This window comes from Lonchura striata, chromosome Z (assembly GCF_046129695.1).
Source record: "Lonchura striata isolate bLonStr1 chromosome Z, bLonStr1.mat, whole genome shotgun sequence".
In the NCBI taxonomy this organism is placed as follows: domain Eukaryota; kingdom Metazoa; phylum Chordata; class Aves; order Passeriformes; family Estrildidae; genus Lonchura; species Lonchura striata.
The window spans coordinates 15,116,548-15,404,905 of NC_134642.1; the positions used below are offsets into that span (position 1 = coordinate 15,116,548).

At 39.4% G+C, this 288,358-nt stretch overlaps 4 protein-coding genes across 9 annotated transcripts; 2 read left to right on the forward strand and 2 right to left on the reverse strand.

The window, feature by feature from the left end:
- The first annotated feature begins 21,071 nt into the window (after positions 1-21,071).
- ZNF366 (zinc finger protein 366) lies at positions 21,072-57,387 on the forward strand. Of its 3 annotated transcripts, XM_021531767.3 has the most exons (7): positions 21,072-21,226; positions 36,053-36,122; positions 39,376-39,501; positions 40,634-41,962; positions 43,829-44,020; positions 49,376-49,550; positions 51,471-57,387. In XM_021531767.3, exons 3-7 carry the CDS (start codon positions 39,481-39,483, stop codon positions 52,004-52,006), a joined length of 2,253 nt encoding a protein of 750 aa, XP_021387442.2. In that variant the 5' UTR covers positions 21,072-21,226; positions 36,053-36,122; positions 39,376-39,480; the 3' UTR covers positions 52,007-57,387. The 3 variants fall into 3 exon arrangements, with proteins under 3 accessions (XP_021387442.2, XP_021387443.2, XP_077646492.1); XM_021531768.3 differs by lacking the exon at positions 36,053-36,122; XM_077790366.1 differs by lacking the exons at positions 21,072-21,226; positions 36,053-36,122; positions 39,376-39,501 and having other exon boundaries at positions 40,478-41,962.
- Positions 57,388-68,373: 10,986 nt separating this feature from the next.
- Positions 68,374-100,275, reverse strand: PTCD2 (pentatricopeptide repeat domain 2). Of its 4 annotated transcripts, none has more exons than XM_077790370.1 (10): positions 99,988-100,275; positions 97,216-97,308; positions 94,832-94,961; positions 93,957-94,074; positions 92,518-92,596; positions 91,028-91,119; positions 89,429-89,542; positions 87,915-87,989; positions 87,040-87,153; positions 68,374-70,273 (listed from the first exon to the last, which is right to left on the reverse strand). In XM_077790370.1, the coding sequence occupies exons 2-10, from the start codon at positions 97,253-97,255 to the stop codon at positions 69,935-69,937; spliced, it is 1,101 nt and encodes a 366-aa protein (XP_077646496.1). In that variant the 5' UTR covers positions 97,256-97,308; positions 99,988-100,275; the 3' UTR covers positions 68,374-69,934. The 4 variants fall into 4 exon arrangements, with proteins under 4 accessions (XP_077646496.1, XP_077646494.1, XP_077646495.1 ...); XM_077790368.1 differs by lacking the exon at positions 99,988-100,275 and adding an exon at positions 99,627-99,732; XM_077790369.1 differs by lacking the exon at positions 99,988-100,275 and adding an exon at positions 98,347-98,970.
- On the forward strand, positions 99,791-138,138 carry MRPS27 (mitochondrial ribosomal protein S27). The gene is made up of 11 exons (XM_021531758.2): positions 99,791-99,894; positions 101,556-101,633; positions 107,260-107,330; positions 109,198-109,256; positions 126,078-126,192; positions 126,697-126,775; positions 128,033-128,148; positions 129,618-129,720; positions 131,831-131,973; positions 133,487-133,642; positions 137,729-138,138. The coding sequence occupies exons 1-11, from the start codon at positions 99,831-99,833 to the stop codon at positions 137,966-137,968; spliced, it is 1,224 nt and encodes a 407-aa protein (XP_021387433.2). The 5' UTR covers positions 99,791-99,830; the 3' UTR covers positions 137,969-138,138.
- A 10,254-nt stretch (positions 138,139-148,392) lies between these two features.
- MAP1B (microtubule associated protein 1B) lies at positions 148,393-220,619 on the reverse strand. The gene is made up of 7 exons (XM_021531757.3): positions 220,427-220,619; positions 215,709-215,810; positions 174,219-174,301; positions 170,465-170,605; positions 157,121-163,667; positions 154,773-155,011; positions 148,393-153,018 (listed from the first exon to the last, which is right to left on the reverse strand). Exons 1-7 carry the CDS (start codon positions 220,602-220,604, stop codon positions 152,863-152,865), a joined length of 7,446 nt encoding a protein of 2,481 aa, XP_021387432.2. The 5' UTR covers positions 220,605-220,619; the 3' UTR covers positions 148,393-152,862.
- Between the last annotated feature and the right edge of the window lie 67,739 nt (positions 220,620-288,358).

Genomic DNA, 288,358 nt, shown 5'->3' on the forward strand with positions numbered 1-288,358 from the left:
TGAATAGATCATCCCATGGTCAACAAACACTAACTCTTTCCCCTGACACCAACCTTGGAGCCATGCATTAACTTCACATAGCTGCCTAGTCCCAGCAATATTATTTATTGTTACTGGGAAAATTGAGGAACCTGTGCTCCTGATCCCTCTACCAATCATCCCAGGGCTCTGAAGTGTCTTTTTTTCCCCTTCAGACTTCTCTTTGTAATGTTGTCACTTCCAATTTGAACCATCAATGGCAGATAGTAATTAGAGGGCCTTATTAGACTGGAGAGTTCTCCAGTGATGTCCCTCATCTGAGCCCTGGGAGACAGTAGACTTCCCTGTGAGTTGAGGGTCTGCATGTTGGACTCTCTGTTCCCCTTAGAAGGGAATCTCTTATTAAAACTGCATTTCTTTTCCTCTTAACAGAGAAGATCATTATGTGGGGTGCAGTTGGTATTATTTTAGGAGGTTCCACAATTCCAGATGGACCTTCACCCACCTAATCAGCTGTCTTCTAGCTCCAGAGCCTCATACCTGTTGTGGAGGAACCTTCTTCCTGGTATGTGCCATGACCTGCTTCCAGCTTTCATCTTTAACAGACCCTTTGCTAACAGTCCTTTGACTAATTAGTCAAAGAACCCCAGTGGGATTTGGAGTCCACCTGCTTCTCCACTAAATGGAGGTTCAAGACTCCTGAGAGCCTTAAGGTTATGTCTCTGAAAACAACTGGTTCACTTGACTATTTTGTGCCCTGTTCACTTTGTTCTGTAGCTCCTAAACCTCTCCTCACGGAGAGGCATCAGGCACTCCTGGCAGCCAGTGATCTGGAGAGCTGCTGGAGAGCTGGAGACCCATCAGTGGGTCTGTCTGCAGGCCTCTGACATGGCTGGTTCAGTGGCCCTCACAGCTATATGGGACTGAGCTTCAGGGCATGTCAATACCATATCTGAGGAAGCTTAGTCGAGTATACTAAAAAGGCATACTAAGGGCTAAAAGGCTAAAAAGGGGTTGAAAGGACCTCTTTATTCTTCCTTACCAGCTACTGGATCTGTTTCCTGACTCAACTTGCTACTCAGATGGTCAGAGGGAAGGCTTTCCTCACTGCCCTGCCATGCCCTCACTGCCCTGCCATGCCCTCACTTGTGAGAACCCCAGCCTTGCTCTGGGGTCTCATGTGGTGGTGAAATTCCTCCTCCAACCTGTGCTTCCAAAGAAAAACTGCGCAGGCTCTTGCTGTTCGGTCTCAAGGCAGTTTATTGTTAGTTATCTAAAAGATTTTCGTGGGCTGTGGCTGTTTGGTCAGCGGCCCAGGCAGAGACACACACACACTGACATCCTCTCTGTCTGGTGTCTTCTTCTTCTCCCTCCCCGCCCAGGGCTGCTGCTATCTTTTATATGATATATTATGTGTTACATGTTTATAGTTTTCCCCCAATACCTACTACCTATATTACAAAGTGCTTTTCTACTCTAAACCAATCTGTGAGTGCCAAAATCACCAAGAACATGGAGGCAAGGAAGAAGGAGGAAGAACAGGATCAGCCCACTTTCCTCCATCTTAGAACTTCTGACCCCCATGTAAAAGGTAAAAACCCCCATGTACAAGTGTTAAAACCCCCCTGTACACTACCAAAAAAATTTCCCCTCTGTTTTGTAACTACTTTTACTATATTGTCTAACATTTTGTGACTGCTTGTTCCACCTCCAAAGTTGGTAACTCATTCCATGGCTCAAACTCAAAATCACAGCTGTTTCCAGCTGTCTGCCAGGGTCTAAAATGCTTCTGACCAAGGCCTGGAACCTCTAAAAATGTCTGAGAAACATTTTGAGTTCCAACACTCACTGTGCTGCCTCTGTTTGCTGCCCAATGTCTTCAGAGTCATGATGAGGCCTGGATGCTGCTGGATGGGTTCCTGAGCCTGGGAACCCCTCTGAATAGCTCTGGTACAGATCTCACTCTCTGGTTTTTCCTTCAGTCACTGCCACTTCAAAATGAAGATGTAATTGCAAAGTTTCAGTGTAGATTTGCAGTTGGATACAAATTTTCCCTGAGTACAAAGAGGACGAAGAAGACATGCGAAGTCCCCAACTTCATCTGAAGCTAATAATACAGATAATATAGATGGAAAATAGTTTTAGGCAACTCCTTTAGGAAAGATTCTTACAAGATAATAGATCTGCTTCTGGGCCACTTTTCCCCCAGACTTTTCCCAAGAACATGGCAAGCCCTTTTCCAGTGTTGTCAGGGACAAAGAGCATGAAGTATCAGATCCCAAACACCATCTCAGTGCAAAGTCCCTGCTCAGAACCCAGTCAAAGTCCACTCACCTCTTCCATTCAGCTCAAGGTCATGTCCCGCTTATAGCAATCAATCAATCTTATTAGTTTTTTCCATAATTGATATCACTAAACTGATAGATTAAAAGGCATCAGGTCAGCCTGAGTACATATACAGTAAGCTTCAGAATTCCTGTAATCTCATCTTCTAAAGTGTAATAGCTTTAGTGAAATTTTTATTCTAATTCTGTCAATTTTGGATAACTTTTCAAAGCAGTAATGTTATTTAATCAAAACGGGATAATTTCCTTTTTCAGTGTTTCCATCATATAATTTAATGTCAATCATGCAGGAGTTTAGAAGCACCTCCTGATCAAACACACAAAACAAGAATGCTTGGCAATCAGTGAAATACATGAAAATCAGTCAAATGTTCTTATCCAAAGAGTCTACTTAGATTAAAGATAGAGTGTACTACTTTTCAGGCAGAACCTATACTGATAGACTAGCCTGTAGTATCTTTGTGGTGTGGTGTGCCATCTTAAGTCTCACTAACATCAATTGTATATATGGTTGAAAGCAATAATATACACCAGAGTATTTAAATTAATGTAATGAAATACAAACCTCAGTGCAGGCAGGTGAAAATATTAAGGATCTAATTTGGCTTTCTCATCTAGTTAACTGCTCCATCACAGTGCATTTACCTATGAGCAGGAGGGTTGACTGAGTCAGGCCCTAATTTTTGCAGGTCAGATCTGTTCTTTGTATTAAAGAAAAACAGATAACCTTGAAATTATGTCTAGAAATACACTTCTTGGCTATTTTTAGCAACACAATTTAATTGTAACATTTGGCTTTCATTCCATTCTCAGTTACAATGAATAATAAGTAAGGACAACATCAGTAATGTTGCATTTACTTAATGCCGTTTGTTTAATGATTTTAAGGTCTTCATGGTCAGGAATAAATTAAGCGTTAATAAAACAGTCTGGAAGTAAGTAATTTTGTTGTATAAGGAAGAAAATGAAACATAAGGAATGACTTGAATCACCCAAGTTGAGTCAGTGCCTGACTGGGACACAGAATCTGGACGCTTGGGCTTTTGCTTTTCTTTTAACCACAAAGTACGTTTTCTGAACTTGGTCACTTGGAGTGTTTTGCATGAAAAAAATCAAATTAAAAAAACCCCAATCAAACAAGAACAACAAGCTGCAGAAAGAAAATAATGAATATGAGTCAGAGAACTTTCAGATTGTGAGAGTTTGAGAAGACCTGCCTTCTGAAGGTCTTTCTAGATACTTTTTCCAGGCAATCACAGAGAAAACCAGATGCAGCTATTCTTAAGAAAATATTACAAGACTTCCCCTGTGGTTTTCTACCTTGTTGTTCCAAAGATGTTTCTAAAGCAAATTTCATATAATTGTCAGAGGTGGTTGTCTGTAAGAGAGGGGGTGGATGGGAAGCTATGTATTCAACCACCTCCCCATACTCCTTGAAGGGGCCCCCAGCTCTACACCTTACTCAGTGCTCGACTCCAGGACATCCCTCTGGCTGCCCTGACTGTCTCAAGACCCTGGCAGGGGTCTCAAAGACCCTGGCAAGAAGTCAAAAACATCTGTGGCTTCAATTTTAGCCTGTGGAAAACTGCCAACTCTGGATGAGGAATTACAACTTGTGGGAACTCAAAATGTCTCTTAGACATTTTTAGAGGTTCCAGGCCTTGGTCAGAAGCATTTTAGACCCTGGCAGACAGCTGGAAACAGCTGTGATTTTGAGTTTGAGCCATGGAATGCGTTACCAACTTTGGAGGTGGAACAAGCAGTCACAAAATGTTAGATAATATAGTAAAAGTAGTTAGAAAACAGAGGGGAAATTTTTTTAGTATTGTACAGGGGGGTTTTAGCACATGTACAGGGGGGTTTTTACCTTTTACATGGGGGTCAGAAGTTCTAAGATGGAGGAAAGTGGGCTGATCCTGTTCTTCCTCCTTCCTTTTCCTTGTCTCCATGTTCTTGGTGATTTTGGCACTCACAGATTGGTTTAGAGTAGAAAAGCACTTTGTAATATAGGTAGTAGGTATTGGGGGAAAACTATAAACATGTAACACATAATATATCATATAAAAGATAGCAGCAGCCCTGGGCGGGGAGGGAGAAGAAGAAGACACCAGACAGAGAGGATGTCAGTGTGTGTGTGTCTCTGCCTGGGCCGCTGACCAAACAGCCACAGCCCACGAAAATCTTTTAGATAACTAACAATAAACTGCCTTGAGACCGAACAGCAAGAGCCTGCACAGTTTTTCTTTGGAAGCACAGGTTGGAGGAGGAATTTCACCACCACATGAGACCCCAGAGCAAGGCTGGGGTTCCCACAACAAGTCACAAGGGTTTTAGTAGTATGATATTTAAACTAACACAGGCTGGAAAAGTAGAATTTCAGGATTTTTAGAATGGGGTTCAAGGAGGTACAAGATGGAGGAATTTGGGCATGTCTTAGCCTTCTTCTCCTTTGTCTTGTCCTCCATGTCTTGGTGTGATGGTGGCATTTTTATATTGGTTTAAGGCAGAGATTCACAGTCTAACATAGGTGATGGGAATTGGTGAAGAAATTGTAAACATACATATGTAGTTTTGAGTATATAATGTGGAAGCCACCCAGGGCTCAAGGTCAGATGGCCATGGTAGATTTGCTAGCCAGAGCTTGGCAGGTCAGAGAAAGAATGTTTGGATAAGAAGAAATAAACAACCTTGAAAAAGCACAGTCAGAAGCATTCCAGACCTCTTCTTTGGCTGCGTTCGGGCTAGGGAAGCAAAGACTCTTTACAGTCTCTCTTGGGGTACCCTGATTTAGGAACCCCGAGGGAAATCCACGACTCAAGATGAATGAAAAATAATCCACCAGATATTTTTTTTTTTAAACCCTCAGATTTACTTTAAAATTGAACTGTAAACACTGAATGCTAAAGGATTGACTTTCAGACTTGGCCTAGTGCAGCACATATTGCAATCAATACGGTTCTTCCTCTTAGCTGCTAAGATTATGGTAATTTTGTTAATCAAGAAAAAAAGAAAGAAATATTTTCTTTAGATATTTCCTAACATTCTTATAAAAAAGAGAATAACAAAAGGGAGAAAAAGTGATAATGAAATAACAAAATGACAATGTATCTCTAACGTAGAAAGATGACATTGACATATAATTATTTACCTCTATGACTTGAACTTGAGTTACAGTGCTTTTCTCAGAGCAATAGGAAGTAATGAAACAGGTTCAATAATCAACATTAAAATGATCAGCTTCAAATCTGGCAATTCTCTGTTGGTATAAAATGTACACATGCACACCCAAGTACAGATACATATTTCCTCATGTGGCTAATTTTATACCATTCACACTTACATTTTTTGATGGATGGTTTCAGGCCTGTCATATTTTGTGATTACAGGAGACCTGATCTGAAAGATGAAGATGCTTCCCTCAGCAAGCACTGATTCTGTCACAATGGGAGTGAAATCTCAGATTTTGCGTCTGGACTATTCTCTCAATATGGGCCTGAAGAGGCTCGAAGGATCCAAGCAAGGTCAAGCAAAAGAGAACAGCAGAGAGTCATAAAGAAAAGAAGAAAAACCATAGAAGCAAAAGAAACATGGAAAAATTATCTTCTTTTCCCATTCAGCAAAATTGATGGACTACATCACTTTTCTTTTCAACATTCTTTTTCTTTTTTTTTACTACCTACATGGACTTACACTAAATACACTCCAGTAAACAGAAGTATTTGTAATCTGAAGTGCTCTCAGCAAAATAACTTTTTTTCCCATTTGCTAACTGATGTTTTCTTCTGAGACGGAGAGCATTTATTCTCGTCTACAGTTGCCTTAACTTGTTTTTGTAATTCTGAGCAGAGATTCTTTGAGCAAGGTGTTCTGTAACATCCAGGTGAGAAAGGGGAACTTAATGTTTGCCTGCCTGAAAACAATTATGGTTACTAGGACCATTACTGGGATCTGAACAGGAGCAGCAGTAGCTTCTGATTCCTCAGAGGTTGTTTTTTTTCTACCACTGCTTATCTTATGTTGTGACCTGATGGGAATGTGGCTGCCTTGGAGTGCCTGAGCTCCTTTCCCTTTTTTAATTTTTTTCATTTTTTGAGTCTCTCCATGTAGTTACATGTCCAACACTTTTATATCCAGGTACCTCCTGGGCTCACAGCCAGGTTTGGTGCTATCTCAGAAGCTTCACCACAAAGCCTGCAGACTCCTAAGATCTGCATTTGTCCTGTTTCCAGGCTGTACGCCATACACAGGCATAGGTAATGCATGCCAATGAAGTCCTACATTGTTTGTGAAATGTACAGGCTCAGGACTATATAACTTCTGATCTTGTTCAATGGAAAACATTACACTGATCTTGACCTTCTGGCTGAATGCAATGCTGCTCTAATAGCATGTCTTTCTCATTTGTATTGCTCAAGGAAATCCTGTTCTCTGTGACATTAGGTTTTATTTGTGTCATCAATCTCTAGCAGAAAGACATACAGAAGCTCTGCTTAGGATGCAAATTATTTTTTTATTATTATTAATTCTGAACATAACCACTTCATCTTTTTAATTCATTATTTTCAGAGTTCTTCTGTTCATTTTTCTGGAACTTGAGAAAACTGTATTTTTTATGTCTTATTTAATGAACTGTGGTTTGCACCATAATGGAATAGCAAATGACTGTCAGATCACAGATAATATGCCATCTGTGATGTTATACTAAGTTGTTGGGCCAAATATTCTGGTTTAAGTCAGCACAGCTTAATTTATATGAGCAGAGCCTTTCAATCAAGCTTAAATTAAAAAATCAATCCACTCAAATTATCTTTTCTTTCTTCTAATTGGCAGAGCCAAAGTGCAGATTTTAGAAGTTGTATTAAAACCTCTAGGAGTGTGAAAACGCTACAGCAAGAAAGCAAGCAAATAAATCAAACCAAACTTTTAAAAAGAAATTCACATTTACCTTAGATATTTTTTGCTGATAGATTTTTTGTGATTTTTCTGCCTCTAAATGTTAAACCATTCAGTCTGTAGCAGAATTTTTATCCTCAGCCCTCAAAATGGAAAGCATAAACTGAGGCCTTTAATTTTTCAGTGTGCTAGATTCTCAGGGACAGGCAGGGAGATTCCTGTGAACAGCAGATTGTTGAGACAACCCACAGACCTCACAACCTCTCCAATGATGGAGATATAATGTGGCCAGATTCTCACCAGATATGTGGTGACAGAAACAAAATTCTGGTAAATGTTAGAGGCACTTCCAGTCATTTGGACATGAGAGAACATAGCTTTGCAGTGCCAGCATGGGATGTTATTTGATTTGTCTCTGCTATAATATTTTCCACCCAGTCTTGAAATGTGGAGCCACGATTATTGCTATTATCAGGCACTGACAAGGGTAAGCATAATGTAAATTCTGTGACTGAACTGCCTAAGGCTTGGTGAGACAGGAACCTCACAGCCACTCAGCACAAGGGCAGTGGCACAGACAAATTAGAGAGCAGCACAGGTGTGCTCAAAACTTTCCCAAATTCTACTTTATAGCAAAATGAAAAAGATTTTAAAACCCAAGTAATACTATGGGGGTGCAGGAGAAAGCAAATTTAGGACTTTTGGAAAGACCCAACAATAAGTGCAATAGTCACAGGTATACCCATGGATTATTTAACACTCATCAGCAATAGAAGTTCTGGACTGAAGGTCCAGAAGGTGAGAACTGAAACTCCGCCATTTTTATCTTCTGAAAACAAAACATAGCTTTCACCTTGCAGTGCATCAGCACAAACAGGTCTGCTCATATTCAGCCACTCAGAAACATACTGCCAGGACTCAATGTTTGGGAAACAGGCAGCTTTGGGAAAAAAAAAAGGATGGCAAAATTTTTCCACAATGTTTGGGATGCAGAAAACCCCTGCTGGCATTCTGCCACTTTGTCTGGGAGACCGAACACAGAACTGCAGATTCTGCTGATAGCATCCTAATGTGTTAATTTTGCTGCTGCTTTGAATGTTTTTTATCATCCTCAGTCAAAGCAAGGGAAAGACAGGAGTGACCTTTTACTGTTCCCTTTGAAGCCCACAGCAGGTTTTCATTCAATGGCAAAGTGTCAGAACCTGTGCTTGACCAAACAATGTTGCGTTTTTGCAGCAGACTGTGTGTGCCTAAAAGATCTTATGTGAACTGTAGATCCCAGCCATAATCCCATGGTTGCATAAGAGTTGGCCTTGGAGCTGGTATCCTGTGCAGATGGTGTTCTTCACTTAATGTGACCCACGACAGTGAACCCTGGATGTCCTACTGATGGAAATGCCCCTTCCATTGTCTGTGGCTTTGTGCCTTCTCCTAAAGTTGTATCTTGGCCCTTCTCGGTTTTAATTTTCACACTTGCACTCACACTGGAGCATCAGGACCATCTGTACCAGAACTGTGTCAGGGCAGGGGAGGACAGATCATCAGGGGGGGTTGGTTATCTTCCTTGCTGACCCTTTGGTTCTGGTCCTGCACCAAAATGTTTCCTTGCAGGGAAAATCATAAATTATGTCCTTGGTAACAATTCCCTGCTCTGACTCTGGTGCCGCAGGCTATCTGAGGCATGTGACGCTTAAGCTGAATGCTGTAAGGAAGCAAAAGATTCTCACACTGTGTGCACCCAGAATGAGCTTTATCCTCAGAGAGAAAGGACACTGGTTATTTGACTGGAAAAATAAATTCCTGCCTGTAAACACAAACTATATGCACATCTATATGCAAAGTATGTGCATGCCCCTGTGGTTCCTCCACTTTTGTGGCAGGAGGGATCAAGGAAAAGCCTGTAAAGAAGAAAGCCTTTACAACATCCACCACCAATTTTCAAAGCAATAGTTTGGACCCATTTCCTCTGTCACTGACACAGACAAGTAGGATGGGAGCACTGGGAAACGTAGCACTCCATTTTTAAGCTCAAAAGAACTAAGAGAGTAAGACACTGAAATGAAAAAAATATATGATTTCTGCTCCCAGGAGATGCATTCTCTCCTACTAGGAAGATCAAATTTAACAAGCACAAATAAATATTTACATAACAACAAAGTGTGCTGCTTCTTACAAGACTGTAAGAAACAGCATATTATAAAAGGGATCTGTAGGCCAGAGCTGAAGTGATATTGATTTTTCTGGTGATAACCATACTCAAGCAAATAAACTACTGGGCTTTGAGAGCACATCCAAGATATGCATTATTGCTTAAGGCACTTAGATGAGATGAGAAATGAGCCTGCTGGAGCTATTCCAAATCTGAACAAGATGCAAAGTAGTAGAGTTCGCAAGACGTTTGTGTGCACAGAGCTAACAAAGACAATCAGGAAGCAGGAGGCTTTATTACGTGTTTTCACAATACATGTCATGCATATTCCTCTCTATCATGATGTGATAAACTGTTTGTATCCACAGACTCGCATACTGTAAAACAATCAGCAAAGAACTGCATTGCAAAACAGGTTGTCACTGCTGATTCTCTAAGCTTTCCATGACCTCTGTTTTGATCATATTATTGCTGTTTGTCCTTTTAAGGAACATGTGGCAATATCACAAGTATCAGGAAGAAAGAAACACCACTAAAGCAGAAGTTTAACTGCGTCAATCCTTGCTCAAAGCAGAGCAGGTGTTAAACATCTGCAGCCTGGACACTGAAGCACTGCACCTTTCCCCTTCCTCCCTGAACTTAATGCAACTTACAGTGATACCTAGTGGCCTTGTGCTCTTCTGCAGGCCATGGTCCCATGTTGTGTTTCAGATTGTTTAAAGCAAATAGAATACATGTAGAGTTTCTCTCAGCCTTTTCCTACAATTAAAAAATATCAGGTAAGAATTCGGTTTTATTTTGCTTTTTATTCAAATGTCATGCAACTTTACAATCAATTGTTAAACCTCACAAACCTCATACAGGAAAATTTGTCAAGATGAAAACAGAAGCACACAGAGGTTAAATGACCAAATGAAAAACATACTGGAAAATCCGTGGTAGGACCAAAAATGAAACAAAAAATAAAGAAGCCCTTTCTGAGCAGCCATCCTGTATTATAGAGTCTTCATCCTTAAATGCAATGCATAGAAGTGTACAACTGCTTTCATTGATGCTCTACCATTAACAATATTTTTCCATGCAGACAGGAATATAAATTTTCAATGTAGATTATTTCTGGTTTGTAACAATTGTTTCTAAAATCCTCAAGTGAGTCTCCAGTATTTTGTGCTTTGAAAGCAATATCTTCAACAGATTTTACTTTATGATCAGGAATAATTTAGTAAATTTTTTTTTCAGGTAAGATATTGGGATAGCCAGAAAAGATGACCCTCTTCTTAAGGGAAGTCTACTAAGGACAATAATTTTCTGAAATTATTGTCATGCAAGTTGAACACTAGGGGTCATATTTAGATAACCCCTGACATACTGCAGCGCACATGCAGGAGAAAAACAACCACTCACTCATCAATGACCCGTGAATTTTAAAACATTTCCAGAGGAACAGCAGTGATTTTCATAGTACACAGTGCAATAAGTGGTTTGCTGTGAAGTGCTAGGTTGAATCCTGTATTTCTGTGCTTTTGATAGCATCTGGGAAACAAAATGGGAAAGCTTACAACATACTCACAGCATCAAATGAGCCTTATCTTTCTCCCTAATAGGGACTGTCCTGTGCAGGTCTACTTGGTCTTTTCCTTTTGTATTTTTGGTACTACAATAGTTCTAGTTCAGGAAGTGGGAGGCAAAAAAAATTTTGTTGTTGTGACAAAGTGGTCTGGAGAAAGCTGCAAAGTTCATTTAGGAGTCACAATCAGAGGCAGCAGCATGGGTGTTTTTATCAATTTTACTAAGCTTTTGTATACTTACACATTTCCTGTAGTTAACTTTCACCACCAGAAAACAGACTCCAAGCAGAATGCCCTGAAGTTAGTTTTCCACCATTCCCACAGCAGTGGAAAGGCACAGGAAGGAGATACAAGCATTTATGGAAGTGAAGCCCTACCAGTGTTGAGACATAGATGTGTTCCCGTACATCAAGCAAGAGAGATGAGAGGTGGCCTGGTGCATGTTTCTGCAATCCCACTGTCCCCAGCTATGCCATGGTTCCCCAATGGTTGCAGAAGGCTTGTGTGCTCATGCTGCTATGGGTTATCATAACTCCAGGTAGACCTCCACTTGCAGCATTGTGCTGCTGCAGTTCCATGCAATGAAATGCAGATATAGAATACCAGAGTCATCTCAGGCATAACACCATCCTGCCCTCATGGCTTGCTTGTTTCCTGTGTTATAATTTACACTATATAGTTGTCCAGTCACCTTTAAAGTCCTAAGTACTGGAGTTTACAGCTTTTGCTTTTGAAGATTATTTCACAATTAAAATTATCTTGCTGTCACAAAGGTATTATTGATATCCATCCTAAAATTTCCTTTTCTTAATTTTATCTCACTATTCCTAATTAAATGCTCATGTGAAAAATTCCTTCCCACAACTAGAGACAGACTGTGGCTGATCTTTCATGCACATGCAAGCTAAATAAGAAACAAAGAACCTGAATTTCCCCTTGCCTGTAAGATAAATGCAAAACTAGCACCAAGAAAATACCTAATCAATATTCTTTCAAATTTGAAATGATGAGTGTGTTAATATACAGTTAGTTTGAACTCAGATGCTGTAGAAAACATGAAACAGAACTGAAAATAAATAAGCAGTGAGAGACAAATAGAAGGTCTAAGGTTTTTTAAAAGCCTTTACTGCTCTTTCATACTAAATATATCATGTCACAAACATGTCTTTCAATCTCTCTTTGAAAATGTATTGCCACACTTAAATATCCCCACTATTTTGTGGTGCTTCTTTTACCTGACCAGTACAACAGCTTTCTGAAGTGGTTAAGAAGTAATTCAAAAGCCTTATTTCTGATAACTTAGTAGTAACAGATTATTAATTGAAGCAAGGATTTGCACTCAGGCAAGGTGATAAAAAAATCTGCATTCAGACCTTTGACTAAAAGTCATCAGTACTTTGTACAATAATAAGAGATTACTCCATGTTTTCCTGGTTAAATTCTGATTTACCTCTATTGTGTTAACTTTCCATTTTCCTGTAGTTTCAAATTGAAAGGGCTGTTTTTTAATACGCCTTACCAAAAATGACTGCAATGTGTTTTTAGTACACAGCAACTGGTTTGGTAACACATATCTCAGACACTGAGCCTCAACACTGAGTGGAACCATGGGTGAGACACTTCAACCTCTAAATACCCTGCAGGAAATAAAAAAGTTATATTAATATATAAATCTAGTAGTGTAGACACTTTTTGTTAAAATATGTATTTGTATTCTGAAGTTTACTCTTCAGAAATCCATGTTGTTCCATATATTGTGTTTATCTCAGATTCAATGCAGAAAAGCCAGATTAGAGAACTGAGACTAAAAAGGACTAAACTAACAACCCTAAAGAAGTAAAAAGAACCTTTAAAGTATGAAATGACAAACATTTAAAATAGCTTTCTTTAAGATCTCTGGAGAGAGATCAGTCTTCAAAAATTTATTAGTTTTAGAAAGCAGAGTAAACACCAGCTACTAAAAAATTACGTTATTTTCATTCTTTTTTGCTGCTTGGAACAGAGAAGCTCCACACAACTAATTGCTGAAACATTCTTTTTCCTACATCATGCATGGCTGGATTTGTGGATTTGCTTCAACCCTAACTCATGTCAAAGAATGTTGTGTACATATCCCTCTCCCAGTTCATCTCAACAGGGTGGATTTTATCTGGGGACAGTTAGTAACATGATGCTGACCTGCTAACATGATTTCAGGGTGGATGAGGAGAACACATGTCTGGATCATGGACACTAGGGATGTGCACTTCTGTGGATTTCAGGTGGAAAGCTCTGCCAATTGGAAAGGGCCTTGTCTGGAGTAAAGCCAACCAGGCAGTGAAATTTTTATAAAAACCAAAAATCTGTTTTGTTAGAGGCCTACAGGCAACTTGTATGTAAACCAGGTGTAGTAATAGCATAATTATATATTAACATAATTTTTTTCCCTTAGGTGTGATGTGACAAGGTAAGCATGTAAGGTTGAGACTGGTAGCAGAAAGAGTCTTCTTGTGAGTTTTCACAAAGCTTAACTGGTAGTATTTTCATGCTGGTAGGTTTTATATTGTTTGTTGCTGTATATCATCATGGCCCATTTCAAATTTCATTCTTAAAAAAAGGAGTGCCCTATTAATTCTGGAAAATGTAATCTCAAAAAAGGGAAAGTTTTACAAATTGTTGGAAGTTCTGTGTTTCTCTACATCTCAACCTCAAAATTTTTAACAGTAGGATCTCCACCCCATACTACATAGAAAATTATTTATTGAGAATTTATGTTTATTTTAGCATTTTCCATTCCTGTAATCAGATAAAAACTATAAGAGGAGGATAAATATTAAACTACAGCATTTCTATCCAATATCAATAGAGCATATTTTTATCAAATGTGTGACTTTGGGACAAAATAAATACCTGATGTACTAAAATAAGGCAGATGGGGCAACTCATCAAAGGCAGGTCAGAGGCTGGAAGAATTAGCACATGACTCTTATGCTAGACTCTTAGACCCACCTCTACTTGATATGTTTTTGAATTCCAATAGGAATCACAAAAACAAAACCCTGTGCACTTAAATACTGAGTTTAGAATTTCAAATCACTAGTTAGACAACTTTTAAAACCTGGTGAGAAGATGTAGCTTAGGAACAGATTATGCAAAACACTGAAGCACAGACATTTGCTTGGACAATGAAGACAGTGACTCATCTTTGGAGTACTAGGTTCACTATTTAACTCTTCAAATCATAGTTTCCCTGATTGGAAATAGAAAAGGCCCCTACAAAGCATGGGGCTGAACATCCTCACTTCTTCTTTTTAATGAGGATCGGTGAATTCAGCACCTTGTAATAACTGGGTTATGTTTGAGGAACTACAGTCCTGTGTTTTGCTGTAATTTGCTGTAAAGCTGAGAAAATCTTCCCTCAGTAAATTGTGGTTGGAGAATTATTTGCACAGTGAAAGTAAAATTTTGATACTATAAGAACCAGGCCTATATGCTGCAGTCTTATCTAGTGTTTTATCCAAAACACATAAATAAGATGTCCTGATTGTTTGGGGAATACCCCACAAGTACATCTACACCAAATATTATTGTTCTGCTCTAGCAAAAAAGGATATAAAAGTAGGAAGTCTATTTCTATGGTCTGTCTCAAGACACATAGCAGCAAGCCAGCAAGATGGCTCAAGAAAGGGAGAACTAATGACCACTTGACTGTAGCTTTGCCTAAGGGAGTGAGAGGATGGGAGTCCCTGGCTGTTCCAGATCTCTTTGCAGCAGATGTGGAGCTGTTGATCCAAGAACTCTGCAGGACTGCCAGGTGGTCTTAGGACAAGAAGCTAAAATGACACCTCTCCCCTTTCTTCCTCATACGCTTTTCAGAAGGTGGTTGTGGCTTCACAACATGACATTTTTGTAGTAGAACCTGCTCAAGATGTTGCAGTCCTGATTTCTGCACCTTACATGCATCCTGTGCAGCAGTGCTGCCATTTCTAAGTGACCTGGCAAACAGAGATTATTCCTTTAGTTTGGGAAGGATGAATCACTGTTCCCGGTGTGCCTTCTAAGCACACATTCTCTGCACCACCTGCCCAAGGCACTGCAGGTCTGTCTTGAGCTTTCATTTCCTCTGTCAGCAGTAGCTCGTTCTTGCCCCATTGTAGCCCAGCTGGAAGAATGACTGCTAACACGGGGGAGCCTGCTCGAGAGGTCACAGACATATAGCAGGTTCTCTCATGCTCTTTCTCATATTCCAACAGGTCCCGGGGCACAGAGACATTTTAGGACTAGATGGGCAGGGAAGTGAGACAGCCATGAAAAAAGTGAGGGTTGTAGTGGATTCAATTTCTCCTTCGAGCTGTGATCAACTCCTAGGATGCTTTGTAAGACAGTTAGAGCTTATCTAAGGCAACATAAGCTCCCAAGAGATGTGTTCACACTGTCTAATTTTAGACATCTAATGTATGTGCTCGGCTAGGCTTCTGAACAATCCTGTCCCTTTCTCCATTAACTCTGTGGGAGCTCAGGCATCCAGGCTCTCCCCAGGCTCTTCTGCGTTGTCTCCTGCATTTACAAGTCCTCAGTGGTCCAAAATATTGAGAATATACATTTGAGAAGCTCCACGCTCTTGAACTCCAGCAGCAGGGGCTGCTAGCTAGTGCAGGGAGCAAAAATCCCCCAGCATTTCTTCTCCTGATGGACCAACCCCTGAGGGGGAGGGTATGAGTGGGGCTGTGTGTGTGCTTGCACCAATATGTTCTTTGTGGTATTCATCTAAAAAGACCCCTTTTACATAAATGGCCATGCCTGAGTTTCTTCTGTCTTCCAAGGGAATGGCAAAGGAACTCATGAGGCTAGGATTGTTATATCAAAGACATACAGGATGCAATAAAAAGCCTACAAAATGAACATTTTTTTGTGCTTTCCAAGAACGGATGATTCATTTATGAAGTGTTTATCTCCCATTTTATTCTTGAATAGGTTGTGATCTATCTTGCAATTGCAAAGTGCTTCAAATCTTATCCTTTAGTGACTTCATGTTGATGTGAAAATGAGATGCACCAGAGGCTGAAGACTTTTCACTTTATAGGTTCTAGAAGCAAATTGTTATTTATGACACACAGGTGATCTTCATGTGACTATCTCTCCATGTATCTGGTTCAGTGACAGCTGTTGGCAAGGAAGATAAAAAGGAACTATGTATTTCAAGAAGACATGAGAGAAGTAAAAGAAAAGAAAAGGAGAGTATCTTCATAATCAATGAGCTGTTTTTAAAAAAATATTGCATTAAAGAAGTTTCAGGACACAGAGGGCTTCTTCAGAAATATTCAGGAACCCTGCAACACTGTTGCATGGGTGGCAACTTCTCAGAAGAGATATTCTGGAGGTATGCTCATGCAGAATGATCACCAGCAGAGTTTTATCAGGGTATGCTTATGGTGCATGAACCAAAGCAAGCAGCCCTGATGGACCAAAGGTGAATATAGAGCTAAAGAAATCCTAGTAACAAGACTTCTATTGTAGTCTGAGGATTTTTCCTGTAAGTGTGGGTTTTTTTGGTTTTTTTTTTGCTTTTTTACTGTACTTTAAATCTTAACCAAATGGTTTTTTGGGTAAAACAATAGCAGTCTCAGCAAAAATGTTTTGTTAAAATAAAAAGAGTACAGTCTGAAAACAAAACCCATTTCAGCTTTTGGAAGAAGAGAGGAAACCTAAGAAATCTAAGAGATCTGCATTTCTTTCCCCCAAATTATTCTTGGCTATATATTGTAACACTCACTTTTTATTTATTGATAACAATTTTGAAGTACTGTAAGCTCATGCTTATGGTACTTCATGATAATCCACATGCTCTATCACAGTCAATTAGCTTACATTGTGACTAGTGGCTGTAGTCTTTAATACCTGTGTGGGGCCTAACACAATTATCTCCAGTTATGGGAAAGTCTTATAGAAGTCAATAAGAGCATCAAATGAATGAGGGCTTCAGGAGTGTTTGCTCTGCTGAGTATTTTGGAGAAAATAAACCTCAAAATACCAGAAAATCCAAACCCAAAATAAGGAATCAACTCAAATTCCAATCAGAACTCCCTGCTTGCCTTCCTAGAAAGTCCAGAACAAATGCTGGATTTATTTTCCCATCTAAGTAGAGGTAAACATGCAGGTAAAACTCCTGTCAAATGGCCAATTTAAGAAACCACCAAAAAACTTGGTGGATACTTTGTCAATTTCCACGTTACAGATCTTCCTTGTGACACCGAATTCAAACATAGTGTCCAAAGCCGCATTCTTGTCCACCTCTGACCTGAATAAGGCTGACAATCCTGCTCTCCTAACTTCATGCATGTTAAAAGATGAAAACACATCCTCTTAATCAGACCATCAAATATTTAAATAGCTTTTGATTGCATTGTTTTAGTAAAGGTAGTTGGATGATTGCATACAGGGTACAGGAAAAGCATGTCTTTAAAATACTGCAGCCAATGTAATTTACCAGAAATCATCTTGGCCCAGGATAAGTTCTAAAGACCACTTTAAATTATAGTAAGATATTTATTTCCAGGAACACTACTCTCTTTGACACAAATTTCCCCAAAACTATTGACATATAAGTAGTTGGTCCAGAGGTTATGGTCTGCATATGTTAATTGTTCTTTAAAGTGGTAATTGAGTGTTACCCATCTCTCAAAAGTAAGAAATATATTGATAAAACAGTAGTAAATTTATCTGTGCAAACACATACTCATGAGAATACTCTGGTCATACTACAATAATGAAAGATAGGCAGTAGCATAAAACCTTTGGAATATCTCCCAGCATTCTAATTTAATGTAATCTGAGAAACGAAATTAAATACATACCAGTGTATGCAGGTTTATTTTGTCACAACACAGTAAATTGCAAAACATTACCTAATATTGGTAACTAGAGTAATGTCCTCCACATGCTGCAGCACAGGGGTTCTTTTGGGTCAGCCTGTACCTGTCTCTGGTCCCATTAGCCTTCTGTCAGATTGTTCCTGAACACTCTGTGTGGAACATGCAATGCAGAAAATAGACCAGGAAAGCACATAAGAGAGGGATCTATGCAAAACAATTAGGTGTCCTTCAGTACTTTTGTTTCGAAATGAGAACTGTTTTTACTCAGCTGAAATATCACAGATATTTTACTGTGATATTGTAGACCAGAAGGAAGATATTAATCTTATTTTTTCACAGGCATTACTGTCCTAAAGCAATGAAGAAAGCCAGTAAATTTGCCTAGGCTTTGCCTCTGGTTTCATTTTTTCAGGATAAAGTAGGTTCTTTCCTGTTATGCTGGATAGAGTTTGAACTTGTTTATTCCATTCTTATTTTGAACATATAGGAAAATATCCCTGCTGTCATTGGAAAGAGACTGTGAAACAGAATTCATTCCTCAGTGAAGAAAAAAAGAAAAATAAAAAAGGGCCTTTACTTCACATATGCTAATCAAATTAAAGGTCTAGTCTAATCATACAGACTGGTACTTGAGGAATCTTGATCTTCAGAGTTTATCTTGACCATGAACACAGTACTGGGTTTTTTTTGTGACCAGTCCTTCCAGGACATTATGTACTGGACCCAGGAAGTATTTACACTCAACAGTGCTCATCTAACTGCATTGAGGCTGACACTCTGAATTTGTAGCAGTGCCTTCATTCTGGTAACAGTAGACTGAGAAAAGGTTAAAATAAAATAAAATAAAAAAAACAGGCAAATATTTCTTCCAGAAATGTTCTGAAAAACACACCAACTTGTCCCTTAAAACTTGGGTAAATATCATAACTTATTACTTGATTTGCATGCCTCTAAATACTAATGACTTTTTACATGCTTTTTTCCCCCCCACCATCAGTAATTGCACATTGACCTGCCATGCAAAAGACATACATTGCAAAAGACATGACCTTGCAAGGTATTTTTATGGCATCAAAGTCACAATTTTAGTGCCTTTTCCTCATTGGGTTGTGATTTTCTGGCAGCAGTTGGGAGAAATTGGCAAAAGAATAGGCCAAGTACTTCAGTGGCTGCATGCTGAGACTTAGCTGACTTGACTAAGTTCTGACCTCTTGGATGGGTGGAAGGGCTGCTGAAAATGGAACATGAGATAGAATTAAGTGCATCTCCTTCTGGCCTTGCTGAAGTAGAGGTCTCTCACAGTACTCTTTAATCAGGAATGCAGAATACCTGTTGAAGGTACTTCATAGATATTCGTGTCCATCTCCTTAGCTTTGCAGTCCTCAAGAAAAGGGAAGTAGCTATTTGAAGAAGTATAGGATAGCTGTGACAATTAAGCCCTTCACAGAGGACTGCAAAGACTATCATGTATGTTTAGAAACTTACTTAAGAATGATCCTAACTTAATTAGTATAGGTTTCTAAATATGCATCTGCATTGGGTTTTCCAATGGAGAGAAACAAAATTGCTACATAATGGCAGAGTACAGGGTCTCATTAGCCTGTTCTGCCTGGAAATTAATAAATTAAACTATCTGCAATGGCCTGGAAACTGCTACTATATTCAAGATAATGAAAAACAATTTTGAAAAAAATTACAGGTTTTGTGCTATTAGGCTGACCCTGCAGCACAACACATTACTTTTGTGGCTTTCCATGCCTTTTTTCTTTCCTTGTGCTCAGTATGCAGATGAGATCTCTTAGATTAGGACCTCCATTCCCAAGGAAGAATTAAGGAATTCACTTGCAATATATCATCTAAGTGCATTGCACACTTTTGCTATTATATGGGTTTGCCCATTTCAGAAAACCATGCTGGTGTTGGAAGGCCAGAGATCACTCATGGCACCTGCACTGCTCTGTCAAATGCTGATGTCCATTATCTAAGATTTCATTTTCTGAATATTAAGATAAAAGCCTCTTCAACCAAATAATGGCTAGATAGCTTCAGGAAATAGCACCAGGAATGAAGGAACACAGGTGCTAAAGAACTACTTGCTATGTTGGTTTAAAGCTTATCAATTCTCATTATTGTGCAATAAACAAAATAGTAATCTCTATGGGATAACATACTAATTTTTCCTTCTATTAAAAGTGGATTTACAGTAGTAATCTAAATTATTTCAGCAGCATTGATCTAGATATTGCTTCCAAAGTCTGGAGGCAGAGTATGTAGGAAAGCGCCTTTTGAAAGGGCTTTTTAAAAAAAAGTCTTTCACAAAAATCAACCTGAATTACAGCTCCATATTTCCTACTGCATTACCAGACAAATTAAAAACACAGTGCATGACAGTGCAAAGGTGTTTACTGGTGAGTATGTTAGAATGAAAAAAATTAGTGGGAAAGAAAAGAGAGCATCTAATCACTGTAAGTGATCTTCAGATGATAGATAAAGTTAGGGGGAAAGATACAAGCAAACAAAAATACAGTGGAGCGCAATGTGCTAAACTTATCCCAAGTTAACTCCGGCCAGTCTTCCAGTATCTGGTTGTCAAAATATGTTTAATGGGGAAAGAATGAAAAAACAAATTAAGTATAAAATCTGTTCTAGAACATAGTACATTGGTTCCGTTTGGTTAAATCAGTATGCCTTCTGTAATGGTATTCTTTGAGATCAATTACTCATTATTGCACTGGCAGTCAAGCTATAATCCTTGCCATTTTTCTGACCACATTCATCACCCTTCTTGTTCCCCCACAGTGTTCTATAAATAGCTAATATGCTATTTTCTTCTGATCACCGTAAACAGGGGTTTTAGGCATTTTTTTACCTATATCACCATGGAAACAAGATCTGTGTATACATCTATGATTAGTCTTTCTCTAGAGTAAAAGCCTTCATCATCTATGCAAGCTTACAGCTAATTGTTCTGCATAAGATATGGGTGTCTTATTCCTACCTACCGCTTTGGGAATTCATTTCATGTAGTTGCACATAACAGGCTGTAAAGAAGGTTTTATGAAGCCAATAATGCAGATATAATACTTGAGGAATTCCTTTTGGATTGGATATATTTATTTTTCCAAACATTTTGTTTGAGAGAAAACGAGATTGCTATCTGCTGTTTCCTTATTTTTTTGCAGGAAAGCAAAGGGTTGTTGACTTCCTCTCCCCTCCCTTCCTTCCTTCTTTCTGAAGGTACTGTACTCATCTGAAAAAAAAAAGAGAACGAAATGATTGTTCCTGTTCTCCTTCTTAAGTCATTTGAAAGATTGTCCCTGCTAGTTTTCTAAGTTTACTGCAATCTCTGCACGGGGGGAGGGAGACAGCGGGAGAGACAGATATTACAAACATCAGAGCAGGTAGTGTTTAGGGCAAGACGCCTTCCAGCTTCAACAACTGGTAAGTTAAGTAAAATGCTTTTATGTTGACTCTTTAAAAGTGAAATATATATATCTGCGTTTTTATGAAGAAAAGGCGTAAATCAGATACACATTTAACTGATAAAATAATAATAACCATATGCATTAATAAGCAGTCTATTTATGCTAGAGATACCTATAGTCTGGTTTTTAGATAGTGGTGCTATTACCATATGGTTTAACTTATGCAGATAGGAAAGTATTTTCCAATGAGGCTGATAATATTCATAATATAATCTCCTGTGAATTTTGTGTATGTAAGTCCTGCTGCGAGAATCTTGTTAAAGGCTTCACTAACTTTTTCCCAACAGTTTCAACAAGATTCACTGGGCCATTGCTAAAACACAGAGAGGAGCTGTGTCATACAGGAATCAATGTATTTCATTTTTCATCTGCCAGTACTGAATTCTGCTCCAACACACCAACCTGTGCTATATTGAGAGAAGAATTACTGGGGCTGTTTTTGTTCCCTACAAACTGTTTAGGATTACACATGTTTATCTCCACTCATCTGTGTATATGATTAGTCTAGGAACAATGACATTTAAGAGGTGGTAAGGTGGAAAAAAACAAAACAAAAGAAAAAGTTCATACTGTGCAGTACATAACAGCACTGAGACTGATCATCCACATCAGTAATAGGATGAATTCAATTGGATATCTGTTTGCAATTTTTAGACATCAATAATGTTTTTCATGTTGATCATAAACGCATCAGAATGATCAGAAATGCTATGTGAAATGAATGACTGAATGCAAGAGCATTTTTCAAATACTCCATGAGAAAAATCCCCCTCTGCACACTTTTATAGAAGCAGAATGCAGAGGTGGGGCAAGAAATAGGACAGGTGTCCATTTCTTTGCAGAAAGAGAATTTGCTCATCTTATAATTAAGTGTCTCTTCATACTGCTGCTCTCTGAATGCAGGGTCCTCTGAAGTGCAGGATGGCCAGAACTCAGACAGAGAGGCCACAAATGGTAGGCAAATGTTGCAGAGGGCTGTCAGAGAGCTCCAGCTGCCCTGCTTCCAATCCTGCTCCTGCCAGGGTACCTGGGTCCTGGGACAACCTTCTGCTCCCACCCCTCACTGAAATAACTAGTGGAAAGGACTTTCTGCCTCCCTCTATCTGGTGTTTTTCTGCAGATTTTTCTATAAGAAGGAGTGATCTAGCACAAATTCAGCCCAGTTTCTGGGTAAGTTGTAGATTCCTTTTGCTTTGGGAGCAGCCAAAGGGGGTTTTTGCCAAAGGAGATGGAAATAACTTGTTTCTTGGACTCCTTAGCTTAATGTTGCCACTCAGTCTAGTTTGGTACGAGTTAATTGTTTATTTGGTTATACTTAACTCACAAATAATTTGTTATCTGCTAATAACAAATGTGTGCCAGGTCTTGCCACATCTTCCCCTTGAGACATCTGGGTTTATTTTTATGTCACTATATACTGATTCAAATTAAAGACATGATTTGGACAGTTGTTTTGAGAGTTATATGTCAAACACCTGGAATCCTAGTTTTTACATCAAGTGAGATGTATAAAAGTCTTCCAAACAGACACAGAAAATTACATAAGCTCTGTGTTTGTGGTGGTATTTTGTTCAAACTGCAGGCTTTGTCTGGATTGCAATCACTTTTAAGTTTTTGGTCTGGTTGGTTCAAAAGTTAACTTTGCCATGTAGGTGGAAGTAAGCTGCAGCCTTTAGGTCCAGGTTTTATTTCTGAAGATGATAAACCTTTTTTTTTCCTTGATTTAGATTATATATATAATAAATCCTTTCTCTGAGACATTGTCTGAAAAACATAATATGAACACATTTATTCAAATCATATGTGAACAAAAGCAGTACATACTGTTTTAAAACCCAGCTGCCAATAATAAACACAGGGAAAGCTTTTTAAAAGGAGTGCTTAGTAATTTGACAGTAAAAAACAGACCTTGAATTTTGAATTTCATTCTTAAATTTTACCCATTAGGTTTATGTTTCTTTAAAAAATACTTCTTTGCTATCCTTTGGGGTTTATTTATTTTCACTTCGTATAATTTATTGCTAGAACCACTGTAACATGATTTAGTGCAACAGGAGCTTGTATCTTTCTTAAGGTGTCAGAAAGATGATTTTTTGGCTGACATGTTATCCCTACATCACTGAGATATTTACAGCAGAGAAAGGTATGGTCTGAGTCTGTATTGGGTACAGATTTGCTACTACTTTATGGCACAAATTAAATATTTGTGCAATGAATTTTCAGTTATTCACCCCAATGTTTGTGAGAGACTGGACTGTTAATGATTAATGACTCCACTCTTGAAATTTAAGCCAGGAATAAAAAGAGACAATTTGGGTTTATTTTGCTTAAAGCCTTACTGCTTCTACTGGTAGTAGCCATATTTGTGTATGTAACATAAATAAGTAAATGATAACTCAGTGTATGTATTTCCTCAGAGAATTATTTCAAGAAATTATTTCCATTTGATGTGTTCTCAATTATAATGAAATAAAATATAGAAGATTATTGCTTTTGGAAATAGAAAAATAAAGCTATAACAGTAATGGCAGAGAGGTTACAGAAACAATTTGTAGCCTGTAGAAATCCCAAGTTAACAGGTCTGTTTCAAAAAGCATAGAAGCTAAGAGAAGTCTTTCTGTAAATGTCATAGCCTTTTTATATTTAAGACCAGTTTCTTTAATGGTGTAAATTATTGAGACATCTTGGGTACAGAATAGTAGCAGAGTTACATTCCTAGTAATATTTTGGCATGTCTAATGTACATTTTTGGCCAGGAGATAATTTGAAGCTTTGAATCCCAAGGAGATGTTTTTGTGTTTTGTTTTTTTTTTTAATATTTTTTAAATTGTTTTTCATTCTTACAAAAGACCACATCAACTAGAGCCTTGTTTTAGGATTATCTAGGTGCAGAGCAAATAGTGGTGGCTTGAAAGACATGATGTGCATCTCACAGATAAGCAGTGTTGTGTCTTTAAGGTACTGTTCCTAATAGTGCCACAGAGATAGACAGGATTTAGAGCAGGGTAAGCACAGAGGGATGAATCGTGGAAGCAACCCAATTCAAGCCCCATACACTGAGACAGAAGAGTAAGGATTTCAGACAGAATTTACATTGTTTTGAATCTTTAAAATTGCAAAGACTCAGTGGTGCAGAAAGGTTTCTGAGTGGACTGCTCCACTCTTCTGGACATGTCAGCAGAATCTCATAAGAAACAAAAGCAGTGAAGGCTGCATAAGGTAATGGGGATTTTCTGTGGCTGTGCTGAAAGGACACAAATCAACGGTGTGTAAGACAACATCGTATTTACTAGTTGATAAAAAATGATCCATAGTTTTTGCATACCAATGCATGGTCTTCAGTACCAAGTGATCCAATCAAACTGCTCCTTCAAACCTTATAAGTGCTGTGAGATTGCTATGGATTGTTGTCAAATTATTCATTTGTTTGGTGAACTAATTTTATAACCCAGCACATTTTAAAAAATAAACCACCTATTAAAACCAAAGAGTTACTTTCTTCTTAAATTAAGTAATTTTCCATGATCTAGTTTACAATCTCAGAAGATTATATTCAGATTTTTATCCAGTGAAGAGGCCTAAATTAATCCTCAGCAATTATTTAAAACAAGCATTGAGCTGCATGCTGGATGTGAATTTTTTGTTTATATCTATCTGACAGGGACTAGTCTTTCTTTCTTGACTCCTAGAATACTAATGATCCAGTGAAAAATATTACTTAATGTTTGGTTTAAATCCTTATAAATGTAAGAACATTTTTAATTGTTTCTGTAAAACAAATGTTTTTATACATGTTACTGTGCTCTTCATCAATGAAACACAGTTTTTTCATTCTCAACCAACAATTCTTAATGTACTGTAAAAACTGTAATGTCAATGGTAGTAATTAAGCTAAGTAATCATGTAGTAAAAGAAAATAGTTTTGTGCTGTGGAGGTTATAAGAAGAAATTATATGGATAATTGTTTTATTCTTTTTACTTTCATTTCTAATTTCCTGCTTTTGATGTTAGAAAAAACCTGTTATTAATTATTTAAATGTAGGACGAAAATGCCACCCTATTTTGAATTTCTCTTCTCTTCCTTCCTCTTCTGCCATGGAAGCTAAAACCCTAGCACGTTTTCCTTATACTTTGTGGATGTGTAGGAATTAAATTGATTTAAAGGAAAACTCTTAGGTAAGAAGTGTGTTTCCTGAAAACCTATTTTTCCCTTGTCAATCTTCAAAAAAGTAAACCTGGAAGCATCCAACTTTTCATCTGCATATGCTCATTAGAAGCACTAGAATTCAGAGAACACTGAAAAATACAAAGGTGACAATCGGTTTAATTACTAAAAGTGATAAGTTAGTCTCCTACACAGATAACATCATATTTTGCTAAGAGCTTGAGGCAGGTAAAACTTATTTAAAATTGAGAGCAAGGCTGTGAGAAGGAGCACACATTTTTAGCTGTTCTCCTTGGATCATGTGGTAGTAGAAGGGATGTTAATGCACTGCAAGTAGCCATCACCCACACAGTCCTCTGGCTGCAGGTCTGATGAAGAATAGACACCACCTGATCTCCCTGCATGGAAGAACCTTGGTCTTCCCACAGTGGAGGACCAGATGTGGTGGCTCTGGGAAGGAACCATGTGGCTTTGCCCCTTCCTCTTCTGACACCAGCCTCTCTGATACTCCACAAGTGTGTTGGCTGGGAAGGACAAGATGACTTCTAGCCTTCCTTTTAATGTGCTTGTTGCTATTGCTGGTTGTGAAAGAGACACTTATACTTCAGTCTTCCCTTTTTAGGGTTGCAATGTAACTGTTAGACCCTTTTTGCAGTGATGAAAGACTTCCTGTTTTGGTGGGCTCTATGCTGGATGTGTCACTTAAAACTTTTTAAATTGGAAAGATTATGTGCTCTTACCAACATGCACGGGATCTAAATCAAAGTGAAAGGTATCCAGGATGGATGTGTCAGAATGTAGGGAGTATTTCAGGTCTAGTTGTTTCTCTGAGCTGCTTTCTAGAGCATATAGTGTTTCAGCTTTGGTGTTTCAGCCCCACATAAAAATTATTTGAGAGCATTATTTGAAAAGGCAGCCTCTGTCATACAATACTTCCAAGTTAGCATAACATTTTTCTATTAGTTTGCTATTTCTTAAAATTACTTAGAGTACATGTGTAATGAAAACAATACCAGGAGGTGGAAAGGGAAGGAATGACCTGTTTTTAGAGCATCTGTCAGCTTCTAAAAAACAGCAGAAGTTGTTTGAAGCATCTGGTAGGCACAAGCCCACCCTGGCGCAGTTTCTTAGTGCAGATGTCTGAAGCTGTGAAGATCATTGTGTGTTTGTCCAAAACCATTGCCCTGTGATAAGAATTCCAGAAAACTGTAGAGGACATCCTGGAAAGAGCCACCTGACAACAGTATGTTCATAGGTTCACCAGAAATGAAGCCCATCCAGTTACAAATGAGAAGGAAAATATTTTTATATAGAAGCACAGAGCAAGGAATCACAACAGTGTGAATACTATATCAAACAGTTTTCCTGCATAATGCTGCACTCACAATATGAAGTCACCAGGATTTCTGGAAGTCTTTTGTGTCTGTAGGCAGCGTTTTGTCAGGATATCACAGAGTCACATATATCAGAGGAATGGTGCTCACCAACTCCTCTTTCCTCTGCCAGAAAAATGGAAATCCTGATGTTTCATTCCAAATATATTAACTGATTTTTTCACATCCTGCAGAAAGATAACCCCACTTAAAATTCAGCCACGGGTAGAGGATGCAGGTAAATGGCTATCACTGGATTCTGCAGGACAGTGATCAGGACTTAGGGTTCCCCCTAATATCTTGCTGCAAGAATTTTGACTAATTTGTTTCCTGCTAAAAAACAATTAACAGGCTCCTCTGGAAGGCAGTGAATCTGGTTAGGACAGTGAGTCATGACAGAATTCACTAGGTAATGTCCCTATGCTCAGACCAGAGCCTTACCTGCTATTCCTCCTAGAAGACTGCAATAATTCCTATTAATTTTTCCATGATTTAGTATAATTAATTTTTTCCCATGTTTGTGATGTTTTATAATTATTTTTTTCCATGTTTTCCATGTTTGTTTTTTCGAGGGAAAAGGTCCTGGATAGAATGATTGGATGTGGGTCTGCAGGGATATGAGCAGGGATTGGTAGAGACAATTATATTAATACATAAGGTGATTATATTAACACATAATTAAGTATACATAATTATTAATTAATTATACATAATTATACACAATTATACATAATTAATACATAATTAATAATATACAATATATAATATATATTATATATAAAATATATAATATAATATTAATAATATATTGATAGATAATTAATATATTAATTATATTAATACTTCATTGTATGATGCTAGTTGGCCATTCTTAGTCATGCTGTAGAGTCACAGTGGTTTGATGGGGCTTTTGGTTTCCTTTTTCTTGTGATGAAAATCAGCACTGAATTAGTATCCAGAGCATCACTCATGGTGAAGGATTAGTACTAGAGTGGTTTGGAAATGTTCAGAATTTCAGGTTTAAAACTATGTTGATTTTCTTCTTACTTTATTTTTGGAAAAAAATTTGCCTATTTATTTGTGATTCTTGTCTCTGTTCCAGTATCTGCTGATGATATTTGGCTAAGTCTGAGCTGTCTGTTCCACTCAATATGCTAGTTTATTGACTTCAGTAAGACTAGCATTTTAAAACTGCTTCAGTTTAAAATAATTAACCTCAAGAATTTTCCCCCATATTGAATAGAGAAATTTGTTTTCTAATTGAGGAAAATTGTAGAAGCAATATAGAATTTGTTTTGAATTTCAGTTTTCCTGTAGTTTTGGCAACAAACTTGTGCTTATTTTTAAAACTTTCTACAAGTTAATAAAATAATTAAGAGCAAGATGCAGGCTGTGTTTTGGGGATCAGAGACAAAAATATTTTTTTGTTCAGGCAAGGAAAAAAATCAAGTTTGGCACCATAAATGAAGGGCAAAGGCAGAGAGGAAGGTATCTTAAATTACTTCTTGCAGGTACCTCATATGATCAGACAAAAATTCCATTCTGTGCTGGAACTGAAGAAGTAAACACATTTCTCTTCAAACTAATTTTTTTTTTTTTTTTTAAAGATGAACCCTCATTGAATGAAATTGTGAGATATATGTGCAAGTAATAATTTTTCTGGACAATAAATACATATTCAGCACATATTTCATATTTCAAAGTTTTAACAGAAGTTTTATGCTCTGGCAGTTTGGAAAGCAGAACTCCCTAATCACAATGAAGCTATATCAAAAGAAGTTCCTTCCAATGGCTCAGCAATTTGCCTTAAGAGATTTTTTAAACGTTGTCCTATTGATAAGATTCTTATTTTCTTCTTGTTGTGTCTCAACAAAATAAACACAGTGGTGTCCTAAGAACAACACTGATATGTCTAATTCCTTTTCTGTGTTTTCTATTGTGCTTAGGTTCAGAGGGAAATATCTAAGTCATTACTAAGCCAGCTCAATTACAAGTGAGTAATAGAGGCTAATAAGGATTAATCAGTCTTTACAGCCAAGCACTTTTCCAGCAAGAAATCTGCTCAGTCTTCAGCTGAAATAAAATGTATTCATTTTTCCTAAATGAATTGGAAGGTATTATCTGGTGATTACTTTTAATAACTAGACACTAAGATAAGTGTTTGGTAGCAGATATATCACACACACACACAAACACACATACACGCACATAAATATAGACTCACTTCTGTCACTTTGTGGTTGAAATCATCTACTTTTGGTTCTTGTAGGATATTACATGTCTTGCTTACTTACACGGTACCTACCACTTTAGCAACCTTCAGTTTCACTATGAGTTTTGAATTGTGTGAAACAAGGAATTGAGCACAAAATAAATACAAAAAGCAATGGTTCTGCTGAGGACTTATTATACTTCTTCATGTTTAAAAATATGTAACCTTTCATTAAAACTTAATCTGTTTCAGAAAATTTTACAAAATCTCTTCCATACAATCCTCTGTCCCTTTGGCCCTTTTCCAATCATGTGTGCACATTTTATTTGGTCCTTTCTTTGTTGAGGTACGTGCAATGCGTGTAAGGTGCCATTAATGCTGATGGAGGAGCCAGCTGGCTGGCTTGAAGAACCAAGCTGAAGGTGGCCCTTAGCTGCTCTTTAAGAGAGAGGAGAACAGACCATCTCTCTGGCCTCCATATAGGTGATAAGGACACTGGGATTACAGTAGGAAGGAAAGCTCAGTGTATTTCCTTTTTTAAAGGTCATGAATGCCAGTGAAAGGTTTACTTTCAAAATAAAAGCTCAAATAGGACAGCATGAAGGTTATGGAAGGGCATGCCTTTTTGATCATTCTAATTTTGGATGTTTTTCATAGCTCTATTATTTTTCTTAAAATAACAGCTCAAACCCTCTATGTTCTCTTTATAGTGTTTAATGATTGTGCATTGTAAGTGGAAAGATTATACCCAAAGTGTTCTTTAAGGACTCTACACTCTATCAAACATTGCTATTTTACTACAAAATCCTTCCTAAATTTATATTATTCATTTATTCTTTTGTTCACCCTGTCTCTTTTTATATCTGTATGGAGAGAAAAAAAACCCCTAAAGCTTCCTGGACGTTATTTGATAATTTTCCAGAGGAAAAAATATTTAACACATAGAATCTCCACAGTGCCAAAAATGTATTGTTTTAATTTGCATTGGCAGATATGGGATAGACAGGAAACAAGGATGGAGTGATAGGACTTCTATAAACAGTGATTAAAGTGACTCCACATACTTTATAAAGGCAGGGACACATCCATGGTTCCAGTCAATGACATGAAATTGCCTTATCCATGTAGCAAGAAATTTGTCTAATTGTCATCACCTCACAGCAGTCTAATCCTAAATCTTGTTCTCAGCTACACCCCAGATATTCCATACTTATTTCAGTGAAAAACAGATGATGCAAGAGAGAGAATTAAATCGGCTGCTTAGGATGAGAGTTGTTCAATTGAGCAATTAATTGAGCTGGCCAATCCATCATTAATTCCAATGCCTAGTGAGGGGAGGACCAAATTGCACTTCCACTCTGTCTGCTGGCACCATTTCAACTACACATGTTTGAAACTCTTCTACTATAAGTTCTGCAAATGTCACCATTATGGCCAACCTGATCTTGTCAGCCCTGAGCTTTGAGCAGGGTCTGAAAACTCAGGATGCCTATGCCCAAATGCTCTCAGGAACCAAATTCTCTAAGAATATTTACATGTAACTGAATAAACACTGACAACATCAAATTTGGAGAAAAATACAACAGCCATGAGAATGGAGATTGATTAATTTCCCTCCCAAGGAATTTGGACCTACATCGCTAACCTCTATGGGGGAATGCCCTGCCTAAAGCCTGAGCTGGTGGCTCTGGTCTCCTTTGGATGGAGCTGGGCCTTTAGACTAATAAAAGCACAAGTGCCAAGGGGCAGGGAGCAGGAAGTCAGATGTGATTGTTAGGGGCTGCCAACTCCAACCCTCTGGAGTTTGGACTCCTCCCAGGTGTAACTTCAGGTTACAATCTGTTTGCAGGAAGATCAGGCTGGAAAGTTGACATAATGTGCCTTCCTGTTTCTTGTATTCTTCCCAGGACCAGTGTCTTGGGTTAGCTGCACTGCTCGACAGAGCTGACATGCCTGGTTTTACATCCTCCTGTGCCTTACCAGAAGCTCTGTTTCCTCTAAGCTACACTTAGCAGGTTTTTGCAGAGGAACAGCAAAAGGCAAGATGTTGGGCCATAGCCCACCCTGCTGTGGGTAGGGATGGGGTGGGGATATGCAGACCCAGAGGTCTGCCAGCAAGCAGCTCTTCCCTCTCCCTCGCACTCCAAAGCAGCTTTGAATTCCATGTTAGTAACAGCAAATCAGGCAGATGCAGGTGCTCAGTTGAGGACATAGACTCCCTTTGCACACTTTAAGACCATATAATTTGCTGTACCTTGTAGGCTCCCATCTTGTGTAGCTGTGGTTTGAGGTGACTTTGTGTAAACAGGTAACACTTCAGAGTCTGTTGACTTTACATTAATTTCATTATGCAGGTTGTCTCTCTGTTGCTGATCATTTTAGCAAACAAAATACAGAAGTAGAGAGGGAGTGAACAACAGACAAAATACAAAAATGAAGAGGTAAGAGAAGGACTAAGAAAACTCATGAAGAGGAAGGAAAAAAAAAAAGGAAAAAAAAAGGAGAAAGAAAGATACGAAGAAGAAAAAAATAAAGATCCAAACCAGCACTCTAAACTATACTCAAAAATGACTTGGTTCATAACCTGAAATGATTAGAGGTGTACACAGAGCTAAGTACTCCTAGAGGCGTTGCCAGTAAGCCCCTAGGGTAGATGGTCTGTGGGCAACCTAGACATACTGCTCTGTCACTCTCACCACTCCTTTGTTAGCTGACAGAAGAGTAGAGAGAATGGTAACAAAGGTGTCCCTAGAATAAGGACTGAGCACACACAAAAGCAACAAGAGGGGTAGCAAACCATTTTGCTAAACTGACAACAAAGCACTCACACTGGAGAGAAGAAATACATCTGCAGCTACCTCAGTACAGTTATCTATCAATGTTTTTTGGTTTAAGTCTAATCAATGCAAATATGGAACAAAATTATGCCATAAACCCTATAAATGCATCTGATGCCACAAACAGTATGCCAGCTTTGGCAGGCTGTATGGTGAGACTGCTCCAGACTTTCAGCAGAGGAAATTTGAAAATCTTGTTTAATACTTTCAGTAATTATCAAAGTAAAAATTATCTGTAAGTTATGGAAAAGTGAATGTGTATAATTTTGATACTATTTTAAGGCATTTCCTCTACTATAATGAATACCAAAGTGACTATACTCCTGTGAAAGTGATTGTTGTATCTTGCACCCTAACAATGAATAAAAACAATGAAACAAATACAAATTACACATAAATCCAAGATGATTTTAAAGACAGTGTAGCCAAATGGGTATGTTCAACTTCTGCCTTTCTCTGTTAATATACAAAAAAAATATGCAAGTTAAAATATTAAAATTTAGGAGAAGGAAAGCCAATGCAGGGAGATTATTTCTGCTGCATGGTTTCCTGTGGGAAGACCCTTTTCTGACACCTCCCAGACAATATTAATGCAGCTATACTGGATAGGAAGCCCTTAGACCAGTAGGAATATATAAAAAGACTGAATTTCAAGCATGAAACTAGGATGATACCAAAATAGCAAATGAAGGGAAAAAATAATTTAATAAATTAGATGTCCTTGAAAGTTCATTACTTGTTGTATCTGTTTACTGGGTCATGTCAAGCCGTCAGATTTTTAATCAGCTAACTTCCTTTGATTTTCATTGAGCTTGTCTGCAAAGGTTGCCACCTGCTGACATACGTTCTATAGATGTAAGTATTTTTTTCATTTTTTGAGGTATAAATGGGTTCCTATCTCATTGGACAACAGAACCCATAAAAAATAATATGGCAAACTGTGAGAAGTGCCTTCAGATGCCATTGGAAGTCTTCCCACAGGCCTTAGTGAGGTTTGATTATGTCCTATGAAGAATTCTAAAGGTTATTAGTTTTATTTTATGAAGCATCCATTGAGAAAAAACCCCACATTTGTTGATGGAAAGAAGAAGTTTTGTCCTGAAGCCTACTACCAGCAGATTAAGGTAGTTTCCCAGGGAGAAGTGAAAAGACAGTGATCTTCTTTGTACTATCATACTAATGCAGGAAGAAAAAACCTGATCTGGTCCACTTCTCATTTTCAGTCATTCCAGATCGTGTTAATGAACAATTGCTTACTTATTTCCAATTCCAGTTCTATTAGTGACGATAATCCAAAAAGGGGAGAGGAATATTTATGGCAGTATCTTTATCTTGATAGCACTCTCCATTTAAGTAGACATATCTCTTGTAAAAGGCATGGTGCAAGAAACCTTATCTCCATAGACAATTAAGTAAATGGCTAAATCATGGACTTCTTTTGACATCTCACTTCAATGCATGTGAGACTGAGAAAACAAGTGTTTGTAGAAGTGGTGTTGAAAAGGATTTGACTAAACTCAGTAAGTATTATTCCCAGCTCAGGTTTGTTTTTCTAAAAACTTCCACTATATTTGTGTCTCATCAACATCTGCACTCATTGATTTTGGATACTTCCTGCAAATCCATATTTATTTTCACAAGGTAGTCCAAATTTCACAAGGTAGCCCAAATTTTTGTCTTCTCCCAGCTGCAAACTATAGCAGAAGAAAAGCTCTTTTCATTTAAAACATAAATAATCTTTTAGGTTAACTTCAAATATTATAGCATAGAAACTTGAAGGCTGATTTAAGTGTCATAATACATATTTAGTTATGCATGCACACAATATGCACAGTTTATATACTCAGAATTTAATTGAATTTATTAGCATATACTCCCTATGTGTTAATGGGGTCAATTTTTCAAAATGTTCTCTTGAAATGAGGATATTTATGCCTGGAGAACATGGATGGAGAGTACACCTTGCACTGGCTTCCCTAAAGAACAGGATGGTAGGTTTGACATTGATTTTAGAGAAATTCTGATGTGGGCATAGACATGTTTTATTGCCTTCTGCCTAGAAGGATTCATGCTTTCATTGAAGGCGAATAGAAGGGAAAATCGTAAGGAGGTATCAGATGTGTACTACCTGAAAATTCTTGGTTACTAGTAATGGACATTTTCACCTTAGCACAGGTGTTCTTGGCATTTTCAAAGTCTGACAAATAAATTAAAGCTGTCTAGATTCAGCAGGGAGCACTTCACTGCTGAAATTCATTCAGTATAATAAAATCCCTCAGTCAGATCCTGAGACAGATGCATTTTTTGCATAAATAGCAGATGAGAGAAAACTGTAAATAATTTGCTGCTTAATTCAACAGCTGTATAACTGAATACATTTAAAACCAAAACATATTTGGAAGAGCAGACTGAGAGCTCATTAAACCTATTACGATAATGATAATTATTGCCATCATAACAGCTGACAAGGATCAGTGATTGAAAAAAACCCCAGCTGGTTGTTCAATAAAGCTGAAGCTCACCAACTGCTCAACTACAGCTCAGGAAATATAATAGTGTGAAATTTGTCAGGAATCCTTACCACATCCAAAAGAAAGTGTTGTTAGTTTTAATTCTTTGCTTATAGATGCCCATATTTTGGGCCTCAAAAGGAGAGCAGAATTGCACTCTTACAGGGCATGGTTTCTATAGTCCTACATGTTCAATTAACCATGGAATTTCTCTTCCAGAGAACAGAAGCTGTTTGGCCAGTTTGGCCCCCTTTAGACTTACTCCACTTTGTGGGTTTCATTTTCTTCTGAAAGAGCAAACATAAAGTGCAACCTCCTAATAAAATAACCCATTAACCTTTGTCATATCTCTTTCTCATCTTATTTCTGGCTTTATGATTGTGTTTCACAGGAGAAAAATCAGAACAGTTGTAGTCAGTGTTTAAATTGGAGAAACTTTACAACCTCACATTTTTATGGCTTGTTATGGACATGTTATTAGTCTCTAGACAGAAAATACTTTTGCCCAGGAAGCAGAATCTTGATTCTACTGAATTCTTAAGAAAATTTGCTGTTGATTCCAGTACTGGATATAAACTGGAGAGTGTAACAATGTATTTCCTTGTTGAGTAAATAGCATAATTTACATACTTTCTCCAGTCCTTTGTCTTAAAAATGAGTGGACATGAGAAAGTAAATGATGATTTATGTTCTACATTAAACTCTCTTCCTCTTTCATAGAAGTTAACAAGAATATTAGCTGCTGCATAGATATTCCATTTCAGAAATTCCTCAATAACTATCTAAACTCAATCTAAATTTTCTTGTTTTGAAAGGGCAGGAAGTGTTAATTTGTAGTTCTATTCTTCAAAACACTGTATTTCCATTTACATAATGAAATAAAATTTGAGGGTGCTTGTCTTTTCTACAGAAGCTGACTTTAGTTCTGGAGTGCTCAGTTTACTGGGTGGTCTTATATGTAAGGACCAATACAGCATGGAAATTTCTGTCTCAGGGAGCTTTCAAACCAACTTTTCAAAACCTAGTAGCTTATATATTACTGATAAAAGCTAAAATTTTCAATGACCATCCAATGTTTTGAATCACTACATAGCACTAAATTTTTAATAATAAATTCTGCAGAAACAAAGAAGTTTAAAGTTCATATATAGGAAGCACAAAAGGTCCCCAGGTGATATTTGAATATAAAAGCATGTAAATAAAAATAAATATTAAAATAATTTAAATTCAAACTCCCTGGTTGAATATTAAAATGACATCTGCTATTCCTGGGCCAGGTAGAAAAAGAGTACTGTGGACCTGTACTAAAACTTTAATGTTCTCTGCTGAAGTTATTTAAAGAACAAGGGATTGTTCCCTAAGTATGTTTTGTGCTGGGATCCAACCTGTTTTCTCTTCTATGCTTGCCTCAGAACTCTTTTTTTTTTTTTTTTTTTTTTTTTTAAGAATTAAGTTCTGGACATAATTAAAATCATGCCTTCATTCAAATTAGCAAGGCTTTGCCACAAGAATGAAAATGAAAGAAGAAATAATCAATGTATATATCAAGATGGTTTCAGGGGGGAAAAAAAACAGCAAGTGACCTATGTATAGACTTCCCCTTTCCTTTTAAGTCTTCTTGTATTGGATTATACAGCATATCTCTCATTGTGCTGGTTGCTGACTATAAACACTTTCCCTTGTAGGACTGGTCCTGTGATGCCTGTAGCTGTGGCCAGTGGAATAAGCCCATATGCTCAGTGAAAGCAGTGAAAGGTTAGTAGCCCAAGGAAAATGTTTCTTCGTAGTAAATTCAAGTTGTTCTACAGCTCTGTGTTCCAGAAAAAGTGAAACTTTGCACAAAACTGTGTGTGGAAGAAGGGAGCAGCCAAGAAACAAGAGAGCAATTAGAAACAACTCACTGTCATTTCTGTGTACTTTTGCCAGCATTTCAATAATCCAACAAAAGCAGTAAATAACATAGCTGGGTCCTCAATTGCTATACATTTTCTAAAGAATTTTGTACCTTTATTGCTGGGGAAAAATGAGACAACGTTGGAAGATGTTTGGGGCACATACTTTATAGAGAAGATTTTGATCTATAAGCATTATGTTGAAATTATGTGAGTTTACTCTGCTAGAAAGGACTTATAAAAGCATTTTTTTTCTCTTGGAAAGAAGTTGAGGATTTTTCTATATTTGGGGGATTCTGTTCCCCTTCTCCCTTTTTAATTAGCCAAACCTTTGTACCCAAAAATTTTTCAAGATCTAACTGTTCCTTATTTTGACTAGTGAGCTAGGGTGACAAGGAAACATTAGGATAAATACCCAGTAGAAATTGTCTCTGATGAAACATACATATATATTGTACATACATATTGTATGCATGCACACAGACAACAGTGTCCAGTTTTGAGTACCATGTTATATGAAGGATATAAATGAAGATGGTGAAGGGCCTTGAGGGGGTGCCATATGAAGAGCAGCTTAGGTTGTTTGTACTTTTCAGCCTGGAGAAGAAGAGACTGAGGGAAGGCCTCATTGCAGTCTGTAACTTCCTCTTGAGGGCAAGAGGCAGGGCAGGTACCAATCTCTATACTCTGGTGACCAGTGACAGGAATTGAGGAAACAGCCTGATACAGAGTCAGGGGACATTTGGTTTGAATATCAAGAGTAGAGGCTTCACACAGATGGTGGTTCAGCCCTGGAAGAGACTCCCAAGGGAAGTGTCACAGCACCAAGCCTGACAGAGTTCAAGAAGCATTTGGACAACTCAGGTTGTCTCAGGTATATGGTGAAATGCTTGAGAGTGTCCTATGCAGGGCCAGGAGTTGGACTTTGATGATCCTTGTGGGTCCCTTGCAACTCAGGATATTCCATGATTACGTGAATTGATATTGTGTATATATAAGTGCACTATTTCCTGTCAGCGTGCTAACGACTGAAAGTAATACTGTGGTATAATTATGAGATACTTGTCCAAGTTGTAAGCAATTATTTTATCTTTTCCCTCTATCCAATGTGGTTTTTGAGTCATAAGTTTAGATATCCTTCAATTTTTCCTTCAGTTAGTCTTCCTTCTTTGTGAGTTGTTTTTCCTTTTGTCTAAACTTTCTTGTCTTAGAGTTTTGTCACTGAGCCTTTAGTTTCACACTTTTATCTCAAAGATAATTACTGAATCTATAGTATTAGAAGGAAACGGTCTGTTTGCAGAAAGTTTTTTAAGATGCCTTCTCTTGCCCATGGCTTAACTAGGTCACAGAGATGTGCTTTCATCTATCTTTGGAATAAGGCTTATCCAGCATGGATTTTCCTGAAATAGAAACAGGAGTTTATTTAGTGCTCCACTCACCTTCATGCTCCTAGCATTTCCAAGAATGATGTTATAAATAGAATCAACATGTCACAGATGATAGAAGGAAAATGTGTCTAGTTTTCCAACCTAACCTTTGCCTGGTTGGCTAGATACATGCACACAAACATACACATTCATGTAAGTGCACCCCTCAGGAGGGCTACAAGGATGTTGTGAATTTATGCAGAGAGAAAACTGGAGAGGCTAAAGCCCAATTCAAACTTAATCCAGCTACTCCCACAAAAAAATAACACAAAACATTTCCGTATATACATTCACATAAAAAAGGGGGCCAAGGAGAATCTTCATTCTTTGTTGGATATGGAGTAAAACGTAGTGTCAGATGGTGAAGAAAAGGCTGAGGTGCTTTGTTCCTTCTTTGCTTCAATCTTACATAGGAAGACCAGCTGTCCTCAGGGTGCTCAGGCACCTGAGCTGGAAAACAGAGACAGGGAACCAAATGAAATCCCCATATTCCAAGGGGAAATAGTCAGCAACCTGCTACGACACTTTGACATGCACAAGTCTGTGGGATTCACCCAAGGGTACCAAGGGAGCTGGTGAAAGTGCTCACTGAGCACCCTGGGATGTCTGAGGAGGTCCCAGTTAACTGGAGGTTGGCAAATATAGCTCACACCTACAACCAGGGTTGGAAGGAGGGTTATGGATCAGCTTATCCTAAGTGCCATCTCAGAGCATGTACCAAGCAGCTCAGCAGGGGATCAGGCTCAGCCAGCATGGGCTCATGAAAGGCAAGTTCTACTTCCACAACAGGAACTCCTTTTATGACTTGCTTAGTGGAAGAGGGAAAAACTATGTATTCTGTCTTCCTGGAATTCAGCAAAGCTTCTCACACCATTTCCCACAGCACTCTCCTGGAGAAACAGACACCTCATGGCTCCATGGGTGCACTGTTTCCTATGCAAAAAAATGCCAGGATGCCCTGGTTTAGAGACTGGTAGTGAATGGAGTTGCATCCAGCTGGTAGATGGCCACCAGTGCTGTATCAAGGGTCAGTACTGGGCACAGCCCTGTTTAATATCTTTATTGATGAATGTGGGGATCAAGTGTACCCTTGCTAAGTTTGTGGATTACTCCAAGCTGGGTGGGAGTGTTGATCTGTGGGAGGGCAGGAAGGCTCTGCAGAGGGATCTGCACAGGCTGGATCATGGCCAAGGCCAGTGGTGTGAGGTACAACAAGGCCAGTGCTGGTCCTGCCCCTGGGTCACAGCAGCCCCAGGCAGTGCCACAGGCTGGGGCAGAGTGGCTGCAGAGCTGCCCACAGGAAAAGGCCCTGGGGGTGCTGGTGACAGCAGCTGAGCATGAGCCAGCAGTGCCCAGGTGGCCAAGAGGGACAATGGCATCCTGGGCTGTGCCAGCAATAGGGTGGCCAGCAGGAGCAGGGCAGGGATTGTCACCTGTACTCAGCACTGGTGAGGCCACACTTTGAGCACTGTATTCAGCAGGGCCCCTCACTCCAAGAAAGATATTGAGGTGCTGGAGCAGCTCCAGAGAAGGGCAGTGGAGCTGTTGAAAGGTCTGGTTCACAAGTCCTGTAATGAGTAGCTGAGGGAGCTGGGAGCTGGAGAAAAGGAGCTTCAGGGTAACATTATCATTCTCTACAACTGCCTGAAAGGAGGTTGTAACCAGGTGGGTATTTGTCTCTTCTCCCAGGTAACAAGTGACAAGACAAGAGGAAATGGCCTCAAGTTGTTCCAGGGAAAAAAACTCTTCACAGAAAAGGTGGTCAAGAACTGAAACAGGCTGCCCACAGGAGTGATGGAGTCACCATCCCTGGAGGTATTTAAAAGATGTGCAGGTGTGGTGCTTAGGGACATGTTTTTGTGGTGGATTTGGCAATTAATGGCTGGACTTGATGATCTTAAATGTCTCTTCTAATGAAAGTTTTCTGATTCTATGACTCTACAAGGATGAGGGAAAAGGTAACAGCCTTATTTAAGATTAACCAAAATTTATAACCAATTTTTAGATGAACTGCAAGTTCAGATGAAGTGGTTTGATCAGTGGAACATAAAATTTTGCCAGGAGAAAATTATTAATCTGCCTCATCACATTGTATCATCAGGTACAGTCAGAACATTTTTAGGTGCCAGTTACTCTGGAGTCCCAGGGGTTTTGTTGACATCAGTTCTATATCTAGTTTTATAGTGGTGATTTTACCCACCTGTTTAGAAACAAACAAACAAACAAACAAAAAATCTTAGATAAAGCCTATTAAACTGAGTGTAATTTGGAGAGTTGTCAAATGTCTTTCTTCCCCCAGATCTGCCAGGCAAATATCTCTGTGATTAAAACAAAGAAAATAAATTAATCTCCTCCTTCTTATTACAATACAAAGTGCAAGCAGCCAGGAAACATGGCGCAAAACCTGATGGTACACAGTGTCCTTAGATCACTTGGCCATTGTTTTCTCTCACAGCAGCACATGTTAATGATACACAGAAGTTTAACATTTTTTGGCTTTGGCTTTTCATGTCATAACCATAATAAATGGGCATATTATTGTTTGTATTGCCATATCCTTTAGATGCACCGCCAATTTCTAGAGCCTGTTCATGCACAGCCAAGAACAGAATTTTGCCCACAAACAGATTGACTGAATAAAATTAGGCAGAAACATTGCCATACTGATTCATCTGTGAAGTAGTGTGTCACAGTACAGGATGTTTATGTTGTAAAAATGTTTTGCGGGTCAAATCTGCTGCAGGAAGACCAAAGCTTTTTTGCTTTTCACTTACCAATTTAATTCTGCTTTAAAAGGCCTTTATCCTATACAGAACTAAGAAATGCTTACTTGTATATATTTAAAAAACCCAACAACCTTCAAAACAATTAAATGGTTGACAGAATGTTAAATCCAGAAGAATATGAAGAAATAAACAGATTTGGGGTTTCTTTTGCTTATTTTAAGGAATTTGGACCACAGAGAAGAAAACTGAGTATGATGAAGAATGAAGAAACAAGTTTTAATGTGGACAATAGCAGAGCCTCTCCCTTCCCACTCTGCCTGCAGCCGCTCAGCCCCATTACAAAGCCACACAGAACAACTCAATTTGATGAAGAATTCAGAACACACCTCTCACATTTCTGCTATGGTCCTCCTCCTCTTGAAAACATGGAAACATTCCAGGGGTCCTTGGAAGGAGGGTCTCGTAAACGCAAGAGCATGCCAACAAAAATGCCTCCTCCCATCCCCCTTGAGGATTCCTCATCATCACCAGATCGACCTGAGGATCACAACGACATGGGCACTTCCAGTCTCCCCCTGGTGTTCCAACAGCCAGCGCAGCCCAAGTACAGTTCCCAGATGATTGACCTCTGCAACTTTGGTTTTCAATTCTACAGAACTCTGGAGCATTTTGGAGCCAAGCCCATTAAGCAAGAACCAGTGAAGCCGAACATGGCATGGCCCAGTAGCCCAACATTCATGCAGGCTCCTTACCCTTATTATCCTAAAGTCCACCCTGGCTTAATGTTTCCTTTCATTGTACCACCAAACTTCCATTTCAGGAGCCCTTTTCAAATGAAAAGATCTCCAGAACCACCCTTCAGGAGGGCTGAAGTAAGAGAAAGTGGTGAAAACAAACAGAAAGTGGAAAGAGTAGATGTCAACCTTCAGATAGATGACAGCTACTATGTTGATGTGGGGGGTGAGCAGAAACGCTGGCAATGTCCCATGTGTGAGAAGTCCTATACATCCAAGTACAATTTGGTCACCCATATCTTGGGTCACAGTGGCATCAAGCCACATGCTTGCACCCGGTGTGGCAAGCTTTTCAAGCAGCTGAGTCACTTGCACACGCATATGTTGACACACCAGGGCACTCGGCCACATAAGTGCCACGTATGCCACAAGGCTTTCACTCAAACCAGTCACCTTAAGAGACACATGATGCAACACAGTGACATCAAACCTTACAACTGCAGGATCTGTGGCAGGGGTTTTGCCTACCCCAGTGAGCTGAAAGCACATGAGTCTAAGCATGAGAGTGGACGAGAGAACATTTGTGTGGAGTGTGGTCTGGACTTTCCAACTCTGGCGCAGCTGAAGAGACACCTAACCACCCACCGTGGCCCCATACAGTACAATTGCACTGAGTGTGATAAGACCTTCCAGTACCCAAGTCAGCTGCAAAACCACATGATGAAGCACAAAGACATCCGCCCATACATCTGCACTGAATGTGGCATGGAGTTTGTGCAGCCCCACCACCTGAAGCAGCACTCCCTGACTCACAAGGTAAGCCAGCTCTCACCTTGCATCTGAAGGTAGTACGAGGATTATAGGCCATGAAAGATACACATAGGTAGCTACCTCCTCAGAAACGTGGTCTCTTGCCAGCAGCAGAGGCTTATGCAGAAACTCCAGCATTGCTGGCAGTTGTATCAACCAGATGTCTTTGTCAGCCTTAAGAAAGTACACTCAAACCCAACTTTGTTATAAGCAGGAATTAAATTAACCCCCCTGCATCACTTCCCCAATCTGGATTCATATCTCTCTGCTTCTTGGGTTTTTTTTTGGAATGACCTTCTGTAAAATTTTGCAGAGCTGTATAACCACTCCCCAAACCCTTAATTTTAAAAGATTTTTTTACTGAAAGTCAGTTCTGATACTTTGTTCCCTTAATTAGAAAGTGAGTGGGTTTGTAGTGGACTGTAGCAAAAAAAAATAAAAAGTATGTTATTACTCATCAGATTTTGAAGAATCATTATAGCGAGACATTTAAAAAACAAAAGAACCCTACAAAAAATTCCCCTTTGTGCATATGTTATTCAGAATGCCAGTTAATAGAAATGGACAGGCAGGATTACAATAACAGCCAATTTATACCAAGTGGCAGTTTTGCCTCTGCTGACCATGGTGACAGCAGGGTCAGCTTAGGGTACGAGAAAGCTTTGGAGCTTTTCTGAAAAGACTGCTTTCAAAAATAGGAAAAATGCAATTGTTCCATTGAAGAAGCTCTGAAATTGACTATCCACTTTTACAAAAATAAAAAGACAAGTCAAAATCTTTCACTTTAAAAAAAGTTTGCTTCCAGATTTGGATATTTTTCCTTTACATTTGAATTTTGGCTTTTATATGAAAAATATTAGAAATACAGAAAGCTACACTGCTTGAGTCTTATAGTCACATATTCTTTGAAAACCAGACAACCTCTACTTTCACATTTGCTTTTTCCTTCTACTTCATGTTTATAATTTCTGTTCTTTCTGGAGATTCCCTGGTCTTCGGATTAACCATGCAAGATTCCACTAATTGAAGACTTGGTAGTTTTTTTTATCACAGGAAATGAAATACCCCTGAGCCCTTAGAGAGCTTCTGCTTGTTTGTCCACTGCCACAGGTGGATTCACTGTGAATATAATTTATACTACTTAGCTGACTAAATGCAGCCTCATATGAGATGAAGAGACACTTGAAACTGCTGGTGATGTTCAGTTTTAGCTTTGTAATTAACCGTGAAAACCACTGACAGTAATTTCATATCTTTTTAAAGAAGACCTGTGGAAGAAGTAATTGCTCTCAGAACCTCACTAGTAAATTCTTATTACCATCAGTAAGATAAACTCTTAAGCCTTATAGTGGCAAATTCTTTGATTTTCATAGTGTGTAAATCAATCTTTAAGAAGCTGATAGACCACGTGAATGTGAGTAAGAATATTGAATTATGCAGTTGTAAATTGAGTGGATAGCATGAAAAGGAATAGAAATGTTCTATAAACCTCATATAAAATGAAATAATTCCATAATGGCCACTGAAAATCCTATCAAGAATAAGCAGGTTTTTTTCTTTGCAATAAATGTAAGATGCATAATCAATATTTTACTTAAGCAGCAGAGCAGGAGAGGGAAGCTCTGACACTGACTATGTCTGATTTATATGAAAACAGACTTCATTATTTCATTAAGCTTACATTTTGTTTTACTTCTCGGCTTGTCAGAAGCTTGTAAGAATTTGTCAGAAGAAAATACCTTGAAAAATATTAAAAGTAAAATAATTTATTATCAGCTTTGCTAATGCAGAATGAATAATTCATAAGTTCCTGTACTGTTGATTAAATTACCTAGAAAATTTTCCATCTACAGAATTTTTCTTTTCTTTCAGGGTGTGAAAGAGCACAAATGTGGAATTTGTGGACGGGAATTTACTCTGCTGGCCAACATGAAGAGACATGTCCTGATCCACACCAATATCAGAGCCTATCAATGCCATTTGTGTTTCAAGAGCTTTGTGCAAAAGCAGACTCTGAAGGCCCACATGATTGTTCACTCTGATGTCAAACCCTTTAAATGCAAGGTAAGTGCATTTGGTGGTAGAGGTATTAACCTAAAGTATATTTCTATGATATTATTATTATCTTATAATATGGTAGAATTAGAGAAACAAAACTTGCTAACACATACTACACTTGCATTCAAAAATTAACATAAACCAGTCTGATTTTCTTTCTTTATCCAGGTTTTGCTTATGTAGCACAAAATAAAGGAGATAAATACCTGTAATTTACTCCATTTCCCTTCAAGATCATTCATCATCACATAGTTTTGGTGGGTTTTTTTTGCCCTGTGATTGTTTAAGTGCCACAGACATTTGAAGACAATAAAAATATCTTACATTTGCTTAGTACAATGATCCAAACAAGTTTTAAGTGCTTAATAGCTTGAAACACTGACAAAAAGCAGAAATCAAGTCATGCACCCTGCAGAGGATCATGAAAAAGCAGCAGCCACAACTTCACACAGTGATGCTGTGTAACAGTTCAAGAAAGGAGTCAGAAAAAGCCACAGCAAAATAAAACTACGTAAGGGATTTGAATGGGTTGTGTATAATTACTGCAATTCAAGGAAGGATACCAATATGCTAACAAACCAGCTTCTGAGAGCACCTGGCCTTTCTACAATCCTATGCAAATTCCAGTTTGCCACTTTCCCCCAGCACCGGAGGCTGGCATTTCCTTTCCATCCTCACTTCTCCTCCCTCCCCATAAACCTTTAAGACTTTACTAACCCTATTTACTTTTTAATATATTTTTTATGAATTATTAATCTCTGTATTTTTAAGCAGTATTGGATGCTACTTGAGTTATTTTGCTGCCTATCTGGTTCATTACTGTAGTCATACTCTGTGAAGTCAAAGGCGGTAGATTTTTTTTCCCACTTTAATTTGTTCTAAGATGGCTGCAAATACAGAGTGGAGCATATCACCCAATTTATGCATATGTAAAGACTGATTTGGAAGTAATTTCTAGAATGTTTTCATCCTACATCCTTATGGTATTGAATATTTTCTTAAAAGAAACTTCTCTTGAAGAAGCAGAGATGGATAAAAATTTTAAATGGAATTATTTTGTCTTGAAAAAATGTACAATTTCAAAATGTCATAGGAATACATGATATTCAGTGCTAATTTTATTAAGAAAATGTCAAAAGGAATCTTTCCGACTTCATCGTTTTTCTTTTTAACTTTTTAACTTTTGTGTGTGCAGTATGTGGATCCACATGGTTTTTTGGGTACGTGCAGAATAGCTGGAAGGTTGTGTTCAGCTCAGTGTTTGATGATGATAGACTATTGAAACTTGGAGAGGGCAATATTTGGAACTAGGAAATGGAGTGTCACCATTATGTTTTCCAGACAGTAACAAAAGCTCTACAGGAACACCTGTTTTTCTTATTTTTTTACTTTTCTGTCCCCACCCAGTGTTCCAAGGAGGAAAGAAACAAGTAAGCATAGTGAATCTGTTTCTCATATGTCTGAAGGAGTATGAATCAACATCAGTGCCCTGACAGTGAAGATTGCAACAATAAGCACAGGCAGATTCAGGAATTGCTTTTTGCATTAGGAACATCCTAACACTACCTCTCTGACAAAGCTCAAGAAGGCTCTTGAAAGAAAATATTTCTAGTTGGTACTTGGAGGGTTAAGGGAATGACCAGATAGCAGCCTTTTGGCACCAAGCTCCTCCTCAGCAGAAGGAAGGATATAGCTGTATGAACAGCCTGCTTAACAATGGCTCACATGTCCCTGGGGAACCGCCTGCAAATAGATTTCATCTTGCTTTCTCTTGTACTTTTCAAAGCTTCCTGTTTTCTCACGGTCCTTTTGGACAGTTTACAGTCATTCTCCCTCTCCTTCTTTCTTTGAGGAAAGGAACACCCTTCTTATGAAAAAAAAAAAGAAGAAGAAGAAGAATGCAGGGGAAAGAGAGCACAGCAGTAGCCTTTATACTTCACCACATGCAATGGTTTTCTTTACCTTTTTCTCACAGCAAAAGAAAACATGAGCTTTCCTATGTGTCTAATCGCAGCTAAGCACATACTATCAGAAGTGAGGGAGTAGCAAATAGTTGTCCCTCCTGTTTCCTCACCCAGCTGCAGCCTGGATCTCTGATTTTCTGCTGAAGAGTGAACTTGTCTGTAGCATTTAAAGGCCCATGTTGCCTTGTTTATTTCTGTTTTGGGAAAAAACCTGAAAAATTATGAAGGTATTCTAACAACAGGTGCAACAGTACTAATTTGAATTCATAGGGAAAGGTTCCATGAAATCTACTGTTGCTTTTAGTGCTGAAGTAATCAATGTTTCAGACCTCCAATAAAGGATGCAATAGAATTTTCTTCAGTCCAGACAAATATCTGCAACAGTTGCTTTGAACACCACTTTTTTCCCCCCATCTAAGAATGTGTTTTTTTAAAAACAGGGATCAAAATCAAAGAAAATGTGTGAGAGAAGTACTTTTAGAAGAAACAAAACTGGTGACAAATCTAAAAAACGATACATCATGTCCTGGCTTACAAGGAAAAAATCTAGGGTTGAACTAATGTAGAGTATTCTAGCAAACTATACTGAAGTCCATTTCATCAGCCACTGCAACTAAGTATGTTCAGCAGACTTGCAGCTCAGGTGTTCTCTTCAAGATTTTAATTTTATTTTTTTTAAACATTTTGTCTAACATTATTTTGTTAGACAGCCTAACAGAAATTCACAAGTAAACCATGTTGTTTCTGCTATGCAAAGTTTTCTTGCATAAACTTCTCATCTCCCTCAGTGCTATGGTGCACTGGGTTCTGCTGGATCTCCTCCCATACAACTGTCTCAGGGTCATCTTTCACTCTCTTCTCACAAGCCTGTCATGTCAGAGAGAAAGAAAATCTTCTACAATCTTCTAGTTTGATCTGCAGACTCAAGCTCTTCGTTGAGCATTAGCTGTGTACACCAGCTAGATTTTAATTGCAGTCTTCCAGCATATGAGTGAGAAACCTACTTCCTTTTACCTCGGGATCATAGATAGTCATCTGAAAGGTGTCTTGTGCCTTTTTGAAATGTCCAGTAAAACAGAGATTATGCCACTGAGACCCATATCCTGAAAAACAATTTTCCTATCTGCATTTCTTTAATTTTCCTGCCACACCTCTGCACTCTAGTACCATTTCCTCATGTCCCCAGAGGAGATTTCAGGACAAGAACATGTGACATATCTCGAAGATGTGCCTGACTCTGGGAAATGGAAAACCCATCGACTTTATTCATACACAGAACTTCTGTGCTGTAAGGAACGATCCTTTAGAAAGTCCATGTCTTTTCAGTATGAAGAAAGAGAAAAAAATATTGCCTTGCCAGAAAGCAACTAAATGCTTCTCCTTGATAAATTTTAATACTCAGGACCTTATAAAGATAAGTGTTTGCATGCAGTGCTGAAGACACTCATCTACCCAACCTGATTTTCCTTGGTTACCAGTTTAGAGAAGACTTAGCTACAGGAAAGCAAGTGCTGATGATAACATATGCCAGCCACAATATGAGCAGATAACCACAAGCCTCTCAGCAAAGAGGCATTAGAGAGATACTATTGTCGACATTCTTGTAGCAAGAGTCATATTGGCATGTTACAGATTGTTCCAGTGGCTATCAAGATACAAACAGCTGCTGTTACTCTTTGCAAATTTTCTGTGCTCATTTAGTGGTCTCAGTAGATGAGAGTGTTTTCTCTCATCACTTTCTGAGTTATTTTGTGGTTCTGTCATTTCTCTAAGTGTAAATAATCCTGCATATTAACTTTGTTTGAACATGAAGAAGACCATGTTCTTTCCTCAGTGGATGGATGACCCTTGGAAACAGCTATCTTAGTTTTTAAAATTAATTATTCACTTTCAGTGGCTATTCTTTTTTTCCACCAAATATCTTATCTAACCTTTACTGCTAAATTTATTTGCTGGAGTTTTCATTTTAGTAAAATCACAGACAGAAAACCACAAATGGTACATATGCAGCTGAAGAAAATAATTTTTTGAAAAGCAAGTGGATGTTTTCAGACTCTTTCTTTTTGCAGTACTTAGCTCTAATTTTTATTTTAAAACAGTAGTCCTGCTAATTTTCGTATTCATGAACTGATTCAATTTTCCCTCAAGAGAGGGCTTAAAACACAAAGCACACAGTACTTTTTTCCCAAGGATTCTTTCACTATCTACATTTAATTCACATATTCCAAGTGATGACTTTCTGAATGTATATCTACAACTTCTGTATCAGTTTTTCTGTAATACACAAATAAGTAAATTTTGAATTCATATTCTACAAAAAAAAAATGTGGTGGAGTCCTAGTAATTTCTATTTATTAATTGTCTGCCAGATGGTTACCCTGCTAGATGAAGGTTTCAGTTTCAGTAATGGTGACTCTGGTTCATATAGTAATAAGAATAATTTTAAAAAATTAAAATCCAATGATAAAACAAGTCAGGAAAAAAAAAGTAGAATGCAAACACAGAAGTTTGCAGAGGATGGAAATAGCCACTTGCATGTGAATAAAAGTATAAATCCTGATAAGGAAAGACCAGAAGACAAGTAAGACTGGATGCCTGTAATAGTGATGTCAAACTCTCATGTCTTAAAAATACATGAGTCCAGACTACAAAAGGACTCATCTAAATAAACAACAATGAATAAACCCACCCTTATTGTTCCATCAAAGGAAAAATTGCACGATCAATGGCTTGAGCTGGCAGGAACATGCTTCAGGGAAAGCTGAGTCATTCTTGCAGCCTCATGACTGTTTAAATTGCAGCTCACCAGAGACACCGAAACACAGGAGTTGATAAACAAATGATGAAAGAATCAGGGACAAAATGGGTAAGCAAGAAATACAGAAAAACAAGGAATTGTTTTTTCTAGCTTTATGCAAAATTCCATTTAAAAAGAAGTAATATTCTGCTTGACTGTTTCATAGAAACCCTTAATTGGTTTTATTTTATAATTCTATTCCTGCCTGACATTGTAGTTGATTAAAGGCTAGATGTATAAACTACAAATGGAATGGTTCACCAGGGCAGAAACTTTTACTTTGAATCTCATTCATGTTAAGAGTCTTCCAGATTACTCCTTTAAGTCTTTCCCCTCCTTACAACAAATTGACTGCTTTTGGGGAGTCCTGGGCAATGTGTGCTGGTCACCAGTATTTAAAAATGTCAGCAGTTCAGAGTGCCTTAGATCCTCAACCATATGTTTTTGCCTGTAGAATTTTTAATGGAACTTTGAAAAACACAATGCAGCCAAAACCAGCCAGAGTTGAAGTTGAGAAGTGTAGGTCCTCTTTCCTTTAAAAATGTTGTCTTTGAAAATACTGCTTCAAATGAATAACTTTCATTTTCACCATTTTTACAGCTGTGTGGAAAGGAGTTTAACAGAATGCACAATTTAATGGGACACATGCACTTGCACTCAGATAGTAAGCCATTTAAGTGCCTCTACTGTCCCAGCAAATTCACCTTGAAGGGGAACCTAACCAGGCATATGAAAGTCAAGCATGGGGTCATGGAAAGAGGATTTCACTCTCAAGGTAATAATTTTCAGCAAGATTATTCTCTGTGAGATCTGAATATGTGTATCAGTAAAAACAAATGGGCTTTGTACTACAGATTCACAAACCTGTGCCATGGGTACAATGCTATTGCAAGAGGTAGAATCTCATAAGCCTGTGAAGTTATTATTAGCTTGATTACTATAGCATTATATGGCAGTGTCACATGACCCAAATAAATAATGAATTAATCCTAAATTGACAGAAAAATAATATCTGGAACACTTATTGTCCTTTCTCACGGCTTATTGGATTCCAGTCTGGAACGGGGATGGAATCCTCAATGGGTCTACATCCAGGAGCCTTGTTCATTCTACACTGTATTGGCATAGCTGGTGTCACATGAGGGCCACAGGTTCAAGATCCCATTTACAAGGAAGCACATGAACAGGAGGGGATATTCATCAAAGTATAAGTCTCACAGTATATGGATTTTTGACTACCAAGGGCATCCTGCAAAACATTTCCTGTCTGTCGCCTACCACATATTCTTCCTGAAGTCATCCTCATGAGTGTAAATAGATCAATGCAGTCAAAAGTAGTGGGGGAATTAGGGAGAATTTTTTGAGGGCTTGGGAATCCAGGATACATTTTTTAAGATTTTTCAGATAAATAATTCTTTACTGAACAAGATTTCTTGGCACTCTCATATATTCAAATTTTAGGGCAGCTTAGCACATGTGTAAAACACTTACCATAATGACATCTGGTGTAAAGTTTATGAAGAGCCTAATGGCTAATTAAATAAGTATTTTTCTGTAAATCTATAGCATCATGCTTGTTAGACAATTGCTCATAGTTGGAGATTGCCTAAGAGCTTTTCATTGTACAGAGATTCTGTGGCCCTTGAGGCTTATCAGATATGAGAAAATTTGTGTGGCCTGATGCCTGTTCATGAATCCTTTTAATAAATATGCCTTGCTGCAAAATAACATCTGCATAGATCCTTCAGAAACTGGATTCAATTACTGAGAGGAAAACAAAAAACAAAGAAAACGAAAGCAGGTAAAATAGTGACTTTCACACCTATTTGCTACTGGATGAAATCCTCACCTTGTATTGTCACTAGTCTTTAATGAAGCTGGCCTCTGCCTGCAGTGTCTGAATTTTTAAAATATATCCTGATGACGTTCAGAGCATATTTGAGTCCACAGATGCCTCTTGGATAATTTGTATTTCCAGCAAGAGAGAGGACAGTGACAAATACTAAGACAAACCAAATCCAGGATTAGATGCATATTCATATATACTGCTCAAAATTGCCATTTTTCAATAATGATTTCCCCAAACTGAAGCACTGTCTAGTGCATAGAGCTTTTCAATTGATTGTTTCTCAGTGGATGAAAGTGGGAAAATGAAGGAGAGTTACAGACTTCTGTAGCTGTTGTCTTTTCATTTTTAAAGTATTAACTTTGAACCACGCTGTCTATAGAACAAATAAATTCCCATGTTTTTAGTCTCTTCCACTCCTCTGAAATATAAGATACAAAATCTGGGACTTAGATTATGGTCTGTGGTGCTTTAGATCCAAGTTTTATTTTAGAAAAAGAATAGAAAGGAGGAAGAGAATAGGTTGATTGGCAAAATTCAGTTTACAAAAGGCCAGACCATTTCATTTTTCTTCCCAGCTGCATCATCCAGAGTCTGGCTGTATAAAACAATGTTTTGTGTGTCCTAACCTGGCTGTGAAGTGTATACAATAGTACTTCTTTTTGCAGCATCTCGAAGGAGATGCCATGAAATGTAAACAGTGAAGTACTTGGAGATAGCTGGATGGAAGACAAAGGTAAAAAATTAAATACAAAGACACATTAGATTTTGTTTTTTAGCCATGTATCATGTAGTAAAATTTCCTATGTATAATTTTTTCCTTTTCTCCTTCCCTCAAATCACTAAAAGGTTTTGGAAGAGGAAGGATTGCTCTGTCCCAGACAAATGTCTTGAGAAGCTTGGAACAGGAAGAGCCATTTGATCTTTCCCAGAAAAGCCAAGGGAAGGGAATCTCATTTCATTCTGATGGTGAGAGTGCCAAGGGAAGCTCATGCCAGGAAGAAGAGGAAGACAGCTGCTATGAGGCAAAGCAATACAGCCCTGCCCCGTACCATCATGATGACAGCAAGCTGTACATGGCTCAAGACCTCTCTGGCAAACCTGAGTGCATGATGAAGGACTTCAGAGAGTCCTACTGCAATGAGAAGGAAGAGGTGTTAAGTGAGGGAGGACTGGGGAAGAGAATAGGAAATTCAGACAAAGAGGAGAGATGTGGAGAGGGAGAGCTTGCAAACAACAAAGAACATCTCAGCTTTAGATCCTTTGAAAAGGCCAGACTTGGTCACTCTCTCTCTGATTACTTGTATTTCAAGCACAGGAACAAGAGTTTGAAAGAATTGCTGGAAAGAAAAATGGAAAAACAAACAATGCTTATAGGCATTTAAAATGGACATTTTGAAACAGCTGGAAAATGGTAACCAGATAGATTTTAACATGAATTGTAAGCTACTAAAGCCTGGAAGTCTGTAGTAGTATTTAGAAATAAATAAGTCAAATTATTAAAAATAATTTAGGGTAAAAAAATAATATAGGGTAACTGCAAGAATAAAGCAGCTTGAGGTCACCAAGAAAGGCAATAGATATTGAAAAATAACACTTTTATATTTATCCATTTAATGTATAACAGACAATGGGTTGGGTACAGAAGTTTACTTCCTATAATATGGGGATAGATACTTACATTCAATTTTCTACTTAGCAGAAAGCAACATACTTTAGCATCTGATTTATTATCTGACTAAATGTATATGAACACTTCTAACCATATGCCTCAAAAATATCTGAAAATACAAAGTATTTTACATTATAAACCAGAGTACTATTAAACATGGCATGCATGAAAATGCTGTCAACATTCAGAACTAACACAGTCCAAATAATTTGATTTACTTAAGTGACTCTTAGTGCAACCACTTACAATGAGAAATGTGAAACAAAATAATAAGAAAAACTAAAGTCTTGGGAGACAGTAAAGGACAGTTCTGTAAGGCTTTGAAGGGACTGGAATTTATTACAAAAGCTAGTTCTCTGGCACAAGGAATGTTAGTACTTTGCTGTGTTTCAGCCAGTACAGGAGTGTTCAGAAATTCTTGAAGTGAAATAGCATAGATTGTGTTGGCATTTTGTTCTACTGCCTGCCTAGACCAATACATGTACTGGGCAGCATCAGCATGCAGCATTCACAGTCTTGCCATAGTTACACATAACACAGTATGAGTCATTTAATTGAAAAAATAATGCAGCTTTGCCATTTATCTCTTCAGTTTATCATGACTAGTAAGGATAATTTTGGAATACACTGATCTGGTCAATTTTTGTTTCAGAAGGTAAAAATCACCCTTATAGAACAAGCAGTACCTCACAGAGAAAAACCTTCCTATTATTAAAGTCAGAAAATTTCTCTTATTAAGCATTTCTTGAGCAGTAAGCTGCAGGACTTTCAGACAAATTTCACCCATGCTGTTTTTATGGAGTCATACTCAGCTTTTCATTCTCTGATTCCCATAAGTTTATAACAAAAATGGGAAAAGCATATTCCATTAAACTTTTCATTAATTGCATGAATACTTTGAACAGCATATTAGTTCCTGTATCTTCAAGAAAGATGAAAAGCAGCCCTGCATCATCCTATTCTTACATGGAAATAAAAATCTAATTAATCATAAAATCTGTCCTATGTCCTTTGGACATCCCAGCTCAAAAGGTTAAAATCCTTATATTTGGTACATCTCCTCCAAATATTACTACCTTCTTCACTTACCTGCCAAGTTCTTGAGTTGAAATGCAGTGCAATCATGCTGTCTATATAGGGAGTTATAATTAAATATAGTTATCTACTTTTATGGCTTGCTGAGGCAAGTCATATAGCTGCAGCTTTCTGCCCCTACAAGAAAACACACCTCTCAAATTAATGATTCTCATGCCTACCAATTAGGCAGCATTCACAGGGCAAAGTCCTTACTCCTCATATAAAACTGGTTTTGTGTAGTCCAAGGCTACAGGCAGTGTTTTCCTTTTTCAAGGCTCAAACATGGTATAACATATGCAGAAGTTCATGCAGAAAAAGCTGTTGATATAAGAAAGAGTAACATCAGGTGACTCTTCTAAATTAATTCAATGTCTGATGTGCATGTTTTTAAAAATAAAATTGTTATGCCAAATTGAACTGGAAGGTAGATCACTTCAGAATTTAAAAAGTCTTTGAGGTGTATTTTAGAGGTACATGGCCATGTTTCTTCAGGGATTAACTGTTCTATCGTAAACATTCCTCTTCCTTGCTTTAGCTGTTAGGTGATGCCTACTGAAAAAGGAGCCATCTTTCTTTCAAGGAAGACATTGTGATCAAGTAAAAAAGTTAGGAAATTTTTAGAATAATGAGTGTAACTGTATTATTTCTTAGACTGTAGGGGAAAAGATCAGGTAGAAATTCAGCATGGTCTAGTAGATGGTCCCTCAGAAACGGGAGCAACTCCTTCAGTTAACTTCTTGGCACTAGCTTGTCTCTGCCAGACAAAAGCTCCCATTTGAGCATGTATACAGCCAAGAGCTGGGAGTTGCTAACTCTTAGAATTGTCTCCCTCTTGGTGGTATAGTTTCCAGCTGTGCATGGTTCAATATCACTCCACTCCACCTTTCCAGATATATTATTTCACATGATAAGAAAAACAAGCAAGGATTCAGGGATCTCTTCTCAGTTTCTAGAATGTCAATCATGCAGGTGAGTGGAATTTAGGAAGTCTTTCACTCCTGTGATGTGTAAAGCAGGAAAGTACTTCCATTGCAAAGTTTTGTTTATTAATTGGAGTGTGCTATGGGACAGACAATCCTTACCAAGAAAGAAACAAAAACATTACATATCAATTGCAGTCCAGACAAATGGAGCAAAGGAGATGTTTTCAGCAGAGTTTAGCTCCCAGCACTAATATCAAAGGATGTATTCCATCTGGGCTTCAGCAAAGCCTTTGATACTATCTCCCATGGCATTCTCCTTGAAAAGCTGGCAGCTCAAGGCTTGGGTGGATGAACTCTTCACTTGGGTAAAAATGTGTCTGTATGGCCAGGCCCAGAGAATCGAGATTAATGGAGTTAACAGCAGACAGTCACCAGTGGTGTTCCCCCAGAGTCTCTACTGGGCCCAGCCTTGTTTAATAACTTTATTGGCCATTTGGATGAGGGGGTGGGGAGCCTCCTCAGTCACTTTGCAGATGACACCAAGCTGGGTGGGAGTGCTGATCTGCTGGAGGGAAGAAGGCTCTGCAGAGGGATCTGCACAGGCTGGATCATGGCCAAGTCCAGTGGTGTGAGGTACAACAAGGCCAGTGCTGGTCCTGCCCCTGGGTCACAGCAGCCCCAGGCAGTGCCACAGGCTGGGGCAGAGTGGCTGCAGAGCTGCCCACAGGAAAAGGCCCTGGGGGTGCTGGTGACAGCAGCTGAGCATGAGCCAGCAGTGCCCAGGTGGCCAAGAGGGACAATGGCATCCTGGGCTGTGCCAGCAACAGAGTGGCCAGCAGGAGCAGGGCAGCGATTGTCCGCTGCACTCGGCACCGGTGAGGCCACACCTCAAATCCTCTTTCCAGTTTTGGGCCTTTCACTCCAAGAAAGATATTGAGGTGCTGGAGCAGCTCCAGAGAATGGCAACAAGTCAGACATCCCTGGAGTTGTTCAAGAAATAATTGGATGTAGCACTTAGTCTATCTGACCAGGTGTTGATTGGTCAAAGCTTGGACTTCATGACATTTTAAGTCTTTTCTTACCTGAATGCTCATCTGATTATGTGATTCTGCGATTGCAAAAACTATGTCTACTGGAAGCATGCAGTCCGGAATTTCCTTACTGACCTTGTAAGAGAATGTGCCAGATGTGTCCTTAGGAAAGGAAATCACTGCAGACAGTTCTGGGTTGTCAAAATGGTTAATCCAAACTCCTTCAACCACAGTCACTGCAGTCAATTTATCCACTTCTACAGGTCCAACTCTTACTGGAGCAGAAGTACTGGACAAGCACATACAGACAGCTGGAAAAAATCCCCAGAAAGGCAATAGTATTTGCAAGTAATTCATAATGTGAACTCTTTTCATTGTATTTTACTAGAAAGCAGGATATTTCTTCACAATGAGACTTTGAGATTATGTCCAGACACAAAGTCATACTAAGTAATTCTCAAACACGCAAGTCTAATTCATGTCAGAATAGTAAAGACCTATTTTAAAACTGTAAATTATCACTAAGAGAAATTACAAACAAAATTATTACTGAGGTAAGAAGACATTGCCAAGTGACCCAAGCAAAGTTGTTATGAGATGACAGTCCTCCCTGCTGTAGAACATAATGTAGATAGGTCTAAGACACTTGTTACAAAGAGGCCTCAAGGGACTAATTCAAAGTGAAATAACAGCCTTCATTGTGAAGCACCTTGCTTTTCAAACATAAGTTATTTTCACACTATTTACATTGGCACTGCTGCGGGAACAGACAGTAACAGCCTTTGCTTTTTAATAGCTTTGAAAATGTTTTATAGAAGTTTGCTCTCATAATGAAGCTATTTCCCATTTGTAATTTTCAAGGGATTAGCTTCCTTATTTTGCCTTGTGTAGAGGCTCAGAAGTCCAATAGAGACATTGCCTGTGTCCTGGACATTGGGGGATATATTTTCTTCTTTTTCTCATTCCTAATGTGAGTTTTTATCTATTGTCTTCTAGCTATGTTGTGGGGGGGAAAAAAGCCTTTATTATTCACTGTTATTTGTGTTTTCAGTTTATGGGGACATATGAAACTAAAGCCCAATCTCCACCACCTCTATATAAAAGCACATCTATACCATTTCCTCGTGTTGTTTCTGCAGCCTTCTTTCATCCTTTCAGAGAGCATTAAGTCAAATAAGAGTGGCTACAAACTCGCACAGCTGAGATGCTTTCAGAAGTCACACTGAGGAAAAGATAAATTTGCCCTGCCACAAAGAGCCTGGGCAAGTGAAGGCATGTGGTTTGTTAGGTTAGGGGCTTTTCTGATGTTACGAGTAGCAGGGAGAGTTCTGCAAGATACTTAGGAGCACAGAGTACGTGTGGAAAACCCAAAATATGGGCTAGTAAATTTTAAGGGTGAAGATAGACAATATACTTACGGAGAAAGAGAAGTTGTACATGACCTTGGAGCAAGGTGTTTTCTGTCTGGCCACAAGGATTTAGCCTTGTGAAACTGAGTTTTCCTCACTGCCAGACAGCCTTCAGTTTGTGACAGCAAAGACAGGTGCTCTGTGTTCAGAAGCTCAAAGGGTAAAATGTTTTGTGATAATACCACAATTAAAGTTTATGCTGTGCTATTTCCTGTAAAACAAATAACTGGAAAACCAAGTAATGCTACTGCACCCACCTTTTTACAGCTCTGTGTTTGTCTACTTCCTATTCTTTGATTTCTCTTTTCATATGGTGCTGCTGAACTCTGCTGTTTTGAGTGTACAGTTAAGAAGTAATATAAGTATTGTATTTATTACTCCTAGAAGTTTTAATAATTATTAACAGTTTTGAAAATGTCATGTCTGCTTAGCTGAACAAGATGTAACAGAGCTAACATTTTGTACTCCTAACAGATTTTGCAAATAATGTCTTGCATATTTATTTCATGTAGAACATTGAGTTCCTATTTAAAGCCACAGCTCATGAAGTGAACCAAATATATGTGAATCTTTAGTTTCTGGCTTCCTATCTCAATAGTAAAAGCATGTATGATGTATTATGTTAATTTAAGCAAATAAATATCTACTGGAGAAGCTGCTGTACTTTGTATTGAAATTGATATGGAGTTCTTGGCATTCTTGGTATTTTATATGACAAATGCAAGTGTTTGGTCTGACAAGGTCATTCTTCTCTGAGCACCGCTGAAGAGTGGTTCATGTAAAGGGAAGGATAAATCAATGATGGAGGACCAGTTAGAAGACAAGAGCAGAAGAGCTGCCAGGTTCTTTAAGGCAGAGAGATAATTTTATTTTTACAGACTACACAGAGGACATAAAAAATGCTCTGGAGTGATTATGGTATTTGTCAATTTGGCTTCAGACAAGCTAAAAGAGAAAGATCCTTTTCTTAGAGATTTTTTGAAGAACTACATCATGTAAAAAGAGAGGCAAAACCAACCAGATGTATTGTAAGATAGAAGTTAAGAAAATAAAAATACCATTATAGCTTAAGGAATAAGCAGAAGAGACTTAATATTACTTTTTCTAAAGAAAAGGGTCACTTTAAAATACTAATTAACCTCTTGAGTTTGTTTGTTCAAACAAGACCCTTATTGAATTGGCATCAACAGACTTCACAAAGAGCATTTCAAACTTTTTGAGCATACAGAAAGCAATGGGAATGTTGCTAATAATAATGAAGATAAATAATAACAAAGACAGTTATTCTGTTTCTAATTCTCAGAGGTATATGCCTTCAAAAATGGAAGAAGGCTTATGCAAACACCAGAAATACATCTGGAGGCTAAAAAACCCCCTCAGAACTAAGCCTTTGTTTTCTTCCCCATTTACTTTTGTTTTCCCTGATGCTTTGATAGTAGGTAACAACTACTATTAGGATTACAGACTACCTCTACCTAAGGTGAATGAGGGTATGTTGGAGAGTGACCTAGTTCAATCCCATGTGACTCAGTATAAGTGAATCTCAAAGTTTCTCCTTTGTCAGTCACAAAAATATTATTTAGAAAAATATATGTTTGATATTTTTCACAAACTTCATCTTCAACTTAGTTCAAAACTGAGCCATGTTCACTTAAGTTTTAAATTAAAATTTCAAACCATCAGAAATTAAGTAGAAGAGAAAGAGAGTCACTCAAATGCTCCTGGGGGGTGGGGGGCATTTCTGTGAAAATAGTGACATCTTGAAAGGCCCAGAGTATCTAAAGGTATGGAGACAGCCAAATGATTATATAACCTCTTGCCAAATTTGTCCCATTAATGCACTCCTAGGCTCATGTAGTGTGATACAGTTGAATGTATTTGCCCACTGGCTCCTAAAGTGAAAATCTAATCTAAAAAACACATGCAGGATGTCAGTAATTTCAGCATTTGCAAATGATGAAACACACTGGTAATGCTGCTTCTATGTATGATAATGTATGATATGATAGTGTGTGCTATATGATGAATCATATAGCATAAATTTTCCTAGTGATTTACTGTAATGAAAGTACAGCTGAACAGAAAACAGATACATTATGAATAAGTCTTCTTGTGTCCTATCATTTTGATTACCCTCTCTGAAAATATACTTTACAACTATCCCATCACAGAAATTATTTAATTTGGGTGAAGCTAGACTTTACTGAATTATTTCCTGTACTGACATATTTCTTGTAGTGGGAACATTTTATTCAAAAGATCTCTGTGAATTTACATTACTAGAGAATGTTGGCTTGTGGTTTTGAAGTTGGGATTCTCCAAACTGATTGTACTGCACTTTTGTCAGTACTTAAATACCCTTACATTTCTGAATGGAAAAGCATTGAGGAATAAATTATTCAAGACACCAAATTATTATTCAAGACACTAAAAAATTCAAGACACGAATTAACCAACTAAAAAATGGGATGTAGTAAAAGTGACAATGATGGGATTATGTGAAAGCTAGAAAGATATTTCTACCTGGTGGAGAGCTATTATGAAATTAATGGAGATAGAAACTGTCTAATAATGTCAGAGAAGGTGTCACATAAATGTCTCTTAAAGAAATACAGTTATACAAGATAAGTGGCAGATATAAACCCAGAAGAATATTTATTGAGACAAAGTGATGTGTTGTAAGGGAATTCTTCAAGTTGCTTCATTCTTCACAGAATTTCTACTACATATTGTAGGACTTTTCTAGAAACAGTAAATCAAGATTTTTCTATTTGTTTCAAAGGCCAAAATGATTTTTCAAAATCAGGTTATAAAGCTTGTTGGCAACATAAATATAATGATGACTGACAACTGTGGTACAGTCTTGCTGTGAAGAAAGTTACACTAAAATGGAAAGAGTATTGTACCTAGTACAATCTATCCTGGAGGCCTGTGAGAGCAGCACCAAGATAAGATAGATCTGATAAACATACATGCAGACACTGCCTGGAAGCTTGATCTTAATTGGATAGAAAGCATTAAAAGCAGTTCCCTAATGAGAATTTTTCTGAAAGCTACTGCATAGCAGTAGTAGCTAATCCTGCTAAAAGGATGGTATAAGACAGACTTCACATGAACAGTCAAGACTAGACACCAGCAAAACTAATTCCACTGAAATGTTTCCTACAGAAATGTCTGGGGCTGCTCATGACCACAGTGGCTCACACATGTTTGTTACCAGTGCTCTGTGGGAGGAACCACCCCCAACCAGCTGGCAGAATGGATCAAGAGGGAGCCTTGTGAAAATGTCACCCATATTACACGGCAGCTACTTAATTTTAAATATATTATCCACAAGTTAAGCAAACCTGCCTAATTTCACTCTGAAGGGGAAGAGCATGCTTGTGCTGCCTGTTTAACCCACACTCTAGTAACATGCAGCTGTAAGACAGAAATATTTTAAATAGTTTGATCATTATCACTAATGAGCATCTGATGAGGACATGCACTAGTGTTCCTGATTACAGCAGTGACATCAGTGGTCTTCCTACCTGACTTGTACTAGCAGATCCAATACCTGTACAGCATGAAACCATGCCACTGCTCATTCCTGTTGGATACTTACAGATTTATTTAGGACTTTTTTTCTAGGGCTTTAATTGTGCATTTTTAGGCTTTCATGTAGAGACAATTTTTGTGTAGATCCTATTGTGTATATAGAGAAGAGTAAAAGATCAATTGCACATTTTTGACAGATAGTGGCAAAATAGCAACATTCTTACTTTCCAGCTCTTTTTTTTAATTAAAAAAAAAAATTAATTTTCTTCTCATTTTACTTGCTCTCGTTAACTTCTTAGGCCCCTAGTGCTTAGACCACCAATCACCTTTCTACAAAGCATTCTAAGTGGTCAGGATGATCTCTGAGAACACTGCTGCAGAGCCATTTCTATCCTTTTCTTATTAAATACTTGAAAGAAAAAGGAGCAACCCAGTGTGATGTATGAGCAGACAGAATGACTGGCAAAGGTGCCCTTGTCATTTTCAAGAGACTGTGACTACAGTACAACAGTCCTTGCGACTAAGCAAAATGAAGATTTAATCAATTTTAGATTAAATTTAATAAATTTTTTATTAATTTTAAAATGTGTTTCAGGGTTTGCACTTTTCAGATTACAGAGTGAGTATGCAAGTAAGAACACAGTCAGAACATACAAATTTGCATGGAGAAGTCAAATTTCTTAATCTCACTTTTATTTTTAGATCTCATGAATTAACAGTTCAATCAGCCAGATTATATTTATAATGCATCAGTTTCCATATGTTTCAAAGATAAATAAAAACAAAAATCCCTTGGACTGACAGCAACTGTAAAATTCTGCAATCAGATTATTAAGAGTGGCTTCATCCTGTTCCTATCATCCCGAAACAACAGCTTTATAAAGCAGCACAGCAAGCAAATCTACACTTGCTTTTGCATATATGTTGGTTTGTTGTACAGTTAAAGATCTGTTTGCCAAAAATTATCTGGCACCTTCTGTGGAAGTGCCCAGGTGGAAAGGGACCTGGGGGTGCTGGTGACAGCCGACTGGACATGAGCCAGCAGTGTGCCCTGGTGGCCCAGAAGGCCAAGGGCATCCTGGCCTGTGTTAGGAATGGTGTGGCCAGCAGGAGCAGGGAGGTCATTCTCCTCCTGTACTCAGCATTGGTGAGGCCACACCTTGAGTGCTGTGTCAGTCCTGGTCCCTCAGTTTGGGAAGGACATTGAGGCACTTGAGCACATCCAGAGGAGTCAACGAGGCTGGAGAGAGGCTTGGAACACAAACCCTGTGAGGAATGGCTAAGGGAGCTGGGGGTGTTTAGCCTGGAGAAAAGGAGACTCAGAGGTGACCTTATTACTCTCTAACTCCCTGAAAGGTGGCTGTAGAGAGGTGGGGATTGGTCTCTTTATCCAGGCAGCAACTGAGAGAGCCAGAGGACACAGCCTCGAGCTGCATCAAGGGATATACAGGTTGGATACTAGGAAAAAATTTTTACAGAAAGAATGATAAAGTACTGGAAAGGCCTGTCTGGGGAGGTGGTGGAGTCACCATCCCTGGATGTATTTAAAAAAAGACTGGATGTGGCACTTAGTGCCATGGTTTAGTTGAGGTGTTAGGTCACGGGTTGGGCTTGATGATCTTGAAGGTCTCTTTCAACCTAGTGATTCTGTGATTCTGTGACTCTCTTTTCTGCAGCTCAAACACCTCAATTACAATGTTGTCTTAAGGAGAGGAGCAATTGCTTGTACATCAGAAAATTTCCTCATTGTGATTTTTTGTTTTCAAGTGTCTTCAACTTTAGACCTTAAAAACTTGTCCCAAATATCAAAAAGAGTTAGGGTAGCAGGGAAAAATAGCATAAGCATTTTAGAGGTCTACTTGATTAGTAAAATAGATAATCTTACTAATATTAAATGCCTTCCAAACTCTATAGTAAACATTCCTAAAATTTATTTTGTTTTAGAGCTGCTTTATTTTGTTAACATGAAGACAAGGGCTAGCTACTCAGCAAGTAGAAGTAGAAAGCTGCTGTATGCTGTTCAAACCTGAAAACCCTTCAAAACCATTTAATTAAATATGTAGCTTTTCAAGACTTACTTGGCATTTTATCTTTGCTGTATTGTACTTTCTCAGTTCTGACCTTCCTGCCACTTTCTGATTCAGTTACACAGGAGGATGCCTGGAGGCAAGGCTGTCATTAGAACCACATCTCCCTCGCCCTGCAGTCCTATCCTCTCCTGCATTTTGCAAGCTGGTTATGGAGCAAAACCTTTTCATCTCAGTCTTGTGGGATATAAGCCATTGCAGTCAGGTTTGTGGGAGAGATCTGAGGCTTTTCACCACTGTGACAGAGGGTCACAGTCTTCAGACACTATGGCTCCCAGGAAGAAAATGGTCAAGGTTGCCCTGTGACACACAGCAAATTTGGGATCAGCCTTGCTCTAGGGAAAAGAAAGGACTGAAAAAGTGTACAAAAGAGAACTACATCTGTATGCCATGACTACCATGAGTCAGCACTTATAATTTCTCCCATAGAGCTCAGTCTGAGTGGATGCAAGAGGTAGGGCTGATTAGACCCGCTCTGTACAGTGGCTGGAATTATTTTGTGAAAGGGGTCTTTCAGGAGAGCATGAATACACTCAGGAGTGGTCAATTAGGCTGAAAACCAGCCCCATAGCTCCATCACAGGAGAAGAATACAGTCATAACCGAGACACAACTGTGTATTTCACCTCTTCTGGCTCCTCCCTTCACTTAGCTCTATCTTCATTTTCCCAGGTCCTTCACAACTGCAGGCTACCAGCCACCCTCATAACATTTTCAGCAGCCATCTGACAAGGATATCCAGTCCTTGTGCTCCTTTTCTTATTTCACTGGTATGAGTTTCCAACATCTGTCAAGCAAACATACCACACTCTCAACTTTAGCTCCAAGCTATGGGGAAATAGCACTTCTTCCCTTCAGCCCTCCAGAATGCTTCTCTCTCCATCTTGCTGCTCTCTCAGCACGGTAACTGACTGATCTCCCTCACTGAGCGTGTGAATTCTCTTGGTTTCCATCCTGATGGAGACATTTGAACATTCTTGTCCATCTCCTCACACCTTTATTTATACTAGCATTTTTGTGTTTGACTTTACAATCTGAATAATGTCCATTTTGGGTATAAATTTAGTTGTTAATGGAGCTCTCCTTTGTGAGAGGGGGAGTAGCATCACTTGCCTCAAGTGTCATCAGCTGCGTTTTCTAGCAATCTTTTTTCCCCTTCTGCTCTATCTTCCTTGTGCTTATTCTTTCCTCTAGGCAGCTGCTACTGGCATATCCTTTTAACAAGTGGGAAGCCGTAGGCAGTTATGTTAGCCAGACTGTAAGACCAAATATAGAGCAAAACTGCATGCTGCTCCAAAGCGTGTTAAGATTCACTGTGTGAGAAAGTAAGAGTAGCTTGATATTTGTGGTGGATGGTATTGCATTGTCCATGTCTAAATACAAATTTTGATTCACTTGTCTTCAGCTGTTTTATTAATATTGCTTTTTGTAGGGTAAATTTTAAAACCATGATCTATGGGAAAGTTGAATTGATTTTCAGAACTGACTAGCTTTACTACAAGCCAAGTGTAACACATATAAGAGTAAAGAGGACTTCATGGAGACAGTTCAGCACACTTGAACAGCATCTCAGGTCTGCCTCCTGTCTTTAATGGGCAGCAGATTGGGCCTGATAGCCAGAGCAGTGGTCACCTCATCCAATGGCAATGATGATATCAACAGGAGTTGTTTGTCCTTGGGCAAGAAATGCAGGCAGAACTTACAAGACAACACAGTCCACCCCACAGCTCAGATGGAAAACAGCTTTAGCTCTCAGTTGAGGCTGCTGTATTTTCAGCCCATTGCTTCCCATGAGGAAGGGATGTACCTAAAACAGGTGCCAGTAGACCTTTCAACTTTGAATGCCTGACCAGCTGCCAGTTGTGTATTTACAATAGAAGATAAAATAAGGTTTCTGACAGCCAAACTTCCTTTGCTCTCTCTTCCTTCTTCCATGGCTGAGCAGACTGAGCTGAAAATGCTCCTGTGCTGGTGTCTGACTAGACAGCATTACCCTGGTAAAGTGTAAACCTGACCCAATTTGACTTGGCTGTTCAATTTTTAATGGCACACAGCCAACTTGCTACCAGTTGGGCTATTCATGCTGCAATAGGAAGCAATCTTCCTGACATGCAAACTTCCTTCTTCTTCTGCCTGAGCAGCAATGCAGTCAAAGATGCTGAGCTAGATAACGAACAATTTGACCCTATAAAATATGGGTCTTGACCCAAGACTTACTTCAGCTTTATTGTGCTAGCCAGCAGAAAAGACTATAATTTACCCATGGAAAGCTGGAAAAGACAAAAATGAGTTCTTGCAATAAAGAATCACTGTTACAGCTCCTAGAACAGTGCTTACTCCATATTCAGATGTAAATTTATGACCTGCAAATCCCTGGGAAAAATTGGACCATGAAAGGTGATAATCAAAACAGGATTCAATTCAAGGTGCCACTGCATAGTTTGCTTACGTTTATCTTGCTGGCTAGAAATACTAACACAGTAGGAAGGGCTTCATCACTTGTTAAATTGGTTATATGAGGTCACTTTCTTCCTATTCTTTTCTGTGCTCATGCAAACTTCTAATCCTATTAAAGAAAAGTCTACAATGGGTTTCACAAATGGGTTTCACTAGTCTTGTCACTTGAGCTGATATACCGTGTTCTTCCTGGAGGACAGCAAGTTAGAAGGAGTATCTGTTCCACCTGAGAACATCATTATATCAATATAAGCCATGTGTTTGAATAAGGGTATCTGTAGGTCTTTATCTTAAAGGGAAGGAGAAATTTGGAACACAAGCAGGAGAGAAATGAGGAGCTCTTATTCTAGTCTCCAACTGAAACAAAAAAGACCTGTTACAGTCTATACCCTAACATTTACATTTTTTTACTGTTCAGCTGAGCAACTGTCATTGATAAGAAAGACTTTCGGGAAATTAGAATAATTCAAAGTTTGTAATATCCATCTATAGGCTCTGTAGTGTGGTCTCTATTTGCCTAAGCCAGAGAGATAAGAGATCCACAACTGGAATGAAGTAGGAGTATTAATAGAAGAATAGAATACTTTTGGCAGAGTATACTTTTTGGCAGTCCCTCCAAGATACTTCATCATTGTGACCATGGTGTTTTTGAGTCAAGACCCCATGAGAATATTTTACCTCTTGCTGATAATTTCCACTAGTTTCCACCAGTATCCCAGAAAACTGAGAGGTGAATTAAGGCAAGGGACATTCACACAAAGTTGAACAGTAGGCTGTGGGTTCACATTGGCTTGAAACAGCCCAGGCCAGCACCTAGGGAGCTTCCTCAGGAATGAAGAAACTGTTAGCTAATCCCCTCAGTCACTTAACAGATGACACCAAGCTGGGTGGGAGTGCTGATCTGCGGGAGGGCAGGAAGGCTCTGCAGAGGGATCTGCACAGGCTGGATCATGGCCAAGGCCAGTGGTGTGAGGTACAACAAGGCCAGTGCTGGTCCTGCCCCTGGGTCACAGCAGCCCCAGGCAGTGCCACAGGCTGGGGCAGAGTGGCTGCAGAGCTGCCCACAGGAAAAGGCCCTGGGGGTGCTGGTGACAGCAGCTGAGCATGAGCCAGCAGTGCCCAGGTGGCCAAGAGGGACAATGGCATCCTGGGCTGTGCCAGCAACAGAGTGGCCAGCAGGAGCAGGGCAGGGATTGTCCTCCTGTTCTTGGTACTGGTGAGGCCACACCTTGAGTGCTGTGCCCGGTTTTGGGTCCCTCATAACCTGGAAATTGTTGAGATAGTGGAACATGTCCAAAGAAAGGCAAGAAAGCTGTTGAAAGGTCTGGAGCATAGTCCTGTAAAAAGTGGTTGAGGGAGTTGGGGCTGCTTAGACTGGAGAAAAGGAAGCTCTGGAGAACATTATTACTCTCTACAACTACCTGAAAGGAGGTTTTAGCTGGATGAGGATCAGTTTCTTCCAAATAATAGAATAAGAGGTACTCAGGTTGCTCCAGGGAAGATTTAGATTGGATATTATGAAAAATTTCTTCACAGAAAGTGTTGTCAAGTATAGACTAGTCTGCACAGGAAGTGGTTGAGTCACTGGCCCTGGAGGTGTTTAAAATATATGTACACAGAGTACTAAGGGGCATGTTTTAGTGGTGGACTTGGCAGTGTTATGCTTCAATGATCTTAAACATCTTTCCCAATATGCATTTCTGGAGGTGTGCTTGACATCACTGGGGAGTACTTCAGGGAGAGAAAGATACACAGTGATGTGTTCTGCTATTTATGTCAGTGCACAGCATGCACAGAGGAAAAAAACAGGTTTCATTTAGATCCTTGAATTGCCTAGTTTTCTCTGCCTAGGATAAATACTCACTTGTAACTGTGGAAAAAAAGCTGAGGACGAGAGTTTGAAAAGGCAGTGGATTTTAGAAAAGTGGTAGCTTTGAATCAACCATCAAGTACTCTGACATGTATATATCTGCTTTCAGCCAAGAGTCTTTGCATAAAACATGTTAAATCTGGAAAGTTTGCAATTTGGGGTGTGTGTCGATCTCTGTTTACAAAGAAAGTACACAGAATTCTCTCTCTTTGAATACAGTAGGGACAAGCAACAGGAGGCAGTTTCTTTGTTCAGAAAATGAAATCTGTTTTAAGCCAGCATTCTGTCCAAAATTAGAACTTTCTCTCCCATTCTGGATCTTTTCCAGGACCATCCATGCTGCTGGTACTTCCTTGGCTGGTTCTGGCTCTTTTTTGACTGCATTTTTGTTAGATTCAAGACATTCTCACACATATGCACTGTCTCAACCAGTCATCTGTGTTTGCAGAATGTCTGAAAGAAAGCTTTTTGACTGATACAGATCAGGCTTTCCTTAGAATCTTGCTGGTCCATGACTCAGATAGCAGTTTCTACTGTTTCCTCTCTTGTTAAACAAAAAAGGTATCTGAAAATTTTCGTAGTGAGATTTATATGAGAGTCTAGGAGCCAGCTATACTGAAGTTAGAGAACTACGAATATGCCAAATTATGAACCCTTATAGTTACCAATATCTTTTAGCATAGAAGTGTTGTATTTGTTAAAAGAAAACAAATTTATTACAAACAAATGCAGTAGTTTAACTGGCAGGTTGGGTATTGAGAAGATGAATATGAACTATGTACAAGTATGTATGTAAAGAGGATCATTCTTACAGATTCAGATAATTAAGTGCTACAGTACTATGTATAGGACTTGATTAAATTCCCTTTGAATACAATTAAACTAGATAAAAATGTGATTCTTAAAAAGAGTATACAACAAGGTAAAATGCAGCTTACCTTAGGTATTTTAAAATTAATTTTGTTTCACATATTTGATTGTCATCTTTTACATCTGTGAAATGAAATGTTTGCTCAGTGTAGCATTAATATATGCTGACATGCTTGAAGCAGTATGTAATAAGCATTCAGCATTGTTCTGAAAAATTACTCCAGCTGATACACAAACCAGAAGGTGTAACAATGTGACCTCTCTGCCAAAATTGCTCTTAGCAGCAATGGCTATTAGCTGAGTCAAAACCACTCCAATTTAGTAAATTCTTGGCTGCTTGGAATTGTGGCATATCCCTAGGAATATGCTCAGTCTAGGAATCAAATAGGAGAGTTAGTTAATTCATCACTAGGAAAGGGGCATGAGTAAGCAGATGTGTTGGTCCTAAAGCCAGCTGAAATAGTGTAACTGAAGAATAATTTGAAACAACTTGAGCCTTCTGAGCTCAAGCTTTTCTAGGATTCCCTTTCAGCAAATGGACGGCAGTAACTGTCTTAGTCTCCAAATCTACTCTCCTTGTTCCTTTAATTTTTGCTCAGAGACAACAGACACACAGATCACTTTCTCTGCTGGTTGTGTAAGGAGACTCTTCCTAGTGAGCACCCAACTTACCTGGATAAAGTTTTGTAGCCAATACACCAACTACTTTTTCACAAAATATTCCAGTATAATGAAAATATAAGTCACATGTTACACTGTAAAGAAAGAGCTATTGATGTTTCTATTCAGTGCCCAGAAATATCTATAAGGACAACTTACGTTACTTTTGTAATATAATTTAATGGCATCAAGTAATTTATTTTTTTTTAGAATAGATTACAAAATGCTGTCTGAAGCTTTTCTGTATTAACAATCTTTCTGACTGCAGAAATTTCTACTGAAGCCAGTAGAGCTTTGCAATAGAGAAACAGGTTGATTTGAAGTGACTTTTTTGGATAAAGTTACTCAGAAAGCAATTTTCAATTGTAGCTACTCTTGACCTTATAAAAACTTCAACTGTTCTCGAAAACTTGAAAGCTGTGATGGTTACATGTAAAGAACTGTGTTCCTTTGACTTTTCCCCTTCCTTTAAAATGTAAACCCATGACAGATCTTTCTATTTGTTTATCTTTCACAGCACAGAGCCATGCACATTTCTTGTCCTATACAAATGATTAATAATGTCATGACTTTTTAGTCACTGACTATGAAGAAAGACTGCTTCTTACCCTTTGCTTCATAATTTGGAGTCTCCCACCCCCATCCATGACACACAGGCCTGTCATTCTCTTTCACTGTCATTTCCTTCTATTTTATCTAAGTGTTTCAGGGTTTTCCCCAGGAAATTCTTTTCTATTCATTTTTAGTACTTTTAAGGGAGCAAACAAGATGAAAGCTTAAGGAAAAAAAAGTTGTCTTTCTTGACATTGTAAATATAGCTGATGTTTCCCTTTCTGTAACTATGTAGGATGCAATCTGAGAACTATTATGGTAAACAGCAAAAAGACTTAGTTTTACAGCACCACAGACACTGCTGAAACTGATTATCTTCTAAATCACCTAAAAAGCAACACAAAATCAGAGAAACAGAATAAGAGATTTCAGTGGATATATGAAACCTATTTGCTCCTTTCCAAAGCAAGTAATATAAAACATTTAATTATTTGTTGGTTCATAATAATATCTTTAAATCCAGGAATATAACTTCATTGCCTTTTTTATGGTATAAACCAGAAGTAATAATTTAATGTCGAGCTTTTCTTATGTAAGAGGCTGTTAATAAAAGTCCAGTAAAATAGTTAAGAGTAGATTCCTTTCCTCTAGCTACTTCTGTGCAATAAGGAGATAGTAAAATGTCTCTATACATGTTTTACTGGCACCAACAGCCTTGTGTAGAAAATGTACTGAACATTGTCTTCCAAAATCCCCATCTGATAAAGAAACAGCATGGTGAAAAAAGATAACCCTGTGGTAATCTGGAATTCCTTCACCTTCACTTAGATCTTCCTAAAGTATGGTAGTTAATCTAACAAGTGGGAAGAATTGAGATATGGGATTCCCCTTGTTACTATGGAAACTACCAATTGTCTGACTGACAAAGGATAATGGATTTGTTGTGTTAATGACTTCAGCATCTGAAGAGAACACAGTATTTATGGAGTTGGAGAATCACAGGATAAGTGAGGTTGGAAGGGACCTCTGGAGGCTCAAAATGGATCCAATCAAATCAGGTTGCTGAATATACCAGTTGAGTTCTGAATATCTCCCAGGGATGAAAATTCCACCATCTCTCAGGGGAATCTGTTCCAATGCAGTGGAAATTCTCCAATGAAAACATTTTATTATTCTTGTGTTCTGATTTGTTCCTGTTCCCTCCAGTCTTGCTGCTGTGCACTTAATGAAAGGTTTGGCTTCGGCACAATCCAAGATAACTTCCAGCCACTCAGCCCATTCTCTGTAGAGCTGCACCAGGGCTTCAAACTTGTCCTTGTTAAACTCTCTGAGGCGCCTGACACCTCATTTCTACAGGCTCTTGAGGATGTCAGGTTCTTCTTAGCATGCCCTCCAGCACATCTGCCATCCCCTGGCTTGGTATCGCTGGCAGGCTTTCTGCGGCTGAACTCCCGATCATCCAGGTCATTAACAGGGACGTGAAGCAGAATAGGTCTCATGTTGTTTCCCTGAGGAGAAACAGTGAGCAGACAGCACTTTGTACTCATAGTCACAAGACCCTTGAGTCCTGCAATCATGCCAAATTTCCACGTATTTGATCATCTGCCCATCCAATCTCTAGCTCACCAGCTTTGGACACTATGGGAGATCATGTCAAAAGCTTTGCAAAGTCTGGTGCAGCCATCTCATTATAGGAGTCAGTAGGTTTGGGAGCAGGGATGTTTGAGCTGCTAAAGATTCATTTTGATTTCTTGATTTTTTGCCTGTTTATTTTAATTTCTTTTCTAATTTTTACCCTCCTACTTATATGCAGTTAAAACTTGTGGTTTCAGTTGTCCACTTGACACAATACTGTCTGAAATTTCAAAAACTATGTGAAAAGGGCAAACAGAAGAACAGAAGCCCATGAAAGGAGACCTGTACTGTGTTATGGCTCCTACTAGTTGGCACAACATGCATATGAAATGTGTCTTTCAGTCAGAATGCTGTTTTTCTGTTCTGGCCAGGTTCCCTGGCTGCCTGAAACCTCTGGTAAGGGCACTATGTGCTCTCCTCTTCTGAAAAGAAAGAAACTTTTTGTACTTGCAAAACCAAGACCTGTGATAGAAGATGCTGATTAATCACTACTGATAGAAAACAGTTTGCTGAGGCACTATTCAGAAAAGAGGTCTTTAATTTCAGATAAAAAATAATAAACTTCAACCACAATGAAAGCCTTTACTGATTTCTAGGAATTCCATTATTTTGCCAAAACAAGGGTTAATTTTTCTTCATGGAAGACAGAACGTACTTGGAGAAAATATTAATTAAATAATTAACTTTTCTGCCAAAGACCAGTTTAGCCAGAAAATATTTTCAATCTGTTGGCTGAGGCTATGTGTGGTGAATCCCTAGAACCTAGCTGAACATGAAATAATGTAGTTTAAAAGTAAAGATAGAACTGATGACCCTAATGCACTCTTCCTGTAATGCCCCAAGGCACCCCTAATAAAATGTCTGCTTGCAAACCACTGTTGAAACTTTTGCTGCAGTTATCCAAATAAATATTTCAAGTACATGTTTGAATACCCAACATTAATAGTAATATTAATAACCTATAGTAATATAATTATCATAATAATACCTCATACTGTATAGTTATGAAAATGTTATTATATATTCATTATATAAATTTGATAAATTATTACTATATATTTTATATATAAAATAGACTGGTATTTAATGATACTATATTTTATATAATATAAAATAACATATAATAATTATTGCCATTGTTGTTGGTGTAAAACACATCAAACTGTGCAGAGGGTCCATTTATTTCCTTACTAATCCCTACAATGAAGGAGATAAATACAGATTTACAAAAGTTAACCTTGTTGTGTGATGTGTCCAACATCCATGTGACCTCATGGATCACTGATGGGCTCTAATAAATCTCTATTGCATTCTTTCTCAGGATGTTGTACTTACCTTCTTGAACTTTGCAGCAGAAGTATTAGAATCCTAGCTCCTATGTCATCCTTGCATGACATCAGTTCTTTCAAATCCCTTATTTACACATACCTGAGTAGTTTCCCATTTGAATTTGTGTAATCATTTTGTGCTACTCAGCTAAAAATCACTTAATTTTGCACCTGCCCCTTCCTCAGTTTAAATAATGTGCACATATTTCTCCTTCCTGCTATTGTTCTCCCATATACGAAAAGTAAGAAGATCCACTGTGGGCACCTTGTAAAGGAAATTACATTAATGTATACTGGAAAACTGCATTAATAATAAATGACATAGCATGGAGAAGTCAATGTGTCTTGGTGTCAGTTTGCCTCTTAATTGGAAAAGGATGGCTATAGACAGTACAGCTGCTTATTCTCAGGAAAACCACATTCCCTCCAATCACATAAACCAGAAATAATTTTAAGAGTACACATTCCAGAAACTTTGTTTCTAAAGTATTAGTAGAAAGTTATTGGAATGGTTAAGCTTTTTCATTGTGGAGTCTAAAGCATCTCTAGGCACCTCTGTAGCAAATGTGAGGGAGACATCAGTACCACTGTGGACAAGCTGCAGATTCTATATGACACCAGCCTTCATAGATGTTCATCCCAAATAGGTTGGAAAAAATAACATTTTCACACTATGATATAAGACCTTGGAGAGAGCATTGAGTACATAATTCCTGCAGTGATTAAACTTTTGTAACTAAGATGATGTATGAAGGTCTATTTTTAGTCCTGCTGCAGAGACAAGGTGCAAGAACAGGGAACTCTGACTTTCCAATTTTGCATTTAGTGAAGGTTAGTTTCAGTTTTGTGCACTGGAATATGTTTGTACAGCATGTGACAATTTTTCAGACATTTTAGGAGTTTTTCAAGGTACAATATTGCTCACATAATATTTAACTCCTTTCTGCTGAGAACCATGGACACCAAATCTGGGGCACCAATACAAAGCAGTATAATATGTATTCAGAATAGAAAACCCCATAATGTTTACTACATATTATGAGAGTTTTAAATTTTTTTATTTGTCATTTTGGCAATGCATGTACTGTAAGTCAAGAGAAGTAAATATATTTAACCACAAAATTCTTCTAATGGTCCTTTTTGTTGTTCTAATTGTCCTAAAATTGTTCTTTTATGTGTAGAGGTAGATGGATAAAGGTCACTATAACCTCTAGGTCATCTTTAAAAACATAACTTCTAGCATTATTCTGTATTTCCATTACTGCTTGAAACTATTCAGAAAATGCAATTTCTTTGCTAGAATAACAGTTTATCAAGTTCTTTAAAGTAAACATCTCGTGCTCTAAATCATAGAGGGCATATTTTTATTTTATCAGTGTCATAGTAAGACAAATTCTGGTTTTGTGAACAAAACTTTTACACAAGAATGTATTTCCTCAATGTTCTCTCTTCTGATAGCTGAAACTAAGGTCGTAACCCCATGAAGTTGCAAAAGCAGTAGTGGGGTTTAAGCAGACCATCTTCTAAGTACTTACAAGTCTGTTGTAGCAGGTAGATGCCTGTTCTATCAGCAAATGCAGTGCAGAATTTAGCAGGTATGTAATACAAACCAAAGGTCGTATTTACCTGCAAAGTATCCAAAACAGCAATATTTTTGTACAGCTGTTGAACAGAGAGAGAAGAACCATGTTGGAAATACCTCTTGTGGGTTGACACTGGTGCTAGACACCCACCAAAGCCACTCACTCACTCCTCTCTACAAACTGCCCAGAGGAGAGAAAATTTAATGAGGGGTTCATGGGTTGAGATAAGGACTGGGAAAGATCCCCCACCAAATACCATCACAGGCAAAACAGGCACATCTTAGAGAAATTAAGAAAATTCATTACTAAAAAAATCAGAGCAGCATAATGAGAAGTAAAATAAACCCTTAAAAACACCTTCTCCCCACCCCTCGCTCCTTCCCAGCTCTACCTCCTCCCCCAGTGGCACAGGGACACAGGGAATGGGGATTATGGTCAGTCCATGACCCACGGCTTCTCCCACTGCTCAGGGAGAGGAGTCCTTCCCCTGCTGCACTGTGGGTCCCCTCCCAAGGGAGGAGATCTCCATGGACTTCTGCATTGAGAGTCCATCCCAGGGGCAGACTGTCCTCCCCAACCTGCTGCAGCGTGGGTCACTCTTCCACGGGTGCAGTGCTCCAAGGACAGGCTGCTCCAGCCTGGAGCTGAGCCTCTCTCTCCGTGGGTCTCCCATGGAGTCACAGCCTCCCCCAGACATCCACCTACTCCAGCATGGGCTCATCCATGGGCTGCAGTTGGATCTCTGCGTTCCCCATGGATGTCCTTGGGCTGCAGGGGGAGGGCTGTCTCACCACAGGCTGCAAGGGAATCTCAGCATTTGGAACATCTCCTGCCCCTCCTTCTTCACTGACCTCAGAGTCCACAGGGTTGTTCTTCTCAAATGTTTTCACTCTGCTTTTCTTTGGCCACAATTACAACTGCACAATAACTTGTGTTTTGGTTTCTTCTTAAATATGTTATCACAGAGGCGTTACTGCCATTTCTGATTGGCCCAGCCTTGGCCAGCAGCATGTCCATCTTTGGAGCCAGCAGGGATTCGCTCTGCCAGACACGGTGGAAGCTTCTGGCAGCTTCTCACAGAAGTCACCTCTGTGGCCAAAAAACCAGGCCATTCTGCTACCAAAAACCAGGCAATTCAAACCCAATGCACCACCTAATATATGGCAAGTAATTGGATTTAGGTTAACCATGCTTTACTGGATCAATGACAAACTTGCACTTATGCTTCTAGCACATCAGAAATATTAACTCCATTCCTTCATACATCCAAACTATGTAAAGAATTAATTTTTTTTATATTCTTTCTGTATCATGCAATAGGTACAGTAAATTTTAAGTAACTATTGCCCAGATGAAACATTGTTTCCTAGTTGTTTGGAGCTTGTTTTTTTGTTTTTTTGTTGTGTTTTTTTTGTATGTTTGTTGGTTCTCTTTTGTTTGATTTGGTTTTTTTGTTGTTGTTTTTGGTTTTTTATTTTCAGGGGGGTGGGATGTCTTGTTTTGGTTTTTTTTTCACTATATGAATAGATTTTTTTCTGTGGACTATGCAGTATAACTAGCACTTGCTCTCAGGGTCCTCAGATGAAGATAGTTTCTCTTCTGTAGATACAGTTTGCCCTAGCTGGTCATTCTGTATATGGCATGCAGGATTTTGAGATATAGCTCTTTTTTCATTGCCTGAAAAGTTCTTGCATTGTTTTTCGTTCATTGTCTTGCCTTCTGCTGTTGCTGGTTCAGCATTATGGTGATATCTGTATTGCTAGGTCTGATTCCAGATGTAAATGTTTTGTAATACTGTGAGGTGATCTTACATTAATTCATTTACCATATTTCAAAATGCACATGTAACTACCTGTTCCCATGAAACAGCAAAATACTATTCTGTGGATTTGCCCACTTTCTGTCCATGCTGCTTAAATTTATAGCAATTTATATACAATCACAGTGTAAAGTTTACACAGACAAAAAGATGTTCTATGCCAAAAGAGCAGTGTCACATTCATCATTAAGAGAGGAAGTGCACGAAGCACCAGCTGGCTACATTGGAGTATGCAAGCAGAAAATTTTTTTTCCTCAGAAAGCTCTTTCGACTTACTAGTTTTCAAACATGTTAATCCATCAGTAAACTTAATGACAGTCTTGCCTTAGCTTTGCAGAAAAATACATAGATGGGCCCAGATGTAGCAAGACACCTTTACCACTGTTTTGCTGTAAGAATGGTGAATTCAGAGTGTCAGTTTAGTCTGCATGTGTAAAGGAACAAGAAACAATAAAGCAGCAGCTGCAGTTGTGAAATGCATGAAGGTAAAAGTCTCTGCCTCTTTTACATGGAAGAGCAAGAGGCACGTGCTGAGCAATAATACTGCCCCCAAAGAGAGAGGCAAATCTGTGCACAGATAAAGATCAATATGGGAGAACTGCTTCCTTGAAGGCCAGGACATACCAAAATAACCTGGCCAATGATAAGGTATGAATCTTAAAAATATAAAGGCAGCATTTACTGACTTACACAATGAGGAAAATAAAGTTTGACTAGACCAGGCCAAAATTAGGTTTGTGCAATAAATTGCAAATTGGCTGTGGATTTTTCTATGCTTCTGAATTGAATTTGTCTCTATTACCCAAAAAGGCAGTTTTAAGAAATATCTGATATTCTCAGTTTTATACTTTCATTTGTCCCCTTAAGGTCATTTAGAGAAACAGGAAGCATTTTCATGTATTAAGTTTCTGCTTATTGTTTAAACAATAGTATTTGCTGAGCTGGCCTTTTAAACACATTTACAAGGTCTAAAGACTGGATGCTTGGTGTTGGAACCTAGTGAAAAATTCTCTTACAGAAGTAATCAGAGCTGAAATGAAGCAAAGTGGCACAGAAGAATTTACACCAATGTGTCTGACTTTTGTATTTTCTTGAGTTTTTATGTAAGTCCAGGCACTTCATATATCTGAATGAAGTAATCAAAGATACTGTAAAACAAAATTAGTTCTATTTCAAAATAATGTGTGTTTTTTGAAAGTTTTCAGATTAATTATCAAGATTTCAGGATCTTTGGATTTACAAGGCATGTAGGAAAAAAATCCAAGATCACACTACTTCCCATCATCCTTACACACATATATTTCTGGCACAAGGAAGGGCTTGTGAAGTAAACCACCCTGATTAAGTACATTTAGAGTGACTTGACTGCCAAAAGCTGTTAATTAATTTCACAACAGGAAGTCACCAAGATGCCATATAACTGCCAGCCAAAACTGCCAAGAACAATTTTAAGAAAGACATCCAGTCTGAGGTGCCTCATTTCTGGGACACATTACTTTGTTCAATTTTCTGAGTTGCCAGGCAGCATAGAAAATCCATGTGAAACAGTATCTGAAATTCTGTCCCTAAATTTCCAGGGATGATCTCTCTCTCTAAAATGGAGGCAAATATCAACATATTGGCTATAAGTATGTTTTTGTCCATAAAATACATGGAGTAATCCCTTCACATGAATATTACTTCTTAGACCCTTGGTGTTTCTGGATACAAACTAAGGAATCGGGATGGCTAAATTATCTCAGGTGTTTCTAAGGAACAGATTTCAGTTCTCACATGAGTTTTTGGTTATGGTCACAGCATCATTTTGAGAATACACCTCTACTTGCACTCAGAATCAGAGAGAGATAAAGTATAGCATATATATAAAGTATAGCATAGTGGACCTGATTCAACTATTCAGCATCACAATAATTTTCAATGTGTTTCCTTTTAAATATGTAGATATTTATTGGAACCATACTGGGATATTTAATAAGATATCATGGGTGTTGGAAGAAATGGGAAACATTCTTGGCATAAATACAGACCACATGATTTGTGTAATTTGTAATTTCTTTTATTTGCCCTGATTCACTTCAGGAATTGTGACTGCAGCCAGGATAGGAAAACAGCTCTGATGAAGTAAACACAGAGTGATGTATTTTTCTTCTGCCACGGAGAAGCAGGTCTTGCTTCCTCTCCCCAACACCCCATTTTCATGGGTCTCCTTTCTGAGTGTACAAGTGTAAGAATAGAAATATTAAGAAATGAAACAGAAGAACAGAACAGTATGACTCTAACTTGCTGCTCCCAGGCTGCATAAATGTCTAGACTAATTACAGGAGCAGTCTTGCCCAAAACACGCACTAATGGCCTGACTCACTATTTGTAATGACCTTGAATATTTTAAAGACAAAAACCACACGTAAATTATTCCCTGCAGCTAATAGGAAGACTTTCAGCTTTTAAAGCATGTAGGTGAACAAAGCATTACAGCAACACCCATGATAATTGACAAATGGAACACAGTTTTAGTCCTCTTGCTAAATTATAGGGCAGGAATAGGAACAAGCACAGCACAATGGAGAAACAAAATCCTACCTGGCTTTATATATGAGCATGAGAGAAAAGAGATATACTGACATGTCACCTTGGGACTGGAGCAATCATATGACTGCTCAGACTGGGAGAGAAAGTAGCTCTTTGTTTGGACTTGAGTGAAGGAGAAGAGACAGCACAGCAAGACCAGTGTTACTTATGAGCCTCATAACATAGCCTCACACAGAAATAATCAGAGCCTTACTGGGATATTGCTTCTTATTGCTGCTATTTTGGCAGTGTGAAAAGTCTTTTCTTGGTCTGGACATTTCTAGATATGTCATCAGGATCTGGAAAAAGCTCATCAGACAAATATCACACTCCAACCCATAGGACTTAAAGGAAAAAAGTGGCTAACTATATAAGTATTCCATTAGATGACTGGCATGGGAAGTATTAACGTGGTTCAGGAAATTCAGATTATATGTACAACTCTGACTCTAAGGAAAAGATAATATAAAACAATAGTGTAAATATAAAAATAACATTAATGAAGTATATGGGACTTCAAGTTGTGTACTGTTTTTTGTAGAGATTCACCTGTAACAGAAGGTGATTGATTATATTTACCTAGCAGGTAAGAAATAGTCTGTGGGCAAAATAGGAACTGTGGTGAGTTACTTAAAATCACCTGTCAGTGCAAGAACAGCTCTTTGCTCTGCTCTCTGGAGATCACAGGATATTTTTAGGCACCTCATCTTAGGGACAAAACAGTAAAAGCTAGTTACTCTTGCAAGACCCAATTTGGAATGGTTCCCAGCCCATACTTAAAACAGCCACAGTCATTTTAGGAGTAGGCAAGAGCAGGAGCTACCTGTAATCATGTGCAAAACCAGTGAGTTAACTGAAAATACATGTTTCTTAAAGGAGTAAAAAGTGAAAGAACAAGGTTGATTTTACTGGTAAAATAGGCAGCTACATGCACATGGCTACAATTGCACAGGCAAGTCTTTTAATTTGCTTTCTCTGATGACGTTTCATGCTATTTTCTGCTGATATGTGACGGGGGGTGGGACAAGGTGACATCCAGAAATCTCTCCCATTGTAAGTTACTCTGTAGTTCAGTGATTAATTTGTTAAAAAAAGAAAAATCAACCCAAAATAGAGATGTCACTAAGATAGTTACAAAAAAACCAAAAAATCTAAAACTGTCTTTGGTAATGTAAATATTACAAGGCACCACACTTTTCCCATCATATTCTTCAAGGTAGGAAACTACTTTGTCTGGAAATACACAGAAGATAAAAATACATGACAACTCAAGGGAGAAATGCCTTGCAGTCCAACCCACTGAGCCCATGTAAAGGTACACGTGGTGTGAACTCTCAGGCCTGAAATTTGACATGCTGATGTTTTCATTTGAGTGACTGTCCATAAAGAGCTGCATTAGGGCAACAGACACTGCAGGTTCTTTCCTAAATTCAAGCATATGCTTTTCTTAGCATTTTGTAAGAAATGTTTCAAAGCTTCTATTTCCTAATGCTTACAAATATTAAACCCTTCCAAAGGGTAGTAAAAGTGCAGCAAAGCAAATTTTGTGGTCTGAATTTCCCCTGAAAGTACCTAACCACTATGGCAATTCTGTAGATGTATCATCCTTTCTCCATCACAGTTCTCTTTTTCTGTCATTCTGATATGAGAACTGATAAAGCTTCAAACATAAAGAAGAAGTTCTCAACAATGTCTCTGCCTTTTATTTCTCCTTTTTATTCCTCCCTTCCCTTTACCCCTCCCTAAGTGATAGTATTATACAGAAGGAGGATGAGAACTTTCCCAAACTATTTTGCTCATGTTTAAGCATAAACTTAGGACATATTTAATAAAGTAAAGTGCATTTGTGAACTGATTCTCTTTCCTGTTCTAATGAGTTATGCTGGACTCTGTCTCCAGTTCTGCAGCACATGGTGGCTGAAAGGACTGCAGGACCACTTTCTAACAATTAAGTCAGAAAAAAAAAAAAAAGAATTAAAATCTTGCCATCCAGAGCAAGATTCATTTACTGTCATAAAGCTGAAAGAAGTGTTAGAGCACTTATAAGTACTTATGGATGGAATAATTGCAAGGGAGTTGTTACTTGGTGTGCTGCTTTGGGCTGAGGTAGAATTAATTCTCATCTCAGTAGCTGCCATGGGGCTGTGTTTTGGATTTGTGCTGAACACAGAGTTGATAATACAGAGATGTTTTTGTTATTGCTGAGCAGAGCTTGCACAGAGCCAAGGCCTTTTCTGCTTTTGGTACTGCTACACTGGGGAGGGGATTGGGAGTGCTTGGCAGGTTGGGAGGAGACAGAGCCAGGACAGGTGACCCCAGCTGAGCAAAGGGATAATCCAGACCATGTGGCACCATGCTTAGTGTATAAAGTGGGGATAGGAAGGAGGAGTGGGGGCACATCTGGAGGTGCTGGAGTGGATACAGGGGCTGGCTGCTGTAATCAGACATCCCATTGTGATGGAATTAGCTAGACTATCATCATGACTATTTGTAGAGCACATGGTTGTCATATGATTTGGGAATTTGAACTGCTATATTCTGGTAGAAAAGAGAGGCTAGGTTTGAGTCCAGAAGTTCCATTGTAACTCATAACCCTGACATCTCAAGTCAGCATTAGGGCCAGGATAGGTAATCACCAATCTCAGAATTAAAGAGACTAAAAAGAGAACCTTTTCTGTACAATTGTGTAGAAGACAGCTCATCATGCTGTTCTGGGAATATGAAATCTTAAATTGTTTCTCACCAGACAGGATAGGCAGTAGGTCATCCAGGTGTATAACAGAACAATTCAGTTTGAAATGAACCTCCAAACAACAGCTCAGAGCAGGTCTAATCAGTCACATTTCTTAGGGCTGTGTCTGGGCTCCAGGTGAGTCTTGAAGGCCTCCAAGAATAGAGATTTTACATCCTCTTTGAGTTTACACTCTTTCAGTATTTGAACTCTGTCATGATAACTTATTTTATCACCGTACCTGACCAGAAAATCCTATGTTTCAACTTTTGGCCATTGTGCCCAATCCTACCATCATGCATGTCTAAGAAGAGTCTAGCTCCACCATCTCTCTTTCCTCTGATCAGGATACTCTAGACAAGATTCAGGGCTTCTCTAAGCCTTCCCTGTCCCACTGACCAGTAGGCCACATTCTCCTCAAACCTTCTTTTGCTGCCAATATCCCCAGAAAAGACCTTTCTTGCCAGCCTTTACATTCTTTGCTAATTTCAAGTGCAACTAAGCTTTAGTTTTCCTGACTTAATTTCTGAATGGACAGACAATGTCTTTGCATTCCTCCTCAGTAGCCTACCCTGCCTCCATCTTCCATGTGCATCTTTTTTTTGTGTTTGAGATCAGTCAGGAGCTCTGCATTCATTCTGGCCTTTTGCCAGCTTGCTTGGCTTTATACACATTGAGACAGATCATTCCAGTGCTCTGAAGATCAACCAGGTCACCCTAAACATTTCCGTTCCAGGGCAGTTTCCTACAGGAACCTGGAGGTAAGTCCCTGAACATGCCAAAACCTACATTTCTGAAGTTTTGGATCTAGATTACTCCTCTCAGGATCTTAAACTTCATATTCTTGACTCCACAAGAATCATGGTTACTACAGCAAACAATGCTGCCCTTTACACTGTCCAGCAATTATTGTGCATATATGAGTGACAGGTCCAAGAGAGCATATTCCCTTACCCATTCCTCTGTCACATGGACTACCCTCAGTATATTTCAGAAATCTCCTAGACTGATTTGTCCAGCTATGCTGTCCTTCCAACAGGGTGACTAAGGCCCAGAGAGGAACTAGTGTCTGTGACTGAGACTTTCTCCAGCTGCTTAAATAATGCTTCACCTGTGTTTGTGTATGCGTGCGCACGCGTTCAGGCAGGATGTAAGCGATAACCATCCCTGTGCTTGTCTGTCCTCTGATCCTTACCCAAAAGCTCACTATTTACTTGTCACCTGTCCCAAGGCAAAATCCACACACCTGCTTTATACAGAGCTCAACCTCTCCTCTTCGCTATCCTTACCCACCCTGTCTTTTCTGCATCCCTCCAGTGCAGCACTATAGTCATGAGAGCTATCCTACCATATCACCATAATCCTAACAAGGTCTTAGATCTACAGTTGTGCATACACAATCCTCCTGCATATTGCTTATGCTCACAGTTTTGTGTACAAGCATTCAAGATGAGTCCCAAGTTGCACTGCTTTTATAGGGAAGTGAGAGAGCCTTCCCTGTCAGGCTGTTTGACATATACAGCTGCACTTTCTCTTGTATCCTCAATTCTCTCCATGTTATGGTAACCCCTCCTGGCACACCTCATGTAAAGCCACCCTCACTAGTTTAGAAAGTTTGTTTACAAAGACCCCCTCTGTCAAGCATACCCCAACCACTTCTCTCTATGACTATGGTCACAGAAAACAAAGGCCTGTCTGTGAAACCAGCCATGCAGCCAAGCTTTGACACTCTGTCACGCTTAGTCCACTCAGACTTTTCCCTCTCTCCTGGTCAGGATCTGACAGACATCATGTGTTCCACCTGTCCTTTACCCTCCTCTTAAATGTAGCCAACCCTAATGCACTCCAGGTTGCTCTCAGCAGCATTGCAGGTGCTCTCATGGAAGATCAGCAAGGGGTAAAAATCCAAAGGATAAACAAGCCTGAGAAGCACCTCCACACATTCCAGACTGGCTGCTGGATTACTGCCCTCATCTCCACAGGAAGGAGTCTCCTTTAACTAAGAGAGGGCTTTTACCCTTCATGCAAACACAAGGTTCAGGCTGACTCTGATCCCATATATCTGATCTGTTCCTAACTCAATTTCCCTCTAATATCAGTGCTTCTGCATTTATTTTGAGTTGCTGCTTGGCACAAGAACTTTGAAGCTGACTTTATTTGATGGTACACAAGGGTACTGTACATGAGAGTTTGTAGTTAGAGCATCAGTACTTGGAAAAAAACAGCATCTCTACTTGGGGATTTGGTAAATCAGACTATCTCAGTTTTTACTGCACATGCTGCTGGAATTATTAGGAGATCCAGACAGCTGCATAAAGACTCAACCAAAGCCTCTGAAGGTCTACAGCCAGCCATCTTCAATAGCACAAGCACAGATAGGTAATAAAATAGCACTATACTCCACATGACAAAACATGGGACCAGGAGTACCAGTAGCAGTTTTAAGTCTCCCTAGTTCATCTTACTGCTTAAATTTATCATTCAGATGAAAATGAAACTACTTAAAAAGTAGTCTGCAAGTAGGCAATCAGACATTTGCTGAGTTCAAAATGATGATCGTAAGTAACAGATTAAAAGAAATAGAAGATGGTGTTGAATGGTATCTTCTTTTAAAAAATTATTCTAAGGAGAATGTGACAGTAGAAGGGCATGCAAGGAGCCACAAGAAATGTTGTTTAAAAACAAACAAACAAGTCTTTTATTTCACAATCAAAGATTTTTAAAAGGATGCAGAAGCAACCTTGTAAAAAAGCCCAAAAGAAAAAGAAAGTTGTGTATATTTAGACCTATGGATGGTAGGTCTGCCCCTTTTCTATACTGCTGCAAATGAAACAAATCTTTGCTTTGCATTATTTAACTTTGTTTCCAAGGTTCATTAAATATGTGAAGGCTCTTCTTGAGGCTTTTAAAATTCAATTAAGAAAAGGCATCCAACTTTCTCTTAAAGTTATAGCAATGTAAGAATTAATAGTTGGCACTGGTGTACAAGAAGCAACATCAACAGCCTGTCATCTAGGTCATTGATTAGAATGTCCACAGAGTACTGTTCACACTGTACGTGATTATTAACAAAGACAAGCTATTTCAATAAATATTGTAAATTTCAAAATAAGTGCTGTAAAACTCTGTTTGCAGCCATTGCCAGCCATTACAAACAATTCAAGGCAGCTTTCTGTTGCCTGGATTTTCCATTTTAAGATGGCACACGTTAAATATAGGACAAACAATTCATTCTGCCCTGGCCTTACATAAGTGACACTGCAGGCCATCCCTGGAAATAATGTTGGCAGAAGAGCATGGTCAAGAAACGCCATCTGCTGTCTCCTAGATCATTGTCCCAAAAGGCTGCTGCAGTGCAAGGACCTGCACAAAACTCATGTTCCATTTTACTGGAGGAAGAACATCTGAGTATGATAAAGAGCAATCCTTTTCCATACAAGAACACCCCAAAGAACTCTCAGATCCTCACCATAGCTACTTACAACACATAAAAAATTAAGTAGCTTCCTACAGAATCTCTTGCTGTGAAACCTAGAGAAAAAAATGCAGCAATTCACTTTGAAATGTAAATGCCCTGGGGTTTTTTTTCAGATTGTTAAAAATAAAGTTAATTGATTTTAGAATGTTAACTTCTCTTTGAGTTCAAGATTCATTGTTGATAAAAATTGAGTATCAATTCCAGTAACAATGCTCATCCTATTTTCTGAGGTTTTCTCCATGAAAGCTGTCTAGCAGTTCAGCCCTTGACATTCCAGCCACTCTAATCCAGCAAAACCCCTAAGTATTTGCTTATCTTTAGACAAATTTGGGTTCCTGATCTTGGGGGCTGGGATACCAGGATTCAACACCACCTTAGCACACCCAACTAAGCATCAGACAGAAGAGTCTTCAACACAAAAGTCAGTGTGCTTTCAATCTTGATGCATTAAAAGATGAATCCATAAATAATCACCCAAATCCAAGATTACCTAAGTAACAGACACTTGTATGACATAAATTAGACACAGTTGGAAATCAGATGCATAAATATTAACCTTCCTTATTTCTCCCAGCTTTTTTTTAATCTAAGGGAAAATGTTAGCAGTCTTCTACAACACTTCTAGAGCAACAGCCAATATTCGAATTGCAATTGTCTGAATTTTGTGTGTGTATTGTTGAACCTATCCTTTAATCTTAAATCCGTGTTTTCCTCTTCTACTGAAGTACTCTTGGTTAAGTGCCTCTCCTTTCTTTTTCAAGACAAAGACGTTATTTCTTTTAAAAAAATCAACTTAAAAATAAACCTCAAGAAAACAATAAATTCAAGAAAAAAAGTTGTCAAGAGAAAAAAAGAATGGAAAACCTCAAATATTTTCACAATTTTAATTAAAGTTATGATTACTTCAGTTGCAGGTAGGATATAGCCTTCGTTAGGAAGCTAAACAATTCTGATTAGAATGAACAAGCACACATGCACAGATCTAGGATGTAACAACTTCTTGCAATTAATACAAGTTTTAAAGTGCCAAGTTACGAAATTAAACAGAACTAACCTTATATATTTGCTGTGTAAGACTAATGTGTCGAACTGTCTTTGATGGCCTTTAAAAATGTGGCATTTATACACTTTTAACACCAAACAGTTGTCCTGATTGTACTGGCTGCCACTAGATAGTTTTTCTGTCCATACAAACAGAGTAAACTGAACAGTATTAATTCCTTTAATTTTTTTTGCCACTAATCCTTGCTACATGGCAAGTATCCATTACAAATCTCATACCAAATTTATTTGTGGAGAAAAGATTGAGAACTTCTCAAGGGTCCACATAGTATTGGAAATGTTGAAAGAATATTCAACAAAGGGAAAACTACATGTGGAATTACATACTACACAATATTACAGAAAAAGTAATAGCTGTGTTTTTAGATTAATGTATGTAGTACTTCTCATAAAAAGGGTACACAGGATTCACAGAAGTGTGATATACACTTCCTATTATTCTTCACCTACATGAAATTCCATCTACTTTGTAACAGTTTTTGTACATTTTAAATATTAAGAAGAGCCTAAGGAAAAAGTCAAACCTTTCTATCACTTCCATTTCTGAACAACACACAAATACCCACTGTCACAGCTTGTTTTTAGGATTAAAACTGAAACATGGAAGCTGCATGATCTGTATTTAAAATGAAATTTTATACAAAAACTTAAAACTGCTCACTGTGTGAAAAAGGGAAAAGGCATTTTATTTGAACCTGGATTATAAGAGATGCTATCAGCAGTTCAGTTTGGCATCAAACACTGAGCTATCCTAACAACAGATTTGACCAAAGTGGATTAGCACCTGGACAGCCCAGTTGTTTCTGATTTAAAAGCTTTGCAGTCGTCTTCTTTGAACTAGGAATCTGGAAAAGCATATCTTCCAGCGTGCACATAGTTATCTGTCCTGAAGCTTGTAGTTTTGTATAAATATTTCCTAATTTGACAGAAAGGTCAGGGCTCTCTTCCATCTTTTCCCTGACTGCAGCCAGCTACGGAATAGAAAATGACAGATTGTTACAGTTCAGTAAGTGGATTCTCATTCTACCTCCACACTAAAGAAAAGCAATAATTGGTATTTAAAAAAATAAAGTACATAGTGTAAGATAGGTGTCTAAGGCAATGACTCTTAAGATAAGGATTTTATGAAGAGTACATTATGCATCACCACAAAATGGTGGAAAGGCACTGTTTATCTATTAAAGAGAGTTTATTAGATTTAAAACTTCCTCAGAGTTGTACAATCCTATTTTCAGTCCTAGTACAGACAAACACAATTATTTTCTATTTAAATCCAGGAAACATAATTGCTTCCTGTAATCTACTTTCCAGATCAGCACAATTCTAATTATTATGATGTATATTCATAAATGGACAGGACAGTACAATTCCATAAAATTCAGACTATAGAAGACTGAGAAGTTCTGTTTGCTATAAACAAGAGTATGAGCTCAAGTGTTAGGTAAATCCCTTAAAAAATATTATTATCAACAAACTTTTGTGGAAGAGGACAGTGAAGACTAATGCTTAGTCTTCTTTTGACAGCTAAAAATTTCCCAAACAAAGTAAAAATATAACACTAACATGTGCAGTGTTTATTGCAATGACTTTACTAAACAAAATGCTGCTTAAAGAATTTCTTTTCAACACAGCAGTTAATATATTTAGACTACATTTTGAAAGGCTGGCCCTCCCCTTCTCCTAATATTTATTATTTTGCATATTAGTTATTAATTAATTACAAACCTAACAATATTGCTGCTACCAGAAACTTTATTCTCATTTCATATGAAATGAAAATAGCATGGGAGGCAAGGGATTACATCATTTAACGCTACTAGGGAAAGTGTCACCTACATTCAGATGAAATATGAACTTCTAGAATCAAGATCTGGAATAAAAAATGAAGTGAATAGCAAAGTGTTTTGTCCAAGAGTAGAGGAAGCCAGAGAGCTGCTCTGGCCTCAGAATGCATCAGAACCCAGTCAACTAGAGCAGGATGAACTCAGGCACCTGAAGTGCTGTAGGTGATCCACCAGAGTCATGGCTTAGCCCAGTACCATGAACCTTCTCTCACCACTGTATACTTACCACCTGCACAGAAAACTGAGTTCTTTTCACAAAGGGAGGAGTATCTACTTCCACCGCTGCCTCTAACGTATTTATTACTTCTTTTAGCAAACCAGATCTGAGCTGGACAAGGACCTTAAAAATAAAATAAAAACACATCACACAAATAGTTCATATCATAAGAATGCAAAATTTTAGAGAAGTGCTTGAGGAGGACATGAAGCAAAGGAGGGCAAAATACATTTCAAGATAGTGAGCCAAGAAAAATCCATCCATTGCAAAGAAAGAGATGGAATTAGCAATTTCTTCAAATGTTTGCAATTTTTTACCAGCTGGGACCTGGAAAGGAAGGGTGAGGTTTGAGGCAGAGCTTCTCTGATGGAGTTGTACTACTTACTCTGAATAAAGTGGTTTTCACCATAGTTTAGAGGTCACTTACATGGCACATTCAGACTTTCTCTCAGATTGTAGACTGCATGACTAAAGAGAATAATTCTTATATGTACATGTGTGGATATGGTGTGCAGGGATGAAGGAGGCCTGAAGTGGGCAGAGCATTTACTTGGAACTGGGTTTTTAAAATCTTTTGGAGTCAAAAAGCAAAAATCATAACTAGAAATTGTTCATGGGTCTATGCTCACAGATGTAGGATTGGTCTACTTTACATTCCCACCTATGGTAGGAAGTGATTTTAAAAAGTGAATGGACATTGCCAACAATTCAGAATGTAAGTCATCCAACTGAAAGAAATTGTCTGTTGGCTCAAAAACAAGTTCAGCAACACTACCAACACAAGCCTGTGCCAGTAAGAGGCTGGTCTGTTACTTTGCACTTGTGAGTTTATTGGCCAATGGAGCATACTCTGCAAGATTTTAATACAAGGCAAGCATACTTACTTTAAGATTATTGTATAGTTTGTTCTCTGTTCTCATTATCTGGGAACAATAAAATTTGGCTTGTGCTACATCATTCTGGGAAGGAATCATAAATAATAAAAAAATAGTCATACATGTGTCAGAAACTTGCACAATGAAAAAAGCACAACAGCCCTTCACAACTCTTCAATAAATCACAATGCAGCATCTAGAACCCCTTTACCAAGACCCACAGACACCAAACAGCACCCAGTCTGCAAAAGGAATACCCCATGCTGGAGTTCACATGTCATCTGGCTCTTTAGTACTCTTTGTCTGTCACATGTAACCACCATTGAGCATGAGATCCCCTGAAAGATGGAAGGTTTACACACATGCACAGATCAACACATGTCAGACTAATGAAATGCACCATATGTTATTGCCCAGCCCTTCTAACCTTTTGGACATACACATTTATAGTACTGTATCCATGTCATCAATTGATTTGAATAGACAGTAAATGTTACACTGGCATTTACTAGACCAAGCAATGTTACTTGGGATCAAGAAACATCTCTCTTCAGCAAGGAGTGCTGACAAAATTAATTCAGCTTAAAGAACAATTAAATGTAATGTGGAGCATTATTCCATTTGCAAAACAAGAATTTTATCATGTCATTGTACACATGAATAAATTTATTTCAATTATGCTGTTCTTCACTGTCTACATTCACACAGATAGAGCAAAAAAGATCACAGAGTGCAAAGAAACTTTTAACAAATCTACTCCATTCATCCAAATTTGTGAGTAAGATCAAATTTATAGCACTTCCAGTGTCTCTGACCTCTATTTTAACATGAAACAGAGAAGGTTCAGGACATACCCAAGCTGCATACACAAATTAATGGCAGAGAAAATCCAAACTATCTTCTAAACTTTATTCCAAACTTTATGATTTCCTAATAGTTATTCTCCTGCTCCACTTTTCACCCTGTGCTGCATCAGAGCCTCTTCATACCAGTACTTAGGCATATGAAATAAAGAAAAACCACCCTGGGCAGAAACATGTTGTGGAGACCACCTCCCCAGCATTAGTAAAGTACACATCAAAACCTTTGAGTCTGCCTCCCAAGACAAACATTTAAAAGAGATGATTGCACAAATACCTTAAATTATTTTAATTCTATTTAAAGGAAATTATCACTAAGTGGCAATACCTGCAGGACTAGATCCATGGTGACACCTAACCTGCTGGCCTAACTTTGTAATTTTTTAATGTTCTAGATGGTATTATCACAAAGTACGTGTGCATTAGACTTGAGACATACATTTAGATTTAGAAACTTTCATATTCAGTTTGTGTGAGTATTGACTATAATCCTACTATTTCAGGAGCCTAAAAGTTCCAATACTTGAAGCTATTAGAGAGTTATGCTTTCTCCATGTTAGCTTCCTTTCACTATCTGTCTATAACAAAACCAGAGAGTATCTCTCTCTCTCTCTCTCTCTCTCTGCAGAGACCCAGGCACAATCAAAATCAAAGAGACTGTACCTGCTTGAGAGCAGTTGCCATTGCAAAGCAGTATGCTCGCAGTGGTAACATGTCACCTTTTAGCTGTGCTTCTTCAAGCAGTCTCACAGAGATTTTGGAAGACTCTGGGTTGCCCTGCATGGAAATATCAGAGGAAGTTGTGCTTGTTATTTTGGTTACCTGAAAGGACTATAAGCACTTGCAATCATATCCAGAAGGTATTCAGAAGTCAACATAAAATCACAAAGGCAATATGTATCTGAACCCAACCAAGCAGATTCTGTGCAGCTCTTTTTGAGAAAAACAACATAAAAATATGATATTCAAAGTGACAGAGGTCACAGGAGGGTAAAAATAACTTCTATTATTTTAACAACTACACCTTGCCCTAACTACATGGGCTTCTGCAACAGATGAAATAGTCCCAGCAGTATCCTCAACAAAGAGACATTTTCATTTTCACTTTCAAATAATTTCTAAATCAGGAAGGAAGATTAATTTTTGTTGTTACTTTATTATAAAAGCTACATTAGCTAGTTACTGAAAATCAACATTTTCTAAGCTTTGAACATATGTTGCACATATCTTGGATCACAGCATTCTAACTGCAGGCCATGTTAAAAAAACTTGTGAACATTTTCGGAAAGAAGCTACAGCAGACCTAAAGGCAGCTTAACTCATTGGAACTGAGAATTTCAGAAAAACTATATAAACTACTGCTGAGGTACCATTTTAGGCTATAACTGAGAAACCTGAGGAAGTTCAGTCTAGTGGTATAATTTTTTTCCTGGCTAGCATCTTTATAAAGATGAGGAAATGGAAGAAGAGTTTCCAAATGAGTTTGGGAAAGGTTCACATTAAAATTTCAAATAGCACAACTTAGTCAAATCTGGAGAGGAAGATAAAAATAAAAAAGTTCTGGGATCTCACTTTGCTATGAAAGGGAAACAGTTATAAGAAAACACTCACTGACATATTCTAGTTTCTTACCATGCTCATGCTCTCTTTTTCTTCCAGCTAAACAAACAGGTAAGCTCAAGGGGCTGCCTGTTTGCCTCAAGGCATTAATTTATGCTTCTTTTCTCCATTCAGTTGTCCATTTTCATCAGGCGGGTAGGGAACAGATTACAACTCTATTCCTTGTCAAATTTGTGTAGAACCACAGAAATGGTTCAAGACTGCTTGTAGGGGGAGGGGAGAAATGGATGGGGAATGTCTGGCAAATAGAACTTATCATGTATATGCCTTAAGGAAATGAGAATATCAAAGCAATACTGAGGCTGAAGCAATTGTCTGAAGAGATGCAAACATCACAGAGAAAGAATACTCTAAGGTAATCAAAGGTAATCAAAAGCTGTACTAAATGTGTTCCTTAATGCTCATTTCCATGTAACTTTTTAGAGATTTGCTTTGTCACTTTAGTTTGTATGGGAAACAATATATGTGCATCATATCAAGCAAGATGAAGCACCTTAGGACTTAAGTATAAATACTTGCACTAGATTCAAAATCATTACATGGAAAATATGGAAACCCCCCAAAAATTCCAAGATTTAAAATCCAAAAAAAGGGAAGAGATACAGAAGGCATTTCAAACACTTTTTCATTCACAATACTTACCAGTTTATAGCATATTGCAACTGCAAGTAGATAGGTTTCTTTGTTGAAAGGTATACCTTGTTTTTTCATTTCTACCAGAACTTCCAAAGCACCTATCAAAAATACATAAGTGTTACTCACTTCATAAATTTAAGGCTGTACCTCTCATAACTGAAAAGAAGAAACAATTCAATAAGATATGAGTTCAAGAAGTTTATTTGAAAATATGAATGTAAACCGAAATCTGTTATTTGAAAAATTCAAAAAGTTTAATTCAGGGTAATTTGGATCTCTTCCAACTTAGTAAGGAGGATTTCAGTTTACACTAGCACGTGGCCTTATTCCTCAATTATTTTTACGTGAAAATCTAAAACTAAATTCTATATACTTGACAAAGCCACCCTCATTGTTCTTAACTGCCCAGAAAGCTTCCACCACTGTAGGCAAACTACAAAACATCTCCTCAATAACCCATATAGTCAGTTTCACAATGCTGAATCACAGAATTCAGAGAATCACTAAGTTGGAAGAGACCTTCATGATCATCGAGACCAACCCAGCTGTAACACCTCAACTAAACCATGGCACCGAGTGCCACATCCAGTCTTTTTTTAAACAAATCCAGGGATGGTGACTACACCATCTCTGCAGGCAAACCATTCCAATACTTTATCACCATTTCTGTAAAAAACTTTTTCCTTATATCCAACCCATATTTCCCTTGGCACAGGTTAAGACTGCGTTCTCTAGTTCAGCATTTAGGTGCTGATCTAGGTTTCTTTTACAGTGGCCCAGTAGCAACTTTTAGGACAACTGCTGGACTTAAATTTGCCAAGTGTAAAGATACCAGCTATTATGTCTTCAACAAATATCAAATAAAGGGATTTGCTTGAAAAGCTTTAAGGTGTTCTCATGGGAAGTCTTTTAAATTAGGTCAGATAATTTCTCCTCATCTTCATAAAGGGCCAAACTAATTTGAAGCATTGGACTTCTACATTGCAGTAGCCACTCTGAGAAAGGACACAAGTAGGAAGGTACTCTTCCTTGCTCTGATACAAATGCAGAATAGAGAAAAAAAATGTTGAGGAAATTAACATTCCAAAGCTATTCAGATTTTGAACACAGTAGAAAAAAAAATGCCATGGGAAATTATGAAGCAAAGAAAAGCAACAGTTCAGTGATGAAGGTTTGGGGGGAAAAGGTCTCTCGGATAACAACAGTTCTGTGGAACTTGAATGGCAAGAATTCTTGGGGAGTATGAAACAAATAGACCCTACTATTTTTATTACACACTACAATGCAACACATTCGCATGTTTGGCCATCTAAAACCATAGCAAATCAGCAATATATATATATATATAAATATATATATATATATATATATATATATATACACACACACACATATATATATATATATATTCACATACACACACCACACACACACACCACTTACAGTGAGACGCAGTTTCCCCAAAATTATTTTGCCTTAGCAAATACAGTACTTACTTTCAAAATGGCCCTTTTTAAACAACATAGTCATCAAAATATGGAATGATGTACTGTCTGAGAAAAAACCATGCAAATTCTGGAGAAGAAATAGAGCAAACATAAAAAAATCAGGGCAGTGAAGAGTCTTACTGTGCACAGCATTTAGCAGGTCTTACTACTGGAATAAGTCTAATCTTTACAAGTTCAGCATTTAACTCTCTCTGACTGTCTGTCTCTCTGTCAAATGATGTCTCAAATACCAGTGACTTGTTATAGTCAAAAGCATATTAAAATTACACAGAAATTTCCCAGAGTCCCACTATAATTTTTTTTTTTAATGACCTTTAAGTCAGTGGAAGCAGAAGTCACTGCCAATTTGCAGCTGATGAACAATATCTTTTGGAGTGAAGTACCACCACCATGAAATTTAATTAATTTTTTGCTAATCACAATATCAAATTATTAGTATAAGAGCTTGAGTGATGATGGTAAGAGTACCAGAAGAGAGAGGAATAAAATTCTAGGACACTAAACACTGTATGTTGGAAATGGACAAATAAAATATCAGAGGAATTGAGCTTCTGCAGCAGAATCTGGAGAAGTGTTACTGTACCTTGCTGTTACACCAGTTACTATGTACTGTAAGTACAGCAGTTCCTGTCTTAATGCTACAGATCTCAATTAAAAAAAACCTCAAACCATAATAGAAACTACATATGCTCTTTCTTATACACGCCTAACTTAAGAAGAGTAACAAGACTTCTCCCATTTCTGGCTAGACATATCTCATGCCTTAATGAATGAATATCAGTGAGATTTTCATTGGCTGCCAGAGATTTTTGAAGTCACAACATTATTGCACACAGTGGACCTAATTATTATCTTGCCATAATAGCGCACACAGAATTTTAGAAATGTTTGGGAGAAAGTCCTTCAGTTTCTTCAGCACTAAATGGCCAAATTCCTGAGCTGATGGTATCACACCACCTCTACAGTGTTCAGAGAGAGACTGAAGTACAGAGCAACACGGTGAACCTGTTGGTACAAGTAATCCAAGGAATTTCAGAGGACTACCACAGAAAAACGTACAAGTGCTCATTTCCAAGAATGATTTAATGCAACGCAGGAGGCAGGAAAATATGCATCAGCTGTATTCATGTACATAATTATTCTTTCATCAATACTTTTTATTCAATTTTTATTCAAATGATGCAGTAACACAGAAATAAAAGAAAGTTACCAATCAAACTAATATTTAATTTCCTTTTAATTACTGTACTAAAATTAAAAAAACCCATGCAATCTGCAAACCTACATTAATGTCATAGACATCTTTGTTACTGTAACACATCTTCAAGTCTATCAGCTCATGCAAGGCTCATGTGTAGCATACCATTACTCGTATTTGACTAATAATAAGAACAACAATATGTTTAATATATATACAGGGGAATTACCTGATCTTTGATAAGTTCTACTGCAGGTCTTTCAAGGTCTAGCTCATAACACAGCCTCATAAAGAGTGGCCCAAATTTAAAATTATGTAAGGCTCTGATTCTATTCTGTTCATGATACCTATGGGAAAGATTAAAAATTAATCACATAGGGCATGGAATTTGCCAAGGGAGAACAGCTTTAAATAGACAGCCAGATCTGTAGGCACAATGAAAGAGGCACACTTTCCTAGCTGCACCAGACAAAGATCTATAGGTAACAGGAAATCAATTTTAAGGAAAACTATTGTTTTGATCAAACAAATAAATTAATTGGTAATAAAGAATCTCTTTTATTACCAATAAAGTAGTCTTCATTGAATAAATAATAGAATGGGTCGCTGCTGTTAAAATTCTGAGCTACTTGACCTTCTATTCATGGGACAACAGCAAAGGAAGTTGCACCAGTTTCTTTTAGCAGCAGTACCTCAATGTAAAGATAAAGCATTTCATTTTCTTTATAGTCCCTATATAGTATTTGCTGGGAAAGTTTTCAATCACAAAACCTTCAGCTACTGATTGCTGGTTGCGGGCCAGTTTATAACCAGGCATGTTTTTGCTGGAATGCCCCAGAACACCTCCACCTTGCAGCTGTGGGATAATTTTTCTCTCTGGTTCACCATACTGTAGGACACCACTTTGCTCCCATAGCTTAACTCTCCTTTGACTTGAGAGTCTCTAAAGGGTTGGAACATCCAAAGTGCTTAAATAAAGATACAGCCTTAAATGAAGGGATTAACTATGCATATTAACTATGCATTAGGTCAAGACCTCAACTGCAGATACAGCCTGGGATGATCTAATAAAAGCAAAAAGATAAAGACAGAAAAGAGTGTTACCTGTAAATAATTTTTCTGGCTAGTTCCACATCAGATGAAGTCTGACATAAATGCAGCAAATTTTTTAATTCATTTCTGAGAATGATTCCATTTTTCTTTAGTTTTTCTTTAATATTTTTAAAGTATTGATCTGAAAATAAAACAGCAGTCTATAGACAATTCCATTACCTGAATTACATACTTAATACCTGAAACATGGAGACTCAATGAAGCAGAACTCTTGTTTTTTCACCAAGAAAACTGCATAAAACTTCTAACAGTCAAGCATGTTCAATATTTCCCCATGAGATCATGTCAGACTTAGAAAACCAAGGAGATGCTTAATGTGAACTTAATTTCACTATATATGTTATGGGGCATATCAGGTAATGCAAAAGTTTTAACAAGGAACAAAGTTTAGTGACATTTTATCTTCTTTTTCTAAAAGGCAAGCAAGCAAGCAAAACCATTTCCACTCAGCATTCAATTGACCACTTCTACTCAATACTGTTCAGACAGAAGACTTAAATTCCTTCACAGATGACGAACACACAAAGATTTCATACATAATCTACCTATTTCTTTAAATAGCCATAAACTTGGGAGTTGCTACCCTTCTACTCCAAAAGAGAGGGTTCTCCATCCAGCACATTTTCCTATGACAAATCAAGCAGAATGACTAGTCCTTCAGTTGGTAATTTCAGGCCTCTAACTCAGATACACACAAGATTAAAATCACACGTACCACCTAGTAGCTCTGTTCCTCTCATGGTGCTGCCAGCATCTTGGGCTGGGAAATGAACTTTTCTGCAGAGTTGCTGAGTCACTGCTCTTCCCAAGAGGTACAAAGCAGGCACCTCAGAGAACAGTGCGTACAGTTACTTAATACACATCTGTAGCAACACGCAAACACAAGTCCTTACTCAAGACTGAAGTGCAGAATTGAAGCCTGTGAAGCCAGACAAATGCATATGTACAAGTATGCACATATAATGGCTGTGATATGTTCAAAGGTGTGCCAGAATTTCAAAAACATTTGGATCTCAACTGTATTTACATTATTCTAGCTAACTGTATAACTGCTGTAGCTAATAGTATAACTATTGTAACTACTGTAAAATAATTGTAGTCAATACTTTCCTCATAACAACAATAAATAATAGTTATTATATATTCTGTATAACAGTTATTACTGCTTTTCCCTAAACTTTCTAAATCAAGTTTATTACTAACCATAATTACTTCTTTTCATCTTTGAAGTATAACATTAAATACTCAACACAGAAACCATGCACACATACAGACAAATAGGTGCTTGGAACAATGTTTTCATTAGTTTTCAAAGAATACAGTTTACGCAAAACCAGAGGGTCAACTGTGATCTATGAAGCAAAATATTTGGCTTCTACTAACCTGCTTTAGCAGAAATTATTGATCCCCAGTTCAATGTTTTTCAAGTACAGGATGAATAAACTGTGATATAATGATATCATTATCCCAGCAAAATATAATGATATTATGACTCAAAACTATACAATTTAAATACTACTTGATATAGAAAAAATGTAAGGAAGATTTTACTTCCCTCTCTGTCCCAGAAGAGGGAAGTAAAAAAGGGGTTTATACAAAGCTAGATCTGATTATTTGTCTCCCCTTAAAATCAGCAACAACCTTTGGAACAGTTGTCAGTTTCTATCACTAGCACACACACACACGATAAACCAGGAGTTTTACCTTGCTTTTCTTAAATAAGGAGGGCAGCTTCATGTTTATATTTATGTTTCTTAAAGAAAGGAATTTGTATACATTTTAAATAGCATGACAAAATCAAAGTAAAAAATCCACTGATCCTGCTCCTACATTCATTTGGAAAACATGAATTTGTTTTCCATATTCTGAGTAGCATATATCATTTGGAATCAGATGTACAAGTGAAAATGCACATTAGACAAAAAAAATTTAAAAATATGCTAACAAAATTTAGGGAGCAGAATTAAAAAAATTACAGTGAGAGCCCTTTTATGGATAGTAAGGTAACTATTTAGCTCTGTGTTAACTTTCTGTGTCATATGAGAAGCAAGCTTTGTAGACTGAAATGCTTTTTTTTTTTTATTAGACTAGCTAATAAAGTTGGAAAAGTGAGCGTACAAACATTTCAGGTCTTGTGTAAACACCTCACATACATGAAAGCTTCTCAACATGCATTCTCAACACAGCATAACTAATACTACGTTTCATTCTACAAAGCCTCGCATCTTCCAATAATGTTAAGTACAAAATATTTGCAAGAGGAAGACATAATCTGTTTCTTTAAGTGAGGTCAATTGGTGTCATATTGTTACAACTTTGACTATTTGTTTCCTAAGACTCATGCTAAAGTGGTAATTATGAAATAAAGGGTATACCTTTATTGCCATGAAGCTCATTTCTAATTGCCACTTTCATCTGCTGAAATTCTTGTAACTTTATATCTTCTTCTGTTAGCAGATACCGCTTCCCTGCCATAAGAAAAAAAGAGGAAGGTAGAGTTTTATGTTACATTGTTTGATTTATTAGTACAGAACCTAGCATGTATGAATTACAGACAACTGTGCAATGCCAGACCATTGGGATAGAACACTATACAAAACCTGCAGTTACTCACATCACTGACAAAAGAACCCAAATAATATGTCACAGCTTTCCAGAGCTTATGTGTACAAGGATGAAGGATCTAGTTCTTGGATGTGCAAAAGAAAAACTAGAGACCACATTCCTCTACACCAAGCCAAAGTACAAGAAGATTCCGCAAAAAATTCCTGCTCCCTCCTTTACACTTTCATAAGGATTTGTCTTCTTTTCCTTTGTATTCCACAATTCACTAATGGCACAACTTGCTTATCCCACAGGTGCTGCTCTTGCTACTATAAAATGAAACATTCTGGAAGTTCTAAATGCAGCAGAAAGTCACAAGAAGCTTGTTTTTTTAATCTATAAAACAAACAAGTGTATTATTTGGATTGCAACACTCTGGAGACCTAGTAATGTTCTGCTGCAGTACAGACATCAGAGGTAAGACAGTCACTGAGTCTAGAATGTCAAAATTAACTTTGGGTGCTGACTTCAACTGTACTGTGTTGCAAGCTGCTTTAAAACAAGCATCATGCAAAAGCTATTTGACAACTTTTTGCTGTCACAAAAACAGGTGTCCAGATGATTTTTATTTGCAACTACTGACTTTGTAACAGAGAGTCACAATAACAGCTTACAATCTAATATTTTAAGGTTTTGGCTTATAAGGAATTATTCTAACCATGAAAGCTTAAGAGTAAGTACTGAACTGAGTAAGGTTGTTTATTCTCATTCTGCATATCCCTTGGAAAACGTAACTGGCCATATAAATAAAAACACTTGTTTTCTAAGCAAGTGAAGCATGATAACGACACGCTTCATAAAATCTGAAAAAAAAATCCATTAAATGGCACATTTATCCATTAAATTTAATTGAAACAGTTCCAAGGGACAAACAAATACATTTTATTCAGCATGAAACTGACCTGTATTACACTGCCATTTCCTTTCCACAGATCTCTGTTGGTCTACCACTGAAAGACCATTGTAAAGGGCCTCTTCAAAGCTGGTGCAGAAATTTTGCTTGTGCTTGGGGTGGGACTGGTGCACCACACATCATGGACTCTCAGTGGTCAGTGTCAATACAGAGATTAGGGCAGCATAATTTTATCTTTCTTGAATTCAATTTTCTGAATTGTACTGCTTCCTTAGACTCATACCTTAGAGTGTTACAGAAATGTTTCAAAACCATAGGGTCTGCCAAGGAAAAGGAGGGAGATGAGTATGAGAGCTAGCATATGCAGGTGGTGCAAACTATTCCAGAGAACTTGACCAAGCTGCTTAGGGTCAGGCACACTGCAACCCTCTAAATGGCAGTCCCTGAAGGGGATGGGCAGAACACCACTCAGAGAAAGTGGTCTCCATGTCTCTGAGGGATATAACAGAGGTGTAACCTGAGCACTGCTGGCACAGCAGGACAAAGAGCCCAGCCAGGGCCCAGGCTGGGGAGCCCTCTGCCATGCACCTCTTTTCCATGTGTCCCTTCTTCCTTATCTCTGAAACCCAGGTCTGGATAAGGCTGTCGTCCTCCCAGAATAAATAGACATTTATGTTCTTTTTTTTTTTTTTTTTTTAATGTCATATCCTGAGAGTAGCAAGCAGGGGATATGCTGATTAACACTGATCTCTTGGGTGACCCTAGGGCAGCCTTTCAGTGGGGCCTGCAACAGCTGGAGTGGAACGGGCACAAGGGCGTGCAGTGCTAGGACACGTGGGAAAAGCCTTCGACTAGAAAGGCTTTGATTAGAGAATAGGTTTAGGTAGCATATGAAGAAGGAATTCTTTACTGGGAGGGTGGAAGACAGTGGAATAAGGTGCTTCGAGAAGCTGTGGATCTAGCATTCCTGGACACGCTCGGGGCCAGGCCGGATGGGGCTCTCAGCAACGGGGTCTAGCGGAAGGTGTCCCCATGGCACGCAGTGGATGATATTTAAGGTCCCTTCCAACCCAGGCCATTACGTGACTGCTGCACCGATTCTGTGATGTCCCTCCCCGGAGGGCACCCCTGCCGCCAGCTCGGCCTGTCCACCGCAGCACAATCCGCCACAGCACGCCGCGCCGAGCGGGGCATCCGCGCAGAACTACAGCTCCCGTCGGGCACAGAGCCGGCAGCGCGGGCGGGCCTGCCCGGAGCTGCAGTACCCCGCTAGCCCCGCGCCCCGGCCGCGCATCCCGCCGCCCACCCCCGCCGCACAAGCCGCGGTACCTCCGGGAGCGCAGCCCCAGCCGCCCGCGGCGGGCGGCCGGACCGCCGAGCGCCGCGCCGCCTGCCGCGCCGCCCGCCCGGAGCCGCCCGCCAGCACCGCCGCCATCGCCGGCCGGGCCGAGGGGCGGGGCGCCCGCAGCCGGCCCCGCTCCGCCGCCCGCCGCCGGCCCCGCTCCGCCGCCCGCCTCCTCCGGCCTCGGCGCCATGGCCGCCCCCGGGCTCCGGCGCGCCGTGCTCTGCAGCGGGAGCGCCCTCGGCGCGGCCCCAGGTCGGTGCGCTGCTGGCGGGGCGGGGGGCGCGGCGCGGCCGCGCTGGTCGCCGCATGAGCAAGGACGGGCTGTTGCGTAGGGACTTGACTCACCTTTCCCTCCTCGTCTCCTGCTATGTGCATGTGTGGAGTTGGGGGTAGCTCAGAAGAGGTTTAATGGCTAGTATGTAGAGGGGGAGGCCGTTCGCAGTTCGTTTTTTTAATAGGCAATGGATTTCATAGCTCGAGCTGCCTTTCTGGGTTAGGGCAAGCCACGCGGGATGGCGCGGGAGGCCGCCAGACCCGCGGCGGTGCGCGCTTAGGAAAACTGGTACCGGCGGTGACAGAGGCCGCCGAGCCGATGTTTCGGGAAAGCGAAGACCGGGCCGCCGGGCAGAGCTGGCCCGGCGGGCTGCGGGCGGTGCGCGCTCGCCGGGCTCGTGTTCAGCGGCACCGCGGCCTGCGCCTCGGAACTGCCCGGAACGCCTCGTGATGGCTAGCGGCCTCCTTAGCTGTCAGTGAATGAATGCCTTTTTGTCTGTGAAGGGAAAAATAGACAATAAAAAACCCAAAGCCCGCCACACCAACCCCCCCGATTTTTTTATATGTCTCTTCTATCAACGTAATTAAAAAGACTGCTAAAGGAAGTGCCACAAACCAGAAATACTTTTTTTTTTTTAATTATTATTATTATTCTGTTTGGTATAGTGTTATACATATTTTTGAAGTCTGGAAGTCTGTGTTCTGAATCTTCCTTTGATAGTTTCATGAGATGTTCAGTGCAGGATGTGTGGGTATATTGTGTGTCAGAAGGGTGATAAGAAGGAAGAATTGTTTCACAAGGGAAACTTTTAGTGCTAGCAGATAGGTATTTCGGTACAGGCTTTGAAGTAGTTGCTAAGACTTCTATATAGCATTGTAGCATCTCTTTTTAAAATATTCTTATTTCATGACATTATTTCCTGTGATTTTTCTGCATGTATTTCTCTATCTTCCTTCAGTGAGTTTTATCCAGGTGTTCCTCATGCATTTTCAAGACCTCATCATCTATGACTGATACACAAATTCTTCCAGCTGAAGCATTTTCTGTTTTGTTTCAAAAGCTAGCACAGCATCTTGAGCAGTGGTACAAAGAATGTTTGGAAAAAGCTTACAAATATATTTCAGTGAGTCTGTAGTTCATAGGATATGGAAGAGTGGCGATTATAAAAATGAAAGTATTTTCAGTGAGACATGCCTTTATAGGTGGAAATAACCATTCAGCAACAACAGAAAAGCATGTTTGTGTGGTTTTTATTTTTGCTTATGTTTTTAACCTACATTTAGCTAATTGCTAACATTTGATGAAGAAGGTTTGTGTGCACAAAGAAGTTGCTTTTATTGTTGAGGTTTTTTCTACCTTTACAAATCTGTTATTTTCTTAAATACAAAGTTTAGGTTTGGAAATACATGTTTCATGCTGAAAAAAAGCTTTTGGGGAAAGCTTTTCAGTTTTAAATATTACAACATAATAGTTGATCCACATACAAAGAATCTGAATTGTTACATTAATAGTTGTGGCATAAAGACAGTTTAATGCATTCCACTTGGCAAATATGACAGAAGAAGGTGGTACCTAATAAAATGTTTGTTTAGAGTTGTGTAAGCAACCCAGCTTACATAGTGATTTCTCTGCTCATTAGGTCGAAGATCTCTTCTTTCTTCAGCCTATGTGGACAGCTCAAAATGGGAAAAAAGAAAAAAAGAGGAGCATAATCCTGGTGAGAAAAGTTTGTTTCTTGTCTCCACTTTGTCTAATTAATTACAACCTGAGCTCATTTTGGGCTACCTTATTATTTGTAAATCCTTCAAAATAAAAAATGGTGTGAAACAATGTTTCTGAGCTTCTGTGTCAAAAAGCACTCAACATGTTAAAAATTTGCCATATGTATTCAAGGCCATGGTGCAGAAACAAATTAGAATTCCCCTGCTTACTTAAGGTTTAGTTTATATGAGCTGATTTTTTTTCTTTCACGGAATTCAAAGTGTATGACTATCTCTGACTGATGTCATTGACATTGTTTTAACGGTATTGCAGTGTGAAAAAAAGGTATTCTGGTAATGATCTAAGTATTATAGGACAATCAAAAATGATCTGAGTATTACAGGACAATTAAATTTAAAAACATTTGTTTAAAGAGGAAATTTTCCTCAGGGTTTTACAGTTTCTTCTTGAATTATAGAGGTTTTTTTAGGAGGGAGTAGGGAATGAAGCTAAACTTTTTATTTTCAAGAGGTTACATGTTAAAGTGTATCTTTACATGGTGCTGAGATCTCCTGTGCAAATTTTATAGCTAAATTATTTAAATAGATTGCATTTGAAATTAAATTCCACTGCCTTTTTGGTGTTAAGGGCAAAGCATTTTTCTGTGCTAAAGATGGATTTTTTTTTAAAATTTTGCACCACAGGTGTTTTGGGGACTCCTTTATTCATGGTCTGTTTTCATTACTAGGCCCCTGAACTGTGGTTGTTACTTGCAAAACAGATTATGGGGCTGAAAAAAGAATCATCAGGTGAAATTCAAGGGCTTTTGTCAGGCAGGACAGACAGAATGATCAGACTGATGTTTTTTATGCACTAATTTATTTTTTTTATTTGCCAATGAACATTTAGGTGGGAATTGTCAATGTGTACTGTACACGGGTGAGAAACTGGTGGATCTTTATGTATGTAGCTTGGATCCTGCAGAGACTGTTAATACCTTGTAACACTTTGCTATCAATAGGACTGCTCATGCTGTGTCTTTTGGGCTGGAGCCACAGATTTATGCCCTGGGATACATTTGAACTAGTCATCTCTAGGTGAAAATGCGTTCTTAATTTGGCAATTGTCATAGCCAGTAGAAATCTACTGTAGAAAAACCACTGTTGTGCCTGTGCTGGTACAGTCCCTGTTTGGCTTTCTCCAGGCCTGGCAGGACCTTCTGTGACTGTTTGGCAGGCACAGTTCTTGCTACTCCTCTGCTGATGGTCTTGAGCCAGAGCAGATGTCTATTCCATGATTTTCAAATAACTGCTTTGCATTTTTATTTTGTGTTCACAGAAAAGAGAAAACAAGTTAGCACGGTGTCAGCTGTATTAGCATTTTCAGAGAGGAGACAGTCCTGCAGACGTCTGCTCTGTAGCTCTCAGTTGTCTGGTTGCACATATAAACTTGTATGTACTGGCTGGTGATTATAGCTGAGTGAGTTCCTTGTGTTGAGGAAATGCTCTTTTATTTCTGTGTTTCAGAACAGACACTGTTTTAGAACTGTTGTTATGCAAAACTATGTTGTGAGGATACTTTTAAAGGCAAAATAAGTATAGAACTGTTGTTATGCAAAACTATGTTGTGAGGATACTTTTAAAGGCAAAATAAGTATATTTTGATTTAAAGTCAGTTCCATTTCTCTGCTGCAGTGATGTACTATCCCAGATACTCGTTTACTGTGTCCATGTAAGATATGATTTATTGTCTTCACTGTAACCTCAGTTTAGAATCCAGATACGAATGAGTTTAGCAAACTTCACTACTGAAAAATGTATGGGAAAAAGCATGACTGTATTTTTGTACCAAAATGCCTTTAGTAAAGGAGATAACACATTTTCAATTCCTAACTTGGAATCTGCAATTTACTTGTTGGTACGAAGATGCCTGCCTAGAAGTAATATGGATTCCATTTATTAAAAATTATGTAAAAAGGCACCCAGAATCCCAGGGGATGGCAGAATCCAGGTGATATAGGAAATTTCTTTTTTTTTTTTGTTACAAAGATTCACAGTGCCTAAATTGGCTCATCTGCAACACCAGGTGGCAGTGCTGCCCTTACAAACATAAATAATTTCCATTCAAAGCCTTGTAAAGTAAAAAGTTGCTGTTCTTTCCAGCTATGTGGATACAGAGTTAAATGTGGAACATATAAATTTGTAAGGTAAAATACTTGTCTCGGCCTTTATATTTTAGTTAAAAAAAAAAAAAAATTAAAACACGCCTTTCTTTATAGCACCAGTTAGCCTGTGAATTAAGGTATTAGCTCTGCCCATCACTCTCAGGACAGGTATCAGTTTTGTCATCATTTCCCACCACTGGATCAGACTTCTGTCTTGAGTGAACCATTTCTAAGAATACAAGGGTGTTAGTAGAATAAAAGTGACCTTATATGGTGGCCAAATGTGCCCCATATTGATAATGTGCTGCTTGTTGGTGTGGCTACATTCTGTGGACAGGTACACACTGTGAATCAAACTGAAACTATGTTGATTTCCTAGGCCACCAAACTGGTATTAGAAGTTATAGCCACTGATTTGGAAGGTGAGGATCAGTATTTTCTGAGCCACCCTGTTGCAGGCAACAAGATACTGAGTTTCTATGAAGAAATGAAAATAAAAGTGAACATGAGAATACACGATAATGTATATCAGTGTATATAAGACCTCTGTGAAGGTCATGGCCTGAAATTAAATTACTTAAGCTTATACTTATGGCTTGTTTTGTTAATTTCATTAGTTCTTGAATATGCAGTAATACATTTTTAGAGAAATTGAATTTATGGAGAAATGTATTTATGTAGAAATATATTTTTAGGCAGCATATATGAGAGATTTTATAGACTAGTGTGTTTTTTGATGAGTCAGACAAAAGCATTTGCAGTATGTATCTGTTAAAATGTACATAGAATTCTGATTTGGCCATTAAAATATTGGTTTGGTTTACACAATGTCAGCACTCGGGTTTTACTGCCAACAGTGGTAGGAGATTTGAGCATTCACATGCTTGCATTCTAGTACTGCTGTCAGGATACTTCAAGAAGAAACTTTAATCTTGATTATTGAATAGCAACTTATGGAGCAAACTTGACTTGAATTATTTCAGATTATGAATTTGACAAAAAAAAAGTCTGGTTTTAGGTGTTCTTCACAGAAAGCAAGCTAGGAAATAATTACTCATTGCAATTAAGTCCTGTAATAATACTACTGCAGAAACAGCAACTTGTCTGAAAACAAAGCTAAACTTTCCATTATGTTCATTTGTCTGCTATTATTTTAATCAATCTGTTTTGTTGTGATACTTACACTTGAGATGATAGATAAGTGTTTAATATTTGTTAAACACTTATATATATGGAGTTCATAGGCAAGTGCTTTCCATACTGCAGATCTGATGGAGAGTTTCAGCTTTGTAGACCGCAATAAAGGTCAGTCATTAAAATTCTATTTGTGAAATCTCAGAGGATGATATTGTATAATGGCCAACAGTGTTGTGATCTTGTGTTTATGGGATTGTATTCATTTGGTTTATATTTTGCTAAAGTAGTCAGTGTTTTCTAGAGAGAGTTCTTCATCTTCATGAGCACCTAGACAGAAGAAATGCCAAGCTCAGGGCTTGAGTGTGGCCCAGAATGGTTGTAGGGATCACTTCTAGTTTTGGGAGGGTGATGGATAACAAAACTCTAGAATAGATCAATGAGCTCTTGAGTCTCAGGTCCACATTGCTGTATCATCAAAGATATCAGATTTTGAAGGAAACATTTCTTTCTCTCTGTCTCAAAATGGAGATTAAGAATGGTAGGTGACAGTTGATTTCATTTAGCCAGGACCTACCCGATGGTTTGATCTGGATAAGCTGAGTTGGTCACAGCATCCCTTCTCTAACTTCTAGCACTGCTGGGAATGCTTCCTGCACTTTTACCCATGTGCTTCATCATGAATTTTGTGACTTCTGGAGAGATGGGTAATACAGAGTCAAAGGCACTTACAGGCACTTCTTGTGAGGATATGGCCATATAAATTTCTTTACAATTAAAAAATTGCATTTTTTTTGTGGCTATCTTGTATAGCATGGCCTTGATTGTCTGTGTCACCTCAGTGTCTTGTGCTCTCTTTTGTGGTACTGGCCTTACTAACTTTGCCATAAATTTCCCTTTGCTTTCATAGTCATGAAAAGTTTGCCTTTTCTCAGCCAGATGATAAATGCTTATTTTATGTTTTAAAGGACTCCTCAGGAGGAAAATTGTTACATAAACAAGGAATACTGCTATGTGGCAGACAGCAGCATTGTACAGAGTAGGAGTCAAGTGTTTCATTCCAAGTCAGGGCTCTATCATTTTACTGAAAACTTCACCCATGTTCTGTAATTTGACAGACTACCTAAAAGGCCAGAGCAGCAATGAATGTCATTTGTTCTGTTAAAACTGTACCTTCAGTATTCACTATGGTACAGATGTTTTTAAAGTAATAAATAATGATACCACTTATTATGTGGACAGCATCCCTCAGAGACAGAGCATGTTACTGATGCAGTGCTGTTTCCTGCCCCAGACAACTTTGCAAGAGTAGGAAGGTTAGTCTGTTCTGATGTAGTGCTGCAATTTTACTTACCTCACATTTCACTGATAGGTGTGGAGGCAGGTTCACTTTTGTAGAAAACTGATTGCAAAACGAGCAAAGCCATCAGCTGGCCAAGGATGGCCAGTGGGCCTTACTGAACGGTATCAAAAGAGTGACTCACTGAGTAACAGTTGCAAAGGAGGAAGCAAGTTCCAAATGTCGCAGAGGGAATGTGTTAGATTTCTTGTCCTCAAGATGGAGAATAGCAAGAAAGATTATGATTGAGTCTCTAAAGCTTACAGATTTGATATCGTCAGTTCATGGTCAAACAGATGACATTAAGCATATGTTGAGCAGCTTATTCTTTCTGAATAACCTTTATTTTCCAGGAACAGTACAAAGCTAAAACTCCAAATTAAATTAATTTGACTTCCAGTTAATTCATTAAATGCAATGGCTGGCTACCTGTTTAACAGTCAGAAATTTAACTTCCTGCATGGTCAGATTAATACGACTGCTGAAGAAGAATGCTATAAAACTGCTTAGTGGTGCAGTGCCCCATTTGAATAATGGGATTTCTTTGGATTGCTGTTTGTGACTGTAAGGTTTATCAGTATGGTAAAATGGTACATGTTTCTTTGCCTCATTGTTTTACCGTAAAATAAAAATCCGTGCCTAAAGCACTGTCCAGCATATGATAGGCTTGAAAGCAAGTGGGAATTTTAAGGACATCTGCTAATTTTTTGGTTTAGGTGACTTATCTTAGTTATACTAATTTTATCCAGCACTTTATTGAATCATTTTTTTAACCTTTTTTTTCTAGTAACTTATGTTCATCATGTTGAGAATTTTCTCGTGTATTTTCTGTTAAAGTGTTCAACAATATTTGAAAGTACTGTTTTCATACAATTTTAAAATGAAACGTTAAGAACCTAGACTTTGATTTCATGGACATAGGCTCTATTCTAATTTATATGATGCCTCTGCAGATTTTCATGTTATGCCAGTTGATTAAACACATATTTTTTCTGCTTTCTTCAGCTGACTTAGCCCACTTAATGGACAGAACCTATGAAAGAAAACTGCCTGTCAGCTCTTTGACAGTAGCCCGGGTAAGGAAAAAATCCCAATCATAAACTCCTAGAAGTGACTGGAATGCTTGTGTAGTGAAGTGAGCTGAGAGGTGATAAATGATACCACCTCTGTTAGGAGTTCTGGGATCGTAAATGTCTTGTTATACTATTAAATTGCTGTATAAAGCTGTTTTATTGATACTTTGTACTCATTAGTTAGAACTCAGACCAAAACAGATGTTTTTTCTTAGTAAAATTTGGCCTCAATGTTATTGGATTGTGTGTTTCCCTTCTATGTGTTTCCTGTCTTTGTGTGGTTTCTTTGTGAAAGCTTTAAAACCTCCTCAGGCACTGCGTAAGAGGCCAGTCTGCTAAGGGAATGCATTGAATTGCTATACTGCACTGTCTGTCTTCTTCCAGTTCCAGGCTTCTTTCAGAGTGAGGCAGAGATGGACATATTTTGCTTTTACTGCAGCAGACTGAGACAGAACAAATGCTGACATGGGTTAAGGAAAGCCATTACTTTTGCTGGGATGAGTAACCAGTTCCATCCACTGGATGGGATAATCTGGAAAAGAGGAGAAAAAGGAGAGATAGGTGGTTTTAAATTCCTTGTGTAAATGAGTAAATGAAGAAGGAGAATAAATAAGTCATTTATTTTAAAAACAAAACAATAAACTAATTTCAATCTTCAAAATTATCCAGAGAAGCTGAGTTATCTCAGTAATACCACTAATTAGGGTAATTTGCACTACTAACTGCAGAGTTACAGAACACTGTGTTCAGTTACAAGAGCAAGCATTTACACAGATCAAACACTCTTGACAATTGCTTTTGGGACAGTGTCCATGAGAGAGAAATGGGTGTTCTCTCATTTTTATGAATCATATTTATTCCTTTCCTGCTTTGGGCTGACCTCCCTAGAGAAATGGCATTTTCAGATTGTCAAGCAGCCCCACTTTCGAATACCTGGAGCTAACATCAGATTGTTATTTTCTGGAACGTAGGTAAAGCACACAGGCATGCTATTGCCATGCGCAGAAGATGAGATCTCTATGTATACAGCATGCAAAGAGAATGAAGGAATAGGAGACCAAATACCAGTCAGCTGAATTACTGTTTTTAGATTAGGCTTACGGTAAAGAGAACATGTTTGTTTATTCTGAACTAAAGGTATTACATTATAAAGATGCCATAGTGTTCCAGCACCTTTATGCTTATTCTAGTAAAATGTACAGGGAAACAGGATTCACTGTTACCATAAGACAAAGTCTGGTTGAAAATTTGGCTTGTATCTAAGTAATTGATAGCACTGGGAGTTCTGTAAGAAGACAGGATTGTAAAGGAGAGGACAATTGTGCTGTACAGCATAGGAGGGTAATTTTTTTCTTACCATTGTTTATAAGTATAGTGAAATACAAAATTTTGCTGTCCTTGTGCTTCAGAATTTATACTATGAATAGGCACAACAGGCAAACTATAGGGAAAATAATATTTTTTGGGAAAAGCAATGAGGTATGTTAAAATTATCTCAAAATTGTGGCAAGAAATTTAAAGAATTGAAGATATGCTTAAAATAAAGGGTATGGTTGAAGATCAAAAGATTTAAAGGAACAGCAAAAATACAGGGTATGGAGCTATAGGTGTTTAATCTTCAGATGGCTTTCAAGATGCATAGAGTTTCTCAGAATTAAAGAAGGGAGTTGTCTCAGTTTGAAAACTCAGTTTGAGTTTTAGCAGTCTAGAAGAAACCAGAATTAGGAGTAAGTAGAGATATGAAGAATTTCAGTACTGTCAGAACAGCTAAATGTGCCAGACAAATGTATTTTGTTATATGTTATTTTCTTCTAATATGCTTCATGTGCGTGCTCCTTTTTTAAGCTTTTATTTCTTATTTTTAAATCAGTTTGTTGACAGCATTTCTTCACGAGAAGAAGTGGATCAAGCTGAATACTACCTTTACAGGTAAGCATATTTTCCCCTCAACATGAACTTTGAGTCACATGAGTAAATATCATGAGGTCTTGTCCTTTGAAGACTGACCCTTTCCAGCTTCTTGGCTTTGATTTTTCTCTTTCAAAGTATACGCATCTACTTGTCTTACAACTTGTCTTACAGCCAAGGGCTTTCTTGCCAGCTTCTCCATGGTTATGGCTGCCCTTCTCTGGACCTCTGGCATTGTCTCCTGTCATGCATGTTAATCTGAAATACTGAGCTAGCAGCTAATACAACATGCAGCTTTGATTTATGTTAGAGATGCTGAAAATATAAGTAGTCAAGTTTGTTCATAGTTTTTCCTTCTAATACTGCTTTTGTTCCCTGAATCATTATTTATCTGAATTGGCTACATGATATTTGGACGTCTAAGTGTAGGACTCAAGGAAGCTTGTTTCCTTAGAACAAGGAAGAATAAAATGGGCATCATGTGATAATGATCAAGTCAAGGGTAAATGAAATATATTATACCCTTAGTACTTGTATGTTTCCCAGATAAGCTGTGTAGTTCACTTTATGCATGGGTTGTTAACGGTTTTTGGGAACTATTTTTGTTTGATTGAAGTGTACAGGTTTTCTGGTAGCGTCAGGTTGAATAACTGCTTGCTTCAAGTCAATACCTCTTAATATTCACTTTAAGAGGGTAGCAATTATTGCTGATGTTTGATGCAGAAAAAGGTCCCATGCAAACGGCCACACCATGAAACATAAATGAGTGGCATAGTGAGGGAAAGTTAAGAAGCAGAGAAGCTTTGACAGAAAATCTCTCTTTTTCTGCCTTAATGAGAAAGTTCCAATTTTTCTTTTATTTAAGGAGAGGATATTTCTGAACAGGAGAAAAACAGTATTAAAGAAAAACTGTTTTTATGTCTATTTTTTACATAAAATGTAAAATATCTATACAAGTCTGTTGCAGACAAATGTTGTGTACATGACCTGGTAAGTTGACTGTATGTGCATTTGACTGAACATAATTAATCAGAATGCTCCCAAAGTCCCGTGGTTTTCTCCTTTGCTGCTTGTAGAGTATAAAGATGGAAATTTGATACCTCTCCCCAGTGTTTGGAGCCTCTGGGTACCTGAGTGGAAAGGTAATCAGTTCCAAAGCCCCTACAAGGCTGGAACATCTTCCTGTTACAAAAGACAAACTGCCTGTGGGAAGAAGCAGAGGGAAGTAATGGCATTTCTGTGCTTGCACTGTGGGGTTTTCCTGGAGATGGGAGTGACAGATCTTGTAATTGTTAGCTTTGTAGACTGGAGACTTTCCATCTATAACGTGAAGCAGAACTTAGTTTCAAAAATTAGTGTTCAGGAGCATTACCATAATGCATTTAGGATCCCAAAATAAAATAGATGTGTTATATTTAGGCCTATTCCAATTTTATATCCTTTTAAAGTAGTGGATCTCCAGCCATACTGTCTCCACAGAGGATCTTGAGCTCTCAAGAATAGCTGTGTGGAAACTGCTATTGTGGAACATGTCAGTAAGATGGTAAAGGCCAGTTTGAAGCATGATGTCATCTGCTTTCAGAGCTCCTCTTTTTGTTCTCTTCTGAATACCTCCCCGCTTCTGTTAACTGTCAGACTTTAAAAAAAAATCCTTTCATCTCCTAGGATCCCAGCAAAAATTCTCATCAGAATGCAGAGCACTTTCAGCCAGATCAAAGATCTGCAGTTCGCTGTACTTTGTCCTGTCTCTCTGAGATGTCACTATTTCACACATCAGGGTGTTTTTCTTATGACTGAAACATTAGCATAATGAAGAGAGGTTTTGTGATGAGGTCACTGCTGATTTTGTATGTAGGTTTTATGCCAACAAAGATTTTTCAATGTGTGTGAAAAGAATGGGTGGAGTTTTTCTTATGCTGGGACTCCTCAAGAGAATTTTTAATTGCATTAAACCCATGACCCGCCCTGTAGAAAGAAAGTATACACAGTGTCCGGAGAATGTTTTTGTATGTGCCAGTATTCTACAAATTCTTGCACAATCTGCCTGGATCTTTTTATTACCTTTCAGTTATTGGTAATTTTTTTCTGAAAACACAGCTGTTTCTGCAGACCTCAGGATTTATTACCTGGGGTCCATACCTGATTATAATCACAAAATGGGACAATAGGAAATGATTAGAAGTTATTCCTAGATGTGCTGTCTTTAATAGAATCATAGAATTTTTTAGATTGGGTGGTAGTAAGTTACAGTTTTGAGGCCTGATTTCAGCCTTTAAATAATTTTGGGGCTCTGATCTGTGTCCATATGAAATTGTTCTTTTTCCTAATAATACCTGTGTGCTGCTGCTCAGGGCAACATTCCATGCAAAATAAGTTTCATCTGCACTCTATATTTTCATGTCTGTTCTGTGGTTGCAGCAGTTGCACTTTTACTTTCATACCAGTCAAGCAGCTTAGTGTCTGAAAATGTTTTTACTCCAAAGTATTGTTTATAATAAATTTTCACAATGTACCAAAAAATGTATTTCTGAATAATATTTGCATGGCATTCATTCTTACTAGTATAGTACTTTGATTCTGTATAGAAATCTACAGTACATAATGAATACCATTACCTGTTCCAGCACAAATAGAAGATATGTAGGCATAGTGCTATAGCATATTTAATTCTTTCTTTGAGATGTTTTCATTCTCTTAAGGCTGTAGGTGAAATAACTGATCAAATCTTGGTTTTCAATGCTTCCAAAGAAGTGTATGGGTTAAAAAAAAGGTATAAAAATAAAAGAGTTAGAAATAGCTGCCTACTATTCAAGTTATGCAGCAGTTATATTTTGAAATTATATCAAGAAGTGGTGGGAGCGTCTGAAGAGAAAAATAAAATTTGTTGTCAGAATGGTGTGTTTTACCAGTTTAGACACCTGCCTTGGCTGAGTGCTTTAAAATAAGTTAATTTGCAAAAGATTTGGGCAGCTTTTCAGAAGGTAGGGAGACACAAGGAAGAGAAACCACCAGAGAGATGTACCTCATTAGAATATTTAATTATTTTCATGTGAATTACAGAAATACCAGTGTTCAGTGCTGTTATGCTATGGTTGCCAGTGTGTGATGCTGTAGCCATTCAAATGAAAATATCAGGCCATTTGGCCATTTTATCAACATCTATTCTTACACAACACATACAAAATAATGAAATAGGCTAAGAGTGGAAGAGTGTTTATCCTGTGTTTTCGGAAATTTAGGTTTTTGTGCTACTGCAGCCAAGCATACTCAAAATACTGAACAGTTTAAATGTCATAAACAGAAGGCCAAGTACAAAGTCAAAAGGCTTCCAGGCAGAAAATGTCTTAGGAATGTCGGTGATCAAGATTCTTCTGCTGTAATCAGTAGTAAAAGAAAGAATAAAGGTAGTTTTTGAGGTAAGTTGAGATGTTATTTTGCTGCCATTAAAGATGGTTTCCCAAAGGTTGAATCAGGGTGTTCCTGGCTCAAGTGAACTCTGCAAGCAGCTGTGGATGAGCTTCTGATGAGAACAATAATTTTATTGAAAATAGATTTTTAAGAACAGGATGAGAATTCAGAGCCTGTACTGCGGTAATTTTATTATAGAAAAAAAAAAAAAAAGTTAGGATCTGGAGAGTGAAGATATGCAATAAATAGTGTCAGCTTTCAAATGTTCTTAATCTGGGAAATAGGAGTTGCATAACTTGTCGCAGCTGTTGTGTTGAAAATACATATTAGGTTAAATGTACATGCTGTAAAGTTTACCCACTTACCAGGATTTACTTTGTATTTTTTTTTACACTTGTTTTCTCTGACTTGTGATTAAGGAAGATTTATAAGAAAGCAGGATTGGACATCCACTAAGAATGCGAAATATTTTTAAATACTCCAGGGCAAATCACATGATAGTTTAACATGGAAGGGGATGTTTTCTATTTTTTTTTTTTTTTTTTTTTTTTTTTTTTTTTTTTTTTTTTTTTTCTCTTCACAAAGTTTGAGGAAACTTTTTTTCAGGAGACTAATGTGAGTGCTAGTAAGACCTATAGAAGTAGTTTCATTTTTGGTTTTCTTCCATGCTCTTGTTGTATGGAAGCAGGCCTGGGACCAAAGCATCTCTAACATTCCACTGCGTGAGAATTTATATTCTGCACAACACTTGTTAAGAAAACTGCCAGTATGTTTGAATGATGGCAAGTCATGTGCTAATTTGTAGGGTAGACTGATGGAGAGAAGGACAAAGGCATTAAAATATTTTTTTTCTGTCACACCTCAGCCAATGTATGAAATAAAAGGCTTATGCAGTATTTCAGTGAGGACATCCCTTCATTTTACTATATGAAATGAAAAGTCCATATGATCTTAGTTTTAAGTCATTGTTACTTAAAATCTTAGTTTATTTCACAGGCTTTAAAGATGACTATGATCTGATCAAGCACATAAAAAGGGGGTTACACCATCTAACTGGACTTCATAGTCAGGAAAAGTGTTCTGCGCTTTGTTAGTAGCAATGAAGATGTTCAGCTTAGTAATATGATACAGTAGAGTAGATCCAGTATAATCTATTGTGCTCAGACTATCTGTGGTTTAATGCACATTGCTGCATAGTATATGGTAACAGATAGCAGGTGTGATACAAGTTCCTGAAGGTGAAGCCCTTTGGAAATTGAAAGAACATTTAAGATGACCTTGTTAAGAGGTGGAGTAGTCACCACAGTTATAGATCTGATCTACTTTGTTCTGTTATACTCCATGTTAGACAAAATGGTTTTATAACCAAACAAAAATTACTATGATGGGGAGGAGGGAGATTTACATTAGCATGCATCTTTCTTTAGCTTGTAAATGATTGGGCATGTTAATTTTCAAGTAGCTGCCTTTTTATTTAAAAAATTATGTTAATGATTTTGTAGGCTTGAAAGTGTTACATCAATATTAGTTATCAAGACATTTAGAAAATTACAAGATTATATCTAATAGACATATTTTTGGCCCCAGTTAAAGAAACTTGAAAAGTCAGTTCTGTTACTCTATTCCAATAGTTTCATTTTTTCTAAGTAATTCCATCTTCAGAAATATCCAGAAAGATTAGAGTGCAGAACAGAAATGAAAATAAGTAGGTATATTTATTCATCTTGTCTGTCTGATTATTTCTGCATATACATTTGTGCCTGTGAAAAAGTGTTCTCCCTAAGGGCAGAAGCTTGATTGCAGACAGATCTACAAAACAGTTCTTTGCTGTAATTGAATAGAGGATCAGTAGATCAGCAAAGGTCACGGTTATTACTCTTACTGTTTACAGAAAAGTTAAGGATTAAATTTCTGAATATAAGGTGCTCAGTAGCAAATGAAAAAAAACCAAAAACCCAAACCGTCATTAGGGTACTTACCTTTTTGTTGGTTGTTTGCTATGTTGGTTGCTTGGTTGGCTGTTTGCTTGCTTGGTTGGGTTTTTTTTTTTGTTGTTGTTTAAATGCTGCTTTAATAGTGGGTGTTTTGAAGCTGCATGCTCCAAATAATGTGTCTATGTTGTCTGCTGGAACGAGTCCAATTGCATTTTCTGTCCTCTGTACCAAGCACTTAGCTGAGCTAGCTAACTGCAGCTGTTCCTTCTGCCATGGTTCCTGTTACCTCTTCCTGAGATTTTCTTGATAAATCGTTCGTTCCTAACTAGGTTAACTAATCCCTGAATAGTCCCTTCCTTTTTTTTTTTTTTTTTTTTTTTTTGGCAGGCATTGTTGGGTGGAAGAGCAGTATGGGTTTGGAAAAAGCTTAGATAGAAGTCCAAGCCTTTCTTGTCAGCTGATGTTATCCCCTTACCTGTTTCCTATGTGCTCCTGTCCCTGAAGGAAAATGTGCCCAGGCTTTTCAGCTGCTTCTCTGTCTCCCTTTTGCTACATCAGTTTGAAAGCCTGAGGGACTCAATTAAACGTGGACTTGGTTGTTTCAGAAATAGCACTGCGGCTGTTTTCACCAGTTGGTTTCCATCTTCACCACTGATGCATCTCTGTGGGATGCTAGACTGCACGTCCTTGAAAGGTTCTGGGGTTGTCCTTGCCTCCCAGCTTTCATCTAATTAAGGAGCTTGTGTGTGTGTGCTGTGCCAGGTCCTCAGCTGTGCCAGGCCCCTGATAGCTTGGAGGAACTGTGTGTTTTCTCTTTGGACCAGGTGAGGATTAGACCCGGATCTAGTTTAGGGAACATTTAAGCAGCAACAAAGGATGCTTTCTTGGATTTATTGTTAAAGTTGGAAAGGGATATACAAGAGAGCAGCTGATATAAATGCCTGTTTGCTCAGCTGTGAATGTAGACCCAATAATAATTCCTTTCTCATGCTGAAAGGGATTTTGGTTATATTCCCCCCCACCCCACTCCTTCAGTCTAGAACTTGTCAGGCTGAAAGCATACAAATTTTAGCATCTGGATTTGCAAGCTGATTTTCATATTTGTAATATCTGTTGTTTAAGAATTGGTGTGGATATAAAGCTGCCTTTAATCTCCAAAGTCAACTTTATGCTGATCCTCTTTACGTTGATATTTATTCTGCTCTCTCCTCTGTAAATACTGCTTTCTTTTAAAAAAGGGGGGAAATACTCCTTTCTTCAAAGTTCCACTAAGGAATGAGCAGAGCTGGACTAAATTGAGGTACAAGCTTAGTAGATGGCCTCTGGCAGCAGACAGCTGGTTGTAAAATGGACACTATCTCACTCCCCCTTGTTTACACAGTCTGTGCCAAAGTTGACAAACTAGACTGGCTGCTGGTATCTAACTGGTGGTGAATGATGTGTAGCAGCTACTGTGAGAAAATCACAGCAGAACATGTGCAGCAGGAGTGTTACAGTCCATTTCACCAGCAAAAAGATGTTTTTGTCTTCATTGAAGTTACTGTCCTGCAGTGATTACTTCATTTTGGAGTGTTCCTTAACTTGTGCTGTAAATGTCAGTTTGGAGCCTGAACACAAGATCTAAGTAGGCCACTTAAAAGGGCAAAGTAGCAAGTCATCCTGGCCTTGCATTGTGTGCCAGTCATTAGCAGAACCAAAAGCATTAGTGCGTTATCACGGAATATGCTGAGTTGGAAGGAAGTTGGAAGGACCAATCAGGCTCATTGAGCCCGACTCCTGGCTCTGCACAGAACACCCCAAGAATCACACTGTGTGCCTGAGAGCATTGTCCAAATGCTTACTGGACTCTGGCAGGCTTGGTGCTGCCACCACTATATTTATAACTAGCAGTCTTGGATGTGTTCCTGTCTCAAAAGGGGGGAAACTACAAAATACCTTTTTGCATTATGAAGTCCTCTGCCTGTTTTGGGTAGCATGACCTCGTTTTACTGTGCAGCTTGCAGCTACCTACACAAGGGAGTGTTTGTCCTACAGTACATGCAGTACCTAAAGAGAGGTACCTGCTGTCTCTCTTTAAATAACAGATCTGATGGCACAGTCTTTTTCTGAAAAGAGTAAAACAATCATGTAGCTGGTAAGAGACCACAAATTTCAAACTGCCTTACAAATTACTTGATTCCAGTTTGCCATGTTTATCCTTGATGTACTTGCTATTCCTTTGGATTGACATATGCAATATGTTCTTGGGGCAAAAGACATTTTGGTCTCACTGGTCTCAGGAGTTAGATATACTAAGAGGTATGCTAACTAGATGCTCAGAAGTACTGTGATTGGGTACTGTGGTTAGAGAACAGTTAAAAATGTATAAAGGATTTGAGCATTTCTTGTTACTCATTGCTAAAAGTATTTTTATTAGAAAAATGCAAGGTTGGAAGAAAAAAGAAATACGGGTAAGTGTTGCTCATTGAGACATGATGTGAAAAGTAAACAGAATAATGATGAACTGTGTGGTAGCTATGGCCTATTCACACGTGGTTGACCCTTTGGAAATCATTGCCTTTTTGACAGTGGCTGTGACTGAAACTGCAGGTATCAGGGGTTTTGTCCTCTTTTTAGGTATTTACATTTAATATTAAAGTCTTCTTGTCTGTTTCCTGTTCACTCATAGAGTGCAGAAGGAGAGGAAATACACAAGGACATCAGACTATAGGTCAAAATTAGGCTAACTTGAATTGTGTGCCTGTGACAGCAAGTCTGAAAAGGTAAAACCTGAAATGTGCAGATCCAGTTTGTGAAGTGTTTGGTAGCAAATGCAAGGCTTGGCTTTTCCTCTGCTTAAGTTGGTTACTGAGATCCATTCAGTCTTTGTATTCCTGAAGCACTGTCTTCCCAGCACCTCTTTTTTGCTCTGATTGTGGTGTGAAACTAACTCTGCAGAATAAACAGTTTGGCTTGTACAGTTCTGTATTGCAGCCTTTGACATACTTAATACAGAAATACATCACTTACAATCCACGTGAGTTCAATTGTGATCAAACTGAAAAGTGTTAAGGGAAATCCTTATGTCAGTCGGTGTAATGTTACAGTAGTTTGAAGCTAATGTGTGATCTATTTCAGAGAGCTATTTTGTGAACCATAAAGAATTTAAGTAAAATAAATGGAAAATGTAACATAGTTACAATGCAGACAGCAGGTTTCAGTGATTAGGTCTCTAACAAAATTACATTAATTTTGGCCAGGTTAAATCTACACTGAATATTAGGCATTATTAAAAAGTTGCTGTTTGCAAATACAGTAATAGCAATGTCTGTTAAAGGCTAGGATTTTTTTACCTGCCATAAAATCAAGAAGTCATTATTTGCTTTTCTGTACAGCAGTTTTTATGCATATGCATGAAGTATGCCTATTTAATATGGCATGAAAGGAGTATTCTCTCATACTTTAGGCTTAGTGCTAAAAGGCAGAAACACGTTAATGTGTGATGCACTTCCCTCTGACACTGAGCTATCACAGAACTTAGAGCCACTGTTTTGTCTTCCTGGAAAGCCCTTGGTGCTGCATGTCTGTCCAGCTTGGTTAATGGTTACTGGAAGGCAAGCTTCATTGTGGCATCCCTCCAGTAGTTGGTAGCTAAAGAGATGGAAGTTTTCTAAAACATCTCTAGTAATTTATTTTTTAAAAATTAAGCCTAATGAGCTTTAAAGCAGTTTAGTCCCTCAAATGACTTAAAGTTGTCTGGTTGGAAAAAGTCCATGACACAAGTACTATTTGGTATGCAAAATATTTTAAACTTACTTTTGAAATGGAGCTAGTGGGAGCTACCTTTCTGCTGGAAACTGACTTTCTTACAGCATTTAGTGCTCAGTCACTTGGCAAAGTGAACGGTTGCAAAGGTGGTAACACTAACTAGAAATTGCAAGCAGGCTTTTGCAAATTTTTTTTGTTTTGAGAAATGAGTTTATAGCTTGTATACTAGCTTTCAGACAGGTTTCATTTGTTCAAATAATGACAGACATAGCTGAGTTAGTAAAATGGTAACAATCAAATCAGAGCTTTACTCATGTGTACCTTTGTTTACAGCCTTGTGTTAATCAGTTTTCAGAGATCCAAGTAAAAGAATCAGCAGAACTGACCCTTTGAGCTTTGAAATAGCAAGTTTTATCCTGATGCACTTTGAAATTGCTGAGATTAAAAAAAATTCCCTGAAGCAAGAAATGTAGTATCTTGTATGGTTCTTAATTTCTCTGTTTTTGTATGCCAGGATACCGGAAAAAGATGCAATTAATGGAAGAGTCAGTTTTAAATTAGACTTGATTGTGGTTGCATGGGGAAAAGGAAGGGCACTTAAGAGAATCTTACCAGAATCACTATAGCAACAGCTCACTTCATCATTCCCTGTGTATTTTCTCAGCCTGCGATACTGTCTATACAGTATTAGTGATATTTTTATTCAAAACCAATAATTTAAATTATAAGTCCTGAATTGTTAGTCACAGAGAGCTGTGTCCCTTACAGTCAATAGTTTGGGGAGATATTGGGTTTTTCATTATTGTTATTTTTATGACGCAACCTTTTCTTCGTAATCATCACTCTTTGAGTGAATTTCATCTTTATGGTGAAAATAGTATAGATTTTTCACATGTGTGAGAAGAAAATTGGATTGTCTTTTTTTAAAAGGATTGGGAGAGGTGAAAGGTGGTGGGTAACTATTATCCTGGGAAAAGGAGAAAAATAAAAGTACTCTATTCTAAAATCTGTTTATTTGGTTTCCTTCATTGCAGTTCGCCTCATCATTTTGTTAAATCAAAAAGGGGCGTTGCTTTATTCATAGTTTGCATTTGAAATAAAACTGAATGTAATAAATTTATTTCCTTCATGAGACTAAAGCAGGCATCACCTTTTTTTGGTAGCAGTATTCTTTCATCTAGGAGGATCCCCAAGTGTCCATTTCTTCTGAGCTCGCTAGTGACCTTCCCTTTAACCTAGAACAAGGAATTGTGTTGATACTGGATTTTTAAATGTTAAGGTCTTCAGCTTCTTTGAGTGTCATCCTATTTCAGGTTAGGCATACAGAGCATGTTAAGCTAAACTGACACAGACTAGGTCACATTCTTCTTAGAAGTGAACTTCCATTGGAGTTGTGCCAGGGAGTGCATAATTCTGAAGTACTATGAATCTTCATGACTAGGGTAGCTTTTTAGGAAACACATTTAGCAGCCTCAAAGAGTTTTCCCAAGGACAAAGAGTTTATACTGAGTATATGTTGTTTGAGCCTTGGATTTGCTTTTTCAGTCTGAACTAATTATAATAAAGATTTGAAGCATTTAAGGTATAGGATATTAATCAGGTTGCCTGAAGGATTGCTGCTTTGTGCTTTGCAAATATTTCTAAGGAGGTTCAGGGCTGCTTGGTGTAACCTGCTGGCAGAAGGTTGGAAGAGCAGGTCCCCTGCAGTTCTGTTATGTTGACTGCATCTGGATGGAAGGATTGATAAATAATTCAGATTTTTTTTTTCAGGAGTACCAGTAGTTGTTTAAAATATTGCAATACCAGAAATACCAATAAATTGGTTTAAACTTTGCCATAGGCTCCTTATCTGTTGTTTTGCTATTTCTTTTGTGATGGCTCTTAGGTCTATTTATGTGTAAGCAAAGTATTTATGCTGTGGTAAACTGCTTGTCCATTCATACATTATCTTAAGACTTAAAAAATTTAGGATTTTGCAACTCTTTGATCATACTGTTTTTTAAACTTTTAATGTAATAAGGGTTATTCCTTATGTTTTACTCTCGAAGATGCCTTAAATTCATCGAAAGGAGGAAGAGCATTTAGTGATAAGAGGCTGACAACAATGGGTAGGAAAAAAAGAAAAACTGTCAAACTAGCTAGGTTAATAAAGAGTAAACTACATCCTAGCTGGTATATGGTGAATGCTGTGTGATAGTTACTGTTAGAAAGAGACTTTGAGAAGCTGAGCTTTCTGTGCATTAATGTGGTTTTGAGCAATGCAATAGCTACCCTGAAGCAACTGAATTTTCTCCCTTCAGTTGTTGGTAGAGGGAAGTTACCCAGGTGATATTTTGAGTCTTCCTAAATAAATGTGTAGTAGGTACTTCTAGCCAAAATATCTACTTTTCCAAATCTAGTCTTATTACTAAGCTTAAGGATTAAGAAATAGGTAAACTTGTAAAGTGAAATGAAAGGAAATAAAAACTTAATGTGGTATAACATGAAACAAGACATGATACTGAAAATATTCTTAAGGTCTCCTGCTCAGCCTTGATGTTTGACTGTGGTTCTGTACTGTCGTTTCTCCACATCTGATCATTTAGGTCTATTTTGGGGCCATCGTCAGACATGCATTAGTGGTATAAGAGCTCTGTGCAAATCTTGAAAAAAATGTTGTGCATGAAATATGAATTCATGTGGATGTGGAAGGAGCTTAGTTTAGAAGAATTAATTACACCATCAAAGCAATCAAGTTAAATAAATTCAAAATATAAGACAGGGGAAAGTCAATAAAAATTAGAATACAATAGGGGCTGAATATGTGTTTTCAGGGAGTCTGCAAACCAATTTTCTGCTTGAAAATGTGTAAGATTTTGCCTCAGCCCTAGACTATGGTCTGTTACAGTTGTCATATCTAATTTTTTAACCTGTCCTATTACTGCTTTTGATAATGGATTTCTTAAAGTACACATACTTCTTGAGTTTTTCATTTCAATACAAAAGCAGTATGTTCCCTCTGTTTTTGAGTGTAGGCACTTAATGTGTGAGGTATTTCCTATAGGACTGGTAGGTTTACACATCAAATTATTACATGATTTATACAAGAAGGAGGAAAGCTAAAAGGGCAGGCAAAGAAAAGATGGAAAAATACAGTTCTGTTTATTTTAAAAAGGAAATTTCTGTCAATAATGATTGCTCTTCCAGGATTGTTTTCTTTGACACTGATGTATAAGCAATGCCTCTGGGTCCATTTAAAATGTAGATGATTTCCCCCAAAGCTTGTGGCTTGAAATGACAAACAAAGGGGGAGTTCTGGGTGACAGCCTTCCAGTTTCCAAGCTAAGCCTGCCTGGAATCCATTTGATCATTATGCATTGTAGCTGAAAAAATGTGCCTGGGAAGAAAAAAACATGACATTGTTAATATGCTTCTCAGCTCTGTATGACTCATGTAAAATGTGGAGTTGCTTTGGATTCATTCCATTGAGATATCTTCTTCCTGGTTTGCAGTGATATTTCCTATTATATTTATTAATTTTAAGTCTCTGCTTTGCGTTGGACTTTGTAGAATTGTAAGTGGATTAGAAGAAATCTGGCACTCTTCCTTCCTGTTGAAAATATATGAACATGCAGACCCATGTTTCTCTCTAGTTTTAAAAGAAGAGAGATAGGAAGTGTAGGATGTATGGATCATTACAAGATGCTTTATCATTAGGTCAGGTAAAGGTGGAGAAAGGAAGGATCTCTTCATTCTGTTTCACAGAGCAGGGGAGAATGGGGAAGAGAAAAATAGTGTCTTGCACAAGGATAGCTTCTGGGAGTACCAGTAATTGGACTGGCCCTTAAGAAAGCCATGGAGTACAAAATGGAATTTGTGATCAGCAAAGAACGGGAACCGATCTGCTGAGCTGGTTTTCCCTCTATAGTACCCAGGAGGAGCAGAGCGCAGCTCTTCCTCATGGTATGTCACTTCTACAGCACTTTCTCTTCTGTAGTGCAGCAAATTTTCCTTCACCGTCTTCCTCATTTGTGACTGTCCCCAGAGCAATGAAGGGCCCTCTGTCAACCTAGGGAAAAGAATGCAGACCAGCAGGGGGTGGTTCTGTTTGCTCTCAGGTTTGCTGCATTACTTCCCTTGAGAAGACAGGGTGTGTGAAAGCAGCTAGAGTGCATCACCACTTGATGGCACAAACAAAATTGCAAGACTGAAATAAATTAGTAGGGCAGGAATTCAGCTTTTCTGCGGTGTGTGAGGACCAATATAAATAAGTCATGCTTGCTATAGTAGTACAGCACCCCATGAAGCACTCTCAGCATCTGTTAAACTTTTTTATTGTTCAGTTTCTTTCACACAGCGTGAGTACCCCAGCACAGTTGAAAATAATGAGCAGTAGGGCTTTATGTGGTAACTTAGTGATCTGACAATGTAGCCCAATGTGCTGGCCTGTTCTGGTTGCCTTGTACTGATGCTGTACACTCCTATCTCTTCTTCCAAGTTACAATCATTTTGCAAGTACAAGACAACTGTTAGTGAAAATCAAGTTTCTGGACTGCGTAATTTGAACAGCCTTTAAAAAGAAAAAGAATCCTCTTGAGTACTGCATTGTCTACTTTTAAATTCACAATGAGCTTGATATTTCAGGCTCTCCCTGTATTACCAGTATTTCTGGTTTTATTCCCCATGGAGGCTGATGTTCTCATTCAATGACTGGAAGGATGACCATATTGATTCTTTAGCCATTAGCATTAAAGTGTACCAACAGAGAGCTTCTCTAATATTGTTACAGTTCCTTCTTGTTTTTTTTTTTTTTCTGAACACATTATAAGAATCTTGGGCTTCTCAGGTTTTTATTAGTTCTCAGAAAAATGAGTGTCAGCACCAGACATCTGCAAGATAACCTTCTGGTCTCTCCATTAAACACACAGCAGTTGCTTTGATTTCCTTTATTTAATTCATTCTGAATCCTCTTTTTTTTATGTAGTTTTAACTTCCTTCTGTCTTTTCATCTGTCCTTGAACATATTGCCTTGCTTAATTATATCCTGTTTGGTGGACATAGAGAAGGAGGAGGATGTTAATGCTTGTCAAAATGATGAGCAACCTCCTCTTTTTCCTGATTCCATTTAAAATAAAAGTGCCTGCAACAACATTTGTTTGATTTTTTAATTGTAAAAAACAGATACTCTGTTGGTTTCTCTTCTCAGCTAGTACAACAGAGACAGAACTTATCCCAGCATTAACAATTAAATCAAAGCCAATTAAAGTTTGCAGTGTCATTGTTCACCTTTCATTTCCAATTCTCCTACAACATCATGGATTAATGGAAGTGTCTAGTGTTGAGGGGTCTTGTACATGCATATATATTGCATTCAGACACCAGTTCCCTCTTCATTTCCATGCAACTAACTTGTAATTAATTGTTAGGATTAACCAGAAAATTACTTTGTTGAGAAGAACTTTAATTTTTATTTGCATAACACCTAGGGCAGGCAAGACGTGATTTGAGCATAAAGATCAGTATAAAGATATTAATAGTAACATACATACAGTAATTATGTATGAAAAAATCTGTGGTTGTCATACACACACACGTACATGCGCAAAAATCAGTCCCAGCCCTATAAAAGCTGATGTGCAGATTTTTTACAAGGTTTTATAACATATGTCTGGATTTTGTGCATATTGATTCCAGCAATGAGTGTTGATCGATGATTGGCTTCATTCTGTTTCTAGGCTATATTATATCCCTGTTAGGCCTTTTGCTGTCCAAATCCAGTTTTACTCTGAAACCTAGAAGATTCCATTACAGCAAGCTTTAGCAATCCCAGGGTGCAGGAAGTATTGGAGTGCTCTTTCTCACTGTGGTGTACTCAAGAGAATAAACAGAACTGTGAAACAAAGTTGAATATTCAAATGCGTTAAAAACAGCTGGTTGGGTTGTTTGTTGTTGTTGTTTTTTGAATACTTGCTTTTAATTTGCAAAGATTGTATTAGTAGAAAACGTAAATATTTGAGAGTATCAGCATCACACTTTTTGAAAGACAAGTCTGTTGTTTTCCACTGGTGAAACAATATAAGCATTTAATGAAACTTGAAAATATGTCAGCAGCATTATTGCTGGGTGCTGGTGTTCCAGCTGGACCCTTCTTAAATTGCTGGTGAAAAAGTCTGTAGCACTTAGATAAGTTTTTCATCAAAGTATGATTAAATCCAAATTCCTGTAACTGAATTTGTCCATGACACAGGACTTTAGTGAAAGCAAATATACATTCTTGCTACTCTTAAGTATTTGAGCTCCAGGGAGAAGTAAATGGAAAGCAATTACAGCACCAGAATGCTTGTAATTTAATATTCAAAGCATGCTTTTCTTTGGCTATTAAATTCTAATTTAATGGGGAGATTTCTATGCCACTTACAGTACTTATATTTAGACTCTGTAGTTGTTTAGATCCACTTTTGGCATGGCTGTCTTCATCGTTCTGAAGGCTGCCTAGCTGCAGTACTTTTCCAGCCTTGGTCATGTGTGTAGCCCTCAGTGACAGACAAGAGATTTACTGAGGGGGAAAGGGGATTGGTGGCCACATTAATCTGATAAACGTTCTGGAAAGCACGCTTACTCAGATGGAAGAGTCTACCCTGCCTCTAAATGGTGCTGCAGCTTGGCTTGGGGCTACAGCATCTGCACATGAGCTCAGCTCAGTCCTTGGTGTTCTTTACAGAAAGTGGCAGTCACTTCTGTGCTGGGGGCTGAGATCAGTTTTTGTTTGAATTGAGAAAGACTGCATACATCTCTTCACACAAGAGTATGAAATTCAGCTCAGAACCAAGGCAGCAGCTCCTACCACTGAACTTTTAACTGATGCTTGGATAATTGTCAAAGCTAAAGTTCCATGTGCTTTTTGTCACCATTTGTTCAAATACAGAGCAAAGTGTATGTGTCTGAATAAGGATGCAATTAAATTAAAAGTATTTAATTTTACAAATTGGTGGAGCGCAGGAGTGGTTTGCCTTGGAAGACTGCTGAAGTTATGGCATGAGGTGTCTCAGAATAGATTAAACTGGTGCAGAGAGGCGAGGAAAGGCTTTCCAGCAGGTTCCTCGTGCATGAGCTATGCCTCACTGATGAAACATTTCTAAGGCAAATGGAGCATGCAGCAGCCCAGGGATGACCTGTACTGAGGCATAATGAATTCTTAACTGGAGAAGTGAGGCATGATTTAGAAAGCGTGAGAGACACCAGATTACACAAGCTCCAACGTTTCAAATGCGGATATATTTTGATGTAATTCTGATACTTGCTGACATTATCAGTCATAGCTCTTTGACAAGCACAGCAACATTATACATCAAAATGTTATATAATGCAATCTTACACAATCAGAAGGACAATGTCAGAACATACTACAGTATTTACACCAGTCTCCGTTGGTCTTCATAAATGTACCAAACTGTTATTTTTTGGTATTCTTTTTTTTCAAGAAAAAAGCAATAGGCTTTCAGGAAAGTGAGAAGTTTAAATATTATGCATTTGTAAAAAATATCAGATTCCCCTTTGTACATACTATTTACGTGCCAAAGTTTTGTTTCTCTTCCTTGAAAGGACTATCTGGAGCTCTTTAGAGAGCAGTGATTGACTGCCAAGTCAAACATGGAGAAATTTTTATCTGAGTTCACAAATTGTGAGGTTTTGAAACTCATAGTTGGGTTGATTACAGAGTTTGTTTATGTGGTAGCAGAGTCATATTGTCACCAGAACTTTTTTTCATCTTTAGGTTTAGGCATAGCCCAAATTGCTGGTACTTAAGAGACTGGACCATTCACAGCTGGATCAGACAGTGCCTAAAATACAATGCTCAAGATAAAGCCTTATACACAATACAAAACAAGGTAAGTTTTACCAAAAAACAGACACGAATATATTTGATTGGCTTTTGATTCAAGTGTGGCTTGACAGGAATTCCTGTTGCAGCCAGGTCCTGCAGACCATAGTTTGAAGTTCAGATTTATTTATCAGAATACAAATTACTATTGCAGTTGAATTTTAGCAATGGCTTTTTTACGGTTTTTAAATTCTCTCTTTTCTCAGAAAGCTTTTTGGTTTTAAATAATATTGGTGTCCAAGACGTGTTAATTGCAGGGGAGGCATAATAACATGATAGGCAGTACCATTCCTTCTGCAAAAGGCTCAGATAAAATGATAAAACAAATCCAGTGCATCAGAAGTTGGAGGGCCTACATCACAGGAGCCATGCTAATCTCTTGTGTTGTTTGACTGTACATTGCACCAATGTGCAGTGTCGTGGTTCTGCTCTTTCTGGTATCTGCAGCATTGTGCTTGCAAAGATTTGAACAGCACACTTGCACACAACTTCTTTTCTTTCTTTTCTTCAGGTTCAGTATGGAATTTTTCCAGATAATTTTACATTCAATATTTTGCTGGATTGCTTTATAAAGCAGAAGAAATATGAAGGTAAGAAAACACATACCATTACTGCATTCTTAGTTATATATATTATATTTATATTTATATATTTATATTTACAGAGTTTTTTTTTTAGACTAAAAACTTGTAGGCATATTTTTTCCTAAATTCAACATAAAATGCAACTTCACCTTCCCTTTAAGGATTTTCTGCATGTTTTTCTCTTGTTTTTGTTGGGATTTTATTTTTTTTATAGTTTTGAAACTTGCATGATTCACAGTTTCTACTGTTATTAATCCTATTGCAAGTGTAAACCATCTTCTTCGGTTACATCATTTTCAGTCTGACATATGTCGTACTGATATGATAGAACTTATTAGTGACAATTAATTAGAGTGTTACCAGAATTAAAATGTGTGTTGGTATTCGTCTTCCATACATTTAACTGTTCAAAAAGCTACATATATAAACTATTTGTGTAGGCTTTCAGACTGTCAGTGGAGCAAGCCAGCTATGCTGAATTGCCATATTGGAACTACCTCTCATGTTTGAGGACAGATAGTGATTTTAATGACTGATTTTAATTTCACTGCAGGTTTTCTAGTACTGTAAACTTGCAGTAAGGTTTCCTTTGCATAAAGCTCTTCTAAAACAGATAATAGAAAGGAACTGAAAGATTTTGCTAAACAATAAATTAATACATGCAATTTTTTTACTTTGGGACATACCCCCTCTGTCTTTGAATCCCCCCATAGTTTTTCTATATTTATTTTCTGTGTAAAGCTGAAGTCCTTTTTCCAAACTGTCCTTCCTGATAGGAGTGTCACTGAAACTACATGTAGAGCTTCTCTAGAGCATTGTTTGCTGAATAGACCATTGTGGATGATCTGTGACAACAGTTCTTACCCTTTGTACTCCAGTCACCCTAAGGCTAATGAAGTTAAGCCCGTTTTCTCTTGTTTGTAATCAAAACACAAGAACAAAGAAATATTTTTTTAAAATTTTTTAGTGATTGAAGAGCTGAGGAAAGAGCCAACTGAAATGTGTAGAGCTAAGATGATTTTAAGAACTCCTTGGCTGTAGTTTCATGCTGTTCAACCCATTCTTCCTTCTTGCAGTGTGTTTGAGCAACCCAAAGGAATAAGACTAATTCTGTAGGTGTATTCTAGTTGCAGGAAATGTTTTATTTTCTGTTTAACTATTGCAAAGCATACTGCAGCAATAAAGTGTCACTGAACATGAGTGGGTGCAAAAGGAAGATACGTATTGGAAGCTCTGCTGATTAAGTATTGTTTTCCTCCATAGATGCTATGTCAGTAGTTACAGAGATCATGCTCCAAGAAAGTTTTGATGAATTATCAACACAGCTTCTTTCTCTCTATGTTTTATACCAGTACCTGGCAACCAAGTCTGAACATACGGTAAGCTGACCACACTCAGAAAGATACACAAAACTTCTGCTTCCAAGTGTTGTGATGCAGTCAATTAGACATTCAATCATGAACATATTTTATAACCTCTAAGTTTACGTGGGGGATAAAAAATGGGGGAAATATTTTTTCTCATTATTTTTGCAACTGCAGAAGGAAGAAAGGAAAAAAGAAAGAACCAAGTATGAAAACCATCAAATCACTCGTCACCCCTTTTGCCCTTTCTCTGAAAGGGAGGGTGTGTAGGGATTTTCAGATGTAATGTGTGCCCATTTGAAGGACATGAACTGATACTTCAGTTCAAAGCAGACTCTATCGATTGCCGCTAAAAAAAGTCAGCTATTATATAGAATCCCATTGAGCTTAGTATTGCTCACCATCAGAGCTTGGTAACGGTCATGTTGCAGAATTATAATGCATTTTTACTAGGTTTTTTTAGTATCCCAGTTGGCTTTGGGAGTATAGCTTCTTATTACCTATCTGTTTGAAAATTAATTTTGTTATGTTTCTCCTAACTCCAGGGATTATGAGTTTATTATTTACAGCTTGCTTGCTTTAAGCCTGAATGACAGTTCAGGGTCTTGGAAGTGGCATTATTCTACCTTTGGAGAAGGGGCTCAGTCAGTAAAGGGCTCAGCCATGATCTCTGTAGGAAGCTATTTTTAATGTAATTTGCTCAAGCCTTCAATAGCATGTTGTCATCTATATAGCAAATGCTTGACACCTCCATCTGTGTTACATGAAGGATCTTCCAAAACACATTTTACAGGTGCCTTCAGGTTTTACCCAATTGGGTTGTAATTTGAGTTTTCACCAAAGAAGAGAAAAGCGCATTTACTGTTTTGGATATTCTCTTCATTCCTTAGAAATAAAGCATGCTTAGTCACTATGAAAAGCAAAGGGATGAAAATCTCATTTTTCCATTGTGTTTGTCCACGTTTGTATATCCGTACTGCGGAGATGCGCATTTGTCAGTATTTGTAGTGCTTCATGGAAGCTGAATGTGCAAGCAAAGGTGGTATGAACATAAGACATGTTTAAAGCAAGGTTATTTATATAGCTATGACTTATTTAATATGAATTTTGAAGTAATCCCATCCAAAGACAGCAATGAAATTATATTTTTATTCGTATACACCATTCAAAGTACCATTCAATGCCTTGTAATCTTCAGAACCAGTTTTCTGTGTTCGGTTCAGATGTAGGGGTAAAAATAGTAAGAAGAACTTTCTTGCAAAATTTCAATCACTCACGTATTAGTCTTCTGGAAAGGGAGTTGTTCCTCAGTACAGTCTGTACTGTTCCTCAGGACACATATACTGTAACTAAACTCTGGGCATGTTTAATGATTCTTTACTTTATTGCTGAGATGTGATGAAAGCTGTGCATGCTGTCTTTGCTGCCATTTTATATTTGTATTTGTTAAAGGAACACTTACTTAGTCGATACATTATTTGCAGTGGGAAGAAGAGAGAAATATTGGAGCTTCGCTATTGCTTACGGGTCTAAAGCAAAGTAACACTGTGGGTTTTAGTTCCCAGCTCTATGGCTATGCATTCCTTGGTAAGTTCTACCTCCCTCATTGTCAGCTTTCCCCTCTTGTCTTCAGAGCCTGAACTAAATTGGCATCTTTGTTTTATTAAAATGTAATCAAGGAGAAGGCAAAGGAGAAAAAGAAATAGTGGAAGGACAATTTCAGAGTTACGATTGAACCTGTTTTGTAGGCCTGGAGGGTAGTACTGGTTTGAATTTGATTCATCAGAAAGCTTCAGAACCAGTTGTAGTGCTCATTGCATGTTTGGGTTAGATGTTGAAAGAGAGAAGATATTCTGAATAACAGTGGGATTTGTTTGTTGGCTGAACAACAAATCATAAAAAAAAATACCCTAAAGTACAGATTTCTATGACACACATTATAAGGTTATGGACAACAGGGTCTTTCTGGTTAATGAACATCTTAAAATAACCTTTAAACCTTATGAGATGGGAGAGCACACCCTGGAACACACTATGGTTAGAACTTTTAGTAATCATTGTAAAGTAAATGTTGGGGTTGTGAACAGCAGATAGCAGTGCTATATAGTATTAAAGAGAAGTTACAGTATATTCAGAATTGAAGGGAAGGGAAATGGGCAAACAATTCTTGAATTTCCTCTGACTCTTTAGTGGAATATGGTAGAGATGGATATGGTTTTGTTCTTCTCTACAAAATGATTATTCACTAGAAAGTAAGTACTCAACAATTTATTGTAAATTTTTGTTTCATTACTGCATTATTGAGGGTAATAAAAAGTGAATTTGTTCTTCAAATGTCACCTCAAAATATGATGTGTGGTGGCAGAGTTAGGATGCTGATTTGTATTTATCATGACTGTAAAAAACCCCTAACTTTCAGCCAAAAAGAGGGATAAATGTGAAAACTAATTTGAAAGCAGGATTTTTCAAAGTGCTGTAGTTCATAATCCAATGGAGATACTGTTACAGACAACGACTTTACTGTCCAGTTGGCATTCAGTTTGGAGAGTTTTAAATGTCATATAGATTAGTAGAGTAGTAGCTGTATTTCAAAAATGCACTTCACTCTTTTCTGAGAGCAGTAGTGCTTGGTCCATGACATTGACTTTCAGTGGATCAAAAGCTATTTACTGTTATGTCACATATATCAAAGTCTTGCCAACACTAATGGAACTGACCTCTGAGAGAGAAAAAGATGTCTACAGGCACAGAGTGACCTCAAGCACCTCAGCTATTTTAATTTAGCCATGGTCCATAGGTTTTGTCTGTGCACTTACTACCTTGCTTTTCCTAAATTGTTCTCTTCCATGTAAAGAGGGTGTGTCTCATAGTTTTGTCTTATTATAGCCAGAGTGCAGGTTGAATTGGGAGCTTGGACACAACTCCTGTAAGCTACACTTGAAGAGGTAATATCTGTTATGCTGACAATAACAAGATCAAAGCCCAAGAGTGGCAATCATTGTAAATTGCATCTACTACAATGTCATGTGTGCTTCCTCTATTATGCAGGAGTTTTGTGATCTCAAGTAATTACTGGCAGAAAAAAGCCACTTTGCAAGTGGTGTAGTACATCACAGGTCATGCTAAAATCAATGAACACGTTGTTGCACAGATTGTCTGATATCAAAAACTAGAATTTGCTTTTTGGCAGGTGTCCTGTATTTTCCTTAGGAAGCCTAAGCAGAAACAGGGGTAGTAAGCTGAGCACTTAGCCATAATATGTGCTGTTATGGGTGAGTAAACCCTAGAGGCCACAGAGGTAAATCTGGAGAATCAGATTTAGTGCATACATGCTCCATAGTCAGCTGAAAGGTAAGGAGACATTTGTCTGAGATCTTCAGGCATCCTTCTACAAGCTGCTGTTACAAAGCCAGACAACCAGAAAACCTGACCACTTACTCTGATTTCCATCTCGGCAAATTTCTGGGTGAGGGGGAATGAGGAGGTACCAGAAACATGCACTTAATTAGATGAAGTTGAGCAAAAAAGAGGCACATTAATAAAATTAGAGCAATGGAAATTCTTTCAGAAAAACTTTGTAGGTGTTTTTTTTTACCACTGAAGCCAAGACACTTGCTAAAATCCAGAGCCAACCTATACAGGTTCCATTAAGATTCAGATATTGAAACACTAACAATAAAGTGTGTTTTTATCACAGGGAAGGTGGAGTTGACAAAAGGATTAAGAGCTGTATACCATCTAATGCCACTGATGTGGACACCTGGATATTTAAATAGAGCCTTGCAAGTGATGGAGAATGTGGCTTCATTGTCAGGGGACATCAAAATCTGTAAAGAAGCTGTAAGTATAAAGGCTGCAACCTACTGAACAAGGGGAATTTAATATTAAACAAACTTCAATAAAACCTGTGAATTCTATGCTTTGTTAATGAAAAGATGCCCTGCAAACTTCAGAGGCCTTTACAAGACAGGAGAAATAATATTTAGAACAGAATCAGTGCTTAAGTTGATGAGCCAGTGATGATGTCTGCTGGCATGTCCTTGGCAGTGAATGTGTGCTGCTGCCACAGACCATTTAAGTAAGTTTTCTAAGCCTTGCCCTCCCTTTAGAGACACCTGTGTCTGTGTCAAAGGAAACGTGTCTGTAGGGATAGGAAGACAACTTTGTTTCTCAAGTTTTTGAAACCACTCAGAGACATATTTTTTAGTAGTGAGGATGAACTGTCACATCTTCTTGCCCTTATGGCTAATTGTATGTATTCTGTGACCTCAGATGATGTCCTGAGTGGTACTGGTCCAAAAAGCCAACAGAGTGATTTCTAGAATGTTTGTACTGCCCTACAGGGAGGATGGCTAGATTCAGTCCATTTATGAGGTCGGCACTACCTAAGGGACTTGGGGCTTAGGAGTGTTGTGGCAAATCAGGCTGATCCTGGCAAATCAGGCTGATCCTGGAATCAGACAGTTTAGGAGTAACTTAGTATGTCACTATGACATGGGCTGGAGCATAGAAACATCACAGAGGTCTCTCCTTCTCTTCTTGGTACTTTTTCCTAAGGTGTCACTGATAGTGGGAGCCTCCTTTTTGCTTATGTCACTACTAAACTTGCAGTCTCCCCTGACAAGCAGAAGTCTGGGGCACTGCTCAGCAGGTACTCCTACCTATTGCTCTATTTTCTGAAGCTTCTCCAAAAATAATACTGGATAGTCCAAGACAGGTCACATCTGTGACTTCCACCATTTTGAGTTACCTCTTCAGGTGTGTGGTTTTGGAGGTGTCTTTCTTACTTGAAGTCTGAAGAATTCAACTTAATACACTTGTGATTTTTTTCTGCTTACAAACCCTAGACAAATTTGGGAATTCCTTGTCTTGCTCTGGGTTGTAGATGAACATCCTGGTGTTGAAACAGGGCTGTATGTCTCTGGTAACCATAGATCCATAGAGAATCCTATCTGTCTGCGTACTGATACTCTAAAAATAGTAAGTGCTATTAATTCCTAGAAATGATATCTGTATAGAGGTACTTTTTACTTTGTTCAGTGGATAATGTAAGAACTTGTAAAAGAAGGTTCTTGCTGATTCTTTACTAATGCTGCATCTCTGTACATAACCAGTAGTAGAGCCCAAAAAGCAATGCATGACTGTGAGTGAGAGCCACACACTCCAAGATCCCAAGCACAGTACAAAATTCTTCCAAGATTCTCTCATTTCCTTTTAGAATTTGGGTTTCTATTTAGCATATACAGAAGTCATCTCAAAATACAAGGTAATTCATTAAGTTGTTTGACAGTAGTGTTACTTAGATTGTATTCCCAAACTCTTGATTCTAACCATGACAAATGTGATTGTTTAGATTGATGCCTTAGAGACCATTTTGCAGTCTGTCTTTGAAGCCAAACCTGATCCAGAATCTGCTGAAGAAGCCAAGAAATTAGAGCAGAAGTCGCAATGTGCAGAGTCAGAAGAAACAGAGCAGTCTAAAGTACCTGAGTACTACAGCCGATTCAAGGTAAGACATTTTAATTTCTCTAAATATTCTAAGCTGTGGTAGATCTCTGTGAGGCATACTAGAAAATACAGATGCTGACTTACTATGGCTGGTAGACTGACACCCTTTCAGTGCATCAGGATTCTGTTTGGCATTTTTGAAAGTAATGTCACCTTGCATTTTCACTTCTCCAAACAGGAAGCAGCAGCATACAAAGACATAAATGCTCAAGGCTACTTGTCTTTTGTCTGTCTGCTGGAATTTTATCTTCACTTTTCATACATGAAAATGATAACTTCATTCCTGTGTGCAAAAGTGTTATATCTTTAGAGACTTGTTATCTGACCTTGTGTGGGCTTGTGCTCATTAAAATAAATTATAATGGGTGTGAGACTACCCTGAATTTATTGTCCATTTGTGTGCATTATAATTATGTAGGAATGTTGTATCTTGTACTTTCAGACTGGAAAATTAAATCAAGTTCATATCACCTTCCTTTTATCTTTAGATTGTTATCATCATTCTGATGATAACATTAAGAAACACAGAAGGCTGTTCATTAGGGCACATCTACATAATAAGTGCATTTAATTTGATCATCTGATTTTATTTGATCATCTCAAAGTTAGCTAAATGAGCTAATTTTACTTTATCAACTCTGTTTTGTGCTGTGGCAAAAATCAAGTACTTAAGGTTGAACCTTACCTGGCTTACAGTTTCATGAGCAGTGCTCTTTCCATAACCCATCAGTTTCCTTAATTTCTGCTGGATGGCTCTGACCTTGGACAGCTGTGCTGGATACAGACTGTTTAAAGAAATTTCAAAAGTTAAGACTAGTATATTACGGTTTCAGCTCACACATACACTTTGTCTTGCTTTAATTTTGACTTACATAACTTCGCCACTAACATTTAGATACTAAACTTGTGTTATGGCAGTTAAAAGTTCTTAATTTAAGTGTTTGGGAATCAGTGGGTGCTCAACATATGGTAATTAATGCCTTGATGAATTTCAGTGAATTAGGTAAACACAAGTGTCCTTTGAAGGAGGGAGTGAGAAGATTTTTGTATCTCTTTTTGTCTGTTCATTGTCTAGCCTTGAAGAAAATAATGCAGAATGCCCAAAATGAGGTCTGAGTATCAAACTGGGGACTAGTGCCAAGAACCTAGTTTTCTTCTCAGCTCAACCTTTTCATAGATTCCATAATTAATCCTAATTCAGGCATTCCCTGGTATGGCAGTGAGTGACCTTTGGCCAAAAAACTAGTCCCAGTGTTTAAAATTTGAACAGGAAAATCTGAATATTAGAAAGACAAAGCTACCATGTGACATCTATGCATCAGTAATAAGCCAAAATCTCTGGTTGTGTGTTGCAGTCATGCAACAGTTGTGTGAATGAGAAAAGGAGCTTGCGAGTGAGAATGCCATTTCAGCTAAGCCTGAAGGAGTTCCTAGATTCTTCTCTCAAATCCATTAGGCCAGCCATAATGGCTCTTCTCATTTGTGGCCTGGGACACTTCCAGGTGTACTAGTTCACAGTGCACTAGAAATCCTTCAGGGTGAGGGAAGGTGGCAACTCTGAGTCAACCTGGCGATGTGTTCATTCCCCAGCTCCTGCCCCAGCACAGATCATCTGCCCCTTCTGTGTAACCACAGCAGAGGGTTTGCACTTCTGGCGCTGAAAAAAATTCAGTTGCACTTTGTCCAGCCCTGCATTAATTAGCCAAGATGTCCCAGTCTTTCTCCTTGAGCTCAAATCCAATTACTTCTGCCTCCTGCATTTCCAATTCTGCTTCACAAATCATATGCCTCAGAATGCAGGCAAAAGCATATGGGTTTGCTCCAGACATACACATGCTCCTCCGTGGTACGCCATGGAATGGCCTCTGTGTCTCATAACAACCTTCAGAACAGCCATTTGTAAAGTACCTGAAAAAGTCATGGAAGTCCAACAGATATGGATACTTGGCTTTGCTTCCACTAAAAAAAAAGAGGACCTGAGGGCATTTGTCTCTTTCCTAAAAGCTGTTAGAGCTGTAATCTAGACTCTGACACTCATTTGTGTTGTAATTACCTATTTTCAGATCCTGTGTGCTGAGGCTCACTGGTCACTATATAGTGTTCTTCAGGCAATTATTTCCATCTGTGTCAATGATCAGTAGCTGGCAAACATTTTATCACATAAATACTGGGAAAACCAAAAGCAATGCACCTTCTTCCCTAACTTACCTGCATGCAGAGCCATGGAGACTGCTTATAAAAGTCATGATTTAAGCATTTATGAATGTGCTCTTTTGGTACCTGTGGGACAGACAGCCTGCTTTCCTAAATCAGTATTATTAATTAAGAGAAGAGCAGGAAGTATTCCAGGATACCAGTGATTCCAGTGATGCCAGTAATGGCTTAGGAGACAAGACCTGCTAGTTTACAGTTTATTGCCTTTCTGTAGTTCAATTTCCTGTGTTTTAAGTTCAGCCCCTTTTCAGCTCATCCTTGGTAGAGCTTAATAGGAAGAGTGTGAATGATCTAAACTAGTTACACATCTAATCTATGAACATAGTTGTCAAGTTTCTTCCCCAAACGCAAGTTGTACAGTTTCTCCAGTTTTTTCACTGATGCCTTGTGTACCTACTGAGACTAAAACACCTAAATACTTTATTGAGTTTGGTTTTAGTTCATTAGCTTTGAAGACATTTGCTTTGTCTTCATTCTTTGTCATAAAATCAAAAAAGAGACAGAACCAAATATGCAAGACACTCAGACCTGCCTCTGTAGCATTTTAAAGAGTCTTTGATCTGCTGTCTGTCCAGCTCAGACCTCTGAGGTAAAACAAAGCAAAGCCTGCAGTTGTTCTGGCTGAGGGAGAGAGAAGTGGAGAGGCCTCAGAGGGGACATAATAGTTTCCTGCCTAAAAAACAAGGCAGAGCCTCCAGGTAGGATCTGAGGGAATATGCACTTCCAGATTATTTCCAGCCTGAGCTTGGGTAAGAGGAACACTGTGGATCAGCTGCATACTGCATAAACTTCTAGTGATAACTGGAAGTCTGGATATCTGCATGGCTCTAAAACTGCCATTTTGTTTGGAGGAGAATGATCCACACATCTTCTTTCCATTGTACTGCAATGCAAAACAGTTTCATTAAAATGAAGAAAATACGGATGCACCTTTCATTAGAACACATACTTACTTTAAACATTTTTGCAAGTGCTGGGCTGGGTAAAATGTTTTATTTAAAAAAAGAGTTGGAAAAATGTGTTTTCACCTAATGAGTGAACAAGGGATAAAGAATTTTCCAGTGCTGTATCATCTTTTCAATGGTTGTTTATCTGCACATTCAAGGCAATTAATCAGAATATGAAAGAGCCATCAGGCTAAAGATCACAGAAAGCCAGAAATAGTATCACTAGATGATTCATTGTCCTAAGTGTATTAACATTTTAGGCTGCAGGAAATCTATATAAGTAAAGCTTAAGAAAGAAAATTGGAGTTCCTTTCTAAGGCTTTGCTCTATTTCAGTGTAGAATATCCCTAAAAATGTATCACTTGCTTTAACAGTGTTGTATAATCTGTGTTAGTCACACCTAAGACACAGTAAGTTTGGAAGAAAAATTATAGGAGTTACTTAGTGTGCAGTTAGAAAGAGAACATTTGAAGTGACATGGACCTGTTGGGAGGGATGTTGATGCAGGCGGTGTGGATGAAATCATGCAGTTGGTTTTGAGGCAAGAGAAAATCAAGGTGTCTAAATAATATTTATTATGGTTGACTGGTTAGCTGATCTTTGTTAATACCAGATAACTGAACTTGGAAAAATAAGAGAATTTGAATAGTTAATGAAAATGAAATTTCATTGATTCAGTTTTGTTGCAATAAAGACAAATACTCTAGAGGTTAGCATTTCAAGAAATGGTAGCAACTACTACATTGTAGTGGAATGTGTAATAGTAACCTGGCCTGTATAGCAGCAGCAGCACTACTACTACTACTACTACTACTACTACTAATAATAATAATTCAGTTGGTTGTAGAGAAGTATTTTGTGTCTGATTGTTTTGTGATTTACTGGCTTTCTCCTTGACACTCCTATCAAATCTCCTTTTCTGACAGGAGCTGAACTCCAAACTGCATTCACTTGGCAAAGTTGAATCTGAAAGCCTGTTAACCCTGACAACCCAACTTGTCAAGGAGAAACTGCCACAGTGTGAAGTGGAAGACATTGCAAAATATGAGCAGAACCTCAAGAAGTGGGAAGAACTACAAATACTTCTCATTGAGAGAGAGAGAGCGATGAGAGAACAGGCTAAGCAGGACATGGAAGCTAGGAAGCTAGCTAAAGCATCTGCTTAGTACTGGAACATGGAATGCAGTGGTATGCACTCCTCTGTCAGTGAACTGAAGTGCTTCCCATTATTAATATTTCATTTCAATCATGCTGTAGGTGTGACTGCTGTATGCAAATAAAGCATCTCATTTTCTCTGTTTTCTGAAGTAAAGCACGTGTGGTTTAGAAATCTTCATCCTGTATAAGCTGTGTTTTCTTTCTACCATCAGCCAGGGGGAGATGGGATAGAGACAACACAAAGAAACAAAGGCATAAGGAGTAGCTTGCCTATGATGAAAGGTCTAGAGGGTGGAAAGAAAAAAAGAAAAGGGAAGAATTTCAAACACAAGTTGTTTCAGTAGGGGTTTCTCACAGGAAAGAATGCCTTTTCTACTCTGAACTGCAGACACTAAGAGGATTAACATATATTGATTGGGTTTTTATCTTTTTCCCAACCCATTTGGAAAATTGAAGCTTCTGTGTGTGGAGTAGGAAGGTAGGAAGCCTAACTTTAGGCTATTTTTAAAACTACAAAGAGTTTCAGCCTAGTGAGTTAGCAGTTGAACATGCATTCAGATGTGTCTTTACTGTAAGGATGTTAGAAATTTCTGCATTTACTGGTTCTATTTTGCTCAATATCTACTCACTAGTGAAACATGCAATCACCTCGGCACAACCAAGGAGCCTCATACTGCAGTGCACTTTCCTTTTATATTCTGGGCACTGTTTCATGAGGTTTTTGACCTAATTCCCTTCACGGTCCCATGCCCCATTCTTCAGATGAGTAAAACAATGTAGCTATTCACAAGAGCACAAGGAAATGGCAAGGGAGGAAAGGATCATAGTGCATTGATGGTGGTTGTGATGCATCAGCATCCATCCCTTCATACATTCCCACTGAATCTTGTTAGCTGCAGCTAGCAACTTTTTGAAGTGCATAGCAGGACAAGGTCCTTTAAAACAGGGAGACCTGAGCAACAGCCCTGCTCTAATTGCATTTTCTTAAGGCAACAGCAACACTGTTGTCTCACTGTGCTCTACCATAGGGTCTAAATAAATATTTTGAGTTTTAATGTGCATCTGTGTAGTTTTGCACTGATAAAACTCACACCACAAACCCACTCTAAATCCAGTGAGACCATGCTGCAGACCTGTGAACTTGGTTTAAGTATAGGAAAGCATACATTAAATACACCAGACACCATAGAATTTCCAGCAAACACAGTCAGAGCATGATTGCTCTTTCCAATCTAGGAAACCTGATACTAAGCTCCTTGACCCCATCTTGTCAGCAGCTCCCGTAGTTTAACCCATAGAGCAATAAGAGTGCTGTCTCCAACCAGGTAAGTGGATGATTTTTTGGTTTGTCTAGTAGTGGAGTTTCCTGGAAAACTTTTAAGAAAAGTCTCCTGAATTTTTTTTCCCTTGTTCTCGGTCTAAATACTTTCTGATTGCCAGGAGAAATTAGGGAACCGTAAGGAAGGATAGAGGCCAAAGAACACCCTTAAGAAAATTTCCTTAAAACTGGTAATATTAAAGAGGTCATAGTCACTTCTAATTGTGACATAAGAGAATGTAGTGTCCCTTCCCTGACCACTGTTTCAGTTGTTCAGTTTTAGAATATGGGCTGTAGCTCCAAAGGTTTTGTGATCACTCCTGCATCCAAATTTCTGTATGAGCTTCTCTTTACAGGTCAGATCTTGAGATCTTCATTACACTACAATTTAACACATTTCTGCTTGTTTATTGTTGGCCTCTTGGCAGCACAAGGAGCCTGTTTCTGTGAGCACCTCCACCCTCCCTCAGCCTGCTGGTAGATACACCAGGCTGCTAATGCTAATTGAGCTCCAGCAAGCTGCCAGCTGCTGTGTCCCTGCTGTTTCACAGGGTTGGCTTCACTTCCCCCACAACTACCCCTCCTTACCATTTATTTTGACTTAACTATTACAGCAATAGGAGAAAAAAGAAAACAAACTTGTGAGCTCTGAGTACCCTGCTAATGAATATTCTAGGTTGCTTCTTTGTTTTACTCCAGGCATGTGGGTTGGAATCTTCTGACCACAGTTTAAAGCATAAACTTCAACCAGGTAGATACAACCTTTGCCTTTTCCTTAGTCTCCTCCTGTATCCCCCTCTGCCCCTGGGAGAAGGAGATTTCTTTGCAAAATGCTTTGCAGGCAGCAAATCAGATTCATGGGGCCAGATGAAGGACATCAAACCCAAGACCTGCAGCAGAGGATCCAGATTATTTGTGACATAAACCAAAAGCCAAGCCCTCTCCTTTATCTGTCCCCTTGGTATCACCCTGAGTGAGATGCCACATTTGACACTTTGCCAGCTGGACCAACTGCACACTAGGGACCTTCTTTCCCTTAGGCCCCAGCTAAGTATTTCTCCAGTAGCTACTGTCCTGCTCCTCCCCACCATACGTTTCACCATGGTCTCAAAAGCAACCAGTTTCTAATGTTTTGTCTAGCCAAACCGTTTTCACACCTAGCAAATCCTTACATGTCCAGTACGTGTATGTGCACCCTCCTGAATTCTCCATCAATCGTCATTGCTGCTTTGTTTTTGATCTCACCTGTGATTCCCTTCAAGTTCCTCCTATGTATCATCACATTTATTTGTTCTCCTTCCCCAGGGAGGCTAGCTGTGTCTCTGCAGCTGCATCTCAGTTGTGCAAGCAGCTTGGGGTACCAAGTGCTTGGGCACCCTGAGGTTTGAGGACCATGGGTACAGCTGAATCTCAAGATGCTCAAAACATGTATTTGCAAATGAAGCTTAAGGGAGGGGAAAAAGGTACTCTCCTCTTTGGTGCTCTCTTCTACCTGCTAGCTTTGAGCAAGGTCAACAGTAAGACAAGTTGTGAGACAGGCTAATTCAGAGACCAGTGTTGTTCAGGCATATGCTTATCTTCCTATGCCCAGGAAGACACATACAGTACCTCTGTACCGAATGCAGCATCATGAAAAATCAACAGAATATCAACTAACTTGGCTTAACTAACCTGCTTTTCTCCTTCCCACCCGAGGAAATCTAAGACTTGATTATTTGCATAAACCATGTTGCACGCAGAACTTTTTTTTTACCTGCTTGCTGAATTAGTCTTAGAAAAGAAGTTTGAAGCAGCACCTAGGAGTGAAACTGGGCCTTAAGCAGTCAAAAGCCTTTCTGTCCAGATGCCTGCAGCCATGTGTGCTCGGCTGTGTTCACCATCGCCTGCTGTGATGCAGCTGTCCACATTTAAAAGGAGGAGGGGCAGGGAAGTCATACAGCTTCTTTTGTTCTGCTTCTGCTTAAATGTGAGCTCTGATGTTAAGGGAAGAGTGTGTATATATATGCATATAAAAAAGTAGCTTTGTGTTCTACAAACACAAAAAAACCTGGGTTCATCCAGCCCTGCTCCCTGGTACTTGATATTTGATGCAAGCTCACAACTCAGTCAATGAGTACTTTCTCAGTAGGATACTCTCAAGCTTTTTGAAGCATTTCTGGTTCTTACTGTCCTGTTTCAGACAGTCGTCTAGACATGTCTATACATATATAAGACTAGCTAAATACTTCCTGGAGGGGACAGACCAAAATCTTTTTTAGTAGTAATACTAGATCATATTTTTGAAGCACCTCTGCTAGGAATGTTCCTTCACATCCTGTTTTCGTTTGACTACAGCTGTGATTAGGATTAAAGCTGTAGTTTGTAGTTTCTCCCTTGTCAGTATATTTCTAAATCACAGTAGTGCATCTTTCTTCTTGCAAGTTTTTGAATAATTTCCCTACTCATTCTCCTGATGTTTTGATTGCTAAAGGCAGGAGGAAATCTCCCATTGCTATAAGCAGTAGTACATTGGCTTGCATAGTCACTGAGCTGTGACGAGCAGCCCAAATAGTACCTGACTGTGGTAGTGTGTGTGGTACAGCATTGCCAGACTTGTAGATGCCAAACAGTGTTAACAGCTCTCCCACATTTTCCTAAGTCTGGGAGAGATACCTTTCAACACTATTAGCCAAAAGAAAGAGAGGCCAATATAAACACAAATCCTGCTTGGTATGTTGGTAAAGAATTTGGCTGCTCTTAAGAGAAAAAAAGCAGCATCCCTATTCAAACCCATGGCAGACACCAAATATGCTGCTCCTGAGACAAGAAAATATGTAACTCTTCCTCCCTTGAGTGTTACTGGCAGAACAGTTCCAGCAAACCACTGAAACCACCATTATCCATTATTCACAAGAAGAAAATTACATATTTATACCCTTGCAGCTCAAATAAATGTTGCCAGAAGCCTTGCACAGATGGGCCTTATTTATGGTAACACCTGACCTTGCCAAGATAAGGTTACAGGATGCTTTCAGACCGGGTCAAATGTTGTATCCTACACACAGTGCTGGTGTCAAGCACCTGTTCCTTCCCTAAGTGGCTGTCCCAGCTGCTTGCCTACCCATCCCAGGGTTCTCTGGTCACCCTTAAACTACAGGACTAGGACAATGACCCTTGTCAGCTTTGGGTGAAGGTTTGCTAGTATGAGGGCATTTCTGACCTGGGCAGTCATCACTGTGCTGTTGAGACAGACAGAAGACAGCCTGGGACACAGGTGTCCTCTCTTCACTGCCTCTCAGGAAGCTGGAGTCAACAGCTACAAAAGGGAGTTGCACCACTGATTTAGATAGATGCAAGATGTGGTCTGCTAAACAGCACCCACTTTTGCTGAGGTTCCTGGGTCAGTTTATTTACAAACTACAGTTTGGCCCTGCAAAGTACGTTAGAATATTCAAGCACATCTGTAGAGAGTAAAATTTACCTTTCCAGAAATTTAATGATAGGAACTGTTGAGATGATGAAAAGGATTTTCAACTGTAGAAGAGAAGCTACTGCTGTACTGCTGACAACCTGAACTTGTAACAGTGACTCTCTCACAATAAAACCATGGAGAATGAAGTATAGGTCAAAAATTAGTGACAAATCATTAATTCAAAAGTAACTTTAGATGCTAAATTGGTAGGAAACTGTACCATGTACTCTGCATCAGTGTCCCCATAGAAATCAGAGTTGTCACTGAACTCAGCAAGCAATTGCATAGTACTGAGTTGTACTACTCTTGTTTAAGAGTATTTTCTGATGAACTCAAGTCCATTCTATCCATTCAGAATTAAAAATGTCCCAGGTGCAGAACTAACCTTAGAGTTAGAGGCCCAATAACCAGCACAGGACAAAATTCAGTTTTCAATATATCTTGCTATTGCAAATCATGACAATTCCTCCCTTAACTGATTTGGGCAAAGAAATTTTCAAGCCTGTTCTTATCCTTACACAGGGTAACTATAATTTCATCTTTGGAAAGTGTAAACTCTGAGTATACTGACTTGCACTCTTGAGGAGGGTTCATATTAAGTATTTAATTGGCTTAGTGGTTCAGTTTACCTTGAGCTGTTAGGGAAGTAACACAGGTGAGCAGAGGTAAAATAACATGAGGTTTGTAAAAGCCCAATCAAAATTATTTTCTGGACCATAACAGGTACAGAGGATGCAACTCTAATGCATATAGGCATTCTTATATATGTTTAGCTTTGTTTGTATTAGGGCATAATACAGGATATGTAATTCATCTTTTCTGTGTGATTCACAAGCACAGGCGATGGACCAGTCTGCAGTATGATGTGTAAATCATGGCATGCAATTGTTTTGGCAGTGAAGCTGGCATCAGATGCACAGTCAACCTCCATCTTGCCAGCAATTCATACTGGGTTTGGTAATGAAGGAATTGTTGAAGTGCAGAGAAGCAGGTGGTAATGATCCTTGAGGCCCAGCGAAAAATGGTTGTGCAGAATATAGTACCTGCTGAATTAGTTCTCTAGTTTTCTTCTGGATTTCATATCTGGTGGAAATGATGCTGAACATAGCAGTCAAAAAAACAGCAAATCTCCCACTATCATGAGGGCAGTCAGCATTATTCAGTTTCTGGTAGTGTTGGGCTGGATCTGAATCACAGAATCACAGAACTAACTAGGCTGGAAAAGATTTGAGAAATAGGCTTTGAGATTAGCAAGTCAAATGATGACCTAATACCGCTTTGTCCACTAGACAATGGCACTATGTGCCACATCCAGTCTTTTTTTTGAACACCTCCAGGGACAGTGACTCCACCACCTCCCTGGGAAGTCCAATGCCCAATCACCCTTTCTGTGAAGAAATGCCTTTTAATGTCCAATCTAAGCCTCCCCTGATGCAGTTTAGGATTGCCCTGTCACTGGATGCCTGGGAAAAGAGCCCAGCTCCCATCTGGCTATACCCTCCTTTCAGGGAGTTGTAGAGAGGGATCAGCTCACTCCTGAGCCTCCTCTTCTCCAGGCTAAACAACCTTAGCTCCCTCAGCTGCTCCTCACAGGACTTGAGCTCCAGACTCTTCACCAGCCTTACTGACCTTCTCTGGACATGCTCCAGCACCTCAATGTCCTTCCTAAATTGAAGGCCCCAGAACTGAGCACACAATTCAAGGTGTGGCCTCACCAGTGCTGAGTACAGGGGACAATCCCTGCCCTGCTCCTGCTGGTCACTCTGTTGCTGGCACAGCCCAGGATGCCATTGTCCCTCTTGGCCACCTGGGCACTGCTGGCTCATGCTCAGCTGCTGTCACCAGCACCCCCAGGCCCCTTTCTGCCTGGCCACTGTCCAGCCACTCTGTCCCTAACCTGGAAATTATTGTGTCCAAAGTGCAGGACCCAAATCTTGGTCTTGTTAGACCTCATATTGTTAGTTTCTGTCCACCAATCCAGCCTGTACAGGTCCTTCTGCAGTGCCCTCCTACCCTCCAATTGATTGACACTTGTTTCCAGCTTGGTGTAATCTGCAAATTTGATCATGGTAGACTAAATACCCTCATCAAGATCATCAATAAAAATACTAAACAGAACTTGGCCCCAACACTGATCCCTGTGGGACACCACTAGAGCACAACTGGATGCAGCACCATTCACCACCACTCTCTGGGCCCAGTCATCCAGCCAGTTCTTAGCAACGGGTGCTCCTGTCCAAGCCGTGGGCTGCCAGCTTTTCCTGGAGTGTGCAGTGTCAAAGAAGGCACACACAGCACAAAAGAGGATGCAGTGCAGACTAGTCACATCTGTGGAAGATGAATAGTGACTACAACAGCAGGCGTTGATCAAAAACTGCTTGCTGAATGAAGAACATGGGCAATGCTTATGGGCCCAGGGAAACTTTAGAAAGCCAAGTTTTGTTGCAATCTTGGGCACAAGCTGGATCTGTGGCATGTCACTGTAGCTGTTAATCAGAAATCCCTCAACACCTCTTTTTGGTCACATCCTGGGTGTCTTAGGCTGCAAATGCAAGATGTGGCCAGGAGTGTGTATTCTATTTCCATCTCTTAGAGCTGGGGCAGCTGTCTTCTGTTAAGTGGGCCACCTGTTAAAACCAGGTGTGGGGTTTTTCTTTATCTCTTCTACAACCAATCCTCCCTCTGGGAAATATCTTCTGTTAATGAGCCATTGAGTTCACTACATGACTGATAAAATTACATCATCCCATTGTGAGATGCTGTCGTGGTTTGACATGGAAAAAGAATTTTTCTGGAAGGAAAAGGTCAATTTGGATATTGACCAATTGAAGGTGGACACGCCTCTGAGAACACAGAGGGGTTAAAAGCAGAATTCCCAGGAGAACTCGCTCTCTTTGGTTCCGGTCAGCCGCAGTGCAGCCTCCCCTGCCTGGCCTGGCTGGGTGGGGAGGGGGAGGCCCATGGCCTGACTGAGGTAGGTCCAAGGGTGGAGGGACTGGAACCGGGCTGGCCCCTGCAAATGGAAGGGTGGAAGAAATCTAGGATGTCTCCATTCCCCGCCCCAGAGTCTCTTGGCAGCGGCTGCTTGTCAGCAGTTCACCTCGAAGAAGGAGAAGAGCAAGGGCAGGGGCCGCAAGGTGCCCAGCTGCTGTGGGAGCTGGAGAAATCCAGGCAGAGAGCCAGCAGGGAGTCGGGACTTTTAACCCTTCCTTGAGAAATTAAAGCCTTGTGAAATTTTTCCCGTCCTCGGTTTGAAAGAGAGGAAGAGAGAGAGAGCTTGGACCCTGGGATGTTAGAACGAGAAATTCTAGATAGAAGGGGGACAAGGAGTGGCTTTTGGTTTGACTTTTTCTTTGGTAGCCACCGACTGAAATCAATCTTCTCCAAGAGAGACTGTATTTTAGAAGGATGCCGGTGAGCCAAGAGACCTGCTTCAGCTAAGAAAAGACAGAAGTGGAGTGACCAGAGAAAAGTTAGGGGGTTTGTGGTGGTGCCCCCTGTCCTCAAAGAAGAAGAGAAGAAGATCTCTGTTCTTGGACCCTCGGCCCCAGGGGAAAATTGGGCGGACTGTGGTCCCAAAAAATGAAAAACTGAACTGTTGTTTTTCTCCCCTCTTGGCAGGGCATCCTTGAAAGGAATAATCCTAAAAGCAGTCTGTCCATCCATGCATTGGTGGTGAGAGCACTGTGCATGGAAAGGAGAAGGGTCACCATGGCAAACTTTTTCTCCGGGCGGTGCCATGTGTGACATGGAAGCACTGGATGTGGCAGCTGTGTTTCCTGGGGGGTCTGTGGCACAGGAGAGACTCCTGTTCTCCCTTGATGGACTGAGTATCGATTGTCTGGAGGGTGAAAACCTGATTGGGGTCCAGATTGTGTCTCACTGTGGTTTGTTGGAGTCGGGTGGTGGGAGGAGGAATGCTTTGCAAGGTTTTCATTTTGATCTTTGTGTGTGGTTTTTTTTTTCCTTTCTTTTTTTCTTTTATAGTAGTAGCTTAATAAAGTTTTTTTCCTTTTATTAAGCTTTGCTCTGTTCTCGATCGCATTTCACAGCATTCAATTGAGAGATTGCATTTTCATGGGGGCACTGGCATTGTGCCAGTGTCAAACCATGACAGATACTATGCCCAGAAGGAGGAGCCATTATTACCAGCACCCTGACCCACAGTGGGTCAGGTCATATTCTGATTATGTCAGTGCTGTTTTGCATTACTGCATAAAAAAAAAAAAAATCTAATAAAGAACTGTTATTCCTGCTCCATATCTTTGCCTGAGAACCCCTTAATTTCAAAATCATAGTAATTTGGAGGGAGAAGGTTTACATTTTCCATTCCAAGGGAAGGTCCTGCCTTCCTTAGCAGGCACCTGTCTTCTAAAACCAAGACACTTGGATCAATGAAAGGCTAAAATTTCCTCCCATCCACAGAATCAAGAATTAATAGTCTACTGGTTCAGGATGCCACAAGATAGATCCTCCATTTTTGATAGACTGAAAAGACCTGATGAACCATCATGTTCCCATGGAAACTGAAATAATACCTCATAAGCTGATTGAATTTGTTCAGCTATGTTGAAGAAAGGAGCTTTCATGTGGCATCTAGAAGCAGCAAGCCAAACACCACACACCAGGCAGACCTGGCCCATTACACCTATGCAAATCCAGAACTTTGCTATGTAGCTGCAAGTAAATGACTGGGATTGAATCTTGAGCTAGTCTCCTTTGCAGAATCATTCTAATATATTTTAAGTAGTATCACTTACTCTACCACAAAGCTTAGAAAACCTTGATGTACACATATGCAGAATTATACTTAGGATATAAGATTTGCAGCACTTGACTGCCCTCATCTAGTCATCATTTTCCCCTATTTCACCATGCTCAAGCCAGGTACAGCATTTCTTGTCATAAGAAGCTAGAAATAAACTCTTGGACTTTGGAGGTGAATAAGGGCCTGCAAAAGAAAACTGCTGTCTGAGGGTGAAGGAAGTCCCACAGGACCTCTGCTTCTCCTGGGAATGAGCACCCCTTGCCTTTTGCTGCCACAGCCTTTACCTGCCCTCATGCTGTCACCATGGACTGCTGCATCTCAGTACAGCAGGCATTGCAGCAGAAAAACTACAAAGGCAGGAAGCCTTTGAGCACCCCCCAACAGCAGTAGAGGAATTCTAACATTTACAGAGTAAAAAAGTGAATTGAGGGCTCAGTTTCCCCACATGCTCTTTCCACCCTAACCAAGATGAATGGGCAGTAATGGTCAGGAAGGGTCCATGACTACTGGAGACAAGCTACACACTCTTGTTGAACTGCTACAACTTTGGAAAAGACCTCATGGTGGGCTCAGTTTGATGAAACTTTATTTGGCATCATCTGTGACTGTGTACTTACTGAAAATGAGGTGTTTTCCCATTCTGCTGAGGAATACAGGAATGAGAACAACAGAGAAGCCATGTCATGGTACATCATGGTAATGTTTCACACCACAAGATAAAAGTATCCTTCCACATTTATTTTCCAATTTCTAAAGAGAGATTGGGGTTTGTCTGGCATTCAAATAATCACAGATCTTCAGAAAAAAACCCCATAGTCTAGGTAATCATGACTAAGAGAAAGGGAGAACTTAAAAATACATACATACACAAAGACAAGAAACATGGCAACACCACTTTACCACTTTTGTATTTTATTGTGGAACTGAGTTTGATTCCTTTACATCAAATATCCTCAATGGAAGAGGGGATATTGCACACAAATATCATAAAAGCACTACATATTACTTTCACTGGAAACTAATTTTCTACATTAGATATGACTGGATAGAATAGAAGTGATGCAGGATTATAAGACATAATACCATACACAGCTGCAGACTGACACAAACACCATTCAGAACAAGAGAGGAGGTGTGTGAGGTGCTTCTCAGCCAGCCACAAGACTTTCTTTCCATAGTTTGGAAGATAATGGCTGCATGCAAATGCGTGAAAGCATATTTCAGATTTTGTCTTTTACATTGAGATTACAGCCCAGTCTTGAAGAGGTAGCTCCTGCCTTCTGGAGCTCTTAGCCTAGTAGAGAGAAGCTGCTCCTTAAATTTGTTTCTTTCTATATTTTATGCCATTGTTTTATTTAGTTACACTTCTTTTTAAGGATTTTTTTTGAAAAGTCACAACAAACAAGCTTTTTCTTTATTTTTTTTAAATTTTAAATAGCAAACATTTTTATACCAGGTGAATAATATAATTGCAGTCTAATAAATGCTTTCCCCTAGTTGATTTTAGTGTTTTGTTCAATTAAGTGAAAAGATGAAAGCTTTCCTTTCAAGTGTAAACATTATATTTTTTCATATTCTAGTAAATCCAGATCAAGAAAATTACTATTTCTCTCAAAAACATCATTACTGAGCAAGAACCTCTGGCGACAGATGAACAAAGAGAAGCGCATGACAGAAATGCTCCAAATGCACAGCAAGTGCTCTTTGGAACTCATTTGCTTGTGTTGGGAGGGATTGAAAATTCAATTAACAAATTTATTAAATCTTAGTAAAAGAGTACCAGAACTCTCCTAAAATGCATAAGCTATCATAGACAATTAAAAAAACCCGAACATTCATATACACAGTTATCTCCATTCACCACAGTATGTAAAATAAGTAAAAAAAAAATCAAAAATGATTTCTATGAAAGATGAGGTGAAAATAGAGGTCAATGAGTCAGGCCCACCACAGGACTTTGAAAAGGCATGCAAGAGAGGCCCTGTCCAAGTTCAAGAGTGGGATGGGATCCCCAAAGTTAATTCTTCATTGAATTATATGAAGCATTATATTAATAGCATAAAGATCATGACTGGGAATGCTGTTATGGGTAATACCATCATTGAAATGGAGTGTTCTTTGCACTCAGGTATTGAATCTTTACAATTAGAGTAATCAATAACAAACCATGCTCCTAGAAATCTATGCTGATCAACAGCACTCATCGTTAATGTACATAGTACATTTTGATGACTTACACTAAACTAGTTGTGTAGTACTAGGATTAGCACAGGTAGATTAGATCCACAGGCAGGAAAGTCATTAAGGGCAAGAGGAGCCAATGGAGGAGCTCATTGCTGTGTTGAATCTAGGTGCCATTGCCATTTGGAAGGGAGTGGATGGAACAGGCATTACAATACCTCAGAATAGCCAGACCAGGGTTTTAATATTCTTGTAGCAGCAAAAAAAGCAAATGTATATGTAACTGTCTAATTATTATTATTATTTCAGAAGTAAAACAAATGCTTCAGCCATCATAAACTTGCTTGGGCATATTTAAGGCTTGTTTCCAATTTAATTTACAGTAGGATCAGATGACTGTAATTTCCCTGACAGGAGTAAAATTGCTCCTGATTCACAGGAGTGAGTGGCATAAGTGTGATTAGTCACAAAACCACTTGTGTACTTAAAACAATTTTCTACCAAAGCAGAGATACAAACCATTTCAGGTGTTGTCAGAAAACCAGGAAATCTGTTCCTACCCACTCAAAAGGTTTGAATTCTGACCGATATAATAAAATACACAAATAAGAAAGAATTGTAGAAACAGTACAACTGTTCTGCCAAAAATTTTGCAGAACATATCTGCAAAATGATACAACATAGTCTGCAAAGATACCACATATCTTTGTAGACTATGTATTACAAAAGCATTCTTAAGTGAATGACATGAGCCCAGCAAACATGCTTGTTTTCACAATACATTTCCATCTGCCTTTTGTGCCATAGTAACTCTGAGTTATTCTTAACTACTTAAAAGGTATAGCAATAAATAAAACAGCATTGCTAGAGAAACCTAAAAAAAGAGAAGACATTAAAAATAAATCAAAACCCCAGCCACTGACAACAGTAATTCACAGCATTAAATGGGCATGAGAAGCCCACATTTACAAGACCCTAAACCAGTATTAAAAAACCCTCATAAAAATTAGGAGTGCAAACATACACCTATTAAACAAAAACATCCTAACAATATAAAATTGAAATAAATTATAAGAAGAGAAAATAAAATGAGGTCATAATTCACTACATTGTAAAACTTAATGCCAGCCATAACGGTGATTCATACAACCAGCACATAAGTCTGTGCTGTAGGCCTTTACACCTTCTCAAATTCAGATTTGAAGACCTTCTGCAATGTAACAAGATCTTTTAAACTGGGGTAAAATTTCTGAGACGAAAATATCCAAACTGTCTTAAATCACAGAGGTGGTGCTGCTCCTCTGCAAGCAGTCTAGAGAAGGAAAAGAAGGGAAACATAAAGAAGGAAAGGAAAGGAAGAAAAAAGAATAATAAAGGAAGAGGCAAGGAAAGGAAGAGGAAAGGAAGTGAAAGAGTAAAAAAAGAGGAAATGAGAGGAGGAGAGAGGAGTAAAGGAAAGAGAAGGAGGAAAGGAAAGAATAGAGGAAAGAAGAAAGCAAAGGGGAAGACAAGGGAAGGAAAAGGGAAGAGAAGGGACTTATTTTAGCTTATTGCTTGTTCTATCCTTTTTCAAGATCTTGTAAGGATTAATAATGTAGGTTACAACCTTTTAAATATTGGGCAATCAACTTCTCAAATCCAATTTTCTGTCATCATCAACAGAATAATTTTATGAGAGTATCTTTCCATACCTGTTTCCTGAAAAAGGTATTGACAGTTGACTCTTTTCAATAAATTTTACCTCAATATCCATTCTCACTAGAATCTTAAACAACACTACTCATTTATCTTACGAAACTACTAAAAAGAATGCCTTCACCGGAAAAAATTTTCTTTGCATTTACCTGTAAATGAAAGTGTTTATTACAAATAATGTATTAAAAGTTCATGCAGCACTAAAAAGAAAGGCTTCTGTACATTTGTTCCCTCTTAAATTAAACAAATAAAATCAGGTAAGACAAAGGAAGGCTGAATACTGTACAGGCTCACAGGTAACCTTGTCAATCAATCTGAATGTTTCACTAAGTTTTGTAACTCTGATACTGGACACCACTTCAATCTTGCTTCCACAGTATGAAAGGAGCCTTCAAAAAAAAACTCATCTTGCCTTGTTGAGCTGTCCAGGTGCATCTATGAAGTGTTCACTTAACTAATATATGTAATTCAGAGCACCAAACCATTTGACCAGTCAGATAAGTTCCTAATACCACACATGCACACTCACACTTCTTTACTGGTGTAACTATGATCCTACACAGATGTTTTATAAATTTGCTGTCTCAGCATTAAAAAATAAGTGCATCAAGTTTCTTTGTACATTCAAGTCACTTTCTAAGGCAAATTGTCTACTGTATGTACTCCTGACCGCTTTGGTATTTTGCTTCAGTTAATCGACAGTGGACATGGGTGTTCAAGCATGTGGACTGGTCAGTTCTGGCTGGAGTGAGCGGGTTTTTGCTGGAAGCATGCCTTAGATCAACAATTCTGCATGTTCTAAGAAAGATTTTACACTTCTGGATGGGGTGCAGGCTACGTGCATATTTGGCCTGTGATTGTTACGGTGTGTCAGTATGCAGAGCTCAAATTAAAGTGAAAAGCTGCTGATGAGTGATTAGGTCATACATCCCTTCCTAGCCATGTTCTCTTTTTTTTTTTTTTTTTTTTTTTTTTTTACGTTTGAGCTAACTTAATTCTTTAAAAAAAGGATCCCCATAGTGATAGCTCATATTGATAAAAATTTAAAACTTTCTTCTCATGTGAGAACATAAGCAGACTGTAGTAAGCGATACATCTATTGCCATGAGACTAATGCAGACCTAATATATACTACTTTCTCCTCCTACCCCTCTCTCTCTTACTTTCTTTGTGTTTCTTTAGAGGGCAAACGCCTCTACCTGGCAAAAGTCAATTGGGGTTGCTAGAGTGCATGGTTTTAAAATGTTGATGCAACTGGATCTGTATTTTCGCAGTAATTTGTACTCTACTATGGGAAGACTGTTATTTCCCTTAGCAACCAACAAAGACTGAAAAATATTAGTGACTTGCATCACTGTGACATAGTATAGCATTTGGCAGGTATATAGTTGAGCAGTTAAAATAGATGACTTGAATTTTCAGGAAAGGTGTTTTCAAACTGAAGAATTTCTGGAAACAAAGTTTAATCTTGTGATGCACGGTCTTGTTCTTACAGTTCAATCTTGCATGCAGGAAAAGATTCATCTTGCATAACAACAGTGCTGCTGCTTGCCAAAACCATGATGTTGAGATCCTGCTGTTTCTCATGGGTCTCTTGGTACCATTCCCTCATCACTTCTGAGTCATGGGTTGGGATTAAAGTCACCTGCAACACAAAATAAAATTCCTATTGAATGGACCACAGAAACAGCAAAATGTCTTTTCAAGAAGCCCCATCCAACACTCTTTTCGAAAGAGTGGATTTTTATGCAATAAATACTTGAATAAATGGGTTGAAAAAAGAAATCAACATGTAGGTAAGGCAGAATGACTGAAAATAAGGTTTATCGAAAGAAAATGTTGGTTTTGTAAGGTCCTGTTATAAATAACTATGTAGTTGTTGGCTTTTGCTATTATGTATTGGCTTTTGCAAATTATTATTAATTTCTGTGATTTTGATATAATACTATTTGTAATCACTTTTAAGTGAATTTAATATAGTATAATTTGTCAGCTTTTTGTGGCCAGTGCCTTAGTCCCGGTGTAACTTGAATATTTTATTGTGATAAACATAAACTATAGTTTAGGGTTTCGGAAAATATTAAAGTGGATGCTATGTGTTAACTTTTGCAGAAGTAACTGTAATTGTGGAATAATAACTAGTGCCTTTATTTCTGTAACTAACTGACAGAAGTGAGAATAACAGATGAATTTGTGAAATAGCTGATATTGATTTAAAATACTCGTGGAAATAGCTAAAATGGTCTGCATGGTCAGATAACATTTGAAGAACAGCTGTAAAGACCCCTGCCACTGATCCTTTGACTATCACTATTGCCTGCTGAAACCACAGAAGTGAGACATAACTCTCAAAATCACATCCATGATTACTGTACGTATTCTAAAAAGATGGGTCAGGGGTCGGACCAAGCTAAAGAATCCCCGGAACATATAAAGAAGTTTAAAGAAATGTTTCAATACGTTTAATATTTATGAATATGTATTTGACTAATGCAATGAAAAAGTATTTAAGAAGACTTGCTATGATTAGCTGGTGTCCCTCTAGCTATGGCTATGCACCTGTTGCTGTTTACTGTCCCTTTTATCCCTTATTAAACTTTTAAAAATGTTGAAGAGTGAGGCATGTTTCTCAAAGTGCTGAGACAGTGCAGTTTTCAAGAGAAGTTATAAGGTTGTAATCTGCACTGATAACTCTTCAGATTATAAAGAAATATTTTGCTAACTTATTCATCATAATGGAAAGGCACATGAAGTTTCCAAATGCATGTAATTACTTTATAAAGTGTGTAACATTTATTCTCTACTTAAAACTGCAACAATGCCAAACTCAGATCATATATGTGGTGTAGTAAAATTATGAGACAGCCAGCTGGCCCTATAAGCCATCTCTCAACTGTTTTAAAAACCAGGAACTGGTCTGAATGGAGTGCAGTGCAGCTCTGTGGTTCACACATCATCAATGCTTTCATTGGTTCCCAGCGTGGGGGCCTGCTGGAGTTTAGGATTCTTTCTTTTGTTTCTTTCTCTCACGGAATTTTCTCCCATGTGTGTTGGTAGGAGACAATAAGGATGGGGTACTTAAGAGAGGCAAAATAAGTTGCCACACCTCAAGGGAAGAGTGCAGCTAGCTACTCTGTCCTTTTACCTGGTGGTTTGTCTGGGAAGGACAGAGATACTGGGAGAATTGGTCTGAGTAAATGGTATTGGGTGCAGGTCCTCTTTTCGCTCACCATATTCTCCATTCCAAAGGAGGTTCCTGCCTTCCTTGGCAGACACCTGTCTTTGAAACCAAGACAGGGTCCCATTCTCTGGCAGCCACCATCTGTGCCAGAAGTGCTCCAGTTCCTCATAGCTGAGAAAGGTTAGATTTCCAGGTTGAGACAGAAATGAAGAGCCTACCTGCATGTTACTCTCCCACTGTGCCTTGCCCTCCAGCAGGGAGTCCAGAACAGCCCTACTTGGCTCCTCGGCTGCAGCATCATTCCCGCTCACCACATAGTAGGATGACCGCACCCTCTTGAAAAACTCAACATCAACATTCTTGCTATTGCTGTGGTTGGGAATGTACACCAGATCCAAATACACTGGAGGTCCTGGAGGCACTGCTGTAGATTTTGCCACCTTAGTATTCCCAGGTCCTTTGGAAACCAAACAACAAAAGAATGTATGACAGGTTGGTTAAAAGCATGCATTTATTAATTACTTTTAGTACCATTGAGGTGAGAGGTGACCAATTATGGAATTACCCTCCTACATATTATGACATGTTACAGCTTTGCTGTACCCCAATTATGATTGTAATAGGAGGAAAAACCTGAAACTGGAACTATATAATACAATAAAAAATCACTACCACATAACAAAAACTTGGTTGAACCTTTTCCAGTAATATACTACTATTATCCAACAATTACTATGCAGGGCTCTGATTACTGAATTACCATTCGGTAAATGGTGCTATTATTTTCCTGATGAAGAAGTGCAGCTTTCTGAAAATCTAGGGTATGAATGATTATAAAATATAGTATCACACAGGAAGCCATGAAAATTTGAAGCTGTCCTGAAATCTGAGGCACATAGCTAGACATGACAGCAATTGATGTGCTCAGGCTGCCTTACAGATCCATCAGGAAGCTACTACATGTGAGCACAAAGAGGGTCAAGAAGGAACTTGGAAGGAGGAAGTTGCAAAGCAATTCAGTGAACAGAGTTGAGTATTTGTCTGCCTCTGTATCCCTATTTGCATACAGGAGTTAGCCACTTATCACAAAAAGTGGGGTGAAGCATTTCTTTGCTGCTGTAAATAGTACATACAGAACTTGTTCCAAGAAAAAGAGCTTCAGTCAAAATGTAATGCAACATGTAAACACATGAAAACTATTACACAAAAAAATTGCATCTTTTGCTCTAAAATCATAGCGTAAACTAAAAATCGGGCTTCAGCCAGTAATTTTACCCAGATGATTAATGTTTATGGTTTATTAGCTTTCTCATGTTGATTAAGCTTGGTAAACAATTATCTGAGCAATATGATCAATTTAGGGTCAAACATTGCAAGGCCAGAAAACTTCCTTACAGTTGTCTAGCATGTTCTGACACTCACCACAGGGCAAAGTTCCAAATGAAGTGATAAGATTTCCTGATTTAGAGAGGTTTTGCTATTGGTTTTGTTACAAAATATTTTATCATCTTTGATGATAAAAAAAAATCTCTGATGTCTTTTATAATTGTGCATACCAACACTGATTAAGATACTTGTTGCTATATTTTTACAATTTTACATCATTACAAATTATTCCAGCACATACCTGAGAAGTGTGCCTAATGACTTCAATATAGAGCTGAAGTGCTGCAGAAATGCACAGCATGAACTACATTGCTGCTTTGAAATGTATCTTCTAACAGAGAGATGCAAATGATGGTGTGAGAAAGGAACAGTGGACTACCAAAACCAGAGAAACTAAGGACAGCTGAATGCTCGTTTATTTGTGCTGAATCCTAGAACTGCTCCTTGTAAAGAAGCCTTCAACAGAATATCAGTCCTTACAGAAGAAAAACCAAAGTATCCTCCAGACAGTCCCTAACAAGGTCTGCTGGAAACAACAGATTAGCTCAATACCTCCTTCAGTAATCTGATACACAATTTTTTGCTACTTAGAATGTGTAACAGACATTCAAAATTACATTAACTTTCTGTATGTTTAGTCATCAGTGACGGCATAAGACTGAATTATGTGATGTACATGCTTACTTCACTCAAAATGCTTTTACTAATGTTAAATACTTTTAAATGCTGCTTTTAAAATCAATCCAGCAAAGTAATAAGAACATCCAAAGAGAGATAGTGACTTTGCCTTCCACAATATTAAATTGCATTACTTTGTGTTAAAGAGAACTTTATCTACTTATTTCTCACAATGAATAAAAGGGTTCACCTTGCTACTGATTTTACTTCACCTACAAAAGTGGTACTTTCAATTCTATTAGGTGGCTAACTGTTTAGACATCTTGTATTAAATTCTTTCTATTTTATGTACTCTCTGGGCAAACTGACATAAAATTTCTTAGATTATAGAAGTAAAACTAGTGACATTCAGACATTTTAATGTAGCATTTACCTACATTTAAAACCTGAACTTTCTTTGAGGGTATGCCACAAACCACACTCTCAGCTGATATAATGGCAAACTAACAACATGCAACAACTAAGAAAATCATAATGTCAGGGCATTGATACTTGTCTTTACCTGTGGTTGCAGTCTTTGCCGACTTGGATGTTGTTGTATTTGCTGCATTCTTGGTATCCTTATCTTTCTCTTCCACTCGAGACTTTACCTCTGGATTAGAGATATTTTTGGTTGTCTTCTCCACAGATTCCTTCTTTTTTGGAGAAGCTGTTCTGGAAATTTTGTCTAAAGATTCTTTTGTAGCTGGCTTTGGTGAAGCCACTTGTTTTGGTTTACCATCACTTTTTTTAACAGGAGAAGATGACTTGGTCTTTGTACCCTGCTTTTTTGTCTTTGACTTTTCTTTGAGGTCCTTCTTCAAAGGTTTGCCTAAATTCTGTTCAACTGGCAGAGCCTCTGGATCAACCATGGTAACATCAGGGTGCCTGGGGGAAGGGCTGCGATCCTGCATTGGGACAGGTGGTGGGTCAATGTGTTTGTACGTAATTGTCTTGTCCGTTGGAATGGTTTCCGACTCATCTTCTGAGTCAATGTTAGCATCTGCAGTGATGGAAGGGCATTCCTCAGTCTCTGGAGGAACGTCTGAATCGGTCTGAGATGGGACAGACTCGCTCACAGATGTGGGAGGAGTTTCATCACACTGCCGCCCTTGCTGCTTTCCCCCAGAAGGAGGCTGAGCTCCCCCAGACTGAGTTAGTGGCTTCTCTTGATCTTGAGACTGTTCTTCATTTGCAAACCACTCAAGTGGATTTGGGTTGATAAATGAAGGTGAAAGTTCAGTCTTGGGATGCTTATATTCACAAGAGGACACAAGGCATAAGTCAACATCTTGACGGGATTCTGCTAATGATTTACTTGGAGTAAAATGTGCACTTGCTTCATAGGAATAGCTGGTAGCTTCAGGTGACCTCCCAGTGGTAGCTCTCCCAGTTGTCTCAAATGAGTAATCTGTGGCTTCAGGTGAACTGGAGGCTTTCCCAGTTGTCTCATAAGAGTAAGTCATGGCCTCTGATGACCTGGTGGTTCTCCCAGTTGTCTCATAGCAGTAGCCAACAGCTTCTGGTGACTTAGAGGTTTTCCTTGTTGCCTCATAGGAATAATCCATTGCATCAGGTGATCTAGTAGCTTTCCCAGTTAACTCATAGGAATAATCTGTGGCTTCAGGTGATTTGGCAGTTTTCCCAGCTGTCTCATAAGAATAATCTGTGGCCCCTGGTGACCTGGTGGTTTTCCCTGTTACCTGATAAGAATAATCTGTGACCTCAGATGACCTCATATTTTTTGCAATTATCTCATATGAATAGTCTGTACCCTCGGGTGACCTAGTAGTGTTCCTGGTTATCTCATAGGAATAATCTGTGGTCTCAGGAGACCTGGTAGTTTTTCTGCTTGTCTCATAGGAATAATCCATGCCTTGAGGGGATCTAGTAGATTTTCCAACTGCCTCATAGGAATAGCTGATACTCTCTGGTGACCTCGTAGTTTTCTCTCTGGCCTCATATGAATAACTAAGTTCTTCTGGTGACCTGCTGCTTTTCTCTGAATCTTCTTTATCTGGGCTGAATAAAGGCTCTGGACTGTGCTTTGACAGGGGTTCCTGATAACCAAAGGCTTTGACAGAAGACACTCTCTGTGACAACAAAGGTGTGTGACTAGCTGACACTGCTTCTGTGATTGCAGGAGGTGAATCTGGAAAAGTAGGAGAATACAGGGGAGAAGATTCCCTTGGAGTTAGTGGAGACAGGTCAGATTTTGGTGACAACTTTTCTCCCAGGCTCTGTACTTTTTCTGAGGTAAAAGAAGAATGCAGTGACATCTCTCTGGGTGGAATACCACCTGAAAAAGTTTCTTCTGGCAGTGGTGAAGCTACCTGCGAAGGTGTATGAGCTGATGAAGTTGAAGATGAAGCTTCAATTTGAGAAACTGAAATAATTTCTGAAATATCTTTCTCTTGAGAGTAAGATGACTGTTCCACAGGTGAAATCTTCTGTGCAAAAGGAGACTCTTGTATATCGGAAGGGCTATAATCTACTTCCGTGGGACCGTTTTCAGATATATGGTGTACACTAGTGCCTACAGCAGGATATTCTGGAGACTGTCTACTAAAATCCATTGCTAAAGACTGCTCAGGTGACTCCCGACCATATTCTACTGACATAGCTGACTGCTCAGGAGATCTATGATCAAGCACTGGTGTTCTTGATTTTGCAGTTTTAGGTGAGAAATCTGGTGGAGAAATTGACATAGGCCTTGGGCACTCTTCTTTAGATGGAGACATTTCTGTTTCCTGAAAAGTTGTTGGTGTTTGTACAACTGACACTGAAAGGGAATCATCAACTTCAGTAGAGTGTGGAGAACCAACTTCAGCATGCAAAGAAGGAGATACATCATCGGTAGTTGGTTCTGGAAATGAACTAGTGGCAACAGATGCTGTAGAGACAGAAGCTACTCCTTCTATATGGGAATAGGTGTCTTCTGCAACAACCTCATCAACAGGAGTTGCAGACTTGTCAGAGACAGTGCCTTCAGAAATTGACATTTTGGTATCTTCTTTTAAAGAACCAAACTGACTGATATCTATTTGAGTTGGTGAGAGATCACCTGCTAACTTCCGCTCATCCAAGACCAGTGAAGACTGGGAGCTGCTGGGTTCTGTATCCTCCATTTTCCTTTCCAGGCTGAAGCCTTCCTTAATTACCATAAATTCCATGCTTTTTTCATCTTGTTTTTCTTGGAAGAGGCCCACAGAGCTTGCTTCAGAAGCTGGGCTCATCTGAACAGGTGATTTGTCTTTTTCAGGTTTCCCTTCAGAAGGACTTCCATAATCTCTGGTGGAAGACTTTAAATCAGCACTCAAAAATGTATCATAGGTGGTCTCTGAACCTATCAGTGGAGGACTCCGCAGAGGTGAGAGAACCTTTTCAATAGGAGATTCTGAATCTGGTACAGGCTCATCCATAGGGCTTATTCTGCATTTTGCAGACTCATCTTTGACTTCACTGAACTCAAAGCTAACAGGAGCTTCTGTAGACTTTTCACTGGTTTCAGAGGGAAGCTGACTGGACTTTTCATCAGTGGGAGACTGATAGTAAGGTGTGTGGCCAGCACTACCAGCAGCAGACTGTGATGGAGATGCTACTTCTAATGTTTTATCTTCGGGGCTTGCACAGTGCTCTTCAGCAACTTCTTGGTGTACATCAGGCAATTTAGCAGTGGGGACAGACTCAGAAGGAACCTTGATCTCATTGGGAGTGAGCGAAAAATTCACACTGCGTTCACTCAGTGGTGTTTTGGCAACAGGTGATGGAGGGGACAAACTGTCAGCTGGACTCTTGGCTGAACTATGTTTTCCACCATCTTCTTGATAGGGTTCTTTGATTTCTAATTTGTCAGTGGCTTGGATTTCACTTTCTCTTTGCCGGTATACATCTTGGAATGCAGATTTACAGAATTTGTCTTCTTCTAATGAAGAGGGTGGTGAGATGGTGGAAGCTGAGGCATTATAATCCTTACCTTCTGTGGCCTCTGTTTTGGATCCCTCAGACAACCCATTAAAAGCATCTGGAAGTGGAGAAAGTTTAGCTCTGCTGAACTCTTGAGAGTATAGTGATGTCTCATACTTGGTAATGTTCACATACTCCTGAGAGGGTGACTCACTTTCCTCATTGTTAGTTTCATCACTCATGACATCTCGGGGTGTTGACATTTCATCCATGGGAGTTGGTTCACTGGATATTTCAATGGTGGACTGTGTGTAACCTGAAGTAGCAGTGAATTCCTCAGGTTGATCTTCTCTATTTTCTTCATCAGAAACAGTGGCTTCACTTTCTGAACCACCAGGTAGTGTCTCATCATGGATAGAAGAAGCTGGTTCAATCACTGGAGACTGAGACTCTGAGCGTTTAGTTGGTGTAATTATGAGTAAGCCATACTTATCCTCAGCTTCACCAGATTCTGCAGCTTTGTCGACCACAGCCATCACGTAATCTTCTTCAGCTTCTGTTTTTTCAGTTTCCTCTTCATCTCTAATGTCTTCTGCTTTGTCTTCCTCATCTTCTTCAGTCTCTTCAGTTTCTGCCTTTTCTATTGCATCTTCCCTGTCTTCTTCAGCTCGTTCATCGGATGTCTCATAATCTGCCTTTTCAATATACTTTTCGTCTTTTAGGTTAGTATCTACTTCAGTCATTAGTTTTTCTGAGCCACCTGGAATTTTTCTTGGTTCTTCCATATATGATTTTGTGGCATCCAGATGTGTTTTTTCTACTTCATTTTCATCTCGTTCTTCAGCTTCTTCTGTCTCTGCCTTTTCTTCATAATCTGCTTCAGATGATTCTTCCAAGCCAGTTCCCTCATCTTCAAATTTTTCATTGTCATCAACTTTGTGTTTTTCCACAGGTTCCAATTCTTCAGGTGTCTGTTCACACTCACCCTCAGCTTCTGTGGTGGTTATGCCTTCATCAGATGACTCAGCAGGTCCTTCATTATCCAATTTTTCTTTTTGTACTTCAAAGGTGTCTTTTTGTACTGTACCAGTAAGTTTCAGATCATCCTTTATAAGTGCAACTTGAGATTTTGTTTCTTTTATTGTTTCTACTTCTTCAGCTTTTAATTCCTCAAAATCCTTTGTTAAATCTTCTGGTGAAGACATAAGGGATCTCTCTGCTTCAAGCTCCTTTCCACCAGCTGTAATTTCTGCAGCTGCAACAGTTGCAGCTCCAACAGCTGCAAGGGCAGCTTGTGCTCCACTGACTTTGAGGTCCTTTTTCACACTTTTTACTTTTCCTTTTTCCTTTGGCTTTCCAGCAGGTATAGATTCTTTTTTAGCAGGCTCCTCCTTCTTTTGTGGTTTAGGCTTTGCGGCTGTTTTTTTGGCTTCATTTGAAGGAGTAGCTGTCTTCTTTGTTTCTTTAGGAACCTTCTTGATGTCCTTTTTGGCTTCTTTGTCTTCCTTCTTGATTTCCTTCTTCTCTTCTTTTTTAGCTTCTTTTTTAACTTCTTTTGTTGAAGCTTCTTTCTTTATTTCCTTCTTAGTTTCCTTCTTCTCTTCCTTTTTCACCTCTTTCTTAACTTCTTTCTTGATCTCTTCTTTTTTTGGTTTTTCCTCTTTTTTGATGGGGGTTTTCTCTTCTCTTTTAGAAACCTCTTTCTTTGGTTTTTCTTTGTCCTCTTTCTTTTCTTCGGGTTTTGCTTTGACTTCCTTTTTTACTGTCTTCTCCTTTGACATTTTTGGTTTTACATCTGTACTTTGTTTTTCAGGAACTTCAGATTTTACTAGTTGCTCTTCCTTACTTGATATGTCTTTTTCCACCACTATTGATTTGGTCTCTACTTTTGTTAGTTTTTCTTTTTTAACTGGAACTTTTTCTTTGCTTTCCAGCTTCTGAGGCTTTTCTGGTACTGGGCTAGGCTTCACAGGCTCTGGTGTTTCTTCTTTAGATTCCTTTCTGACAGGCTTATTTGGTGGTGTCTTTGCAGCAGGCTTCAGACTCTCCTTGCTATCTGTTCGTTGTTTCAATTTCGCTTGTTTCACAGCTGGACTAGCAATGTTCCCAGTTAGGTCTTTTTGTGTAACCATTGGTTGTTTAAGGAAGTCCAAGTGTTTGAGTTTTTCTAGTCCCTCTAGAATATTATACTGGGTACTGTTTCCAGGAAAGAGAACTCGGATTATTTTTTCTGCAGGATTAGCTGGATGCCACACAATCAGGGATGAGACAGAGGTGAAATAGGATAATGGAATGTCTAGCTCTTGGCCATTTGGTAGCAGGAATTCAGCTTTATCTTTGTTAGTACCACTCCACTGCTGCATAAAATATTGCATCTCTTTGCTATTTTTGACAGGATTAAGCACATACATCTCAAGTTTGCCAACTCCCATTTTCTGAAATAAAATGATAGGGTCAATGGTATTTCCTGTATTTCTGAAGAGAGGTTCTGGTTTCATAGATAACTTATTTAAATACTGGAGAGTAAAACAAGCTTCTTCTACACTCCTTTTTACCCTAAAATTAGGATCCAGGTTCTTCAGGTTCTCAGGTACATTAAGGAACACAACTCCTAAATCAGGTGAGATCAGATTTTTCATCCAGTCACTGTTGGTAGTAGACCCTTGAGACTGTTCCTCTTCTAGTTCAGCTATCTTTCGCTGAAGCATGCTATTGATTCCTGGCAGATTGTCATCTCCGATGTGAGTGAGCAGAATGGAATCTACCCTGTCCAAGTGCCGGATAAGTTTCCAAAAACAAGATTTTCTTTCGGATCCTCCATTGATAAGCATATTGAATCCATTCACTGCGAACAATGCAGAATCCCCTCTTCCTCCTGGGAAAATGTAACAGCAGGGTTTGGAGAGCTTCAAGAAACCTCCTGAGGTTGGAGGTTCCAAAATGTCAAAAGGTGATGGCACTTCTACTGATTCTGACAGATACTCTGTGAATTCAGAGAGTCCTTCCATCTCAGGCAATATGGAAGCTGAGTTGAGTTTAATGTTAATGAAGTCTTGAAGGTTGTGTCTGTCAAGGTTAGAGTTTTTCCAGTCCCCTTCCTCGGGGCAGAAAAGAGTTAGGCTGGCTTTGTTGGCAGGGTGTGTGGTGCTCAACAATTCACCAATCTAGGGTTATAAAACAAAAACACAAGAAGGTGCACACAAATTAATTTTTTTAATGACAATGTCAACACATATTTCCTGATCAGATAGATAAAACCTTTTTAATTTGGTTTTGCACTGGTGAGTCCCCATTCTAGATGCTAAAGTAATCTGGTATCACAATTATGATACTGTCTTATTTTTTTTAAACAAAAAGGAGGATCTTATTTCCGGTCAGTACTGCCCAAAAGACAATAGGACACAAGGTTCCCCCTTCCCTCCTCTGTACTTTATAGAAGGATGGTACTATTATACTGAGAGGGTATGAGGACTGTGGAGATAATGCAGCCTGAGCTGCCACCGTATGTCCACCATGGACTCATGAGCCTCCCACCTGGTCGAGTCCATCCAGAAGAGACAGCCAAGTATCTAAAGGACAAAGTACAACCTCTTAACAGGCAGAGAACAATTGCAACACCTAGGAGACCAGCATCCTCCCAGGGGTAGTTGCCATCCTTTCTGTTTCTCTCATGGGATATATTCCACAACACCACTGTGCAGGTCTTTCTGTGGGCTAGCCCCTGAAAAGTCAGTATTGCTCTTGGATTTATCAAGATTGGCTGCAGGAGAGTTTTTCAGAACACTGATCATGAGATGGTGGAACTCATAATCTTGTGAAGAAGCAAAACAGCAAGCAGGACTAGAATCCTGAACTTAGACCTCTTGGAAGAATTCCATGGTTTAGGGTTCTGGAAAATATGGGGCTCTAAGAGAGTTGGTCAGTATTCAATCATCCTTCCTTCAAACTCAAGACCAGTGTATTCCCATGAGCAGCAAATCAGTCAAAGGGATCAGGAGACCTGCATGGATAAGCAGGGAGCTTTTAGTAAATCTCAAATGGAAGGAAGAAATTTATGGAATGTGGAAAAAGGCACAGACCAGATGGAGGACTATAGGAACATTGTCAGAATATGCATGGATGTAACAAGGAAGGTCGAGGCCCACCTAGATTTGAGTCTGGTAAGGGCCAGCAAAAACAGCAAGAAGGACTTCTGCAAGTACATCAGCAGCCAAAGGAAGAATAAGCAAAATGTAGGGTCACTGATAAATCAGATTGGTCTGCTGGTCTTGGAAGACTTAGAGAAGGTGGAATAACTGAATGCCTTCTTTGCCTCAGTCTTTACTGCTGAGGCCAGCCCTCAGATCTTGGAGATAAGGGATGCTGGAGAAAAGGAAGAGTTTTCTTTGTTGTAGGGGGTGCATTAGATATCACCTAGCAGACATAACATCCATAAATCCATGGGTCCTGACGAGAAGCACCCACACATGCTGAGATAGCCGGCAGATGTTGCAAAGTCACTCTTTGAAAAATTATGGGGAAAAGGAGAGATGGATGATGACTGATGACTGGAGGAGAGTCAGTGTTACTCCTGTATTCAAAAATGGGAAGAAAAAGGGCCCAGAAAACTACTGGCCCGTCAGCCTCACTTCCACTCCTCGAAAGGTGATGGAATAGATCATTCTGGAGATCATCACCACGTAAATAAAAGAAAAGAAGGTCATCAGGAGCAGTCAGCAAGGATTCCCCAAGGGGAGATCATGCTGACCAATCTGACAGTCTTCTATGATGGCAGAGCAGGACAGGTCAATGAGGGGAGAGCAGTGGATGTTGTCTGTCTTCACTTCAGCAAGGACTTGGACACTATTTCCCATAATATCCTCAAAAGTAAGCTCAGAAGATGTGGGTTAGATGAATGGACAATGAGGTGGATCAAGGACTGGCTGAATGGCAGAGCTCAGATAGTTGTGATCGGCTGAGGAGAATCCAGTCATATTCAAACTGTTCATAGACAACCTGAATTAAGGGATGGAATGCACCCTGAATAAGTTTGCTGGGGAGTGGGTGATACACCTGAAGGCCGGGCTGCCATTCAGCTTGGCCTCAAAAGGCTGGAGAACTGGGTGTAGACAATGAAGTTCAACAAAGGCAAATAGAGAGTTCTGCACCTGGGGAGGTATAACCCCAAGTACCAGTCACAGACTGGGGGCTGAACTGCTGGCAAGCACCTCTACAGAGAATGACCTGAGTCTTGGTGGATGACAAGTTTACTATTCGCCAGCAATGTGTCCCCGTGGCCAAGATGGTAAATTGTATCCCTAGGGCATACCATTCCTGAAAACCCAACACCAGTTCTTCAATCAGGAAGAGTGCAGCCAGACGGTTGAGGGAGATGATCTCTACTCAGCCTTAGTGAGACCACATCTGGAGTGCTGTTTTCAGTTCTGGTCTCCACAGATCATGAAAGACAAATATCTACAGATGGTCCAGCAGAAGCCACAGAGATGATGAAGGGACTGAAACATCTTTCTTAGGAGGTGAGAACATGGGACCTGGGCCTGTTTAGTCCAGAGAAATCTGAGAGGTGTTCTTGTCACATGTATATCTCAAAGGCAGGTGTCAAGAGGATGGTGCCAGACTCTTTTCAGTGGTAGCCAGTGACAAGACAAGGAGCAATGGCCATAAGCTAAAACACAAGTTCCACTTCAAAATAAGGAAGAACTTCTCTATGCTGAGGATGGCAGAGCACTGGAACAGGCTGCCCAGGGACACTGTGAAGTCTCCCTCTCTGGAGATACTCAAAATGCACTTGGATGTGTTTCTGCATCAACTGCTCTGTGTGACCCTGCCCTGGCAGGGGACTTGGACTGGAAAATCTCCAGATGTACCTTCTAACCTTAATGATTCTGTGATTTTGTGATTAAGAAATGAGTTAATATTTCAGAAATGGATATAACTGTAAGTTTTTTGGCTCCTCTCTCAAAGGAAGACACTGATGAGCTTGAGCATGTCGAGAGGAAGGCAACAGAGTCTCACAAGGAGTGGCTGAGTGAGCTGAGGTTGTTTAGCCTGCAATAAAGGAGGCTTATTGCTCTCTGCAAATGCCTGAAAGGAGAGTGTAGCTAGGCTGGGGCTTGGTCTGTTCTCAAAAATAACAAATGACAGGATGACAAGAAATGGTCTCAAATTGCACTGGAGGAAGTTCAGATTGGGTAAGAGGGAAAATTTCTTCCCCAGATGGGCTGTCAGACACTGAACCAGGCTGCCCAGGGAAGGGGTTGAGTCACCATCCCTGCAGGTATTTATGGTCTGTAGATGTGGTGGTGCTTGGGGGTATAGTTTAGTGTTGAATTTGGAAGTGTTGGGTAAGAGCTGGACTTCATGATCTTTGAGACCTTTTCCTACCCAAACAATTCTGTGAATTTGTCTTTTCCAACCTTAATGATTCTATGAATCTATTATTCTAAGTTTTGTACTTCTGAGATTCCAAGGTTTAGAGCCAAAGAAAGATCAAGGAAAAAAAATAGGGTTAAAATGCCCTTGTCACTAGTTTAATTTAAAATTCATGGACCACAAAATTTGAAATCTAGAGTAATTCTATTAATTTTGAGTATTTAAGTATTACTTAACATTCTAGTACCAAAACCAACTGCTGCAATAAAGGCACAGAAAATACGAATCTGATGCCACAATACAAAGACCCATTTTTTATTCCAGGGTTTTGAACTAGAAAACAGTATTTGATGATCCCAGATAAGTAGACAAACATGAAAAAGTATGACATATTTTACCTTATCTCAGTCCCACAGATACTTTCAGTTGACTTTTTTAGCTGACATTTCGGTTAAATGTAGCTTATTTCTGTTCTATTTGCCTTTAAAAAAGAGACCACTAAACTTCTATAAAGAAGTAATTCAGATATAAAATGTCAGTGGAAAATCTGCCAGCACATCATCATGCAAAATACCATAACCTAGATTCAGTTGTCAGTTCAAGAATGAAGAACATTTTTCATAAGGATGATATAGATAACACTACGGCTGAATAAATGGGAATTCTTGGACCACAAGCTGTATCAATAGAAGAAATGAATATATAAAAGATTAATGATGTTTGATTTGTTGGATCTCTTTGGGCCTCTTTGTGTGTAGGTCTCACTTTTTTCTTTGTGTTATGTAACTTATTTTTTAGCATTTCCCAAACATAGATCTCAATAAAGATGCAGTGGCTGTTTTAAAAATAACAGTCCAACCAAGAGATAAATAAAGCCCAAAATAAATATTTTCTACCTTCATGTATCATTGTTACTATCTAAACCATTTGACAGGAGTATAAATAAATCTCACCCATATGTCAAATATGGCCCTATCTGAATGACTGCAAATGAAAAACAAAGCAAAAAGAAAAAATGGAGAAAAGGCTGAAAAGGTTGAAAGATAAGGACAATAGGGGAACCATTACTGTTGTTTATTGCAGAATTAAGAAAAGAGGGGCAGCACAGATGACAGCTTTGAAATGGATTTAGATTCTCAAGAGTACTCCTTGAGATATGTCTCTGATCTCTGATCAGGGTTGAAAACACATTATTAGGGAGAGCTAAATGTAACAAAAAATAATTTTATCTGAATAAATCCAAGTCTGTTGCATGAACAAGGAAATAAAACTGGAATACAGACTGTTTCTCATAAAGTGCCAATTTTCTGTCTAGATAAAAATTCTATGACAATATATTGGGCTAATGAATATACTGTGTCAAGGTTCGGGGTGAGTCCTCTTCAGTTTATATTATACCATATTTGGATTTCTGCTTCATACTTCTAAATTCTGACTTTCTTGCTCCTTAAAGTTGGCATGCATAATGCAGACAGTGTTAAGCCACAGGAAGCCCAGGCTAATGAAAAATTAAAGGAAGTTTATACCAGGCACAGATTGTATCTGTTAGGAATAGCAAATTCAGTCATGCCTCAGAAAAAATTATCAATGGATTTGAATTTCAAATGGTGACACTAGGGATAGACAGCAACACAAAGATGTAGCCACTCCTTCTCTTCTCCAAATTCAAAACCACTGTGTGAGCAAAGAAATATACCTGTAAACCTGAATAAATCTTTTTAAGCATTGAGACATCTGTTGGGGAATGCTTGAGTTTTAAAGGTGTCACAGCTAGTGAAGACAAACAGAAAGTTGGCTGCTCAGAGAAAACGTGGTTATTACTTCGTACCCTGAATCACAAAGGTACAACGAAAGACTTTCCTGTTCTAGCTGTTCTTGCAGAAGCAGGGGAATGGGACATTTTACACCATCCCAAATAGGATAAATTGAAAACACTGCTTTCAGGCTTTTCCTGCACGCTAGAGACAGATTTCTGAATTAGACTTTATACCCGAAGTGTACTTACTTATTTGCAGACACACTCCTTGACCTTAGTTCAGATTTGGCCCAGTGAAGTAAAAATGGGCAGAGGCCAGGAACACTTTCTCCCACCTTTTATGGTCATAGAATCATAGAATTGTTCAAGTTGCAAAAGACCCTTAAGATCATTGAGTCCAACTGTAAATCTGGCACTGTCAAGTCCACTAGGATCAGGACAGCACAGTAAATTTTTCATCTCGTTACCTCATAGATAACCAGTAACCACTTTTTTTAGACCTTTTTTCCTAATTTTTCCAATTTTTAAAAAAGATTGCACACATCAACTGCAGCATGACAAACATGATCTTTGGTTTTGTGAAAGCTTGCAGACACACTGAGACCCCGAGGCTTCAGAAACAATAGGCTAGAAACCAACACTTGCTGAGAGCCACGCCAGCTGGCTGGTGAGCACACTGCCAGCCAGAGATGAGCCAAATGAGCCTTACTCATTGCCCATGGGAGTGTGTCCTGAACACCCACTACTACAGCAATCCCACAGCATCTGCAACTCATGGCCAACCCCCATCCTTCCACTTTCCAAGCAATAATTTTTTTCCTAATGGTAATGGTAGCATTTGCCCCTAGTTTTGCATGTAGTCAAAAAGTAATTATGTGTCGCTAATTAGACAGACATAAAGAACTTGAGTTTGTAATTTCATAGAAAAGTGACTCTCAGAAGTGCCAGTGAATTTTAGGTGCCAGGACTGTTTCAGAGAGCAAGAATCCAGCTCTTTTCCCAATCATTTGCTGAACAAAGAGGCTTTGAGAATAGATCACATGGATACAGTAAGGTCAAACTAGAGCTCATGCAAATGATGCTATTTCAATGCTGAACTTTCAAATCTCAGTCTACTGACATGCTTCTAATTAATACTGGAAACTAAATTTGTATGGATACAGCCATACAGTTTATTTAAATATATACTTTACATGGCTGCCAAATTAAATACGACAGCTTGTTTACTATGGATTCCTGCCCTATGGGAGCTTTCAGACAGAGCACATTAAGAGAGCAAAGTAACAAGTCATGAAACAAATGGTAAATTCTGGTATATTTGATGCTTATTATTTTGGTATGTAAAAAAAACAAGTTTTACAGAGTCATTTGCCATATTTTAGACACTACTATAAAAAAGTTAAGCAGGTAGATGGTGCAAAAAAATACAGTTATTCTAATAACTACTCTCTGTCTTACTAATGCCACTTGCTAATTAGCCACAGACAAGAACCTGGCATAAAGTTCAATTCAAATACTTTGTATGTGCACCTTAGGTTAACAATTTGTGTATTTTAAACACAGCACTATCTCCTTCCACTGTCTCCTTGATTTTTACTTTCCAAAAGTTGTAATTTAATTTCCCAAATCCATATTTAATTATTTTGTTAGGCAATTTACATTAAGTCTGAAGTAAAATAAATAAATGTTTTGCAAGAAAGCCTATAATAAAGAGTAAAGAGCAGCAGCACCAGGCTGCCTAGGGAAATCTAACAAGACAGTGAGACACTTTTAGTCTTCTAAGAATCTCTGCCAGCACGTAACAATGCATGGAAGACACTTTTCTAAACATACCTCTTGATCTGTGAAGATCTCAATGAAGTTCTGGAAAGAGAAGGATCCTGACTGAAGAATGAGTTCTCCTGTATTTTCAAAACACTGACCAGTTAGAACCAGGAGCTTATGTCTTGCAGCATCTGTGATCATTAAGCGCACCTAGAAGAAGAGAAATAGATCAATAATGTATGAGTGACCACATGTTTCAATAGTCCACTGAGAACACACTCTTTATCTCTCCTGATTTACCACCAGTCTCTGGAACAGAACTCCCAAAGCATTATGGAGTTATACTGCTGTTTACAAAAGACAATGAGAAAGGAGAAAACATGAAAAAAAAAGGAGGGGTAAAATGCAGTTAGAAAGAAGGTCTGAAATAAAAAACAAATTAATGACACGGAAAAAACAGCAAGAAGCATAACAGAATACAGCTTGAATGAAAAATCATTATTTTAACAACAAACTTATTCACAGTATAGTTCTTGGTATACTTTTATGGAATTGTATCAGAACAACCTTGGTAAACTACTCACAAGAACATGCTTGTTACTTTACTTGACCCTCAATTCAGCTACTAATTGTTCTTGCTTACCACTCCCAAGGGGGAGATTTATCTTCATGCTAAGAGAGAGCCATATATTCTATATTTAGGACAAACAAAACCTGTATAATATTCTATACTGTTGAGTAAATGCTTTGCAAATACTTCAAAAGTCTTACCAAACACTGAAATACCAACTCAGTCTACGGTAAGCTATGAATTTCAAGTGCACTAATTCCTCTATTAAGGAAGAATTAAATCAAACCTGAACAGTGATTTCAGAACTAGGCTATCCACATATTAAACTAATTGAGCAAATGAGCAGAGTCCATCTGGGACAACTCCACATGATAATGCACCAAGCTCCATCTCCATGGAGATGACACAATCAGCTCTCCTAGCAAGATATTCTTTCCAAGGTTTATATTGATTGTCAAACAATCAATTTTTCTAAATAACTCTTGTGAATGCCCAGAGGCTGAGCCAGGGAGGCTTAACCTGAATCTCTGCTGAACAACTCATGTTTCCAGTACAACAAGAAAACACACACTGGAGAGTATGCATCTCAAAAAAGATCCCAACTCTACCATATCTTCACTGTTATTTTATTAAAGAAATGACCCTGATACTGAGCAGTAAAAAGTTCCTTTAATTAAATATAGGACTAATGCCGGTCACTTATTGTACAAAATAATTATAAATTCAGAAATGTCATGCATGGATTTAGTGTGTCTATTTCTATTTCAGACAAAAATATAGATAAGTGCAAACATTTGTCTGATGTGCATTACTCAAATCTTCTCTGTTTTCACTCTATTAAAACTGTATCAGCGTTGGCTTCCTCTTCTTAGTTTTAATTTGTTGCTGCCAGCAGTGCTTATCAGTCTGACAACTTTTGTGTAAACTCATCAGGTTTTCCAGCAGTAAAACTACTTCCTAACTTGTGAATCACTGATATATGAATGTCATATAATTCCTTGCCCTTCAACTTATTTTATTAATTGACAATAAAGTACATTCTGCAGAGTTAGCAAACTATATCAAGAAAGTAAGTAAATAAATATTTGCAGATTACAGATCATAATGTATGCACATGGAAGACCGTAAGAGACACATAAATTCTGTCTCTGGGTATGAATAAGGTTTTCTTGAAGGATGACCAGAAATTTGTCTCCTGATTTCAAGACCATTTAATTCTAGAAGAAATACTGCAAGGTGATGATTCTATTCAGTTTAACTGCTGGTTGAAGTCCAAAACTTGTTGAAAGAAGTTCACAGCAAGATGCAGGCTTAGTCAAAATGGAGATTAAGATGGAGTGTGAACAGAGACCAGCACATCAGCAGATCAATGTTTTCCCATGATATGGTACATATGATATGGTATAGTCACAGAAAAATTAAAGCAATGGAGTGGGGACTTCCTAAAACGGTAGTAAATGTTCATTGGGTTTTCTTCAGGAAACAAGAATATCTCTCCCTTTGGGCCTCTTTCTTATGGGAGGTGTTTGGCATTTGACAGGATATGACAGGAGATTTGGACACCATCATGCGTGGAGTACCACCAGGTAAGGCTATTAACAGCCAGGTTACCAGGCATATTGTATTAGTTTCTTTTTTTTTTTTTTGTTTTTTTTTTTTTTTTTTTTTTTTTTTTGTTTTTGTTTTTGTGTGTTTTTTTTTTTTTTTTTTTTGTTGGCTTGTTTGGTTTGGTTTTCTTTTTTTATGCTATTGTCTTACTTTTGTTTCTTTTGTGTGTTTTGTTTGTGTGTTTTGTTTTTTTCTTGAGTGAATAGATTCCAGTTCCTCTTCTGGTGAAGTCACAGCTTCATGGTATATCTCTGTCTCCCTTAGATCCACCATAGAAATCTCTGATATATGAAATTAAGTTTTCTATTTGCCATAGCAAACAAAGAATGTCTACTCCAACCTCTGATTTAATTCTGACACCTCTTTTTGATTGTCTCTTTCTGAATTGTGTCTTGGCTGGTTTAGCCAGCCAAGTTAAATCTCATCTGTCTGACTGTGACCAGTTTGGCAGGATGAAAGCAAAGATCACCTCCCACAATCTTGTGAGATAAAATTTATAGTAACATAGCCAAACATCTTCCAGAGCCAACAGAGTAAGCCCAGGGTTCAGAAATCATTAATGGGTGTCTGATCATGTTCTCCCATGTAGCTATCCATCAAAGGAATAGCATTTCCTGGCTTTTGGCAGTTTTTCGTCTCTTCCACCCCTTCACACATGCACACACTTGATGTTTTTTTTACTCAGAATGAATGCATAGAGTTGCTATACTGCTTGTCCTTACTGAGCACCTCTAATGGCTTGTTAGAGATTTTCATGCACTGTATTTCAGTAAGTTCCCATTGACTAAGGTGGCTTTTAAAATTCTAAAGGTTCAGAAACCGTTTTTGTTTTGGAGTCCTTTCTTCTGTTTGTGTTCAACATCATTTAGCAATTGACAGCAAAATTGTTTTTTCACCAGTGACCACCAGCAGAAGTGCTTCATCTCCCAAAAGAAATTAGACTGTGCCAGTGCTTCCCAGCACAGACCAGCAATGCAATTAGGTCCCTATTATTTCAACCTTCTCACTAGCTAAATAAATCAATTTTGTCTTTGAGCTACACAATCAGTTCTTTGACTCTGCTGAGTTCATAAGGAATTGGCAGCCCTCTTAAGGGCACTCTCTAGGGTTCACTAATCATGTCACATGCTTTTTGAAGGATAGCTAGATCAACCTAGAGCCACCACCACAGAGCTGGTAATTCTCTGACCCAAATTTGTCCCTGGGCACCTTCAGACACTTTTTTCATATGCAAAATAGGCATCTAGAGCTACCAAACAATGGCAAAGTAAAAAAAATCTCAACCATAGCTGCCTCCACTCCATCAAGAAGATAATATGAGGCATTATGAGAAAAGAAATGCTGGGATCAGAGGTATGTTTCTGTCCCATGCTTCTGAGAATTTGTTAGGAGTCTGGGAAACAAGGTAAAAGATCGAGGGATGGGTGACATTTTTCATTGTTTTTATTCCAAATAAACATTCACAGTCAGGACCTGCTCTCACTGTCTGCTAAAATATTGAAAAATAGAATGTGAGGTTGTCAGCCTCTAAGGTGGCAGGCAGTGACTGATGCTCCATAATCACCTCAATTACATCTGCCTCAGTGCCCTCATTATGTCCACTTTGTGGAGTTTTCATGACATGTTCAACACAGTATTTCTTACCTCAGTACTAACTGCTTCATCTGAGGGATTGATGAGGACTACAGTTTCTAAGACATCACTTCTGTGGTGAAGAATCTTCTGACCTGCAAGTGCAGAGAGGAAAAAAGAAAAATTAAATTCAACTGTTGCTGTATACGCCAGGACTTTCCATGAGTTTGCTGAATATCTCACTGTGTGAGAGCTCTCTGGCTGACCTGTCTGAAGGTGTACCCATACCACACCTTGCTCTCACAGAGCTGGTGCAGATAAGGGAGTGACCATCATCAGCTGGGCATCTGGCCCTGACAAACCATGTGAAAACTAGAACCTATCTCCCAAAATGCTCCCTTCAGCCTTCCACTGGTATTGATTAACACTGGGATACTGCAAAAAGTTCCCTATGGGGATGGGTAGATATTTGCCCTGCTGCTCTGCTTTATCTCACTCCTGCTTACAAAAGCTGTAGCAAGCAATGTCATGCAACAAGAGTGACAGGGCATACAATTAACATCTAGATCCTGAATTAGTAAAGTCTGGGCAAGTTTGAAGCATCCTCACAGCCTACTGGCTTTCATACTTAGTCTGTCTCTGTATTTAATAGTGATATTCATCTGACTGGGAGTGGATGCCAGAAAAACAAAATAGGATTGTTGATTTTTCCCCCCTCTTATGTTAATTGGCAAGTTCTTATCAGGGTCTCTTTCTGTGAGAATTAATTAGCACTGGATTGTCATTCAGAAATTCAGACTGGTAATTAGTCCAAAAAACCAGAAGAGCTGTCCCTTCTGAGCAAACTGCTTGGCTCAGTATTAATCAATTAAAATAATTAATTATGCCTAAAAGGGAGTATGGGACACAGACCTATTTGCCAACTTAGAAAACCTCCCCTGTAAAGAGACATAAATTAACAAGGCTGAGGACAGTTAGGCTGAAAGGAGCTCCACATGCCTGAGAGCATCGTGCGAGATAAAGGGCAGTCAGCCATTCCCACAGTGTCCCTGGCTGGGGCAGGCTTGGAGCTGTCCTACCTGCCCCAGGGATGTCCTCTTCTCTCCTCACTGACCTGCATGCACCAATCCTGCCTTCTTCCTCCTCCTTGCCCCCTGAGCTCCCACTGCGCTGCATCTGTCATTGTTGCTCTGGGGAATCTCTACATTTATAAGCGTGTGAGCTTACAACCAAATAACAGAAAGTGACGGAGAAGGAAAATAGTGTTCTCAAGTAAAATGTGAGATAGGGTTGTAATCTATTCTCTTGTGGGTGACAGTGCATAGAAACTTAGGAATAAATATCTACTTAGTTTGAAGAAACCTAGTTTTCTTAACATATATTCTTTCTGCTATAGTTCCTTGAAAGAAGGATACAAATTATGTATTATAAAAGAGGAAGAGGGCAGGTCTCACTCCCTCTGCAACACCCAATTCTGATATTACCCTTTGCAATTCAATTTATTTTGAAAGTTTTGCTTCCTTGCCTATCAGAAATACACATATAAAGCTACAGTCAATAAAACATCCAGATGGTTTTGTTACAGCAGACGCTTTCAGAAGATGTTCTGTGCTCTGATATTTTAGTTGTTTGTCAGTTTTCCCTTAAATTAAGATATTAGGCGGAGTTTATTGAATCTTACCATTAAGGAAACAAAAGGAACCCTTTAGCAGACGCTGAAATTTCTTGCTTAATAGCTCGTGACACTGAGCACATACTTTGCTTCAGGCTAGACTAAGCCTCATGAACACTTTAACACATGAACACACTAAACACAGGTAGAAAAAAAAAATCCACATGCTTAGTTAGACAAAAATGCACAGCTTTAATTGGGCTCAAAGGACATACTTTGGACTTAACTGAAGCTGCTCCAAGCTGTGTGTCTGTGTAGCTGGGAAGCATTTTACCTGAGGAGTCACAGCTCCTGCTGACCAGCGCTAGTGGTTACTTACATCCTACCAGACACCCTGCTCCAGTGTTCGTGTGGGCTCACAAGCCTTGAGACTGACCTCCAGAGGCAGGCAAGGTGCAGGGTGCCCACTCAGAGATGCATGTGTGACTGTTTCCCTCTTCAACTCCTCGGGATAAACAGGTTACTGATTACCATACAGGGTGGGGACCCCGCTGGCAGGGTGTGAGTCACTATGAGGGCTCCCATCCCAGGAACACCTGGGAAGTTTGCAGCTACTTGCTGATGTCAGTAACATGGTCCCATGTCACTGCTTGATAAATAGGAAATACTTGGAAAAACTATTTGCAATTTTGTAAGAGTAATGCAGGCTTGCTGCCCAGATTGATATCCTGAGATGTTCAGCTGGAATTAAGGAAAGTCTCCCATGGGAATCGTTTTATCACACCAAAGTTAATTAGAACAGTGTGGGAGCAGAGAGCAGCAACAACGTCTCATAAACTGGTAAGAGAATGTGACGTACCAAATTACAGATGGGAGTGGGAGAACTTGAGACTTGTGTACATCTGAGGTTGCTTTAGTGGATTTTTGTAGCCTGTCTCTACACATGACAGATCATTTCTGTGATTTGACAGAGGAAGAAAGGAAGAAACTTCCACACTGCATGGAAGTGGTTGGGTAGATAGATTTTACCTGCTTATAGTTTCTAGTAAGCAAGTCAAAGCCCCTTTTAAATACTTTAATATATAAATATTATTTGTGTTTGGAAGAAATCCAAGTATCTGCCTATCTTTTGACTTAATTAATTAAAGCTTCAAATTAAATACTGATATGAGCAAAGAGTCTGGCAGCTGTTTGATTCAGAACAAGATCAGAGAGAATTAAACAGCATGTGAAAATTGCTTAAAATTTCACTCATCAATCCAGTTTCTTCGCCCATAGGATCCTAATGCCCCCATACTCATCCAAGTATCAATGACATTTATTGTGTGATTATTGAGATGGAGATGGTGTTAGCCACATTTCCTAGAAAAGTGACAAAACTGTTTTCTTAACCTACCCAGTAAATTTTTTCAGTCCAAACAAGCAGCTTGAACATGGGTGACACTTTTAATAGTGACTGTGTTAAATTTGTGCAAAAACAGACTGCAAATGAATGGCAAGGGAAAGAAATCAAGTCCTCATTTAGGTTTTGTTTAACCAAGAGTCACTACTGACACACTTTTTCCTGGGCATGCCTGGGCAACCCAGCCCATGGGTGCACCCGCTGTAACAGGCTACTCCATAGAGGGGCTTCCACCAGCTTCTGCTGTTGCTCCAGGAGAACATTCACTTGCTCCCTATCAATACAATTCCTGCACAAAGTAAACACAGACGAAGCAGGCAAATCCTTCCTGTGGTAATTCTTGGCAGAAAGGGTGAAAGGAGGATTTTTTCTGGAAGTGTGCCTTCTCCCTGAAGATGGTAACTGACACCTGATCTGGCATTCAAACACGTATCTCTGGCAACTTTAAACATCTTTCATTTTTCATTGTAAGAACTCCAAGGTCTCATTTCAGCACCAGGAGACATGCCTGTGGCTGTGTTACGTCAGCCACCATGCTGGGTGGTACTGACAGATGGCACAGCTTGCAAGGCTGGCCAGTGGAACCTCCCACTGCAGCTTGAAACCTGCAGTGCTCTGCACTTGTAAGTACTTTCAATGCCCAGGTCCCCCCAGCTGCCCCTGGTCTTGTGGAGGAATTTCCAGACACTGAGGGGAGAAATCCTCCAAAATGAACCATAAAACATCCATCCCTAAAATTCTAAAGGAAGCTTAGCCTCTTGAAAGACAGTATTGGAACGTGTCAGCCACTGTGCTGGGAAGCAATAACTGATGTTCAAGAATCATCTCAACTACAATCGGTTTCAGATTTACCATGTCTTATGAAGGTTATTGGAAGTTTATCATATCCCTTGCACAGTAATCTAATAACTCATACATTTTAAGTAACTTCAAACTGCTCACTATTTCATCTGCTATTTCTAGTGTCCACTTCAAATTTGTCTTCCAAAACCAGATATATTAATTTTGGGCTCTTTGTGGCTGTTCTGTATTATCAACAGAGTACTCTGAGTCTGGACGACTGGTCATCTGATGGTTGCAAAAAGGTACAATTCACATGACAAGCATCTGATTGTTCTACTAACTGAATAAATCTATTTTTCCTTGTTTTCAGTGAGAAGATCAATGGGTATAAATGGTCAAATAATACTGTAATTTTGACCAGCCCCAAATATCCTGTCTGCTTGGAGGCACTACATAGCAACAACAATTTCAGACCATAGAGAAAGGAACAAGATACTCTTTTATAGCAGACTATTGATTATCTGAAGAAATCTTGCATAAATGATATGGAGCACTCTATCCTCTTTACCTTTGTTGTTGAGAAAGGGATACCAAAGCATGCTAAGCATCCTGCTGAACTAAATTGCAAGCTGGAGAAATAGGTAAGTGTCCAGCACTGAGCAAGATAGTGATTTTACAGAGTCACCAGAGCAAATTCTGATGCTGTAAAACTCTGGAGTTCTGTATTTGCAAGAAGAAAATTATTTGCAGACCTGATGAAGAATGAGCTGTCTAATATCCAGGCACTGGACTGCAACAACAGGACTTCAGAAAGCTCCTTCCAGGAAAGGTCTGAAATCCCTGCAGGTAAATTCAGGGTCTGTGGAGGGTAATCATTCAGTCTTGTAACTAGCTGACACAATGGGGCATGCATAACACAGGCATAACTTCATTTATGCCAGGGAAGATGGATTCACTGCCTACAGGGCTCAATTCAGCCCCATGGCTTCTTAAATTTAGGCTGTCAGCAAAGAAGATATAATATTTTTTCTTCCAGCTATAACTCCTATATATGTATGAATATCAGAATATTTTACACATTTCTGAATGAAAATAAAATCCCACTAGGATTCCGAGCTGATGTGACAGCTGTGAACAAATCTAATAATGAGTTAAAATTGCAGAGCCCTGTGATGGAGACAAAGATTTGTAAAAACGACACTTCCATTTTTCATTGCAAAGAACTAGAGAATGTGACTATTTTCCTTGCCATCATTTAAACCTGCTTGCTCAGGACATGATGGTAGGTTCAGATTCATACCTAATGTTACCTGCTTTTTATAGGGAATTATGTGTTATCTCTGCAAAGTCAGGTTAATTTTCCTTGCATCTGATCAGCTGGAGTACTGAACTGTGTTGTGAACATCCAGAAAGCATAAATTTCTAGTTTATTTTCTCCCTCTCCCCACATAAATGGAATAGGTATTTGAATTTCATTTAGTTCAGCTGCAACCCAGTGATAGTTAAACATTTCTTCTACTCACATCTGATTTGGTACAATTTATTGACTACAAGTCCTGAGAGGCAATGTCCTAGATTGTATTTTATTTTTCCATTGCCTTATATTGTATTTTCCCGTATTGTGTTTTTTCATTTTTAAGCTCACATTTATCTAATGAAATTAAGCCCGTTGCATACAATTTCATTTTTGTTTTTGGGTAAGTCCTTATCTGTCAGATCTCATTTGGGTTTACACCTCCAGATAATAACAAAGTTCTGAAAGTGGGAGGCTAGACAGAAGATGATTATGTAGTCTGAACAGTGACTGCAAGATTCAGCCTCCAGTTACTGTGCACAAACCCAGTTCACCAGTCCTTGCTCCGGACTCTTAGACAGCAGTGAGAGAATGCAAGTTGACCTGGTTGCACTAATTTCCATAGCTGGTTTCATATTTTCCTGCCTCAAATTTTAATCCCTAATACTTGCAGACTTATGAACTGAGTTGTGCTAGGACCTGTTGCAAGAACTGCAAGTGATTGCAGGGACCTCACTGCTCTGTGACCATTTGCCCTGAAATATCCTGAAATTAATCCAAGACATTACATCACCTTTATCACACCCTGTTGATCAACAGACTAATTGTATCATTTTTCACACTAAATATTGATTTATTTCTTCCATGTCAGCCAACATATAATCTGCTGTCAAAATACAGCCATTTATCAAGTAGAAACAAACTGCCCTTTCACGCCCACCTATTAGTGTTGGGCAAATTAGTACTCTCAACTCTCATTTCTCACCTTCAGAAAAGGGTATTTCTCACATAATTATTGATATTTTACAATTTCAGGACATTATGAAGGACTTCTAAAGCATTAAAAATCAAAGACTACCCTGAAACATTGAAGTAAAGAAGTCTAAGTAAAATAACAAGAAAAGTTTACATATTATAATTTTAATGTCTACTAAAATAAATTTATCTCCCAAAAGAGGAAAAGCTGAACCAAGTAGCCTAAGGATTTCATTATTGATTTCACTGAGTCTCTGGATGCAAGTGAAATTTAAAACCAATACTTCCGAAGACCTCAATAAAATCAGAGTCAAAAAAACCCCATTTGCTATTTATATGCTGAACTTGCAACAGTAGTGGAATCCAATGCCCAGTAAATGGGTTAATCCTCGACTTTGCTTAGGAAAAAATATACCAAATTGTCAGTCAACAGCATCAATTTGTTCAGTGATAAATTATTGCTGTGGAGCATTCACTATCAATGGGAAAAAAGACCAGCCTCTTTGTGAAATGAGTGGCAATTTTTGACTGTTTGGAGTACTTCTTGGATTAGGAAATCAAACATTCCTGATCTATCCTATGACAACCAATTATTCCCAATATATAAGATTTTATCTTTCTGGGGAAATCATGCAATATCCTAACCAGCTGCACAGACAACAGATCCCTGGCAACAGTATTTTCTTTTTCATATAATGCCACAGCCTTGCATGGCTGTCTCTGAACTCTCTAATTTCTCTTCTTCCATTGACTTCAAAAAGGTACAATTCACGTGACAAGCAAACTTTAAATCCCAGTAGCCTTGTACACAAGTATTTAGCAGCACTGTGATTTCAGCAAGAGGATAGTAAGCACATAAATAGTATAGTAAGGACATAAATATGAACTGGAACACCTGGAAATATGCTTTCCAAAAGGAGTGTGCAATTTTATGATCTTACTCCAAGAAATTATCTTCTATGATTACAGAAAGAGGGAAAAAATGAGTGTTTAGAGAACAGAGTAGTTTAACACCAGGGCAGACGGGAAGAAAGAGTGATGGGTGTTTATTAGAGGGCTATGCAATGTTCCTGGTCAAGAAGTGCCTTAACCAACATCACGACTGTAGTCAGTGTGGCTTGGAGAAGATAACACCTCTTTCCAACTCAAGCGTCTGACATGGGATTTCACAAATTCATTTACCTGAAGCCACTACTTCCCTCATTAATCACTCCTCCAACCTGGAAACACACACTTTCAGAAATGCTAGGGGACTGCTCAATTAATCATTGCTTTGCCCTTTGATCCTTTCTATATGAATTATATAGCATTTTCCATTATTTTCAAGGCAACATATAGCCCTTATTAATGCTCCAGATAATTAAAATTTAAGATCTTCCTCCAAAATATTCACAGTGTCAGAGGGGCTTCCCTGAAATACGTATCTTGATTGTATTGTAGACTATTTCTGCATACTGGTTTTGTAGATATAACTCTGTAGACACTGTGATCTCTAAACAATTACAATTTATTTTACCTTTAGAACAGATCTGATAAGTGTGAGAGAATTTTAATCCCATAAAATACATATAGGGAAATGATTTCCAAGGTCATATGGAAACAGAAACATGAAGCTTTAGAAGCCAACTAGAGTGCTGTAGCTTGAGAATCCTTTTGGTTCTGCAAGTACCTCACAATTTCATATTTTCGATAATACGGAATATTTTAAAAACTAAGCTACTCATAATGGATTTCTTATTTAATGGACCCCCCAGCTACTTCCCAGAGCTGAAATTCTTCCATAAACTACTTCCTTGACTGTTAAGATATCAATATTATTTAATACTAACAATGTTATCACTCCAGACCTTGAAACTCTAGTTTCAAATGGCAACAGAAAACAACATCCAGTGAACTTTGTGATAGTCTGGGACTATCTAGACAAAAGCCATGCAATTTCATCTTTTCCTCTTGCAGATTTTGCATGTCACAAAATTGAGGCAGGCAGGTAGGTAAATGTGAGTGTCTCTCTAAGTCTTGAGTTATGTATCTCTAGATTACAGAAGTAATAATCTTAAGAAGCTCTTAAGAGCAAAACAGTAAATTAATGGCACATATACCCTATATTTTTAGGCTTTTTCATTGTCTCTCTTTAATCTCTCTCCTATCCTTAAATCTAAATTACACAGAAAACAGCATTGCTCTAGGATGCACTGCAGAACTAGTCTGGAGATTTATTTTTCAGCAGCACTACACAGTGCCCTAGTGCTGCATAGAAACTGGCAGCCAACACACCGTGATGGGAGACTGCAGTAATGCAGAGCTGACTCATGAGTCCTGAAGGTCAATAAAAGTCCTCAACTGAAACTGCATTTGGGAAGGTTACTAACCAGGGAGAGAAGGAGAAATGCACAAAAGAAGGAAAATTTCTTCTTTAACTTCTGGAAAACATTTTGGACCTAGGAATTTAAATAACCCTGAGCAGAGCAAATCACTTCTTAATCTAATTTATTTAAAATAGTTCCAGCAATGTGATATTGAACTTTGGTCAGTTACTCAGAAAAGGTATCTCTCACATCTCAATTGTCAAATAGCCAAATAAAATCTTATTTAGGAAAAATGCTACTTCTTTCTCAATACCCCTATCTCATACTTCATGGCTTATTAAATACATCATATTTCATAATTCACAGGACTGGTTAGAAGCTTAAGTGTTGTTTTGTTATACCAAGTGACCAATATATTCACGTCACAGACAAAACTGTTTACTGGGCTGTTAAAGATGCTAAGTAGGTTTTTTGCGCCAAACACACTTGGCACTTTTTCCAAGGGCTGATTTTTATGGGAAGAAAACAAGCCCAACCAACAAAATTATCAAACTTATTTTAATTATTTCTTAAAACAAAGTACGATTATGCCAATCTCCATTAACTAGCTTAGCATCTACCTCAAATCCAAGAGTACTCCATAGGAATATTGCCTCTGAGGAATGGAAAAGGTTCTTTGCTCATAAAGATCTGCTTTTGAAATCAAGATAGGAAACATCAGCAATTATGGTTCTCCTTAGTGGTATTTAACCAAGTAGCCATGACCCTTCCTATATTTCAAAAGAATAATCAACAACCTTAGTTAAATTTATTTTATTTCCTTTCAAATGTTGTCATTATTAAAACCTTTTCTTTTTACATCCTTTCACTTTACCTTGCTGTGCTGCAGTGCCTGGCTGTACTGCTCAGCCCACAACATCTTGACTGCCAGGGGAGGGAAGATTTTTCCTTTCCTCTGCAGCACATTCTGCAGATGCTCCCTTGCACTTCACCGCAGCTCTCACTTTCATAAGGAAAATGGAGCACAGCAGCATCAGGGAAACTATGACATAAATTTAAAATGTGTTGCAGAGGGATAAATACTGAAATAAGTATTTCAGAAATTTTTTTTTTCAGAAGTTTGCCTTTTGTCTTCCCAGACTTCTCTATCTGAGTACATTTTTAGTCTTTTGCATCTCCTTAGGGAGAAGTATCTGAATTTTGATCACTTCAGAAGGTTTCTGTTAATGTTTCTAAGTTGCTGCAGCCTTCTTACTAATGGGTTTTCATCACTATAGCAGCTGAAGCCAACCCCAAAGCTCCAATTAAAATCCTCTGGAGAATATTTCTGGGTCTTGGTATCATTACCTTACATGCAATTAAGTTTTAAGTTCATCTGCCATTCCTGTTGAAAATCTGACAAGTCAATACAACCTATGAGGGCTTCACACATAGGGAATCCATTTCTTCCCTAGAGCACATTTTTTTTTTGCCATGTATTTATTAAAATTTCTCAGTTTAGATAAAATTTTTATTCTTCTTCCCGGTTCAAATCAGAGAGGATCTCCTCACCTTGACAGTCTATGAATAATGAATGACAGATCTATTTGCAAGCACTAAGGCTGTTCCAGAAGCCTTCCATTGCAGATTAAACACTTTACTTTGCAGTATTTTAGGATTACTTATGTTTGTATTTTCCTATGGTTTGCAAATCAGTATATTTTCTTGGGAAAAAACCCCACAGTTAATAATCCACCCTTGATCCCTGTACTGTAATGTTTATTGTGTACCAGAAAACCTCTAGGTAGTCTGTCAAAATGTCTCCTTAAACATAATTTAACTAGTGGTGCTCTGCAGAACTGTGAAGTTCTTCTTTCTCAAGTAATGCCACAGTTTTACTGCTATTCCCTGAACAAATCATAGAATCATCACAGCTGTATTACAGTGGAAAAGTTGTAATTCTTTAATACTTGGGGTTTTTTTTGTGCATTTTAGGAAACTGGCATTCTGTTGAATAAAGCATTACTATCAGCTAATTTTCCAGCTGTGGAATATCCCTGAGTCTCTGCAGCCACTACAAAATATAACAATATCCACTGTTTGTAAGTCTTTAATGAGAACCAAGTATAAGCTTTTCCCCTGGCAACCACCCTGTTTTCCAGCTCTACAGTAAAACTTGCCCAAAGCTTTTATTCTGCTTTACATATAAACAGTGTTTCTAATCAATTTCTGGATTAAATTCACTGTCCCTTTCTAGCAGCAAATGCTTTCCTGGCCTGAAAGAGCAGAGCAACTGTTCCACCCCAAGGCAGGGACAAGAGAAAGCCTCTTAAAAACCTCCAAACCCCTTTTGCCACTGATTCTTTACTGGATATGTGCAATTCTTCACTGTGATGATTTTATACAAACTGCAAATATAATATGAAATTGATTGCCTCTGTGTACAATACAGGCAAATAATATTAATTAATGCTAGATTTTACCCATTTCAGCATAAAGGGAACATTCTTCTGGGTGTCATTTCTAGAATTAAAACAAGCCATAAAGTAGTTCCTCCAGTATTTGGCCTTTAATTTTTGGATTATGTACTTGAGTACAACCAATTGAACTATATTATAAAGCAGAAAAAGAAAATACTATCCTCTAATTAGATTACCAAAAACAGGGAGAGGCTTTTTGTTTATCAAAATCAAAAAGCCAGCATGTATCTTTGGGAAATACAAACCCATATTCAAAGATTACGTTGTAAAGGCAATGTCTTTTCATAGCTAACCTCTTAAAATTTCACCAGCCAATTGCCCTTATCAGTAGTTGAAACTGTAACAACAAAAAGCAATGCATAAACAAGAAACAGTTCAGACCATATCCACTGATATAAGTAAAAAATAGCCACCAACAGAAGTCAGAGGAATTGGAAACCAGAAATCAATGAACCAGCAAGTGTGACAGCAGAAACTGACCCTCTAAATGACAAAGTGGAGTGATTCCAGAGGGCAGCCAAGCATCAGCTTCAATGATTTTATTTCTTCACTGGCCCTGTATCCTCTCCCTATACCAAATTCTGTACAGAAAGATGAGTGAGGAACAGATCTAGCTCTGAAAACACCTATTTTAATCTTCAAATGTTTAACCTGTTAAATCTTTTTTCTTAGGAAAAAGTAGATGCCCCCAGAAATAGCTCAGGCAGCCTCTGTGCTGAGGAGATGACTACTCTTGCAGACCTTAATGGGAGGACCTTTTTTGCTTAAACAGCCACAGCATTTGCAGAAGGAAACAGAACTCACACCTGGTGAAAACGTTTATACTTGTCTATGCAAGGAATGCTGAGGAGAACTGTGTCCTCTCTAACATGATAAAAGATCCACCAAACTTCCAGAGAGGCCATGACAATGCTCAGCACATATCAAAACTAGTTACTTTAAAAATAAAAAAAAAATCAAAATCTCACTCTGTCACAGAATGCAAATATGAGCTCTGCCTTATGTTCTCTTGCAGCTAAGTCTTCTTACTTTTTACTAAATCTTCATTGTTATTTTGGAACCTCTAATCACCTTTTATGTCTCAAAAACAGAGATCTCTGAAAATATTTAACATTACCCAGTAGGAATAGTCATACAATTTTGGCCTGGTCCTTTGTGAAACTCTTGGAAACCTCTAGCATACTATCATTACTTAAACTTCCAAGCTTTATTCTTCCCTTTTGGTTTGTGCTTAACTCCTGTTAATGTCAATGAGAATTATGTGCATACAACAATGAAAGATTAAACTCTTTCATTGTCTAAAGGGTGTCTATCAGCTCTGTGCTGCTTCAGTGAAAAAAAAACCCTCAAGGATATTGCAAATACTATAGGGAATTAATCTCATTACACACTACTAATAGCATTTGTGGCAGTGCTTGGTTCTTAGATCAACCGTAGGTGACCACCTGGTGCCTGGTAACTAGAAAGCTGCTTTCACAACACATGCACAGACCAGGCGCTTCCTGGGAGACTAATCTGTAAGCTGCTATGGCTCTAGTCTCCTTACACTTTCTCTCCCACTGAAAACATGTGTTTTCATTTTCAGTTTGAATATTTTTAAGTGAAGGACAGAGCTTTGTGGAAAAATGTTTTTTTTTTCCAAGATTCATGGGTTCAAATACAAAGATTTTAGTTATGAATTAATATATTTTAATGCTTTCCAGGGCAAACTTCATGTAGGCTTGTCTTCTTGAGTTACCAAATGATTACATGATCAGCTTCACCTAGTCCTTTCCAAAAGTGAAATTGCTGCAGGGCTGATTTTAAGTACTTATTAGGAGAACCATCAGTGAGAATAAAGGCGTCTGTAAAAGAGAAACTAGCATACTGAAAAACACATGAGATGTCACTTTTATTGGTCAGCACTGTCTTGTCTGTAAGTATTATAGAAGATAAGGATTAAATTTACAAAGGTATTTTAAACTAGGTTTTCTTAGTGTATACCAATTAAATCAGCAGGGTCATGCTGATTTAAAACAGCCAGTGACCTAGCACACAAATGAGTTTTACTGCAGATTTGAACAGAAAGGACAAAGTCACTAAGCAACTGTTTGCAAGCACCAACTGAATAATTAAAGCTGGTTTCATCATACAGATGACACATCATGCTGTGAAAAAAATTACCTCTAGCAACTCTTATTTCTTCATCTGAAGCTTAGAAAACTTAGGGTTAAAGCACAAAGAATGGTGATCACCAATATTTTAAACAAATTTCAGATTTCTAATTACATCTGCCAATTGATACCAAGCAGCCTTCAGCAAAGGACTGCCAAGATGACACATTTCTAAGTGTCAAAACTGAAACCTTTAAATGTGTTGGAGAGTATTTTTAATAAGGCAACAAGGACTGCAATTAAAATACAGTTATTTAATTTTGTGTGTTTTAAGATGTATTGTATACACATTCCACCTGGGGATTTCATAACGACACTGAAAATTTATTTAAGTGGTGTCTCCTGAGCAATACTGAGTGGATACTGGAGATAAAAAGGTTCTATTTAAATCAGAGGATTTAGAACAGTTTTTGGGCCCTCTCCCCAGCAAGCTTCAGTCTTTGCCTTTGCCTCCATGCATAGACTGCACCTGAAAATGTGCTCTTGGGTTTCTGAAGCCTGAAGGTTCTTACCTGTAGCCCCAAGGGTCCTACTGTTGAAATTCTCCTAATGATGTATCTACCCTGATTAAAAAAAAAAAAAAAAAAAAAAAAAGGAAGGGGGGAACACAAGAACCAGAAAAAATAACAGGTCTTGGGAGTTTCTTAAAGGACAAAATCCAGATAACACTGAAAAAATGTTCAGCTCTCACATCATCGTTGAGAATGAGAAAATGTGGTATTTGGTAGATAAATGGTAGTTTTGTGGAAAAATGTAAGGTATAAATTATCTATCAATAATGAATATGTACATTATGATTTATCTAAGTCTCAAAGATTTCTGCAGCCTTTCCCCTTGAAAATTCTGCAGAATTTAAAGTGGAAAAAGTGGGAATTTTCTACCATTTGGCAAGTCTCCATAATGATATTAAGAGGATTTGAGGATTTAATAGTGTGGCCTTGGATAGGAGGCATAAAAGGAGATCCATTTCAACATACTTTGAAGGAGACCTCTAGAAAAAGCAAGAGAAAACCATCTTCCTGACTCAGACATGATGGTATACCATTGTGTACTTTCCAAGAACAGATGAATACACGAAAAATAAAGGAAGTCAAATCTAAAAGCAGCATTAGGGCAGTCAAGCACTGTACAAATTCAGAATGCATGTGCCTCAAGTTCTATCTGTATTACAGTGAAGGGTATGCAGTAGGTGTGCAGAGGTGGCAGGGCACAAGGAAAAATCATCTTTGCTCAAAGGGTGAGATTTCACTGTGTTACCTGAGTATTCTATATTGCCTGCCTTTCTTAACCTAATGGCCATTTCTGGAGATCTCTTCTTCAATGTACAGTCACTGCACAGGTTTTTATTCAGGTTTTGTTTTATCCTCAGCTGATACATAAAATTACTGTCATTCATTTTTTAGCTCACACTCTACCACAGGATGTGCTTCATATCCCACTCCCCTCACTTCTATGCAGTCCTACCTAGGCTGATGAAAACCTCACCCAACCCAGATAACCTTTACCTTCCTCATTTGCAAAATAACTGGCACTGAAACAGCTGATTTTTAAACACCCAGAAAATATAAATCCCTAGTGATAATAAAAAGAGCCATTCATTACAGTGGCTGTCCAGACATAAGCCTAGTCAGGTGGCTAAGTCCCATATGCTGCTACTCAGTTTTGAATAGGTCACTGGGCAAAATTTAATTAATTTTTTATGAATGTTAAATTTAAAACTGAATATGACTGCTGGTAGACATGGGGTAGGAGATGGTATATTTCCATAAAGAAATATTATTATTTCCATATATATTCTTTGCATATAGCTAAGAAAGATAAAATGAAAAAATATATATATTATCCTTTCACTAGCACTGCAGTGCTGTAAAGATTCAGAGCTTATCCTAAAGCTGCTTGTATATACCCAGTTAAGAGGACAGAGCCAGAAGAAGGCCCATTTACTCGTCTGCATGTCATGGGGAGTTTAGAAACACACTGAGATCACCCTTGATGACAGCAGGTACCACTCAACAAGAGAGCTCTTTGGTACCCTCAGGGTAATTTACATTGGGAATCTACAGGGAGGTTGCACCACAATTTTGGGACCCATCCTCTGTGACAATCAGCAGATTTGCTGAGGTGAATTTACTTCCCAATTGCTTCCAGGAAAAACCTGTTGGGCCAGACCCATGCTTTCCAGTGCTTTAGGAAATCACTAACAGGGTATGAATAAATCAGATTTAGATTTCAAAACAATGTCTCTGACTCCCTCCTAGCATCTCTTAATTCACACTTTGAGGGTGTCAGCAAGATTGCTGGATTTCCAACAGATCTTCTTTGACATTTTTTCTCCAAATAATGTGAGAGACTGCCTATGCTGTTTTTAGTTTAGGTGACAATGAAGCATGGTCCAATCAAATTCTAAGCAAAAACATTGTCTGGAATGAGTATTAGATCCTGACACTAATATTAGATTTATTCATCAATAAAACCCTCATAATGATATTTACAGCTGAGGGAAAGGTTCCTCTTTTATATGCCAAAGAATAAAAAAATAATATGAAAGAATCTCCAGAAAACTGGCACACTTATTTGCAGACTGTCCTTGGACTGTTTGTTATAAAACAAAACCACATGTTCTTTGGCATAGCTTTCACTGTTTATAGATTACTGTATTTGCTGTTTGTGAGTATTAGATTTTGATCTGCAACTTCAAACAAATCCCTGTTTTCACCGATGTCAAAGCATGGGAACTTATACTTTATATCATCAAGACTCAGTATTTACTTTTATTTCAAAATATTTATAAAACATCCCATGCAATTCTCCTTTGAATTCTATTAATTGCTTTCATTTACTCAGGGATACTGAGAATTCAGTTGGCATTGCAATATTTCATTTAATGCCAGAAAATTTCAGAAACACCATATAATATTCAACTGAGTCAGATGAGAGTTCTTAAAGCATTAAGGGCTCATTTTTATCTTCAGAGCCTATGTCAGTTTTCAAATCACATGAATTGTATATGCACACCAAGCGCATGGGAAGGATATATTCGTGAGCAAAAAATCCATTAGTAGTTCTGACCTTAGGTTCTAATTACAATGATGCAGTTCTCTTTTTGCTCATTTGACTTCTGTGTATTAACATTCCTATGTATTAACATACCTATGCGATGGTGCTTCCCTCTCATTTTCTCTGAATGTTTATCTATGCCAACATTAATATGCTCACATTTTCCTAGCCATTTCATATAGTATCTGGGTACTATCTACTCCACTATTATCAGACTTGCAGGCTTATTTTCATCCATATGCATACTTACAGTTACTATAGTGCCCTTCTTTCTGTTATTTTTGTCTCCAAGAAAAACATTCATTTCTTATCTCACCATCAGATAATATATTAAACAATAGGTTCATTTAAATTTAAATTACGGATTGCAGTGTATCTCCACAGTTTGTGTGGCAGTAAATTCTAAACCCTTCTGAAACACTAAAGATCTTAATTCTGGCTTTGAGCAACTTAATTCCAGTGTTTGAATCTTTCCTGTTCATAAACCCAAGATGTGAACACCGGCCACACAAATTGCACCATTGAAGTAGAGTCTGATGTCTTGCAAGGATCTGTCTTCACTTGGCCAAATCCACTGCTAGGATACATGCAGCTTGGAAAGAAGTAGAAAAGCAGTATGAAACCAGATCTTCTGGGCAGATTTGGCTCTCTGACCTTTGATGAGGATGAGTTGTCCTGTCCCACTTCATGCCATGGAATTTTATCTCCTTTGCACCACCAGCATCATAAAATGTTGAATATATTTGTGCTGATTAATTACAAAACTGCTCTCATTTCTTCACTCATTCCTTTATCTTCTTGATCCTTACCTCCTTTCTGTCCAAACTGTTATTTTCACAGGCAAGAACTCACATGAGAGGCAAGTGAACTGACACAGACAGCAAGATACACAAAAGCAGCATGAGCTGCCCATGAGTCAGCATGCATTAGATGTGTTGAGTCTAAGGAAACATCCAGGACATTCTCTAGCAGTCAGTCACTCTTCATCAGTCCCGCAGCACAGTGGACATGGGCAGTACCAGCACGATCCAGCCACAGCTGTTGCCACTACTCATGGCCAGGATAAGTGCTCATGCCTCGGCTGTGGAGACCTTCCTCCTTTTACCCCACTCTGGAATACACTAAGCGAAAGGACACCTTTTGGAAAATGTCTCTGATAAAACCAGTTTTATGCTTTTTTTGCTAAAAGTTTTATATTGAATTAATTTTTTACACCACTTAAATTTGGAAATTGTGGGGTCAACAAAAAAAGAGGTAAGATTTTACATGTTTGCTTACATCTGAAAAATCCTGCACAAAAAGAAAAACAAGGCAATTTATCAAAATGTGAATTCTATTGACAGGGCATTTTCAATTAAAATATGTTTAGCTAAAACCTTTGAGCAGCTTTGCAATCTTTATTTTCAGTAACAAAGGTCAAAATGATGCTTTTAGTTTCCTTCAAGTGTGTCTTCCAGCTCACTCCCTGAGCTCCTGGGAGCACTTGCTTGCTTTATTCCTAACAAAATCCCTCCAGGCCACGGACTTGTCCCAGTGTGTGCCACATTTACATTTGGAGTGAGTGTCTCACAGCTGCAGCTGCTGGCCTGTCTTTTCTGTCATTATTTGCATTTCAAACAGAATCAATGGAAGCAATGAACTACAAAACAAACTGAGGTTCTACAGAGAAAAGGAATGCCTTTTTTATTCTGAATCAGCTGCTGGAATACTGAAAGACTGAAAACTTGCTAAGACTGCACAGTTCCTAATATTGAGTACCACATCAGGTGAGACCAACAGTACTTGTCTGTCAAAAACTGTAATTTAAAAACTTCTACAGCTGGTGGTAACCTAGTTTTTAATAGGTAAACTCCTATGTAATTAAAGCCTAGCTTAAATACTTTAAAATATTATTCCAAAAATAGTATAATAGAAAAGAAATTGAGGCTAACTAACTATTTCCATTTTCTTCCCCAGCATCTTATGCTGCTCTGGGTCTCACATGCTATAAAAGTCTGCATTTCCTGCCTGTAAGTTTGATTTGTGGTTCCTAGACTAACACCCATCTCAGCCCTACTGCCATATCCTTTAGGTCATTTCTCACTTGCATCGATCCACAATCTGAAAACTTGCTTAGGAGGCTAGTGTCAGATATAACAGAGAAACTGCAGGCAGCTATAAATCCAGGTTCTGCAGGGAAATGGAAAAGGCAGGAAAGTCACAGAGAATACCCCGTAACAGTCTCAAGTGTCTAACAGTTAATCCTGTTCATTCTCCCCTACTTCCAAGCAGCATTGTCATCCATGCTCTGCTGTACCTCCAATATATACGATAACAAATGATATATTTGTTTCTGACAAAAAACCCCAAATCACAACTGAATTCTCTGGTGAGCAGGGCAGTGAGGGAGCACTGGGATTTGAACTGGCCACACTGATCCCGTGGGTATGACATCAGACCTCTGAAGCTGATGGCTGGGACACTTAATAGCAAGAGTACTTTGTTTCTTAATGGGCCTCTGGGCTCTTCAGCATCCCCTTAGTACAAATTGTTCAGCATTAGTCCTTTCCTTGACTCCTTCCCTCTTTTTCCCCTCCTCAGACCTGACGTAGTGCTAGATAAATAATCTTTGCAGAAAGTGGCAGTACCAAGGTTACTATTTTATATTTGGGTCCTTGACAAGGAAGTTCAAAGGACTGCTAGATCCTGCAGGGACTAATCTCATCTCTCCATAGATATCTTACAAGAATATCTGGATGCACATGGAAGTGTGGTGATTCAGTAAGACACAAAATCAAGGTTCTGTCCACAGAACATCTCTTGACATCTTGCAGAATAGTTTGTGTGCCACAAGTTAATTCCTATCCAAAAGCAATTTATTTTCTGCCTACTTAGAATCTCCCTTGCTAATATGTTTGCTAGTGTTTGTTACAATTTTCCGGGTGCTGTGAAAAAAGTTGTCAAACAGCTTCACTTCAAATTAGGCAATGTCTGTTTACTGTTTGTAATGTTATTTAATGAGTGTTTAGGTAATACTTGCATTTTATAACTTCCTATGCAACTGGATCTTTGTTATTGTTATAGCTATTGTACATTAGTTGCAATAAATAGAAGTATAACAGAAGATAAGATCATAGAATCATAGAAGGATGTAAGATTATAGAATCATAGAATGGTTTGGGTTGGAAGGGATATCCACAAGTTCTCTGGGCAACCTGTTCCACTCTCACAGCAAAGAACTTCTTGCGAATATTTAACCTACTCTCTCCTAACTTGAATCCATTCCCCATTGTCTTGTGCTCTTGCATTCCCCACCCTCTTGTGAAAAGTCCCTCTCCATCTTTTTTGCAGGTATTGGGAGGCCTCAATTAGGTCATCCCGAAGCCTTTCTCAACCCTTCCTCACAAGAGAGCTGTTCTATTCCTCTGGTCATCTTGATGACCTCCTCTGGGCTTGCTTCCAAGAGGCTGTTCCAATAAAAATCACCAAGAAATGCTCTTCTTGTACTAAGGACCTCAGAGCTGGATGCAGCACTCCATGTGGAATCTCACCAGAGTGGAGTAGATGGGCAGAATCTCCTCCTTCAATAGAAATAACTTGACTGTGTACATTTCTCATGCACCATCTATCACATGCTGGAAAACAAGTAAACATCCTAAGTTGCAGAATAAAGGCAGATCCAACTGGCCTTTAGACAGCAGACATTTTCTTCACTGACTTCAGTGAAGTGGACAAACTCACTGGGTTAATTAAAAACAACAGTCTAGAAAATCTGTTTTACAAGATAAAAATATAGGATTTTTCACACTGTCAAAAGTATTATTTTAACTTGCTCATTAGCAAGCCCAAAGAAACTTGACAGATTTAAAACAAATTAATATGTTCACTGTGCACCACAATACAAATTTTCCTTTTACTTTAAGAGTAAGTTAATTGTGATTTGGTTCTTGGTCTAATATTGTGAATTCAGACATATTACTCATCCTCTCTCATATACTTCTATATCCCATTGCAAGTTACATGGAAATGGCCCCCATGGCACAGATTCCATCTCATGTAAATTGGCAAAGCAACAGTAAGTTCATACCCCATGTTTATCCTGCACTTAGCAAGAGGCCCAAAAATTCTGCTTGAGAATGTCTTTATCAACTAAACAGCCCCTGTGAACTAAGTTCTACAACCTATGTGTACAGTGGTCACCCAGGCATAAACTCTCTGGTTATACCATCAGATGGATTAAGAGCTGTTTGGAACAATTGAAACAGTATTTCAGTAGAATGCTTAAAGCCAAGTGAAATTAAAGGCCTATGTCTAATTCTACTAATTTAGGTCCAGGCACCTAAATTGAAAATACATGCAAGCATGAACATCTTTGAAGGATAGAATTAAGCCAAATTTCTATGACCATGGAATGAGCCACTGAATAAGAAGTTCAGAAGTAGACTCAACCATGTAGTAGTAGAACTTTACTAAAGTTATAGCTATAACTTTTACAATGAAGGAATTACAAATATTTCAAAGAAAATATCTTGATTTCATACCTATTCATCCCATGTACTAGCATTTTTTTGTGTCTTAGGTTAATGCTGAAAATGCATTTTAAGGAAAAATGTTTGTGAAGGTGCTAATTATTTTAAAACACTCTTTTAAACTCTCATAGCTTATTTCTCTAAGTATATGTGCAAATCAGAACCCAGATTTGCACCCTTCTTTGGTCCACAAAAACTACCTTCTAGTTTGTGCTCTCTTCTGCTGTTGAAGACAAATCCAATCATATCAGATACTTATCCAGTGACAACTTAAGGACAAGTGAAAGATGAAAAGGAAAGTTATTTTGCTTCTCTCTCTTATCTCCTAGCATGTCTGATTTTATTCATGCCTGTCTTTTGTGATCTCCTTTTGTACCACACAGAGCTTATCAACTGACACAAAAATAAATGCGTAACAAATATTTTACAAGACTAGACAAAGGGATTTGCTAAATATAAAGAAGCTGCCTGGTCAGACTTCTACTCTTATCCCTAAGGGTGAATACTGTTGCTTCTGACATCTCTCAAGGTTTTGCAATACCGTCTCAAGTGCTACTGTCAACCAATGATTAGTCTAGTCCTTGGACACCTTGGGGGTCAACAGAGGACAAAAGGCAACAAGTCCTACAGATTACCTTAAAATCAACTTGTGAAACTGGAATGCTGTAATGGATGGCTATAAACACTTCAGGAGGGATAGGCAAGGAAGGAGAGGCTTTTGAATGGCCCTGCAGTTAGGAAATGTTTTGATTATATTAAGCTTAGTGATGGTCACAATAGGGTTCCATGTTTATGGGTAAGCATCAGAGGAAAGCCAACACAGCAGATATCCTGGTGAGAGTCTGTTATAGACCCCCAGCCAGGAGTAAGAAGCAGATAAAATATTCTATAAGGTGCTAGGAGAATCTAGAGATGAAACAGCCTAGGAGGTTCCTGCAAGGTGTGGAAGATAATGTCCTGGAGCAGCTGGTGAGGGAGCCAACCAGGGAATGTGCTTGTCTAACTTGATCTCCTGCTCTTACAAAGTATCCTACTTAGTGGATGAGGGAAAGGCCACTGATGTTGTCTACCTGGACTTCAGCAAATCTTATGACACCATTTCCCACAGAATTCTTCTGGGAAAACTGTCTGCTTGTGGCTTGGATGGGTGCACTGTTCGCTAGGTAAAGAACCAGTTGTATGGCCAGGCCTGAAGAGTGGTGGTGCATGGAGTTACATGCAGCTGGTGTCTGGTCACCAGTGGTATTCCCAGGCCTCACTACTGGGACCAGTCCTGTTTAATATCTTTATAACTGATCTGGACAAGCCCTCAAGTCAGTTAGTGGATGACACCAGACTGGATGGGAGTTTTGCTCCACTGGAGGCTGTGAAAGCTCTACAAACACATCTGGACAGTCTGAATTGATGTGCTGAGGCCAGTGGTGTTAAGTTCAACAAAACAAATTGCCAGGTAATCCTCTTCAGTCACAACAACTCCAGGAAGCACTACAGGCTGGAGCAGAATGGCATGAAAAGGACCTACGGGTGCCAGTGACAGCAGCTGAGCCAAGTGGCCAAGAAGGCCAATGGCATTCTGGCCTGTGCCAGCAGTAGTGTGGCCAGCAGGGATTGTCCTCCTGTACTCAGCACTGGTGAGGGTGCACCTCAAATCCTTGTTCAGATCTGGTCCCTTCACAGTAAAAAAGACAGTGAGGTACTGCAGCAGCTCCAGAGAAGGGCAATAGAGCTGGCAAAGGATTTAGAGTTCAAATCTGATGAGAACTAGCTGAGTTTCTTACACTATTATCTCACGTTCACTCAGTATCATATTTCTGAATGATTCTTCTAAAAAAAATCCTGGCAACATTGTATAACAATTAATTAAATCGTTTCAATAAAGCTTGCATGTGGTCTACCATGAGCAGCTATCTCTGCTTTCTGTGTGGAGCAGGAACAAGTATAAGACAACATCTGGATCCACGGCAACATACATGAAGTGGTCTAGCAAAGGAAATCAACAGAATGGATACAAATGTAATATAATTTCCTAACAAAAAAATTTGGTTTATTTTATTTCGTCCTGGGATCTGGCTATATTTCTAATCAGAATCAAAGCAAGGTCCTGTGGTCATGTGGTCATATGGTTATGACCTGTCAAAGCTAGGTCATAACCATATCATAGGAATGGCCCAAGAGTTCAGATAGAAGGTATTTTCAGTGCTTTTATTCATATGATTGTTCTGAGTGTTTCATCATTTTACTACAGTTATTTGCTTTTCTTAGGAAAAAAATACAGGAAGTTAAAAGTCTATAGTACCATTTTGAAATGCAAAATTAAAGTTCACAAAAACACTGGTTTTCAGCTACATTTCTAGTGCTCAAATTGGTTTTGTTTCTTCTATAAGTACAATAAAAAATGAAGTCTCATTTAAAATTACTCCTCTCAGTTCGAAATTTTCCTGTGAATCATCTAGTTCTGGCCTTTACAGTAATCCAGTGGTTTTTATGAAAATTATGTATTTCCTATGCTGATGGGCTTAGAGTCTAACTAGATGGGAAACTCTCAAAAGATGTGGAGTAACATAAAGAACATGAACAAGCCCAATCAAGTGTGACAAAGGGAACAAGGGTTTCCAGCAGATCAAAACCAGGGGCTCTCTGACTCCCTGACCCACACATCCAGAACAAGGGCACACTGGATGCTCCATGAGGGAAGTCATCTCTTGTCTGTGCCTTCATCTCTGTTAGAGTGCACTATGCTGTGGTCCACACAACCATATGGGCCACATAACCAGTGTGGCAGCAGCAAAATTACATTTAGTTAGAATGGCTTGTAGCAGCACTGACTAGTCATATTTGATAATATATGGGCTATATGAGTTCCTCTGATATTAATGAAAATTTTCTCAGCTTTCTTTCTACAGAAACTCAGAAGGGAAATCTGTTAATATAAGGTACAAAGATGTGGCTTCCCATGTCCTATGCTTCATTAAACAGGAAGAAAATGTAATACTAAAATAATTTTTCACAAGAGTCTTTTGTCAACTTTGGCCCCTATATCATTTATGCAAATTTTATATACACGTACAAACTACTAACTGTTCATGCAGCCTAAGAATTCCTGTGCACATATGGTCTCCCACTTGGGGACTGATTCCATATTTGTGCATTTTATTACTTTGTTAACAAATGCAGATATCTTTGTAATTAAACAGACTGTTTAATGTTGTGAAGTATGTGATCATGTCAAGATTTGCTGCAATTTATTCCCAGTTATCAGGTACCTGCTGTAGAAGGGAGCTGTTAACAATGGAATGGCATAACAAAATAACCCAAACCCAACTGCAAAGAAACACAATAATGGTGAACCTCTCTCCATCCTCATTTTTTCTTTTTGCTGATACCTGATCTGAACAGGTTGTCTGAGTAGTGAAGAGCCACTCACCTGGTAAAATTAAAGGTTTAAACTTTGCAAGAATTCTCCTTAGTACCGATTAACCTCAAATTAATGTTTGAAGATGACACGTAACATGAAGTATATAATCCACTTATTTCTTTTCATGGGAACACAAAAGCTATTTCCAAGTCTGAATTTCAGCATAGACTATTAATAAGAATTGTCTCCAGGGGAAATATATATTACTTTGGAGATAGCAAGATTTCTTTTGGGCTGATGTAGGAAAATAATGGGCTTTTAAAAAGTGTAGATTGAATTTTTTTTCTGGCTTCAAAAAAGAAAAAAATAAGTAAAATTAAGGCAATTCTAGTTACTCTGTGCTTTGATATAACCAATAAAACATTTTTGCTAGTAATGAATAAAGCCCATTCAGTAAGCATTTGAGTAACACCAGGGAAAAGAAAGTTTCCTCTAGTCTCCCATATCACCTGCTTCTCCTCCTCTCAGTCAGCATTAGAGCTATTCTCTTCTAGGGCTGGCTGCAGGGTGGATGGATGTACCAAATCCAGCACTTTGGAATGATCTTGTTTCAAAAGCCATCTCAAAACAAAGTTGTACAAGAAACAAATCCAACCCTTTTTTGTAACATCCAGAGTGATTTTGGAGCTCTTTTCTTGAAGCCTTACATTGATGATTTTCAATCAGAAAATGCAGAATAGTAGTCAGCAAACTTGGCTCTCAATTTAATGCCTGTGTCTACTTTGGCTCCTGTGTTCTGTACCTACAACTGAGAGAGCAAGAAAGCAGCTGGTAGCTGTGAAAACCAAGGGAGTCTCTGGCCATCACCATCTTAGGGGGTTGGCCATTCTCATTCAGTGCTTGAGCCCGTCAGAAGGTATCAGCAGGTACCACAAGAGGTCTGAGCAGACCACAGCTCCAGCCCCATGGATTGGTGCTGGATGCATTTTGATGGAAAGAGCACACTAATGGGCAGAAAATGAAGGAAAAAATGAAAAAAAAGAAAAAGCCTCCCTCCCTCTTCAGGGCTTCTTCCAGCAGCAGCCACAAAAACTGGACATAATTAGACCTTAAGGAACCGAAGGACATTCCTTCAGCCCAGGCAGAAGTGAATGATATGACAGTAAATTTCTGCCATTTTATTCTTTTATAGCCAGGGGGGACATCCAGAGATGGCATAGAAGGTGAGGAAAAGCCATCTAGTCTGTCTGTTTACCACTGATCTCCCCCTTGATATATTCCTCAGTCTGTATGGTTCCTCCCCTGAGAACTGCTGTCACTAACGCATCACTCTGCTGAGAGGATGGTGTCTGCAGCCTCAGAGGCTGTGCTAGAGATGATCTAGTCATTATCTGGCTCTCACAGGCAGTTCCATTAGCAACATCCATGACAAAGTACATCTTTTATGTGTCTGGTTTCCAGCCACACAGATCTAAGTGTTATTTTGGGTCCCCTCTTTTGACACTGGAAATCAGTAACATAGTGCAAGTTGTGCTTATTGCTCTCTTTCTTTCAAGCTGCTGGATTGACAGAAGTTTTCCTTTAAAAAATGTCCTATATGCTTTGCTGGTAAGCTCTGGCTGGACTAAGAAAACTAATAACAATGAGCTTCCCACATAAGGCCAACAAAAAATAAAATTAAATTTATCTTTGAAATGTGAAGCTGCATTTAAAAAATATTAGTATTTCAAAATTAGGTTAAGAATATTGGGAAAGGACCTTTGTAAGTTATTTAAGCTCTGCACTTAACTTCACATTGTTATTGTTGTTTAAATTAAAAAAGTAATCTAGTGAAAATTAAATTAGCAATTTTCATGTGAAGGTCTCTGGGCATTATTAAGCTTCACAACACAAAGTGTCATGCTGCTTCATAATAAATTGATCTGAGTAAGGTACTAAATATCTACTGCCTTTATAACTTTAAAAGATTTTGCATTACCAGTTTCTGAATCAGACTCACAACCAGTTTTTTTGCATAAATACACAGCCACAGGTTACATACTCCAGCATCTTCCAGTGGCAGCACTTCTATACTTTGTCAGGCAAAATACCCTGATTAAATTAAATTAGTGTCTTCAACTACTGTTGAGCTTATTAACAACCATCCAACATTTTATGTTCTGAAGATATATGCTTAAATGCAGTAAATGTAGGTATTGGTTCATTAGCAAGTATGATCAACATGGGTTACCAAAAACATTTTTCATGCATAACAAATAGAGCAAATTGCTACAACAATAAAAGAAATATATAAGAACTAGAGCAGGTTCATCTACATGGTGTAATAATCTATTAACATAATTAGAAGCAGATTTATAACAATTTCATTTTCTATCTTTTTTAGTCTAAAGGAGACTAGGGATACTGTCCTGCTTTCTGCAGAAAGTTTGTGCGCTGTCTGGCATAATGTCGGGTGAAATTAAAACTGTGCAATGAAGAAAGTGTTCTTTCAGATGTGATAGACTCCCTTTAGAAATCTTGCTGATTGCACCAGGCTGTGCAATTACGGGCGCTTGTGAACTGTACTTCATTACAATGACAAAGTGTTGCCACTGGTGAGACATGTAACCCTCCCAGTATTAAATGAACATAATTCAACTACTCTTTTAGAATCAACATAATAATTTGAAAAAAACAGCACAGGGGCATGCTTAAGGAGCACAGTAACAACATAGTTGCACTTTCCCCCCCAAAATTAAAACAAGGCAGTATGTATTTTGGGCAATAGAAATCTCGTGATTTTTAATATTTCCTTTGACTAAAGAGATGTAAATGTTGCCATTAGATTTTCACTGGAAGCTCCTGTTCTTGTATATTATAGGCAGAGTTGCAGTATTTTCATCTTGTCTATATGAACCATGATACATTTTAAGTTTGGCACACTTAATTTTCAAAGGGAATTATACTAAAAGGAGAACTCTTACTAGATGTCAATGAATGGACCTATGACTGATAATAGTTCTAAGTTATAGAGGTGCACAAGTAGGTGCAAAGAATATTTGTGCACCTCTTATGTGCAAATATTGTGCACAAGAGGTGCACAAATATTCTTTCCTAGCTTAAGACAAAAGTACTTACCTATGGAGAGGAGAAATAAACAATGGAAGAGTTGACACTGCCTTCATTGGGATCAAGTGCAAATTTCTGACTCATTTCCAAAAGGGAAAATTTCACACACAAGACTTGCTACAAATTCAGTTTGCATTTGAAGGTATTTATGAAAATACATTAATTATGAATTTCCAAAAAATGTAGTTTTTGGAAATGGTTACACTTACACAAAGTTACATTACTGTGCAGTTCATAACTGGAGAAATGCAAATTAAAAAAAAAAAAATTCTACTATACAGTATTACTGACATACTTTAAATAAAGCCATACATAAGGAAAATGCACAAAACTTTAAGTCTCACTTTAATATTTTCTGCTAAAAAGTTTTGATTTATGGCTTCTGTTTCAACACCTTTGTGGATGTTCATAAATAAGCAGAATTTGCATATTGTTCTAACATGTTCCCAAAAGGGAAAACTGCTTCACTTGTAGAAAACACTAAAATTAATTTGAGAAGAAAAATCATGAAAAGAGAATGAACAATGCCCGGGTCATGCAAGCTCTCCTGATTTGGCATTTATTGTATGACCTCTGTAAACCCAGCCACTCACATAAGTGACTATGTCACACCCACCTTTCACATAAAATTTGGATAATCAGAATAAATTTGATGGAATTACATAGAAACTTCTTCCCAGTGCAGTGCTTGCAAATTACTCTACAGCTACATATATTTACATTTGAGCTTGATAATTTTTAGCCAATGCCTTGACCCATTTGACCTCTTCCCACTATCTCCGCAGAGCTGCAAGGAAAGGGCAGCAGTACCCAAACCCAACTCCCTCTATCAAACCTAAGGATCAGATAACAATAGCAAAGCAGAGGAATGCAGGTGAAACTAGAGAGAACACATGGTCAGTCAGTGTTATGCGTTTTTACTTCCCACTAGAGAGGATTTAATTGTTTCTTAAATGGCTCTAGGCCCTCTGAATGAGCAAGCCTGTCCAACAGAGCAGACATTTCTTTGAAAAATAAGCTCTGTCATAAATATTGATCTATCATAACCATTCTGGAGTCACAGCAATCTCTCCTTGCCTAATTAAACTGTGCTAATATGAAAATGTGGGCCAGGCCATAAGGCACAACAGATCTGAGGAAGTGTGGAAATGCCTGGAACTTGCAAGCTTTGGGCAGGGAGGCAGAAAGGCACAGGAACTGCGCCTGCATGCTAATGAACTCCACCAGATCGTAATCCATACAGATGTAATTTAAATTCTCTTCCACATCCTCAGCCTCAAATTCTCCTAATTAACCTGCAGCCATGAGATAAGCAGCCATGCAGAGCCAGGGGGAAGGCTCAACAGAGGTGACAAAAGGCAAAGGACTACTCCTTGCCACTTCTCTTGACTTGGGATTTGAAGGTTGTGTCAATCATTAAGCCAAACTCAGAGGGGTAATCAAAATGTCATTTACTTGATTTCTCCATGACATTTTAACTTTTACCTTATAAGCATTCCTGGATTTAGACCTGGCAAAAATGTTTTAACAGTCACAAACCACACACTTCCACAACCATGTGGCAGCACTTAAAAGCATTTCACTCCCATTTGACAAGGAGCTTTGTTAAAGATGGCAGGCAGTATTTCACCAGCTCAGTTTATAATTTCTGTAGAGACACTCAGCTTCCTATGGAGGTTTAAGTCTAATAGAAGTCAATTTATTTCCAGCTCCAGCACCATGCAGACTAGGAAGGACACCATAGAAGAGAACTGCTGTACTTTATTTCAAGTGGTGTCACAGCAGCCCCGCAGTGTTGTATGTTACTATATGTTGAAACCTGTTACAACTCATAGTTTCCACAGTCATTTATTTCCCTCAAAGTCTCTATATATGGGATCTACAAACTGCAGTTCTTCACAAGCATTCCTAGGATCTACATACTGCAATTTTTCAACAGCAGTCCAATGCTGTCTTAACATCATCCAGAGACCTGTCTGTTTTCAGTAAAATTCCTTGTAATTTACAGTCATTTAAAAGCAAATTTGTCAAAGTGTTTTTTAGTAATCACAAGAAGACAAACTGCTGTCTATGGTTTTGGGCATTTTCTGTGTGGGTTTTTTTTTGGTTTTTTTTGGGGGGGTTTTTTGTTTGTTTGTTTGTTTGTTTTTGGGTTTGTTTGTTTTGTTGTTGTTGTTTGGGTTGTAGCTTTTTTTTAATAAGTGCTAACAAAGAGCTGCTTTCAGTAAGCATAGAGAGCCCTGCTACTCCACTACAAATAAATGAGATGAAAAGTATTTGATTGTCCATTTACCAGTATTTGCATATATGAAAAGATTTTGCCCATGCAAATGTATGCAGGTGTTATTTAATAAAAAGATTCTCATGTGTTCTTTTTTTTAATACAACTCATAAATCTGAAGGAGTTACACAAATTTCGCAAATGGCTAATCTCGGCTTTCCATCTCTATTACTGTTATTTTCGTATCAATTTCAATGATCCCTTTAGTGTTTACATTTAACATCTGGCTAGTATCTTACTAGCTTACTTGAAGAGAGATGGTGTCCTCATTTTGAATTTTAATGAAGACTAAACTGCATAAATCACTGACATTAGATTCCCTATTGGTACTCTTGGCCTTGACGGAAAGCTGAAACAAGACAAAAAAAATTAAATGCCATTACACTACTGCAATTGAATAATCCATATCATGGGTCATCCACAGCATCTGACTGCCACAGTCAGTCTTTACATAGCTCAGGGGCAAAATTAAGAAATAAACTTCAGATGTCTTGATTTATGATATACCATGTGTTCTACAGTCACTTAGAAATCTGTGATTTTTTTTCCATCTCTGAGAAAGGACAAATGCCACACTGGGACTTAACTTGTATGAACACTTACAAGTGTTTTTAGACAGACAGCACTGATTTGCTTTGTCAAATTACCTGCCACTGCACTTCTATATTCCTAACAGAAAGTCACAGTACAGACTGAGACAGGGAAAAAAACTGAGATATACTAAACTTGACAAGTGAGTCAGACTCTACTTGCTTAGGTCCCAGGTTTTTATTCCATGCTGTGCTCTGAGTGATAGAGAGAGAGAGACACAACTCCAGGTTTTATATTGCAGCTTCAAAACAGGAGAAGCTCAGGCCTCTTGGAGATACCAAAAAATACAGAGAATACATGATCTGTTAGGCTGAATTTCTTATCTGTATCTAATGATGTGTTAATTTATGCACAAATCTAGCTGTTTGTAATGATCTTGTTTTCTTCCCTGCTAGCTCTGCAGAATCAATGTTAAGCCTTTTCATAAAATAATCACTATCTGTAGTCTTAAACCTAAGAAAGTTCTTGACCCAAATGAGCTTTTCCTTCATTGATACTGAGAGATCTGAAGTTTGCTGAGCTCATTTCACATTGCGGGATTCATCTTTCACAGTCAACAGCGCTGAAGTCTCCAAAATTTAAACTCCCAGAAAAATCTCAGAGAGAACAGAAACATATGTCTCACATTAATTACTAAGACATAAAAACATTACATAAGTATTCATACTGACTTTAGAATGTGATCGTTTACTGCACAGCAGTGTGCATGGACATTGAGAATGCCATCTGCTGGTAAAAGAAGCATGAGGGATCACAATTCCTTGTAAGGCAACTTTCAAAAATGGAAAAGGTTAAGAACCATGATGCAGATGGTCAGTTGTTTGGTTTGGTTGGTTGGTTTATTTTTTTTTTAATTTTTTTTTTTACTGCTAATTTACATTTTTTGTTGTGTTTTGTTTTTTTTTTTTCCAATAAACGACCTTTACCTGGATGATATGATGAATTTTACATAGAAACTTAGGAGGGAATAGATTTTGAAGAGTATTAAGCCTTTATTTTGCACTGGAAAAGACTGATTTCTGAAAATAGTAACAATTTAAAAGACATCATACATAACAAGGAAATATGAATAGAGCTGAAACACTGAGATTTCTTGTACTTTCTTGTTCTCCTGGAGGGGAAGCCATATGAGAAGCAGCTGAGGAAACATGGCTCTTCAGCCTGGAGAAGGTGAGAGTGAGGGGATACCTCAGTATGGTTTTCAACATCCTTGTGATAGGGAATCAGAGGGACAGGCACTCATCTCTTCACTCTCATGACAAGTGACAGGACTCAAGAAGTGGCATGAAGCTGAACCAGGGGAGTTTTACGTTGGATACGAGGAAAATGTTTTTCACACAGAGGGTGGCTGGGCACTGGAACAGGCTCCCCAGGGAAGTGGTCACAGTACCAGCCTCATAAAGTTCAAAAAGTTTTTAGACAGTGCTTCTGGGCACATGGTGTGTGTGGCTCCTTGGGTGTCCTATGCAAGGCCAGGAGCTGGACTGATGAGTAATCCTTGCAGCTCCCTTCCAACTCATCAAGTTCTATGATTCTGTGATTCTCCTATTTCACAGGATCTCAAAAGTAATTCTCAAGAATTTATTAACTATTTGGTGAGAAGATGAAAAGTCTAAATTGAAAAAGAAAAATCAAACTCAGCAGTGAATCTATTTGTTAGTGTGCCATCACTTAGAGCAAGTGTGATTCCAAAGCTTTCTGTGGCCAGTTTGTGATTTGACCACAAGCAGTGGACAATACCTGTCTGGTAACTCCACTTACAATACAGTGACTGTTGTCACAGGACTACAGCAAGGGAGATCCACTGGGGCCACATCCCACCAAGTTACATAAAATATCTAACAACAAACAACCAGTGGGGTTCAGTAAGGACTTTGGTCTAAATTTAATTTGATTATTGCTTAGACTAAGTTAACAATCACTGACAAAGAGGTGTCCAACTGCTCAAACTTAAGACCAACCAAAAAAAGGGACAAAAGAAGGGACAGACGTCAACTTCAACATATTTAATAGCAGAGGGAAATTAGGAACGAAGAAAAAAAACCTACAAACATAATTTGTGAGCAGAGTCATCACTGACAACAACTATTCCTAAACTCGTATCTCTAGAAAGTACACATTTATTTATTGTCAGCTGTGGTGCAGCTCCAGAAAGGCAGCACACCTGGAAGATCCAAAACTGAAAAGATGCCATTCATATTTTACCACTAAGTTACCATGACTTACTCTGACATATAAAAAGGCTCCAAGAGGAAGAGCATGGGTAAAGGAGGAGAAATATCATCTTGGATGAACACAAGCTTCTCTCAAGTCTTGAAAACATCTGCTAATTTGAAAACAGCATTTCACCCATTTCAGGAAAAAAGGGAATAGAATACAACATTTTAAATCAGCTTAAGAAATTAAAAAATAAGGAAAATAAGAAAAGTAGTTTTAAATATTAGTGTCACAGAATAAAGCCTTTGATCTATGCTGTGTCCATGCTAAAACTGCCCTTGCAGGGATACCAAAGCTGTCTCTGAAACAAGGCAGTAGAGCCCTGTTAACTCAGAGATATGGTGCAGGTAAATGCTGCTGTGGTGAGACTTTCCTGGTGGATCTTTTATGAGGTCCATCACTGGTGAGATCATTCTTCTTCGAGGGACTCAAGTCTGGGGCTGCACTCTCCTGGGTGGAGGTACCAGCTCACTTGTGGCTGTCATGCTAGCTCTACACATACCCTGCATACCACTCTTTCACTTCCAATTGTGAAAGAAAGATCTTAGGGCGCTCCCTTCTTTTAACATCATCCCTGGGTTTTATTTTGTGACTAGAAGTCTAGACATGAATGCAAAAAGTGTTAAATCTGCCAGGATTGGAATATTGCCCTGAATATAACACTCTGAATACAATACACAACTGATACCCTTGAGAGCTACCCTGTTTTTAACACAGGGACTGTGTTAAAAACTCAGTGGATTCTTAAAGCACCCTAGGAATGGATGAGGACACAGGTAATTTAATAGATTTCCAGCTGTCTCCCGACACTGCATGAAAACATGCAGTTAGGAATGAAAGTCAGAGGAGCATCAACTCTTCAAATATGTAAAACTCAAAAAAGCGGAGACACCTAAAATAAAGTGAATCTTTAAGTGTTTTCCAGATTCTCTGCAAGAAGCTGATTCCTTGGCCCAGAATATACATTCAATTTAAAGCAATTTAATTACAAAGGGAGAACACAGCCCATGAAACAGTCCAGAAATGAAAATAATACCTTTTTAGGTATGCAAGGGTCTAATGAATGGTTGCATTATACTGTTCAAGAGACTGAACAGTAAGTCTATAATGTTTAAGGAAATCTGCTGGCTCGGTGTTCTTGGTCTCCTTTCTCTGATTACTGTCTACAAATGGCTGTGGAGAACACACAACTCACACCAATTAGCACAACCCAGTAAATGAGCTTCCCCCCCTCAACAGCTCCTAACCCATTAATACTTTAAGATCCTGCTATTCATCACAAAATGAGTATGTTGGCAAAGTCTCCTTTCACATGATAATCCACTGCTTGACATACAATGACACTATCCCACCAAAGCTGAAGACAGAATGTGATTCTTGTTATAATTACAGGCTTTAATAGGTACAGAGGGTTGTTAGGTGCAAGTATTCTCACTAGGGAGTCTTCAAAAATACAGTCGGTGCACCCAAACTATTTAGGCCACTGAGATGGTGCTATGATCATAGACGCCCATCCCTACTTTTTAAGTAGTAGGTTTTAGACAGAAAGATAAGATACCAGACTGAAACATAAAAAGAGTGGAATTACTGAAACAGTGGACAGGAAGATTAAAATATGCAAAGTTGCTGGGAATCGTAAATGTACAAAAGCCTAATTAGTATTGAAAAATATTTAAATCTTCCATGTCTAATGAACTTTTAGAATTTGAGCTTTGCAGTTAGTAATGTTAGTTTGAAAAAAATCAATAACCCTATATAAATTATCATGTGCAATGCCATTAAATTATTAGTTTGAGACAAGCATTAAGTAAGTCCTACCCCAAGACACTCCTGTGTAGCATCCCATGAACTCTCCCACCTCAGTCAATTCCCAAGTCCTCAGCCCTAGCAGTGGCAGTAACTACTCACCACAGAGTCAGTCCTCCTGGGGAGAAAAACAGTCTCCCATTTGGACTTCTGTGTAACTTCCCCTGGTTTCTCCTTCCTCTGTCCCCTCACTGGATTGGTATCCCTGGTGGCCACCCTCCTTTCCCTGGAGACCAAACCCCTCTGCCCAGCCTTAGCTCTGCCCCCACCCCTTCCCCTTTTTAAGCTGCCTTCTGCACTTGGTCAGGGTCTCTTTTACCTCACTGGGTTCCCTTCAGCCACATGTGATATCCTCCACTGGAATAAAACCCCTCAAAAAGAGCCTTTCTCGCCTCTCTCGCTGAGCCAGCTGCAGTGAGTGTTGAGTGAAGGTCTGACTATGTTGTCTGAAGGTTATCTCAACTTGCTTTTCTACAGGAGAGGCTTGTGGGGAACAGATTTTAGGCAGCAGCAGCCACTACTCCAACACCCACATTTTTACTCCTGAAGGCTTGCTTTATGTATCTGTTTAAAGTACTGGCCACATAAAAATATATATATTTTTAAAAGTTTTTCCAAGTTCTGTGCAAGTTCTAGAAGACCAGGAAAACTACGGGACACAGTCTGGGGTTAAGAAAGCATGCTGGAGGGCCACAATAGCCATGACAGGATGTGTGCTGTTTCCAAGCCTTAAGATCAGAAGCAAGACTCCTGTAGTTGGCCTCTCTTAGGGCTCTGTCAAATTTCATCCCCTTTACTTTGAGAAATTAAACAATGGTGTCAGCAAAAAAAAAAATCTGACTGGAACACAAATACCTGCATGCAATTTCATGCTCAGCAACAAACACTAGAGTAGAGGAGGAAGGTGGGGTTTTAAGTTACTAAGGTGGGGGCTGTTCTGAGACTGGTTGGGCATTACTTTGCCTATGTGAGGTACTGAGCAATTTTCTTCACTGTTCTAGCTGGTTTGGTTTTGGTTGTTTCTTTGGTTTTGTCTTCGTCTATTGCTTCACCTGTATCTGGACCAATGAATTTTTTTACTTTTGGTCTTCCAGTCTCTCAAGTGTGGGGGAGATACTCAATCCACCATAAAGAGCTTACAAGAGCTGGGAAAGCTTATTCGTTACTCAGGACACGGGAGCCAAAGCTGGGATCAGTCTTTTCTTTAAAAGAGCTACAACTGCTGTAACACTGGCCCAGCTTCCAAAGGCAGTTTGACAGTGGGAAGTTGAATTCCCAGTTAAAGTCTGCGTAGTTCCTCAGAATCACTCACAGATTATACAGTCTAAGAAAATAGCTAATCTTTCACAAGAGGGGTTTTTTGGATTTTTTTGGGGTTTTTTTGTTTATTTGTTTTTTGGTTTGTTTGTTTTTTGGTTTGTTTTTTTTTTTTTTTTTTTGCTTTGGAGGGTTTCTTTGTGAGGCTGATTCCTTGTTTCCAGGTTTTCCAGAGTTGCAGATGGGCATAAAGTCCCACACATAGCTATGCATGAGACAGGGGCAGAGGGACAGAGGACAGTGGCTCATCTCATCATTACAGACAGGCTTTGAAGTACTAAAATACATAAAATTGCAACACCAAAACAATACTGAAATTCACACTAGTTTGTTTGTAAATTGATTATTATTCTAATACAATTTTTTACACTCAATTTTTTATTTTATCAGCAACTGGTTTTGAATCACAAACAGATTTAAATCTGCAAATCCAGGTCACCAGAAGCACTGCTTCAGCTCTAGGAACAGATTACCAGCAACTACAACCCCTAACTAACGATTGTGCCTTTTTGGTGGGAGCATCTGGGGAGTTGATGCAAAAAGATGCACCTTTGTTACAGAACTATCCAGCTATCTATTTGGGACTGACTGCAGTGCTCAACTTGCCTACTCAGAGGGGCTGTGAGATACTGTGGAATACTCCTGGCAGTCAGGATCACATGGATTTCCAGCCAGTGTGGATGCACCTCTTGTACCTGTCTCTACAAGGCAGATGACAGCTGGAGCACTTGGAAGGTTGAAATCAGCAGCCACAGTGTCAACTCTCATTCTACAGATGGCAGTGGGAATAAATATGAGTTGCCCATTCCACCCAGTCTGGAGACAGGGAGTGTCTGATCTCTTCTTACTTGGTTCTATTTCTGAATATAGTGGTAGGCAACTCACTTCAAATGAAGTAATATTTTAATCTTTCAAGAAAGAAGATAAAATGTTCACTTTTTTTGCTAATTATGGGGTATTTTTGTCTTTGTTCTAGCTTCAAAACACTACATAGTAGTTTCTCTAATCCAAAATCCAATCCAATTTTTTCAGAGGCCTTTGGATCAAGTCTCTTCTCATTATAAAGTCCAATTAAAACCTTTAATATTTCTCTCAAGTAACTGATAAATTAAGTTAGAAAGTAACAAATTCCACAAAAGCAAGGTACGTAAATCTTAACAAAATTAAGAAGAACTAACATCTGATAAAAACACTTCACATGACAAAAAGAAATTAGATTTTAAAAGTAGCAGTGATATTTTGGTTACATATTTATCATAAACCCATGATGGAAGAGACGAGAGATGGGTCATCTGTAAATGATACTGGGTAGAGGTCAGAAATAAAATATTGTTGAAATTTTCAGTTTCAGAAATCCCACACAGACAAAATATTACAAAAAATATTGAGGAATCTAACAAGCAACATATTAAGAATTATAATTTTATCAGATAACCCTTAACAAGTTAACCTTTGTGAATATACCTGTGAATATAATAAGCATATTAGGTATGCTTAATTTTCATTCTAATAAAGAGGAATGGGGATTCAAATTTCATAATGTGGTTAAAATGTATCATTATTCATAACTAACTTAATCCCGTGCCTTTGGTAGCTGCCTCACACAAGCCAAAACCTGTTCCCATAAAGCAGGGGCTATTCTATGACAATTGAACTTGCTGTACTTAATTTTGATACGAGGCATTTAAAAATAACCTCTCACTAATTTTGCTGATTCACACTAACAGCTTAGCATCAGCAGGTACCAGTGTTTTGGCAGCAATGCAAATGCATGCTAATTTTCTTTGAGATCTTTCCTAAAAAAAGCAAAAATGGAAGTCAATGCCAGAATGATTGTCACATAAGTGCAACACCTTATGCACTGTAAAAAAAAGATGATAAAGAGACTTATTAGAACATCTCTGGAATTTTAAATAAGTACTAAGAAAAGAAGGCTTTGACAATTCTTGTATCCAAACACATAGACTATTGCACTGTAATCCTCTCCTGAACCACCAAAATCCTAGCATCTCCCCACAAAAAGCTCAGCAGTCCAGTGCATATGTTCCCATCAACATCCTCCAAGAGGACCCAGAGGCTCCTGGCTTTGTGCTGCTGGGCAGCTCCAAGGCTGCAGCCCTGGACCACTGGCAGCTGCAGGTCACTCTGCAGGGACACCATTTGCAGCCACTGCAGTGTGAGTCAGCTCAATTACCTTTCCGAGTCTGCCTCCATTTTCTTTCTTTCAATGCACACTTTGAGACAAAAAGCAAGTCTAGTAGCCAACTAAATTAACTTCCCCAAACATATAATGCACTAACATGATCCCACTCAATAGCTACTCCAGCTATCATCACAGCCTCTAAATACCTGAAGAATCCTACTTATAGTATGTCCCTAAATGTGCATACCAGGCCACCTAAGATCTGAAGCAAAATTAGTTCCTAGGCGATTATGGCACTCTGATAGCACCTGAAAAATCTGGTCTTGACTTCCTGTCTCTTTTCATTTTCTTTCATTTTAAATGATAGGCTTAGCTCAAGTACCTATGTCCTGACTTGAGGAATTTTGATGAACAGCTGTTTTGAAGTAAATCAGCACAAAACCCATGTTGTTCAGGATTTTATTAGTGATCCACAAGTTCACATGGCAAGCTACTAGATGTGATGTTAGCTGGTTTTAGATCTGCTTTGACAAAGGAAATGGGACTATACACCACTTTGTCGAAGTACAGAGTGAACATTGATGACCAAAATTCCCAGGTCCAAAAATTCTCCGCAGGTTACAAGCCTAAAAGTAACTTTGGAACTGGCAACTGTCAGAAGGGAAGTTGATAAGGCTGTATGGAACAATGATGGTATCATAAAGCGAAGACTTTTCAAGAAGCCTGAAGGAGGCAAGCCCACTGCTGCTTCTGATGCAGGCAGCTGCCAAGAGGAAATAAAACATGTCTTCCACTTTGCCAAGATCTCCTTTGGCTGCAGGCAGGCTGGCAATAAAATAGTCCTAGGCCAGCAGTTGGCATCTGCACTGGCTAATAGGCAAACAGGAGGCCTCCTGGTATAATTCAGATAGGAGATGCATCAATGTTCTTGATAACCACAAGACAAAGTAGCCACAGTGCCTATCTTAAGCAGTATTTATTAGAAGGTTGGGGGTGAAGAGCTATTCAAATAAAATGGATTTTATCTAGACAAAGGCTTGAATATGCACAAATGCAACAGTTAAGTGTCTCCAGATGGAAACTGACAGATAAAATACAAGTGTACAAGTCTTACAGAAGGGCCCTCAACAGCTTCACCCTACCCCACCCAAAAACATGGTCTTTTGTGAAGCTGCTTTATGCAGCTGAAACTTTCTTGTTAATTAAGCAAAGATTGGTAGGTACAGCTGCAATTTCAAATGAGCTCTTTCCAAGACTCTCCACTTGTTCTGCCTCACTACCAGATGCACAGTTTCTTTTCCAGCTTGTACACAGTTTGCCTTTTTTTGTCCTTTTCGTATTACCGTAAGATGGAAGTTATGCCTGCATAACAAAGAAAACAGAGGCACCACTGGAATACCCCTTTAAAGTCATGCTGCCTGTTGTCGTGGCAACCATTTAATTAGTTGTGTTACTCATTTTTCACCAGCACCTGGCAACATCACCTCCCCAAGGTCAGTTGTTATTAAGGAGTCTACTAACTCAGCTGCTTTACAAGGTAGCAGAAAAAAATCTGCAGGCATTTCCATTCTGAATTTTATTTTTCAGGAATCACAAATCACTCATAAATTGCCCAAGAGCTGAATAAAATGTGCACAAATACTACCTTGACAGCCTATCCCCTTGAAAAGAACACAAAAATAGTCTTGGGATCTAATCATGCTCCCTGCAGTACCACTATCTACATTGCTATTCACTACACAGGGAGAGGCACCAGACCTTAAATTCTTTGAGAGAAAACACATAAATGCTTTGACAGACAATCTCTTCCACATCTTTCTTTTGACATCATAGGCGTATGGCATGGGGACAGGATTTGCCCCATTTCCTCCAAGCTTCCTTTTTCAGAAAGATTGCTACCTTTCACATTGCTGCTGTCGATATCCTCAAGCTGTTCTCAGAAGCACACAAGCATGTACTGAGCCACCACTGCAATTACCATAATTAAACATGGCAATCAAACAGACTTCAGTCAGCTAGGAGTTGGACCTGAGAAAACCAGGAGCCTTTGTCAAGAGTGAACTGCTCCTATATGTAAGCTGCACAGAGACTTCAGACTCAAAGGGCTGAAAAAAAAAGTTTTTCAATTACATTCCACAGGCAACCCATCACCTTGGGTGAACGCTTCCTTTGGACAAAAGGTCACCTAGACACCTATTCCGTTTCTGAGTTTAGGAACACAAAGGAATACATACTTACAACCATCTCTTTGAAAGTCCACAGTTTCAATGGTTGAACACCCAAATTTAATTTGGGTGCTGAAACAAAGTAAACATTCTGACAAGTTTTTAGGATGTGGCAACAAAAAAGTCTTCTCTCTGCCAAACAGCAGAGGGGATACAAAGGAGCCTCATATAGAGTTCAACATCAGAGAACAGCAGAAAGAAAGTAAAATAATTCTCTGATGTGTACAGTGGGATTCTGGAGGTACAAATGCACTTCTCCACAAAATTTTAGAGGAGAAGCTGGTCAAAACAGACAGCTTTATCCCTTGACATTGCCTTTATTCAAGTTTGAGGCTCATTTAATGCTTTTTAAACACAGATTTTGGCAGTTTATTGTTTAAAGATTGAGCAGTAGTGAAAACCACATTCATTTCTGCTTGTCAGAGATGTTGATGAATTCCAGTCACATACAATTAAGCTAGAATTCAACACAATGACAGATTAAACAGCGCAGTCTAGACAAACAAGGGAAAAAAATCAATCAAAATTACAATTCACAGAGAAAAATTCCTAAACAATTCTACATTCTTTCTGCTGAAAAAGGGGTGCATGATCTTATTTTATTTATTTTAATTCACACAGTGGTATTAGAATGTATCATCTAAAAGAGGCAGTAAAAATACTAGTCATGCTGTAATTTTTTTGCTACAGGAGCAACATATGATCTTTAAGTTTTTAATATAAAACACAGATATGCCAAAAACAGAATACACTGCATTTTGCATTCCTTAAATTCTCTCTGTAAAGCAAAGAAACAAATGCCACTGAGCAATTGAATTGGCTTCATGACATATAAATTAAACGAAAGACAAGTATTCTAGGTCCTAGTTTACATCCAGATAAATAAGGGGCTACATGTCTTTATTCAAAAATCTTCATGCTGTGTACTGTTTTATTAGTTATGTTTGTTTTCAAACCAGAGGACAAATCATAGAAGTATATAATTTTTTCTTAAACCTGGCAATACTTCACTCTCTCTAGATATGGGGAGATACAGAAAAACTGCTTTAACATATTATGCAAGAAGGAAAAATTAGTTACACAAGACATTTTTGTAAATTATTTAAAACCATCAGGTCAATGCTGTCATGCTAGCAAGGCATCAGGGTCTCTTGGTCAAAAATGTATAGCAACTGACCTCAGGAAATTGATTTAGTAGCATGATACAAAATTTCACAGCCCTTTTTCACCACACATGAGATATGTTTCTTTTACACTTGTCAGTAGTAGGTTGTACTGTATGACAGCAGTCAACATGCATATGGTCACAATGATTTCACCAATCAGAAACCTCTATTACTTTGAAAACATTATATATGTTCACGTGAGAAACCTGATGGTTGAACACCCAAAATTTCATCCATACTCATTCAGCAATGGTATTAAGAGCAATGAGACCTTAGAAAACTTACCAGACTCTTGATTCTCATGAAACCAGAACAAACCCAAACTTACACTTCACAAAACTGGTAAACAAAAGTTTCAATTTATTGAATGAATCCTCTTAAGGAAGAAAGGGCTTGAAAAAATGGCAGCAAAAGAGATTCTTACTAGTCATATACATTTTTAAATTTCTCATACAAGCCAAAGAAAGTTCCTGGGAGTGATGGCAGACTCATTGTAACTCAGCTTCACGTATCAAGAAAGATAATTAAGTTCAAGTCCATTGGGAAGAAACACAGGGCTTGAGCTGCAGTAATGCAACAGTGACATCAGGTCTGGCTCTGTCCAACTATAGAGCTAACCTTTCCAGTTATTGTTTTGTATGTACAACACCTACCCACAATAAGCTTCTGTCACTGGACTAGATTGGCTCCACATGAAGAAACTGTTCAATAAAAAGATAAGTTCTCTTAACTGTAAAAAGGCCCTAAATCTAATGGGCCAGGCAATTTCAGAGTGTAATTTAGCAGTTCTGTTCTTAAACTTACCTCGAACTTCGGGAGAGAATCGAGCTGAATGGCGAGACACAAAAAGTTTCAGTTCTTGATCCAAGTTGCATTCGACCAAGTTTGTGTCCCATGATCGGATTCCTAAAATACAAAATAGAAAACATGTGTAGCTTGACACATAAGCAATATAAGTTTTAACTGAGTACTTTTCTATTTGCATTCAAGCTATTTGCATATTTCTAAATTCCAAGCCCAGCCTCACCTTCTTCCAAGGCACAAAGCTATTTTTTAAAATACACTCAGTAGGATTCTGACAGGAATCTGAAAAAGACCGTCTGCATTTCCAAAGCGTGATCATTCTTTAAGACCCCAGCTTTCAAACTGCATCAGTAGCCATTTCACAGTAAGTTACCAATGTCCCTGACATGACTTTAAAATTCCAATGTACAGATTTACAAAAACAGAAGAGTGAATCACCCAGAGGACATTTCAGTCATCTTGCCCTTTTGAAAAGAAAAAGGCAGCATTACCTAGCATGTTGCTAATTAATATTTAAATACAAAGTACTAAATTGCTGACTTCTTCATTCAGTATCTTTGAAGCATACCATATTTTAAATTAAAATTTAAGTGATCTTTTATTTATGAAGTGTCAGAACTCTAGTTCTGAAATTTGAAAATGCTGTGCTTGATCTTTTTTTTTTTTTTTAAAACCAAACTGCACATCTCTGTTTCCTACTGTTTTTCCCCCAGCTACTTAAAAAGTGAGACACTTGACACTTACATGACAAAAAAATATATTATTTCAAAGTAGATTTTTAAGGACTGAAATTCAACCAGGAAAAAAAGTCATTGCCACCAAAAGACAAGAAGACAAGGTTATAATTTTCTTACATAAGATTTCAATGAACAATTTGGGAAAAAAAAATAAAAAGGTAGAATATACTTCAGATTTTTTATATAATTTTGTTTTGGAAATCTTCAACTTTTGAAATAATGAGCGGACAGTAACACTACAAGTAAGTCTAGGCCCTGCTGCAATTTTGAAAGACAAAATTGCACTCATTTTTTTTTTTGTCCTAAAAAAACATCATTACCTCTACAGAAATGAACTGGCAAACATAAAGTAGACTGTTGGTGAGAAGGTTGCCTGCTGGCTCCTCCCCACATGATCATGCTTTTGCATGAAATTATTGGATTAGACCACTTTGAGGTTTGACAACAAGATGCCTGAAGAGATGTATGTCCAACCCTTCAGAATGGGTCTAGAATTAACACTTTTCTCAGGGTTTCAGGCTGTGGATGTCAATACCACTTCCCATGCTATACGTATTTTCTGTTTCAATGCAGCAGAAATGTCAGAATTAAGACTGGTAGAAACCATGTTGCAGGGATGAAGCATGAGGAGAAAAGAAGGAATAGCAGAGAAACTAGATCTGCAGTGCTAGTCTCCCATTGCAGCTCTTAGTAGGTTCTCCATGCAAATATGAACATCTGCATTTCAAGAGCCTGAAGCCTCTGCAAGAAGAATGCATCCAGGTAAAGGTAGTAGCAAGCTTTCTGTAACATGCTACCAGCAATTAAGTAGCTGCCATTTGAATCTCAAGAAAAAATTAAAAATACAGTGTGTGCCTGTGTGTTCCATAACCACTTGAGAAAAATAACTGAGCTATAACCAGCCACCTCCACTTCCTGACTGACGCATCATTGTTCAGAGGCATAAAGCAGCAAGACTCTTCTTCAAGTCTCCTTACTTTGTTTTCTCAGAAAGCACTTGACCATATGGTACATTTTTTGGACAAGTTTTGGCAGGCAAATACATCTAAACAGCTTTAATATCTTCCAGGTGTTGGAATATTTGAGAGCAAGAACACCAAGATGATATAATACCATACAAGTAGAGCACATATGAAAACAATAACTATTAAACTGACATTGATCACAAAGCTGAAATACACTGAATGAATGAGTGCTGAACTTCAAGAAGCTTGAAGAAAAACAATTCCCTGGCCTATGACACCAAGCTTGGGCAGAGAAACTACAATCCTTTCTAGAGGTCAGTTGACATGAACTATGATTTATCAACACTGCTAATGAAAGGACTCATCCACCATCCCTAGCTGCTTTAGATGCGATCCTAATTTGCTGTAGGGATAAGGTGCTGATTAGATGTAGTCAAGATTGCTCAATCATTGCCTGATTGAGCCAGGCAATGTCCAAAATACAGGACTCAACACAAAATAAATAGGGGGAAAAAAAATAGGGGATAAAAGCCTTTATGCCCTATGCACGCAGTAGTCCTAGAAGCTGAAGGTGGAATTTGGGTAGACTATCTAAAATATGCAACTGCATGATTCAGCAATCTGGATGCAAAAATTATGCATGCGTATTATAGCGGAGTAAAATGTATTAAATGAATGATACCACTAAATCAGGTTTTCGGTGGAACAAAGATAAACATGGAACTAAAATCCAAGGTCAATCCAATGATGGCTTAGAAATGTGGACATATCTGCTATAAACATGGCTGAACTGGAGCTATTTCCTTCTTTCTGCAGTCTTAGAAATGCAATGCCACTAGACACAGGACTAATAAGACAGCAGGGAGGGCACACCCAGTAGCATCTGCTAAATCAGTGGAAAAATCTTGAAGCTTCTTCTTCACTCCCCTCTTCTCTTTTGGTGGACTGTGGGTTGTTGGAGAATTGCCCCCTTAGCAAAGTCACATCCAAAATGTAATTACTGAAAATGCGTCTTGCCACACCATTCCCTCCCCATGATATATTAAGAAATGACTCTGCATTCCACCAGGTTGCGTAGCATCACACCACTGATGTGTTATCAGCAGATGTTTTCTTTGACACGTTGCTCTGCAGTTTGGCGCATGAATCCACAGTTTTCAGTGATGGTACTCAGGAGATGTACCAGAGAAGACAGTAAGGCAGAGTTATGGAGAACCAAAATGCATTTAAAGCTCTATTGAGAATAAAGGCAGCAAGAAGTATTTTTTTCCCCAGACTACAGCAGACTTTCCAAAGAGAAAATTATTAGCTGAGCCTGCAATTGCCTCACATAGACAAAGCGTCAGACTCCCACTTTTATTTATCCAGAAAAATGTACCTAAAAATTTCACCAAGGAGTTTTCTTAGGAGGCAAAAATCTCAATCAAATGGTCTAATACTAGAAGCATCAAGGTCACTTCTAATCCAAAATGATTAATTAAAAGGTCAAACACTCCCTCTGAACACCTAAACCTGTAAGTGGGTGTTATGCTTAGTGGCAGGAGATAGCAGTAATTGAGCTATGCAGCAGTGACTGTACAATAGGAGATTCAAGAAGGGACTGGAGAGCATTTCTTCAGAGGGAGGATATTAGTTGTCTTGAGGGAGTAAATTTTACCAATTTGCTTTATAATCTTTGACAATTTAATTAAAATGCAGCCTGTTCTTTTCTGACACAACTGAAAATTAGATAGAGTTAAGGAAGTGCGATGCTGAAGAAGCTCTGAATGACAAAGCACCTGCCTCAGTAGCTCTCCCCAAGAGACAATGGTAGCAATAAAGATAGAACAGTTTATGATGGAAATAGTTAGCTGAGATGAGGATGCCTTTTACCTCAAACTGTAATGAAAAGGAATCCAGAGAAATAAGCAACTAAAGCAACAATGGTTGAGAAAGCAACAATAGAGAGACACAGATGAAGTCCTAGCTGGACTGCTGAACCACACCTACATGACAAGGCTGCTACCAATTCCTCGTTCCGGGATCTCTTCTTCACTCTTAACAATGGCAGTTCCATAAATCTTTGTTTTCACCAGCCCAGAACAAAAAATACATATTATAAAATCAGCTATCAACTGAGTTTAAGTAACTGTAAGGTCCGGCAATAATTTTCTTCATGCTTTATTCCACTGATACCGTTTATTTTTTTTTTTTTTTTGTTTTTGTTTTTGTTTTTTTTTTCTCCTCTCTGCATATACACTGAAATCTATTGTATCAAAAACCACAACGAAAACTTATAAAACTGTCATTTCATTTGCAATACCACGCTGCATCGCCGTCTTAAGAAAAGGACAAATAAACGCCGAGTCAGAGGAGCCCGCAGTCGGACAATAACGAGGCTGAGCCCTCGGGTAACAGCCTTGTTACTCATAAAGGTTTTCTTTATTGGAATATATACGCGTATATAGAACTTAGGTCCTGAAAAATTGTCCAGACGACAGAAAAGTCCCAGCACCCAAAGTTAGACACAAAGGCGCGGCTGCGCTCCCGCCCGCGCAGCCTCTGCTGCCGAGAGGGAAAACGCCCCGAACCCGCGGGCTTAGCGCGGCGGTGGGGGACGGGGAACTGCGGGCGGCAGCCGCCTCGCAGCCCCAGCCCAGCCCATCCACCCCATCCCCAGCCGCCCTTTGTCCGCCCCGAGCAGCCACCGGGACCGCAGTGCGGACCGTGCCACGCCCACCCCGGTGTCTCCGGGCAGACGGGCTCGGCGGCGGGCGCTGCGCTGCCGCCGGCCCCTCCGCCCAGCGATGGCGGGGACGGGGCTCGCTGCGGCTTTCCGCAGCGCCCGCACCCCGCGGCGGAGCATGGGTGGGTGGGCGATTGCGGCGGGACCCCCGGGGAATAAAGAGCCGAAGACGGCGGCTAGGCGGGATGATGTCGGGGGCTATCCCGGCTCCCGGCCGCGCCCAGGGAGGGGCAGGGCGCCGGCGGGGGTGTCGCGGCGCTGCTTGCGGCACCCCGGCTCCCGCCGCCTCACCTCGCTCGATATTGGTGATGGCCCGCCGCAGGTGCTCCTCGGTCACCAGCTCGCCGATGACCACCAGCAGGTAGAACTTGCTGTCTAGGAAGCGGTGGGAGAGACTGGGCGAGGTGGAGGTCGGGTTGGGGATGCTGCAGGAGGGCTCCGAGTCCACTTCCACCACTACGGTGGCCATCGCCTCCGCCCCGCGGCTCCGGGGCGCTGAGCTCGGCGGCGGCTCCGCGGGCGGCAAGGAGGGAGTGAGGGCGGGTGGGGAGGCGGCGGCGCTTTTATACGGAGACGGTGCAGGGCAGGGACCTGGTGAGGAGGAGGAGGAGGAAGGGGGGGAGCCGGCGCATCCTCCGCGCCGCCGCCGCCTTTCCAGCATCCACGGCTGATGTCATCTGCGGCAAATCCTCCCCGCGGCGGCCCCCGGAAGCAGGAAGGACGCGGGGGGCGAACAACGCCCCGAGGGGACGCCAAGGACTGCGCCCCGCGCCTGGCTCCCGGCCCGGCCGTGCGACCCCCGAGCCCACTCCCCTCTTGTCCCTTGCTCCCCGTGCCCGTTCGGGCCGTCACCCCGAGGCCCGTCCCTTAAAACAGGGCGATGAGGAGCCGCAGGTGATGGCCTGGCAGACCTGCGGGGCTCATGTGGCAAAGCCAGCATCGCGCCTCCTGCAGCGGTCCAGAACCGGATGAAAAAGCAGTGCCACTGCCCAAAGCCAGTTGTCCTCTCCTACGTCTTGCTGTACTACTGCCGCAAAATTTGAGTCATACTGAAACACACCCTCACCCAGCAATCTAAATATTCTTGCTAACTTTTTAAATTTAAAAGCAGTTAATTTGATAAGATACTTCACACATAGTTCTTCTGCACATATTCAATGCCCACGGATATATGACACCAGAAAAACACTAGTTTTGGACAACATGCTGAAGCCCGTAGTCTTAGCTTATTCAAAACTGCAGAAATTCAAGAGCTTTAATAAGTAATGTTGACCAGGCTCAAGCATCTCCATGGGGCAATGATAGCAGAAAACTTATACAATGACAGAACCAAAGGCTTAATTTCTTTTCTCATAGATATTAGTATCTACATCCCAATACTCAGTGATAGCAACCTCTGAAAAGTATGTTACTTGCTCCTAATGATGGAGAAGTCAAATCTGTCTGGGATGTTCCTCTCACTTTACTGACATAGCCAAGCCACTCGTTTACACTTAAGCCTCTTGTTTATATGGTTCAAGTGATGTGGGATAAATTTCACTGTGACATAGGAAAGGATATAAACTTTTATAGCTTTTTTTTTAAGATAACCTCTTGTCCCTGACTGAGAAGACACCTCCTCTGTCTGCAGCTTCTTACAGTGCTGGATGTGCAGATTCTCTGCCTACTGCTTAGGAGCACAGTGCTTGCCTGGATGAACGAGTATATCAGCCTCATCTTCTCTGTATTTTGTTCCAGGGCACAGTGGACTAATTCACATGCATTTCAGGTTGTCACTACTAAGTTTTTTCTGTCTTACTAGCTTAGAGGCTACAGTTTCAACCCACAAAGGTTAGAACAGGATCATTATAAGTGCTGGTCCATAGTGTCTATAGCACCTAATGGTTTTGATATGAACACTTCCTCTGCATAAATACAGCACTCAGAGTCTTGGCTTACACAGTGTGGTGTGTTTGGATGTTGCATCCAAAGTAGACTTTTCCTGAGCTGCCGTTATTCTAAAGGTTGTGGAGTGCAGACAAGCATTTTCACAGCCATGTCAGGCGGCTGAGATGACACAGTGGTAAAGAGCAGCAGTGCTCATTCTTCACTGAAGCTGACACTGCTGATAGAACAAATGCAATAGTGTAGGTGCAGAAGAACTAGCAGCACTTTTAAGGTTTGCAAGGTATTCAAAGGTGCAGTGTGTTCCTCGTGGAATACCCCTGCTAATCTGGGCCCCACTGTGACTTTGCTGTTTCCTGTCATAGGATGGTGTAGATGCCTACTTAGAAATAATATCTATCCCCTATAGCCTTTTCCTATATGAACCCCTTCCTAATAATTTATTATAATTATAGTTACCTTCAAGACTTGCCATGTGGTACCCACTGGAGAATGCCAGCTTCAGGCTTCTGTCACTGCAGTCTGTAGTTTTGGGCATGCCTTTATGTCAATCACCAGCAAGAATAGCTAGTCTCTCAAGCATGGATGGAGCTCGCCAAGGGGTCTTGTCAACTGGTTGCAGAACAGACAGATGCTGGTTCCTGGACATAAAGGTAAAATAGTTACTTGCCTCACAAGTACAGCAGGTTAAATGTGATAGAGAAATGCACACCAGTACTCAAAAGACACTGTATACACTTTTAAGCACTTTCTTATTTTAAGTAAAAATGGAAACATCCATAGCTGGAAAGATGCCAGTGAGTTTGAAAAGCAAGAGCCAAAAAGAATGCATTTTACCAGAGAATAAAATGCTTACATACAGGTAGGTGATACAGTTACATATGAAATAGGCTGCTCAGGTAGTCCTCTATTTCACATTGCAGTGTAAAATAACATGCAGTTAGAAAGTGGTATGATAAAAGATGAACTGTTACAGTCAAACTGTCTTGTGATGGGTGATGCATCACCCATTAAAGCCCTAAGGGCAAAAGATTGTCTTTGGAAAGAAATGGTCTTGTGGTAAACTCTTCAAAGGATGCCGACCTCTGGCTTTGTCTATTCATAAGCTTATGCTGCCTCATCAGAGATGGAAGCTAGACAAGAAAGGTGCTTTATGCTCTGGAACATATCTCTGAGGAAGCTGCAGGGTCCCAGCTCCATAGCCACTTTTCCACACTGTGTCTTGCCCTGTCAGTATCTCAATCAGGTAGATTAGTTCGTCATCATCTGGAAACTAATTTATATTCTGCAACATGGAGCATCAGGTCCACTGCTGAGTGAAATGTGGAGATATGCTGCACAAAGCTGACTTAGTGTCCTGTGACACTAATCACTGTCTGAGAGTGATACCACCTGCCTATCTGCAGCTAAATTACATAGATATGCCCCTTCAGTAGAAGAAACTGCACCATTCATGGACTGTGGGATATATCTTACTGTTTCAAAGAGACAGTGATTGAGATCTGCACCTGTCTGGCTTTTGATCTTCTTGGTTTGATTTTGTTGTTTTATTATGTTCAATACCAAATTGGAGTCCCACAGCTGAATGTGGTCAAATAGTATTTGCAAAGCTGTATTTTTTCAATGCTGTATTTTTAAAAGACACAGTTTAAATAAAGTGCTTGAAGTTTAAAACATGCTTCTTGGTAGTATGTGCCATTTGTTACCCACTAATATTCAAGTTTCATTCAGGTCCAAATTTCAAATTTTAGATGATGTTTCAGTGATGTACAAACCTTTAGACTGGCCCTTTGTCTCAGGTCAAGTGTCATCCCTACCATAAAAGAAATACGTATCCATATGGATTGCTTCAGATCACTTGACATACTGAGTGGGGAACAAGAGGTTGGTGAGCAGCACCGTGGAGGTGGACCTGGGGTTGCATTTGAGTCAGGCAGCCAGGAGGGCCAGCCGTGTCCTGGGGGCATCAGGCACAGCATGGCCAGATGGACAAGGGAGGGGATTGTCCTGCTCTGCCCTGCCCTGGGGCGGCCTCACCTCAAGTGCTGGGGGCAGTTCTGGGTGCCACAGTAAAAGTGAGATACAAAACTATTGGAGAGCATCCAAAGGAGGGCCATGAGGATGATGAAGATCCTTGAGGGGAGCTGCTTATAGGGAGCAGCTGAAGTCACTTGGTCTGTTCAGCCTGGAGAAGACTGGGGAGATCTCAGTGCAGTTACAGCTTCCTCATGATGGGGGACAGACACTGATCTCTGTGGTGACCAGTGACAAGACCCAAGGGAATTGCATGAAGTTGTGTTAGGGAAGGTTTAGGCTGGGTATTCAAAAAAGTTTCTTCACCCAGAGGGTGGCTGGGTACTGGAACAGGCTCCCCAGGGAAATGGTCACAGCACCAGCCTGACAGAGTTCAAGAAGTGTTCGGACAATGCACTCAGGCACATGGTGTATTCCTGGGGTGACCTGTGAAGGGCCAGGATGTGGGCTTCAATGATCCTCATGGATCCCTTCCAACTCAGGATATGCTGTGATTTTTTGAATTTAAGATCTTTACAGAAACTGAAGTGTCTTCATTGAGAGAAATGCCAGTCTGAGGATTGCACAGTATGTCATGAAGGGCGTTCTTCACATCTGTAGGATTTCTTAAGGAAGGACTAACTTCTAGAGATGGAGAATTTCCAGCCTAGGCCTGGGATGACAGTTTCACAGAATGGCTGGTTGGAAGGGGCCTCTGAAAGTAATTTTGTCTAATTCTCCTGCTCAGTCAGATGATAGGTTTATGAGAGCTGTGTTCGGTGAGGTTTCAGTATCTCCATGGATGGAGGCCACCACCATTCTGGGCTACTGCTGATGCATGATGAAGTCAGGAATATGCAACCAATACTATAGCAGATAATGCCTATAGTGTTGTGTACCTTACCTGATGTCTTCCCAATGCGACCACCATTCTCCATATCCCCACTCCACCTCACCCCCCATTTTCTGCAATCAGAAGCTCTATCATCCCCATGTGGTCCAGCCTTTACCTCTCAGAATCTCCTCAGTGCATTGTTCCTTTAGGGCAACTCAGCTGAGCATGCAGCAGCAGCACAGGTCCAGAGGGACAGTCAGCATGTCAGACGTGTCACCCTGCAGCTGCTGGCCATGAGCCCTACCCTGCCAACACCTGGACATGTGGTTCATGAAGACAACTCCTCCTGCCTTCACCCACTTTTTAGGCAGGGAAGCATCTTCATGTCTAACATGCTCAAGCTGGCACTGCCAGAGGAGCTCCTCCTGCAGCAGTGATATGGCAATAGCCAGGGTCACCAGAGAGACCTGTACCTGCATGAGCAGACAGACATGGACTCCATGAGAGACTCTTGGGAAATACTTTATGTTTTAGGATGGCAGGCTTTATCTTTAACTACATGGAAAATAAAAATGACTTGACCAACATTCATTTCAGGTATTTTAAAAATATTACTTCAACTTTAATGATTACTTCTTAATCTGCAAAGGAGAGAAAGCTTCTATTTGCTTATGGTGAAATATCCATTTCAATCAGTATTTCATCTGTTTCCCACTCCTTCCATTTTCTCCACAGAAAAGAAGTTACATGTAAAAAAAAGAGTGAAGAAAGCAACACTATTGCTTTTAAAAATAACATTTGTTCTCACTTTTATCTTTCTGTCTTGAAGTGAGAGAAAAATAACACCAAGTAACATTTTGCGTTAGTTCCCAGTGGAAAAATTTATTATTTTTTATCAGAGTAATTTCCCTCTTTTTCTTTAGTGGAAAAAATTAGAATTGAAAAAAGAAAAAAGTACTTTATTTAACTGCAATGAGAACTAAATGAAAAGAAAAAGATTTTCCACTGAACTATTAAAAAGAGACAAATTAAACAATAATTATTTTGCATAATTTTATACTGGCATTTGCTATGACAAGAACATGTAGTTTTTCATGAAAATAAAATGATTGCTTCTCCACTTTTGGAAGGAAAATACAGCCATTTAAAGTATTTTTTATTAATTAGGATGGTGCTTAAATTCAGCAATAAATGATAATAAAAGTATTGAATGCAATGATACCCATTGTACCACAAAGCTGGATGGATAATTAAAACATCAGCTGCAAAAACAATGGTAACGCAAAATGATTGGCATCAGACAATAGTTTTGAGCATCCTTTGAGCTCGGGGCTCAGTTGTCAACCCTTCTGAACAAGAGAGAGAATGGTCTTTCGATGTGGGATACAGTTAGTTTCAGGAGCTGAGTTTGTCAGGGTTTTAATTCTTATTGCAGGACTGCAAGTTATAGAATTTCATTTGGGTGCTAGGGGTAAAATACAAGTTATCTCCTATCACACCATCCTGAAGACCCCCCACATGTGCTTCCTTTCAAGCCAGTTTTAGAGCTCAGACTTGACCTAAGAGGAGAGACAAATCAAGCCATGGATTTAGAATGACTATACATACACTATCATGTGCTTAGTTTGGGGGCAGCTGGAAGGTGAGAGTTCCTGCACTGGGCTTTTGGCTGCTGTGACCCCCATGTTCAGCCTGGCCACAGGCTGCTCAAAACCTGTCTGTCTTGGCAGCACACCCTGTCCATGCTGGAGGACTATCAGCCAAGTTGTTAGTCCCTGAAATCACTACAGGCACAAAGGAGAAGAATATCAATGAATATAAAAATATTAAAAAATTAAAATATAAGATGTTGGCCACATGCTGCCCCATCGTAGATACTCAGGTGGCAAAAGCACATGGAGGTGCTCCAAAGAAAAGGGTGGGGGTTTTGTTTGTTTGTTTTTTTGTTTTGTTTGTGTTTGTGGTGTTGTTTGTTTGTTTTTGTTGTTGCTGTTGCTTTCTCTCCAAGCTGAATTGTCTAAATCTGGTTTTGGGAACCAAACAGCATGTAGATATTTTACATAATATTTTCATGTCTTTTTAAGACATGCCTTACAATACTTTTCAGAGGTTACCTGCCAGCTCTGCTAGTTCTGTAGATTTAGAATTGCTTAGAAATTATTATTTTACTAGGGCCTGTTCTCTCAAGCACACTACAATAGAAATGACAAAATGCTACTGTGTAGAGAATAGAAAATAATAAATCTAGGCAAGCATCATTTCATACAGTGCACTGACAGGCTTCTGAACATGGAATCTGGAGAACTGCTCCATCTTCCTACTGGAAAGATCCAACAGACCCTCCTGGTCCTCCACTGGAAGTATCACAGCTCTTCAAGGCTGCAGCAATTTCATGTATTTCATAGCTGCAACCAGAATAGTGCATCATTTTGGTCCTTTGCCCAGGACTTCTTGTGCATGCAAGGAACTCGATGCAGCCTTTTATTGTAGTGCTCTTATTATGTCAAAAGTTACAATGAGTCTTATTCCTAAAATAAGTTTGGGACTCTGATACTGCCTTAACAGTGTTTAGCCATTCTACTGATGTAGCCTGTAGTCTTACTGTTCCAATCATCCCATCCTTTAAGTGTTTAACCTGCCACAAAGCCTCATCTTTTTTTCAATCAAACTTTATACTCAAACAGCATAAATGGTAGAAATCGTTACTTAATTTTATGTGTCTCAAAAGCAATTCCAGAGTTGGAATTTGTAGGAGACCACCTACATGACTGACCATCTGGTTCCTTTCCCCTTCTGTGTACTTTATTATTTTGGCTTAATAGCAGTGTTACTATATTTGTATGATTTTGTAGCATAATTTTGGCTTTTGTTTGTTTGTTTGTTTCCTTTTGTTTTCTGTTGTTTTTTTGTTGTTGTTGTTTTTGTGTTTTTTTTTTTTTTTTATTTGTCTGCCCCAGGCACTCCAATAGGCTGACACAAAGTACAGATGATTTAAGGGTGCTCTTTAAATTAATACATAATTCCTAGTCATTGTTATTTTGCAGTAGGTTGGGATGTGCTGACTAAGTGTTGCACTGCAGAATTTACTGAAAGTAAATCCATTCTGCCTGAGTGGAGGGTGTACAGCAGGGATGCCAAGAGACCTCAGTAAGTTGAGCATTTTGCTAAGGAGCTCCTCTTTTGGGAGTGGATGAAGATCTCCACCACTGGGCATTCTTATATAAGGGCTCACCATCAGTATTTGCCTTGTGCCCAGGGATGTGCCTTTTAGTCTTGCCACGGCAGTGCCCCAAGAGTCCTTGTGGAGCTGGAACCATACCATGGGATAGGCACGGTCTGCAATGATTTCCTCCTAAAAATTGTCCTGATTTTATGTCAGGTTTCTTGCCAGAAGTTGCATTATAACCTCTTCGGGTAATTTTAGGGTGGTGTTATATTTTTGAAATAAATTTTGCTCTTTCTCATTCTTTGCAAAGGTAGTAGAGCAATATTAGAGCCATTGCTGAAAAGTATGATTTCCAATGCAGGAATATAGATCCATGACCAAGTACATAGTAAAATGGAGAAAAGAAGCAATTTGTTAAAATGTTCTTTTCCAAATATTCATAGCCTGTTTTTTGAGGTTGTCCTGTGCCAGATCAGAAGCTGGATTCAATGATTCTTGTGGGTCCTTTCCAAGTTAGGCTATCCTATGATTCTATTAAATATTCCATTAAATTTTCCCTAAGATAGCCTGAACTTCTTTAATTGTGGGTTTTTTTTCCCAACTTCTCCTTCTGCTGGTTCCAAAACCATTTTGAATTCCAAATTTGAAAGGGTACAGTAGTTCTTCAAAGCTCAAGGAAGGCAAGATTTGTATTAGCCTGACTTATTTTACTGCAGTAATCCTCAGGCATACTTTAGAGATAGCAGCTATTATATTGTCATTATGTGGAACAATTGTATATACTTGTGCATAACACATAAATGATACAAGAAAAAACTATTTCTCCTCCCAGTAATACTGGTAATACTACTTTTTTACATCTTCTTCCACAGCTGCACAGAAATGTTGCTATTTCTGGGTAACACAAAGTACCATTGCACTCAGTTTTGTGAAAAGGCATTAATGTATCCTTCCAAGCAAAGTCATGGGTTTATGTTGCATAGATAGAATGTAATCTCCATTTTTGAGTAATACAAAGGCACTGTATTTTGGCAATACATGGTCAGAACTGTTTTTTCATAATTCCCTGAGAAAATCACAGTTCCACAAACCACAATGTGTTGATTTTGTAGTAGCAGGGAACAGTTTTATTTATCTGGATATCCTGACCACATGCTCTGTATGTTTTCTTTGGATGATTTGTGTTGAGTAGGTTCAGTCACAGTAGATTTTGTCTTCACTGAGAGAAAGCACTCAAACAAATCCATATGACCTATGGGTCATAAAATTTTTTATTGCTATAGTCCTGAATTTATACATTGTATTTTTAACAGCATTAAAGTAATTATAGATGATTCATTCAATGAAAACATTTGCTTATCTTCAGAGGAGTCTCTGATTACCTCTTTCTTTTTTGACATCTCAAGCTTTAGGCTCAGTCTTCCAGTTTGGTCACGTCATTTTCCTTGGGTTAAGTTAATGTCTCAATCTGATTTGATAGTAACAAATTCAGTAGAGAGCATAAGGCAGCTGTCCATGGCTATTTTTAGAGAAAACTAAATTAAATCTGTGGTAGAAGGACCAGTAAATCTCCATCTAGAAGAAAACTGCTAAAGCCACCTTACAGTGCAAAGTACTGCAAAAAGGACTTAATGGAAGAGAAGATTGGGAAATACTGCTGGTTTTGGCAGAGATAGAGTTAATTTTTTTTCACAGTAGCTGCTATGGGGCTGTGGTTTTGATTTGTGCTGAAAACAGTGTTGACAATGTAGAGATGTTTTCATTATTGCTGAGCAGTACTTTCTGCCAAAGCCTTTTCTGCTCCTCACATCGCCCCACCAGTGAGGGGGCTGGGGGTGTAGAAGGAGTTGGAAGGGGACACAGCTGAATAGCTGACCCCAAGTGACCACAGGGATATCCCAGACCATATGGCATCATGCTCAAGATATAAATCTGGGGAAAATGAAGGATATGTTAAAAATCTTGGCATTTATCACTTCCCAAGTCACTGTTATACATGATGAAGCCTTGCTTTTTCCATGGGCAAACTGAAAACAGCTTGCCCATGGAAAGCAGTGAATTAATTGCTTTGCTTGTTTATGGGGCTTTTGCTTTACCTACTAAATTATCCTTATCTCAATGCACAAGTTTTCTTGCTTTTACCCTTCCAATTCTCTCCCTCATCATGCTGGTGAGGGAGTGAATGAGCAGTTGGGGCTTTGTTGCCAGCTGGGGTGAAACCTGACAGAGATGAAGTGCAAAGAACACTGATGAAGTTATAATAAAATGGACCAGGAGTTATTTTCTTCCTCAGAATATTTTCTGAAATCTAAGTTTATGCCCCTGGTTTTTTGGTGTTTTTTAAGGACAAGGTTGATGGTAAGATATTTTTCCCATTGGCTTTCCTAGTTAGGAGTTTAGCATGACAGTCTGGCTCCAAACAGAATTGCTGGCAGGTACAGTCCAGCAATTCTAGTTGTTGCTAGCATCCAGCACATAAAAGGGGTAAATATCAAGGCTGTGAAATATTTTTAGGAGAAAAAGTTTCTGAATAAGACCAATATGAAATCAAGGGTCATGTTTATTTTGTCTGAAAAAGATGTCTCAGATGCTGTGCAACCTAAATTAAAACACATATTAGTTCCTCTTTTCAGACTGGTGCCACTGGAGGAAAAGTAGGGTAAGAGCAAAAAGGTGACTACCAAGAGGGCCATGATACTGTCAATTGAAATTGGAAAGTAATTACAAAAATAAAGGATTAGACAATGTAGGAAAATACTTGGACAGATACAATAGATATTGAAACAAACATTAAATATCATAATTTCTCTTCCCATGCATTCTTCTTGCAAGTAACAGCAAAGGAACTCATCATTTGGGGAAGAAGAGGAAGAAGGTTGGTTGTGGTACAATTCCCCTTCAGCCTTACAAAACGCAGGGCATTGCACAAAGGGTAAGTTAAGTTGTGTGCCGGCATCCCCTCCAACAAGTAGAATGATTTCTTGCAGCCATGGTTGTCCATGGAGCAGAGCAGTGGCCATGCAGTCAGCACTGAGAGGGCACCCGAAGATTCCCCTGAGACTACAAAGGACGCAGAAGCCCCTGCTGGAACCAGCGGAGCAGGCTGTGCAAAGCAAGGTGTCATGTTGCAGGATTGCTATACAGCTTCTCTTCAAGCAGTGCCAGCATCCTCCGGGTCCAAGGCCAAAAGCTAATGGGGATGCTCTCGTGAGTAAGCATTTCTGGACTGAGTGCGCTGTGATCTCCATGAATTGTATGTCCGGAGAGAAATTTCTCAAGATTGCTTGCAGACCCCTGCCTCCCTCTATCTCTGCATGGTGTCTTTGGTGGCTTAGCCTGTACATCCACTATTGCAGCAGCAGCAAATGCAGAAGAACTAGACAGGTGTCTAACATAGCTCCAGATTTGGGCTGCCTGACCAGGGTAGCCACTAACATTTTCATTCCATTTTCATTCCATGAGAATTGTTTTTCAGTGTCTTCAGCATAAATTCCTATTTAAACATTTTTCCTAGGGTTTTTGTTCTGTTTTGCTTGGGGTTTTTTTGTGTTCGTTGGTTGTGTTTTTTGGGATTTGTCTGTTTTCTTGTTTTTTTTGGTTTGTTTTGGTTGGGCTTTGGTTTTTTTTTTTGTTGTTTGTTTGGGTTTGGTTTTTTTTTGTTGTTGTTGTTGTTGTTTGTTTGTTTTTTTGGTTTTTTTGTCTGAGCATGAGCAGGAAAACAAATCTACACAAGAATCTAATAAATCCTGAAAGCCAGCCTGGGCTATTTTGGGTTGAGGCATCTATAGTAATATATTAATAGTTTACACTGAGTATTTAATTAACATTATCATAAAGTTCTCTTAATGATAAATAAACCAGAATAAAACCAGCTGATCTTTCAAGAACTGAATTTGTCCTCTGCTGTTATTGGCAGTAAAAATTGATAAAGTATTACTTTAGTGTGCAGTGTAAGCTTAAATAATTCTCAAAAAATGAAAGGAGCCCACTTGCCAAGGGAAACTATGTGTTTTACCTTTGTCCCAGAGATGTATTTATATTAAATCATATAGTTGGCCCTCATTGTTCTTTTGTTTTCTTATGTATAAATCACAGATTTTCTTTGCTTTGGAAAGCTGTTTGAAAAGGTGGATATAAATTCTTCAAGAAGAGCAAAGTAAGAAGTGCTTTATCTCTAAGTTTTCATTTACATTAATTTTCTTCTGCTCAATTTCCTACATGTATACCTTGATTTTAAGGAAGTTTCTGCTAGTGTTACACAGTTGTTTGAGGGTTTCACCTTAAGTATTTATGCTCTTGATGTAATTGATTGGAAAAGTAGGGAGATGCCCATATGCAAGGGAGTGAAAGTGAAATTATGTAACACAAGAGGATGATCATCCTCCTTTTGCAGTCTCCTAACCTGAGGGGTCATCTTATCTACTCTCTATATAAATTCTGAGCAGGCTGTGATAATATTAACAAAATGAGTTTATAATATTGTGAGTTTATCATTTGCACGGACTTTAAGATCCAGGCATGCTGAAGAAAAGTCTACCTTAAACTCACACTTTTTTATGTTTTCCTGAGAGAGTAATAAGTTTACTCTATTGGTATAGTAGTATATCTAGTAAAATATAGCAGCATAGCTTTCTTTTTACCTGTGATACAATGCCTCTGGTCTAGTATAAATTCATTATGCAGTACGCCCAGTTTACTGAAATTCTGGAAGCTGATAACAATAATTAAAATACTACATGACAAGTAGTATTTTATTATGCACTCCCACAATGCCTCAGTGAGTTAATAGGCTCAGAGCCAACTGCTTTGAACCACCTGGAAGAATTATTTTTACACCTATCATGGATAGTGTTAGGGAATGATCTGGTGGGCTTGCAGATTTGCAGTTATCAAACACTAATCACCCTGGTAAGATTTCATCTCCTGAGTAACTAAACTGATATTGAGTCAAGTGACAATGACCACGGGTGAATATTGCTACTGCTTTAATGACTATGGAGCTAAACACATGGCCCAAGACTTAACAACAGGCCCTTATTCAGCAGGCAGAGCCCCAAAAGCAGCTGTGGGTGTTGTTATAATCTAAGACTGGCTGCAGGTGTTTCAGGAGGAAGGGGAAGAAAAAAGCAGCATCTTCATATAGGCATAGGATATACCTAAGAAATAAGGTGTGCCTGAGCCAGATGTCGTGAATGTGCTTAACATTTCATATTTGTAAATATGTGTAAATTTATCTGAGTAGCTTAAACTATCTTAAAAGGTTACATTCCAGAAAATGGGATATCCTCAGTCTGGATACTTCATCCTCTGATGTTCAGTTATTGCCTCAATTTTCAATTTTTTTTAATGTACCTTTCCAAGGCTTTGCTCACACTGGGACAAGCCTGGGGCATGATGAAGTCACAGCAAAAATCACAATTGTTTCACTGGGATGATTATTCTTGTGTGGTGGTTTTGTGGCTTCAAGATATTGCCAAGTTAAAATTTGTAGCATTTCTCTAGTCTGGACCACAATAACTTCATTTCTTGTCTTCATTGCAACCATAAGATCATAATGATTGGTCCTTGTATTGCTTAACTTAACATTGCATTCATGTACGTTAGGTAATGAACACATCAGGATTGCCCAATGGTAGTCATGGGAAGTTAACTTTGAAAATGCACCATGAGAATTGGGCATAGTCATGTTCTCTAAGAAAGACACTAAACCTGGGTTTCTAAGAAGGATATTATTTTTAATGTACTCCTAATAAAATCTGTTCCCTATATTGTCAGGAGAGAAGGAGGTGGTGTTCAGAGCAAAAGGCTAACTGGGGTGCTGTGAGCACATTGCAAGATCATCCCTTTTCCTCTACTTATTATAGTAGGAACTAAGGATACTGAAATATTAGATGCCAAAAAAATTACTTGAAAAAAAAAATTAAGCTTCTCCTATTAAATTTTGTGTTGTATATGGAAAGTAACCAAGTTACTAGTTTTGCATGAAGGATGAAGTAGTTTTGGTTGCTCAGCTGATGACAACACATCGTTTCTTAGAAGATACTGAGTCTTATGGGCACATGTCATGATTTAGGAATGATACTTCCCAGTTTAGTGCTCCACTGACACTCTCCAAACCATGCTGCTTCTTGCTTGTTCCCCTTCCTTCTCCCCCTCTTCTGCACTGTATGGAGAGGAGAATTGGAGGCAAAAAAAGGTAAAGGGTTGAGGTAAGAACAATTTATTTGAAACAGCAATGAGATAAGAAAACAAACACTGACAATATTAATAAAAATGTGTGCAAAAGAGAGAGTGATTCACTTGCAAAATGCTCTCTGCAGAGCTTGACCTGACCACAGCCACACCACCTCGACTGTTCCATTCAGCCCCTAACCAGTGCCATTCAACTACTCCCTCTGGCTCAAAGCCAATGCTACCCCACTGTTTCTCTGCCATGCCTCCTCGACAGAAAAGAACCCCTTCTCCTCAGAAGGGAGCCCCTTTACCCTGCCCTGGAAAAAGTGTGAAGTGGTCTAGAATAATCTCCAAGTCCTGGACATGCCTCCTCCAGACTACTGCAAAAATTAGTCCTGGCTGGAGCTAGGAGAGTAATTGAACTGAAGAGCATGAATGCTTTGTCACTTGTTCAGTGGTTTTATTGCTGAGTTTCATCTAAACTTAACTGTCCAATAAGGCATTTGAAAAAAGTATATATTTTCTGTTTTTAATGAGTGAAGGGCCTTTAAGCAGGTTTGCCTTGAGTGTTGCCTCTAGAACATCATACGTTATCAACAATTCAGAATGCAAATTCAGAAAATGTACAGACACAAAATTCAGACAGATCATGACAATCCCATGCTCTTTGAAACCCATCTGGAAAGAGAGCTCAAATTCCACAAGTCTTTCCCACTTTCTATAACACAAAAGGGAATTTGAAAACATGCAGTGGTAATTTCTGTTGCCTGGCTGACTGGTAGGCTGGTTTAGGTGCTAACAATGGCTTGCTCTTGCATAAGCCTTGGTCTAGTGGATTACAGCAGAGGGACCACATGGTGACAGAAGATGCCATTTGATTTCTCCCCTGGGTGACCATAGGGTCTGTCATAAAATTAAAAAAAGAAAAAAAGAAAAGAAATTGGGATAACTGGTCACTATCTGGGCTGCAAGAAAACTAGATAAGTGCTGCAGGCATAGAGTTTGTGAGCCTGTACACAGGCTGGAGGTATACAGTATTAACCTGTCATTTAAATCAGTTGTGTGAGAAAAAAAATGTATAGAAGATATTTGGGAAATCATAAACCTGGAAAACTTCTGTGCAATTATTAGTAAGGAGTCTGTCTGAACATACATTTAAATGACATATAAACTCTCCATCTTAGAGAAAACACTTAGCAGAAATCTTTGATCAAACTTTATTCGTGGAAGTTGCTGACAGCAAAGTGAAAGGGCAAATGGCAAAGAGCATCATCTCTATAGAAACACCATCAACAGAGGCTTATGAACCATGTTTCCAAGAGCAGAGCTGGACAAGAGAAGTGGAGCTATCACAACTGTCCTTTTCCCAGCTATAGACCTGTCATGAATAGCTATGCTGCTTCTTGCTTCCCTGACAGCTTAAAAGAAATGCAGCCTATAACTACACTGTTGCCAGCTTGACGTGACTTCTCTTTGTTATCAAAATGTTTCCCACAATGTGTTAACACTGGAGAGCACAGACAAAACCCCCTGCTTTAAGATTTAATTTGCTATTATAACCCTAGGGGAAAATGCCATCCATGAAGTTTTCCATGCAACATAATACAAGAATGGGTTGGAAAAAAAAAAGACAAATGAAGATTTTCCTGCTATGCTGCTCTCCTTGGTGGTGTGATGGGCTTAAAAGCTGGTTTAAAACCAGATCTCTGCAGGTGGCTGCAGAAGACAAGCACAGCCTGTACCACCTGGCTCTGAAGAAATTTCCACTGTGACTGCTTATAAGCAAGTTGCCTTTAAAGGTGCTATACCATCAGCAACTGCTGCCAAAAGTGCTCCTTCTCTGGAAGTTTCAGGGTTTTAGCACTAGGACTCCATCCAACTGAAGGCTCAGCAGTGACGGTAAAGCAAAGCTAACAATCAGCTCAGCTAGACAGAGAGTAGTCTCTTTGATGTAGGTAAGGAAAATTGCTTTTCTCAAACAGCAGCATTCAAGATTTCCTTTGCATTTTTTGTTTTTCTTGCATTTTACCTGGATCAGAGTAAAGCGGGGGAGGGCTTGAGACTTCTAATGAATACCTTGTTGTGAAAATATCTATTACAAAAATTCCATTCCTTCACCTCCTAAAAACTCATCAATATTTTCACTTTTTTTCTGCTATTGTGCTTTGAGTCCTCAGACTCCATTAGTTCTATCTCTTATCTAAAGGCAATGCTGGAGGATGGCTGAACTCCCTCACACAGAGCGGGGAATTGTGCCAGAACAGATTGCAAGGAGAGTGATGCAGCACAACTCAGATCCCTCCTTCTCTCAAGATAGAAACTGGGCTTTGAAAACAATAAGCCTCTCCACCAGGCATGCTCAGAATCTCCCCACTGACTCCTGATTACTGTTGGCATCCGCTTACTGCCTGGAAGGTGTAACAAGCCAAGCCCCAGCTCCTTTCTGATGTACCCCAGGGTGAATCATTGGTTTTGTAGTTTTGAAAAATATAAATATTTGATGAGCTACAGACTATCATTGTCTCCCAACTCCTTTTCCTGCACTGTATTTTTCACACAGGAACCACCTTTCTGTCCATACAAAGATCACATATCTACCGATGTGAAATTAACTGTTAAGGTTAATGCATCTAGGTGTATCCTAGATGATAATTTAAATCCTATTATCCTATACTTCAGATGACAGAATGACTTTGCAAAGATTTTCTCCTGCAATAGCCAATTTCTTTAGCAATTTTCCCTGGATTTTTCAAATGTCATAACTTTTCAGGGCTATTAGTTGAATTCAACATTGGTTAAAAAACTCCTAGAAATGCTACAACAGTGGTAGATTTTATTGCCTTCACCAAAGTCTTGGTCTGAGATTGGACAGTAGCCCCCAGTTACTTATGAAGATAGCAGTGTCAAGCTGGCAAAATAGAAGTCAGACTAAGGGTAAGGTCACCAATAAGATAAGAACAGAAATACTCTATTCAGAGTGATGTGGAAATAATAAAAGCCAAATAATTAGCATAATTTTTCAGGGAAGAGTAAAGATTACCAAATTAATATAAACGTCTTTATTTTTTTATTTTTTTATTATTTTTTTTTTTTTTTAATTCAGTGTCATCTTTCTATGACAGAACTTGAACAAAGGGATTTTTGAGAAGCCTGATACAAGGACCTGGGAGCTTCCCCGTAGTTATTAACAGAAAGGAATGTTATCGATTTCAACACCTGAGAAAAATCAAAGCAATCCTGACATCAAGGTGGCCATAAAAAGAGGCTTGCTTGGTAATTCAAACCATGAGTTTTGACAAAGAACTTTCACAGAGACAAAATCATTCACAGAATCTCACAGTAAAGTTTGTTCCTTGTTTTCTCTATAGCTAGAACAGTTCTTATCATTTACTGCACAAAATAGTTTACGCTCTAATTTTCAACAGTCCCCAGTTACATAAGAAATTCTAGCCCAATACTCTTATATTACTCCCTGAAACCCAATATCCTGCATCTTCACAGCTCACACACACTTTTAGACTGAATGCTTTTATTTGGATTATCGCAGCTAGAACAGAAAGAATCATTACAACATCTCCTTGATGAAACACAGAGTATGTACAATGCACACAATATAATTCCACTTGGAAGGGGTCAACCCCAGAACAGGATGTGACCCTCATTCAATACCTAAGGAAGCACAGCACAGCTTTGACATGGCATGACTGCTTTGCTACTCAACAGCAATAAAGATATGTGTTCAAGAAGTGTGCAAGGCCAGGCTGGATGGGGCTTTGGGCAACATGGTCTAGCAAAAGTTGCCTCTGTCCATAGTAGAAGGGTTGGAACCAAGTTTGATCTTTAAGATCCTTTCCAAACTCAATCATTCTGTAACAGTTAATATTCCAGACAAAGCCTTGGATTACATGTAATTCCCCCTACATGCTAAAAAAATGTAAAATCTGTACACTACCATCTAAAAAATAAGAGTATGAAGCCCCAGACCTTCACTTGGGAATACTCTGTTTGGGGCATATAACTCTTTTTGGTAATGTTCTTGTAGCAACTTGAACTTAAAAGATTAATTAGGTGCCAAATTCCACCAAAATGATCAAGAAAAAAGAGGCAAGACATTAAGAAACCAAGAGCCATACAGCTTCTTTGTTTTGTATTGTCATGGATTCTTTCAGCCCCAAAAGAGAAGGAATAATATCTCTAACTCTGATCTCTTACCCTGGATTATTTCAGTTACTGGATCTTTTTTCCTAATCAAAACACAGCAAATTTTTTTTCATCAATTAACTTTTGACAGAGAATCAGCTTGGTGAAGGAACAGATTTGAGTTTCTGAAATGGTTACTTCAGGCTTGGGTAAGCACTTCTGTAGATGAGGAGCAGAGCTATTTCCAGGTCCATTAGAAAATAGGAGTGATGCCATGGTGATCAATGCAATTATTTTGCTTCAGATGGAAATGGTTTGGCAGGGACATTGCAAAGGGACGTTAACTGAAATGTTTATTTTTTATTAGATAAATGATGAAGATGGTTTCTATATTGTTTTAAATGGATGTTTGCTCACTTGTATTTTTCAGTGTAATCTGTAATCCAGTAAATTTACAATCTTTTTAATAAACATATGTCCAAAAATAGTATTTGGTAATCAGGACACATGATGTACAGAATAGCAATTTAGTAGTCTACATCTAATTGCTGAAAAATATACCTGAAAGTGGAAAACACGTAGAATGATCATAGAAGGTTGGGTGGAAAAAGACCTTTAGGATTATTAAGTCCAATACTGCAAAGTCCTCAGGTAAACCAAATCCCTCTCTGAGTGCCACATCTATACATCTTAAATACCTCCAGGGATACTGACTCATCCACTACCCTGGGGAGCCTATTCCAATGTTTGACAGCCCTTTCAGTGCAGAAATTTTTCTTAGTATACAATCTAAACCTACCCTGGTGAAACTTGACCCCATTTCCTCTTGTCCTATCACTTCTTACCTAGGAGAAGAGACTAACCCTCATGTCTCTGTAACCTCCTTTTAGGTAATTGTGGAGTGTGGTAAGTCTCATTGCACACCCCACCCCAGGCCTGAGTCTCCTCTTCCCCAGGCTAAACACCCTCAGCTCCCTCAGCTGCTCTTCACAGGACTTGTGCTCCAGAACCTTCTGCAGTTTCTCTGGACATGCTCCAGCACCTCTTTTCTTCTAGTGAGTTATTGAAACTGAACACAGGATTCGAGATTTAACTCCCCCACATCCAAAAAAGAATGGAGATTCTCCTTAGCTCTCTTTCTGTTGTTAATGCATTTATAGAATAGGATATAGACTTTATGTTCCAGTTATGAAACAATATAAATACAGAAGAAATATTCTATTCCTTATTTTGTTACAAACAAGGGGCATATGCCATGAACAGCATTTTGCTTTCACTTAGATTCTTTATAATTATTATTCCTTCTTTTCAACTAAACCAGCCCCACCACCCGCCAACAAAAAAAAACAAAACAAAACAAAACAAAACCAAAAAACAAAACAAAACAAAACAAAACAAAACAACAAAAAAAAACCCAAACTTATGCTAGTGATGGATGAACTAGCTAAAATGTGGTTTAAAGCTGTATACATATATGCTTGATATATATGTACAACAGTATTCAACATTTGAAAAAATAAAGTGAGATGCCATGAGATAAGGTTCCATGAGATATTTGACAGCTCCCCTTTAATTTGCATGCTGGGTAATGCTGGAGTTGTTGGATGGATGCCATGAGCACAGCTCTGAAAAAAACTACCCAGACCATTTTGATTTTGTTCTCCATCAGTGTAATGATATCCCAGGAGGCTGATGATGGAATTTCTTGTTTGTGGCATGACGCTCCTCGCAATTTTGATTCTTATACCCAGCAATCATGCTCTTATGAACTGAGGTTCGAGAAAGGAACATTTTCATACCCCTACCTTTATGGATACCATTTTTTCCTTTCCTTTTATGAAAGAAGACAGGCTATTTGTTCATTTTTCATGATAAATTTGAACCATGATGTGACCATTGTGTTTGTCCTTTTTCCTTATTTTTTTCAATTGCTATCTTATGGACTTGTTTTCTTTCACTGAGAAGGAGCCCATTAATAGATTCTTCAGTGGTATGATTTGTTATTCAGTACCAATGTAGTAAATCCTTTCATGTAGTTTGCCAAAACCCAGAGGCCTTAATTTCCCTGTTTTCACATTCCTGCTTCAGCTGGCAATGTTGGAAATGCAATAATTAAAAAAAAAAAAAAGTTAGATGCATATAATCCTCTTCCTATAAATACGAGATATCACCTGGCTGTCAAAATGGATGATCATATTGTGTTTTACTGATAAATGGTATTTACCATTTAGATTTAATGCATAATTTTTAAAATGCTTTAACTTGCAAAAAAAAAACCATCTACAAAGTAGTGGTGCTTTCTTTCAAGGCACAGGCACATATGCTTCATATCTCAGTAGTAACACACTGATTCACAGCAACCACAGCTTCTGTGACATGTGTTCGGATTAGAGTAATATAAAATAAATGAAATGTTTGGATTCCAAAATACTGTCCAGATCTTTTATTTATTAACTAATGTAAAAGAACTTGCTTTTGAGTGTATGCAAGAGGAGGCAGGGAGCAGTTGGAGGCACTGGAATGAAACCAATTTACAGAGCAGTCTTTATTCTGACAGAAAAAAACACAGTCACTGTCTTATTGTCCACAGCCAATCACATCAGTGTGAGACTGGGCACTGCTTTCAAATTACATTGGACTGACATATACTTATTTACTAATCCCATCCCTTGAGCAGGCATTATTTAATTGCATACTCAGACAAAGTTTAGTAGAAGTCGGGTCAGAAGATTCATGAAAGAATCATGATGAGACTGGATTTGATCTTAATAACTACATCACTTGTCAAATCTTTATTCATGAAATAAGAAACAGAGCTGAGTTCCCACATGAATCTACACTGAGCTGCCAGAAGAGGTTCAGAAAAATCTAGGATACAGGGCAGAGAAAATCCATCTGTCAGAATTTTTAAAAAGGGGCTCTTGCAGGGTCTGAACTGACTCTGAGATTTCTGAAGTGCTGACTGATCTCTGCTTTTCAGAATTTAAGTGCTTCAAACAATAATGGCCTTATGAACCAAGATAACATGCATTTAGTGCTTAAATGATATGCATTTATGTTAAAATCTCTTCTTTGGTAGTGAGCCTCTTCTACTCAGTGCCATCTTATTTCCATGCATACCCCCTCCCAAAAAAAGCCCCACCTAACAGTCTGGATGTTGCACTACAGCAGGTGCTTAGTTTTGCTTTGAAAAGACTTGTTTCTCTCAGAGCAGGCAGCTCAGGCTGAGCTGGTACCCAGAAGCAGCTCTTGCTTGGAAGCTGGCAGAGCAGCTCTGTGTGGGCACAGACATCCCACCAGAGGTGTAAAACATAAAGCATGTGTACAGCATTGCAAAGTCTGGGACCAAGGACACAGAATTAACTAGGATGGCCCTGCTGCTCTTAAGACTAAGCAATATTTTAGAAGCGGTCAATGATTAGTGTGTGACGGCTGGTAAATAAATGAGCACACTGTGCTGTCACATAGCCATTGTCATGTATTGACTGGTGGAGTTATTCTGGATGTGTACAGGTAGAGAAGAGATCAGCATCCTGCCTGCTATATGGGTTGTAAATATAGAATAGCATAGCATATTAAAATGAAATGTGTGCCAGCCTTTTATATACAGTTTGATTAACTTCAAAGGGGCTTCTATGGCACAAAAGCTATCTCATTTACAAAAAAAAGCAAACCAAAGATAAACAAAAAACTCTTCAGAAATGAGATCATTTGCCTCCATCTTATACATGGTATACCTACTTATAATACGCAGTATACCTACTTATATTAGTTCCAGTATGACTCTAATGACAAGAAAAATAGCAGTCCTATATTCACTGTTTTCCCACTGCACATCCATCTTCTGTATTAGACACATTTTACTCTACAGTCTTTCAAGATTATCCCTTTTTCCCTCTGAGTTGCTGTGTGTCTGAAGTCAGGCTTGTCCTTTGCTGTACAGACTGAGGAGGGGAAGATATGGAAACATGGTCTGTGTTACCATGCATCCATACACACAGGCCCCAAGCATGTCTGGGAGCACAGGAGACCCCAGTGGCTGTGCAGCCCCCTGTCCATCCCCCTTGTACTCACCCTGCAGCTGCAACCAGGCTGGACAACATCCTTTTTTCCCCCCACCCATGTTGAAACTCCCATAGTGTGAAAAACAGAGTGCCAGGCATGACATGAGGTGATCCCTGATATATCCTATATTACAGACTCCCTGTACTGTGTACCCAGGGGTCAGTGGGAATCTGGAAGTCTAACATGTCCAAGCAATGTTTTCCTGTGTTTTTTTGAGGGCATGAAACCAGTTCCTAGTTTAATGTGTATATTTGTGGGGATGCTGCCCATCCCATGATCTGGGAAAGTTCTGAGAATACATCTATTACAAAAGAACTGGGAATGAAAAATTCTTGTGAAATTCAGCCTATGTTCATAGCCACACAAAATGCATAAACCTCCTAATTTCCCGGTCATCAAGAAAGTCTGCCAGGATAAAGAAAATATAGTTTGCTAATGTAAGAAATAAGCACACTGTGTGATATTGAGCAAGGAAACTCTCACACAGAGGTCACAAGCCTTTGTTTATATTCTGCCTGGCTAGAAGCATGTACCTTCCTTGGGAAAAAAAGTATGTTATTGTTGAATTATTCAGTTTTACTTCATTTACATGCAGGTATAGGTGGATATTCTCAGTCAGAGAGAAAAGGAGAGATTTCTACCAGGCTTGGCCTCAGAAGAGTTTCAAATGAATGTAAATAATTCTCTATCTCTCTTGTTGTTCACCTTGTTTATAGATATGTTCTGCCACTGTGCGTCATTCACAGCGCACCAATGGTGTCAGATACTCTTACTTTAAGACCAATGAAATCGGTCTGCATGATATTCTCTATAAAAAGAGCAGTATTTTAAATAAATCAGTTCTCTTCTTGCCTTCTGACTTGGAGTCTCTTTTGTTCCAGTCCTGCCTCAATGGCGACAGGTGTATATAATTATTACTATCATTATTCACGTGTGTTGTTTTATTGCCCACTAGCTCACTTCCGAGGTGAATGATTTTGTGGTGGATGTAGCAGAAATCTGAAAGAAAACAACAGTGACTACTTCACACAGATGAAAATGTCTTTTTCTGGCTCGGTCCTGGCTCTTCCTACAAAACCATGAGCTGTGGAGTATTCAAGGCAAACATATTTCCACCAATAATAGATTAAACAATTGCCCCAAACAAATAGATGCATGAGGAAGAGAAGAAAGCAAGGGTAACCTGAGAGGGTGTTCATGTAGATTAGCTGTTTAATCTCAATTTAGCTCACCATCTGCCTCCTCCTAACCTGCATGTTCAAGACAGCACTGTGTTTCAAAAAGGAGTGAGAATTCGCCTGATGCACATGGATGAAATTGCTGCTTCCTGCACAGTAGTTTGTTCATGGTTCTCTTTCTGTCCCATCAGGGTGCCTTTGTTTTAGCCATGCTAAAATTAAACACTGTACACTTACACTATGCTTCTTTATGTATTTTTATATATGTGCTACATAGAGAAACTAATATGTCTATCTGCATGCATGTGCTATTGCTATGTGTGTGCACAAGTATACACACCCCCCCCACACATTTTTCTAAATGTATTCATCAACACGTAAATTTTTCATAGGAATAACAGTATTTGAGACGTATTTTAGAAGTGTATATCTAGACATTCATGAGAGAAAGGGCTGATTAAGCATGATGCTACAACATTTTCCAAGGTAAGGGAGTAATAAAAACCAACCTCTGGTTTCAGCACATTTGTTATTAATTATTATAATAAACAGCTTATCTACAGGGAAAATAGAATTTTCACAGGATTAATGGAAAATTTTAAAGTCATAATATATTTAATGCATGAGTTACTTATTTGGATTTGTAGTGAAGAAACAGAAGAAAACAAATACTTTGAGTAACCCCTCAAATTATATTTTCTAGTTGATGCTTAAAATAAAATTATGACTAAAAATGTAAGAGATTATGCCATTTTTCCTCTTATACAGCTCCTGTTTTCAGACTTCAGAACTGGACTCACACTGCTCTCCCAGGAGGAGCTTGGCTGGTGGATTCTTGGGTAGCTGGCTTCCAGAGGAAAGGGCTTGTCCTGCCCTGAAGAGTCAGTTTGCCCTCTGCCAACCCACACGTCTCTATCACCCCACCAAGCTTTTATAAAGGGTATTCTCTTCCAAGCAAAGAGAAGCATCTTCTAAAACATTAACGAGCTGGAAGGACCACAAACATGTTAGCATCCCTTGGTCCTGCAGATAACCAAACTTGGTAGCCCAGATTTTTTTCAATTGCATAGGAGCAGTGAAAGTGAATGGTCTTCAAGAGCATACAGTATCCCAGCTCTCTATTTACATTTCCATAGTTTTAGGGCTTTTGTAAGCAAACATGTTTCTTTGCAATGAACTTCAAAAGCAAAATACAGAGCTGAATAATTCAGGCCCCCTATTTTTATTACATTTCAGAAATGGACCCATCTATATGCTTCACTGCTAATTTATACTCCACAAGAACCCTTTTGGCTACACAAAGGTCCCACAAAATGTAAGGTCACAAAGATGCTGCTTCCAGATTTTCTGTTATTAGCAATCAAAGGTGCCCTGCCTGGACACTATTCACTCTCTAAGGTATTCCTCCATGCCAAAAAAAAAAAAAAAATATATATATATATATATATATATATATATATATATATATATATATATATATATATATATATATATATATATATATATATATATATCTCATTTAAAATCCCGAGTGGGAAAAATATTAATATCTGAAAGACTACAGGAGACAAAATATGTGCACAGGCCCTGTGTAGATTTCAGGTGAGAGTTGGTCCCCTTGTTCATCACTTAACAACAGAGAGGAGCAGAATTCATCACTTGCATATAAATAAGTAAGTGATCTCTGATGTGTTGCAGGGACCACCCACCCTGCTCCAGCAGTGTCTCTGTTCTCTGCCTGCAGGAAAGCCTCAGGTTTTATGAGTGTTACCTTTCTCATCTCTGCTGTTTTCTTCTGGCTGGCTGTGTTTGATTTTTAAATTTTGCTCAATCCATCTTTCATATCCTTTCAGCACCACTTTCCTCTCTTTCCTCTCTTCTGTTTCATAACTAGATGCTTTTAAGTGTCTTCACCATAATTTCCAACCACTATCTATTTCTTTGCTTGTTTACTCTAGAGAGAATGTGAGCACCAAAACATTAGTTTTCAGTCAATCAGGGACTTTCAGAATTTATCAAACCTCTTCTCCTCATTTTGTAACGATTATTATAATACTCCCATTTTGCTAAATGAGCTTTTCAACATACTTTTTTCTGTCTATGCTTTCTAATGGCTTTCTAATGACCAAAATTTACAGAGCAATTTATATTTAATACAGCTGATGTCTGTTTGCTTAACACAAGAGAATGTTTGCTAATAAGAAGACATTTAAATAATCAGCTACACAGCCCTCAGAAGCAATGTAAGAAAATAGGAAACTGCAAGTCACAGTGAATATATAATGAAACAATGCCCTCCACCCAAGTATGATGTGTAAGAGGAGCACCTGAGCTCTACTAAATCAGCTAATCAAGGCAATGGAGGCCCCACTTGCATGAAACAAAACCAATAGATAATTAGTATCTCAGGACAAGCTTCAAAAACAATGAAACAGGAAGACCTTAAGCCTGATGCTACAACATTTTCCAAGGTAAGGGATTTTGTACTGTAAAAGTTCAGAGCAGGAGCTGCCTGGGCAGTTTTCACACAGTACCTGGATGCAGTAACACGTGTATGATTCCTATTTTCTGCCCTACCCTCTAAAGTTTTCTCAGATGCTCCTCCCTCTCATTTCAGAAGCACTACACTTAACTTTTGGCATCCTCATTTCTTTTTCCATTAATACATTTTGTGTCATCTCTCAGAGTCTTTGATTTGCTCACTTCCTATTTTTGGAGAGTCTTACAACTGAAGTATTTCCAACAGCATGCCTCACAAAGGCACATTAAAAGATAGCAGAACAACTTGAGTCCCAACATACCTAAAGTTCATTGTTAACAAAATTTTCTTATTTTTCCATTTACAATGTCCATTTACAGGGACATTACAACCCTCCTCAGAGCCCTTGGCCTTTTGCCATCACTTTGAAAGGGAAACTGCCACAAAAGTCAATGGGAGATTAGCATAACACTCAGTGACAGATTTGGCATGTTGCAGCTTGAATTTGCTTGAAGGGTCATAAGACTTGATAAGTGTTCATATCAGCCCCCTTTGGCCATGTAATAATATACTCCATCACTGACACAGCATTAAAAACCTGAAATTCATTACACACTGAACCACCCATGGTAATTTTGCTATCACTCACCCTGATGCAAGTCAGCTTTGGTACCATAGATATTGTTTCATGACAGCTCTACAGTTCTTTTTAGTCATCACATTAGGTTGTCTCCATCTTGCTGCTACTGCCTACCTTAAGGCTTTATTTTCACTACCAGTTTTTAAACTCCTGCCTCTGGAACTGTATATGAAACATACAGACATGTTTTTTGTATGTAAATGGCTATTAATCTATTCATTCAAATTCATACATTCATTGTCAGATACTCCCTGTATCACCTTTGAATACATACAGAAATGCAAATTCTCTATGAAAGCAGATATAAATGAAGGTTTAGCATATGTACCTTTAAACTCAAACACCAGTTTGAATCTTGCTGGCATTTGATGTTTTCCACTCACCAGCTCAAATTCAGAGGCAGAAATGTGTAAAAATAAGAAGAGAGGGAGTCTCTGTTTTCATCCAATATATAAGCAATAAGTGACACTATTGAAATGGGGCAATCGTTTAATCACTGAGAGAATGAAGCTAATTCAGATTGATTTGGGATGAAAACACAAAGTATTCCTAATCCCAAGTGAAACACAGCAAACACAATTACCATTCATTTAGAGAAGTAAAACTGAAGATATGCCAACATCCTTTTACAGACCGAGGACAACTAATAATTCTACACTAAACTTTTTCAGCTGAGTCTTCATGTACACTTCATGGTGTCTAAACTTTCAAAAACAGAAAATAATTTATAATAAACAGCAAGTAATCTCTCAATAAAATTTTAAATAAACTCTAGCCTTGGCAAGTGAGTATCCCAATTAAAACTGGGACACTAATCAAGACCTTCACTAAGGCCTTTCAGCTGTCCTCTGTGCGCAGCTCCTGAGAAAGCTGAATAAGAAAAGCAAGGGCACACACACATACACATACATGTGATATTCCCTGGGGAAATGCCACTCCATCACAAAGCAGCAACAAATGTAGTGGGTCTGGCTCTGTAAAGAGTGGCCTGCAAGCTCATTTTCAGCTCACTACCTATTATCCCGTAGCATTTCTCCCTTACTCTCACAAAGGACCTTGCAACACCTTCCCTTCTGATTTGCCTCACTGTTCAAAGTGTCCAGGACAAAAAATGAGTGTGTGGTGCCTTTCACTGTCTCTGGCAGTATGGAGATGAAAGATGTCCTTTGTAAACAAGAACCCCTGCTGCTGCAATTTCAAACCACTGGGGCAAAACAGAGGCTGACAAGCTTAAAACCCTTTTTCAGACTTCCAGTTCTTCTTTCAGGGTTTTTCTGGCTGAAATGCTGTTTTTCTAGCTTTGTTACTGGACTTGCATCCAATGTTTACACTGTATTACCAATATCTGTTCTATATTGCTTCTGTCACAGTGTTTCAGATAGCAAACATTTTTGTTTTATAGCTCTCCTGCTTCCCTTTAACTTCTGACCTTTATTGAAAATGAACCATTTGTTTGCAGAATGTCAGGCGAAAGGACTGAATCACAGGGGCTTGGCATCTGTGAAATGCTTTGCAATCCATTGCAGCTGTATCAGGAAAGTAGTGATGGAAAACTATGAAATTCCGGGGATTATCCTGCAGGACCCTTACTTGCCTTTGGATTTCCAGGCACATTTTACTCACCAATCTACAAAAAAGAGGCCAGTTATGAATTACCCTCTTGATGCTTCCCTAATACTTTTTTTTAATGTCTCATCTATAAGCATTTCTGTCATTTTTGTAATATCTTTACTGCTCTCAGTATTTCACAGTTCTCCTCAGTGGGCCCTAGGTACTTGCATGAAGTGCTTCAGAAGACAGATGGGGACTGGATGAGTTCCAGAGCTCAGCAGTGTTTGGCAGCAAGGTGCACACTGCAATGCTGGGACATGGCATGCTACAAAACAGAGGCAGAACCCCATTTTACTTTAATTTCCACAATTCATTAAACACTAGCCAATCAGCATCTTACATCTGCATGGTTAACCAGCAGTCTAAAGAATGCTATAGTCTAAAAAATACATGCATCTTCTGGTCATAGAGGGGCAGGATGAGCTTTGCAAAGGAAAGCTGACAAAGGAAAGGATTTATCAGGAGGAGGATGGGATGAACATGAGACTACTTGTATGCTGTTGTTGCAGATATTGCTGCAAATATTCCTAAGAGGGTCTTTTCACACCCAGACTTGGAGCTATGGAAGTTCTACCTGAGAGCACCACTTAGTTTTTCAGGATTTTAAGTGGAACCTGAAACAGGATTTAGTAATTTGTGGAAGACAACCACAGTTAAGCAAATCTTCTTCCTACTCCCCACTACCCCACTGGCAATGCTCTGCAAGAGTGTAGTAGCAAGGTCATGTGCAATTTCCCCCATCACAGACCATAGATGGATATCTTCATTCCCCTGGGTACAGCAGAATGGGAATGTTGTGGTGGCTTCCCCTAAATGGGCACAGCTTTCAAGATTGGTAAAGGGCTGAAACATGAAAAATGGGCCAAGAGGCTCAGACTTTATTATATATAGACTTTATTATATATTCCTAGCTACTGAACTGGTACTTAAGTTGTCCTGCTAGCTATATGCCAATTACTGTCATTCACACAAGTTCTAATGACCTTGGCAGTGGTCACTTTATTGACACTGAAGTTAGAGGGCTTTGAGGGCTTGACAGTATGTTTGGAACATATTTCTGGAGGAAAAATCAAGAACCACAGGGAAGGAAGTGACAGTGGCATTTATGTGCCACCAATGCAACTCAGAGTTAATTTGGCACACTAGGAAAACATACAATCCACGCTCACCGAAGTTTAATAGAGGCCCTGAGTAATCCAGCTGATCAAGGTTAAGCAGGGGTGGGGAGAGAGAGGAAACCCTGCTGAAACAAAAGAATTGAGCTCAAAGAAAAGTACAGAGTCCTTGGGATTTTTGGAATGGTTTGGGTTAGAATGGACCTTAAAGATCATCTAGTTCCAATACCCCTGCAACAGGCAGAGTCACCTTCCAGTAGATTAGAGTGTTCAGAGCTCCATCCAGCCTGGCCTTGAACATGCCAAGGATGCAGCATTCTCAATGTCTCTGGGCAACCTATTGCCATGCTTCACCATATTCACAGTGAAGAATTTCCCCTTAACATCTAATCCAAATCACCGTTCTTTTAGTATAAAATAATTCCTCTTTGTCTTATCTCTATCTGCCCACGTAAAAAAAAAAATCTCTGCATCTTTTATATAAAACCATTTTAAGACCTAAAGGGCTGCATATACACAATTCTTCACAGAATCACAGAATATGCAGATTGGAAGAGACCCAAAAGGATCATCAAGTCCAACTCCTGGTCCTACACAGCACCATCCCCAAGAATGCACCATGTGCCTGAGAGCATTGCCCAAAGGCTTCTTGAACTCTGGCTGGTGCTGTGATGACTTCTCTGGGGAGCCTCTACCAGTGCTCAGCCACCCTCTAGGTGAAGAACCTTTTCCTGATATCCAGCCTAAACCTCCCCTGACACAACTCCAGGCCATTCCACTGGGTTCTGCCACAGAGAAGAGATCAGTGCCTGCCCCTCCTCTTCCCTCACATGGAAGTTGTAACTGCAGTAAAGTCTCCCCGCTGTGTCCTCTGGGCTGAACAAGCCAGGTGATCTCAGCTGCTCCTCATACAAATTTACCTCAAGGCCCTTCACCATGCTCATGATGCTCCTTTGGATGCTCTCTAATGGCTTAATGTCTTATACTGTGGTAACTAACACTGCACACAATTTGCAGGACATGTGAACCTCACTCCCTAAAGAAAGAAAACACCACAAAACGTAATTGACAATTATGATATAACTTGCCTTGAAGGCACCTCTCAGATCATGAGCTATAGCCTTGAGCATGACAGAGACTAGGCAAGTGACCTACACTGGCCCACTGGCAAAGAACAGTTAAGATATAAGTAGTGGGCAGGATTTCTAAAATGTGTTTTATGTGAAACATTTTATGTTTATATGGAAATTTCTTTCTCAGAACTCAGCTGTGCTATTAGGACCAATGCTTGTCTTCCTTTAGGAATGATGTAGAGTTTCTTTTAAATGTGGTTTTCTGGGTTGTTCTCATTCCAAATTTTTTCTGCACTTGCACAAGATTACTTGTAGACTATAGCATATTTTGTGATCTCTTCTTGATGTCTCAAACAGCTGCATCATTCCATAGCAAAATCAGACTTCACCTCCAAAGCATATTTGTTATTCCTTGCTCTGCAGCTGAAACATCTAAGTTTTATTTTCTCAATTTTTTGGTCACTGCGTATATGATGTACTTCTGGGCAGGCTTGTATTGATCTAAAAAAACATAGTAAATTTTCCAGGCTCAGATTCAAGTTGCATTAACTGGAAAAGGCAGATCACTGTAAAATGCAATATTCTCAAGAATCAATAAATCTTGCTATCAGAACAGATGAAGGTTTTCTCTGCCTCCTCTCTACTTTCCAGCCACCTCTTCAGAGAAAAGCAGGAAATTTTGCTGTGCAGGAGGAATAGTCACAAACCAAGTCCCCACAGTACCCTCCAGTGCTGCTCTTCCCATGGCAGCAGCATCCACTCTCTGGGTACTGTACTAGGCATTAAGTTTAAAATGTTATTTATCCCTCTTCAAAATTTCTATTTAATTTATAATTGTTCACTAAACCCAGAAGATAGATATGGTTATCAAATCTGTTTATTTTGGGAAGGGGGTGAAAAGGAAAGAAGGGAAACACGAGTAGTTAATATCAGCTTTAGCACTAGGCAAAAAGGAATCACAAAATTCTATGGACTGGCTGACACCTCTGGAGGTCCTCTAGGCCTGATCCCAGAAGGGTTGGGGCAGCATGTTACTCTGGAGCATGTCTAGGTGGGCTTTTAATACCCCTAACAACACCTGACAATATTTCATCATTGGTCAGAAAATTTAAGTATCAACAGAGCAACAATTAGCTATAAAATAATCTTGCCAATTCAGTGTGTTAACAATTTTTGGCAGTATTACCATCTGAGACAAATAATGTCTCATTAAGAATTTGGGAACTTCCTCTTATGTTAGCAGGATATTTTCAATTGCATCTTTTCATCTAATCTAAGAAAATTACTACTGCTTTCCTGTTTTCTGATGCTAAGAATTAATTTATTTTCTGAATGGGGCATTTTAACCACCTGCATGAGGAAAATGTCATTGCAACCACAGTATTTTATAATCCTGGGTGTCTCTTCAATAACAGGTGTATCAGATTTTCGTGCAATACTTCAGGAAAGAGCTCTGGGATGTGATACCTTTGGGTACTTGTACCTGCAGGCTGGTCCCCTATCCTACAACCTACATATTCGTAGCAGTGACTGTGCCTCCTATCTCTTATCAGTTCATCTTTTGATGACTCTTAGCCCTCAGGCTTCTTCTAGTGCCATACAACATGGCACAGCAATTACCTCAGAGGGCCCCAACAGCTCACCTGCATCTCAGGAAAGCACTCTTATAATGAATCCTCCTCCCTGCTGCCAGATATAAATCAGTCAAGAGAGTGTATACAACCTTCATCTGCCCTTGCCTGAAGCAAGTGCTACCTGTTTTGCATCCCATCTGACCTTCTGGTAAGGTTGCTGCACTTATTGCCCCTGGTGAAAGGCCATATTTGCACTGGGTGACATGCAGAGGTGTATTTAATAAGTTGAAAAATCTTGTTATAGTTTTTTATTTCTTCTAATTTCAGATGATGAAAAAAATCTTGCAGGCAATTTAAAATTCAATTCTACAACAGGAAAGTAACTGAGCTTTCATTGAAAGTAAGCACTTGTAAGTGCAAAATGAAGCATGAAAGAAGTGAAAATGTAATGGGAGATGCATTACCCTGGGGTGGAATGAAGCAGACCTGTGACCTTGGGAGACACTTCTCCGTTACATGTTAGAAATAAGTAGATGCATTTCTAATCAGCACAGCCAGGGTGAAATAGCAAGAGAAAAATGAACCCAATCCACCATTTGCCTAGGACTAGCAGGTGACAGCACTACACTACATGAGAGGGACTCAGGATGTGGCTTGGGAGGAAATAAGCCTGGAAACCCAACTCCTTACAAGCACAGAAAATGCTGGAGTGACAGTCACTCCCAGGTTGTGGAAAGCATGGGGTTACAGAGCTGTCACATGAGTCACAGCAGCAAGGTCTGTCACTGCTCTTGTCTCCTGAGAAGACTGGATATGTATCTATCCAGGAAGGGGATCTCTGAAACAAGCATTCTGTTTCACACAAAACCCCGTCTGTGCATTAAAAAAATACGCAAGATTTCTGCAAGCTCCTTTCCAGCCCTCCAATCTCTCCAACGCATCTGTGAACGCATCATGAAAATTCTCCAGTGCTCAGGTGAAGTCAGCTGAGGTGATTAACGTTTCAATGTCTGACTTCTTCTTTAGCATATCCACTTACAATCTGTAAACAAATCCTGCCACGTAGTAAACTAACAAACATTTCTATGAAACTATTTATTTCTATTTCCCCAGCATTCTTGCAACAATATAGAAATCACAGAAATAATGTGAATGGCATTTTCTGTTGCTCTTGCAAACAAACCAGTTGATGCTAGCAGTAATGTTCAAATGACATTGTAAAGCTAGACTTTCAAAGCCAGCTTGCATTACCTTGATTCTGATCCCACAGAATGAAATGAGGTCAGCTTTGACAAATACTGAGAATCTCAGCCATGAACACTATTGTTCTTACCTATAAAAGATATTTCTCACTGAGAAGGCAACAAGCCATTCAAATATAAATTACCTTATGCCAGGTACAGACTAACTTTGGACCTTGCCCTGTGGATGGCAGTGAGAGTGTTGCAGCTCAGACCATGTACCACAGATCACTTAATGATGACCCAGGTTAAAGGGTCTGTTCAAGGTCTCAAAGACAGTCTATGCCAGAGTGAGGTATTAAAATCAGCTTTCCTAATTTCTGGAGCACTGCTGCAGCCACTATTCTTATCAGCTTGTCACTGATTCTTCAGTATTTATGTGTGGACATCATGCTAATTTATGGTGTTTCTTTACAAGTGTGTCTAGAACAGCTGGATTTGTCACAGGTGCAGAAGCAAAATATTTCATCAGACTGAAGCTGAATTACTGAGACCATAATCTCATTCACAACTCAACCTCCTCAATTTAAAAGCTGTTAAGGTCTCCTTTGTGAGCACATTTTTTTTCTTTTAATTAAAACATTATCTAAGTTCAGTGTATGTTAAGAACAACAATTTTGATGGTATTTCTCTCGCCAAAAACTCATCCTGCAAGTAATCATTTTTCCTTTTCAAAGCTTTTGTCTTACTCAATATTAGAATATTAATACATCAAAACTATGATGTCCTTCCAAGGTCACAGCATAACTATATCCACTTTAGTTCCAGAACATTATTCAGCAAAAATAAAATAAATTATCACAAGAACAGTTCACAGTCAGTGTGCCAACTTATTTTTAAGTACTACAAACAAAGGTATGCAGATGTTTTTCTCTGAATATTCCTTGGAGTACACTTTTTACCTGTATGTTAATTTTCTGGAAATTTCACTTTGTTTTTATGGTACTTGAAGAGAATAAGTGTCAAATTCACAGGTTTGATACCCAAAGAACCCTTCTCCAAACAAAATCATTTCCCAAGCTTTTAATCACAAACTATATTCACCCAGAAAAGCCATGAAGACTTAAACACAAGAGAACAGGGCCACGTAACTGATGGTCTAGTCAACATGTCTCAGTTTTAAGCACTGAATTCTCAAAATGTTTGCCATAAATCCAGGATTCAGGAAGAAGGGGAAATTTTTACTAAGAAGCTCAAGGATAGGAAATAAGGATCATGTCACTACCATTCTGGAAGAAGAAGGAGCACTGAAAAAAATAAAATAGATCATGCATTGCTGAATTATTTACTCTGCTACCCAGGACATATTTGGAACAGTATTGCATTAGAAGGGAGGTTAAACGCAGTGCTACTGCAGTCTGTGCTGTCAGGTGAGTGATATTTCTTTGGAGACAAAGTATTTTGGGGTTTTTTTCCCAATGAGTAAAGTGCTTATATTCACTTCCTGTCAATCAGCCACAGGGAATTGTCTGGTGGGTCTTGAAGTGTAAAGAGGCAACATCAAGGGGAAACTACTAATAAAGGAGCAGCAACTGGGAGGAAAAAGAATTGAACTTCTGCTGAGCCTGCCTCTGATTCTCTAGGAATTATTGTTCAATCAGGCATTCATAAAAGTCAGCTGAAAACTTAGAGAAGGAGTCAAGAATGTGATTTCACTCAGTGCTCTACCGTAGAAGTGCTCATATTGCAAGGCATAAAAGTGTTGCTGTTAAATACCTATCAAATTAAACTAGGGCAAACATGCTAGAAGAGAACAAAGGGCTTAGGGGAAAAAAAAAAAAAAAAAAAACCAACAAAAAAACAACCAGAAAAAGCCACCATCTTTTATTTTTCATTGGAACTATCTGTTTGTATCTCCCTCTCAGGATCAGTAACTGTGTCACTCTGTGTCAATCCACAGCACAGCCCGGAGGTTTTTCAGAAAGCCCAAGTGTGACACTGTGCTTCTGTTAGTGCTGTTGACATTACTCAGCTTGGTGATTTGCCTCCAAGGGCAGCACAAATGGGTTGGCTGTGGTACCTCGTGGGAAGGGATGGCATGCCCGGCGGGCAGCGCTCCACCGAGGGTCCCGCTGCAGACAGCCAGATGCCAGACTCCCAGCCAGAAGCCAGTGCAGCAACACGACTAATTTTCTGCTCCCCACAGCACCACTGAGCAGTTTGTGACACCTCCCCCTCCTTTCTCTCATGCAACAAAGGCTATATTGTAGGGAGGGGCATTCCCAATTCAAGGGTAGAAAAGCTGTGTATTCAGTATTTTTGGGGGATGATGGGGGAAATAATTACACAGCAGCACAGCCGGTTGCTCTGGTTTTGTCTGATTGCTTAGCATACTTTCAAAGGAAAGCAAGTTGTCACTATAGAAACTACCACATCATATGGCTATTCATGGTGCCTCTGAAATACAGAATATGTTTTAATAAGACATTTGTACTTTTTCCTGCCTTTAGAATACACTGCATAATAAATAGCTAGGTTTTGTTTTGTGTGGGTGTGTGGTTTTGTTGTTGTGGGGTTTTTTTTGTTTGGTTGGTTGGTTAGGTTTTTTTTTTTTTGGTCTTGTTTTGGTTGTTGTTGGGTTTTGTTGCTGTTGTTTTCATAGTTGTTGTTTTAATTATTATTATTATTTCTTCAAGTTTACTTTTCCACCATTGAATGGAGTACAGGGGCAGGGTTTATTTGGAAATTGATTTCCACAAGTGAGAAATGACCAGTCATTTCAGTCTGTTTTTAGCAGCAACATCATATCACTGTGGAAGAGCTCACATTGAGGGATAGGTGTTGAAATGAACAGGGCTCGTGCCTTTATTAATGTCCAGCTCTTTATTAAAAAGATTAGCTGGGCAGGGGGCTTGACATGGAGCTCACCCTTGCTGGTGTAGCTTTCCTGGTAGCCGAAGGGTGAGAAGGCGTGCACAGTCTGTCCCTGGAGTCTCCATGGCACACTGGTAGCTGGAGGTGAAGAGGTGTCCAGTCTGTATCTGAAGTCCCAGCAGACCGTCCTCTCTCCTTTCCTCCTGGCACACTGGTAGCCGCAGGGTGAGGGGATGTGCAGAGCCTGCTGCCAAAGTCCAGCAGCAGCTGTCCCCTCTCCCTACCTCCTGGTAACACCAGGAAGAGCTGCTCCTTTGCTCCTGCTTCCCACAGCCCAGTCCAGTCTGGTCCTATGCAGGTTATGGTGACAGGTCAAACACAGACTAGGGATGTGGCTCCCTTTTCCCCAGCCAGTGCACCCATCCAGCCCCTCCACTGTACCCAGCCTTCCATTTAGGGGTGTTTTCATCCCCAAAATCCCCTCCCATGATTCCACTGGTCCCTCTATTTTGCATCCCTAGAATGGCAGTGTGGGTGGGGGGTGTAGGTGATTCCCAGGAGCAGTTAGCTAATTAACATTTCAATGTCAGTACTTAGCTCAATTCAGCAGTGTCCCCATAGGAACCAGGAAGGCCCTTTTGTTCATAACAGGTGTTACAGGTAAAAATGATCCAGCCAAAGTAATATTTAATAAGTTTTTATTCAGCAATTAATATTTGGTCTAAGACAGCCACAATCAAAAGGACAGTGCCGAGCGCAGGATCGGTGCTGGGTGAGACACAGACCTGACCGCTACAGCATTGGGTCTCCTATGCTCACACCAACTGCTCTGTCCAAGCGGTTCTTATACTGTCTATTCTGCCTGAGACCAGGTTTTCTGTGATCAAGTTTTCTTCCTTTCAGAGTCCCACATATTCATGGAGTTTCTTTTCTCCACATTGAGATGAACATAATCATGTCTGGAGAGCGATGTATGTCCATGACTGAGTTACCGGAACTTGGCATTGAGATGTATCTTTCCGATGGCTTCAGCTATCTCAATCTTTGATATTTATTGATCACTTGGGAGTTCCCTGGATCACCCTGGGTAACAACCCATCTCCAAGGAGCTGTGTTTATTCATTTGCAAATGAGGTCCTCCTCCCTCTTGTCAGTGGTGGTTTCAACATATTGTGAAACAATCCCCCAGCTCTGGCTTGCATGCTTAAAATTTTATAAGAATATTTCTCACCAACATAATGTATTTTATTTATGTTTCTTTTTATAAGCAAAAAATATCCAAAATATACATAACAATAGGTATAGTAAAACTGAGTACAAAAATAACTGTCAATCCACAGCCCATTGGGAAGGAGAAGCAAAGAGATCACATGCATTAAAGTCCAGCAGGTCCCAGTTTGATGGCCAATTTTGGTAATTCAAAAATCAGTGTCTACAGAGAAAAAAGCACTAGCTGTTTGCATTGACTTTGTAGGTAATAGAGCTATCACATAAAAGATAAAACATCATAAAAAGTATGAATACATGTAAAATCTCTTGAGCGAGTGAAGTGCTCAGTAAACACATTAAGAAAAACATAGTGCATGTAACCTTCCAGTGATCATTTCCCTGTAACCCATGGTGACCTATTTCTATTTTAATATCTTTGCCATGACAGAGCTGAGAAGATATAAATCATTCAGTGGCACAAACCCACTGAACTTCGCTTTTGTTCAAATTTTCACCTCTCAGCTCCCAGATCTGTTTTTTCTTTTATTTCTCTTCACTGAAAGGAATAGAAGACTTTTGTCAGAAGTTTCTGATATGCTGTCTGGGCTCCCTCTTTTCTCACAGTGAAAAGCTCCCTCTTTTACCCCCTTTTTTTTGTCAAGTGTTTCTTGCATGAATAAAGAAGTATTCAGAAGTACAGGATTATTTAATGAGATTCTCTGGATGTTTTCCACTCCTTCACCACAGCTTTCAGCTCAAAACAACCTGTTCCACCAATCCAGCCTGCTCCCTCAGCCTCATGTCCTGCTGGTCTGCCACACAGGCTCAAGCATCCTTGCTGATCCATGTGTATTGCTACTTGTTTATCTTTTCTAGCTCCTCTTCATCCTCAAACTCTCCAGTTTCCCAGCTGTCCTTCTTGTGACAAAGCAAGTTTTTACCCGCTTCATTCTGCAAGAGCTATCAAGCCTTTACTTTCACCCAAAGCTGTAGGTTGCCTTCTGCTCCCTCTGTGCACAGTGCAGAAAGTGGCAGGCAGATGGAGGAGCATTCCTGGGGCCAGGTTGGGTCCTTCATGCCCATACAGTCGAGCTGGAGGGCAGAGGGGCCAGAACTAAGCACCAATGGTGTTCTCAGATATCTGAGTACAAGCAATCCCAGGAGCTAGGCAAGGAACTCAGATCAGTCGGGCATCTGGCCAACTGGCCTAAACCGTGTCTGTCTTGCACAGAAAGGCAAGCCTAGGAAGCTAGCATTTCTGTCTTCATACCTTCCTCAGAGACACCACAGCTCTTATAATGCCTCCATGCATACTTCATTGTTTAACTACTGGAAAATTACTGTTAATCAACCATAGCCAACTGGCCATGGCCTGAAGACTGGAATGAATTAAGAAATATGCAGATCCTGGATCTATACCAAGCATTACTTCAGCAGAGTTTTCAGGCCAGTTTTGAATGAGGTACTGGATAATCCCTACCCATGAATATAAACTTGGTCCTTACATACCTTTGTGTATCAGTTTGGCAGATTCATATTCAGAGGTCTGCCTGCTGTTAGACCTTGAAGTTACAAAGAAAGATGATGAATGGAGGCATTTCTGATGGGCCAGATGGGTCTGTTCACAGTCCAATGTTATTTGGTGTATTTTCATTTAGCTGATGACAAACTTACAGCTGGAAAAGTTGGAAGTAGAAGCAGAATGGGTAGACTGGTGAATAGATGAGGTTATGACTACTGTCAGATCTGTATTCCAGTAGTAAGAAAATTTCATACTAACATTTCATTATATCTATAGATAACATCTCAGATTGAAGTCTGTAGGACACGCAAATACAGGAATAGTTAGGAAGCATGAGATTCAAAATTATTCAGAGTCAAGCAGGTTAACCCACTGATCCTGCCCTTCCAGCAAACCAAACAAAACAAGCAATAAGCACAGATCTATCGCAGAAGTAGGGATGAGTTACTCTAAAGCTATATGTGGCGTTTGTACAGAAACTATGGAATCCGACACCTCTGCTGGGAACCACTGTGATGGACACATTGCAGAGCTGAAGAGAGTTCAGAGGAAAACAAGGGGAATGACAAGGGGAAGTCCAAGAGAAGCTATTTACTGAAGAAGCACTGTCTAGTCAATTTAGCCAAGTAAAGGTTAAGAGGTGACTTGCTCCCTGTCCAGGAATTGCTGCATGAGCAGGTAATTACTATGAGCAAAGAGCTCTTCAGCAAGCAGGGGCTTAACAAGATCAAATGGCTAGAAGCAGAAGCCAGCTGAATTCACAGTAAAAAACCCTCCTGTTTAAAAAACAGTAACCAATAGAGCAATTTTCTAGGCCAATGTTGTCACTTCAATGTTTTATCAAAACTCCCTTTTTTTCCTTTGAAGATATGTCAGGAGTTAAGCTCTTAAGGTAGGAATAACTCAGCTAATTTCTGTGGCCTACTTAAAAATCATGACAGCAGCAGCTGCAGATCTGACTTCCAGGTCCATGTAAAACACCTCCTAGAGAGACCAGAGTGGGTGGCTGGGGAAGGCTGAGAGAGAGGCTGGGCACAGCACAGTGCTCCCACAGGACAACCTCTGCAGTTTCCTCTGTTGACAGTGCCAGGAATCAGCCTGAAGGGAGCTGGGTCCCTGGAGCAGGCTGCTAGCCTCTGTGCACCACAAGAGGCAAAACCCTCAACCTGCCAGAAGCAAGCACAGAAGGTTAACAGAAATACCACCAGGAGAAAGGTCAAACCAGCAAGCCTCAGGAAAGCTCAGAAGACAGTGAGAAGTCTGGGAAAGAGAGCCCTCCCTGCTGGGACCTTGGGCCAAGGGCATTGCAGAGCTCAGCCACTTTCCTCCTCCCCTGAGACCACCTGCCCTCCAGAGCAGCAATGGCTGCTGCAGCCCTTGGGGCCTCTTTGTTTACAGGCAACAAACACTAGCGTGGCTCCAGACACCCAGCTGCTGCAAAAGAGTCAGACCACCTCCAGATGCTCCCTCATTTCCTTCCTCTTCCCTCATTCATACTCTAAATGATACCAGTCATTATCACCTGTCATCTCCTTCATCAGGCCTCCTCCTGCTCATTATCACTATCTTCCCAGTTCTCCTCCTTCCCCCACACCTCTTAGCAATGAGCAAAGTGCAGTATGATAGAGTCCAGTATACAAATCCTTAAGCACAGTTTGCCCCTGTTGTGTGGCCACCAGGAGCAGGTAGATACCTGTTGGAAAAAGCCACATTCCTTCAAGGAGCTGGAGTTTCCAAACAGATACTTTCCAACAGGGGCCTCTGGCAAAGGTGAAAATATAGTACAGAGCTTCCAAAAACCTAACATAAAAATGTCTTGGAAGTATATAAAAAGTAAAGTGCAGTCATTGCCAGGGAGAATAAACTAGAAATCATCCAGTGTTGTAAAAAAATGAAAAACTTAGGGGAGAAAAACAATTTCAAAGCAAGTGCTACGTTACCAGAAAAAAATAGATAAGGTTCAACAAGGCACCAAAAGGGAAACAGGGATTTACAATAAAAGAAAAACAGGTAATGTGGGTAACCAGAAGAGTGTAGCAGTTAGCAGGACTACAGACTTGGTCACGCAACATATCTGGGAAATGTTATAGCTGAGTGTCCTTCTTCACTAGAAAGTCTAAATGTTTGCACTCTTCACATATAAATCCATCAGTTCTTTGGAGAAAAGACTACATGCATGTAAACATAAAATACCATCAATATTCAGACATTAAGAAGAGTAACAAAATGTTCTGCATGGCTCCCAAAAGAGCAGGTAACTGCACCAGAAACTTATCTAGAAAAAACATCATTAATTATTGCAAAAATGTTAGCAGAAGAAAATTCTGCTTCTATTAGGAATGATGGCCTTTCACTTCCTTTTGCAATTGGCAGCCATCTATTTTTGGTTCAGAAATACATAATGTTAAGACCATAAATCTCAGTGACAAGACTATAGTCTCATGCTTCTGTGGACAGCTGGCCACCTGCCCTCACAGTAGCAGTGAATTTTGTCATGCACCGACAAGATTTTCATCATTGATCTGTGCATTCAAACCTGATGGCGTTTGCAGAAGACTTATCCACAGACCCCCTCACTGCAGCAAATCCCAGAAGATTCGGACTCCTAGGTCAGCTCTGTGCCTGCTCAAGTAACATTTGCTGCTGTCAGCACAGGATGCACTCCCTCCACAGTCTATCTCACATGCATAAGAAACAAGAGCCACAACAGTTTGCATACCTGCAATTAAAAGTCTTTTGCAGTATTTAATGGCTGAAGAGCCATTAAAACATGTGTGGCCCTGTTTCTTAAAATCTGTATAAGCAGGGTACTCTGTATAGTCATATGACAGGAGGGAGGCTACAGAGCCATTTTAGTTCCCCTCCAACAGCCACAGAAGCTTTTAATTGCAGGCTGTAGTCCACAGGGAGTACAGTACTCCTTGTCTGTCCCTGTACTGAAGCAGGTGCTGTTTACCATTCTCACCCTCCCTTAGGAATTTTTCTAAAGGAAAATAGCAGCCTCCTTGAACCGAGCCTGTAGAAAATAGGTTGATGAGGATATGAGTATCTGATCCCATCTCTTGTCTCTTCTCTTATCAATTTGAAAGTAGTTTTAGCTAAATCTAGGAAGTTACAGGTTTTGAGTATCTACAGCTGATTCCAGCAACTTCCCTGACTGCACTTCATGTCAGATCCTGAGCTGTGCTCATTGCCACAAAGGTAGCCTGATATGATTCTATGACACTTCATCTTTGATAGCTTTATTAATATTCTTTATAGTAAATTGCCTTCGCTCCAGTGTAACAGGAGTTAGAGCCTTACCTTCTCTGTGTATGCTGAATTCAAAAAACTGCTTTGATTCATTGGGGAATACAGGATTTTCTATCTTGCCAGATTTCTTTTCCCTTTTACAATCAATGAAAAATTCATTTTTTTAAGAAAAATACAGACGTTGTGTTCTATGTTTTACACAGCTGTTGGTATAATGTTGGCTGTGTTTTATATTTGCATGTCTGAGGGGCAGTTCAGATGGTAGCAGTCTAGTTAGTACTGTGTATGTAGAAAAAATGTATGTACATGCAGAAAAAAAGGTTGAAAATGCTCTTTAAAGGGAGAATGATTGGTTTCCATTTCTCATTGAAAAAACTGCAGTCCTTTGTGGAGAAGCCTTTCTTACCAAGAAGTGTTAGAACAGTATTTAATAAGTCTTTTATGTTGTGGCGTGGCATGCGCTCCTCTTGCCGCGGCACTCCGAGCCGTGCCAGGCTGGGCGGTGAGGGAAGAGAACGGGCGGCCGCTTCCCCCTGCAAGCTCTGCAGTTCAGTTCGTGGCACGCAGGGACAGACGAAGGCGACACGGGACTTGGGGGGTGAACGGGATGGTTTTATTCACTGAGCCCCAAGACTCCCTTGGGGGCGGGAGCAGAGGTTTTATACAGAACTCAGGAGGACGGGTGTAGGAACAGTAACCAATAAGGGAATAGCAGGGGAGGAATTTAGGGCAGAACTAACATCTGGAAGCTGAGGAGGGGGCTAGAATGAATGACAGGGAAGGTTCCAGGGAAAGGGGCAGGGAAAGGGAGGATTGACCACTTGGAGATGAGGGGGGGGTTAGGGGAGAGCTAGGGAAGACTGACACTGGGGAGAGGAGGAGATTGGGGGGTTGGGGGGGGGGAAACAGATATTAAACAAATATTAAATGAAAGAAAAACACACCACCGCATCTCCCTCTTTTCTTTTACAAAAAGAAGGAGAATTCTGTGGTTTAAGCAAATTAATAAAACATGCAAATAATATAAAATCATATGATAACATTGTAAATTACTTAAAGGACATGAAAGACACATTATTGCATTTATAGGGCAGGAAGAGTAGTAACATCCTAAATCAGACATAAGACTGTATAAAACTTGCTGTTTTGCTGCTCTGAGTAACAATCTAGAATAATGTAAATAATTGAAATAATTGAAATAGAATTGAAATCAGATAAAGACTAGGTGATTGAAATAGAATGAAATAATTGACAGAAATTAAACTAAAAAATTTAATTAGAATGATTAAAATTACAACTATTTAATTTAAGTAAAATAATTAAATGGAATTATTGGAATTAAATACAATAAAAGATCAACTAAATATAACTACTAAATTTTTAAACCTCGCAGCAATGCAGCAAGCCTGAAGCGATATACTAGTTATGCGATTCCTGTAGCAATAATGGTTAAAAACACAGCCTTTAAGTCAAAAAATATTAGAAAAGACTGAATTAATTATAATTATAACAAAACAACTTAATATTGAATTAAATTGTAACATTATATATTATTAAAAAAACATAAGTTGAAAGACATCAAAAAATGATAAACTAATTGTGATTACAACATATGAAACATATAAAAACTTCATCTGGAATATATAGAATTGTCCTAAACGAAAGTCCAAATTAAGGGTACAAAGCATAGCAGGATTTGTGACTTCATCTGATTTAGAATTTGCTTAGTTACGGCGTTTGCGATATTCAGCTTCTTAAATTCTTAAAGCAGAGTCAGCGGATAGCGGCGCTTGTCTTAAAGCAGAGTCAGCGGATAGCGATGTGGTTTGTTCAATTTGAATGTTTGTTTGCGAGGTGGGCATAATATCTTGAGTATTAATTAACTGGGATGATATTTCTTTCTATAAAATATAACTCAACAAATAGATTATTCAAAAATTAATTAAAAGCAAAAAGAGGAATTTGTAGTTAAATAAAAAGGAGTATTGGGTAGGGTACATTAAGGAATAGGATAGGGGAATCAGACAATCACTTAATTAGTGATTGCCATGATTAACAGGGGGTATCGGTAGGGGGTGGACTGGGGTGTCGCCATTTTAGGGGGAAGACAAAATGACGGATCCTCAGTCCCGGGTTTCGGCTCCATTTCCTCGGAAGAAGATCCCTCCCGACCTTCCCCCCGGAGGAAGAGCCAGAAGAAGGATTGGGGAATATCCAACCCCACCTCCCCACAATAGGGACTAGCCTCGTGCAGGGACGGTGCAGGGCTATTGGGAGAGAAATGGGACTGGCGGGAAACCAGGGGCGGAAAAGAAGGGTCAAGGCGGGAAATGGGTCCCGAGCGGCGTGGCCAGCGCCATCTTGGGAGGGGGTGCCAGATACACTGCACTTGGCCTGAGCAGTGTCCGGCAGGGCACTTGGGGCGGCTCGGCCACAGCAATCCCCAAGGGAGGATAGGAAAGGGTTTTAGGAAAGTCCGAGGGGATGGGGATATAGGGAGCTTCACAGAAGCAAAAAGGGGAAATTTATGGGGGGGTGGGCCCAACGCAGCTGGATGTTGGCGCAATGCGTGGGTGTAAAGGGTCTCTTTTAACAACTCTCCTATAGCTAATGTGTCGCCCTCTTAGCTGTTCCCTACTGGTGTCTTTTCTACCCCCTCCGTCCAGCCCAGAATGGGGAGGGGAGGATAGAGAAGACAACATTTTCGAGGAGAAGAAAAAGCGATCCAATCTAGGTCCCCACAGAAGACTAGGCGAAGAATAGCACTCAGTGCTAGCTTCCCCCAGAAAAGGAAAACCCACCCGCCTGCCAGGGACATGCAAGGCTACAGCCCCAGTCTGGGCGCAGACAGGGGTTAAAACGCAAAAAAAAAAGTGGCAAACCCAGCCGCCCGTCAGGGCGATCCCCACCCCGTGTAGCCTACCTTACCTTGCAGGCTCGGATGGAGATGGCTTGAATCTTCTCTTCGACTCGATGGAAAAGTCGTGCTAAAAACTGGGGATGTTCTTTCCCGGTTTGGCCCTTCCGGAGGCCTGGGTGTTCCCGTTAAACCAAGACTCGTCCCCGAAGCCTTGGTTTCGGCCACTATCAGCCTCCGGTGGTCTCGCTGCAGATGCTGACTGAGGAACGAACCTCTTCTCGGTCAGCCCCTCTTCAGGCTCCCCCAAGCCGCTGCCAAAACCGCCCTCTGTGTCCTCGGGTAAGTCTGCCCGCCAAAAAGCTCTGCAGCCCGGCTGCCCGTGCAGCGTGGCTGCTCCAGGGCGGGTAGATGGCGAGAACAAAGAGGGTCCCGGAGCCTCAATCTTTTTCGCTCGGCGCTCAGCTTCTCATAGCATCCGGCAGAGCTTTTACGGCCGTAGATTTTCCTCTTCCCTCCTTCTTCTTCTGTGAGGCGGGCGCCCCCACGAATTTGCCTGTTTTTTCTACAAGACGAAGGAGGGAACCATCCTCTTGCTACCATATGTTGTGGCGCGGCATGCGCTCCTCTCGCCGCGGCACTCTGAGCCGTGCCAGGCTGGGCGGTGAGGGAAGAGAACGGGCGGCCGCTTCCCCCTGCAAGCTCTTCAGTCTCAGTTCGTGGCGTGCGGGGACAGACGAGGGCGACACGGGACTTGGGGGGTGAACGGGATGGTTTTATTCCATGAGCCCCAAGACCCCCTCGGGGGCGGGAGCAGAGGTTTTATACAGAACTCAGGAGGACGGGTGTAGGAACAGTAACCAATAAGGGAATAGCAGGGGAGGAGTTTAGGGCAGAACTAACATCTGGAAGCTGAGGAGGGGGCTAGAATGAATGACAGGGAAGGTTCCAGGGAAAGGGGCAGGGAAAGGGAGGATTGACCACTTGGAGATGAGGGGGGGGTTAGGGGAGAGCTAGGGAAGACTGACACTGGGGAGAGGAGGAGATTGGGGGGTTGGGGGGGGGAAACAGATATTAAACAAATATTAAATGAAAGAAAAACACACCACCGCACTTTTACAACACAAGTGTTTGGGAATTCAGAAATTCCCCATTGCCTGACTAAGCAGGCAATGAGGGCTCTCCCAATGACTGCCCCACTTAACTTGCAAAGCATCTCCCTGATGCTGGGGAAAAAATATGCTAAGAGTAAATTCTTAACATTTCACTGAGGTTTCAGCTACGATCTATTTTTGTCCTTTGAAACAGTCTTGTTTTTGAAACAAAACCTTTCTCTCTGGAAAACACATTTTCCCCTGAGAAACACCAAAGCAAAGCAGGTAAAAATTTTCAATAAATTATTGCATAGCAAATGCTGTACCAGGCTAGACCAGATCTTCATCTCATCTTGTGTCCCATCATTGGCAAATACCAAAATCCAGTGCTCAGGGCAGGGCAGAGTGACTGTGTTGAGAAGCTGTCTCTGAAAGCTGTCCTGGGAGGAAGTGGCAGCACAGGGTGTTGTCAGTCAGGGCAGCTGGGTTTGTCATTAGCAGCTTCCAGTGACTTTTATTTAGAGAAGCTCAGTGCCTTTTACATTACTGTGGGAATTTAGCACCTATCTGCTGCTACTACTTGTGCTCAGGATCTTCCACACTCAGCTGCAGGTCACATGAAGATCCACATTCCTGTGGCACAGCATGTGATTAAAAAGACATAGAGCTGTTTTTCCTCTGCCCTCATACCGGTGTCTTTCAGTGTCTACAGAGCCCTCTCAACAACACCCTGCCAGCTCATCTCCAAGGTGAAACCCTCTCATTCCTTGAGCAGTGACTGCCCTTCCTCTGACACATGACACATGGAAACAGAGTTTGGCAGAATAACCAGCATGTGGGGATGTCAGGAATTACACAGCATCACAGATATGCATTACACAGCATAAGCAGATATGTCCTAACCTCCTTCCTAGTAACTCTATTTTTAATCCCAAGCAAATTTACATTTTCTGGACTGCGTCTGGCTTTTTATGTTTTTAAAGACCTAATCCAAAACCACCATCTCACTTCCAAGCGGATATAGCAATAGTGTCTTTAGTCCAGAAACTAAGGGTAACTGCCGCTTCCCTATAAAAAGTTCAAATTTTTATCAATCCAGAATATGTCCATAAAGAAGGGGAGGCTTTGCAAAAAGAAAATCCCAAAAGCTTGTTCAGGAAGGAAACTTTCACAGACACTACACTAAACTATGAAGTTCATTGCACCTGATCTGTCACAGCATTTACTTCTATCCTAAGCAAAACTGTGCTTTTCCCAGCATCACTGAACAAACTGGGTTCCCTACACAGGACACAACTTCTGCCTCTTCCATCATTCCCTGTTGCCTTCATGGGAGGCAACGGCTACCTGGTTGCAAGGAACAGCACGGCAGCCCAGCCTAGTCCGGGCTACTTGGGCTAACGACACATGCAGACACCAGTGTGGTGGACGGTCGAAAGCGTTTATTATCTTATCTCATGGGTTTAAATAGTCTTGGGGGACTTTGCTACATCAGGGGGGGTTTGGTAGGGTCTCTAGGGTTAGTCAGGAGTGGAAAACTACTGGGTTAGGTGTGGTTGCATTCTTTGGGGTAATGGATAACATGCTGCAGGAGGAGAGGGGGAAGGGGGTCTTTCTTTCCGTCACATCCCGAAATCTTCCGTTCGCCTGTCCCTATCTACTACATCTCCCCCCTCCTTTTCATAAATAAAATGAGGTAGTCCTAGATATAGGCACTGGAGTGAGGTACAAACTTGTAACTTGGTAAGGAAAAAGGGGTTTGGTAAACTTGAGTCATTCTCGCAAGGCGAGTTTCGAAGGCTTTTGCGACTGATTGTGTTCGCTGTGGTGACCTCTTTGAACACCTTGTCACTTGAGAGATGTTGCATGACCCACCTGAATGGCTGATGAGGGTAGTGGCCTGGGTCGGCTTGCCCCCCGACCACAAGCCCCAACAGCAAAATCACACAAAGACACTGTGCATGTCTGGGTCTCACTGGTGTGGGACTCATGGGCTTTGTCTGGCGGCTTGGTGGTTCGTCATCTCCCTCTGGAACAGGGGTGTACACATCACGGGGACGGTCCATGAGCATGTCCTGCAAACAGAAACTCAGTTTTTCGTTAGTTTCATTCTGAAGGTCAGGTTTGATTGACCTGAGTGGACACCACCTGATTCTGCCCTCTTTTTTGACTGCTGCGTACCCTCGTCCCGTAAGCACCAGTCTCCAGCCCCGTTCCCATTCGCCTAGCTCGTTTTTGATCGTGACCTGCGGGCCCTCCTCTAGTGTCTGGGTGGCCAGTGCTTTCGAACGGGACTCTTTGTCTCATCTCCCCTAGGGAATTGGTTCAGTGCTAGCAATGCGGTTGCCAGCATGCATGTTTGGTCTCCTGAGGGAATGGAATTGGCAAAGCCCTCTGCCTTTGCCAATACTTCTAACTTGGCTTTTAGGGTCTGATTTGCTCACTCAACAATGGCCTGTCCGGTGCTGTTATAAGGGATTCCCTGTATTAAGGTGATGCCACACACTGAGGCGAATTCCTGCACTGATTTGGAGATAAAATTGGAAGCATTGTTTTAATTTGCTTGAGTATACCAAGCCATGCCATAACTGTCAACCAGTGCTGGATTGTGGCTTTAGAGTTACATTTGAGGTGCTGTGTTGCCACGATCACTCCACTGTAAGTGTCCACTGTCACTGCAAGCCATGCCTGGGACGGCCCCCCCACTCCGTTCACTGGGGGGACTTCTTTGCATTGCCAGTGTCGGGGCCACAGTGATTGGGGAAAAATTGAGCAGTCTGCTCCTGTGTCTGCCCAAAACTGAAGCCCTATGACGTGGGGGTCCTGACTGCCATAAAGGCGGCATGTCCTCCACACCTTCGGGGGCTCCTTCCCTATTTTCATGGCTAGGGCCACCCAGGGGTCTCGCTCTGGGGCATTTCCTGCTGGCCCTGTGGCACAGGCGCTGCTTGCGGTGGTAGTGGGTATGAAGATACCGCAGGCTGTGTTGGGAAATTCTGCAATTGTGTCGCTGGCGGGGTTACAAAGCTGGCTGCCTCCCGTGGGGGTATGGGGTATAAGGGTGCCCTGTCCTACTGGGGGTTGGCATAGACGGGCTGCCTTGCATTCGCGGCGGGAGGAGGCTGAGTGTGGCCCGCACGCCCCCTCCCTTTCCCGTTTCCCTGGGGCCGGGACCTGCATTCCTTAGCGAGATGTCCTTTCCTCCCGCAGCTCCAACAGGCTCCTCTCTGGCGTGTTTGGAGTGGAGGCGCCACGGGCTGCTGTGCTGGCTGGGGACAGCTCACTGCAATGTGACCTGCCTCACCACACTTGAAACACGCCATGGCACTGGTCAGGGTGTGGATGGCTGCCTGAATGGGTGTCAGGTGCTCTTCCCTTACCATATGTCTGATCATGTCAGCCAGGCTTGCTCTGGCTGGCAGGGAGCATAAGATATCCTTGGTGACAGAGTTGCACTGCTGGCGCAAGCAGTCAGCTACCACGGGGCCCTTTGCCTCTGCTGGCAGGGTAGAGGAGTCTATCGCTGCCTGCAGGCGATCCACAAACTGCGTGAAGCTTTCGCTCTCTGCCTGCCTCACGGTGGACCACGGCGACGGCTTGGCTACGACCCGGGAGGCTGCACGAATAGCCTCCCTTGCAGCCTGAGTGGTCGCCCTGACCTCCTCAGCCTGCATCTGCGTGGCTTGTTGCAGAGGCATGATCATATCATCGTGCTTTCCTATCAGCCTGGATAAACTCGGTCCGTGTAGTGGCTTCCTTGCGCCAGATGCTTGGGCTAGTAGCTTTGTACAATTATCCTCCCATTCCTGTCTAAACACAATCATCCCTGCACCATGAAGTATCATGCGACCTATTCGCTCGATATCAAAGGGAAGCAGGTCGTCATTATTAAAAGACCATCGATTAAAGTGGAAACCATGGCTGAATTGATTCCTTTTTCTGCAATGGCTTTGACAATTGACTGTACATCTTTTGGGTTTACCGGGGTATATACTCTTTGCTGGTTTCCTTCCGGGCCGGTGATCCTCACTGGGAAGGTTTGCATGGCAGCCGCTGGGGACCATTCCACACAGGCTATTTTTATTTCTCTCCAGTCGGTAAACTGGGCTGGTTCGTACTGTGGCTGCTTTTCGGTGCGGCTTAAAGCTTTACTTGGTTTTGTTTCAAATCATGTTGGCTCCGTTTCCTCTGTTTCAGAGTCCCAGCCGGCTTCTGTCAGCTCTTCCGAGCTGCTGGAGCTGCTGCCGGACTCCGAGTCAGAAGTCCAGTACCAACGCACTTCCAGGGCTCGGTGCCATTTGCCTGGCTCCGACCCCGCTCCTCCACCCGGGGGTGGCACCGCTCCCGCCCCCCGGGCTCGCCCTTCCTCCTTCTGGGGGAGGTCTCTCCCTTAAATGGTAGCAGCATTCGGCACAGCTGCTGGTTGGCTCCGTGCCCTCTGCCGCTCTCCTCCTCTTTCTCCCGCATACGCGCATTTGTAATACCCCATGCCTCTGGGCTTTTCGCGCCGAGACTGCCCGCGCCCCGCCCCTCTCCCTGGCTGCCAGCACCATTTTCAATGGAGTAGGGTGGCGGTGTGGTTAGGATTTTTTCCCGAGCTGCGGTTTCTGCCTCTCTGGCTTCCTTTGCCAGCCCCTGCCAAACGGATTCTGCGTGCTGCTGCACCTTCAGCAACGGGTCACTGATCGGCGGCAGCAGGACGGATGGGGAAGCCACGGATTTTTGGGAGGTTTCCGCGGGGGGCCCCGGGCCCCGGCCCGGGGAGGGGGGTGACGCGCTGGGCCCCCCCGGATCCCCGCTCCCGGGCGGATCACCCTCAGGGGCGGTTTGCGTTGCCGCTCCTACCCCTAGCTTGGGTGTAACTAATAAACACGTACGCGCTGCGCTCCATGTCTCTTGCTCTTCTAATGCTTTGCGTAGGGCTTTTTCTACTTTGCCCCATGCCTTAAGGCTTCTGCCACTGCCTGAGGATTTCGTGTCCTTGGCCAGTGTGGCTGTGCGTTTCTCCAATATCTCTGGATGCAAAACATCCACGGGGCGGTCAATTGCCCCAAGCTCAAGCAGCCTTGCTATAGCAAGATAAAAGTCTTTGAGCTTACACTCAATTCCCCATTGCTTATGAACCTCACTTACGACCCTGGCGATGGCGTCCATGACGACTGCGGGTCCTGGGACATCTCCCTCGCCGAGAACACGGTCTCACCGGTCTGGCCGCTGCTCTTGTCCAGGCGACACCCACTACCCGAGCGAATCTTTCCTGGGTTTTGGCACCAGATATGTTGCCTTCATGGAAGGCAACGGCGACCTGGTTGCAAGGAACAGCATGGCAGCCCAGCCTAGTCTGGGCTACTCGGGCTAACGACACATGCAGACACCAGTGTGGTGGACGGTCGAAAACATTTATTATCTTATCTCATGGGTTTAAATAGTCTTGGGGGACTTTGCTACATCAGGGGGGGTTTGGTAGGGTCTCTAGGGTTAGTCATGAGTGGAAAACTACTGGGTTAGGTGTGGTTACATTCTTTGGGGTAATGGATAACATGCTGCAGGAGGAGAGGGGGAAGGGGGTCTTTCTTTCCGTCACATCCCGAAATCTTCTGTCCGTCTGTCCCTATCTACTACAATTCCCCCAACTAGCACTGTGCCTGTGATGTTGCTAATTAGCCCATAGCATGATTAGTCAAGTCAGACATATTGTAAATTGAGTTCTAGAGATTTTTAAATCCTGATATTTGAGTTAACCTTTAATTAAAATATTTATAAGCACAAAACATCCTCTCTGAGCACACTGCACCAGACAAGACACTGAAAATTAATTGGCCTAGTAAAAGTTATAGACTAAGAAACAGTGATAATCAGAAAAAAGGACAGCAGACACTGTTTTAACAATAAGCTGCCCTAAGTTTACAGACAGGAGATATCAACAGGAAAGCTGCAGTATCTCCATAAGTCAGCATTATTTTCTGTAGAAGGTGAAAACAGTAACTACTGTTCAGCCAATAGGTCAAGAGAAAACAAATATGTTTGAAAGGGTAAGTGAAAAGAGTAACATGGAACATTTCTAAAAATACTACTGATGTTAATAGAAACACATGAGCTAGCACTTTAGCAACAGAGAGAAGACTCAGCAGGTCCTGTTTTTTTCTAACCCCACCTTCCTTTGTGGGCCTCAGCAAGCCAAGCTCAGTATTGATCTGAGGTATTTGTAAGGCTTTACCATTTTATTTCTTTCCACATAAATCAACAAATTTTAGCAAAATCCATCATGCACTTTTAGGAGTTCCTGGCATATCTGCATTTTTGAGTAAAAATAGCAAGCATGGGTATTTTTAAAATTTAGTTATTTCAGTTCCTGTAATGAGCAGCATTTTTAGTTCCTAGGCAGTTTTGTTGTTGTTTGAGAAATAAAAAGGAAATTCTCAAATACTAATCTCCCATTTAGAGTCTGTGTCTTGCTCAGGAGAAAACACTGCCTAGTACCTTGGAGATACATGCTTTGAAAAATTTTTGCATATTTCTAAACCCCAGCAAGAGATGAAAATACAGTTCAGGTTGTAACTGGTTGATTTATTTGATCTTTTCAGTAAAGGAGGTGCCATGGAGGACAAGCATTGGCCCTGTGCTTGTTCTAGACTTTCATGTAGGCTTTTTAAAGGCTGAGTATACTATGGGCCTGAACCTTCTTGGTCTGGTGGAGTTGCCCCTCACCATTTCACTGACTGGCTGATATTCTGTCTTTGTCTGAAGCTTGTAGCTCTATTTTTCTCAAAAGACTCAGGCCAGATACACAGACAAATGATATGGGCAAAAGAGCCAAGCATGCGACTCATCAGTGGTTATCCATTACCCAGCTGCACATTCTTACTGCTTGCTCTAAGTGCAAGGTGGCTTACAACTACCACAGGCAAGCCATTACATGTGCCTGTGATGGTTAGAATCTCTCAAAGGTTTGTATTCATTTCTCAAAGCATCTATTTATAGGTGAAAAATAATCTCTGTATTTTTAGAGACACATTTGCTGGACCCTTTTAGTGACAGCAGACAGAGCGAAAATAGCCATCCACTTACAAAGCAAGGGAGTTTAGTCCATACTCTTCAGCCGAGATGGTGGTTTTTTGCACATATTGAAATTCCATCTTAAGAGCACAGACTATGCAGAAAAAGCAGGTATTTCATTGCAATGACACCCCTGTAATTGCTGTGCAGACTCTTGCCATGAAGGCAGGGGTACAGAAGAAGTGTAACCAAAAGCCAAAAAGAAAATTATGTAGTGGGTAGAGAATAACTTTGGGTAAAAACAAGGTTAAAGCTAAGATGTCCTTGTGTCACATCTGGTTGCTTTTACTTAGGAACAAATTGCAGTAAATTTTGTAGAAAAAAGACTGATGCTATGAACACACATGTATCAATCTGTGAAAGGTAATAGGATGACTTTTCTGAGAAAGGTGTGAAGTCTAACCATCACTCTAGAATTTTCTTTCTTTCAGAGCTAATTATAAGGAGAACAAAGACAAGAGAACATCCTTTTACAGAGAAAAAGCATGGGAAAAAGGAATTTTTTCTTTCTTCTGGAATTTCCTTTGAAACATGACATTTGTGATGACATGTTACATGTTTAAATGCATGTGGAGTTGAAAAACTCACATGTGTTATATATTAAAAATGCATAGATATTAGTCATGATGGGGTATTGTTACCTTCCATTGCAAGGTACCTGCTACTTCTCGGTGAAGTCCTAGAGAAAATGTATTGGATTTTAATTTATTCCTATTAGAAAGGATAAAAGGCACTAGGTAACCCGGATTTAGTTTGAAAACTTTGTGTTTATTTAAAATTATTAAAAAATAAAAAGTATGATAAAGAAGATAAAAGTTAGAAACACTAGAAAACAAGGAGGGCAACAAACAACAACATCAGTTTGGGAGGTAATAACTGAAAAGCATAATCAAAAATAGAATCTAAAGAAGATAAGAGGTTCTTAACTGATAATAAACAACTTTAGGAGGCTGCACAGTGACAATCTTAAAGGAAAGTTAGACCCAAACACTTCTCTGAAGGGGTGCTTTTTACTTCCTATCTCTTTGTCACTACCTTCTTTTCCTCTCTCTTATCACTGCTTTGCTAATGAGAGACCATCTCCCATCATTTTGTTCCTGTCACTAACTCTGACTGCTATTCTTGTATGCCATATATTTAATGTAATTTAATTCATCCTCTTTAACTGCAGAAACTGAAATATTGCCCACTGGTGATTATTCCCATTTTTCCTCTCTCTGCACTGTAAACTTAGCTAACAAGTTTTCCCAGAGGACTCTCCCATGGAAAGAAAACCCATAAAAATTATATAAGTAAATTAGCAAGCAGGCAAATTTAGAGATTCACATGTGGATAACCACCATGGTTTGTTTATATTAAAGGGGTTCATGCTGGTGGTAGCTGCAAAAGCTGATTGACAGAAGTAAGAGTGATTTTTAGCAGTCAAGGTGCAGGCATTAGATGGTCTGTAATCTTGAGGTTGCTATGAAAGGTGAGATGATTGATAGATAAACAGACAGATATAAATAGACATATAGATCCTCTCTCTGTGCTCATATTTATCATATGTCCACCTGCAGCTTGGTGTGATCTTGCTTTATCACTTTTCCTGTAGATTAATTTCTGTATCTCAGAAATCTTGTGTAAACTGATTTGTGAGAAGTTAGAGACACACTTCACTATTTCATAAAATCCTCTTTCCTTACTGTCTTCTTCCCTAGTGCACAGCACAAGATTCATTCCTGCTTGAGAAACTTGTGTCACAGTCTGGTGAACTCTCAGACTGAATTCGGCCACTGAGACATCTAGCTGCATATATGTCACTGCTCTGAAGGAAAATTACACCTACGCCTTACCATGATTTGTCTTCAGGTGCATTCAGAGTGTTAAAATCCAGCGTCACAACTATGACAGCTTTGCTGTACACCTGCACTGAGGATGGTAGAAAACATTTGTGAATTTAAGAAGAAAATAAGTAAATTTAATTTTTAAATAAGAAAGTGAAATACCTTGTACATTTAAGGTCTGAAGTGGCATAGTGGCATGCTCATATGTTCATACAGAGAATCACAGAAGTGTTGGATAGGATGGCACCCTGGAGATCTTTCCTCTGATACACAGTCTGAGGCAGGACTTTCTCCATATCTCTGACAGGTCAGTGGGGCTTTGCCTAGACAAGCCTTTAAAGACCGTAAGTTTGGGGACTCCTCTGTGAAGTGCTACCTCCTCTCCTAGGGAGTAGGCTGCCCATCCTGAGTTTGCAAGCTGCAACACTGAGCCTCACCTCACTGGTTGCTTAAGGCCTTGGCAGTCACCCTTTGCACACTGCAGTCGATTCTTAGACTGTACTGCTGACTCCTCTTTGCAGACTCATCTCCTTCCATCTTTCCATGTGCCTTAGGATTTGAAGTCTCATCTAGACCCTCAGAGGTGCCTCTTGTTCTCCTTTCACAGCACCCTGAGTGCACCCTCACCCAGGGCTATATAAACAGGGTTCATACCTCCCCATACTGCTATGGCTATGATATCTAGTATGTGATGTGCCTTCATTATGTAATGCATACTGTAGAGGACGGTAGGAAAAATCTGACAGACTGGAATTTATTTAGCACAATTATGAGTTATTTTCATACAAGCAGTACTTGCTGACAAGAATGTTTTCTGCTGCTATTACTTTCTTCCTAAGGTTCATCAGACACAGGAAAAACACAAAAAATTTGTTTTGCAGAAGTGATTGGGAGTTTTCTAAAACTTGCTAGGAACACAGATAAAACCATTCACAGCCATCGTTCTCTTGTATTTTTAAACCAGAATGGGACATGTCTTGACATGACTTCTAAAAACCAAAATTCTTAGCTAGGCAGTAGTCAGGGGAGTCCATATTTCACAGGCATGGGAATTACAAGAGCCACAGCTGAAGCAAAGTTATTACCTTTGGTTGGTTCTGAAAATTTGGGATGAGAAGGTATTGATAAAATTTTACTAGTACTGATCCCTAACTGATTACTTACTTCAGTTTCAAAAACTGGGAGCTTTGGAGAAGAATAGAGGGATCTTGGAAAGTACTGTTTGAAATGCATAGTCAGAGGGCTGCTGAAGGTGTAGGAGGCTGTTCTCAAATGCAGAACTAGGCTATTGCATGCATTGGACGCATAACTTTGTGAAATCCCAGCATCTTTCCAACTAATATTGCACACATAATGAGAAAAGATCATGGTGCTTTATCTTCAACAAAAGCTTATGAAGATTTCTAAAACAATTGTGCAATTCCTGTACATTGCTCATTAACCTTTGTGTTTGCTTGGCAGAAGTAGCAACCCTGACTGAAGTAGAGGTGCTGGTCAAATTAAAGGTAGTCACAATACTTGTGTTCATGGAAAACTTGAGCACCAGCAGCAAGATACAAAACTTTGATAATAGTTTTCAGGCATGAACTCATGCTAGATGTTACAGACTGCACACATGGTCCCAGTGGAGAAAAATCTTCCATAAAAAATCCGTTCCTCAAGACAGGAAAAAAAAAAATCGGTTAATTCCCCATTCCAGCAGAATGTGAATATCATGTCAGCTTCCTGGACTTGCATGCCAGATGTGAGCATGTCACAACTGCTCTGTATCCTGTTTGATGTTGCCTGTCAGAAATGAAAGCCTGTCAAGTCCTCATTTGAGCAGGTATGTGTGAGTGTGTGCAGTGTGTGCATGCACACATATGCAAACTTTTGCTGGACACATGCACACATTGAGTTTTAAATCCACCAGAAATGCTTCCAGGGCAGAAAAAAAGCAAGCCATTTTCACTTGAATCACTTGCCTTCATATATTATTGAATTAAATGTAATTTTGTGAATGTTACATGGTCAGAATCTCATATCAGTGGTTTTCTTTCCCCCAGATATGTTAGTAAGATTCCACACAGTTCAGAAAAAGATTTTGCAACACTTAAACAGTCTCTTGAGATGATTTTTCCTGTTGACTTCAGTTAAATTTAGATTGCAATTTTCTTTCTAAAAGATGAATTTACCTTTGTCTTTGAGAATGAATTTGGGCTTATCAATGCCTCTGTACATCAGGCTCCAACCCCTTTGAGGAGGCTACAACAAGTTCCCTAAATTTAGTGCTTATTAAATAAATGCATTTGTTCCTAAGGAAAGGATACTGAAAAAAATGAAAGAAAAGAAAATAGGGGTAGCAATGTGGGAAGGACATCCACAAGTCATGGCCAGGTCTCAGGAACTTGCACTGTTACCTGCTGTGGGAAATTAAAAACACGGGATGGCAGCATGTGCTTGCCTCTCTGTAGATACACTTACAAATGTGTGAAAGTGATTTGCTTGAAAGAAGTGCATGATTAAAGTAGAATATCCCAGGGCTTTTAAAAATAATTTTAGGCTGGGATTTTCATGGATCAAGAGAAATAGACAAATGCACTCTAGATTTTGTAATTCTGGTAGGGTAAATTAAAAAAGAAAATAAAGGAATTACAACATTTTTGGTTTTGTGAAAAGATCATTCAATATAGCCACACATTAGTTGTGTGAAACCTTCATAATGAGTTCACAATATTTTGAACTTAGAAGATGCAACTTGCTAGTGCAAAATACATTGCTAATCAGTTTGTCCTTGGCTTAATTCATGTATCAGTTGTGGATACTATACCACAAGGTAACTTCTCAGAAATCATGGCTTTACTAATCTATAATTGCAGCCTTTATCTCCTCTGACAGGCATTATGTTGTCAGGCCAGCCAGCAGCTTGCTGATGAACTCATAAAAGAGCAACAATATGTAGTCTCAGACAGCTATAAGATCCAGCCCCACCATGCATTGCCAAGATTATTTAATAGACTGTTAAACACATTTTAAATTCTAGCTACAATTGTGATTTAAAATTTATTTTAAAAATATGTTTTTGTTGCTAGTCTGTCAACTAAAAACTTCAATTTTTCTTTCATCAAGGAAAGAACCAGCACTTCCATCTAGACTTCCTGGAGAAAGGTGTACCAAGGAGCAGACCCTGTGTACTCTGCCTCCATCAGGGCAGTGAAGCTACATGATGCCCAAAATACTGTCAGGAAATGGAGGGGCTGGGGTCTGAGACCTGGTTGGGAGCAAAGGACTGGAGCCAGAATACCTGAAAGTGCTGACTTTTCAGTAGGATTTCCCCCAGGCAATCATCCACCTTACTGGAAGCAAATAGCCAAGAGACATGCTTAAAGTCCAGGCAAGAACTGAAATATCACACCTGGTTCTAATTTCTTCATCAAGAATAAAATATACTCTCTGGTCTAATCTAAACATACACATAAATATATCAGTAAATGCAGATGGTTAAAGTGGGTGTAATCTCCTTAATACAAATGAGAGCTGCCATCCTCTGTGCAAAGCCAAACATCCCTGCCATGATGCAGTTATGTAAGATTTACCTCATGGTTGGTGGGGGATGAGGGGGGAGAGCATGATAGCAGGACAGCAATCCATGAAAAAAATGAAACATTTTGACAGTGTCAAATAGATCATAGCCCAATACTACAGAATGGAGTATGCCTAACTAGCTATCAGAATAGTACAAAAGTCAGAGAAACAGTATTATATTTCACAATGAAAAAGATGACATGAAGCTCATTTGCTTTAAATAATAAGATGTATTTCTGAATAACACCCTTTTAGCTGCCCACTGTGCCTATTCAGACTCAGATCAGTGATTATTAACCTATTTTCCCAGGAGGTAACTTTTCAGTAAGTCACTTCTGTGTGAAATGTCACTTGTAAATGAGGAATGGAATCTATTTAGCCATACATTTGATGGGAGATAAATTGCTGGGGGCGTTATTTTGGTAGTTGCTCTCTCTACACAGCCCAGGTAGCAGACAAAGCATGACATATCTCTTACAGACTCAGTGCAATAAAGTGTAAATAATTAAAAGCTTTTTGATATTATCCTGCCTTCTTTTAAAACATGTCTTCAATGACTCATTTTTTTTTTCTTAGAAGTGTTTTGTTACACATCTTCAGTAACTTCCACAGTTTTCTTGGTTAACTTTGGGATAGCATGATTTACTCTATATATGCATGTTTGTTGCTGTGTTACTGTTTGTATGCTGGGGGAATTTTCCTCTCCCATACTCATAATTTTCCACATCACATGTGAATCATCACATATTCTGCCTCTATTAGCCACTGTTAGCAACAGTAGGTAACACAATCACGGTGTTCACTGATTTAAGTAGGATTAAGACTCAAGTCCTGCAGTTTCAGTTTCTTCCTTCTTTTTACTGTGTGTCCTTGCTGCCCCTGGAGAATTCAGCCTGTCCCTCTGGGTGCCACAGAGCACTTCTCTAAATCTCAGGTGATGTATCATATAGGCAGCATCTTTCATGGGACCAGACTACCCCAAATATTACCCTCTATGTCCTATTAAAAACAAAACCAAACCAAACCAAAATCAAAAAACTACATGACACCACCCAACAGTCCATCCTTTGCCCTCCCCAAACTTTGAAAAGGTTTATTGTTCTTAATGTAAAATGTTAGCACTTTTTAAACTTAGAAATTTTGAGGGAGATCTTTTCTAGGCTAGAAAACTAATTTTTGGCTAAAAATGTCTCATGTATGGTCTATAGAAATATGTATTTCCTTCATTCATCTTTATGGCTTGATTTGTATGCCTGTTTCTGCTCTTATTATGGTCAACAAATCCACTGCTTAAACAATAATAGTGGGCTCAATTCCTGAAAGTTTCATTTGAAACACTTTTATTTTTAGGCTATTTTTACTATATTTTTCATGCCCATTAATTGATTCAGTTTTGTGTTTCTTTGGATAGAAATGTTTTGTTGCTTTAGTACTTCAGAATGAGTTTCTTTTGCTGAAGCTTTCTTAATCTTAAAAGACAGTTTCCAAAAAATCATTAAGGAATATTATTGAAGAGGGTAATTGTGGAGACAGCAGATAAGAGATTCAGAGTAAAAATGGTTTCAAAATAAAATCTTCAAACCATTGAAGGAAATTGATTGCTTCTCACACTTTGTAATTAGCACTTCACTAACCTTTGGGAAAAACAGACCCAGAGCAAGGCAAGATTCATATTTCAAAGACAGAAATAGAAAATATTAATGATTTTCCTATAATGTCTCATTTACATTTTTGCTGTATTTCATAATGTGCATTGGATATTTCTATTATAGTTTGCCATTGCAATCATTCTGCCATATTATATTTGGTAATAATTTCTAATAATATAAATAGTATATTATATTTATCTACCTAGATCTGTCTGTGTGTTTATATTGCTGTGCATGAGTGGGATCCTGCTTGCACAGGTACTTTTACATGTCTAAATACAATTCTGAAGTCTGGCACATGAGATACAAAATACATGGTTTATTAAGTAAGTACATATTAAGATAACTGACTAAAAAGATTCTACCAATTCTTACAAACATATGTAGTACATATGTTTCTGACATCTATATTTTCTCTGATTTGTCACATTTGTCCAAGCTAATCAACTGAGACAGACAGCAATATCTTTCTTTCAGTATCTTTATGGAGCCAAAAGGATTGAAATTTCAGTATTTGTCCTGTAAACTGGTATGTTTTATACATATTTCACTGAATACATAACTATTTATGAGCAGAGCAGGAGATCCACTCACCTTTGCTAAATTTCTTCTGGACTGACACTTTATTTACTAAACTCAGACTGAAATGCGCAATTAATTTTCAGTACGATCTCCCTGATTGTGAATTTTATAATAATTTGAAATGTACACTCTCTGGTAGTGTTAGCTGATGTGCCTGTACAAATGGGTATATGTTATTCAGCACACACAGGTATTTCTGTACAGCTGAACATATTCATGGAATGTGCCAGCCTAAATACTACATATGTGATCTGCTCACTGAGGGCATCATTCACGTAAACTTGACTTTCTTTCCTTAACCTGGCATATTTTCTAGGTCTGAGGTGGCTCCTGCTAGGTGTCTGAAATCTTACTTCTATAAACTATTAATAGTAACATCACTAAGTAAAATGCTTCTTGGCATATATAAGTACAAAAGATTGAGCAAGACAAAGCAATAATGGTGAAATGAAGAGGGTGAAGAAAATCGATGTATATATAACATCAAAATGGGTCCTGACACTCCAAAAATTTTGTACAAACTGGTTTCACCTTGTATCCAAAGGAACACATTCACACATCATATAGTCCTCTACAGAGCCAAGATGAAATGCAAAACAATTTTGAAATAGTCTCTTTTTTGCATTTACTGTCTAAAAAATCTATATTGGTCTTACATAGTGAACCTCAATAAAAATGTAAGCAACACCCACACTAGATGGAATCAGGTCATTTACCCTCTTTCTTTAAGTGGCACATGGTAAAGGGAGAGCAGTGATCGATTCTGCTTTTGTGTGGCCAATTATATCGGCTAATAACATATCACAAGCAAGAAGAATTGCACTCAGTCTCACCTGTTGAGCATCCAGAACAAAGCAGGTAATTTTGAAGGAACTGTCAGCAAGAAGAGAGGGAAAGAAAGCAATTGTGCTAGCAATCCACTTCACTACCCAGAAGACCGAGGTCCTTTGGGTCTACATGGCAGTGTTGGCTTTTAATTGATGCCATTTTGGAAAAGATCACCAGGCTGTGCCATCATTGGTCCAAGTTTCTCTGCACTGTTGATAAACAGACTGATTTTTGGCATCAGGTCTTCGAGCTTGGTGAGGAAGGAGAGGGGTGTTAACTTCATGGATATAGTTAGCAGTCAGCATGCTTTAGGTATGCTTCAAAAGTAGTCTTCCACACTGAACAGAAATGTTTCCACAAAAAGTTTCTTCCCAGTGTGATGGGAAAGGGCCCCACAGAAAGCCTCCCTCTTAAGGTAAGCACCTCCCATACAGCAGGTACCCAAACTCAACATCAGGTATTTCCCATTACATGTTTATGTGAAGTTTGTATATGAATGAAACCTACAGGGTTTATAAGAATTTATTAAATGTAACAAATGGGACTTCTACCATCAGATCATAGTGCTAGGAAAGGCCAGGGAGAAATAAAAGCTGTAAACACAGCAATAGATGTATTCACTAATCGAATATAAAGACATGAAGCAGAAATGCCTGTCCCAGCATCCAGACAGCACAACCAGTGAGAAGGAAAAGAGGAATGTGAAATGCCATTTTGAGTGAAGGGAGCTTGTTTGGAAGCAACCCTGGATGAATGATGTTGGGCTACCCCTGCCCGCCCTCCCTCTAGATATGCCAATTCCCTGGACTTCCTCTGGTGGGGAGTGACCTTTTATTACCTTGGGTAAATAAGGTGGTAGGAAAGATCCTTCTTGATAAGAATGGAACTTCTGGTTTTCTGATTTCATACCTTTTTTCTGTTATTGCCAGCATAATATTTGACTGTTTTTGCTAGAAAATAGCATATTTAATATTTTCCTTCATTTGACTCCAGGAAACTAAATATAGACTGCTCCTCACTCAGAAGGTGTCAAACATGTCAGAAAGAGGTGGATGGCTTGTGAAGTGCTGTGCACTCTCTTCAGATTAGGGTGATTTAGCAATGCTAAGGGCAGTTGTCTACTGACCTGAAAGGCATCGAACACCAAGACTGTAAGGAGATCTTCAGGTTTGTCAATGCCTGCAAACTCATCACTGTTGTCTAACAGAAATAAAACTTGTTTTTACATTGCTAAGGGTCTCCGGGCTTTAAAAGCAAAACCAAGAATTTTGCTTGCACATAATGCAGCTCAGAATGAAAATACAAAAATACCAACCCCCAAACTAACCAAGAACACACAAACAACCGAAGATATACTGTTCATTGTACTCATAAAGGATATGTTTGATAAACACTTTCCACATGTAGAATCACAAATTACAGTCAAGACTGCAGAAGTGGCAGAACAGGCCACTTGCCTTCACTGGGTGTTCCCCAGAGGATTGGGATGTGTACTGTGGAAAGCTGCACTTGTCCTCACCTTCCAGCTGACTTCCAATGTGACCTTGGGCAAGTAACTCGTCCGTGCCTCAGGTAGCTGGCCATAAAATTGTGCTCTCATTCTACGTCTTTGACTGGCCTTGTTTATTTACACAGTATACTAGTCAGAATTGGTGCTGTTACTTACTCTGTGTTTGTACAACAGGTAGCAAACAGAAACCCTGACCTTGTCAAGAGCTCACAGGTGACCCACTGTGGGAAGATTAAGCTCCTGCACGGTGTGGGTGGAGGGAGGCAGAGATCTCTGAAGCTTTCTCTTGGGGAAAGAGGTTTATTGGGGGTGTAGGAAAGTCTGAGCCTCGTGCTATCGTAGCACGAGGCCAGGCTTAAGAGGACGGGGGAGGGGAGAGACAAACGGTAGGAGAGGGGAAGCCCCAGGGGAGGAAGATGGGAGGAAGTCCCAAGAGGGGAGGAGAGGGCCAAGAGGGGAGGAAGTCCAAGAGAGGGAGGAAGTCCAAGAGACCGCATGGCCCCTCGGAGCTCCCTTTTCAGGGGCTCCTAGATGGGCCGGGACAAGGCATGGGCCAATGGGGTTACAGACATTGATGTTTTAGGGGCAGGTACAGAGGTGTGGGATGAGCCATACAATCTTTTGGGGGGTGGGATGGAACAGTCCATTTCACTCCAGGATTCATCCAAGGGCAGAAGTGACATCCGGCTAGCTGAGGGAACAATCGTATGCGTGGATGCCATGTTTTTCTCTATGACTTTTTAAATTTATGTCTAACATGGAGAATGGAAGACAGTGGACTTGGCTTCTCCAGCATATGGGTATTTGTTGCGCTCAATTCTTCTGCTTCAACAGCAGATTCATTTTGGCACGACTCCTCAATTACATGACTTGTCTCAGTTCAAAGAGATATAAATCACTAGTACTTCAGGTGCCTGTGCTAAATTTAGAGAGGATATTCAATAATTAAATTCAATAATGTAGTGTCGTTTTCTTGTCAAAGGCAGAAAAAAATCCCCAAGTAGAACAGAATACTGCCAAGCTTGTGTTTGTTAATTCACCTAAGGATGGAGGCAGTGAGTGGCTTCTGGCAGAGGACTTCAGTGGGATAGCTGATGGCAAAGCAGTTTGCAGCTCCAGAGAAACAAGTCCCACCACTACATAAGGAATGCTTACATGTAGACACACATAAATTGCTTAATTTTGGAACTTTCACTAAAGTGGTCACAGCATTGTGTTTCTTAGCATAGATAGCAAAATCCTTTCTCAATTGCAGAGTCTGCAGAGTCCTGCAGACAGCATGAGCATGTCCCTAGCTAGGTGCTGTTCCCCTTTTCTGTAAGAGATACCTAATCTCACCAGGCCAGAGTATGCTTTGCTCTCTAGACTAATGTTTGCCCTGACACCTCTGAGAGCATGAAACAAACCTTGAGATGCATCCACTCTTGTTTCTTCTACAAATTCTAGCAATTCTTTTTCCTAAGGGTAATTTTTTCATTACTTGTTAATTTACCCTTTATTAAGTGTATATTCTTATTACCAGAAGGAGTTGTTCCTTCAGAGCATCCCTAGGTCAGTCTCAAAGTTACAACAGGCCATGCCAGACTCATCAGGGAAGGCAAAGCTTTTAACTTTCCTCTATATCAAAATAGTGGTACCCTGCCCTGTAGCAGGGTGACACAGCAGAAGCAGGGAGAGACACAGGGATGCTCAGGAACCAGCTTTGCACTAGGGAAAATAAGGATTAACTTTGCCCGCCTGCCATAGAAGCAGCAAGGAAAAGCTGGAAAGGCTGGAAAGCAAAGAAAAAGAGGAGGTGGGCCAGATATCTTCAGTCTCTAAACAATAACTTTAAAAATGTATTGGAAACAGTATATCTAGGTTCACTGCAGTGGGTAGTTGAAATGTCCATGTTGTAGGTTTTGTGACATGCAACCTCAAAGGAGCTCAGCTGGAGATGCTGAGGATTTTCACCAGATATCATCTGCCAGTGGTGTTTACCATGCACTTTCTGCAGTCTGCTGATCGTTCTCTCTCTGATCTGCAGTAGAGAGTTGAGTTTTGCTGTTACGATGAAAATTCCTCTCCCTTTTGAGATAATGATCAAAACCCCACCCAAATTTACCAGACCCATCCACCCATCCCAAGCAGACCAGCTCTGTGCAGAAAACATGTTTGCTCTGTTTGTGAGTGAAACCAGGCAGAGACAGGGAAGACAGGATGAAACCCACTCCTCTCTTCTGGCACGGTGCCCCCCTCCATTGCTCTGCTGTCCCTGAAGCTGACAGAAGAACTCCACTGGAGCTCCTGCTCCTACTGTGGGCGTATCTTGCCTCAGGGAAACCACTTCTCCTTGAGCCAAGCACCGTGCTCTTTAGCACAGCCATCGTTTCATGGGAGCCAGTCAGTGTGCAGCCTGCTCTATGCACATGACCACACCTCTCTGCCCAGATGCTCAGCCTCGCTTAGCTTTTGCTTCACTGGACTTTGAATATTGCAATTCCCATCAACATCTGGATGTGCAGTGTTTGCTACCAGCTATACTTTATACAGTGTGATGATGTGGAGAAGAGATTTTAAAATCACTGAGGTCTGTCTTGGAGGGCAAACTTCACCTTTACAAGTGGCCACTTACAGAGCAGGGTCCCATGTCAAAGAAAAATCATAGAAGGTTATTTTTTAAAAAAAATTCATGGGAACAAAAATACAAGGGAAAGATAGAAATACTAAAGCAGGTCACTGTGGGTTCAACTCCTGCCAACATAACACATCAAGAGTATCAGGAGGAAACCCCAGGAAAGGCAGTGCAGGCAGCAGGGTTGCAGACAGCCTTGCCAGGGGTCATAGGCTGCCCCCACCCCTGTCATTTTTCCCCACAGGCATCTGACTTCTTTGGCAGCAAGAGGAGGAAGCAGCCCCAGGCCCAGGCAGGCATCCAGGGAGCCCTGTCTGTTTGCAGACAGAGGCAAAAGCTCATACAATTATTGTGTGAAGCTGAAAGGCAGTTATTCGGCTGTCTTCATTTTTAAAGACAAGGAAAGCTGGGTCTACAAGCTGAACACCGTTGTGCCATGTTGACAGCATTTCTTGTCGATGACCTCAGTATTTGCTCATTCTGACATCACTGTCAGGAGCAATATAATTCAGGCTGGTGTCCTGTGAAATACTCCCTGGGCAGATTTACAAGCGAATAAGGGTATGTGCCCTTCTGGACAGCAAGCCATTATGTTCTTACCTTTCAAAATGAGACTGAATAGTGATGAGGGAAGTTTGGAACATTCCCTCTCATCCACTGCTGATCATTTCCATTTCATTTAGAAATGAGGCCTTAAACCCTGAGGCCTTCACAGCATTTTCAGCAGACTTTTGAGGAAGAAAAGTGTATTCTTTTGAGGAAGAAAAGTATATTCTAGTATAGAGGTATTCAAAGAATTTCAGAGCAATATCCATCTTCTACAGAATTAAAAGTTCTGTGTTCAACATAACATTTTTCTGTGCAAAAGAAACCAAAAAAGTTTGAAAAAGAAGGCAGAAATGGCTTAATAAAAGTCAATAATAGTTGGGGTTTTTTTCTGAAATGAAAGGTTTGGCCTGAACTCTGGATCTCCCTTTAAATCCCAGGAATAGCCTTGTTGTCTTACATAAGTCCCTTCTCCTCAGAGAAATTTTCATCCTTGTATGAGTGAACGTAATATTATCTAAGAAATGAGCACATCAGAAGCCAGACTGAACCGATCTGTACAGTACAACATATTGCCTGTACATGAGTGCTAATTAGCAGATCAGCATACATGCTATTCCTAGGAACTGCCCCACGCTTTTTGTTATCAAGCACTGAACCCAGTTCAGTACTGTACCTGTGCTTCAGACAACGTGAGATCACAAATTGGATTTTGATGACATTCAACTGAAAAATCAGGCAGTCTAGGTCCCAAGGACTGCATCCTAGCCAAGGATGCCATACCAATTTATGCTGGTGCTAAGTTATAGTTATGTTCCTTTACTGTGAGCAAAAGGCAGATACCATAAACCACATGTAGAAGTCAATGAGGAGAGGAGCCTAAATTGTGTCAGGGCATCATTGTTGCAATTATCTGACATCACTCTGCAGCAAGAAAGGGCTAGTAATTGAGGCAAAGATCTCTCCAGCCACTACTCTCCAGCTTAGGGATACATGCCAAGTTGTGACTTGATTACATTCTTTTCCTATTTATTGATCCTTCCTCAAGACGTCTTTTCTCCACAGTTGCCACCAGCAAAAATGTACAGGCAAGTAAAGTGTACAGACAGTGTCCTAGCTGACTATCCCAAAGGTGTAACAAACACATGACTGCCATTCAACTAGATACCATTCATCCAGATGACTGGATATGATATTAAGGATGAGAAAGGCATGGAATTCCAAAATATCTGTGGTCTTTCATCTTCTTTTCAAGCTTCTAAAGACTTACAACACTCTATCAAGTTACTTACAACCCCCTTCTAAGTGGAAAAACTTTTTGTGGTTAGGCACAGCATGTGATCTGCAACATGATTTCTTCAAACGGGAGCCAAGACCTATATATTGAGTTATTCTATATTGCTGTTGTTATTGAAAAATGAAACAAGATAATTATCATTCAGGTTATAGTGGTTTCAGAACTGTAAAATTATTATCTACATATGTAGCTCAGTAGAGGAATTTTATTAGGGAGCTCTATCCACATACATGTTCTGCCTAAAGGGTTGTGTTCAAAAAAGAAATTTTGCTTATACATCTCTGCAGCGTGTACTCAGAAGTCATTTGCTACTCAGTATAACTATAAAAAAAGCCCATGTAAAAATTCAAAGGTGAAAGTTCTTGAAAATTATCAGCTAAAGCAGCTGACATATTTTCCTGGTGCTGTATTTTTTTGCCATGCTTGTTATACCCCAGCAGTACTGCAGCACTGTTAAAAGGCAAGAGCTATAGTCTTCCTGTGGTTGTTTTTTATTGACTGTGGTGGGAATGATGTTTGAAATGAAGTGGGGTCTTAGATTTCACCATGGGGCTTAGGGGCATGTGATACATTTGCTTTGCATAGGTTCCCAGTGGGAGCTTAGGGAATAAGCAAACCTTCTTCTCTGCCTCCCTTCACACCACAGCAAGGCACAGACAAGGACTCAGTTATCTGAGGCTGACCTCAGGCACAAGATAAGTTGTGAGAGATATTTCTGGGCAGGAAAACAGACACAGGTTTAGTCTTGTTAAACAAACACCCTGTTGTCTTGCCAGTGTTGAACTGGGTGCAGAAAAAATCCACTTCCCACATGA

Excerpts from the sequence above, each read along its gene's own strand:
- ZNF366 (XM_077790366.1), top strand. The coding sequence starts at position 40,559 with ATGGTTGACAGAATGTTAAATCCAGAAGAATATGAAGAAATAAACAGA. Across the intron at positions 41,963-43,828 it reads AGCACTCCCTGACTCACAAG|GGTGTGAAAGAGCACAAATG; the intron begins GTAAGCCAGCTC and ends CTTTTCTTTCAG. Across the intron at positions 49,551-51,470 it reads AAGAGGATTTCACTCTCAAG|GTTTTGGAAGAGGAAGGATT; the intron begins GTAATAATTTTC and ends AATCACTAAAAG.
- PTCD2 (XM_077790368.1), bottom strand. The coding sequence starts at position 99,732 with ATGGCGGCGGTGCTGGCGGGCGGCTCCGGGCGGGCGGCGCGGCAGGCG. Across the intron at positions 92,597-93,956 it reads TAGAACTTATCAAAGATCAG|AATTTGCATGGTTTTTTCTC; the intron begins GTAATTCCCCTG and ends TTTCTTCTCCAG. Across the intron at positions 89,543-91,027 it reads TTGCAATATGCTATAAACTG|GGCAACCCAGAGTCTTCCAA; the intron begins GTAAGTATTGTG and ends ATTTCCATGCAG.
- MRPS27 (XM_021531758.2), top strand. The coding sequence starts at position 99,831 with ATGGCCGCCCCCGGGCTCCGGCGCGCCGTGCTCTGCAGCGGGAGCGCC. Across the intron at positions 99,895-101,555 it reads CGCCCTCGGCGCGGCCCCAG|GTCGAAGATCTCTTCTTTCT; the intron begins GTCGGTGCGCTG and ends TCTGCTCATTAG. Across the intron at positions 109,257-126,077 it reads GCTGAATACTACCTTTACAG|GTTTAGGCATAGCCCAAATT; the intron begins GTAAGCATATTT and ends TTTCATCTTTAG.
- MAP1B (XM_021531757.3), bottom strand. The coding sequence starts at position 220,604 with ATGGCCACCGTAGTGGTGGAAGTGGACTCGGAGCCCTCCTGCAGCATC. Across the intron at positions 170,606-174,218 it reads ATGAAGCAGTTAGTACTGAG|GTGCGCTTAATGATCACAGA; the intron begins GTAAGAAATACT and ends CTCTTCTTCTAG. Across the intron at positions 155,012-157,120 it reads GGCAAAGACTGCAACCACAG|GACCTGGGAATACTAAGGTG; the intron begins GTAAAGACAAGT and ends TGGTTTCCAAAG.